The sequence below is a fragment of the Cuculus canorus genome, chromosome 5 (assembly GCF_017976375.1).
Source record: "Cuculus canorus isolate bCucCan1 chromosome 5, bCucCan1.pri, whole genome shotgun sequence".
Taxonomy (NCBI): Eukaryota; Metazoa; Chordata; class Aves; order Cuculiformes; family Cuculidae; genus Cuculus; species Cuculus canorus.
The window spans coordinates 63,002,713-63,291,070 of NC_071405.1; the positions used below are offsets into that span (position 1 = coordinate 63,002,713).

The window sequence follows — 288,358 nt, forward strand, 5'->3', positions numbered from 1 at the left end:
TGTTTAAAGCCAGAATCCAGTAGTACTTGTAGTATAAATAAAATACTATTTTAATATTTAAGAATGTATTTGCATGTAATACATGTGCCATTTTCTATAATTCTTTTTGAAATCTATAAACATTTTAGGCAGAGACAGATTTTTTGCAAAGCATTAATTTCGGATGTGTCTTAAATTATTGCAAAAATTCCTTCAGTGTGTATAGAATCTTCTAAAGTATGTACCAAATAATTTTCTACTTTCATTCTCAGTGTCTGGTAGAGCTTTTCCACAAAGCAGTTTCCAAGGTGATGTTAGGTACAATGCTTAGAAAAGGTAGCCGTGTCATGAAAACAAATACTGTAGAAAAAGCTTTGTCAATTTGTATTAAACTGCAGATATTTTATGCTAATTTACCAAATCTTTTGATTTTCCAGGGTTCTGAATGCTTATTTTTTTTAATGAAGATGACTGAATTTTGATAGGTGCAATTTATGTCTGAGAATCTCCTCCCAAGAAACAAATTACTTTGTCACATTTTTTCCCCATGGTAAATATAAAAGACAGAAAAATATGTAGGCCTGACAGATCTTTATATAATTGCAAAACTTAAAACACAAACCAATTTTCAGATACGTGAATGAATTACATGTGTGGATCACTGATTAAAACTGTAAATGTACTTTGAAACAAAATCTCTTTTCATACTGAATAATCCCTATAGGTAAATACAATGAAATTTAACCGACAACATTCTTCAGGGTTTTTTGAAAATTTATATAAAACATTAGAAGGAAGTTGTGAGTAGTTTTGAAGTGCATAATTCATCTGTGTAGAAAAGGGGTTTTTATTGTTGTTGTGGGCTGTTTTTTTAGAAGAGACATGTACTAAGGTGACCTCTACTGTTTAAAAAAAAGGCTTGCAAAAGCAGCCTTCTAAATCATCCAACAATCCTAAATTGCCAAGGCAGACGTGGATACTGCTGTGCTTAAAACTATTTGCTTAATTCACTGTAGTTTGGATTACTACAAATGATTTTAAAGAATCTTTCTCATGCATTGGAAAGTTCCCCTGCCATTTACTTCCTAGCCATTTGCGTGCAAATTCTGCCTGTACTGGGATCTCTGCCATTAAATTTTCTTCACACTGAAGGGTTTTCTCTGCTTCTGGCGGGGCAAAGTCATGACCCAGAAAAAAATTGATTCATGAATTCTCAGGGTGCAACTAAAGAAGAGAGGAAATATGCCTTGGCTGAGCTCCTACTAGTGACAATTTAAAACCTGTAATTAGTTTGGATTCAAGCTGCAAAAGGAATCTGAATTTAAAATGCATTAGTTCAAACTGATATATTAACTTTAACAAAGTAGATCCCTTATTATGTAGAATCATTATTACAGTCTGTTTTCCTAACTGTTGGATTTCAGACTTTATTAACTTAAATTTTATTAGAAAATGCAAGTAATTGCTGGTGAACGCTCTATCCGTGTGGCGGTTTTCTTGGCGAAACAGAACTTTTTATTAGGGTTAGGTAGCTTTAACACCTCAGTTATGGATTCTATTTTTGTAAATTCCCATCATCCACATGCTGCACAATGGCTGAGGCCACTTACTCCCTGCTGATATCAGGACCCCACATCCCCTTTAGCTAACTCCCTGACATTTCTATGAACTACGCAGCTGAAATGTTATACAGTAATTAATGTTGATCCTAGCACACACACAGCCTCCAGTACAAATTAGGATAGAAAAGGTTATCAAAATATTTTGCTAGTCTGTTTGGTAGACTTGAATTGCTCCCTGTGGGGGACAAACAAAAAAGGTATTTTTTAAGATTTGCCTGATGAAGGAGCATCCAGATATTTTTATTCGGATAAAGTAAAAAGTGTTTTGAATATTTAATCTAGCAATAATTAGCCTTGCTATTTGCATGTTTTGATGCCTGCGAGGTCATGGGTCCGTTAGGTGTAGTTTGTTTGTTGTATGTGTTTTTTCAGATCAAGGGATGTATGGTGACTGAAACTCTTAACTAAAGCTCTGTTATCTTGCGGAGTTCAAATCCAGGTACAACCAGCAGCTGGATCCTCTCGGACTGTCAGTGGTGTCTGAAAAACACCAGAGACTAAATAATTTGGATTACACCATTCTGACCTGTATAATTGTTTAAATGAGTAATGCAGCCACTAACTGAAAGAGGTCAACCATCTGTAGAGGAAACATAGAATTTGGTTTCATTTCCAAACAAACTTTTGAAGTGCAATACTGTGGGAGGTAGGAAAAAGTCTGCTGACAGATCAACGGCTTGTCTGCTACACCAAGGTTAAAACTTCTATCACTTGCAGAAAGCAACGTTAATAGAAAATGCTCCTGAGAGTGTAGGTTTAGCACATATAGTGTCTGATCCACTCAATATGCCATTAATTGTCTTTTTTATTTTCTGTGGTTTACCATGAATATGCCTTAAACAGTTATGATTAGTATTGATGGATTCTCATCACTCATTAAGAAAGACTACCATACTATTTAAGTATTTTTGAAGGAATTAGATTCATCGTGGAACTGCTGAAAATTGTATGGCTAGTCAGTTTTATTTTTAGAAAATTAAAAACCCTACAAAAATTGCTGCTCACTTAGGAATTGCAATCCCACATACCTCCTGAAACTGGAAAGAGAACAGGTTCCTCATCCCAAAGCAGGCGTTTGTGCATATGTGGCCTGAATTTTTATTATTTAGCACATGTAAATACATATTTGACTTCCCCCTCACACGTTAATATGCCTGTTTTCATAAGTAACGAAGGATTTAGCTCAAGTGAAGGTTTTTTTTTCAATTTAAATCCCAAGGTACCACTCCTCTCACTAGTTTGTGCACAATAAACCCAATGCGAAACAACATTCCCAATGATTAATGCCCTCTCAGTAATTTTGATAGCGTGTATAGCCACATCAAAGTTTTCCCGTCTTTTCCTGTCTTGCCTTTTTTTTAATTAGAGAATATATTTTATATGCAGACTGAACCATGCTTAACACTGTGCTTAACACTGCACAAGATTGCAACTTGACAAACATATATTATTGAATGATGCCATTCATCACATTCAGAACAGAAGTGAAGGCCAATTCCATTTAACAGACAGTGTGAGGACTGCTGCTGAATGCACAAATGGTGCTCTGTAAATGTTGCCACACTCATTTATTAAGGCCCTCTTAAAAGAGAACTGTTCTTTGGAGATGGCTAACGAGAATCTAAGATTTCATAGTAAGATTTGAAAGGAGCATGCCTGAACTCATATGAGCTCATAGAAATCAATACAAAATGATGAGTAGGGAAAAACCACTGTGCTTTCTCACCCAATGGTGAAATTCAACTTTGTGCTTATAGAGATACATTCTTTTTGTACTGGTAACAGAATAAATTTGGGGATTATCCCAAAGCGATGCTTACCAATTACCCCTCCCCAAATTCTTACACAGTAGGATGCTAGGACAATGTTCATACAAACCAATATAATAATGGCAGAATAGAACCGCGTCTGTGCCTAAGAGAATATACAGTGTTTTGAAATGAGGACTGAGTTCCCCAGATCCAGACTATTCCAGTAGAAAATCTTCATCAGAGGTCTCTGAATTAATGCGTCCCTTTGTTGACTTTCTCTCTGAACTCTTTGCTTTTCCATGTCCTAATTTGAAGACGTAAGAAATAAATCATGTCTGAACCGAGACTGCTTTGTCATCAGATCCAGGTTTAAATATAGGCTTCAGGGAGCCCCGAACTTGTATTCTCTAGCTTCTGGTTAAATATGCGAGCTGTTATAATACAGTGTATCAGTAAGCTTTTGGCCTCCAGAGATACAGCAAGACAAAACAGAAAGGGTTGGTTTGAGAGTCAGTCGAGAATAAGTGTGTGAGCTGTAAATCTCCGTCTTTCATTGGGCCCTATGTCACGCCTTTAGAGAGGTCATGTGAGGGATTGATCAGGAATAGGTATGTTCCAGAGACTGGAAGCACAGTCCTTGTTTTCATAAAGAATGTTGTCTTGAAGATCTTGACAATTCCAGCTCAGAAATTTTCTATCAAAATTCAGTTGTTCAAGAATAGCAGTATAACATAGTGTCACTGGTCCAATTATCCCATTAATAACCCATATCTGACATTTCAGAGAAAGGTGGAATTTGTCACATGCCATCCATTCATTTTTATGTCTTTCAGTACTAGCCAGGGCAGAAACTAACATAGTATTATCTTAGAAACCCTTGATTTTTCTTTTTTAATAGAGCAGTTTTCTGAAAAAGTTTTATTAGGATAGAAATGGGTCGTGAGATTTCAGAAATAATTTCTATAGTACATTTTAAAATAAATATTATTTTTTCCTAAAAATGAGATCAGATTTTTTTTTATAATTTTATTTTTTAATAGAAAATATTGATTTGTTAGCAGAAATATGATATTATATTTACCACAATAAATATTGTGTATTACAATACAGATAATAAACTATGTAAATAATCAGACTCTGCTACTTACATTGTCTTAAATTAGAGCTAGTTGAGATATCTGGATTTTAACCAGTCTGACTGAAAGAAGAATCTTTTCTGAAATGGAAAGCTTTTATAGGTAAGCAGAAATAGTTATCTGTTTAAAAGCCTAAGTCAGGGCCGAGTGCTTCAGGGAATTTGAAAAATTACTACCTCACAGTGTGAGCACCCGACAGCGTGAACCACCCAAGCAAATGAGGTCTAGGGAATGGATATCCAACAAGTATAGAAAGGCAGCATGATCTTCAAAATGGGCCACATCAGGGAAGCAAGGACTGACGAATTATGACATTTAAGCAACAGATCCTCACTGCTTGTTGCTCAGCCTGCGTTAAATTTTAATGTTTCAATAAAGTAGAAAGTTAAATTCGTAGGAGTACAAATTAGGATTGAAATTTATAGTCCTTATAATGACTTCTGTGAACGTGAAGTTCTTAAAAAGGAAGAATCTTGAAAATGGCATTTGGATTCGGTGATCTGGTCTTTGCCAATAGGAGAGAGATGAATGGGAAATAAATGGTAAATTTTGTGGTAGTGGGAAGTTGTCTGTCTGACGTTGTTTATTTGTTTGTGTTTTCTTCTTAATAATAATAAATATAGTAATGATATTAGTATCTCATTTAATAACTAGTAGCCACAGATCTGATGCACCAGAATTCGCTCTTAGGACATTAATATGTTTTCTAGAGTAGGCACGGGTAATTTTTATTTACAATCCAAACAGAAAGCAGACTATCTAAAAAATACACGCATCTTTCAGTTCTAGAGAAGTATATGAATAGATAAACAAAGTTTGTTCTTTCTCATAGCATATTAATCTCTGCTAGTTTACACAGTCTCTGCCAGTTCTTATATATCTGCACTCCTAAACTGAGGTTTATGAACATCAAGAGGAACACATGCAGCGCAGTTGATGTTTGTCATCATCTGACTTATACATCATCAAAATTATGATGTAGGAGTGTCATGTTATGGTACTGTACTGTCACATTTAAAAGATGGATATTTTAAGAGATGTGTATTTTAGGATATTTTCAAAGATTTTATTAGAGTTTCTCTCTCTTTATTGATGAGCCAATTTTCCATATCCTGTTTAGTAGGAAAATTTCAGGGTTTTGATATAACATGATAAACTCAGGTTTGCTTCCCACCTTGCAGAACTCCTTCTTATTCTTATATTCTTACTTGTCAGATAGTATTACATGAAGAAACAGGAGATGAAAACTAATAATTCAGGGTATCCACCAGTGTATTATCTGCTCCATGGTGAGTTAGGGCGTTTGCCACCTATTTTTTGTTTTGAAAAGATAACTTTCTTTTAAAAAGAGTTGCAGAAATGCAAATTAAAATATACTCACATAGTTGTGATGACACTCTTTCGATTTTGTACAGTCTTTGCAATATTTTGTGTTTTTCTTCAAGCATAATTTTGGAGACATTTGAATATGAGAGACGTTAAACTGTCATTTAAAAAAGCTGTTTTGGGGAAGTGCTGGAAGGCCTAAAAGATTCAAGTGAGAGAAGGCAAATGAAGGGAACTAAAACTTTCCAGTTTTATATAAAATATTTTTTTATAATTTTAATTGAATGTGATAGTACCGGATTATTGACAGTGCGTACTAAGGGTACGAGATTCTGGCAAATGAAGATTGTGTAACCCGCTGCGTAGGTCGCATTGGTGAGACACAGTTCATTTCTACATTATTTTATGCCGCAAAGATAAAAATGAACGATGATCCAGAGACTCTGTAAGAGAACGCATTTTATTTAAAATCAATGCAACATACAAAAATAGAAATTATATTCTGTCTCTAATGGGAAGAAATGCTGTTTTATAATTGCAGTATACAGCTGTATTTATTGCAGACGACATGCCTTCCCCTTTAAAGTATTTTCAGAACTGTGTAAGCCACTTTTAAGTTACCAAACCTGGGACCTCTTGTAAAAAACTGTGCCATCACATCAGCATGTAAGTGCACTCTGCATAAAAAAGGATGGGGATTGATTTAGGCCGCACTACGGAGCCAACCCCAGGCTGAGAGTAGCTTTATTCTCTGCTTGTTTTCTCACCTTTTTATTCATTTGCAATGAGGGAGTGTGGTGCTTTTTTGAAAATGACTCTCTTGATGAGGCCTCTGATTGTAAAGTACTTTCAAACTGGGAACTTCACCACCTTTGTTGCTGAGTGGATAACTTTTCCATTAAAAAAATGTGAACCTGCTTTCCACCAGCCCCTTTCCTCCTCTTTGTTATTGTTCATGTACATCGAATATGACTTTCCACACCAGACCGCTCACGGGAAGCTAGAAAAAGGTATCCCTATTCCAGTGCAACTGCATGATAGCAAACAATATTTTCATTGGCAGACGGTACTAATTGCAGTACTCTAAACGTGGCTTGAGTATTTATCTAATCCTCTTTATCTCTGTTAGATCTCCTACAGGATCCCCATCCCAAATTTCCTCTTACAATACCTGTACACTGAGCATGCAGATACAAAACTATACAATGAATTCTAGTCAGAAAAGTGATTGACTTAATTCCTAACTTTTATTGAGAATTTGTCCCTGGGAATGCTTTGTTTTCTCATTTTTTTTTCCTTTTCCAGAATATGGAATACACTTCATCAGTACAGACCACTCCTCACTACCCATGGTACTTCTGCTCTTTAAATGCTTCTGCCCAAACTTAGCTCACATTGACTTACTTTCTTGTTCTCTCTCAGAAGTAGAGCAGTTTCCCCCTTCATGAAAAGTGAATGGTTTTTCCTCATCATGATTTGGAATTTACCTCTCCTACATGATAGCTCTTCTTCTTACTATACTATGGCTGTAGCTGTCAGATCTTCAAATCAATGGTAATTTACTAGTGAAAAAAAAAAAGATAGATACTTAACATTTTAGCAAAATTTTGGGCAATATTTAGCACTTGAGTGTTAAAGGAAGTGAGAATTCAAATTGTCAGCACTTAGCACTTTCATTCATATTCACTAATCTCAGGAAATTATGTCCTGAGAAACCAGTACATACTTAAAATTGGAACAGGCCGTTTAAAAAAGAGCCTGCATGGCATCATATTTTTCAGTATTCAAAGTAGAGAATTATCATTTCTCTTTTTCTTATTAGATTGGTGGTTGTATCTCTTAATAATTTATTGCCAGTTTGTTTGCGACATCCCAGGACAGAATGTTTCACAACCTATTATTGGAAGACATTACCGAACTCTGTCAAATTTGGATGTGAGATTATGTTATACATTACAAATTACAGCAGCAGATGTTCCTTTTAAAAGTTGTGGTTTCTTTAAATGATCTAACTGATGCAACTCTTTGAGTCACTATGGTGAGAGACAAAATTGATGACAGGCTGATTTAGTGATGCACTTCTTAACCAACAGTTTGAAGATGTCAGAAAGATATCAAGAGAGGTAAGGGAACTAATTTCAAAAATTGTTTTAAATTAAAAAATAATGGATCTTTTTCTTTGAATACTCTTTTTTTTCTCAGCTGGAAGCTACTGAATGGAAAATCAGCCAGAAAGAAAACTTTTCATTTAGTTGTATTTAACGTTTTTTTTCTTAGGCAGATTATTTCTGCATGCCCAGTATTTTGTCTCAGAAAATGTAATGTGAGCATTTCTTGATGAACATATTAATCAATTAAGTTTCTTAAATATTTTTTCAACCCTGAAAGGTTGACATATTAACAGCAGTAAAAGATGCATATCAAGTCAATAAACAGGAATGTGTTTGACTTGACAGATAAACATTTTAAATAAAATGTGTGTAATTTAAAAAATAGCAACAAGGATTAAAAAACTACAATTAAAATATTTTTTTAAAATGTATGGCAAGGTAAGTTAATGTGCAGGAAATGTTAATTAAAATATGTTTATAAGTAAAAAAGATTCTTATCAGAAGATGTTGGCCTGGAAGATGGGATATATATAGATTGATAACGTGTTGCAAGACAGTGAAGTTGCCAAAGTTATAAACAAACTATGCCTTGATAATAATGCTGGAATACTTAACCTGCAGATCTGGTATTATTTTCTGAGAGGAGAAGCTCTACTCGAACATAAAAAAAGAGGGCCTGGAACTGTCTGAGGATTTTCTCCTAGATGATTCCACATAGTGGCCTAAATTGCATGATTCATTTTTCCAGGTAGTACCCCCGGAAATAAAGTTGTTCAATTCTTTCCATTTCAAGATCTATTTTTTCAGCGTGTTCTAGTTTTCCCAAAATCTAACAACCATACCTGAATTACACCCAAATTTCAACCTGAAACTTGACATTTCAAAGCCTGTTTACAAAGGCTTGTGGTGACGAGACTGGGAGCAATGGGTATAAGCTGGAGAGGGGCAGATTTAGACTGGACATAAGGAAAAATTTCTTCACCATGAGAGTGGTGAGGCACTGGCACAGGTTGCCCAGGGAAGCTGTGGCTGCCCCATCCCTGGGGATGTTCCAGGCCAGGTTGGATGGGGCCTTGGGCAGCCTGATCCGGTGGGAGATAGCACTGCCCATGGCAGGGGAGTTGGAACTAGATGATCTTTAAGGTCCTTTCCAACCCAAACTATTCTATGATTCTATGATTCTATGATTGATTTCACTGTTTTGTTTCAAACTGATTTAATTATTTGTATGTGCATACGTATATGGGAAAAAAAAAGTCATGCCAAATAGAACTGCTGTCTCTAAAATCAGTGGAAGGAAGAAAACGTACTCTGTTCTGAACATGCTAAAAAAATTCTGTAGTTCATTTGTTCAGATGCTGTAATACAGAAAAGCTCATAGTCCTGTCAAAACTAACAGGTAATGAAAACTGGGTGCACATATTGAAATTTGCCTAAGATTAACAAAGGTAAAAGACCATGAAAAACATCTGAGTTCATGTGTGATCAGAGGTCTTCTGTGCAGTGAATCTCCAATATGAAAAGCTAACTTTGCAAACAATCTTCTTTGCTGCTACAGCTGAGGAAAGTGAGGACAGAATCTGGCCTTTAAGATCTCTGAGTATTGTCCTGTCTTGGGTCCCACGCAATGTAGACAAAGGGGAGTGTGGCTGGACTCAAGAATGCATTTACACAGAATATACTGTAATGTAGCCAAGAAGAGAAGGACGGTTGCAAAAGCTCGAGCAACACATTTACAGAAGAGAAAAGTCTCAGTATGAAGATACTGGATAATTGCAAAGGGAGGGCTGGAGGGAGAAGCAGGATTTGAGAGATGACCAGGAAAAAGCAGGGAGAAATGAGATACAAAGACAGAGTAGTCTGATCATTTTGTTCTAGATTTAGGACTGAAAACAGGAGTCCAGTGAGTCTCACTCTTCTGCAGTTAAAAAGTAGGTGTGAAGTTATTAATTTCAGACAAGGACAAGGATTAGTCCCCCAAAAGAGTAGTTGGTGACTTGAGTTTGGGTACCAGAAACTCCATAGTTCTAGAAGTCTTCTTCTAGACATGAAAGTCTAAATTTTTTATTAGAAACTGTTCTAAAAAAGAGATGTTTGTTTTCTCAGTTAATGAGTCAAAATTGCTAAAGATATTGTATTTCCTAAAATACTGCACTTAATACTTTGTCATAGGTGCATTATGATATTGGCCTTCACTAGATGATCCTATTCTATTTCTTCCAGAGAAGCTGCATTTTTTTTCAGTCAAACCAATATTTTTTCTGTGCCCCAGGTTCTCACCTGTAGAACATGGATAATAACACCATCTGTCTCACAGAACTTTGTGAAGATAAACTCATTAACTCTTTATAGCATTTGGATGAAGAACAAATCTTTAATAGCATGGTGAATACTGAAAAAGGAGATGTCTCACTTTAACTATTTAACTAGTCAAATATTGAATAACTAGTCAAATAATGAATATATAACAAACATATTCATTAAAAGAGGCAGAGACCATACAAAAATAGATAAGCTCAATTAAAGGAACAGCATCATGATACTTGCATAAAAGGGCTGAATTAACATTGCTGAAACTATATTAGTTTTAGCATTAGAAGAGTTTGATTTCATGTGTTTAGTCGCTCTTTATAACCTCAAGGCATTATTCTGTAGCTGCCTCTGTATGAAGAATACATATGACCCACTATAGCAAAGTAAATGTTTTGAAATCTTTCTTTTACTTCTGCCCACAACATATTCCCTTGAGTGCAGAAAGAACAGTTTCTCAGATTTTACTTGTTTAAAGTTGCATATGAACATTATATAAAGCACCAAAATTAGCGTGACCTCCCATTTCCAACTTTTATTTTATCCATCAGATCCCATTTCATTCTCTGTTTGTCCCTATTTTAAAAGAGTGAAATGAAGTAATGTGCAAAAGAAAATAAGGAGTTGAAAGGTAAAGTACTAATACTAAGTAAGGAACAGCCATATGGGAATTGGGAAGTATTCCCTGCACATTACGTGGGAAGTGATGTAATGCGTTGTGTTTTAGTTCATGTTCATGCATGCATGTAATGTATATAACTGCAAGGAAAAAGAGAGAATGTGCAGTAGACTTATGTATGTGTACATCTGTGCCTTGTGCTTAAACACAAACGATGGTGAAGTGTACCATTAACTATGTTTGAAGTGATGCAGCTGAAAGCAGAGTAGCGCTCTTTCTAATAAGATATATGTATTCCTCCAGTTTTCTTATTCAGCCTACCCCTACTACCATGCAACAGCTACAGTGGCTCTTTGAAGTTTTCATTAAAGTAGGATTTAGCAAACTTATTTGTTTTAAATTCTACTGGTCTTTATTTTATGCTTATATAATCCAACCTCTTTTGCATGTTGCCACAATTCACCACAAAGGGAATGTAAATGATTGCAGTGTGTAAGGAAGCATCATCTTTTAGTCCACTAAGCAATAAATGTAACAGTTTAGATCTCAACATTCCTTAATCTCATTCAAATTACAATAGAGTGGAGCAATAAATAGGACTTTCAAATATTTTGGCAAGACACACACTCTCCTATTCATTATACCTCCCAGAGTTCTGCTGTATGACTATACCCTACGTCTTGCTGTTCACCACACCAAAACAGAGGTTATGGTACCTCCAGAAGCATACTAAGAAACATAATTTGGCTCAAGGACCCCCAATCTGTGCTGTGCCACCTCATCCCCCCAATGATACTACTCTCATTGCAACTCACTGTTCTTGATACTTCTATATCACCTGACTCTCCGTACTGCACAGTGTGTTTAGTACTCATCATCCAAGCGCTGTGAAATCCACCATCCGAGTCTTTAGAAAATATATATAAGACACATAGTCCCACACTACCCACAAAAGAGTAGCAGAGCTTTAGGCAACCAAAACTGAGACAACTGTGACAAGAGTGACTGAGTGGAAGGCTTGGATGCAGGATAAGAGTCCCGAATAGTCTTCTCAAAAGCAGAGCTCATATGTAGCCATGGGTAAATCCTTGGCCAGAAGCAATCTGTGGTCAGTGTATTATTATTCCTGGACTTGCCAGAAATCTGTCCAGCATCACTTAACAAGACTGGAACCTTAATGACACTCCTTGCACTAAGATTTAGAAATAACTCCCCTGTTAACTTTGCCACTGAACAAATAATTTTAAAATTTCAAGTACTGCAGGTGGGCCTAAAACCTCAGGGTTGTTACAAAATTCATATACTACAAATCCTGTCAACAGTGACTGTGAAGACTGTTTGAGTTACAATGAAGTCACACTGATCTGTTGAATATTTTGTGTGGAAATTTAATGTGTCCACTACTTGAGGTTGTTTAGTTTAAGCCCTATGGATATGAAATATAATATGATAAATTTATCCAGAATTGATGGTGTACAACCACCTTTTGGAGCGTAGGGACACAAGGAGATTAGGTATGTACATGTATATAAGACCTAATGTTTCAGACCTACAACAAAGGCTTACATATTAAAAAGCAGGACTTGTAAATCACAGAATTCACATTTAAATTAAAAAAAATGCTTATTCTGACCATAAGATCTACGGCAAATGGCATTTTCTAGGGATATCACTTTGTTTCACAGGTGACATGCATGTATTTGATTAGGAACTTAGAAGACATAGCCCAGAAAAAACAATAAAACATGATAAAAATTTTAACTTTTGTCTTCTTAATGTTACAATATAATCTAAAGGATAACATGAGCTGATTTTTAAAATGAGATATGACAGAAACAAATGAAGTTTGTTGTGGAATGTAGTGTTCCTTAAAGCTTTCCACAGTTTATGTATAGACACTTTTCCCATTCTTTTAAAAAATTAGTTGGGAGTAGTGGTGTTGTGGGGTTTTAACCTGTTTGTTATGCTCAGAATAGGAGCAAAATAGAGAACAAAGAAATTTGTTGTATGTTTGCCTGAGCACGTTCCATGAAATTTTTTTCTCAGAATTTTCTGTACTCTCAGATTTAGCCAAATATTTATGTAATTAACAAAATCTGACATGGTTTAAATCCTGAGTGGTCAGTAAGAATCACGGGTTCCATTCTGAAATCTTGATGGCTACTTTTGTATAATTCAAGTGACCCTTGGTGTCCCTGCTACACCTTCTCTGCTGGGAATGTTATCCTATAATCAATCTACAAAGCAACAAGAGTAAGTGGAAGCAATTGGGGATCTGTTTCTCTAATCATAGAACCACTTGTGAAAAAATGTTTGTGGGAAAAACAAAGATATTGAGTGCAAGAAGACAAGAAACGAGGCTCTGGTAAGATTCCACATCGGCAGCAAGGATTGTACCTTGAGCAGCTTCCTAGCCTGGTTTTAACACTCAGTTTCAGGTAATCAGCAGCAGCAGTTGGGTGAGTGTACAGTAAAATAGGATGGTAGAGCATATTTTCCATTCAGCAACAGTAAATCTGCTTCAATTGGGTTTTAAATGTCTTCCTAGTCCTGACATAATCCTAGCTGCAGGCTTTGTTGAACCAACTGATGTTTATTTTGAAACTGACATCTTAATTCCAGTAATCTGACTGCTCGTTTTAGGTCATTATCTCACCAGCATTGTACTGACCACTATACAAAGAGGTGGAAAGGGTAAAGAACCTTTAACTGATATGCTAAAAGCCATGCAGTTTTGTTTGAATTACTGTGAGAGCTGTATTCATGTTTCTGTTTTCCACCCCACTCATCAGTTGTTTGTAACTATGGTGGAAAAGATTCTCTGCTGGCTGGAGCCCAGCAGATTGGTGCTCAGCTTGAGAGGAACAGTATTATTTAACTTTGAAAATATTTATTGATTCATGTTTTAATTAGCAGTAAAAAACATTTTGTTTATTTTCAGAACATTTTCCCCCTCACATTTAAGGGCAAATTCTTCTCGTTTTGTGTTTCACTTGCATAAAGGTGACATTTTCATAGATGCTTGCTTGGCACAAGGCAGAATCATGTACTTGGTATCCTGCCCTTGATTTTTGGAAGATTCAGAATTGGCAGCTATGGTTATGCGTAGGGGGGTTTTGCTCTCTCTGTAATTTGCTACCCAGATCAAATATGGAAATTTTTAACCCATATTTTGTGGGTTTATTGCATTTTTGCATTTGTAGGTGTTTTTCCTGTAATATACTTTGTTCTGACATTTAAACACAGAACAGATATGTTTTCAATGCTTGTGCTTAAAATACCATTGATCATGTTTCTAAGTTTGTACAGCACATTCCAATGAATAGTTAACATTTTGGGTCCCAAAATAATCTCTACAAAGCACCATTTGATGGAGAAGCCAGGAAAAATGGTGGCAAATAAAACCAGGTTTAAATGATACTGCATTCTGATCCAAAATTGTGCATCTTGTCTATCTCAGCAGCATTCAGATCAGGAACTTTTAACAATGTCACTAATGTTACTGGTACTTGCAATGAATATCAAATACAGATAGAAAGTATTAATTATTATTATTGCAGCCTTGAAAGTCGAAGCAATGTTATTTTACAACACAAATGCTTCAGGCATCCAATACTGCTTCTAAAACAGTAGAACTGGGCAAAATATTAATGAGGAAGGCATTATTTATTTGTTTTCAGCAACAAGAACAAAATCTATTTTCTAATCTGCAGTTGATTTAGAAGAAGATAATGACATTTACAAAGTAGTGAAATTTCATTATTCATGAGGTAGTTATTTACAGAAACTTGAGAAATATGTCCTTTCATACCCATATTTTCACTTGTGGATTTAAAAAAAAAAACCAAACGAACTCTATGAACAGTGAGAACCAGGCAGTTTTTTGCACAGTAAAATCATTTTTATCAGATAAATATTTTTAACCATTCATTTTGTACAGGGAAACAAATGCTCAGACAAGTGAAGGCATGTGCTCTCTATATCACAAGTCTGAGCGCTTCCAAACAAGCTTTGATGTTTTGTGGTGTGTTGTTACAGTCCACAGCTGACTATCTTCTTTCTCTGCTGATTGTTTCCAATGTAGAAGAGGTAAAGGAAAGTTAGTATGTACGCCCACTTCTCAATGTGTGCTCTCCAAACCACAGCGTGCTGCATTAATTCATTGACAGTTGCTCTAGTACACGTATTAGGATGTGAAATGCAACGCTCCATTACATGGACCAACCACTGGATGGGGTGTCAATCTCTAGTAGACAAACAAAACAGAGAAGTAGGATTAATAGAGTTTTATGTTGTCTCACCATAAATTAACAGAGATTTTCTGGAAGTGCCCTGGGATCCCTCTCAGCTAACTTTATCACACGAAAATTAAACATCTGGTTTAAGGAAATTGCGTAGGCTCCTCCATCACCTCCTGAACAGCAGATGCCTTCACAGAAGGCTCTATGCCTTTCACCACTGGGACAGGATTAAACAGCCCTTAGTGGTTTCTTCCTTCTTCCATTGCTATAAGAAGGAATACAGACCACATCACAAGGCTTGCCTGGACAACACTTTACAGAGCAGATGTTCAGCGAGCTGAATGACACACTCGGTGTCTGTAGAGGACTTCCAGCAACCCTGGAAGTCATCTAAGAAATTACTGTCCTCAAGTGCCAATTTACAGGAGACAATTACTTCAGTAGCAACAATGCCAGAATGGCTTGTTTGTCCTCTCCACAATCTCTGCAACAGGGTGTTTGATGCCAGACTTCAGAGCTCCTACACTCATAAGCAGTGATCTAATTGTCCGGTAATACTTAACTCACATGATCAGTGACTATTTTGTAGTGTTTTGGTGAAAAAGTATGTGAACTTGAGTTAATTCATGAATATATTAGTCTCATTTTGACCTGTTGGGTGAGAAACTCTGTAGAACAAATCAACCCACTCAAAATTCTTTAAATTTCAATTTATATTTCTTTTTCATAGACAGATTTTATACTTCAGAGAAAAAAGGTAAAAAGAAAGTTCTTACACTAGCAGGACAATAACTTCTCTCAAGGCTTTCAGTTGCTCATCTCCCTACTTCAACCTCAAGTATTTCTAACATTCTGTCACTACCTTTGTCTAACAGAGAGGTTCCAAAACTGCCGTTCAAAATGTTTCTCTCCCCACAGATGGGAGCAGATCTATTACCCATAGCATCACCAGTTTTGTCAGCCAATCTGTCAGCTATGAAGTCATAAATTACAGCCTCCAAAATTTTTTTCTGTCATGTTTTTTTCATTATCATTTAAAAAAATATTTTAAAAATATTTATTTCAACCAATATACATAACAATCTGAATTTAATGATTCTTAAGGTGAAATTCCTCTTATTTCACTGTAAATCTCTATTTATTATTTTGCGTCTTTGAAAGTGTCCTTAAATGATTTCTGTCCTTCCTGGAAAGAATCTTCAAGATACATTGAGTCCTATATGCCACCACTAGACAAACAAGCATTGTATATGTGTACATTTATCAAGCCCTTAAAACCAGGTATGCAGCTTGCCATGTTCTTGATGTTCAAACGTGCTCCTGAAGATATATGTCCTTCCTGGGACATATATCTGAACTTCATTGTCATCTGTCTACACTGATCAAGGCAATATCCATTAATCCCTTCCTGTAAGATTCAATACGAGTATATCTTCAGTAACTATGGATGATCACAACTACATACAGTACTAAAACAATCCTATCAGTTTCTTGTGCAACAACATTAACAGGTATGTGGCTTTTCTGGAAGTACATTGATTAATCCAAAGTTAGTAAAGCAGATGATTGCTTTTTTTTTTCTTCTCTATCCCTTAGTAAATAAAATGCAACAATTAAACCTAACACATCGTCCTCTTTCTCTCATTTTTCTGGATAATGATTTCTCATATACCTTTCATCACATTTTTCTAATGCGGAAAATTTTGATTATGACTCTGTTTTGTGTCATTGGCCAAATTTATTTGGTTTTGTCATTGTTATTAATGAAAATGCAAAGTAGCATCAGATCCCATTTCAGTCCTATGGAAAACTGGTAGTCTGTTAGTTTAAACTTTTATTTTCCTCCCTGCTCATTGTTTTCTCTCTTTTAGTGATCCTTTATCTCTTTTACTCATTTTCTTGTTATATCTCTCCAGATAAGTTAATCACTATTTAAGATGACCTCAGATGGTTTGTCTAATCTGCTACATTTCTACATGAAAATCAGGGTGATGACTGGTGTGCAGAAAAGCAGTGGCCTGAAGAAAGTCCGTGCTGTTCTTGTGTCAATTGTTTTCTAGGAGCCCTTGGTCTTTTATTTTCTTCCCCTGCATTTTCTTTTCTCTGTTGTCTTCCATACCGTTCTCATTTGACCTCTTTAGTTGTTTGAGAGTGCTGGAGTCTGCTTTCTCAGTCCCTTCTTCCTGATCCTCATCACATTTCTCTTTCAAGCCAAATTCCAGACTTTGCCTTTTCTTTCCGAACCTCATAGCCTGCCCCTCTCACAATTCCATTGGTTTTTCTGTTCTTTCCACACCTTCTCATCACTGACAGACTGACAATTGTGAGGAGGAAGGAAGGAAGGTGGCACAGCAGAAATAATGAATATAAAGAGACATGTAGGAAAAATATTGACGTGAACTCCCCCTCCCTTTTTTATGTCATGTGTCATACTGACACAGAGAAACAAATTTTCACCAAGTTTCTCTTCTGACATTGGTGACACCTGAATTTTGTTTATGAGGTGATATACCTGAAGGTTTTCAAGGTCCTTTAAGAGTCTGATTAGCTCCTTGTGGCACAAGTATTGTAGGATTATGATAACTCTATCAATTTTAGGTCATTTATAAAGAATCATAAAGTGCTATAAAAATTCTGGAAGGAAAAGCCTGGCTATTTCTTAAGCCTGAATCTTTGGCCTCTTGGTTTTAAACAGTGAAGAAGAAAAATGCCCATTGACAACTGCCTGCGTATATAGGGAGAGAAACAATTTTGCATCTATAGGCATATATATACGCACATACATATACATACATAGGTATATGTGTATAAATATATTACATTCCTAAACTGGTTACTCTGAACCATTTAGCATATATAATGCATATTTCCACAAGATGTCAGACAGCATTCAGAGAACCAGATAAAAGACTGCTATATAATTCACAGTTCTGAAAGATTATATGGCCAAAGAAAATATCAACTCCATCACGTCTTTTTAAATTTAATTGGTTTATATATTGGTTATAGTTGTAGTATTAAAGCCCTGGCCTCTGTAACTATGCTTTGAATAAGAGTACAGTAAATATAGATGAAGTAAAATCTATGTCAATGAAATCTATGACTATCAAGAAGGCATCTCATAAATTGTGTCTACCGGTAATGCCTTTGTAACAGTCAGTGAATTAGGTTGTTTTATGTGAAAAAGGTGGCATCGTTTTATTGTGTAATTCAGGACTCTAGTTTAAATACAACACTGTAGATAGTCTGGTCTGTAGTTATCTTGGAGGAAATCTTCAAGGAAACCACTTCCCTCTCCTTTTGTTACTGAAGCTACAGCTGAAAACACCAAAACCTTTAGGGTTAAACAGAAAAGCAAGGCATTGTTAGTGGTAATATCTTATTCTGAAACACGTGTTCATGCAGTGATCTAACAGGAAGAGTCTCCTGAACTTCAAGCCACTAAATGTGTTAACTGGAAAACTCCAAACTTCTCAGAGCCATACAAACGAAGGCTGCAGCTTTAATTAGGAGAAGATTTCACATGTATGATTTTGGCAATTTTGTATTACCAAATAGTTTTTCTATTATACAGTCAATATATTTATTGAGATTTCTTTTTAATTGGAAACATCTGATTAACACTATAAGTTAAAGTAATTTCAACCAGTGCGTAGCATTTGGAGAAATATCTGTATTCACTCACAAGCAATGAAAGAGGGTACAGAAAACTCCACATAATAGCACTGGACTACCATAGTTTGGTCGTAGCACAGAAGTGTGAAACTGTTACATGATATGGAAACATTCTGAACTTCCACTGAACTACAATCTGAAAGTCTTTTCTTGCAAATATATATGAAAATTCTGCTTTTCAGTAAACAAAATACAGCCTTTTCCCAGAGAAACAAGAATGAAGAAAAGAAAGAGCATGCAATATACCCATGTTGCCAAAAAAAAAGCATAATTTGTTACTTACTAAATAGAGGGTAATACTTTCAACAAGATTTCAGCCTTAGATTTATTATTACCAATGTCTGTGATCTCTGTGGAATAAAAATCAGATTTATATAAAATTTAAAACTCACATGTTCTAAAACATTCACTGAGTCCTACAAACTTTGGACACAGTGAAATGTAGGTATCCACCCAAGGACAACATTTGTACTTTAACTGATCTTTAGGTCTTTTGTCATAATTTTGCTAATATTTTTCATCCTCCATTTTCTTTCTATTTAACTCCACTACTAAAACCTAAAACTTATAATTGTCTAGTTTATAATTAAGCTATTAAATACGGGATTTACTTTATAAGGTTTCCTGTCTAATGTATCTCTTTTCAGGATTTCTGTTGTATTTTAAGCAGTTCATGCAGACCAGACCTCTGTTTTGGGGAGAACTGGGCTGGAAAGAGATTCTTCTCAATAAAGAAGGCACTTCTAAAGATGTTGTTTCATTCTGAAATACAGCGATATGTGAAATACAGAATTTTGGATATTCCCAGAAGTTGAGAATCAATTTTTTTAAATTTTGATTTATAATTATTTAAGTAAATTTATATTCTGGACCTACCCCCTACAACTGGAATATTACATCAGCTTTTACTAACTATTTCTTCAAAGTCTTCATTATTTTATTAGAATATTTATTATTACATTCATTGAAAGGCAGCTTTTTAATAATATCAATTAGCATGTCTCCCAGCACAAAAGATGAAACCATCTTTATAAAAAATATCTCCCTACTTTTGTTCGGTTGCAGTAGTCTTAAAAACAACTACCTTCTTCCTCCAACTATATATTAGATATATATATACTTGTTAAAAGGTGAAAGAAAGTAAACAATATTTATTCCCTTCTTATTTTTTTTTCCCTCTACATTTTTTTCTGCGGTGGTGTGAACGTTAATGCTATCTGACGTATCTAATAGAGCCAGTTATAAACAATGATAAAAAATATATTAGTCATCTCCCTTTCTTCTCTCTTTGTAAATAAAGTCTCATTTTAAATCAAAACTTTCTTTTTTGAAAAAGTAGCGATTTAGTTTTCATATCAGTGTAGTGTAATTAAGAATAATTCTCAGCATTCCCACAGTCAATGCAGAAATATGTCTTGACTTAGTCCCTAAATGCCCTCTGGTGACTATCTTCAAAAATGCAAGTATTTTTTTTTCTTATGATAATACTTTTTTTAATACCCAGTACAGTAGTTCAGCTAATGTTGAAATCATAAGGTAAAATAAGCAATCAGCAATTTCAGAGATAAAAATCCTAGCTTAGTAGGCTTTAAGTTCTCTTTTGTTTCTCAAGCCTGAGATTTTAAGGGACTCGATGGTGATACTCGTCTGATCCAACCCTCAGTTTCTATGATCTTAAAATTCTCTTGTAATATATTCACAATAGATTAATTTATTTAAAGCACAATTTCAAAAAATAGAGATAAGGCCAACATATCAAAGGGAAAGCAATGTTAAGAATTCACCTATCAGAAAAAACATTTTGGAATTATAAAAAGGTCTGTATAAAGGTCGGACTGGTAAATTGAACTGAAATTGATTTCCTTTAAATTTTAGGTCAACTACAAAGTTATTTGCACAGATTAGAGCCTATTAGTTCTTTCTCTAACTAATAAATTTCAGTAAATATTATAAAACATTGTTCTTTATGTTGTGACAAAATTACTGAATTGCTGCCATTTCATCATCTATGCACAGTAAACAATTAAGTTACAATTTGTTCACAAGGCAGTGTTCACAACCTTAATTGATTTTATCAATCTAACAGAAAAAATAATTGAAAATTTAGTTTGAAATAAAAAAGTAGAATTGATAGAAAACCCTCTAGCTTATAAATTTGCACTGCATGCCATTTAATTTACTCACACAATTGCAAATTTTCCTCAGAATGCTTTCTCTATCTGACACGTTATTCAAGTCTTGCAGCAAAATTTCTGAGAGGTCAAGATAAGCTTTTCCAGTTTAAAAGTCTGACGATGCATTAAGTAAAGGCAAAGGCCTAGAACTGTCATTAGTTAAGAGAATTAGAATTTTAGGACTTGTAAAGGGTAGAAAAATATGTCATTATGCACTGAAATGAACCTGATGGCCTAGTAACAAAAGAGGTAATTTACTGTATCGTTTCCCACACATCAATAGGACGTTCAGCAGAATGTATTAGGACAATAAATATATATGTTTAATGCTCACATTAGAAAGCTTCTAACAAAACACTGCATGACCTAGTACAAAATTAGAAAAAAAATCAACAGATTACTCTATCTTCATTGAGAATTTTTCCCTGGGAAATACAAAAGCCTTTAAATTTACTGAGAATAAGATAAGATGGCCTGAGTGCATCCATAAACATCCTAGCAAAGAGTTCAAGGAATGCTTTTGTAGAATTTGTTTTATTAAAAATTTCTGTATCAAAAGATAATCTCAATTTTATGATAGTCTTAAACTCACCACAATAACAGAAGCTACTGTGATAGAATAAATACATAAACAAACAGAAAAAAACTTCACACCTTGCATTTCAGTTCTGTTTGGGGAACCTGGCCAAAAGCAAAGTATTGTTCTGTGGGTTAACAAAGAAATACTCACATTTTATCATGCTCTGATACAATACCTAGAGAATAACAGCATGCAACATTCAAATTAAGCACTAATTTGATTTGCTACATTATCTCAAATGCATCAGTAAACAGTGAAAATCATGTCTTAATAAAGACAGCCTCGCTGTGTCAACAACTTCATCTTAAGAAAAAGGTTTGATTTGTGCTGTGTGTGTGACAATATGCCAAATCATGAGGTTTCCTAAATTACAAGTGGTTTTACTATACTCGAAGTGTTCATGAAATCAACTATGTCCAGACAACTAATTTAGTTCGGCAAACGTAAGCACTGTCATGAGAGCACAAAAGGGAGCTGCTAGTTTAAAAAAGAAAACACTCCAGAAAAAAAACCCAACCCCTGTGCCTATACTGCTGTAACTAGAAGTGGTAGTATAGATGGTTTGTGTTTACTTTCACTAGTTTAGAAGTTGGTTAAATTACTGGGAGGGCTTAATAAGCCTTAATACTGACTGGAAAAATCCAAACTGGTGGTTTAAGTCTTCCATGACTCTTCCTTGGATTAAGAAATAAGATTTATTTGCTTTATGGGTTTCTGTGTTATCTAGTATCAGGGGCTCGGGATGACGAAATAGGTTCAGCGTTTGGGTGTAATAGGCAAGTAGGTTTGTGTGTAATAGGCAAGTAGGTAGGTAGGTTGAGAGAACTCCAAATCTTCCTGATGCACTCCGGATCTTCCAAAATGCGTCTGTAGCCATCAGTTTTCCTACTGTCGTCTTCTTCATGTTCCCCTAGCTTCTCACTCTTTAGCTAAACTCACAAGTTTCATCAATATCTTTATAACGCTTGCAGTTTCTATAATTTTTTATGCTTTTATCACATATCTACCTTAGCGTGATGCCGATGCTGACGAATAATATTGCTTATTACTTATAGCAGGTGGAGTGAAAATATTCTATGTAGACTGTAGCCCTTGGAAATGGTCAATAGCTTTATTTTTACATTCACTGTATTTTTGGTGTTGCTGGTGGCATTGTTATAGACAAAGGAACCCTGCCCAGCACGAAGACCATACTTTTATCAAGATGAATCTGGAATGCTTCCTAGGTTATACATCTGCTTGCTCCATCTAATTTACATATCAGAAGATATGCTGACCAGGGGATATGGAGAGTAATTATATGTATTACAAGTTGTTAGGCTACTATTTCTACAACTGCCAAAGACTCATCACCACCACCCTCTAAATCTAAATAAGCTTCTGGTTAGCTGGCTGTCAGAAGCAAGTTAAATTGCTTGTGTGCCAGATACGACTAGCTGTACTGTGTTTACATGCTATCATGGACATATGGCAAGACTTGTCACAGGCTAAACACTTTGCCACCGACTAAAGAACAATAGCTTTTAGGAATTCTAACATTATATGTCGCACTTGAGAATCTTTAACCATTTTTAACAATTTCTCATTTCTTTATGAATTCTTTTTCATGAGCTGTGTTCATCTCTTAAATAAGCTCCGGACAAAAGCGGTGGCAGAGGCAGATTGAAAATAAATGAGTTACTTTTAAGGGACAAAGTCTCTTCTTACAGTAGCCTCTCTAGTTGGTGCTCCTGTCTTGCTCAAATGTGCAGGGACAGTGTCAAGGGAGCAAAATGCCACTGTGCTTGTTCTTAACTGTGCTTCAGAAGTGAAGCGGCATGTTATACTAGGATAACATTGGAGCAAGCCACCTAAGCTTTGCTCCTGTAGATGTAGCTTAATACTCATGCAACAATGAAGGGAATAATTATTGGGTGGTATGATAGCTTGTACTTGAATTTTAAATAATTTATCTGAATTTCAACTACCGATTGGTATTTGCCAATACTCAGGCCAATTACTAGAGAAGAACAAGGGTTCAAATGTTTCCCCGGAGAATCAGATATAAAGCTTGGTTCTTCGTTGTTCATCCTCTCCCATCAGGAATGATGAAACATTAGCCCAGGGCTTTTATACACACATAAGGTAGGTGTATAATACGGTGTCAGATCCAGAATGTTTGAAAAAAGATAAGCGAGGAACATGTAGTCTGAAGTAAGTGGACTTATTTCTCAGCAGTGAATGCATTTAAGAGGCGGCCTGTCATTGTGAAGTGGAGAGAACATCACTTTGGTGCACCCAGTTAAAGGAGCACTTGTATATAGACCTTATGGCATCAATCTGAATTTGCATTGTGTTCTCTACTTGGTCAAAATTCAATATGGTACTAATTAAATGGGAAATGTAACATTGAAATTCTCCAACAGAGATTTTCAGAAGTGTCTGGACGGCGTTAGTCCTTTATATTTTAACAGAGATGCATTGGATATTTTAGAATCAACAGCTCTGCAGAAGGCATTGCTCCATCTACTCAACCATGTGTTCATGCCATATTCGGAGCAGCAGGACATTAAAATCGTCCTTGACTGCTGCTTAAGAAATTTGAAATGTCCAGCAGAAATGCAAGAGACCTTTAATGTCAAAGCTCTCGAAAAGGTCAGGGCAAATTTTAACCCAGGTTTAAGTTCAGATGAGAGTGTACCATTTGATTTTTTGTAGCCATACTGAAATTTCTTTGCTTGTTAAAAGTGCATGCTCAAAAAACCACATTTCTGGAAAAGAGGTTTCCTCAATGACATGTTAATAGAGGTACCTAAACTCATGTTCTCAACTTTAGCAGCCACTTTTGGAAAATATTCTTTATCTTCAGAAACATCTATGTGAAACTTTCAAGTTAATAGCTTTGGCTTGTACAAAGTGAATCATGGTAACAACAGTGATTAGAAGTCCTACAACTATTACTATTGCATCAAACAGTAGTCAATATTGAAAACTTTATTAGCAATGATATAGTCGGGCTAGACAAATTTCATTCATGTGATTTAGGCTATCGTTTACCTCTACATGAATGTAATAACTTTTGCACAAAAGACTTATGTTGATTGTTTATTAACATATAATTTATTTTGAAACATATATAATCATCTGGCTTCTCCATAACAGTGGTGAAATATGCACAAACACAGGATAAGGCACAGCATTCTGTTTGTTAATGAAAAATGTTTTGAATACTAAAAAAAGGAAAACAGGAAAAAATCAACAAAGAATTAATTTTATCCATTTTTATTAACCTCGGTAGCCCTCAGAAATCAATACAGAACTGCAGGACCCAAAGTTTTCCAGAAGTTCAGAGTCCTGATGACATCAGAAAGTAATTGAGATTGCATTGTACAGTAGGTAAAGAACTTTTTGTTTATTCTGCACCATTCCTTTTTTTTTTGGTATTTCAGTCTTCCTGTGTATATATGAAGAGATTATGGATCTGATCCTCTTGTCAGTTATACTGATGATGTGAGATGACTGATTATGATATGGAAGAAAATGTGTCTCTAGATCACATGTAGGAATATAGATCCCATAAAAGTTTTTAACCCTCTGGTTCACAAGCTTTTCTTCTTGCTTTTCCTTGATAAGAATGGTTCTTAAAGTAGCAAGCGCTCAGTGTTGCCTTGTGGCCTCGCATCAGTATGACATCCAGCTTTTAGCACGGAATTTGATTTTAGAAGCTTAGATAATATAAACGTTAAACTTTTCCTGAGCCAAAATGTCTTTGAATTTGAGTGAACTGAATGCCAGATATTAGCAGAAATCAATACATTTAGAAAACTACCAATAATGCAGAATTGTGCTTGTAGGATTGCATCTAATGAGATTTTATGTATTCTATTAGTTATTTCTATTGATAGCTGTTATACTGCCTATAACAAGAGATTATTAAATATATTGCCTGCATTATTTAAGAGTAATTATATTCATTAATCTTTCAATTGTACAATACTAAGCCAAAAATATTAACACCTCAGTCTAGAAATGCAATTTGATTTTACAAGTGAGATATATATTTTAAATGACTAAAGTGCCTAAATTTAAAAGGTGGTTTTTTCCCAGACTTTACAGGTTTATTTTTATTCTTCAATAAAATAAAGTGAAATATAAAATAAAATAACAAAATAAAATAAAAACAAAACATAAATATCTACAAAAATTTTATAAAATGTTTCATTTTCAGTGTCATTTTCTATGACCCTGATTTTGTTCCGTGATTGATTCTCAGAGGCAACTTCTTATGCAACGTTTTCCCACACTTTTTCTTTCAATTTTTCTTTACAGAAATTGTTCACAAGACTTAATAAGATTTAATGGAAATGATTCCTGAGTTACATTAGAAAGTTCCTTAACTGTATTTAATGAAATCCTCTTTAAAAACACCCACACGAGTACAGATCTGTTTAGTATGGTCTCAGCACTGTTTTAGAAGGATTTCTCCTTTATGTTTGAGAGAGTAAATTGGTCCCGTATTCATACTGTGGTAAGAAATAGAATTACTAAGCATTTACAGAATATGTACATTATTCCAAACAACAAAAAAAGCTGTAAACACTGCTGACAACTTATTGTTTGTTTCGGATGTGTGCAACAGAGAGTAATTGTACTAGAAAAAAATCTTTTTTTCATTACAGTGTTATCTAAATAGAATGTTGCTTATTTTAGTATAAAGTGATCGGTGTGCCATACAGATCTAAAATGTTTGCTGTTAAAAACATGCATTTACAGGTGTACAATGTCCTAAGAACAAGAAGGGCTGAGACCATTCTGCAGGTGCAGACTATAATAAGAGGAATTACTTTTCCTCCTTCTCCACTTCTTTTCCTTGTCAAACCTCTGAAGTATCTCAATCCATATTAGGTATCGTTTTTACCTAAAGCATATAAATGCACATATATGTATGTATACGTACCTACTTCTTTAATGAATAAAACATAAGATATACTCACTTAAGGGAAAAGAATACTTTAATTCCAGTATTTTAGTGGTGTTAAAATCCTAAGAAACATCTGGAAGAACAGATATAAAAAGATAAATGTTTAGCTTTGTTATGAGTAACACACTAACATACGATTAGGTTGTAATGGTTGTAACTTTACAAAACTGTTGTATGAAATATTTTGTTTAGCATTCATTAAAAACTGCTAATGTACTTGTGGTTTTTCATGGACTATATTTTTATGCATATTATTAGTGGAATACAAATATGCAAAAAAGCAAACAGTTTGGTGTTATAATGTGAAAAGAAATTTTACACCAATCTTATTTTTAATTTGTATGGGAACATTTTACCACAAATTCCATATTTTAATAATACTATCCCAACTCTATTTTTTAAACTCATTTTGTCACTGTTTTGTAACAGAAACGCTGTAAATATTATAGATGTGGTAAACTATTATACTTGTTTTCTTATAAATGAAATGATCTGTGCCAACACTGACAAAATGAATTAATGTGTTACTAAGGCAACAGTCACATTATATGCTTTCTCTTTCACAGTATGCAGTAGAGCATATGGTTTACTCTTAATGGAACACTAGATTCTCATTAACATACCAGTAGCAATGTCAGAACTTACAAACCAGCATAACAGGGAAATGGGAAAACTTATAAATTAGACCCTTTCAGTATTACTGTGTAGGAAATGACTGATGTTGTAAGGTACAATATTTAGCTAATACAGTGCCCTTTTCTGCATCTTTCCTCTCCAAAAAGAAAAAAACTTTTTCTTGCTATAAATACAAATATTGAGGTGTGGGTTTTTTTCCTACTTTAAAATGATTGACATTCTTATAATTTTTGAGACCTTGTTTCAGTATGTTTCTTTCCGATGCTCTGTTTTACATCAGTTTCCTTTTCTCTAGAACAAATTAATACCAAAACATTATGGGGAAAATAAAAAGCTCTCATTTTTATAAACTAAGTTTCCTTTGGTAGGTATAGTGAAACGAATAAGAATTGCAAAGTGAACCACGTAGTTCCCTTAACCATTCAGGATCATTCAAAAGAAATGGATACACCAGACCTTTGGGTTATCCCGTGGGGACAAAGTAATGTATCAGACCTTTATTGGAGTTGTTTGGTGTTGTCTGCCATATCACAGCCAGTTTCCCTAACTTGAAAAGTTACAGCTGGTTTATGCCACTGAAGCATTTCTTCTTTTTTTACCTTATGCCTCCTAGTTTAGCAATGTCTGTGGCAGGACAGCGATATGTCATAAATGTGTGTTGTAAGAACTGATTGACTGAAAGTTTCTTATTTTCTAGTTTTACAAAGAAACTGAGTGTGAATTCTGAGTGTGAGTGAATATGGCAACAGAAGAATGAAAGCTGTATGTGTGAGATTACTACTTCCAGTTTAAAAATTCCTAACAAATATTATTTCCCCCTGAAAGTAAGAAACCAAACGAAACCAAAACTGTAACAGTGAAAAAAAAGATGCAATTATGCTGCATTACCTTCCCTTCAGTACTCTTATCTTTACATCTCAACACATCAGTGATACAGCTGGATGATCTGGTTGTACACGGTTGTCTGCATCCAAGTCACTGCAGGAGTCTAAGACTGGGTCAGTTCAAAGTTTCATGGGAACTGAAATTGGGAACTGAAATTCCAAACATTTGGTGCCACAAATGGTTGACTCTCCAGTCACTTAGTAAGCTGCAAGACATATGAAGGAAAAGGAAGTGCCACAACTTAATAGATTCATCATGACTGCAGTACTTTTACTGACACTGAGATTCACATTTTGAATGTGTGTAGCAGTATGTGATCCAGTGAAATTATATTAAACCACAGTAGGAACATCACCATGATCTTGTCCTTTATGTTATTTTACTTAAAAAAAACTTATGTATGGGTGGGGTTTAGAAGATTAAGGTTGTCATACTTTGCTCAATATAGTCCATTAAAAAGTCTACGTGTAATTAAACATAAAAATACAATTTCAGACTTGAACATTTAAGGTAATGTGAGATAAAGTTTGTTCAGTTTAGTCTGATAAGGATTTTCTTCTTATTCACTCTCAATCAGTTTTTTATCCACCCCTCCCTTCTTATTCCTTCATTTAATATTTTTAAAGTTCTGCAACACGTCCTTCTGTTTTCATCATAGTAATTGAGGTTTCTACAACTACCAGTTAATGACTGTGTATTAAAACCTAAGGCAAATCCACCTCTGCTCGTTAAGGTTTTGAACAAACAGTAATGATATTGAACGCAGGCTGGGAACAGTGATATAGCAGTGCTTACAGCAAAGACTCCAAAGTAAAAAAGCAAGGACTGTTTACACCCAGGTGTCTCTGTGTACAGGTCTCTGTGTATGTGTAGATAAACACAGTAAGGCATTCTTCATTTGTGGAATCCTATTCTTTCACTGAGAGGAAGTCATCAACAAAAATGTAATTATCAGACTAGCTGAGCTTCTCTTTTTTTCCAACTGTATTGTGTACCTACACCTGAGTGAACCCTTATCTCACCTCATCGAGGATATCTAAGCCGAGTATCAGTTTAACTTCAATAGCACAAACTGTTATTGCAATTAGTTCTATACTAATTCAGCAGTGATGTTTGTCTTGTACATATTTTTACTAACTAGAGGTAATACACCTATATCATTTGCAGAACACAAACAGACTAGGGAGGAGGAAGCTTTGCAAACACTTTATGAAACAAAAAGATAATTGCCCTAAGCACAAATTGCTTGTTAACTCCCATTCTTTCATAACGAACCTCTATAAAAGAAGTACTTTTTTACCATTCACCTTTGCGCTCCGGCATTATAGAAGCATATTGCTATAGAACAGCAACACTGCTAAATCCTGCCTCTTCAATAAAAATAAAATGCAAAGGGTTGTTTATTATTTCAATGTAGTCTGCGTGATTACTTGATCTGGACACTCCCTTGTTGGACTATACTATAGGGAAAAATCAGTGTTTGTGAAGAAGTTGCACAGTCATTTATGATTACTTTGCAATACAATAGATGGTAATAAAAGTCTCTGAATGAAGTTTCTGGTTCAAAGAGATAATTAAAATATATGTCTGTCTGTCTGACACCATTTCCTGCCAGCTTTATGTAACTGCTGTACTGCCAGTATCTTTGTTTTGTTTAGACAAAGAAACTCTATGTTATATTAACAATAGCATTTAAAACAATTGATGAAATAAATATTTAGTCCAAACTGGAGAGTTACAACACTCTTCAGATTCTGGTGAGGCTTGTGTACTATAACAACAGTTCTTTTCCAGAAAGAGCATTACTTCATTGAATTTCCATTGGTGCTAAGACTTTAAGACTTAGGGTAGGCATCATGCAATTCTAGATACCCTCCTCAAGAGAGAAAATTAATTAGAAAGCAAAGGAAGCCTGTGTGCTTATCATTTGATCAGGTCATTGACATAAGTGCTTCACACTTCTTTAAAGCCAAAAGCTGTCTTGTACACCTGCTCAGAGTTTCAGAGTTCTCATCAAGTTTAGATGAGCAAAGTCAGTTCTTTTAAACTCATCCAGGGAAAAAGGTGACAATTGTGATGGGAAGGAGAAAGAGAGAAAGATGTGTTGCAAGCTCTTTATCTTGATCTGGCTGTTTGTTTTTGCACTGATGTATGTAATGAAACAAAGAGGATTTAATTGTGGCAAACAGAAGCCTATTGGCACCAAGAGGGATCTCATTTTATCTCTTACAAGCCTTCTTCGTTTCAGGTTGCAATATCTTCTTTTCAGCCAATCCGCAGGGCTGAGTTTCTTACCTGGGGCTTAAACTTGTGAGGCGTGAAGCTCTTTTGTTTTGACAGGTGCTCTTTGCTGCACATCAGCCTAGCACTGGTGGTGCTAATACACAGGACAAACTTCAGATACGCTAATGACTGTAGTTATCAAAATTCTGTCTGTAATGAGTTTTACTGGCTTACCTCACTTTTAATTCTTAGGATAAATTGGTAAAAACAAATTGTGCCAATAGAAGAATGAGAAAGTTTGTTGCTTTTATGCATTGCATGAATTTCTCCCGTTTCTGTAAAACCTCTGGAGTAATGTGATTATCAGAAACCAGGATGTAAAAATTAGATTATAAATTCTTGCATAGTACATCTGCATGCAAGTTGTTCCAAACAGAAAGAAAATACACACAGGAAACTTAAACTAGTCATTTTAATCAGTGGTTTCCCAGCTCTTCCAGAAAGAGACATTCTCTTTTTGTTGACAGTATGCCCTACTTCTAAATATTATGTAAGTGTTTTGTTCCTTAACTGGTAGCTTAGAAGGTCATTGTAATATCTATAATAAATAATAATGCATTTTAGGACGAAAAGTTGGGAATTCATATCTTGAGGTTACAAAGCAAGTTGTGAAGGCAATTGATGATTAATTGACAATTTCTAAGTGACCAATTGACAATTTCTAAATCCTTTTCTTGTCAATTAAAGAACATGTAGGTAATGTACATGTTCTCTTGTAGTTTAGATGAACTTTAAGGGCTCCAACTGCATCAAGAAAGTCTGAAGGACTAAGGAATACTGAGTATAGACAAAAGGCAGGGAAAAAGAAAGAGAACTCACTAGTATTCCGTATTTAGTGGATTGAAATTAAATGCACAATACAATGTAGCAAAATCATAAGTTAACAATAATTGAATTAAAATTCATTTCACTGTTCTATTGGCTAAACTCAAGTTTTAGATGAACATTTTTTCCCACTGACTTGACTTTTTTTACTATGTTTGTTTATGTACTTCGTAAAAAAGAAATCACAGCTGTGGAACCTTGTAAAAACAAGAATGCATCACTTCTCTGTAAGCTATTCAGATCTCAGTGTATCTGAACTCTCTATGAGAAGTCAACAATTCTTGGACTTTATTACATCAAAAGCTATTGGTTTTCTCACCTCTAATTTTACCCTACAAGGAGAGTTTGCAGAAATGAGATATTTCATTGTCCCACTGCCTAGAAAGGTATACCCTGTCGTCTCCATTTCCAATGGCCATGAAAGAGTATGTCTTAATCTTGTCACTTTGAATACATTGGCTGGCCTACTATGATTAAAGCAATCATACAAAATCTATGCCAACCTAAAACCAGAGTACAGTACCCCTTGTCAGAAACTGTAGGTTTCTTAAGCCCCAACTTTTTTTCTCGTAAAAGCAAACTGATTTTTCTACCTTTCTGGGAAAGTTAATTGTATTAAACTCTGGGATTTTTTTTCTCTGTATGGGGGACTTGATACTTGAAAACATAATTCTGTGTACTCAAGACTTTGGATGGAAAAGAAATTATCAGCTTTATTTACAGCTTCCAAGAGCTCCATTCAAATAAAGACTAATACAGGGAGAAAGAGCCTCTATTAAGACTGTGAAACTGGGAAGTGAAAATTTGTCCAGGACCACAAGCACGGTACTTACCTATGGCTGAAGTCTTCAGAGATATTTTTACTTGCTGCTGGCAGGGTTCATCTTTCAAGGTTTCATCCTGATGTTCCATATTTTTGCTTCCTTTGGGTACAATGGAAGGTTTGAGTGTTGAGCGAATCCTGCTGAGATGTGACCTGTTATTTCACGATCTAGGCAGGGACAGAGAGGTGACTTGAGACAACCAGTATGGCTTCATAAAAGGCAAGTCCTCCTGACCAAAGTAGCAGTTGTCTATAATGGGATGACTGCATCAGTGGACATGGGGAGGGCAAAGGATGTAACCTATTTTGACTTCTGTGAGGCTTTTGACACAGTCCCCCAAAACATCCTTCTCTCTAAATTGGAGAGATATGGATTTCATGGGTGGACTGTTTGTCGAATAAGGATTTTGCTGGATGGTCACATGCAGATTAGCCGTCAATGGCTTGATGTCTAGACGGAGATCTGTGACAAGTGGTGACCCCAGAGGTCTGTTCTAGGACCAATGCTGTTTAATACTTTCACCAATGATGCAGACAACCAAGCTGAGTGGTGCAGTTGTCACACCAGAAAGATGGAATGCAATCCAGGGGGACTTGGACAAGCTGGAGAAGTGGGTCTGTGTCAACCGCGTGAGGTTCAACAAGGCCAAGTGCAAGGTCCTCCACCTGGGTTGGGGCAATCTGTGATTTCAATACAGGGTGGGGACAAGGTGATTGAGAGCAGCCCTGCAGAGAAGACCTTGGGGGGGCTGGTTGATAAGAAGCTTGACACAAGCTGGCAAAGTACACTCATAGCCCAGAAGGCCAACCCTATCCTGGGCTACATCAAAAGAAGCACAGTCAGCAGTTCAAGGGAGGTGAATCTCCCCCTCCACTCCAGCTTTGTGAGACTCAACCTGGAGTACTGTGTCCAGTTCTGGAATCCCAAACATCCAAAGGATGTGGAACTATTGGAAGGAGGAGCACCAATATGTGTGACCACTGATTAAAAGTCAATAGAAACAGACAGAGCTTACTGAACTTGTTAGTAAATGTCTGGAGTACAGTGAGAGGTGCCACAAACTGTCTCCATCAAGCTGGGATCACTGAAATACCTCAGTGGTTTTCAGGACCAAGTTGCACTGCTGTTGGTTAACCTTTTCCGGCTCTTAGATTGGTCACTAAACCAGATTTTGACTGGACTACAAAGGCTAAGAATTAATTGAAAAATAGTCCAATGTGAACCAATAAACATTTTGTTTGTTTGTGTGTTGTTTTTTGTTTTGTATTTATTACAGTACTTAAGCTCTTGGATAAAAAAGAAGGAAAATCTTCTGTGACTGGTGATTTGACCCTGTACTCTAAACAGCCTCCAAGAGTATGACTTTTCTGACAGCAGCCATTCTTTAGCAAGATTTCCTCTCTCAAAACTGAAGGTAGGCATCTTCACAATAAGGGTGGTGAGGCACTGGCACAGGTTGCGCAGGGAAGCTGTGGATGCTGCATCCCTGGAGGTGTTCAAGACCAGGCTGGATGGGTCCTTGAGCAGCCTGATCCAGTGGGAGGTGTCCCTGCCCATGGCATGGGGGTTGGAATTAGATGATCTTTAGGGTGCCTTCCAACCCAAACCATTCTATGATTCTATCTTTTACCAGAAGTAAGGTGCACATTTCAAGTACCGGGAGCTCCCAATCACCAAGGAAAATTTGCTAAGTGACAAGGTAGACCCTTTATTGTGTAAAGTATTTAATTAAAGATTTGAGTTCTTTCTGCAATATTTAGTCAAAAGGTCTAGGTCTGGGTAGGGAAGATAACTAGAATGAGATTCTACAGTCTATCCTGTGGAAGAAATTAGGGTGGCTATGCATATTATTTCTCCTGGATTCAAAACCTAATTGTCTCTATGAACCTCATCCTTTGCCTGTGGTCCTGTTATTTTCTGGATTTGTGGCAAATGTATCAAAGAGAACCTACCAGCCTATCTTTGCACTTCCTGCATGTCACTTCCTCTCTGTTACATCTTAACTCAGGTTAACACAGTGCTTCCTTTGAAGTCTTTTCACAGCAGATTTGTCCTAGTTGTTTCACAAAGCTTCCGGCTTTTTCAGTGTGTGTCATGAAATATTTAATTTGATTTGTCTAGTTACAATTATTTGCTACTTTGGGGGACTGTTGGATTGAACATGTATTCTCCTTGGAAAAACACAATCAACATGTGACTATATCACATATATTCTGGAAAGTGAAAATTACAGTTTTTCACACCAGACTGCAAAATCCACCTTGATTTCAAGTCTAACCTGTTTTCCTTCTTTCACCCTTCAGGTCTGATTTCTAGGGACCGCTGGCACAAGATCTGTAACTGTAAGATAGAATTGCTCTAAGCGGTGGAGAGCATCTTGGTAGCAAAGTTTGCCTGTAAATTTTAGGAGCAGAAAGGAGAAGCTTGCAGCTCATGAGGCATCCTGCTGAAGGAAGGAACCTTTTCCTCCATCTTCTTGAAGATGATGGACAAACTTTTAAAAACTTCAAAAATAGGGAAATATACAGAGCAGGTGTCACATTTAGGATATTTATTCTTTTTCAAGATATTTGTAATTTCCTTAGTTTTATTAAGAAAAAAAAAAAAACCCAGCTAAGAAAAAGAGAGGGCAAAGCTTTTGTTATCAGGAAGCTTGATAACATTGCTGATTTGGCTCTTAAAGGGTTAAACTGTAAACCAGAGAGCTCAATTTTCAGGGAGATTCTAGGAGTTTAAGTGACAATGGGAGTTCGGACTTACTGCTGGGATAGGAAGTTGGACAGCAAGGTTCAGCTCTTATGAGGGAATCTAAGAGTAAGCCAAGAGGCCAGAAGGTTAAAGGGCAGTGCTCAGGCTTCCCATCAGCTCCAGAGACTCCAAACATTCAAGCATTCAGTGGCTGGATTCCCTCATGACAATCAGATGAATGGCCACTGAGGATGTGGAACTAAAACTGATCCTGCTTTCACCTCAGTGTAACTTGTCACCCACCCTCATTCATTTAAATGGAGGAAATAATTGAATAATTCTGCCAGAAGTCATAGGTAAGAAGAGTTAAAGAGAAAAACAGTTTATCAAACATCTTTAAAGAAATTCCCTTTATTCTGACCTGCAACAGAAATGTAGATAAAACCCAGTGCATTAGGGAGCTCCAATTCTGTTGCATCTTTTGCCATGTCCGTGTGCAGTACATTATATTTTGCACTAAATATAGATTTTTAGAAGACACAGCTTATTAGAGCTTCTTCAAGGATGTAGCTTGGAGGATGTTGAAGTTAAGAGCACAAGTTTTAGTAATTCACAGCAGCAGGACTGGAAGTTAGGAAAGATGAGGAGAGATGTAGCAAAAATCATTCTGACGTAGAAAGACCGATTACTACTATAACATTTGTTAATGACACCAAGCAACTAGGAAATATGCATGGTTCCGTGTGCTGCTTTTGTTAGGATAAGAAATGTATTCTGAGTTTGTTACAAACATCATGCACGTTTTTTTATTTCCCTTTCCATTGTAGATTACATGAAGGTGAGATCATCTTTGTTCACAATTCCATGTATTTTCCCAATTGTTTGGTTTTTTTCCCACTTCTTTCCTTTTTGACATCTTTACACTACTTTTACTTTATTTAAACTGTTTCTATGATGAATAAAATAGCAACATATTTCAATCTTGCCTCCTGGATTCCTGATCTCTACACTAGTTTGCTTTCAGGTCTTTGTGTTTGTTTTCAATCACTGTGCCCACATATTTTACCCTCTGACTGGTTTTGCATGTTTTGAGCAACGTCTTCTACAATTTCTGTTTCTGTTTTAGTAAAGAACTGAAGGCTTCGTATCTAGATCCTACATGGGCACTAGCATGCTTCAAGAAAATTGTATGCAATCTTCCTTACGACAGCACCACGGTTTTTAGCACAGTCCAACTGACTGTCCTCGTCTAATTTAATACCCCCTGCATGTTTTCACATCCCGGCTTGTTTACTCTACACATATATACAACGCCTCTCCTAACTCCACTAGGAAGTCAAAATTTGAGTTTGGCTTTTGTTTTTGTTTGACCTGCTAAAAGTTCACCATGAAATCACCGAAAAAATGAAAAATCTTAAATTAGATGTTTTAACCATGCCTACACTGCTTTTATGCCAGAGTTTCACTGTCTTGCAAACAGCTCACCACAATATTTGTAAAAACTGAATTTTGACTGTTTCTTGTTGCATTTGCAGTAGACAAAAGATTTATTCATAATCTCATATGCTGTGGCATATGAGAAATGGAAGTTTAACAACAGATATTGGCTACAGGGGACTTTTTTTGTTCAATTATTTTTTTGGCAGGAAGTGATGGGGGAGACAAAAAAAAAATAAGGGAAAAGCTGTAAACACCAACTCTATATAATGAATCTTTTAACCAAAATACATGAAATGTAGCTCCCTGGGTGCTGAAGCAATATATATGAGAGCAGTTACTATGATTCACAAAGAGTCATCTTGCCGTTTAAGTTCACTCTCAGCTACAGCAGCTGTTTTGATTCATAATCTGTGCTATAGCAAGGTTTATTTTAAAATACCAGGCAGGGGACAGGGCATTCAAACATCAATTACTTAACTGAGAGGATTCAAAACCTGAAGTGCTTGAAACTGAAATGAAACACATGGCAAATATTTTGCTTCCTGTCACACAAGGGATCCGATCCTGCAAGCTGCATGAGTGCAAAGATCCATTTCTTCTGCAGTCAACAGGTGAAATACTGATATTATTGTAATCAACCAAAATAATTCCTTCACCTTCCACAGGACTGATTTGACCACAGGGATGCTGTCTGAGCAGGGTGAGGTAAGGTCTCAGAGCCTTTAAATTCTTGATATTTTAAGTCAGATTCCTTACAGGCATATAAATAGAAAATAATTTAATGCTATAGTTTGGAGATGCTGGAAGAATGATGAAGAATGATAAAGGATGTCATACCTTCAATCTCCTGGAAAGAGTGTTTCAATACTCACATTCATCTCTGCCACTGTAATTGGAGCCAATCCACAACAGTCCTCTGAGAATTTGCATTCAGTTCTTCAAGCAACTTAGTAGCAGCCTATACATGACAGAGTAAGGTAAAAAAAAAAAATTAATTAAGAATATGTAGGGACATATAGCTTCAATCCCTTATTCAAAACAAAATATACACCTCAGAGAGGAAAATACTGGCCAGTAACTATTACCCTCATCCTATATTCGGTGAATCAGCACAAGTCCTGACTTACCAGCTCAAGCAAATAAGTCACCAGTCACGCAGCGTGGATACTTTCGCTGTGTCTTGGATCACACCCATGTGAGGATTGCCTAGATAACTGATTTGCAGAATTGGGCTCACACAACATCTGGAATTGTCAAAGTTTTGAGACATACAGATGGTTAAGAGCAACTTATGTGTGGCACTGAAATTATCTTGTTAATGGTGCCATCTCCTGGTAGCAATTTGCTGAGCTAATCTTTGCCCCCACAAACTTATTAGATACTTATACTTTCTATTTTAATACCATGACACTGAAAAGAGGTTAACAAAATAATTTACATTGTTTTGTCTAATTTTTTTTTAATGGGGTATTTTCAGATAGACAACAAGCTCTAACTAAACATCGGTGCATTTTAGGTAATAACTTAGAAGATACAGACCCAGGGCTTTTTGAGAAGATTATATTTTTAGCTAATCCAGGTGTTTTCACTTCTTGCTTTTATAGGACCAAATAATATAAAACTGACTAAGGCAGATGATACAGAAGATCATGGATCTGCATACTAGTGTAGATCACATTTAGGGGAAAGCAATAGTGCAGTTCAGAGTAGGTTCAAGAACGTTTGACAAATGAACAAAGGATCTGTACACTGGAAGTGACTGAGGTTATGTCTATAGCAGTAAGAAATATGTCTTCAGATTTTGAATGGGACTAGTAATATCTAAAAACCATGGTCAGAGGCTTGGAAAGGACGACTTTTCAGGAGACCTATGAAGTAAAGTGGTGTTGAATTTGGAAATACTAAGACACCATAGCGGATTGAGTAAAACATGCAAGTAATGGATATAATTACCTGATATTATACTCAATAAAAATGTTTATCCAACAATATGTTTCACTGATACAAAAGGATAAGTGCCTTTCTATTGTGGGAAAAATATTGTAAACTCATTTTATGGAGCTGTAGCTTTGTTTCTGTTTCGTTCTGCCAGAGACTTCATTGTTCCTAGAAAAAAAATTCTTAACTGTGATACATCTCAATGCTTTTTAATCAACAGAAATAACTTGTAACCAGAGTGATGGTAGATTGTCCTTCACAAGTCTTCTGCAAAGATCAATAAAATAAAGTTTGCAAAGCGCTAGTATACTAGAAAATCCAGAACGTAACGGTAGCTAATCTAACTTGTAATACAATGCCTGTAAAAAGAATCATAAGATCATAGAATGGTTTGGGTTGGAAGGGACCTTAAAGATCATCCAGTTCCACCCCTCCTGCTGTGGGCAGAGACACCTCCCAATGGATCAGGCCTCTCAAGGCCCATCCAACTTGGCCTTGAACACTTCCAGGGAGGGAACATCCACAACTTCCCTGGGCAACCTGGTGCTGGTGTCTCACCACCCTCACCATGAAGAATTTCTTCTTAATGTCTAGTTTAAATCTTCACGCTTCCAATTCAAAGTCATTCCCTCTCATCCTATTACTACATGCCCTTGTAAAAAGTCCCTCCTCATCTTTCCTGTAGCCCCTTCAGGTACTGGAAGGTCACTATAAGATCTCCTCAGAGTCTTATTTTCTCCAGGCTGAACAACCCCAATTCTCAGCCTCTCCTCATAGCAGAGGTGCTCTATTCCTCTGATCATCGTGGCCCTCCTCTGGACCCGTTCCAACAGTTCCACATCCTTTGGATGTTTGGGATTCCAGAAGCGGACACAGTACTCCAGGTTGAGTCTCACAAGACTAGAGTGGAGGAGGAGACTGACCTCCCTTGAGCTCTTGGCCACACTTCTTTGGATGCAGCCCAGGATACTGTGGCCTTCTGGACTGTGAGTGCAGATTGCTGGTTTGTGTTGAGCTTCTCATCAATCAGCACCCCCAAGTCCTTCTCTGCAGGGCTGCTCTCAATCACATTGTCCCCCATTTGTTTTTCTTCTTGCAAACCAGCATCAAACTTATTCTACTCTCTACTTGAACAATGTTGTCATGCCGAAAATTTGATCTGTCAAGTCCTTTGTTTGTTTCCTAATATGCCTCCTTGACTGGAGGAAAGAAGTCTCATATTTTCATTTGCCACCTGTTTGGCCATGTTTTTCCATGATCATACTGTTGCCATGTAGCATCTTTCCAACCATCCCAGATAAAAAGAAGGTATGCAAAGTTAGTCCGGTACCAAACTGGCCACTTCAGAACTGCAGCCAGTTTGCTCTGTCAAAACTAAAGAGGCAGTAGCAGAAAGAATCGTAGAACCATAGAATAGTTAGAGTTGGAAGGGACCTTAAAGATCATCCAGTTCCAATGCCCCTGAATGGGCAGGGACATCTCACTAGATCAGGCTGCCCAAGGCCTCATCCATCCTGGGCTTGAACATCTCCAGGGAAGCCACAACTTCCCTTGGTGACCCGAGCCTGTGCCCCACCACTCTCATGGTGAAGATGGAAAGGACTTGATGGAAATAGGTCATATGCAATAAATACATAAAGGACCCCAACCATGGCAAGCTTGGGGAGAGATCACACAAAAGGCACACGAGAGGATATTCCAGAAGAAGAGAGCATTCGTATTCACATGTGGTGCCTGAAGTGCAGACAAGCAGAAATGGTAGCAAGGTAAGTAGGGAAAATGTTACCACAGGTAGTGTGTGGACTACAACACAATAATTGCAAGGTAATGGAATTGCACATCTACTGGGAGAGGTCAGTCTGTGTAAGTGGCAGACTATTTACTTGAGGAGCTATAATGGTGGAGAGATGCGAGATGCACACTGTTGCTCAGTAGAGTTGGGTATCAGGTTTGTGCAAAATACTGACTTTAAGACAGTCTTTAAAAACACAGAATTAAAGAAGATTAAAATCAAAATGGTGAATAACAAAGCAAACTATCAAAGTTTTCAGTATATACTAGAGGCCAGATATGGAGTAGTTTGAAAGCAGAAGAATGATGGGACCAAACAGGAGGAATATCAATAAGTATAAATTGAGGAGGAAATAAAGTTCACATAATAAGCTCACAGAAATTTTTACGTGAGTTTATACCTTACCTTTCTTTTTGTATCCCTAAGTATATCTCATTACAGTTTAGCTGTGATCTTTAACTTGTTTTTTTTCCACTGTGCGGCTTTATTTCAGAGAAAAAACTCTTAAACCCACAGATAAGAACATTGCATTCTGTGGATATAAGTAAATTCTTATGAGTGCATATTTTTCTTTGGCTAACTCTTCTAAAGAACTTTCAGGATCTAACATATTCAAATAGTTGGTTTTTTTTAAATGCAATCTGACCTTTTTACTTTATAGAAATTCTTTGCACGATATGTTAATTAACAGTTAAAGGGCTAATAATTTCAATGAATGTATTTTAGTTACATATCTTCTTGACTAATGCTTTTGAATTGAAAATGGGGCATTCAGCACTATTTCTATGTAGCATTATTTTAAAATTTATCTGAAACTGGGTGGCTGTAAGCAGCTTGGCAGAACCGCACTGTGAACTCTGCTGCCAGAAGTACTACTTTGATTCCCATTTGTTGAGGCAACAACAGCTATATTTATATTTAAAAAGAAGTTATGTCTTTATCATGGAACTTGAAAGCAGAGGGGAACTTTATTGTTCTAAAACACAGAGTAACTAACAGCAGCAGTGGAAGATGAAACATTCGAAGAGTAGGCAGGAGGAGACCTACCTACCTATCTTATCACATGAATTATTGTATTTTCACATTAAAAATGCCACGAATAACATATTGCATACGTCATATACACCCAAGGCTTTGTAAAAACTGAGCAATCACTGATGAATTTTCAGGAAAAACTCAGGCCTTGTAATGCCCCTCTACCTCATTTCTGCAGCTATTGAACATGGCCAGTAGGTGGCAAGGTACACAAATACACAAAGCTGCTTCAATAACTGGAGGCTACAAATTGTAAAACTCCTTAGCAGTGAGCCTGAAAGGATAGGAACAGCTAAAGGCATCCCTCGACTGACAAATGTCCTATTGAAATTCAGTATTTTCAGTTTTCTTGACAGAAGTTTCCTTATTGAAAATTACAGTTGTATCATAAAGATGGCACTGAGTCGGAAGTAAGACGTTGTTAGTAAGCACTAAGTAAGTAGGAAAAAAATATTGGGAACGTAGAAAAATCACAGTCTTTTATTTCACAGTTATCACACAAATCAGACAATACAAGGTCTGGTTACTGGGTGACTGATGAAATAGGCAATACCTTAGCACTTTTGTCTTTGAACACCAGTTTGAGATCAACCTAGGGTGGCAAGTTACCCACTTAGTGCAAAAAATAGAGCTTTGGTGGTTTCAGGCTAACGATTGTCCACATCACAGAATGATGACAGTTACTTGGCAAAGTGGTTTGAAAAGGGAGGCTAAGGCTACGTCTGAACAGTGAAATTGTCCTACTTATGTGGACTTAATTAAAGCAGTACTGTCTGGATCTAGTCATACATGCATAGTTATTTCTGTGTCAATAGGGATTTAACCCTTATAGCTGTAAGAAATTTTTGTGCCTATATAAATATGTCTACTCAAGAGGCTGTGCCAGTATAATTTTACTGGTAGAAGCCCCAGCTCACCCGACAAAAGCGTACAAATATTGAGAAAGGATTAGAGCAATAAATTAGTAATTTTGTCACCCTTAAGGGTACGAATACATGAATAAATCTACGCAAAACCAAATAGACGTGGATTATGTGTATGGTGATTTTGAATAGGTGTTGTAGTAGAGTTATTGAGCATGAAAAATACTGCAGTACTTATGATAGGATTCTTCCATCCTCTGTACTACTTAAACTTCCCGTTCTGTTGTCGCATTACCCAGAGCTAAGGAGGTATTTTCTTCATAGGCTCTTTGCTCTAAGAGCTGGTAGGAAGTCTTCTGCCTTCTGCTGAAACGCTGCCTGAGTGTCCTTTCAAGCAAGAGCATCTAGCTGATTTGGAGGAAATTTGGAAAGACTGTGAGTCTGTGAAATGCAAAAGGAACTGTGTGAGTGCAAAAGGTTGTGCAAGGGCAAAGAGCCCGGAAACTTTTAAAGGGAAGGCAGAGAGTGACACTTGCCACAGGGACTCCATATGTTGCACAGAGGAAGGAGATGCACAAGTGCAATTTAATCTAATTTACTATGAAATCACATCTTACTTTGTCATAGTACTTTGTTAGCAGCATGCTAACAGATTTGTGCTGAACAAGGTAGGAAACTCATGGCTAATTAGTGCCTTTTATGAGGAGTTCAAGGGTTTTGCCTTTACTCCACAACTAAGGCACAGACACTGTGACCTCTAAGGCAACTGTGGTTGTAGTTGCAGGAAGTGTATACACTTACAAGATTTTAAATGTCTGACAAAAAGACAATGGATCGTAATTCCCACTTCACACACACAGTATAGCCTTTGCCTCCCACAGAACATCTCATCTAAGGTTGCGTATTCTTTGCATGTACTCAAGTTGACCTGGAAAGGGGAGAAAACCTCACCCAGTATGCCTGCCTTTTCTTGGCTTTGTGTTCCAGATTACTGCTCTCTACTCCTGGGTCATTCATTTACTTTCTTTGTCAGTCTGCTATCTACAAATTAAATTAAATATAAAAATATAATGAGAGGCTGACTGAGAATATTGGACATTCCTGCACATTTTTGAATGTTGTACTTTCCAAATGTCATTAATTACAAAAGAAAACTAAGATATCTCAGGATAATATCTGCCTGTGAAGGTACTCTTGTTTTGACACTGCTTCCGAGGTTGATTTTTTTTTTGATGTAAGCTTCTTTCAAGAAAGACAGTTCATGTATTTAAAGTTACGTTACCCCAGCTGTGAAGCATGAACAGTGGCATTTTCCTGCTTTCTCACAGATAAGGGGCTAGTAGTCATAAATTTTTAGAAAAGGTAAAATTATTGTGTGGCAATCAATAGTTACAAGAAAGGGAACAGAATTCCGGATATCTACCAGTTTTGCTTTGTGCTCTTTCGAATTTTCAAGTATGGATTCATCATGGTAATCCTAGAACTTTCTCTGAGTTTCCTGAAATGCTGTGACCTTGAAAATGAACAGTGTGAAATTTTTCCCTCATGAGTTCTGAGAATGATAAGAGGTAATTCAATTTTAAATTCATAATACTTTCTTATGATGCTTCACTTGTTTAATAGGAACTCTCCCAACTTCCAATTAATGTATATGCATATATGCAGATATGCATTTCTCAGGCAAGGGAGGCTGTTTTCAGGCCACAATGAATATAAAATGGCCATTATCATATTCAAAGTAGTTAATCTTGAACAGGACATTTTCTTGATGGAACTTTGATGAATTAAACTTCCCATTAGGATTAAAGTAAAGTCAAGTTTGGCCTATGAATACATAAGAAGAGCTCCTAGTAGGAGCTATTAAGAGCTTATTTCCCTGTGAAAGACTGCAGTCGTTATGTTTTTACTAGCAGGTCTTAGTTTGCCTACTAGAGGTTTTCTGGTCTGTGGCTGTGAGCCAAATGCCTACTCTAACCTTTCACCACTTTGTGCCATGAAGACTCTTAGCTGTACATTCCTTGGAATGTATTTCCTTTTGACAGATTAAAAACAAGACCTGTGAATATATACATTTTAGATGAATATAGGGTTTTAGCATCACCTTATTTATTGGTTTTGTTAAAAGTCCTATTAATAACACCTATAGTGACCATCTGTGGTGAGCACATGTAGAGATATGATGCCATGACTGAAAGTGGTAGGGTTAGAAACCTCAGCAGTTCTTAATTACTCACTAAGGATCTTTAATCCTGTTTCAGAAGAAATCAGGATGCCTGAAACATCTAGAAATTCTCAGGAATCCAGGCTTGCAAGCTCTTTACTCACTTGAGAAATGCAATTAATGGCTCTTACACATGACTTCTTGCAAATCTGCCTCCAATAGTGCAACACCTACTCTCCCTCCTGCCCTTTTTTCCAGATGTCTCCTTATGGCAGAGGTGGCAGAATGGAGCGTTGCGGGTCTAATTCACAATCTGGCAAATTAACATAAACGTGAAGATAAAGAAACATTGTGCTTAGATGCTTTTGAGCGTCAACTAGAAATGCTGAAATGTTTTATTTTCACTCTGTTACAAGGCCAGAAACAATGAGCTGGGGTCTCAGACAATAACATCTTGAACTGCTGCAGCTCTTTATTTGGTAAATGTGAGCCAGGTCCCTCAAGTCAATATTTATTTTTTCTTAAGAATATGTCAGTACACTTTCCACTTATTAAATGTAGTGACCTAACTGCTCAAAATTAACTCATGTTTTTGTGTGCTTAACAGTGGAAACAGAATGAACTTCTTGCTTTGCAAAGAGTAGTTATTACGGCTTTCTGAAAAATCAGTCCCTGTTAAAAATGTTAGAGGTCACTAATAAGCTACTATTCATTTTGGAAGCTATATAGGAAACTATTGAAGTTATAATTGGCAAATCCATCATAAATTCATACTGGAAAATAGTTTGGCTAGAAAACTTCAACCAAACCTGCCAATTTTTTGTCAAACTTTGGCAGCACACACGTGCTTACAGATTTTGGTATTTGCCTTAAAGGCACGTTTTCATCATGTCTGTTTTCCTCATAGCTCCCTTGGTTGGCATCCTGCCTGGCAGACTTCTGCAGTGTGAGGCCTCAGACTCTCCAGGCTCACGGCAGAGCTAGACACCCTAGGGTGTCATACCTTAAGTGCTTGGATGCCCAAACAAAACATTTCATTTCATGGGATCTTTCAAAATAGCAACTTTTCTGTCTGAAACACAAGTAGGCTTTTACTACATTGTTATTTGTGAACAGATGATATTCAAGTTTGTAGATGCGTTTAGTAAGGCAGAAAAATAGTTTACACTTCCTATAATGTGTGCTCCCCGTTCCTCACATAAGCAAAGCAAAGATCCGGTAAGAAGCACAGACAAATATCAGCTCGCCAGGTAGACCTCAATTTCACTGTTCGCTTGCTTCAGTTGCTAGAAATGAGCTAAGCAAAAAGCAAGGTGAAACTCTGCATCACATTTAGGTGCCAAATTCGTGACCACTGAATATCTGATCTACCAATACAGTTCCTCTAGCTGGCATCTCATTTGCTTGAGCTCTTTCCCCTCTGGGGCATACAGTAAACCCAAGGAATATGACAATTTTTGTCATAGGTCTAGTAATGAGGTAGAAGGTAGTGGGTGCAGTATGTGGCTGACTAGAATAAAATATATCCTAACTTTCTGGGGAAACGAAAAAAAAACATATCTCTGAGAAAGTGGTAAGTTGAACAAAATCTGGGGTACTGAAGACCTACAGGGACAGGGCTCCAGTTTCTCTACATGAGCAGAGCTTTTCCAGGATGTCGATGTTTTGGTAGACCTATCTGAATAATACTGCTCAATAATCCATAACTATTCAGCTCTGATCTTCCTCCCTATCTCTTACAGGTTGAGGTAGTGTACAAGGACTAAGCCATCTAGTGATTCTTCTTAAAATGTCCCTAAGAGTTTTCTTTTTTATCTTTTCTCCTTAATTTCATGGGGTGCCAAGTACTTGTTCCTGTTAGTTCAGTAAGGGTTTAGGTTTTTTTTTCAGCTTATTAGCATTTTCCATGTCATCTGTGCATCTTCACTGTCCAGGATAAACTCAGGTGTGCAGAAGAGGTGCTGATTTATCCAATAACAGAAAACAAATATCCTGGTTTGTTTAATCTCTCAAACAAATCAAAACAAAAAAAAAAAGACTGTTGTTAGCACAAAACTCAGATGGTTATTGGCTTGCCATATGGTCAGGATTCAGAATATTCTAAGCTCTGGAGAAGAAAGAAATTCGCAAGGCTTTTCAGTACTGAGGTGTAGAGAGGGAGGAAGAGAGAGGAGGAGGAGAAGGAGAAGAGAGAACATCCAGCTAGTTTTGAAGACAGTGTGCTAATCTGAGACCAAGGAGGTCTGCCGTAGTATCTGGGACAATGGGAGGCAAAGCCCACTGACAGGAACTCGCTGGAAGGTGTAGATGGATGGTCGTGTGGCTGAAAAGATTCATGACAGTTGAGCCGTGCAAGTTGCACAAGTGCATGCTTTTCCTTCACTGTATTTGCTGAGTTATTTAAACTGTCTGGACAAGACACTGGATAAAGAAAGTGTATCTGAATGGATAAAGAAAATGGGAGAAGCGAAAATGACAATATAACATAAATCAGAAGTTCTAGCTTCAAAGTATGTTTTAGTTACTTCTCTGATCTCTATATATTGTGCTTTGGCACAATAAACATGTCTATAGATGTACAATTATGTGCATACATGTGCTTGATGTGCATACGATGTGCAGTCACACAGCAGAAAAGGAAATACCATCAAGGGATCATCAGGTGAATATTTATGTTCAGCATAACCATCGTTGCATTTTGCTTCCATGATGCGTGCACAGCAACTGTCGGCGTAACGGAAAATCTAAAGGCTATGGAATCATTGCTGCGGAGCAGTTTATCATACCTCTTCCTGAGTAAAACAAGCAAAGGAAAATCATGTAGGATGATATAACCCTAGATTTGCTTCAATACACTTTGATGCTGATGTATTTGGAAGAGCAAGTTTCCATTTAGGCTTTGAGTTAGGAATCAGTGAACTCATCTTTCGGTCTGAACTGTAAACAGTTCAGATTTCATGGTGTAACATTTTTGAACAGCAACAGGGAAAATTTTAATTTATTACGTTGGCTAATGGCAGATTCTTTTCTGAAAAACAATGAATATTTGCACAACAAGTTCCTTAAAGTGATGAAGCAAGCTTCAGTGCTTAAAAAAAAACCAGGCACGGGAAGGAAAAAAACTATAATATGGCCCTAGCAATAAAACAAGAGTTCCTTTGAAATCATGTTTAGTAGCTAGTCATTACGTTTCTCTGAGTAGTAATTTATTTATCCTTTTGTCTCTGCTTTGTTGGAAAAAAAAATTATCAAAAGTGCTCCATGACATTAAATATGTTTATCAACATCGGTCTGTGCTTGGCAAACCCTTATGTATGCTAAACATTGTTATGGCAGAAACAAGCAGATGGTGGGGTTACTGTAAGTACTTGATGTCCTTCCTTCACTAAAAGTTGTGTCAGTTTTAGTTTTGTCACGTAGCTTCTCTTTTAATCTCCTGTAGAGTCCACGCTTGAGGACAGAGTGCCAGTACACTATTTGATATTTTTGAGAATTTAACTGTGTTGTTCAAAATTACCGTTGATCAAGGGTTGGAAGATTAACTGTAAATAAAAAGAAGCCACTAATAAAAATCTAACTCACCTGAACTGATCATTATGAGAACGGAGTTCTAAATCTGCTACTGGTTAACACAGAGTAATGAAACAACAAAATTAAGGCGTTTCTGTGAGGTCAGGGCTCCTTATGAATAGTCATGATAGTATCTAAACAAAGTCTATGATTTCAGTAATTTTCCTCAATTTCCTTATGGGAAAGTTACTATTTGGTTTGGTTTTTGAAGTTGTTAAAGAACAGAATATAATCTTCATATATCCACGATTCAGCCACCGCACCTTTAAGTGGACATATACACTTCTAGTGGCAGAAATTTGATAATCAGCCTGAGCCGATTTCAGATTGAGAATGAGGCTGAATGAAAAAGAAACAACAGCCAACAAACGAGCCTTGTGGGAAAGTCCTAACTGAAAATATAGACATTAAATCATCACATCCAAACTCTGCTAAAGCAGAGCTGTTTCAGAACATGTTACGTGGCTACTGCTATCGGAGAGCATCCTTCAGGGTCCGGATGATGTGGAAAGAGACTTTTTAGCTTGAATTGATCTCTTTCTTTTCTGGCAGTGGGAGTAGAGTCAAAGAGGTGGGGAGGAGAAAGAAGAGATTAAAAAGTCCTTTTTCACGATACCTTTTATTTTTCTTTAAAATCTATTTTTTCCACTTTGAATAAAGGTGCCTTTTCTTAATTTCTTCTACAGTACACATTGTCAAGAAGAGGTGCAAAATAAGTAAAATCCTACTGGCTTTGGTCATGTTATGTATCTGGAGCAAATCTCCTCTGGACAAAACTCTTCGAGGAAATAATGGATTTATCTGACGGAAAGCTCATGACTGTAACACAAAGCCAAGATTTGGTCAGTAAAGTGTTACCAAATAGCTCTAATCATTGCATATTTCTGCCTCTCATCCCAACGTATCTCTTCTTTTTTAACCTCACTCTTGAATATCTGTATTAGCTGTTTTTTTCAGTGATGGTCTGTGGCATAGAATGATTTTGAGCTCATCGTTGAGTTACCCTGTGTTTTACAGTGCAGCCTGAACCTCTCTCACAGTTAAAGCTACATAGGTTAGTGTTGGAACACTAAGTAATTGTTAGAAATGAAAATTAGTATCTGTAAAGTTCTCAGGGGAAGGAGGGTGGGAGGGATCTATATTACCTTGTCAGTTCAAGAGAACTCAGTGGAAAAGTAGAAGCAGCACATTTCTCTGAAAAATAAATTCCTGTTAATTTCACTAGGGCAAACTCATTGTACTCGACCTCCCCACTCCCCCGGTGTTTCAAAACTGATTGAATGTATGATATTAAATTGTCCAATCAGGTCCTTACAAAGTGTGGTTTATAGGTCCACAGCATAGCTGGCAGCCTTTTCCTACCTACTTCCATATGGGCTTACTCATGATTAACTAATCTACTCCACTTACATCTGATAACATTCTATGGATATTTTTAAAGAGAAAGATTAATCAAATCAAGCCATTTTAACAAGTCTTTTATTGAAAACATACACAAAGTCAACGAGTTATTTAGCTTCTGAATGTACATATTAGAGAATATTCATATTAAGATAATAATATTTTAAGAAAAGGGGAAATACAACCAACATATGCTACAGTTTACATGACTAAGGCATTTAGACTTAATAGCAAGTTATAGTGTGAGTATGTATCTATATACAGAAACACATACATACAGGTTATCTGATCGGAAACTATACAGTGCTATGTAATTTGTTATTTTTTTGCTTTTTCTGTATTTTCAACACTAAATAAAGCATTTACCCAAATGGTAGAAGTTGTTCACAGAACAGCAGTTATAATCTACTCTTCAAGAGTTTGCTTACAATTACAATACTAATGTTGCACAGTCCCCCCCCAACCCCGGGCAAGATCTTCATGGGAAAGTTCTCTCTTACCAAAACAAGGCTCAAGTAAGAAAAACGCTAGTTTGCAAAGGCACCGTGGAGACAGGTTTTAATACATTAAATACAACATGAATCATTCACAATAACAAGTTCCATGTTTCTGGGAACTTTTGTAAATACAACACAGTTGGTCACACAAAAATGTTTCTGTTGATTTGTCTTGGCAACTCAGATACATCAACAGTGTAACAGCATAACAGCTTTGTTCCCATCTGACAGAAAATAATGGCAGTTCTGCAAGGCAAACGTTAAACCTGACCGTATGTATTTATTAATTCCACAGTGTTTTGACAGATTATAGGGGATGCAACTTAAAGGATGCTGACACGCTCACTGAGGGCTTTCATTTCTGTTTCTTCTAGCTTGGTGTTTTCATTATGGGCAGCACTTGGACTGATAAGGTGTGCTGGATATTGCAACCCATGTTCGCCTGAATACTGTTCCCATCGGGAGTCATCACTTTCATGGGTAATGTAACGTTCCCCGATTTTACATTCCAGTTCTCTTAAATCTAGCCAGGTCTGATAGTCCTGAAACAAAATAGCAGTACCAGTTTTAAAATTCCTAAAATAAATTACATTCCCTTCTACTACCAATAATATGAAAGTACTATTAATTCAGCAATCGAAATGACATGCATCCCTATTGCTCTGGAATGGAAAAATCTTACGATTAATAAAAATGAAATCTGCCTATAGAGACAGGTTTCATCTCTAGAGGATTGTTTGATAAATTCATTCTATTGAACTCTGTCGTAAGTATAGTATGGAGATGTTAACAGGTTGTTTTGCAGAACTAATGGACAGTCTCCACATACCCATAATAGCAAAATGAGGCACGGCAGCAAGAAAATTACTCACACCAGTCACAAGATGAATAAGGAAGAAGAAACATATTTAAATCATATATGTACATCCTAGTGATCTGTATCAGATAGTCAAGACAGCTGCTTCGTTTCAGTATGATGGTGCAGGATACGAATACAGCTTGGGCTAGAAACTGCTTTTCCAAATTTAAGTGATTACTATTGTGCTCAGAGAGACATACATACCTAAACATTAAGCTACTTGATGTCAGCAATCAGTACTGCAGTCAGCAGTAAGGCTGGAAATTATTTTGGTTCTCATGCTGTTCAGACCACTGTGCTCTGCAGCCTCTGATCTACTTAACATATATCTCGACTTTAATAATTTCTTTTCTCATTCCCACCCAAAGAATCCATGAAGCTGCAGTAATAAGCTGCCAATCTTAGCCTCATGCAGATTAACCTCTAATCACAGCCCTGTATTGTTTTCTTTTTTCTTCTCCATTTTGTCATTGTCTAGGATATGTAAATCGATGAAAGACTATGAGGCTCTCAGGATCTGAAAACATCTTCTGCTTTGTAGATTTGCTTAGATCCTACAGTGCTTTAAGATGAAAACTTTTTATATACTTAGAGGCTAAATAAGTAGGAAAAGACATGGGATTTGTAGCAATACCTGTAACCATGGGTGGCTTAGCGTTTTGTCCACACTGTAGCGCTTTCTCATTTTCACTTGCAACAAATTATTTATAAGATCAATAGCTGGAAAGAAATAATATTGAAAAATATTAGTTTAAGCATCCTTTTTTTTCAACTAGGACATTCAAACAGAGAGATACACAGATTTGGTAGTTAACAAAAAGGAGACAGTTACCCCTCCCCGCTTTAGTCTTCTACAAACTGCAGGCAATGTTGGTGTCTCTGAAGGTACCCCGGAAGCCTGCCCTGGTAGGGGTACAACTGTTTTACTAAACAGTTTCCTGCTACCTAGTACATAGTTTTATCTCTCTGCGTTCATTTGCAGGCATTCAACAAAGTCTGAAGATAATTCAGACTCAGCTCCTGCTCAAGTGAAAGTGAGGAGTACAGTAGTATTCAGGTACCACAGCACTATAGAGTAAACATATATATATATATAAAACATTTTTCTTGGAGACTCTATCACTTCTAGATGACTAACAGCAGCACTTTCACAGACACTGAGTGGAGAAATCGGGTTTTGTAAGTCACAAAATCTTGCAATACTACTCTTTTGGACTGAAGATTGCCTCTACCTGCTAGTCAGCAGTCTGGTGATTCATAAAAGTGAGAGGGCTTCTTTACAAATGACTTTTTAAGCGTTTTTGAAGGATGCAGTGACTCACTGAGGTTAAAGGTATGTATGCTGTGATGCCTCAAGGGAAGAGGCCCAGAAATCAATGATCAGTGCATGGAACTGCACTAAGTGATCCATTCAGACAAATTTCTGGGACAACATAGCTGAGCTTTAAATGAATCTACTGAGGTAACTTAATATTTTTTTTTTTTAAAAAAAGGGTACAATGAAAGGTTAAATTCTATTCTAGGTGGTGCTAAATGTTTGGCATGTGTTCTGGGGAAAGCTTATTGTTACAGAACAATTGATCGGTCACGAGGAATTACAGTATCACTGTAACTTTTCCATTTCACCACAATGTCCCTTGGCTTGTCCAATTATGCTGGTTTACATCTTTATTTCTTCGTTTACATGATGGTGACAGGGAAAGATGGCCTTGAAAGTAACATAGAAACATTGCATCACTGAGGGGTGTTAGGTCTGAAACACGTTTGAAGAAGTGGAATAATCACCTTGTCTGTTTTAAGCATTCACAATACAACCAGCTGATTAAGACCAGCCAAGGTTCGCGACAGGCAGGTCCTGCCAAACTAACCTGATCTCCTTCTATGACAAGGTGACACACTTCATGGACAAAGGAAAAACTGTGGATATAGTGTACTTGGACTTCAGTAAAGCCTTTGACACTGTTTTTTACAGTATTATGCTTGAGAAACTGGCTGCCGCTGGCCTGGACAGGCATAACCTCAGGGCTCAGTGCTGGGTCCAGTTCTATTCCATATCTTTTTCAATGATCTGGATGAAGGGATTGAATGTACCCTTAGTAAATTTGCAGATGATTCTAAGCTAGCAGGAAGTATCGATCTGCTTGAGGGTAAAGAGGCTCTACAAAGGGATCTGAACAGGCTGGATCAATGGCCTGAGGCCAGCGGGATGAGATTTAAGAAGGCCAAGTGTAGAGTCCTACTCTTGGGACACAACAACCCTGTGCAGAACTACAGGCTTGGGGAAGAGTGCCTGGAAAGCTGCCTGGCAGAGAAGGAGGGGTGTTGGTTGGCAGCCAACTGAGTGAACCAGCAGTGTGCCCAGGAAGGCAAGAAGGTCAAAACCATCTTGGCTTGTACCAGAAACAGGGTGGCCAGCAGGAACAGGGAAGAGATTCTGCCCCTGTACTCGGCATTGGGGAGGCTACACCTTGAATACTATATTCAGTTTTGGGGTCCTCACTCCAAGAAAGACATTGAGGTCCTGGAGCGTGTCCAGAGAAGAGCAACAAAGCTGGTGAAGGGGCTGGAGAACAAGTCTTATGAGGATTTTTTTAAAAAAAATAATTTAATGAATAACTTGATGATTACTTTTTTTTTTTTAGTTGTACAGCTTAAAAACTCTGGAGATAAAAATTTGGAAGGCATTAACCCTTAGTTAGACATAAAACTGAAGTGTGATTTAGGGCCCCAAATTGAGCACTTAATGTTAGAAACCTAAATTTTCTGCTAGGAAGATAAAGCAGTTTTGAAGAAAGGTGAACAACTATATTGTGTTTTAAAGTAAATTTTGTTCATTTTCATTAAAGACTTTTTTTTTTTTAAGAACAGGTATTAAAAGTAATCCTTGTCAGATATTTTAGAAGCTTTAGAATGTTTAACAAGATTCCTTTGTAAAATCATTGTTCAGCATAACATATATTAATAAATGCAGAGTTAAGAAAGACCACTTATGGTCTACACATGATTTACAGGGATCTAGCAGGTACTGCCAAGGAAGGAACCTGCATGAAAGATCTAAGAGGACTACTGTACTGCTTTTCCTAACACTTTTATGTCCTCTTGTTTATTTCCCATGATTGAAGGACAGCGTAAGTAGCCACCTGAGGGCTTATCAAGCTCCAGGAGATGGAAACTTTGCCAAAGGAGATAAACAAGCCAACTGGTCCAGTAGCATGACTACTGGTCATTTAGACAGGTGGTCATTCAGCAGATTCCTAAATGGGAAGATTCGAATGCAACTTTAAAAAGCTCTGTGTCTCCTTGACTTTAGGAAGGACTGCTTTTTAGCTGCATATTACTGAAAAGAACCTCCAGAGTCTGGTGGTTCATGTTTCTAAACTGCTTATGGCTGTTTGTTAGTATGGCTAATAATTAATTGTAGTAAAACACAGTAACAATTTTCACACTAAATATCAAATTAACCCACAATAATTACAATTTTCATAGGACTCACTGCTTTAAATCAATGAGAATGTAATTTGCACATAAACACAAAAGTTAGTGAGACATCTGAAAACGCTGTATGAACCTACCATTCATTTAGTCCAACCATATAGACTTTAGCTTTTCAAATAAGTTATAAAAAAGAAATCACATTAAGAACAAAATGAAAAGCAGTGCTAAATTAACAATAAATTTATACTTGGTCAAGAATTTTTTGAATACATCCATAATATTACCTACTCTTACAGACATCACTTTAATTTTTTTTTTTTTTTTAAATTAAGCTGCTTCCATTAATATAAAACTAAGGACTTGTAGGCCCTGGATTTTTCTAAGTATAGCTATTTGATTAGTGGTATACCTCTCTCCTATGGCTGGTTAATACAGCTTGGTTGACAAATGCTCTAGTGTACATGCAGTTATTTTGGCAAAAAATAATCTTCAGATGGCAGAGTTTATTATTTTCAGGGACATGGATTCAACTGTATTATCAAAAGAAATCCTCTGCAATTATAGACTGCATCTCTACCAGAGAGGTTTTCTAATACTAATCTATCCTAGCAAACATGTAAGTAGAGCCAAGACGTTAGTTTAAACAGCTAGTTAAACATTTACTGAGGTAGAGAGCATCTTTGAGCTCTAAAATGCATTTGACCTCCTCAACACTTATTGCTCATTCATGTGATTTTCTCAATAGTGTGTGTGAAAGGAGAGTTTCTATTCACATTATGCTGAAACAAGTCTATATAAATATTGGCTTGAAGGCAGCTGTGGTACTTATTTCTGACTCAAAAGTAGTATAACAGGCACTCAAAAGTAGTGTAACAATCACACCATGATCAAATCTAATGCATGGAAGAAATTGCATTGTTACTTCTCAAATTATTTAATAATACTAAGTAATGTGAAGCAGCTAATCAGCAGTGTGAGCATCACATGGCTCATCAGGCTAGTAGTAACAGATGTGTTGGTGACTGAAGACAAATAATTACGAATACAATTATTTATTAAAATTTCACAACAGAATGAAACACACTATGAATAATCCAAGGCTTGACATAGCACACTTTAGGACCACACAGTTCAAAAGAACAGTCTCTACAGTGAAGACAGACTAGGTAAAATACACTAATGGGCAGAGAGACAAAATCCATAAGGGAGGTCTTTATATTCAGCAGTATTCATTTTTTTGTAATCTGTAGCTAAGTCAAAATAAATCTTTTGAGATGATGCAAATTTGGTGGTCCGGAAGGGCAAAGTAAGGGAAGGTAAATGAACAGTAACACTGTTGAAAATAAGCTCCACGTTTGACAGATGCAAAACTTAAAGGTATAAGATGGGAAAGAATTCTGCGAGTAGATTCCTCTGTGTAAATACCTAGCTGAATTCCACAACAAAGTCTGTATTAAGGTCAAATAGTCATACAGAAATTCAGTGAATTTGGAAATGTAAGCTGGCTAGACAATCATTGCAGACAGAACAGAAATAGCAAATTGGGTAATGGAATGTTGAATGGCTGTGACAAAACACGGTTTTCTACAAGATACCCAAAGTTTACCACAGAAACTACCTCTCTACAGCAATGCCTTACAATTCTATTTAGACATACAAACACAAACTCAATTCTTGAGGAGTATTCTTTCAAAGGAGAGAAGCTATTGGAAAAAGGTGGGAAAATGCAGCTCTTAAGTGGGGGTGGAAATCAGAATTCCGTATGGAGGAATCTGTGAGGTTGCATGTGTGTGTGAGCACACAATCTCCAACAAACCTTAAAATGCAAACCAATTTGGATTGTTGAAGTTAGAGGAGGGATTTTGTGCATGAGGGCTAAACTTGGGAAATGATGCTTGCAGAAATGCTCTGAATAGATAATCAGCTGGGAAAAAACACACTTCTGAAAGCTACGGAAAATGAAAGGGTTTAAATTATATGTTAAGATAAAATGGAGAAGAGGACAGACAAAGCAAGAGTTTATGAGATCAATCCAGATGTTATGAACCAGGCAGACACATTATGGAGATAGAAGAGTTACAGTCAATGACTGGATCATATTCCTAAGCAGCAGAGAAGACAGAACTGTTGGTAGTTACTGAGAGACATTAAACACTCAAAAATATTATTCTCAAATGGATTCTGCCTTCTTTCTTGGCTTATGACTGTAGATTTTTACTTTAAAAATTGCTATAAAATGCTACAGGAAAAGTAATTCTCAAAAAAATAGATTAACAAAGACCACACTATTACATTCATGATACACTTTGCCTAAAAAGTATAATTTCTTCCCATATGTTTTTGCTCTGAACCTGCAGAATGGGAACAGTTAGGCTATTTTACCACTGTTGTTGGTTTTCCGGACAAAATGTTTAGGTATAACCTATCTAATTATTTTTTTTTCTTTTTAAAGTTTTGCTACCTTCTGCATTCCAGCTCCCCTATTAATATGCTGTTGCTTGGCAACATCACAAAAAATATCTACTAAGCACTAAAATGAAAGTAGTGATAAACACACCATCATTCAATCTAATTCGTGCACTGTCCATTAAATACAAAGAAAGACGTGATTTTGCTAAGAGGCAGAACAGCTGAACTTTTAATTCCTCTCTTGCTACAATAAAATTAGAAATAAAAGCAGCAATAACTCAACTTGATATGTAATTCCTTCTGCTACTTTTCACTGTTTTATCTAGGATTATCATAATATGAACATTCAAAGCAACCAATTCAGACATATTTCAGCAATAAAAAAAAGAAGAAACAGTCATGCATGTTGCATTTTACATGGTCAGAGAACCTTAGCATTTTTACTGGCATTTTACTTAGCTCTTCTAAGTTCTCTGAATTCTCAGTTTCAGTGTGCTATTACTGAGGAATGCAATACAGTTTCTCGATTAAGTAGCTGACTCAAAAGTCGTACTTTTAAAATCTAACTTTAATGTACAACTCATGGAGTCCACTGTTAAAGAGTACCTGGACCCAGGACCCTTTTGGACATATGAGAAGAATGAGGCAAGAAACGGAGGAAAAAAAAAGCATATTTACATTGCTTTTATTTGAGGTATCCTTTTGACAAATAGCTCCTATTTTTCATAACACTTTAAAAAAATCATTCTTACCTCCACTAAAGATAATATTCATTTTGCATTTCTTTTACTTGCGACAATAATACTTTTCTAATCAACTTTGGTTTCAATTTTTTAATGCTACGTGTAAAGTTCTCTTAAATATTTGCACAAATTTTTAAATGTCAACAAATAAATTGAACTAACCACTGGATCATCAAAACTTTTCCTTTCTCACAAGAAAATATCTGTGTAGATTCTTCACAACAAACAGCTATTTCAAATCTTACCAGCTTGAAAGAGATAGGTTGATCAATGTTTATTTATAAAGATCATGCTGTATTCTGCTACAGCATTACATTCCACACTGTGATATAACTCCTTTACAAGCTTGAATGGAAGAACTAGTTGATGATAATTAACGTCCTCTTGGGTGAATTATTGCTATGATACAAAATACCAGGGACTAGTTAAACAAGAAATCTACTGTGCCTTTAAAAAAATCTACTTTGGATCTTTTTATATGAAAATGAAAACATTTTAAAAAGTAATCAGCCTCGTATGTTAAAACTTCTATTGAAAAAATTTCAATGATTAATAATAATTGGCAGAAAGAATAATGGAAAGGCAAATACCCCATTCATTAGCTTAACCTGTTTGAGAAGCTGAAAGAGCCTATGACAAGCTAAAGTAAGATTTTCATGTGCACAAATGTAGCCTATTAGGATGGAAACTAATTGCCTGTCTGAATTTTGTAGATTTATAGCACTTAGTGCAGAGAAATTTATGAGGCACAGTGAAGGCATTTTAGCTTGCAATAAATTTCACGTTACCATAGTTTACATTTAATTACACATTACACAAAAATAATTTTTATTTGCAATATTGAGTAAGCAACTTCATAAAATTTTTAAATAATCATCTGTTTCCCCAAAAAAATTCTTCAACAATTTCTAGCATCAATTATCAAGGCACTGTTCAGTGTCTGATCAAATTGGATGTGACCAGCAGGTGTAAAGGGCCTGTGCAACTGACCTCTTGTGACCTGCACAGGAATGTGGACCAGGGTAGTTGACATGAGAAAACTATTCCTTTATTTCCCTTAGCTAATCCGGAGTTTGAGTTCAGTTTTGAAGTCTAAAAGTCAGCATTATCGAGTCATACTCGGACAGAGATCTATATTCCAACTCCATGTGTTACAGACAAAGTATCTGTCCAAACTTTTTTCAGGTTTTCGTTTAGCACAATAGAGTGGCTCACCAGCTAAGAATTAAAAGTGTATAATAAAATCACAATGTATAAGCAGATTTTAAGTCAGTCATTTGTTACATGTGTTTCCCACCCTTCTGCATGCTTGCAGCTTGATATTCATTAACTCTTAATGAAGGCTGTGATTCTATGAGAGGAGAGATAACACTCCAGTAGGTGAGTTTTCTGTAGGTGCTCTACTGAATCTTCACCTCTGAATGTAGAAATTGATCTTCTGTCTACCACAGTAGAAACTTGTGGGAGACAATTTCTTGCAGCCTCTTCTGTGTTGATTGCTGTTTGCTTATCTCTAGTGCCAGATAAAGCATTGCTGCCAACAGATTCTGTCAGCTTACATATCAGAAGTGTGTGGAGGTTCAGGAGGACTTCAGTGTGCTATTGTGCAGATTTATAGCTGCCTTTTTTTTTTTTCTCAACAGATCTCACCAAACTTCATCTGCCACCAAGATAAACCAACAGGCAATGCTCTCAAAGCATTTTTCAGCTGAGAATCTCACAGGGCTATAATATATATTACAGTAAGCATTAACATAAAAGTTAAACATGTCACTGAAATCCAGAAAAACGGCACTGAAAATAATGGAAATCCTAAATGTTGATGTTTTAATTCAATTTGGTACTTATGACAATTCAGAAAAAAAGATAATAATCTCATCTTTGTAATGTTTTACCTGCTTTAAGACTTATGAAGAAATCTTGCAAAATGTTAAGGATGTAAAGCTAATGATTAAAAAAAATATCCCAAAGAAAATCAAGCTGCCTGAAAATCTTTGCTATGTATAAGAAATGTTGGTGAAGCCAAAACTGATATTATTGTTAAATGCACTACTTACGCAGTTATGTTCAGAGACATCTTCAATAGAATTCATTTACCTTCTTTAAAGATGTTGATAGCCATTGTTCTTTTACTATCAAAAATCTTCTTTGTCATTGACCAGAATGCTAGTTTCAAAAGTCTCACTGGTTATACCCAAGCTCTTCTGCCCTGTAGAACGACTCTTCTACGACACTTTTTCACACTGTTCTTAAAACCTTATTTGCTTAGAATCATTCAGTATGTTTTTTTATCTTCTCCACAGAAAGACTGTCAGGATACAACATCCTACCGAATAACAAACTAAAGTACTGGCACAACCAGAATGAGAAAAAGACTGTATAGGCACTAGAGCTGAAAGAAGAGGTACAGAAGTAAATATAAGCAACACCAGTTCCAGCAGCGGAGATGAGATTCTATAGCAACTCAACCTGTAGGTATATGCGCCTCCTTCAGTACCTCCTGGAGAGATCCCACACTAGACGATTATGCTATATGCATTCTATACATGCTTTGCAGAAAATGTCTAAACAGCTGATAGCACAAACCAGACATTACATTACGGTAGGTTATGGTACCTTTAAATTTCAAATATTTCTTTTTCACCAGGTACACAGGAAGAAAAAAAATAAAAGCAAAATACAACTACTCTTTTTTAGCATTTACATAAAACTAGCCACAAACAGGTATTACCTTCATAAGAAATTTCTTTCCATGGATTAGGTGGATACATGAAAGCGGCATTCTGGATTTGGTCATGTATGTCTTCATCTTCATTGAATGGAAAGGTACCACTGAGGCTTACATAAATGATGACACCCACAGACCACATATCCAGAGACCTATTGTAGCCCTTGTTTCTCAGAACTTCTGGAGCAAGGTAGGCTGGTGTTCCTACAACTGAGCGCCTAAATGATTTCTCTCCAATGATTCGGGCAAAGCCAAAATCACAAAGTTTTACCTGTTCAAAGAAATGTACTACAGTAAGACATTATTTTTATTATCAAATACTCAGTCGAGGAACTTTCATCATAGTTGCAAGATTACTCTCCACTGTTTCTTCAAGGATACTTTTTTTTTAAACTCCTCTTTGAGAGGAATTCCACTGAGAGGTGAGACCAGATTATGAGTCCATTGTCTCTCCTCTATTCCTTCCCTCCATGAATAAACTACAGTAAAAATAGTAATACAAGACAGCTCAGAATGAAAGAACAGCAATATTGGATGGGCTGAACAGCTCAGGCTCCTGGTGAAAGTAGTAATATAAAGTAATACTTATTCATTCATAGCATAAAAACTTGGCAAACAGGAAAATTTTTACCTATGACTTTATCCTAAATAAAGCAAGTTGACAAAATTTATTTCTTGAACTACCACTTTGGAGGTGTACTTCCAAATTGTGGACCTATTTACACCCTGTCTCTGCAAACCTCCTTGCCTGGTTTCTTCAGAGGGACACATTTAGCTGCTTAAAACCTTCCACTTAACACCTCAGTACAGATTCTTCCTTTCCAATGATTGTTATTGGTATTATTTACAAATTATTAATAGATCTCCTTTGAACACAGGCAGCTGGATGAGATTATAGATGAATTCTCCAGATCAAAGGTAACAGGAGTTGATACAAATACCTTTTAATGAGAAATACAACGAGTCATAAATTATATTTAAATATTCTGCAATCTATTCAACATTTAAATTCATAAAATTAAAGAAGTTCTTCATGAACTGTACACTAACTTTCAAAGAAAACCTGTCTTCCTGGTGACTGTTTGCAAATTGTCACTTAAATAGACCATATCAACCAGAGAAGTAATTTGTTATGTAATGGTGAGCAAATTAGAAACAATTTCACTGTTAGTCATGTCACGTTTGAAAATCTAATTCAATATTTTAGGCACATGACAACAAACAAGGATTTTCAAACATGTCTTCCTTGGAAATCTTTTTGAATAAGTGATCAGTTTTTTTTTTTCCATACCTAAAAATTCTCTGAAGTTCCTGGAGGAGATACAGAGAGGTCACTTGCCACTTTTTTGTTTGTTCGTAAAATACTCATTGCTAACACTTCGCAATTTGAACAATTTATCTTAGGAAAGGGTATTTTCTACTTGCCTGTGGGAAAGGATCAGCCGATGCCAATAACACATTTTCTGGTTTGAGGTCACAATGAACAATATTTTTGAAATGAAGATGTCTCAAAGCAACAAGGATCTGAGAAGAAATACATCAGAAAGAAATTCAGTTTAAAATGTTGCACTTTCTTTTATTTTATCCTGTCTGGACAGTATCAGTGATGATAGAATCAAGGACCAGCCTAGAGAAACAATCCAAGAATGTACCTTTTACAGCAACATCTACAAGCAGGGGATGGTGGGAAGCACAAATGTCAACTACTATTTGCTGAGACTCAAGTTTTCTTTCCACTGCATGGAATACGATTTTTCCCTCCTCAAAGACTTCATATTCTAAACTTTTAAAAACACCTGAGTTCTAAGTGCTTGTTTATACACTAGTTTTCATGAAATCTGGTGACAGGAACACTGGCAAAATTACATTCCAGCTCTAAATTAACTCAAAAAATATCACAGAAATATTATGTGATCCATTTTAATCATTTTCTTGAGGACAGAAAGCATAAGGAACCTTGCATGCATTTTTGTTCTATTCCACACATGAGAACAGTGTGTAACAGAAATTTTTATCCTACTCCCATGGCTTTAACGCTTTTCCTTGTGTCTGGTCAGAGGCTGAGAGAATTTCCCACTATATTAGAGCAGGGAACAGTGGGGAGGCTGAATGAACCTGGGAAGACAAGAAACCAAATTTTGAGGCTGGTGGCAATTTCATCCATGAAAGCCTGGAAACTAGGGAACCTACTACATTCTTCTTTGAATAACAAACTTCCACTGTAGCACTGTTGCTCCTGCTCCTTTCTTCTTCCTGACTGCTGCAACAAGGCTACTCTGACTCTCAAGTGGGTCACTACCCAAAAGTGTCTCTAAATTTAAACCAGTATTATAGGCAGCCAAAGAAGCAATATGATATATGACAATAAGAAGAAAAAAAAAACAACCAACCTCTAGATCATATTGTTAACAGAAGACATCCAGGAAACCAGACTCGTTTAATCAGAGGCAGCGCTGAGATCCAATCTCAGCCCAGAAAATATGCATGAAACCGCACAGTATGAACCGCAATGGTTAGTTGCAGGGCAGTTTAAGAAGCTCAGATTTCCTTGTGTATATCTTCAACAGTTCGCTCTTAGTGCTTTGCACCCTTTTCTTGTGCTTTATTTTTCAAGCATATGAAAAACTTGATGTACCTTGATGGCCCTCCCATCCAGCAGCCAGACAGCTGTATACGTCCCTAATTCTAGGTGCTCTTAATGGTTTACTAACTCTATTAGATAATATACACAAAGCTGTCTTACAATTCAGGCTCTCATAAATCAGACAGGTAAATTATGCCAAAAGCGAAACATAAGAAACAGTGATAGTAATATACTTAAATTCTCCTTCAAGGTCTATAATTAATTTCTTACCTGAGTAATTAAAAATTTTGTTATTCTCTCTGGCAATCTGCCCTTTTCACTTGATAAGATCATCTCCAGCATGTCTCCATGGAGTTTTTCCATAACAACAAACACTCTTTCTGGCGTCTCAAACATACACTCCAGATTTACAACTCCAGGATGATGAAGATTCTATTAAAGACAAATACAGCACTCAATTTCCCAACACGATCAGTAGGTTTTATCATTACATATATTACATTCTTCAGACCCCCTAAACCAGACAATGTTTCACTATTTCATAATTTAAACTGTGCGCCTAACCTGTAGGCAAAAGGCAAGAGATTTCTAGAGACAGTACAGGAGAATGGATTAATTTCAAATTAATTTAACAAACATAAATTTTCCTTATTGAGCCTGGTGCTTCAAACTGCAGAAATTTCAATTCACACAACACTGCCGATACATTTGGTCTTGGCTATTTACGTAGATTAAGCAGCAAAAATACTAGTGAATATTAACTAAAAGAATTATAATATTATCTGGAATTTATAGAAATCCATGAATGGAATTAATACAGTAAGAAAGAATATAAAAGTACCTGCAAAATTGCAACTTCATTACGAAGCTGACTTTCCTGTTTAGTTGGAAACCTTAGTTTGTCAATTATTTTAATGGCAACATCTCTTCCTGTCTTGCGATGTTTTCCTGCATTAATAAAACAAAAGGCCTCTATCAATTAACAATTTATACTGAAAAATGCTTCGCTTTCATTGGATTGTACAAATGACCACAATCAAGTAATTCTCAGAGCAGGTCTGCTGCAAAATAAGCCATGGAAGTCACTCAAGTTTTCTGTCATTTCCCTTCTCTCTACCTTTTGACAAGTGAACTTTTCTCACTATCAGCTAACAAGGCTGTTTAAACACAAAAGAAACATACATATATGAGAAAGTAAGCTCTGCATTTCAACAATATAGATGCAAAGCCTACTTTCTCATATATATATTTTTTTATATATATATATATATTTATTATGCTTGTTCATACATTTATACTGCCTCCTCTGTAACTGGCAGGTCATGGGCTGCAATAGTAGTTTCAGACCAGCAAACAATGAAATAAGTGATTAGCTTTAGCATGTTCAACCTTTATCAAAGTCATTAGTGAAACATTAGTTTTCACTTCACACTGTCTCAAACAATGGCTGTATCTAAACACACTTCCAAAACTGCAGAAAAAAAGGAGACAAAAAGGAGAAGAAAAATGGATAAGAAAGTGAAAAAAGAAATAATTCAAATGAATTACTGAAAAACACAGGGAAAAAGATCACAAAAGCATGGCAAGGAAAAGAGAATATATTTTTTTTTCTAATCTAAAGAATAGATTATATTTTTTTTCTTCTTCCATTATACTTCTCAAAAAATTGGTTTTCTGCATTTCAGGATGTTCTTTACTAGAGTTTATAGAGAACGCAAAGCTTTTAATATACAGTGATCCACTACTGGGTAGAAAATTTCAAATTATAATAAGATTTGGTCAACAAAACTAGTTGTTTTTTTAACGAATATAGGTTATATAAAACAATGGGCACCTAATTGCTGTAACAAAATGTTTCAGAGTCCAAATAACTTTACCGTTCAAGAAATTTTCTCTTAAGCATAACTGTACGCGACAGCAGAGCCTTACCTCCATAAACAATTCCAAATTGTCCTGATCCTAACACCTCATCTGGGAAGATTTGGTATACAGTGCTAATATCCTGTTTATATAAACATAAAAAATATTAAGCCCTCAGATACGGAAACAAAATTTGCACTTTATTTGCTTCTTCTAATGGGAAGCAGCACACATTTACTATAGTACATTTTAAAATACATAATCTGCCAGAAATATTTATGTGAGTTTTCTTAAAAGTCGTGTCAAATGCAATCGCTGTGAAAGCCACCACGTCTTCAGTAAGTTTCAGCCACTGCTGTCTTTCAGGCAAGTAGCACCCAGCACACAACCTTTCCCTTAAACTTCGTGAAATTTGAAGACAAAATTACACATAGAAATAGAGTCATGTTAGCAATGTTCTACTCAGAAGTCCCAGGATCCCAGATCTAGGAAATATTGCCCTTTTCTTGTGCAAAGGGAGAAGTTATGAATTTAAAATTTCCTTGAAAAAGTTCCTATGTCAGCTCATGTCAGCCACGGAAGTGTAAGTGGTTTCTTCATTTATAGAAAGCTTTGTGAGTATCAGCAGTTCTGGGCTTTGGCTGGTTGTGTTCACCCTCTGAGACAGGTAAAATATCCCATCCATGCCAGAGAGGAGCTCTCGAGTCTTGCTATTTCTTAGGGCCTAAACACGGGCTAAAGCATGAGCTGCTGGCGGATTCACTTGGGAAACTCCAACAAACCTCAGATCTTGGAGCTCAGTTTCATTTTCCTGATACGTAACCAGCAGCACATACAAAGAAGAACAAATGAACACCAAGGAGTCAATAATAAAGACTCTCTTGGTTTTTCTTAGGAAACATATGGACACATCCTTCCCTAGCAAGCATTATTTTTCTGGCAAATAGCAGAGCTGCCCCAAAGCTGTAGTTGGCTGCAGACAGCCCTGTTTATTTCCTCTGCCCATGAAACACTAAACCAGCAGTGTGACTGTTTACCTTGACCACATGTCCTGTGTCTAACAGTCCTGGCATAAAGAAACCCAGAATTCTTTACGTAGTTATAACAACATATGTAACTCTTCCTTCGGCTAGAGTTTCATCTCCATAAAACAAAGAATATCTGATCTCTCAGTGATGACAGGAAACAGTCTATTTATCAAGCCTTGTGATTACCTTTATGAAGTTCAGCTGACAAAATCCACAAACTAATAACTTCTACAGCTCGCTTGTCCTTTTGGTAACTAACATCCTGCAAGGATCCATAGTTAAATTCTGTGTTACTTGAAATTACTCATATATAATATAATTGCGTCTCAAGAAAAGGTGCCATGAAGATGATTTTTCTCAGAAGTTAGTAGAGGTAACTGCTAATTTCTATAATTTAAGTAAGAAATGGCTGATGGGAACTCCTCTAACATTCCTCTTTAAAAACAGATAAACAATTTTGCAAGCTTAACTAGAGCACACCTAACACCAGCATTCAGAGAACACTCACCACATTTTCTTGAACTTGGCAGTTTGACACAGAAATACTGATAGATATATCCCCTGGAGAAGAAAGTAAAATATACTTTAGGTTGCTGCGCTTTTAGTTCAAACATGTACTAATAGGAAATGACATTTACATTACATCAATATCTACCGACAGCTCTACAAACTGGACCAAATAGATCAGCTTGTTCATCGACCAGCCAATATAAAATTACATCAGCTCACAAATATATGACTTGAACAACAGTTTTGCAGTGTATGATGGAAAAGAACAGAATTATACATTTAATTATTAACTTTTTAATAGTGTAGTCCCATAATTACTATTTATAAGCTTTTCATTGCTTTTTACCACCCTATTTTGGGGCTTTATACCTCATGCAAGTAACTAAACTGCAACTAGGGTAAATTGGTTTTCTTTAGTGGATTTAATAATAATTTTTATTTATAGGTTCACCTACAATGTACTTAATACTATTCAGATGAAGTCATATTAGCCTTCACATTAGCAATTAAACTGGTATGCATACTGTTAAAAGTAATACACACTTCAACAGGCTTGAGACACATTTAGAACCCATACAGAAACAAAATCTTGCACTTGTGCTCTAATACAACAAACAACAGATCCAACCTCTACAAATTCAGAGCTTAGGATGCTGACATAAGCATTTGGAAATTTAAACCTACTGAAAGGTTCAGTAAAATTTGAGAATATGCTTATTGCTAACTGTATTACACGAAGGCATCATACTGGGGAGGAAAGAAAGGTTCTTCGGAGCATCGCTGCTTCTGTCTCCTACCTCTGCCTAGAATTCTGTTTATGCTGACTTTTCATTTTCTTAATATAGATTTCTGCTTTACAGAAGCCTATGTCCTCTACTATAAAGCCTGTATTACACATTGAAGACACTTGATACTACCCATCAGAACCTCTCTTAGCTGCAGTAAGTGGCATGAGTAATTTCTGCCTCATATGGATTATTCCCTGGTCCTTTTCTTAGGAATATATGTGTTTTGGAATGGAATGTTTCAGTTAAACAAAGTCTTTTTTATCACTGCCAATTTGTTTTCAAATGTATGTACTGCTTTGTGTTTATATGAAAAAAGGCATGGACAAAGCCATGGAAAAGTCTAACACTTTGAGCAGAAGACAGAAGGTTGTTATCATTCTCGCTCCCCATAACAATTTGTTCTAGACATCTCCAGCGACTTTAGGTTTTCAACAAAAAATCCAAACGTAAATACTACCTTGTAAAGAAAATTTTCAAACTTGCCAAGAGGGAGAGAAGACAACTGTCATTCCTGGTCCAGCATTTTAAGTGATTTGATTAGCTCTGCTGGGCTCAAACCAGGGGCATTAGGCAATTAGCCTGACTGAAATGGTACCCAAAATTTGACAGTATTTTATGCTCAAACTCAGTAGAAATAGCAAAGGACAGAGCTGATCTAATCTGATATGTGAGCTGGTGTACCTGAGATGTAATGCCACAGCCTGTTGTATTCCTTGGTTTCCGAAGGGCTTCCTGTCTCCTTGCCATTTAGCACCGCATTAATAGCACTCAGATGTCAACTGCTAAAGTGTATCTACACTGCAACATAAGACCTTTGTCTTATCCAAACTGTGTAGACATACCTAAATTTGCCTTACGCTAACTAGGCTGCGCACAAGTAGCACAGTAACCACAGCAGCACATGCCCTGCCATGGGAAATTTTTTCCTCTATGATACTTTCTTCTTAGTAACTGAGCTGGATTTAAATGACTTTCATGTTTGGTTTACATAAACTGTCATTGTTGGTAGAGAATTACCCAAAGGTATGCAAACGGGAGGCAAAGATATGTCAGACCTTTTGGTCGCGGGTAACATCAATGCCTTGTGCTTAGAACAGCTGTCCTTCACACTTGAGCTCATTTCATCTCAGCGTGGGACAATGTTTGTGGCAGTTGTACAGCCAAATGTGATGAAAGAGAACATTTAATCTATGCTGCAGTGACCTAACGAGTGAAGAGCTGCTTCTGCAGATATCTAGAAACATAAATTACAGTCATGATGGGAAAAATCTATCAATTCCCCACTAGAACTCAGAAAACTTTGCATCTCTGAACAAGGCTGTTACTCATGTCAGCAACACAAACGTGGATGAGATGTCTTACAAGAAGAACAGCTATTTGCTTGCTAAATCTGCATGTTGTGTGTTAATATGCATATCCTATTATAAACTGGAAACACATGGATGGAAAATGCAGTGTTTGAAATAACATGCAGACAGGTGATAAGTGATGACAGAATAGCTTTTACTAGTTGTGCAATCTTTCCTTTCACTGTGTGCAGAAGATTGAGCAATGTCATTTGTGATATGACCGTTTATCTGAAAAGGAGGAAATGAATAAACTTACTGTGCAGGTTGGGTCCTGACCCAGTGGATGTCCCTTTAGGGATGACTGGCATCAGGGCGTGCTGTATGGCCATCTCCCACATTCGTGCCACATCAATGCCGATACCACTGGTGATAACAGTGTTATTCAGTGGAACACTTGAGAGGTTTTCTATGTTTTCTCCAACATAATAGACTATATTTGCTGTGCTTATTTCAAAACAATGAGGATTAGCTCCTTGAGGCAGTAAAGTGAAAGTTTTTGCAGGTTCCAGAGACAAAATTTCAGACAGTGGGATTTCCTAAAATGAAAAGTAAAATATTTTCTGTGTAAATATTATCAATATATAAAACTAAATTATGAAACCTATTTAACTAATTTATGACATTTGCTGTTGCTTTTAACCATAAGCTTTTTGTACAAACAAGTTCAAGAGAAGGACAAAAGTTCTTGTAACCTGAAACTCCATGACACAGAGGACTGTTGATGGTAAAATACTAAATGTTTCTTTCCAAGACCAAGTAGAACTTTAATTATTTAATTAAACTTACCAAAGAGAAAAGTGATGTACCATCAGAAAAGAGCAGGACGATCTATATATCAATAGAACTCCACTAGAAAATTTGCTGACTCTTTATTTAATAAAATTCATTTGCAATAAATTATTTGCAGAATAAATCTATTCAACATTAAGATTCCCAATCCAGCTTTCACATAGATGTAAACTTGATTGTTTCATCTAGAGTAATTCTTGCAGCTCGTTTCACTGACGTATCTCCATGAGAGGAAGCCACGTGAAAAAGATACTTTCCATTATTAAAACTTATTGCAGTAATGCCTAGAGAGTTTAACTGCCTCAGGTAAAAGGATATGAACATTAAAATAATCTTGTACTTATCAACAACAAAACATAATGTCCAAAGGACAGAATAAATATATGCTATACCAAATTGTTTGGAAGAAATTTGTATTATGAGTGACACAATGCCAGATGAGTTTCTTGGCAGATTTTATCACTGGTACCAAATCGCTCCTGTGTAAAAACTTTCCATTTCCACAACAGGTATTTTACAGTTTCTAGTTAGCTGATAAATTTCTTATCTGCACCTTGTTTGTGAAAGGCAAAACACACATATGCAGCTTAAATAATGAAAACGAACATAGATCAACATAGATCAAAGTCATAGTACTAGTGTACTTTTAGTTAGTATCAGCAATTCAGTCATTACATTCTGCTGGTACAAAAAGAAACGGAAAAGTATTCCTTACTTTGTAGTATTTGCTTCCAGTATCATTCTGAAAGAGTGTAATGCATTTGCTGTCCAGTCTCCAGTAGTGTCGTTTCCTCTGCAGTGAAAAAGAAGGGAAAAGTCTTCCTAGCATTTTCCAAGTAAGTTAATGAAACGTTCATTTCTCAAAAGCATTGCTTCAAAAATGTTTCACTTATGTTTGAAAAGATGAATTATGAATGATTAAGATCCATTTGCTATTACAAGATTTTTATGAGGACTTTACAGCTGACTTGAGGATTTTTAAGGCCACCCTCTGTTGTTTCAGTAATAACCTAGCTCTGTTCAAATTGTCTAAGCTTAAAAAATATATAATGTCAGTTCAATATCTGCATTACATTCAGCACAATTTGATATAGGTGTGCTGCTAAAATAATTAAACTTTCTTTTTGTATCAGTTGTAACACTCAGTTCACTTTAGAAGGCCAAATACTGAAGCCTTTATTCCTGTTTTAGCAGGCTGGAATGAAAATAACCTTTTTTCTGTGCTAGATCTCTTTCACAAAAGTCTTGATTCACCATGCAATAAGACATGTAGGAGCCTGTGGCTGTAAGAGCATAGCTGTTTTCCAGGACCCCAAGGGACTAACATTAGTTTTTACTTCAGAATGTCTTCACATTTATGATAATGTAACTGACATATCCAGATATTTTGTGCGCTTCAACTGTCTTCTCTTTTTTCACAAGCAGTGGCAATCCTCAGTTATGACAAGAGTAAGGCCTTTAGTCATCACAAATACTGCAATAATTGCCTTACATGAGTAACTGCAAATTATCAAAGCATTTGATATCAAAGGATTTGATTCTGTACTCTCATAGAGTATGTACAATAAGACAGGTCTTCCTTAACATTTCTTACCAGCGTGTCCTTGCTTGTATAGTGAACCATCCAACCCTCCTTCATTACTGTGCTACTTCTCCTTTTTGTGTGCTTCACAGATTGTACCACTCTCATTAATGGAATATTGTTGCTGGTTGAAGGGCTTAAAGAATAAATCAATAAAAACTTTTAAAAAGAAGATAACATTGGACTAACAGAAAAAAAGAAATGTTTTATATCAGAATATATCTCTGTCTCTCAAATATCCCCATTCATTTTTATCATCACTGTCAGACCCGGACTGGACACCCTTTTGTTTTGTCACTCCAAGTATCTCAGAATTATGAAGAAACAAGACTGTAATACTACACCTGGAGAATGTCAGAGAACTTCTGAAGGCTTACGCACAAACACTCTCTCTCTCAAAAATATTCCTAAAGATGAGCTAACAAGATGGGCGAGTGACTAGGGCTTCAACTAAAGTGTGCGAATCATAGCTCAAGCCTGTGCTATGCATAATCCAGACCAGTACTCGACCTTGAATCTTTCATAATCTAAATAAATATTGTCCATCAGCTAACTGTCCTATGATCTTTCTTGAGTTCAAACACACAAGAGAGTTATGACAGTTTACACAGCAGAAAGTGTGTCAGCTGCCTAACTGCGCATAACCTGGCAGGGTGTAGCTTAGAATCTGCTGGAACCTCTCAGAGAAAGAGTTTTAAACAAATACACTTTTATTCTCAAAGACCTAAAGCAATGTCCCATTGCCTTGCACTCCAAGGTATGCAGGCTGAAAATTTTCCACAACTCAGCTGACAAACAGTAAGGAAGGCATAGGAGCTTGACAGCATGTCTCACAGCAGCATCAGATAAAATCTGGAATATCTAGTTGGAAGGGTGTAGGAAGTAACCAAGCCCACCTTCCCAATTTCCTTGCTGTCAGAGTTAACCGTTCCTAAAGCATATTCTGCATAAAGGAATACGGACTCATAAACAACTTCAATCCTAAACCTAAACACTTAACTTTTTTCTGGTAGAACATCTGAAGATGGTGTATTGTACGTTAAAATTTGTACGTTGCCCTGCTGGCAAAACTGTTGGGGCAAGGACTCCAACAAAAAAGGGCAAAGAATGCCAAGGGAGAGAATAATATTTTAAGTTTCCACAGTCGTTCTGTGAGTGCCTGCAACTCACCTGATCATCCTGTTAGACTCGTCATGGTCTGGATCAGCAGGATCAGCATCCTGCATTTCCCCATTGTCACTATGGCATCCTGTCATTGACATCTCAGAATCATGAGATATAGATTCTTCCATGTCATCTATAAAACCACTGTTTCTTTCACTGTCATTGTCATCACTCCCTTCTTCCATGACCACATCAGACTCAGCCCCAGGACTAAGGAGATCTGGAATAAAATTCCTGAAGTTATTATACGAAAATAGACAATCACAACATTTTGAGCTTCAGGAAAACTCAAGTTCTCTTCATCTCTCTATTCAATGTGTACTGGAGAGGTGTGGTTTGTAACCAGCCATTGAGAAAATCACTACAGAAAACTGGAAATGCATCAAAGCAGAATATTTTCAGAAATGCAACCTTCTCTTAAAAAATGCCAAAGTCAAGGCAGAACTTCTTAACTTAACCACGAACTTCTATCAAAAATCTACAATCATGAGCTCTGAGATCTGCTAGCAGATTTCCTGTACAGCATGAATGCTGTGTACTGGCTCATCGGCTATAGGCAGGCCAGAAGCTAGAAGAGCACCACCATTCTCTGTGAAGGCTCTGCAATATGGTATAGTGATCCATACTGTTGAATAATGCTCCCAATTGTAAAGGAAACATTAAATAAATATCAAAAAGCCCAATGTAAGATAGCATAGAAAAAAAATGAAGACTTAGGATTTAACTATTTGACTATGGCACAGTATTAATAGTATCTCCCAAATAATATTTAAACTATGTTAAACTTTCCAATTTGAAGATTAAATATGACAAAGCAAAATCAAAGCAAGGAATACATTTTTATGGTATTGCTGCTTGTGAATGGATTTATCTGGAACACAGAAAGGAAGAGAAAACTTTAAAATTATTTACCTATGGACTACAAAACTAAACAAATTAAATAAAAACAAAATTAAAAAAAAAAAAGGCATTTTTTTTGAAACTGAACCTGCTGCTATACAGGCTGTGATCTAACAGGTCATCAGTCCTATAGAATCATAGAATAGTTTTGGTTGGAAAAGACCTTTAAGATCATCATGTCCAACCATCAACCCAGCCCTGTCAAGTCTACCATTAGACCACATCTCCAAGTATACGACATCTACTTGTCTTTTAAACACCTCCAGGGATGGTGACTCAATCACCTCACTGGGCAGTTTATTCCAATGCTTGACAACTCTTTCAGTAAAGTAATTCCTTCTAATATTCAACCTAAATTTCCCCAGGCAGATCTTGAGGCGATTTCCCCTTGTCCTGTCACTAGCTACCAGCGAGGAGAGACCAACCCCCACCTCGCTATAACCTCCTCTTCAATAATTGTAGATACCGGTCAGGTCTCCCTTCAGTCTCCTTTTCTCCACACTAAACAACTCCAGCTCTAGCAGGAACAGTAATCAAGTCATGAATGACATTTCACAGTGCAAGTTTCTCTCTTTGCTATTCCTACATCACTTTTATCTTTATTTTTAATAAACCCACAATCAGTTAAAAATAACTTCCCACATTTAATTGTTTAGTGTGTTTATTAATGAGACCATGTACGGAATTTTATTGCTTAAGCTCTTTCTTCACTTACCATTTTGGGGAAGATGCATCACAGCAGACAGACAGAGTGACAATACTGTTCTTTATTTACTAAGTTTGAAAACAATGTGAACCAAATTACTGTAAAAATAGAAACAAGATACCAAGAAGAAATTGCCTTTGAAAATCCTAAGGACCTTGTTATCAGTCACTTAGGATGCTTAATTACAAGTTCTACTGTGACACTACAGATATCATACTGTAGGTATTATTTAGTGGGGAAAAGCCAAATTCCGTAAATTTTGAGATGGAGGGCTTCAAGAAGCACACGTGGAGTAAGCATGGACTACATGTTCTTACTCAGCTCTTCCTCAAACAAAACATTACTTCCCCAGACAAACCATTACCTTCCACCAGCCCAGCATCAGATTCATGTGTAGGAGGCAAGTCGATACAAGTAGAGTGTTACTTGTGAGGGAAACCAAGGGGAGGGCACAGAGGGTACACTGGAGAGATGAAATGCATCTGCCTCAGATAGAAAGAGGGAACTTTAAGGAGTAGTTCAGAAACAAATGTAACTTTTGTTCATTTAGTCCAGCTGTCCAGAAACAAGGCTTGCCCTCCTGTCTTCTGTTTTCATCAGTCCTGTTTTGCATTCCTCTAAAATTGCACCTACGCTGTTAAAATTTTATCATTTATAAGCAGATTTAGTCACTTTCTGACTGCAAATCTCAGGGAAAAGTCTATACTGTTATCAATGGATATCATGGTGTATGTTTAGTGCTTGGATTTGAAAATCAAAAATCAAGCTATAAACTTCCATAAGCATCATTACTTGCGTCATGAAGAAACAATTATGTTATGGGATGGTTAATGGTCAAGTGAGGTGAAAACGTTGTAAAGACCAAAAAAAAAAATAATAAAAATAATTAATCCAAAAGTCCTGTTTGACGTGCATCAGAGGGGACATGCAGTATGGATGCAACATCAACCTACCAGAAAATCATGCACCTTATCAAGTTTCAAGTTGGATTTTTAGCATATGAAATATTTTTGCCTACACTAATTGCCATTAAACAGAAATATTTTTGCAGTAATACAGTCACATGACTATGAGAAATTCTATGAAAAATATTAAGTAACATTCCCAATTTTGGAAATTCTTGATATCTCTTCAATAAAGTTGATCACTGATTTAAAGTTTGAAAAAGAATATCTAATAAGGCAATACTTTATGAACCTCAGAAGTAATTTAGGTTGACGACTTAACATGGTAATATGCATTAGAAACTGAACACTTCACCGCACTTCTCATTCCCTTATCACACAGAAAACTGACATTTTCAAGGCAATCAACAACTAAACTACAGCCACCCGTTTTTTCGCCAGTACCGTCTGTCAAGCCTACTCATACATTCCTATACTTGACACAAAACTGTCAGCACATGTATGGGAAAATGGGCAGATACTCAAGCCTTTATTTCTGGCAACAGATATGATTACTTTTACACCAATAGTAAGAAGTGAAATTTCTTCATGGAGGGTCTTCCAAGTTCTTCCAGGTATACTTTTCCTTCTCAGGAACATTATCTGAAAACAAACACTTTCCCCCCCCCCAACCAAAAAGCAATTTTGTGTTTGTATCTGATAGGTGAACGCCAACTTCTCATGTGTGTGGCTTTTTGCTTTACTTCGACTTTCTGTGTTCAACCCGCCAGGATCATCCGGCCCTTCTGCTGCCGACACCACCTCTGTGGCACATTGAACCTGTCTATCACTGACACCTGTTTGGAAGACACATACTCTGAGTTGGAGGCATATGAGCCACTTGTAGGGTTTCTTCCACACTTCAACTTCACACAGAAATATCACAGAGGAAGGTCACTCCCAAGCAATAGAAAAATGTGTCTTTGAACACATCACTATTTTACATTTCTCTTTTATTTAACTGATGGCTTAAACAATGACAGAAACAATTGTTAAGGCAACTTACCTCCATTAATTGCAACCTCCCCCAGGCAGTTATTTGGCACTTTAGGAGCACAGCGTTTGTGACAGTTGAACCTACAGTCTGTTAAGAAAAAAAACGCAATACAATAAAATTATTTTTCTGTGACACAATCATGTTTTTTTCTATAACCTATAAATGTCAAGCCCTACCATTTTGCTAATACAAAGTTAACATATCCAGACAGCGTTCCGTAGCCTGGCTGCATGCTACTTGCCAGGACAGGATGAAGATGCTAGAACAGTGTTTCTCTGAGGAGAAAGGAAAGTATTAGTGAAGGTAGTTGGGTGAGGGCACTAGTGGCAGACAAAGCACGTGCTTAACTCATCTAGGGGAGCAACAGGGAGACCTGCATGCTTGGCTGCAAAGCCAGAGCTGCTTTTCCAGAGAACAGAAGCAGCTCAGGCTGCAGCTTGGGACTGACTACACATCAAATACTGATGGCTGAAAATTTAAACAAAAGAACTCTAGCCAACAGTTTTAAGTGAGAATATATTTGTTCTTTACATCTCAAAGCAATTTCTAGCTAGCTTTCAGTGGAGGGTTCCTTCAACACCTCAGTGTTTTCCAGATATTTTTATTTCATTCTACCTTTACTTTATTCATATGTGCAAGTAGCACTTTATTAGATACCATCTTAACTGTTTTCTTTTGCCTCATAAACACATTTTACCTAAACTAAGTAAACTTATTAACACACTGAGAAGGCCAAACAGTCAGGAAAGAAGGAAGAAATATACTAAGGTTGTCTATATATTTAAAATTATTTAACTTCAGAATGATCCAAAAACCAATTAAGAAACTGCAGTGCCAAACTGTAGGTAAATATTTTTTTTAAAAAAATCAGGTTAATATTTGCTTGCCTCACTGGGATTCAAAATGAGCCCTAACAGGTGGCTTCAGAGAGATCTTGCTTTAGTTAAATCACATTAGAATCACATCTATACTTAAATGAATGCAACTTTCAATTTTTGCTGAATGATAGTTCAAAGAAGCAACACAAAGTACACTGATTAATTCTACGGTAGATATTGCTTGTTTTAAAAGAAGGAAGATGATTTTAAGGATCTATTAGCCAACATTATCTAGCACCACAGCATGCATAATGCTTTGTTTTCATGGGCACTCTGGCTGGCAAATTGAGCCAGTAATCTAGGCTACAATGCAAGGGGCTCGATTCATCTACTTGAATACACCACCACGAGACTTGAGAGCACATTAGTCACATTGAAAGTATGTGAGTTTGAATTCTCATATAAGCTCATCTTATTTTATTTCCATTCCAACTTCTGCAAACCCTGAACTACTGGGACTCAGGCACATGCATCAATTTGAGCATAAGACTGTAGATTGAAAACAATGAAGGTATGAATACAGTACTTGTGTTAACTATTCTGCTGTAACTGCCTGTGAGCATATGCTCGCCTAGTGCCACATACAAGAAAATTTACACCTGAATGAAAGAGATTTGAGTTACTGCAGACATACCACAGTGTAAGAATGAAGAGTCATGTACTCAGCTCCTGCGGAACAGCAATTACTGTAATTTTGACTCCAACCTAATCCAATCTACTGAGGTAATAATGAGTAAGGCTACTTAGTAACTACTCAAATGCTAATTAACTAATTTTATTATGCTTAGCTTTTACATCCCCAAAGGGTATTTACTTACCTTTGCATTGCAAACCCTGTCTAAAAAGCCCTTTGAGAAGCTTCTTGCAGTACTGGCAAACTGTTGGCCGTGTGTAAGAGTGGATGACGAAAGTGTGAGGCACTTTAACCTTGGACAGTAAGATCTTGTCTAGCTGAATAGGCCGTCCAATGTAGGACTGTGAATTTGATCTCTTCTCTCGCCCAGTGAATGATTCTGACGGCGTCTTTTGCTGTGAAGGACATAAAAAGAACATTTGAAATAATCATGATGCATTCATTTTTAAAAGAATATCATATTCACGTATACTCACTCCAAGAACAGTAAATCATATGTCATGAAAAGTAATGTAAGTGCTTTTAAACATTAATAGAACATGCAACATATCCTCTCTTAGACTGCTTTTGAAAAATTGGAATGGTATCAAACAATATTTTTGCCAACAATATCGCCACATATTTCACATGTTGGTTCAGTGAAGAATATATATTTTTAATCAAAATGAAAATATTCAATACATATTTCTCAGAAGAGCATTTTGTGTTCCAGTAAAAACACAAGCCATTTTTTTCTCTCTTATTTGCTGTTTCATATCAAAGGTATCTTTGAAAGGTTGTAGTTTTTATATAAACATTAAGAAAATTATTACTTTGTTCTATGTGCATGCAGGTTTTTGAAAGAAAACAGGTCAGTATTTTCCATCCCCTTTATTTATAATTTTTGCTGTTGTTAACCTTACCACACCTAGATTTTGCACAACAGATCACAATAAGTATTTAAATGCGTCTATATAAATATGTATGAAGTGAGACACAGTCTAAGGGAAGGAATCAAAAGAAATGAATTACCTTATTTTTTCTACTAAATTAATTTAGATGTAAATATAGTAATTACCCCAGAAAACAAGTGACCCAGAAAACTTCCTTGTCCTAAGAATTGCCTTTGAGAAACTACCAAACTACTCCCACAGTTAAGACAGGAAGGAGAAAAAAAGCGACAACCAGCTTAACCATTTAAAACTCAGCATCTTCTTGCCATCAGCTGCAAATAATCTGATAACTGAAGGCTAGAAAATGAGTCATTCCTTTGTGAGCTTGAAATCTTCAAAAAGTCATAGTAGCTAAAACTTCAGATTGGCCTAACCTGAAAAATTTTGTTTCAAACTAATAATGTTATAGGAAATTCTGAATCTGAGAAGGCTGATTGATTACTATTTCCTGGTCACCAAAATAAAAAATACACTTCTGTAAGCTTACATCTGAGAATACTGGAGTAAAGAGAAATTTAAAAGTTATCTTGATGACAGAAGAACCTGTCATCAAGGAGGCTGAGCCTTTGTCTTCATGGTTTATTTGCCACAGGGAAAAAAATTCTTTCCAATGATCAGATAGGTTTCTTACTGTGGCAATGAGAATTTTAATTTGGCTGCATTGCAGAACTACCCGACTTTCCAAAGACACATACACAATAGATTTGCTGAACATTAGAGCCACCCCACTAATTGATAACAATGTCAGCATCACATGTTTATCCACTATACAAATGCAGTCCTGTCAAATAAAGGAGAAACACACAAAATACATTGTAGGAGCCAGGTACGTGAAGTCACCATAAACAAAATAGATTGAAACAAGTATAAGAAAGCATCTATCTTCTCTTCATCAAAAATAATAGTGGAAAAGTATGAGTACATACTTTGGTATTTTGTGTTTACTTCCTCCATGCTCCGTAGAGCACTTGTGCATATGAACCACCCACCCTCTGCCCCCAAACTAGTCTCAGTTTAGGACTAAATTAATTTAATATATGTTAGTTAGCAACATTGTCTAGTTATTTCCAAGGCACATTGCATTAAGTCTTATGAAGTCAACATGAACGGGCTTTGGAAGGCAGGGCAGAAGCCCAGCAGGAAGGAAGGATGAGCCCACATGTACAGCACAGACTGCATCGCTCAGCTTGCACAAGCTACCTGAAAAGGCCAGCCCTCCCTACGTGTGGACAGGATAAAGGTCACAAGAGGAGCCAGAAATACTTATGCAGTCCTCTCATTCTTGCATGTAGGGACAGTTTTGGCCCCGACTGATGATACTTGAGTCTTAGGACAGTGCATTCCAAGTTAGACATCCTGAACCTTATGCTATGGTCAGATACCTAGCTCTGAATTTGCTCTTCAGTGTTCAGAACTGAACAAGAACAGTTATACCTGTGACACACTATATTTTAGTATAAGTATTTTTTTTTAATAAAGCCATTCTTTTATAGTTTCCCTTAATTCTAATCACTACCTGTAAGGCATTAATCACTACACTTTGCTTTTTTGGTCTTGAATAGGGACACTGGGGGGACTTATAGTGACACTATTCTCTTAAAATGTACTTAAATTGAAATGGAGTGAGAATTTCTAACAGGAAAGACTTCTATTCTTTGTTTGCATTATACCACTGCAACAAATTAATATTTCAGTTTATTGTTCTTACCACCAGAGCTATTTTTTTACAATCTTACTCTTGTCTGAGGTACAAGCAATCCAAATACCTCTTAACATTATGATCTCTCTTAGAACCCTGTCTAATATCACCTAAACTAAATCTACTTTGCCTTCATTTTCCAACTTATTGTCAAATCAAAAATTATTTGGGCAACTGAACACTGCTAAAAGCTTCTTAGAAGTCCAAGTTTGTCTCATGCTCAAAGGATTTCAGAAAGCTGGTTTGGCCCCATTTTTCTCACTAAATGCCTTGCAGGTTTTATTATAGAAATTTCAGCAGTATTGATGATATGTTCTGAGACTAATCTTAGGCACATATACGATGATCAGAGAGAGACAGGCTTCACTACAGCTTTGGCTCTGACCACTGAGACGCAATGTCTAGATGATGTCTGATCAAATCTCAGATGTGGTACACTATGGATTTGGGACAAACTATTTGCTATATTTTTTGCTTTTTCAGTTTTAATGTACTGGTGTATGGTTCTGAATGATTCTGGCAAAATGCTAGGTTGGACAAAAAGTGAATTGTGCATGTTCTACATTGACTCAATCCTTTCTGAATGATAATTTGGTAACAGTCACTCGTCACACCATCAGCTTTGATCAAATACCAAGTTACCATTGATAAAGTTTTTTTACAGTTTATCTTCTCAAAATTTCCATCAGCCAACGTACAGTTCTAATTTTTGATGGATTTACTTCAAGTCTCACTTCACATGGCTGCTGAGTAATGTTAGACAATAGGTGATTATATCTTGGCAAATAATTTAGAAGTGTTCTGTACCGTTCAAGTAGAAATGGATACTAAACAAAGATAAAACATTGGAAGACCTGCTGCATGATGTCAGTACTCAAGACTGGTCCCTAACTTGATTTTTTAATGTGATTTTAATATTCAAAATGCTGCTTGTATTTGTGTTAAAAGTATTGAGAATGCACAGCAAGCTCGATAAAAAATGAACATAATTTCACCATCGTCATCTCAAAGCAAGTGAAATTAAATAAGTAGGCGTAAACTCACTCTTTGTAGGCAATATCTGCCAGCTTTTTCTATCCACAGTCATATTTACAGAACAAGTATGTGAGCTTTTCTTTGCTCTTCTGAAAGTACTGGAGTGCTAGACAATACCAGCATTGTACATCATACAACACACCAGCAATTCTCAATTTACAGTGTCTGCAGGTCAAGTAAGAGGTAAAACTGAGTTTCAACTTCTTCCATACTAGAAAAGACATCAGCAGTCATGGATCTGGTCTCTCTCCTGCATGTCCAGGTCTGATATGATGGACTTGTGCTCCTTTCCTCTTCCAGCTGGAGGCAATGTGACCCACTGCTTTTGCTCAGAAGTAGCAAGGAAAGCGAAGCTGATGCCAGAAGACTCCTGGCAGCAGTGGCCTGAGTGGTCACTCCACCCCTCTCCGATGATTGATCAACTGGGAGGAAGAATACCTCCTCCATTTTGTCAATGATGAGCTTCTCCTCCCAATATCTTCCAAAGCTCCTGTCAATATCCCTCAACTTTAACTTCCAGCCTCCCAGCATCAGAGATGCTACATTTTAAAGCCCTAAAAAGAAAAAGAAACCAGGGACTATCCTATTTTCATTGCAAAGGCAAGAATCTCTTCCATAAAGCAACTTCTTCAGCCAATTAGAAAGACAAAGTAGTTTTTCCTGGTAGTCAGCCAGACTACTGACTCAGCAAATCTGGAAACTTCCCAGGAAATGATTGCTTAACTGGATTACACCATGGAAACTAACAGCCTGTGCTCCTCCAAACACTAAACAGTTCTTCAGAACACTCATCTCAGCAAGGTAATCTATACTTTAACAGCTCAGAATATCATTTTCCAAGTGACAAAAAATGAAGAAACGTGCAGATATTTAACTGTATGGATGTCCAACCAAACCAGTGACACCAATTACATCCAGAAACTTCAGTTCAATTATGCCTTAAGCTATGAGAATATCTAATACAATCCAGTGTTAGCTTACTCTTTTATTTTGAAAAAAGTAGTGTTTTATTTTTTTTTAATTCCAAGATGAGAAAGGTGCCAAGCTTGTCCCCAGCACGGGACATTCTGCATGACTCTTATTAGCTGATGCCTTGCTCCTCCTTCTGATTCAATGCCTTCGAATTTTTGGAACATACTGAATCTATTCACAGTTTAGCTGGTGAACTTTGTTAAAAGCTACTCAAAGACACAACAAGTATGTCTGTAGTAAACAGAAGCAGAAAATCATTGGGCAGAACCCTGTCACTGCAGGTAGGAGGCAGTCCTTGATATAACTGTTACCCCAAAGGTCATAATCCCTCAGCAGATCCCCCGTCTGTGTTTTTTACTTTGTCCAAATCCATTGGAAAAAAAAAAAAACAACCAATTAAGAAACTGAAATAAATACTGATTCCCTGGCAATGGATTCAGCCATTCTTATACACCTGGGTGAGTTTTACTGTCTTGCAGCCCCACCTTCTCTCCTTCTCAGGCACAGAAATCGAAGAAACTTTAGAGAGATGCTGAAGAGACTAATGGGAAGCAATAAAAGCTGACTGCCTGGATGCAGAGTTGGCCTCTTGGCAACAAAGATAAAGAACAGCCCTGCAATCCAGCTGCACAGGCTAGCCTAAAACATAAAACAGACTGCTGTTTGCTTGACTGCTTCTAAAGCGTTTCAACAGTTCCACTACAAACGTTCCAAGCATTCTGACAATACTTTACTGAGAAGCTTTATGTTCTAGAAGATTCAGAATTTCAGTACTTCAATTTTGACATTTGATCACGCTGTTTGAAATTATGCTTGTGGAAACACATTCAAGACAGCAAACTTCACTCAGAAAAGAACAGACCACATATCCTCTTCTCTCCTAAACATGTAATTTATCAAAACTGTTCACAAAAAAGTGCTAGATTTCTGCAGGCTCAATATCTAAAAAGTACTGTGACATTATTCCTGAGATATTAAATAAAAAACACTAGTATTCCTACATTTTAAAAATGCTTGCCTTAACAAAAGAAGAAAACTATCATAAGCTAGGGGTTTATTTTATTTTATTTATTTGGGCAACTGAGAAAAATTATGTACATTCAAAAAACCCCCCAAACAACAATAACTGTCTACATGAAGTTTCATTTTCAGTGTTGAAGCATACATATCGAAACATGCATTTCCTTCCTGTACTGAAGACAGAGGATAAAGCGTTAATATGTTCACATATGATTTCTTTACAGGAAGCTACTGTCAAATGAGGTGGTGGATATTTATGTATACACAGGAACTACTATGTATTTAATGCAATGGAAATGTTGACTTCGTTTTACAAATTAAACTATGTGACTGTAATTAAGTGAATTCAAGGAAACAAATCTTCAGTTAAATATGCTGAAACACCACACTTAGAATGCAATCGACTGTGTCGCCTTTCGAGGCTTCTCACGCTCTTCTCTTTAAGTCAAATGTATGATTTAATCCTGCCAGCACCATCGTTAGATAGCTATGGTCTGAAAAACACTTCCGCATTACACATGTAAACACACTGAAGAACTAACTTCAATACATGCTGTTAATATTAAACTATCCATAGATGGAAATTATTGTGTACTCTGTTCCTGCACTCAGACATCAATACCAGGAAACTGTGGCTTGTCTGTAACTTGCCTTATTTTGTAAAGTAACAGGAGCAGTTGTGTGATTATGCTAACTCCTCAGATGAGGGATTTCCCTATACAAAAGCCCATTGCTGACACAGGAGTTGCTAAGGACAGCAGGTATAGAAGGGCTCATACAGCACAAAGCTTTTTTCTGCATCTTACAAACATAATTTTCTTCAATAATGTTAGGTTTACTCTGACCTTCTATTATGTGCTTCATAATATTAAGTAATAGATTATTTTCACGTGTCTTGCACTACTAGAATGCCCACATTACAAAGCAGACTCAGCAGCTCAGTTGTGCCTACTGCATAGAACTAATAACAAAGAAAAAAAGGCATATACTATGAAAAACAGTTGGCATAGCCAAGTTACAATTCAAGACAAAACCCTTCAGAGAATCTTTGTACAACTCTGGTTCACACTATCAAGTAACAATATTGGCTTCCCCCCACCCTCCCAAAAATGCCTGTGCAAATATGTTGCATCTGATCCTATCTCCAAATATTTTTGCCCTTAGCAAATCAGGAATAACCAGCAGGCTTTTGAGCTTAAACACTGGTTCGGAAAAAAGCTTTGGCTTTGGACAGAAGTCTAGACAAACCAGCTTGGTGAAGCCTGTCCAAAGAAGAGACATTCAGGGGCAACAAGATGTTACCAATGCAGAAAAACAATCTTAAATATTAGAAGGGAAAGCAACGTTGAATGTAGAATCATAGAATGGTTCGGGTTGGAAGGGAGTTTAAAGATCACCTAGTTCCAATCCCCCTGACCATGGGCAGAAACACCTTCTACTACATCAGGTTCCTCAAAGCTTCATCCAACCTGGTCCCGAACACTTCCACAGTTGAGGTGTCTGGGTAACCTGTTCCAGTGCCTCACCACCGTCACAGTAAAGAATTTCTTACTAATATCTAATCTAAACCTATCCTCTTTCAGCTTAAAACCATTATCCCTTATCCATCACTGTACTCCCTGATAAAAAGCCCCTCCCCAACTGGAGCACCTCTGCTATGAGGACAGGCTGAAAGAGTTGTGTTTTAGGCTGGAGAAGAGAAGGGTGCAGGAAGACCTTATAGCAACCTTCCAGTACCTGAAGGGGGCCTACAAGGAAGTTGGGGAGGGACATTTCAGAAGGGCATGCAGTGACAGGATGAGATGGAATGTCTTCAAATTGACAGGGGGAGATTTAGATAGCTTTTAATATGGTTTAATATTTTAACTAATGGTACAAAAGCAAGAAAACCTAAAAAAAAAATGATACCTGAAAGAATACAGAATTAACTTAAATTCATATTTAAATAGGTAAGTATTTAATGTAAATACCAGTGTCAGATTCCCTAAGTTCTTGATTCTCAGTTCTGTTCAGTGTATGACCCTAGATTCACCTAGCGAATCTGGCACTAAATCAGTGTAAACATTACTTAGGATTTGTTTAGTTCACAGTCTATATTTTACACTTCTATTATTTTTAAATAACATCTAAATTCGAGACCTCAAAAAATTTCCAAGAACACTCCCCAAAACAGCACAGTTTTTTTTTTATTAAACAAAATAGCACAGGGAAAATAAGTTCCTATAAGACAGAGAGAAATGTGCAGTGTACTTCACCGGAGTGAGGAAGCATAACTTGGGGTGACAAGAACAGAACATTACTATGAGTGGTATTAATTCTGTTTTAACTTGAGTGTCTTTCTTCAAGAGGAAATACTAACATTGCCTCTGAGGTTCTTCGGTCTAATGAACTCTAGTCTAGTCATTAGAAAAGGACTCTTACTAATTACAACTGGCTTCAGGCATGAAGCTGCTCTCAGATGCAACACCCTAGCCCTTCTTTAACCCTTCCCTTAACGGCTCTTTTTTTTTCCAGTCCAGTGAGTTGGGGAGGCATATGAGGCTCTACAGGGACTGGAACTGGGAAAAGGAGATGCATCATCTGTCTGAGCGTGGAAAAGCAATTCTTCATACTGTGAGAATCTTTGAGTCAGTGGAAACAAGGATTCCTTAATTCAATGGAGTAAGAGAAAAGAACAGCTGTAGTAAGAGCTGGGTACACGGGAAGAAAGAGAAAAAGGCAACCTACAACTGAAACAATTCCCTCCCAGAGACTCTACTGTCCTAGTTCTGCAAAATCACTTTTCTATATATAGCTGAAAAGCCTCAAGCCAGCTTCGCTTATAATAAATCTACAAAGGCAGGCAACACCTGGTGCTTTGTATTATGTCAGTGATATTTTAATCGTCTTTTAAACTAAAACTGTTTAAATTTTAAATTATTTAGTAAAAAATAATTCTTGAAACAGCAAAGATAATATATAAGTAACTGTAGGATTCCATTGACCCATGCCCTGTAAGACACAACATTCGTATTTTAAATGTAAAGCTCATCTAGGCTTTTTCTGAGAAATCACTTTCAATTTGGCTATAAATTACTGTGACACATCAACATTCGTTGCTTGTAGAAACAGAATAAAACGTACCAAAATAATGGAAAGCTATAAAAAAGTAAACAGAAATAAAATTCTATTATGTCACATAAATGTATTTTAAAGTAAAAACATAGATTGTTAATATATTTACTTTTTCCTAAAGAAACAATTTTGGTTTTCCTCTAAATACCTCTATATTTTCATTTCTACTTTTAATTACTGTTAATTTAGGGTAATCTGTCACCATCCAGACTGATGGATTCATCATTTTTCATATAGCACATACTTACAATAAAATTATCTTAGCTATTACAAAAATCCTGTTGTAAATACACTTGTTTGCATTGTTTTATGCATATTCTGTGGAGTTGTAATTCTGGGGCATACTATGATACTGAGGCATGCTACATAAGAATGTATGTGTTTTAGGAAGAAATAAAGGTGTTTCTTTTGAATAGATAAATATTTAGTCATGGTAATCTTCATTTTAGGATAAGAAATTATTCCTCAGATTAACTGTGTAGTATATCTAGAAAGGAAAACATTTGCAAAGCCTTCTCTGGCTGCATCTCAAGTATATGCTAAAAGGGAAAGATGCCAACATTTCATAGTTTCAAAAACTTTTGAAACTTTTAAACTTGAAACAAACTTCTTGGGAAGATCTATATTGAAAGCCAAAGAGAACAACCTTTGTCATGAAGTACCCATTAAATAAAATTGTTTTCTCATTTAAATTTGATACTCTTTTCACATATAGCTGTAAGTTACTTGTACACTGTTCACTCTTATTTCCACAGAAATACAGAATTCTTGACTGTTTTTCTTTTAATGCAACCATATTCTGAAACAAAAAGCTACTACACTGCATGGGAAGTTTATTGCCACTGAGCACTTAAAGGTCAAGTCTGTTCAGCTTAAAATAAAATGTTTATTTTCTACATTACTCCAGTAAATTCCCAATGTTCTGAAAGTGAAGCTAAAATTTTCTTCCTATGTGTTACGACCAGTAAAAATGTCTTCAGTCCAACCAATGACTTCTGTCATGCCTAGGAAATGAAAAAGCCACTTTTGTATTAAAATATTTTAATAGTCGTCATTTTTACTGTTAGTGTAAGAATTATGACCTTCTCTTTGGAATATGGACTTTGGAATTTCACACTGTGTCACTCTTTCTAAATGAAAACCAAATGGGCTTGAGTTCTGAAGATTATAATATACTAATCTGATTAAATTCTTGCACTTCTTCACATTGACACTGATAAACATAAGAATGTTCCTGATAATATGATAGGGAGTAAATTCAATACATACCTCATAGCCAGGGCTAACAGGAGACTGAGACAGAAAGTTGGAAAGAAATAAAAACAGAACAAAGAAATCAGGGAGAGAAAAATACAGAAAATAATGTTACTTTAGAAGAAAACGTGAAAGTGCAATTATTTTAGTGTCATTCTGTTATAGAATAGAATGCAAAAGAATTGCATTTGAGCTGTGACGGCATCCTCTTAGTGCTACATGATCAGAGCATTTCTGTTGATGAGTTTTACATTAGTAAGTTAAGAATCAAAGAGAGGATATTACCCAGATTTTATTATTTGGAAGCAGATTTTTAAGCTATACTCAAATGAAATGCTTTATTGGCTAATGAAAACATTTATACCTGAATTGGAACTTTGTTTCTGGTGGTTCTCTATGAAAGGATAATTAAAGTACCCTCTGCAGGATTCCACATTATCCTGTCTCAAAGAGCTCTTAATTTCATAAATTAGGGAATACCTCTTCACTTCATAAGTGGTATTTTTCCAGAAGCCAGACTTACAAGCTAAATTTAATACTGTGAGCTAAAGTTGGTTTCTTTCTGGTTCACACAACATTGACAAAAAGTTTCAGAAACCATAACTTACTCAATAATTCCATCTATGAAAGATCTCTACGACCTCCTCCTCTCTCAATTGCTCTGACTCTAAGTAGTAAATAGGGGTAAAAATAATATTTTAGTCCTATTTAAAGATTTGTCAGATATTTGATTGAAATCAGTGGTCCCAAAGTGGTTTTATTTTGTTTGCAATGATTCAAATGTCACATCAATACTAATAACACAATTTTGTGAATGAGGATGATGTTTCTTAGTATATTCACACAGACTGTAGAAAAATCCAACCCATTCCAAAGTGCAAGCTTTGATTGGTGCCACAGTATATACTGCCATAAAATTTATCTCACAAGTACTGCAGAAGAATGGAGTCCAAAGGACAGATTTGATACAAGAGAACTGACAAAGCTTATGCACATTTCAAAAAAGGAAAAAAAATATTGAGACATATTAAATGCAAAAAACCCAAAACAAAACAAGAGACATATAAAAACCTTATGAGAGAACTTCTGAAAATCTGGTAAGTAGCACCACGATTTCTTGAAATAAAAGTGAAATCAGAAAGCGATTTCATTTTTCTAGGCTAATGCCCATCCCTGTACCTACTGTAAACACATTTACTTTGTGCGTGTATATATATTTGTGCACGTGCATGTGTCGTATTCTGAATCATCAACACAGGTACACTGATGATTGCAAGTTATTGGAGAAGTATCGCCTGCAGTACATATGAAACCTACTGTATTTATTAAACTAGCAATTTTAATATTTTCAACAGTTTTAAGATACATAGTTTTGCAAAACGAGTATTTCATGTAAGAATGTATCATCAAGCAACAGAGTCAAATAATTAAAAATGTTTTCAAGTTTAAAATTTTTGCTATCTTGTAACTGTACAGCATAGCAAATATTTATAGAGACTACACCAGGACACTCTCACATAATTTTTTTAACTAAAATTCTAGAAATAATTCATAACTAGGGCCAGTCTTCCTCAAAATTTATCTGTCTTGGTCAGAATAAGTCAACATTTATAAAACAACCTGCTGAGAAGTATGAATAACCTATAAAGATTTGTTGCCACAGTTTTTTCAGAATTTAACCACCTTACTCATTTATGCAGCTTTTCAATTAAAAACACAGATTCATAATGTTAACCGTAATTTCCAAGGAGCTTTAGGCTAATGATAATCAGCAGCATAAGTGCATAATTACGGATCGTAGATGGTACTGCATATAACACCAAGTCTACATCACTTGAAATGGTGTCCTTTTAGTATGTCAAGTTTAATAATTTTAATATTCTAATTGAGAGGAAAACATGATAATTGTTGTGTGTACTTATAAATTCTTTCCTCTCTTTTAAACCTTAAGGTTTTCAAAACTTTCACTTAGGAGTGGATCCATTTACACACAGTGCAAATTCTTAACTATTCAAGTATATTATGACCATGAGTGTTAAAAGGCACAAATATGCCAAAGCTAAAAAATACATAGTCTAATTTACTCCAGTCACTACATTTTGGTCTCAGAAGAGACATTTTCATGATGGAAAACTACTATATTAATGCATATACAAGTATACTACATATTTACGAGTGCCTGTATGTACACTCTACACCTAAATACAGGCGCATACATATATATACACACTTAGCACAAGGATCTGTTTAGGGAAACAAAGGAGATTTTTCCTACTTTTTTCTGAATACTTAGAAATATGCTAAGTACACAGGCTTCAACTAATTATCTGTAGCTTTGACTATGACAGATACTGTTTGATACTGTGGTGTTTGGGACACAGTGTTCTCCTGAGGCAAATCTTTCCTATATCATAAACCAATGGATGTAGTGGTTTGACACTGGAGAAATTCAACTTCTAGTTCCAAAGCAGATGCTGTTCAAGATGCAACCACTCTCATTACCATGGATGGCAGTTTTAGACCTTCAAAATAGCCTAATTTCTTGACAACGAGAAGAGACTTCTGGGAGTACCAGAAGTCCCACATACCTTAAACCCACATACCTTAGGATGGTGACCTCCTTTTACGTCAAGACACCTTTTCTCACAGCAAAGCTGTGTAATTTTCATACCACCCTCCTCTGTAGTCTATAGCAGACAAAATCAGATCCTATAGCACTAAATATCATTGTTTCTTAGCAGCAATAACCATGCTGTATAGCTAGGGAATTCCATACCAGAAGGGCTTCATCTGGCACGCTGGGCGAGGGTTCTGCAGAAACTGTCCGAATGGTGCTGACTCCTGTTAGTGAAACATTTGATAGACGCCTTTTCCGTACGCCACTGCAGTTGTTGGGGATTTTAAATGCACATCTCTTATGGTAATTTAGACCACAACCTGAAAAGAGAAATTTAAAATCATCTTATTACCATTTATTACTGGAAAAAGCAAAGAACTTGATTTTTTCTTTTTCATCCCCAAATCATCAAGAATTCAAAACCACCACTGTTATTTTTGATTAAACTTTTCTCCTCCACTCTACTGGTTTGGCTCCTATATTCTCCAACTTTTTTGAGAAATAATGTTATAAGCTTTGAGCAGCTCTATCTATATCAGTGTTTTTTCTTTGATTTTTCAAAAATCTCTGGTCTCAAAGTGCAGGAATTTTCTGTAATGGGCATTTGGGAGGTAAAGGAGTCTTTCACTGTAAATGGCATATTCCATTGGATACGGTCTGCCAGGAGTCAAATAGTTGTGGTAAAATGTGAAAAGATAGCTATTAAGACCTTGTATGGACTGACAGTATTTCAGTTAAATTATCTGAATTAACATGATGTAGAATGAGAGAGAATTCAGGCTCAGAAGTGAAGTGTAAGACATGGAGAACCTTTTCTTAAAAATACATATAGACCATTTCTTTTTGCACTTCAGGTTACAGAGCGAGATCTAGGAAGCCTCAATGCAGGCAAAATTATTAGTTCTGTAATCGGTTGATTATTTTGATAGTTCTTACTGTCTCTACCTACTGTAATTTTTTTCTGATGCCTGCCTGATTTAAAAGCAGCATTAAAGACAGCGTGCATAGGTGGAATGGACAGTTCTCTTCTGAGAACAAAAAAATCTCCTCTCACTGCAGCTTACCTTCACATTTGAGTCCCTGCCGCACCAGCCCCCACAGCATTTCTCCACAATGGTCACAGAAGGCTGGCGCTCGATACGAATGAACAAACAGAGCATGGGGCCGGATCTGAAAGTCTTCAAATGTAGCAGAAGCTGTAACAAGATCATTCAAAAAATTAATAAAATCAGTAACATAACATACGTTTCATTTATGTGGCACTTTATCACAGAAGAAAGCAAAACTCCTTTTGGTCACTATGATGACGAACTTCGAGTTTTCTATTGGTCATTGCATTGTATTTCAAAGAGAAAAAGATTATTCTATACCATCATACTATAATGATCACTGGAAAAGGATAAAGCTGCTTTTACAAACTCACAGCAATAACTTCTCTGAGAATATTTTTTAAATAAAACACAGGAGGATAATAGCATATCAAACATTTATCAGAAACTGGCAGTGTTCCATCAAATGTAGTGAATTTTTCAATACTCTTTTATAGGCTTGACTCACTACACCTGAACTTATACATACATAAGATTAACACATTCAGTAAAGAGACATTTTTTTAGACGAGTAAAGGAAAATGTATCAGAGATGAGCCATTTCATCTTTCAGCCGCTTCATCTGGTAGCCTACGTTGGTATTGGTGAACTGACCAAGTGAGTTAAAAAGTATACACAAGAGTTTAAAAAGGAAATGTAATTATATAGCCACAATCATGAATAAAGAAAAATAATTCACAGAGCAGTCTGGAAGACTGCTGCACATTCACATAAGTACCAATCCTTTCAAAGTGATGTGGAGCCTACTAGTGTAACAGTTGCCAAAGTTATAAGGGCTCTAGTGTAAACTAGTTAAAGGCAATAGTGTAAACTACAAAAATTATGACAGTGTTATAATAGAGGCAAACAGTACCACAATACTTTAAAAAAATATGCTTTAATGAAATATTTTTTCTTATTAAATATGCTACAAGTTTATCAGATAGTCTAATGAAAAATAATATCTATCAAATATTGTTAAACATTATGCAAGTATGCAAACATTTCATCTCATTCAGGCTGCTATTTAAAAGTTGATTTAAGCTTGTGCTTATTCTCCACAGATATCAGTATCAGAACCAAGTATGTAGTTACTTTGTCTCTCAACAGAAATACACTATTGATTTGCATTTGAGAAAAAAAACCACATTTCTTTAAAATGGTTCAGCTCAAATTAATTCCTAGAAGAACCAAATATCCTTAGTCCCTAGCCTGTTCCCTGTGTATTAATGAAAAGAGGACTAAAAATATGCATACCAATCAAGGAATGGTTTTTAACTAATGAGAGCAAACTACAAATAAAGACCTATGACCTGGACTAGTTCCTCTGTGCACCAAACTGCTACTCTTAAGAAAAACTTTTCCAAAAATATCCACAGAAACACATTCCTAGTCTAAAGCAACTTCTAGTCGAGGGATCTTTTAAGAGAGGTATTTGGAATATCATCACAAAAGTAGGATCCATTGAATCCAATGATATCAAACCTTCTTTTTCCTTTTTATTAAAACCATCTAAATTATCTACCATTTTGTTTAATTCAAGATTTCATTTTCTTTTCCCAGAATTATTCTCTTCCTAGTTTTCATAATAAGGCATGTTAAAAAGCTTACTTAATTCATAAAATTAAGACTTTATAAAACAGTCCAGCATGTTAGAGCATCCTGAATGTGAAACAAAACTTTGTATAGGACATAAAGACAACAATTTTTTCTGTGCATATAGCCAAATGTCTTTCTGCAATTCCAACTGAATCAAAGGATAAGTTGGAAAGATAAGTACTCAAATTTTAAAATACATTTTGATGTTATTTAAAATATAAAAATACATATTTACTCTTTACTTGCACAAACAGAACAGAATGCAAGCATTTTAGCTTCTCAATTTAATTTCATATTGACGATATATCAGAGGAGCTAGGACTACACCTCCCCGGCAGATCACTGGTTTCTGGAGTTTAAGAAGGATTCATTTTCTTCTGGGCCTCTATATCACCAGCACAGAGCCACCAGGAGGAACAGGCACAGTCAGGCACAAGACACCTCTGTGGTCCTACCACATATGGATACCAATTGAGCTACGATAGCCCAGGAGCTGGATGAGATTAAAATTATAGATGAAAATCATACTGAATGTAAAGAAAAGTTGGACAGGAGAAGGAGGAACACGGAAAACACTTTCAGAAGTTCACAGCCATGCAGTTAGCTCCGTACAGAAAATACATGCCAGCATCTGTGCTGGGCAGCCTATAAATTAGGAGGTTGGATTTTCCAATGTTGCTTCACATGGAAGCAAATGACAGGGATATTTTCTGTTACCTGTTCTCCTAGAGATTACCATGGAGTCGTTTTGGGCCTCTGTAATTTACACCTTCCTCTCTTCTTGATACATACATGAAGACATGGCCTTCAGCATTTCCAGAACTCGATCCATATGGCATGCTACAACATATCTTCTTAGCAATGCAGATATCACTAAGCCTTCCAATGTCTCTACTCATTACCTTTAGAGTTTCAGTCTAAGTTCAGAGCCTCAGCCCTTTTGTTCAGGACTTTTGATTCTGGATTTTCCACAGCATATTCACCTACAGCTTTATGAAGAATACTGCGATTAACATCTCCTGTTCTTCACATAACAAAACTATCACAGAAAAGCTAGGGGATCTGGGAACTTTCTCAAGGATAAGCACCACAACTGGGACACCACGCACAGCTTCCAACAGAAATGCAATGTACACTTCTTTGCTATTGTTTCTATTGTAAATGTGCACATAAAAAATATAAGATAAAAAAGCTTACTAAAACAAGATTCTCAGTGAGCATGCATTTCTCCCCAAGGAAGAAGGCTAGGAAATACACTACTATAAGATCCTTAGACGTGATAGTCATGAATCCTGATAACGTATCCGTGAATTTTAGAGACGCAAACTTTTTGTTTATAAAAGCAGACTTACCTGAGGGAAATTATCTTGTAATTCATAACTTCTTTAAGTTACAAATCTAGAATAGCCACTAACAAAGTTTCAACTTCCAGAATGCTTCTCTGTTACTCAATTGAAAAAATAAAAGTCCTGCTGATGAAGAGAAAGATATGCCTAGCTTTTTGGGGTTTTTTTTTGCAAATTAAATAGATACTTTTCTTATTAACTAAAAAGCTTCTGTCATCTCAGGCTATCCTTTTGCTTTGACAGAGCACTGATGCTCTGGCTGCATGTAGAATTGGCAGTCGAAAAAGAAGCAGTTCCAAATATACCTATAACCATATTCTGAAAAACTTAATACTCTGCAGAAAACTTTGCAATATTATGGTTTTAATATGTTACTGTTACACTGCTAACTCTCAGACTAACTTGTCATCATCTATTTAAGTATCGGTAGTATCACCAAAACACAGACATTGAAACTACAACAGTTTTGATAAGAGCACTTCATCAAGTCTGTTAATGACTTTCCTGTTAATGGCTAACGCTCCTTATTCTGGGCTCAGGAGCAGATCTATCATTCGGCACAGCTGGGAACAAGAACAAGAAGCCACTGCAACTCACAGAGGTAACATCCTGCTTTCCAAAACAGGCAAATGATTTACTGACCGCTTTGAGTTCCAAGTCTAAGCTTTGAACTATTAGCAGAGGTGAGATCCTGCTATTATGAACAACAGAGCTTCATGTAATAGGAGCCGTCATCCAGCACCCACATCTCTCATAGCATAAGAAACCATCAACCACATGAATAGCAGTGTCCTACAGCTATGAAAAGCAGACATTCTCCTGCTACTCTCTCCCATTTGGAATGCCTTTAGGAGTAATGTATCCTACTGACTTCCTACAGGCACACATAACGAAGTCCTTTCCTAGAAGAACTGCAGGCATTCACCATTTGAAAAATAAATATCATGCCTTTACACATTATTCCACTTCAAGCACTGATTAAACCATAATAACTAATGACTGTATACACAATTTCACCGGACTAAGAGAAAAGAACAGAAATTACAGTAACAGAAATTACAAACTCCTAAAATCTAAACATATGCAGATTTATAATCACTGTTTCTTTATTTGTTCTGCTCTGAAATATGGAAAATTGAATACAGAAAAGTTGATTCTAATAAGATTTCTGGATATGTGTGAGTACTTCAGCACTGTAAAATCTCATTCAATAAGTTTTGTTTTGTTTTCCTCACCTATTATTGCTTTATTCCAAAGGTTTAGGTGAAAAATAGCTTAAATTATGAATGCTAACAGTTGGCAAGTAATTGGCTGTGGGAGGCAGTGACGGAGGGGGAAATACATCTTCAGAATTGACTTTTGAACTCTCAAGCAGAAGCCTGCTGCTTGCTAACTGTAACGGGTACAGACGAGTTGTAATTTTTTATGACACCTAGACTAAGCAAAAGTGGCATGCACTCAGTCCTCCTTAAATAGAGATGGGAAACTGAACCACCACCAAGGCTGACCACATACTGTCTTTCTGCATCTGGGCTATTTAGATTGGAAACACTGAGAACTTGGAGGTCTACAAAGGAGAGGAGGTGGAAAAGAAAGTTTCCCCAGAAGAAAGAGTCATATCAGAAGGAAGAAGCAGGGCTGGACAGCTGAAGATGAAGATCGTGCTTAGAGGTAACATGCTGAAAGTGGGGGAAGATCCCAGAGATCAGGGAGATGTAGACCAGAGCACATCCATGCATTTTGGTTGATGGCACTCAAGATTGGTAGCTGCAAGCAGTGTGGCACAGCAGGAACGAATGTGACTGCGTATCCAGCCTCCTCTGGCCAGCAGCTGCCTCCTTACTGGGAGGAGCAGTGGGAAGGTAGTGAATGTAAGTCTGGGAAGGGAGAAAATGAGCCAGTATGACAGGCATTCAAGCAAGGCAAAAGCTCTGATCTCCTTGGTCCTTAAATAAATCCCTATATCCAGATTCACTATGGTTTGTTATTTACATTGTCTCCCCCGTGACGTGAGATTTAAGCAATAAACTGTAGGAGACAATAAACCACTTGCAATCATTTGTCCAGTGCTAGCTCAGACCTTCATGGAGGGTTTTAACAAAAGATTGACATTTACGAGTCAACATGTTCGATTCATCTGTGCATTCTGAATTTTTAAAGTTCAATTTTAATGTACTTCTATTCATTTGAGACTGATTCCACAGTTTCAAACCCACAAACTACATAGCACAGAATCCTTTCTGTATGAATTTACCCATTTTTCACCCGAGTGGAAAAAACAGCAATACCTTAGTTCACAGATTCAGGACCTATTAATCATAAAATTACACTACAGAGGTATTAATTTACCATAGGAAAACAAAATTAAATACTCTGCAAAATAAGGCCTTTTGCACCTTTTCTGTGCTCATACTGATCTAAATTAATACCACAAAGTTAACACTGTAAGTCCTTTACATCTTTATTTTCTCTGACTTTGTTTTGTAAGTTTTTCATGGTACTTTTCCAAGGCTCCTGAAAAAAATGTGATGAATTACATGCTCACTGTCAGAATTATAGGTGTCCAAACGAGGTGCTCAAAAAGATTAGTAGCTCTTGTAAAACTTATTTAATTCCCTCATGTTTCTTTCATAAAAAGTTAAGAACATGGTTTTTTTTTAATATGGTTAAATATTGATGGTTAAAAGTATAATGGAATTAAAAATACAAATATCATGCTGAATTCACTATGGAACCTCTGAGTACATCAAACTAATTTTAACATTCTTTGATGTGAACAATCTGCAAAAGTTTAGGCATCACTGAAGATTATCTTAAGAATTCATATATAATTTTATACAGAATACAGATAAGTTGGGGGTTTTAGATGTCCACTGGCCCTGATAGGATGCACCTGCAAGTGTTGAGGGATCTGGCTGATGTCACTGTGAGGCCACTCTCAACAGATTCTGACTAACAATGGGAGAAGTGCCCAAAGACTGGATGAAATATCACTTCGGCCTTCAAGAAGGGCAAGAAGGAGGACTCGGGGAACTACAGTCCAGCCAGCCTCACCTCACATCCTGGAAAAGTGATGCAACAACTAACCCTGGAAATACACAACTACTTTTGGAATATGCTTTAATGTCTGCACTGTGTTTTCTCAGCCCTATTTTAATCTTACTAGAATAACATTATAAGAGGGAGAAGGGAACCTAAAAATGCTAAGGAAATGCATAATTTGCACATGACATGCCCAAGACAGTATAATAAACTGGAAGAAATAAATTAATTTTCGCTCTGAACTGTGGTTGATTTTTTAAAATGGATTACAACAATTCAAGAATGACTCATTATGGAAACATCTCCAGTGTCTGGTCAAGTAGATCTGATGGTCAAAAAGATAAGCAAAATGTTTAGAGTATCACTGCTTCACTGAAAATAACAAAAGTGTTCTACTGACTTAATAAATAAAAGAGGTGGAAATTAACATTGGGAAATGGTGATACTAATATTCCTCACCTGACATTCTTTGTTCAGTTTCTGTGAGACTGACCCGAAATGAATTATACTGAGAGAAGTGATAGATGAGAAAACCACTGGTGGCATTGAAGAGACTTCCATATAAGGAGAGATTAAAAGACTGGAATTGTTTTGTTTGAAGAGGAAATGAGTAAGAGTTTACTGGATTCAAGAAGAGGAGGAAGCTAAAAAAACAAACTGGAAACAAATATAACCCCTGTAGTATAACCTCCTGCATTATCGAACTACAGGGATAGGAGCCTTCATGTCTTAAGAAGTAGGGAAGCTCTTCAAACTTAATTTTGGCAACAAGTTACACCTTAACTAGGTAAACAGAAACATTCTTGGGGCCTCTTTAAGAGATGGAGTGAGCCAGATTTCAGTCAGAACAATGTCTCCAGGCTTAAGCCACACTACCATCCAGATACAAAAACCGGAAGACTGCAACCTGTGACAGTTCCTGAGTCTCTTCCTCTTCATTTTCCATTTCAAATTTTTATATTTCCCAAGGGAAGGAGGTTTACTTGTTTGTGCTCAGACCTGCTTTAGCTACAAACCTCAAAAAAGATGTGTATTTTACCACCTCTTTCAAAACACCAAAGCCAGCAGTCAGGCAATGAAAGTAAACTTCATGAGTTTAACACAGACATTGAAAGACATATTTTTTACATATGCCATATTTGATTTGAAACCTACTGGAGCAATGAGTTGTTGAGACCACAAACTCAAAGAGGGTGAAAAAGCAGAGAGATTCTCCAAACAGTAGATTTTTTTTCCCGGCATATATCCAAGCAGTGTATAATAATACACGGTTGACAGGTTATCCAACACAACTCAACTGATGGCAAGTTACTTCAGGTGCGTTACCTTTAATTTTTCAATTATTCTCCTCTCTGAAACATTTACAGCTACTCTCCATTCAATACTTGCTACTATCAATTAACAAATACAATGACACAAGTATTTGGTGAAGCATGCATGGGTCAAAGAAACTGTCAAAGAAATGTATCAAACAAAACCCTAAATGACAAACCAAAGAGAAATGTATCAAACAAAACCCTAAATGACAAACCAAAGAGTTTTCTGCTTAGCCTAAGCAAGGTTGTTGCTCATTTCATGCTAACAGCCAGTGAAAATTAAGTGGGAGAGGTGGTTATTTGATGGAAAGGGATGGACTCTGGTAAGCAAAAGAAAATTCTTGAAGTTTTGTCAGTTTTATGATTAGAATTTGTGTTAGCAGCAGAAACAGCTGAAAGAATATCAAGAACTGAGAAAAGGTGAATGGAAATTTAATTGAAGTTTCCTTACTCACATAACAAAAAAACACAATGTAAATTTTTCTAAAAAGATTAGCAATTTTTTTTCTAATGTACAACTTTAAGTGAACCTATAGCAGTGGTCTCCAAAGTGGGATGCACACATTCCTGCGTGTGCACAAGACTATCCATGAGGGTGCAGGAAGAAAATATTAGAACTTCAGCAATGCATGTAAGCAATGATAAATAAACAAACATATATTAAGGGATGTATCCTCAAAAATTCTTAGCAATGAGGTGCACGCACAATAGAAGAATTTGGAGACCACTGAACTATAGGACTCTGCCACGTTACCTTTAAGAAAAGCTCAAACGCTGTTTAAGACACACCCTGTAAAATAATTTATCGCCATGTCCAAGTTTCATAACACCACAGAATGAGGAAAGACTAAATACATTAAATAAATTTGAGAAAAAGTAAACAGAGTTGATTCATCATTTGATGGAACTATTTTCTGTATTAACATGCACTTTTTTCTCCATCAATGTCTTTATAATTATAAGCATTGTCTACTGATTCAGAATGCTAATCACATGATACAATCACATTAAAAATCCAAATGAGCACAGAAATATGCATTAAAATACAGGGCAATGTACCACAGACTCTGAGTTTCATTCATCGCCTCAAGTCTTTTGAGGAAGGGCCAGCTGAGGTGGGGGCTGCTGAAGTATAACACTTGAATAATCTGTTGTGCTACTGTTATTAAGTGGGTTGTGTTACTCAGTCAAAATGGTAACATCTAAAACCTTGTAAAGAAGGGTAAACGTGCCCCCTACCTCCAGTACAGTTTTGGGCGCTGCAGTAGAGAAAGGATATTAAGCTACTGAAGAGTATCCAGAGTAGGTCCACAAAGTTGTTGAAGGGTTTTAGAGGGGGAGTCGTATGAGGAGTGGCTAAAGTCACTTGGTCTGCTCAGCCTGGAGAAAAGGAGACTGAGCAGATAACACATTGCAGTTTATTGCTTCCTCACAAGGGAGGAAGGAGGAGCAGGAGCTGATCTCTCCTCTCTGATGACCAATCCTAGGACCTAAGAGAATGGCAGGACGATGTACCAGGAGAGGTTTAGGTTGAATATTTGGGAAAGGTTCTTCACTCAGTAGAGGAGAACTGGACCAGGCTCCCCAGGGAAGCAGTCATAGTGCCAACTCTGACAATATCCAAGAAGCATTTAGATAACGCCCTCAGACACATGATATGAATTTTGGAGTTGTCCTATGCAGGGATAGGAGTTGGACTCGATGATCCTTGTGGGTCCCTTCCAACTCAGGTCATTCTTATATATATGTGATGTGCATCATATTAAGAAAAATGAGTAAAAATAAATATGAAAGGAAAGAAAATTGCCTTACCCATGTGAAAATAAGACATTTTAAAGAAATTAAGTCTTTTTAAGTTCAGAGGATTTAACATACATGCCATAAAATGAACATCAAGAACTAAGCAGACCTACTTTAGAAGCTGATAGGCATTTTTTATATGTTAACTGCAATGAATGTAACTGTAATGAACTTTAACCCCACTCTTCTTGAAAAGCTAGCTATAGAATTTGTTGATGCATAATTATTACAAACCATTTAGTTGTTTATTCTACCTTAATCGTGACCACACAAAAAATTTGCAGGCATTGAGGTCACCCCTGTTAAACTGATGCAACTTGAAAAATATTTTTTTTTCTAAGAAACCTTGCGAGAAGAATACAAAAAGCACAGTAATGACTGGATCAGACCAAAATGTACTAGGCCTGGAACCCTGTCTTTTGAAGAAGAGTTCCCAAAGTAGCATCAGCATCTGGCGGTATTTCCCCAGAGCGCCACCTCACATGCCCATGCTCTGCAGATAAAGCATTCTCTGAAGCAGAAAGGAGAAGACAAACACAGATGACAATGCTGAACTGCAAGCATGTTATGTTTTGTCTGTATTTCCTTTCCTAAGAATAATACTTGCTTTTCTTGACTGGTAGTGAGCATGAAGATGACGTTTGTGTATTATAACTTGAACTCCTCATTTTGTCATAGTATCAGCTAACTCTGAGCCGCTTGTTACATAGACGTAAAAAAGGAAACTTCCCTGACACTTTACAGTGATCTACACCGTATTTCATCTGAGGTAACACTGACACATGACTAGTCACGCTTTCCAGATAATTTATCAATGTCTTTAACAGCACAGACCTTACGAACCTCTGCTAGTGACCTGCTTCCACTGTGAAAACAGCATAGAACTTCTATCTTTTGTTTCCTAAGCCAAAAATAGTTATTTAGCATTTTGAGCACCTATCCTCCTCCTTCATGAAAGCATAGTTTCCTTATGAGCCTTTGGAAAAGACAGTGTTTGTAGGAAATCTGGAAAACCAAGTACGCTATCTCAACTGAACAGAAAACTTAATATTTTCTTTAAACAGCACAGTAACAAATTGAGAAATTACTATCTGTGAAAACTGGGCAATTAAAGATGTACAATGCATGATCTATTATCTAGGGATGGAACAGTGAACTCTCCTAAACAAGTCCTTTGCTGAGAGAAGGATGTGTGTGTGTACTTGTAGCTTCTTTCAAGAAAAACTCATCTTCCTTACCAACAGTATTTTTCCAAAATGTAATTTAATTGTGTTATAAATACAAAAATGACATTGTTTATAATTCCCAACTAGATCAGATTTAAAATTACACCTAAGATCTCAACACGATCGAGAAATTATTTGAGTTCAAAAAGTTTACTTAAAAATATATTGGTAACTTTGCTCCTATGAAGAAATACCTTGCTTGTTTTCTTGCAATCCACATTCACAAAATTTTGCAATTATTTCAGATTTTCTGCTGCTGAAATAATCATTAAATACTACAAACATACAGAGGGACCCAATGAAAAATAACTAGCATGGCCTGTATTTCTGTAAGAGCATTAGAATCAAAGACGGAACATTAACCGCTTCCCTACTAACACTTGCCTATTGCATATCATTTTACTCAGTATGTACTGTTGATGATGCAGCCAGACTATAAGGAAGTGATGTTGATAGGATGCCTACTTTTTCATCCTATTTTTACCTTCTCCCTCCCTGCAGCAGAAAGAAAAGAATGGTAAGGCAAGACAGGCAGGGAGTTCAGAAAGATTCTGCTGATGCAGAACAAATACAAATCTTGAAGTCTGTATCCAGAAGGTAACAATTATAGCATTTATAAGCTGAAGAAAAGGCACTGAGGCAAAACATGAAAAGAAGGAAAGAATCTTTTAATCTTAAGAACTTCAAACACAAAGGCATTTATCTAAAATTCATGATCCAAGAACAACGTATGCTAATGAACAACGAGAGACAAAATCAATCGACATTAACCTAATCAGTATTGAACCTTATCTCTACAGAAGAAAAAACATGACAGCTAGAGACAATTAAAAGGACATAGAGGAAGAATATTTTCAAAAGATAAAGTGTAAGACAAGATAGAGAAGAGATAGCTGTATTTCTCAAATACACCAGAAAAAGAGGGTGTTAACGTAGCAATGAAGAGAAGACAACGTTTTTCAATCACAATGAAGCAAACTCAAACTATGGCCAACTATGTCAGTACTATAAAATTATGTTTAAAGATATATCATCATAGTGTTTATCTCAAGGAGCTCGCAGTGAAGCTAACGTTACAATCCAGTTATACGTTTATATATGGTGTTTACTGTAATTGCATAGTTATCCACAGCTTTTATTCAGTGCAATATATTTTATTATATATGAGACAGAATAAACTGCACAGAATCCAAATAAAATGTCAGCATCTAATGATCAGATGGTGTACTGTCTACATGATATTAAAACAGAAACAGCTTCTTAACAAAAGCAGTTGATCAATTCCCACCCTCATCCGCTCAGCAAGGGAACACAAAATAGCTGCTATTTGACTTTCTTACTTCAGGAATCCTGCCAAGCTGAGCACAACTACTCACAGCAAGCAGATGAAGGACATTCCAATAATCTGCACAAGATGCTAACGCTTCATCATCTGCCTTCCACTGGCTCACAAAAAAAATCTTAAATCCTAATGTAGTTTTGTACCAGTAAATATAGATAGACTCATACATATATCATATGAGTCTATAATAAGCAAACTCATATTAAAACTGTAAATATAAGTTTGCCCTATATAATATGAAAACAATTGGCAAATTTATACAGCAGTTTTTAATAAATTTTCACGAATAAGATATAGAACAGGACATGAACTATGCTGGCAAGAACTGGAGTTTGAAGGCATCTAAAGTTATTTTCTCCTCGAAAATCTTCAAAAACAGAACTCAAAAGGAGTCAGAGTACAGACCCTCAGCAAACCTCATTTGTCAGCTTGTTCTATAGATACAGTATATGAAGAACTGTACCTCTCAATCACTAATATCTCTTTATTGGTGTTAACAAATGGCAGTTGAAATAAATAATTTTTAAAGGCTAGTGAAAACAATACCAAACAGCTTCAAAAACTAGGAGGTAATCTTAAAGAAGCCACTTTTATCAGAGCAAGCATAGTCCATTCTGTACAAATCTACTGTGAAATCTATATTACGTTATTTTGGCGATTCACAGTTGTATCCTGTAGTTCATGAGTGGAACATGAATGTTACCTTTCATAGACTCAGCTGAAACTTGTAGCAGATACAACTGAATTACAGCAAGACTGACAAATGCTTTTCAACTTAAGCTCACCTTGCATAAAATTTACTTCCTTTTCTTGAGTGTTTATATAGAGGTGACTGTTCATTCAGCGCCAGTTTTGACTATAATTTTGACTGCAACTTCTGTAACCTTGACTACTGCTTTGGTCCACCTACTAGCTTTTGAGAGTACTCTATAATCAAAAGGAACTTTTCCTACAAATATCACTTGATAAAATCCTTTCTCCAAAGATACAGATCCCTTTTCAGTCTGAAATGCAACTTAACTAAGTAAATGTTGGATTCAATGAACACATTAGTGAAAATCCCCGCAGCACTAGTAAAGGACTTCCCACCTTTGTGCATCACGAGACCAAATGCACTTTTCTAACATTTTGAAGAAAAATAAAATAAAAAATGCACAGAAAAGAGCAACATGGCCAGTGATACGTTACTGACAGATTGGTGTTACTGATATTGTTCAAGGAATGCCCAGGAGCGTAGCCTAATAAATCAGCTGGGTTCAACAGGAAAATTTGCAGGTTTAAGTAATACGTTTCTGACATATCCCCACATCTCCTACACAAACATTATCAGAATGCCACGCAGTCAACTGAAATAAAGTAATAAAAAGGCAATATCAGACACACTACATTTGTTCAGCAAGTTACACGATATTTATACTCTGTTAAAATCCTACTGTATAATGCACCAATGCAAAATGCAAATAATAATGGTCATCATGAATATAAAAGCACAGCAGGTGCTGCATTCTGAGCTGATTAAATTTCTTGTGTTTCATCAGAAACCTCTAGGTCTACCACAAAGTGTTTCAGTCATACAGGATAACACCAGAAGATACAACTTTCTTCCCTAAAACAGACTGAAGTGCTTCAGCTACAATGAACAATTCCTCTCCACTATACATTTTTCTAGATGAACTTTTCCTGCCTTTCAAGAACCTGTAATATAAGCTCTAAACCAGAAGATATTTATTATGAACATAGAGTACAATAGAGTAGTACATAGAGTAGTACATAGGGTACAATAAGAAAAACAAATCAGTTGTCCAGCCTTCATAAAAGATCTTATAATTAAGTAAATTACAATAAAATTTAGAAAATGCACATTATTAGGATATGGACTGATTGTATAACCCCATAATACTAGGACTGACAGTTCACCCTTCTCTACCCTAACCAATATTGATGTGTAATAAAAAATGAATGCCGTGGATCAGTATAGCTTTTGACATCAGATATCAGTGCCTCAGGGGATGTTCACCCACAGCACACAGCATTTTCAGCCGCAAAGCTGCAGCAGTAACACTGTGTTCTACCGTCCCTGCTCACATGCCATTCTAAAATAATTGCAGTAATATACAGAACTTTAGACTGTATAGTCTGTTTGGATATGAGCAAGGTAGCTAGAAATAAAACACTTCAACCAGTTCAACATAAGCACCTTAACATATTGCATTTCTTTTGCCCTTCCCACTGCTCAAGTGCTCAATATCATACCCTGTAGTGCTCTGCTGCTTTTAGAGGTTTTTTTATTCCCTTCAAAGTAAATTTTCAAGGCATATCCAAATTATTAAGTATCATGAAAAAAATTCTTATGGCCCTCTATTTAGGTAGGCCTTTTTAATTAATACAGATAATCCATCTTCAGCTAATTTGTGATGCACTATTGCCAAAATCTATAATAGTTCAGAACAATGTCTGAATATATTTCAATAAAACCCTGCCTGCATTAGTCTGATTACTTCGCCAAACATTACAGACTGTTTATATAGTTCTTACTCTTCTCCAGTATTGCAGAACGTTGCAGAGGACACTGATGTTCTTCAGTGTTGGCATAGGAAATGTATTTAATTTATTGTATAACTTAAGATATCTGACTAACAGCTTTCATTTGTAGTAGTGTAATAATGAGTCAAGTCACGATTACAAGTTTTATTTGCTGCCTTTTTGAGAGAATGAATCTTCCAAGCACAGTGTGTATAGTGAAAAATACCGAACTGTTAGTAAATGAATCTAACATTGCAGAAATTGCTGAATTTAAAGTTCACATGCAACTGGAGGAGGAAACCATTCCCAATTCTACAGTAGTAGAGCAGGTACTGTCGGGCTGGTCTTTTACTTACTCCTGCTGTAGCGTTTAGGAGCTGGTATTATAGCATGTCACTATAGAAAACATCTTAGCAATTACTCTTCGCAGGAAACTCCTGCAAAAGGACAGGAGGGAGAACGAAAGCAGATGCAAGTTGATGAAAGCTGGAATTCCAGCTTTAGGAAAACACACCAAGGAATCTGGTACGGCCGCTCAACTGAAAAGGTACAAACAACTGAGCTATCCTTTCTCTTAGGTTTCACCTGTTAAACTCCTTGAGATATCACCAACTGATGACTGATCGGTCTCCACTCCTGCTCTTCTGACAAACCTCACATTGTTATCAAGCTTTCATTAAAAGACCTCTTTACACAGCTAAGTGGGTAACAACTTTTTTTTGTTTGGTTGGTTTTGGCTGTTTTTTTAAAGCCCATTTCAGTGTTTTATTAAAAAATAAAACCACCATAATGGGTGGTCTAAGCAGCAGCATGCATCAATTAACTACATCACTTTTAAACCTCATAGGTGCAACTGTACAAGCAGAAAGACATTTCTTTGTGTGTAATCACATGGGCATGCCCACCAAAGCAGAATAGTTCAACAGCAGAGCACCGAATCACACAAGCACTGCACTAGTGGTTTGTCAGAGACAGTAATACCTCTCCCTTACATCTTCCCTAAGTAGTTTTAGATATATTGGGATGCTTTAGATATACTAGGACATCCTGCGATGGGACAGGACACAACAGAAACCAACCAACCAATCTAAACTGAAAACAGAATTTATTTTTCTCTCTCTCTAACTACTGCTAACAGGATGATAAAACTGAAAGAACAACTATTTTCAGGTATTAGAAGTACTACTTGCTTTCAGTGAAAACAAGTGAACAAAATCAAGAATTAAAGACTCAGAAACCCTGTGGCCATGCAGGTATGATCATACTCTATTTCCTAAAAAAACTATGAAACATTATGGAAAAGATAATATAATATAATATAATATAATATAATATAATATAATATAATATAATTAATATAATATAATAACATCCTAATCTTACATATCTATTTTGCGTTGCAAATTTACTGAAGATACAACAATTTTCCACTAAATTTTCTATTTTCTTTTTTTAACCCATCATGACACCTTACTGAGTTGCACAACTTTTGATACAATTGATATAGTCAGTGAATTGCAAGGGAAATAGTCCATCACAGAAATTACATAAATCAATAACAAGAAGATAATAAACAAAGATAAATTGCTTTCATGAGTTCATAATAACTAAAATCAGATAAAATTATACCGCTGATCAATACTGTCAAATACTGTATAACAGAATTATTAGGAAGTGTATAAAAGCATATAAACAGTACAGCCAATAGAGCACTAAATTCCTTGCTGATTTTTTTCCACCACATCTAACTTACTGATCTGAAGTGATTATTTTCTGTGGAAAATATGAAATAGCAATAGCTGGTATATTTGCAAAACGGAAAAAATTGTTTCCTGATATGGAAAAGATGAATAATGACTTACAGGAATGACTTGCATTATTCTTCATTGTTCTTCTTCCTATTCTAATCAAAGAGCATGGAACAGGGTCCCAAACAAGAAAATTACATTTAAAAGCTCAGATGGTTTAGATTATGTGACCTAACTCTTACCTCCACTTTTTTCAAACAATCAGGACTTTGGCTTTCTCTCCACTAATATTACACTCCCCTATAGATGCAATTCCTTTCTACAACTTAAGTGTCTTCTTACTTTTAAGCAGCTTTCCAGATGCTCTAACTGCATGATTCCACTGCAGAAAATAAAGCCCTTCAGCCACTTTCTAAGTTTTATTTATTAAACACCACCTTTATATCTTTACAAATCCAGCATCTGCTCTACAGCATACCCTTTGCACCACTCCTAGACACATACCTTATCCTTTCTTACATCTAAGCTTTTGATAAGTCCTATTGACATCTAATGGCATCGCCAGACTTCCTCTACATTCCAGTCACATAACTTCAGCTTATTTCCTACTTCAGTTACGCACTCTTCATGATCACTCTGCTAGCCAAACACGCTCCTTAAATCCATTTTATCATTTCTTTGCCTCAAAAATTTGGCCTTTCATCTCATGGTTCACTCATACTACACCCCTTATGACATCCCGTCACCTGCTAGTCACCTTCAGACTATGACTTTCATTCTCTGGCCTCGCACTGACTTATATTCTCAATTTATCTGCTCTGACTTTTGTACTTCCTAGGCCATAGTTATTTTGTTTCATTCCATTTCTACACCACCATTTATACTTGTCAGACTATCAACAGTCCTGTACAAGAAGAATTCAGCATTTCTTAAGCATAGCCATCCATAAATAATATCTAGTTCTAAAATGAACTTCCCATCTAAAATTTAAGTTTTCCAGTTTTCCTTTTCCTTTCCTAAATAATTTTTAAAATAAATCACATAAGGAGCCAGACCAATGCCTGGCAGGCATTGTTATGTAGGGCTTTGAAAAAGCAGTTATGCTATTTACAATGAACATATTTAGGGCACCTCATAAAAGCTAAAAATCCTTCCTTTAAAAGGAGCCAGGTTACTGTTAGCAAGAACAGCCTTGACAATTCCTCCATAGATAATCATGAACTGACTGCATTGACTAACTGAAAAATGTATACTCTATCCAAATAAATATTAAACTGTTGATACTTAACGAAAGATGTGAAGAACAATCCTAAATTTCAAGCTACTCTGTTAAGTAAATGTCAAAATATCTGTTATATTTTGTTGGGTTTTGTTACATTTTATTCCTACTGTGTGTCTTTCTAAAGGGTTGTTCTGACAGAAAAGATGATTTTGTTCCTCTAAAAATGTAGAATATACATTCAAGCATATATTTCAAATTTCTTATTAAAATTAACTTGTTACTTAACTAGTAATATGGACAAAATAAAGGCCTTTTAAAATTACACAATGCAACAGGAACAAAAAAATAATTAATAGGCATAATATGTCTATATACATCTGAGAAAGACTTTGACCCAGTGTAGGTCAAAATCCATACAAACAAATACTTCTTTGTCTTGAATCCTAACTGAGACAAAAATACTGAAGATCTTTTTGGTTGCAAAAGCATGACAGTAATTTTCATTGTTTTTTAGTTACCTGATAAGACAACTTCAACTAGGTCTCCTTCTTGAATATCTGCAGCTGATTTCACCAACTGGAGAATGTTTTCAGAGGAAGGGTCATGACGGAAGAGCAGAATTTTGTCGTACATTCCATAGAAACCGCATTCAGGAAACTGCAAATAGAAACCCATGAGAATTTACTACACTTTAAAACACGTAACTTTAAAATACAATAAATATAATTAATTTGGAAGGCAGAGTAGTCCATTCCTCAGACTGGTACCAAACAGTATACATAGTTTTTCATATATGACAATATTTTTCACTATATTCTGAAAACAACTTCCCCCCCCCCCAAGGAAGTAATATCATTTGCCTTCCTTTTTTTCTGTGAGCCATGTGGTACCCACCAGGAAACAAGAAGAAATAAGTGCATCCTTCAGCCACTGCTGACTACTTTCCAAGGACAAGTTTCTGAGTAAGACAATCCAATTAGACCCTCCTGGAGCAGGTGTGTTTGGTCTAGATGACCTACCAAGGGCCCTTCCAGTCTATATCATTCCATGATTGTATGACATCTCCCAGATTAGGGCCAAAAAGATGCCTTGAGGCTGGGACAAATATTTTTCGGCTCTGCCTAAGACATAATGCCTAAACGGTAGCTCATGAGGAAATACCAATTTCTGGAGAACTGAAGCTACTAGATATATACTATCTTAAGTTACTAAAGACATAAAATTATTCCAAACAATTTTAATAATGTATTTTGATGCAAATGTGTTGCAACCTTGAAACCAGATTAAGATGCAGTAAATATTAAACTGTAAGAATAAACCAAATAAGGTTGAAGGACCTTAATTCTCAAGGTAATATGGTTTCCAAATAAAATAAAATAAAAATTATTCAACCTAATAATGCCAAAAGTATTCTTGCAGTTCAAGAACAAATTAAATTAACGGCTTAGGTGTGAAACAGTTACTCTAGATTTTAAAGAAATTCGCTTTACATTAAGCATAAATGGGAATCACAGAATCACAGAATCACAAGGTTGGAAAGGACCCATTGGATCATCGAGTCCAACCATTCCTAACACTCCCTAAACCATGCCCCTCAGCACTTCATCCATCCATTCCTTAAACATCTCCAGGGAAGGCGACTCGATCACCTCCCTGGGCAGCTGTTCCAGTACCCAATGACTCTTACTGTGAAGAATTTTTTTCTGATATCCAACCTGAACAGAATGAATCTAAGCTTTTTAGAGAAGTAACCTAAACTGCAAGTACTCTCTTCATTCTTAGCTCCTTATGACTTAAATTGTTTGTTCTCATTATATTCCCATTCTATGTGTTCTTTTCAAATTAGCTCTACTTTTCCTACCTTTAAAAGTATTTGCTCTATTATATGTGCGTGTAAATACATGTATTTTGAGATATCATTATATTCTGCAGAGAAAAATAAATTCAATCACAATATTTTTTTGTAAATTATATACAAGAATTGTCTTCTGGGTTCGAGTTAGTTTTTCTCTGATAAACTACTTTCATGCCAAGAAAGCCATTTTGATGGTGCAATTCTCCAAATGAAACACTGCATAAGGACCAACTGTTGTAACAGTGAGAAAATATATTCCCTCAGCTAAGCTTATTCCTGCCAAAAATAACATTGATATGCACAAACAAAAATAAACAAAAGGCAGCCATATTGCTTAGTACTACAATACTATAAATAGCATTTAATTTTGCCAAATGCAGGGCAAAAATGGCATTGTACTTAAATTCCCAATACTAATAAAGTAGAACTAGAAGGAGTAAAACAGTCACTGTAGTTTCTGTAATGAGGAAATACAATATTTCTGTAAGAATCAGAAGAGTAGAAAATTGTTCATGTAGCGTCCAGAAAAAGGATCTAGTTTTAGATGCTTAAAAAGGCATCAGTATGCACTAAGACATCATAGTAGTCCATATAGACATTGGTTGACTACTCTAAGCGTGAAATGAAATACATCTTCTTAAACTTCTTTCAGGGTGGTTTAATCTAAAGGCGCATTAGTTTAAAACTGAAACAGGATAAATGACTTTTACAGCAGAATAACTTCTTAAACTGCCACAGTTCAGTCATGCATTTAAAGTGCTGTCTGTCCCTCTTTTTTAATTGAGCAAATGATCAGCTTTCTAACACGACTTATATCACTTACAAGCAATTCTGGGTTCCAGATTTCCAATTTCTCAAAATTTCTGTATTTATAGAAGTCTATCCACACTCTAATATTGTTATTTATTAGATATTTTCCACTTTAAAGAGAAGAAATATTGGACAGCATACTTCTAAGACACTTAAAACTACAAAATGTATTCAGTCTAAGAATGAAAGTTTCAGCACACCTGAAGAAAAGTTAAAAATTTAGTTTGCCATAAACTCATATTCTGGAAAAGCTGAGAGTATTTCCTAGTTTAAAAAATTAAAAGAAAATACAAGTAAGAAATAATGCAATTACACGTGCAATGTGAATCCTTTTATGAGCCTTATTTCTATCTGACAAATTCATACTATAAACTTTTATATTTCAGATCAGTTTATGAAAGATGTGTAAGATTCTTAGAAAGACACATCCTATTAGGCATATCCTCCATAAAAAGCAAGATTCTTTAGCCTAGGCACATGCACTATTAGTCTGGGATCCGAGCATAAATCATTACATTCTTTAAATACAGAAAAGACCGGTGCCAATAGGAAAGGAATAATCTGTTTCTCCTCTGCATGGAACCTTAGGAATTAGCAAATTAAAACACAGGAAGGGATGGAATACAGGTAATTAGACTAGAGACAAGGAAAACTTTGCAAGGATAAGATTTTTTTTAAAATCTCTATTACTGGAGGGTTTTTTAACACAATAAATCAAACAATGTCAGGAATCTCACTGTTGATCTTGCTACGTTAGGACAGAAGGATGAAATGTATAAATTCATATGACCTAATGATCATAATGCCGAAAAATTTACCATCTAGAATAAATGGGGACAAAATAAATGGCTAAATGTGTACTACTGATTTATATATTTTTCATGTAATAATTTATTAAGCACAACTTTCCTCATCCACAAGCAATGTTGAATCTTGCTTAAATCTTGCTAACCATAGAATCCCAGAATAGTCAAGGTTGGAAGGGACCTGTGGAGGTCATCTAGTCCAGTCCCTGCTGCTAGAGCACAGGTGGATTTTAAATATCTTCAAGAAAGGAGATCCCCACAACCACTCTGAACAACCTGTTCCAGTGTCCTGTCACCCTCAAAGTAAAGAAATTTTTCCTTATGTTGAGGTGGAACTTCCTGCATTTCAGTTTGTACCAGTTACCCGTTGTCCTGATACCGGGCACCACTGAGAAGAGTTTAGCTCCATTCTCTTGACATTTGCCCTGTAGACATTTATAAGCATTAATAAGACCCCCTCACAGTCTTCTCCTCTCCAGGCTAAACAAACCTAGCTCTCAGCCTCTCCTCATGAGAAATGCTACAAACATCTCCATGGCTCTCCGCTGGACTCTCTCCAGTAATTCCACGTCTTTCTTGAGCTGGGGAGCCCAGAATTGGACACTTTAGACACGGCCTTACTAGGGCAGAGTAGAAGGGTAGTATAACCTCCCTTCATCTGCTAGCCACGCTCCTCTTAATATACCCCAGGATACCTATGCCTATCCACAGTGATATTATATCCAAAAAATGCTAATCTTAGCACGGCTGTTCTCAATAAAATTGTCATTGTCATACAGAGGAAACTCTGTATTATGTATCCATGGGTTTTGCTCATTAACTTACTAAACCAAGGCAATTTGAAGTAATTTTACTAAGCCAAAGGCAATTTAATACAATTTCTTTTTAAAGAAATTAAACTATCCTAAGAAGATGTACAAGTATTAGCTTTCTACAAGAGCAGTTACAAGACTCTCTACAAGAGCATTGTCCAGCCTTGCTATGTAGATGCCATTCATTGTTATGTTTATATCCGTGCAACAGACTTACAGTGGAAGTACTGTATTGTTCCCTTATTCTATATTACAATTCTGAATACAACGTGTTTATTTTTGGATAATAGTGATTTAAATTTGTTCATTTATTAGCTTCTAAATTATTAATATTTACTGACTGTATATGCAGAGATCATTCAGACTGTGAATACTACTTTAATAAAATACATTTCCACAAGAAATAGAATGTATATACATACGCCTCAAGAGTTGTGATAACCCTAATTTTCACTTCTAAAAATTTCAACAACAAAAACCTGAATGTCAGTTTTCAGCATTCCCATTCCTGACTTTTCAATGATTCTTGTGTCATATTATGCCGATAGTTTCTCCTTACATGTACTATCAGCACAATAAAAGTATATTATTTGGGAAAAGTATAGCAGACTTTTATTCCAAACACTTAAATAGCCTTAAAAAACTGCTGTCTAAACATTCATATAAAACACGTTTTATATGATATTGTAGCAGCTTTTATAGTAAAACCAAGAAACACTACTAGATTTTGATGTCACTCATAAGCCAACTGAAGTTATATGTTTCTTTCATTTCCTGAACATGTCACATAATCATTATCTATCCGTAAGACTTTAAAAAAAAACTTAAAAAAACCCCATAGCAATAAAAGAAAATAATCACTCTTTCAGATAAAGAAAACCTGCTGGTCAGGATCTCAAGTAACAATTTGGTATTGCCCAGCTTGGGGGTACTATGGTAGCAGATTACCTATAGAACACGGGGCAAAAGGATGGTCAGCACGTAGCAACTGTAAATATCTCAGGAAATCCTCCAAAATATTTCACCAATATCTGTACAGAAGCCAAATGATTATGCAAATTTGGAGTTTTCATTTAAAGACTTCAAGTGATACTACAAAGAAATTGCAGACTCATATTACATTTTAATAATTTGAATCTCCAATTATAAGTACCAATTAATTAATTAAATCCATTATCTGCTGTATCAGTCAATAATTTCAATAGCATTTGCCCATCCACACGAAGACACAAGATGAACTATGTATGTCCACAACCATGCTCTTATTAATGGTCGTTCTCAATACAAGGATCAAAGACAAACTACCAAAAAAACCCTGATGATATTCAAAACTCTGTGCTAGTACTGTGGCAATCAAATGGTTTTATTACCAAAGAAACAGGAGGTTAAAAGACCTGATATATATATAAATGTTAATGTATTTCCAATATGAATTGGGAAGCTTTCAAAAATTAACCATAATTATTCACATACATAGTTATTTGAATGAAGAATGTATTCTTCATTTAAATGAAGAATAAAATATTATGTATTTTTAATAGAAATTAACTAAAAGGGAAGGTGATACACTCTAAGGTGAGACAACTTTCTCCAGTTTACGTATTTGGAAAATTAGCACAGTAGATATCTCAAATGAAAAACTGACTAGAAATAGACTTTTTTCCACATAATGAACTTTATCTGGAAGAGGTAGAAAACACAAACTAAACATTGATGCTGGTTGAAGTATAAATCCTAATGCATAATAATCCAAAAGGTGAAGAAGTGTGTTTCGGTGATCATTTTGCAAAAATACTTCTTTCAAAATACTAAAATTGTCACGGTTTTTAACAGTGCTAAAGGTGCAACAGGAAAAAAAAAAGTCTCTCATCTTCTTTTCTGTCTTTTTGTACGCTGCTACAATTTTGCACATTTCCTGTAAGGTATGGTTTCTGTCACTTTATTCAAGGAAGTAACAAGAGTTGCCTTCTTTTATTTTTTCAGTCCTCATTGAATTTTTTCTTAAAATCAAGCAATGTCTTTTTTAGTGATAACTATTTTTCCTTCTAAAAGGTAGTTATTTTTGCCTTCTAAATTAGTTAGAATTCTGCAAGCCTTCCTCTTATACAAGTCCTTAGTGATGACCATTACAGCAACAAGAACCTTGATAAAACCTGGAAGTCTTTCACAGCACAAAGATAACAGGCAGCACACATAAGGCCTGTGGGCTAAACAATGTCTTCACAGCATGTGGAGAAGTTTAGTCACGCTGAATGTTTGTTGACGTAACCTAACTTGTTAAAACCGGTGTTAGATTGAACTAACCCGAAGTTGATTAAAAATAAATAAATAAATAAATAGCCTTACATTGATACAACTGTTTTAAAACAAAGACAAAAACATACAAAATTATTGAAACAATCATATTAACCAAATTGAAATATTCTTCTTTTATATTCTTAAAATAACAATGCATGTTATTTTTAGAAGCCAGGATTTCCTTACGCTACAGAGGTTATAACACAGCAAATGAACGATATTGAAAAGCAGAGAATTTTTGGCCAAGAGCACTGCCTAAATTCTCACCTAATTGTGACAATCACTATTAACTCCCTTGCAAAATTCAAGAGATTTTTAAAAGGCTCTATTCACCAAGTGCAAAGCTGTCATGAAAACATTAGTCTTTCCCCTGTGCATAAAGAAAAAAAGCACAAGACTTCATGGTTTTGTTGTAAAAAACAAAAAAAATCAGTATTCAGACTTTCTTTGTACACACCACTACAGTTATTACAAACTAACACAAACTCCTGAGTTTAACTAGAAGTTCACACTATAACTATACAGAATATAAGCAATAACATCTGAGTAAGAACAGGAGTCTGTTCCAGCTGCAGTGGCATCTTCACTTCATTCCAGGATGTTTCATGCTGTGCTTAAGATATCTCAGAAATGGTGACACTTTGTAGACTTTTCCAGTGATTGGATTTGCACTTGCCAGGCAGCCAAACAGTACGGATAGAAAATACTTAATTCCTTTCCTTTCTTTCCTTCTTTCTTTCTCATTTTCCCCAATGCCTCACTGCCATGCAGCTGACTTCTTTCTCCAGTAACAGGGAGATGACATTCCCACTACTTATTTCAAATCCCTGACACACGCTAGAACCCAAACCATCTGAGCATCATCTCAGAGTGTGATTTGGCATGGTTCAAACTGTATCAAGAAACACGCAATTAAACATCCAAAAAGTTGACATGATTTTGAATCAGTGCTTGAGCCTGTATTCTCATTTGAGTTTATAGACGTATCTTCAGATGTAACTTCAGAGAAACATCACCATTTGGTACATTCCTAACACCAGTTAAGCTTCTTAACGCTTTAATATGGATCCTGTCTTTCCCTATTTACAGTATTTATTCTTCTTTTCACTTTTTTCTACAGTCCTTGCTTAATTACATGTTATATAAAGTACAATGTGATACTTGCAGCATAGAGGTTAATAAGCCTTTTCCAAGAGAGTTGTCAGAGAACAGCAAACTTCTTATTGTTCATGATGTAAATAATATTTTAGATAACAAATATGCACATACAAATATTTTGCTAATTCTGTTTGCAGCAGTGAACTGTTGCAGAAATTGGATTCCTTCATCTCTCTCAGATCAGGATCAGAGTGCTTTGCCCAAATGCGCTGACTTGGACTGCCACCAGACTACAACTTTTTCTGCAGCTGTCATCTATGGAACAGTGACGGCCATGAGGGAAAAAAACCGCTGAGCTCCCTCACAGAAATATCTGTAAAACAGATGAAACATGGCCATGGTGAAACATAGGAACATAGCTATTTTGGAGAGAGCCTGACCTCTGAGGAACCTTTTTGTGAGCTTCTTTTGGAACAGGTTGTTCCCTGTGGCCGTTCAGGGCAGGAGTTGCTTCCTTTGCAGAATATCTTTAAATAAACATGTTCTACCTATGTCTCCTGCCACTGCGTGTTGGCTTGCCTTCTGTAACTCAGATTTCTCCCTGCCAAAAATATTGAGTATACACCACATTGCTCAAGCTCCTTGTACATAGACTTCAAAACCTCCCAGTTCAGGGCAAGCAGCATGAAATAAGCAGAGAAACAAAATAAAGGCATCTTAAAAACATGGCTTTTTTTTTTTTTTCAAATCTAGACTCTTTTACTGAAAAGCAAACAGAAAGTGTAGTTGACACATCAGAAACACAGCTCAGAAAGGTTGTTAAAATTTACTCGTGTGGTTGCAATTGAAAAATACAGTAAAATCGTTGGTGACTTTGTGGATCCTGATTTCTGCTAATGTTGCTGTAGTGATTTTAAGAAATCTGAAGACTAGAGGGTGGGGATGAGGGGCAGGAAGGGGAGAAATGTTTTCTCTTACTGCTCCCAAACTGAGTCTGGCAAGTGGTTGCTGGCTGGGACCAACCCACCACAACTCAATGTAATTGAACATGAAAAACCTTAAATAATAACACTTTAGTTTAAAACGGAGTGATCTTCAGCATAATCAGCGCAATCCTATTTGTAGTACCACAAGTCACTAATATAACCTTCCTCATTTCCATTTAAAAGATTTATTTTTCATTGAGACCTCTGCGGAAGTATTTCATTCTGAATCACTGCATGTAATAGGTTACCAAAAATATATGCTCGTTATGTCTTGGAAATTGATTTTCACTAGTATGATGTAAAGACTACCTTAACTTAAAATAACCTCTGACTCTTAAATATAATTTATCTTCTTCCAGAGTTAGCTGTTTTACTATTAACTTTCTTAGAATTCTGTGAATATTCTACTGCAGCTTCCAAGGCAATGAAGACAGTGCAGTCAATCAGATGTAAGGAAAGAGCAAGTCAAATAACTCAGATAGTAAGAAAACCCTCAAATATTTTTATCACATACAAATTCTAAAAGTTCATGTGATATGCAAATCAAAACACACTTGTGTAGCTGACTTTTCTATCACATAGATTAAGGAGTTAATTCAACACGAATACTTAGAAAAGTGATAATAATAAACACACTGCAATGAATCTCAAAAGAGAAACTGCTCTTCATGTCCTGTTGCAGCAAAAAATATTATGACATATCTGCATAATTTCCCTGAAAATTTTCACTGGCAGAAGCACTGAGAGAGAGCACTAACAGTTTGTGTCTTCTCCATTTTTTCATACTGAGAGTTTGAGTGCATTGTTCTGCTAGCTCTGATCCACTAATGCCACATTTCTCCTTCTAAGGCAACCCAGGAACCTCAGCAGAAAGGCTCTCACAGTTCCAGTATATGTTATCTGTGCAGCCCAACACCGTCCACCTCACTACAGAGTTATGGAGCTTCCCATGATACGTTTAGGACAAGAACATAACACCAACTGTGTTTGTTTGTTGACAGGCACCCATTTATGTAGATAATTACCAAACAGATTGCAGTTCTGACAGAGGAGGTTGAGAACTGGAGCAGAAACTTTCATACCCTTCAGGGAATGAATAGGCAAGAAAAGGATGATGAATCTCTAAAAGAAAATGTATTTTTTTTAGTTCCTTCAATCAAAAAGAGATTTAAGACAGTGACTAGAGAGTCCCTTGCTCACAAGCATTCACTGTTTCTGAAGGTGCAATCCTACTAATTTTATGCCATATACTATATCTGGGAAAACAAACTCATAATTTAAGGAAGGTGAAGAAGCCACTTCAAGAGCCAACGCTACACATTATTTAAAAAAAAAATAAAAAATCTAACCACCAAAGCCCCATTTCTGTGAGAGTCTACCACCAGATGTGTTTTAGCTGTCTCTGAGCAAGCACTGCATCAATTCAGGAGACACAGTCAGGTACATAACCCAGGACAACATCGACAAAGAATGCCTTTTTTCAGATTGCACAACATGTCAACTACTTACATGTGCTCAAAGTTTCTGTGTATGAGGTATGAGATCTAGACAGATCTAATAAAGGTAAGAGATTTAGAGATCATTCCCACTTGTTTAAACCTCTACTCTGCTTCGAAAATATACCTCATTTCCTTCAAGATAGATGTCAGTTTAGATAACTGCATAAAGATAATTTTAATTTTTTTTTTTTTTTTGGCAAAGAAATGGAAACCAAAACAGCTCAGATCAAGACTTCTGTTTTAATTAAAGCATTCCTAAATACATGGTTTCCTTCTGAAAAAGCAGAACTCCCTTACATTTTGAGTAAAGTGTTAAGAGAGATTTTGAAAATTACTTATTCTTCCATCTGCTCACAACATTAATTCTATATTCCAGGAAGTACAGAAAAACCCATTTGAAAAATACTTGTAAAGAGCTCTCTTCTAGTGAATTCAATAGAGATGTGAACATTTTTTTAAGCATAAGAAAAATGTTGATTCAACTTTTAATACTAAGTTTTGCTCCTTGGTCGGTTGTCTATTTTACTTCCATTTATTAATAACAAGGATTTTTATTAATAAAAGATAAAAAGACAACACCAAATAACAGAATTACTGGGCTCCCTAATCCTATAATGAATATAACCAGGAGGAAGCTATAGCAGGATAAAAGGCTGAGGGTGCTTACATCAGACACCAGTTCTGCATGAGCAGACATACCTGGAACCAGGTATGCACAGGGAGTCAGATGACCAACTTATGAATATGAACTCCTAATATGTTATTCATGTTAATTCCCCCTTCAATATGTGGCTTAGAAAAGCCAAACTACTAAAGATCAGTAAAGAAACAGAAAACACTGGAAGATGCATGGGATGACACTGAGATCACAATAAAGTTTCTGTCTCTGCAGTGGGTACTCAACAGAAACTGGACAGTTAAAGAGATTAAAACCAAATATTCCTCTGGAGAGCAAAAGTCAAATTAGGATTCCCCTCCCCAAACAGGGTTTCAGCACTATTGTTTATTAACAGAAATGCTTGTAGCTGTTGTGTTTCCATTTGTATCCAGTACATCCTTTAATAACACCTACACACTGAAGGAAAATCTCTCAGTACACTAAGGCGTAAAGATTAAACACGTCTAAGTCTTCTGTGAAGCTAGAAACACTTACACAGAACTAGGAAGATAATTTAAAGAGAAGCTCATGAATAAACCTTAAAGTTAATTATTTTTACAGATTTGATTAAAAAAAAAAAAATGCACTAAACACAGAAATTGCCAAGATGCAAAAGGAGCTCTAAAGTGTATGTCTTGTACATACACAAATACAATGTTCAGAACAGAAAGTTGATAGCAACAGATATAAATAGAAACTTAAGAGTTGTAGAAAACCACTAAGGAAAGCCAGAAGATATGTAGAAATATTACTGCCAGGATACTTAAGGCACACTAAAAGTTTTGCTAATACTTTAGGAACAAAGAGAACTATAACAATTTATCATCCATAAATATTTGTCATTTCCCTCTCTGCTGGGAAAAGGCAGTATTGGGTGTTAATGATGAAACACTTTCTATTCTAACATTAGTTGATATGGATGTTGAAGAGGACTCACCGAAGCTGCACATTTATATTGGCAACTCAAAAAAAACTTTAAAGCAAACTTGAAAGACCTGTAACATGGATAGGTTGGGTTCTGGAGCAATCTCAAGGAGGAAAACTAAGGTGCTGGTTTTTAAAAAGGGAAAGTGATCTACCGGCATAATTGTAGACTTCCCAAAACAGTGAAACAAAGATACACAGTACAACAAATGAAAACATGAAGGGCAATACTAGCATTTAACCACCACCTTAGCTTCTGTTAAAAAGTAGGTAACTTGGTCATATAGTGAGGAGACTGCACAAGCATAACGTAACAGTGACAAAGTCAGGCTTTGCAAAACACTGTGTCAGTCCCCTGGAAACATGGAATGTGAGCTGCTCTGATGTACGAGGGATTGTATTCTAAAAATCACTGACGAAATTTAGCTAATGTAGCGGGTAATTAGATGAACACGCACTCTAAATGAATTGCTTTTGTCATAAATTGGAGAATATCAAAGAAGCAGATGGATTTATTACCTCTACTTTTAGCACTGATGCAACTGCAACTGGAAGCCTGTACTCCTGTCTAGCATTTAACATCCAAGCAACTAGGACACTAGACAATATTATTCTGTCATTCTTCCTTGAATCCTAAGGAAGTGAAAGACATGTTCTCCTGTACGTGGCAGCAGGGGGTTAAACTGTGTAACTTCTAAAGGAAGGTCAGGATGTCATTTGATCATTTTTGATAAACATCAGCACAAGAAAGTGAAATCTGATTATCCATGGATTTATCTGCCTAGACAGCTGAGGCTATGTAGAATTAGACTACACAACACTTATTTTGCTTGTTCACTTTCTTTCTTTTTTTTTTTTTTTCTTATTATAAGTAGCTAAAACAAGTGCTCACTGGTAAACAAATATGGAGCGCTATTTCCACATTATTGGATTTTTGTTTCTAAAAGAGATGCTCTGTTTGAAAAGGAATGAATTCAGACAACTCGTATGGCCTTTCTTATAAAAAAAAAAATTAGAACAAATTACCATGTCATACTCTTTTAATCAGCAACAATACTCATAGTCAGGATAACCAGAAGAAGCTAAAAGGTTTCTTGGGACACTTTTCAGTGCCCCTTTTTCTGGTTTGTTTTTTGTTTTTTAGTCTCAGGATGCTGCCATTCCATTTTGGCATTGACAAGGCTGCTAATGTAACACCCTGTTTAGTTCTGAGTGCCCAGAGATAGTCCAAGCACAGCACCAAAAAGCATTTTGTAAGGTGTGATTTAAAAGGATGATTTAAAAAAATATGTAATGATTAGGGAAAAAAAGATATATTTGAAGTCTCTGACAGTCTTTGACAGTTTAGTTCTGTTAGTTAGACAGTAAGGAGTTTATACAAAGGGGGTTTAAGTTAAATATTAATTAAGGATAGTTTAAAAACTGGCAATGACTTGGGGAGGTTGTAGCATTTCTGTCATAGGAGGTTCTAAGAACAGGTTAGACAGAGATGAAGGATACGGATAGAACTGATCCGGACTTGGAGAGAAGAAAAGGCCTTTTGGGTCTTTCCATCCTTGCAGTATGGAGTATGATAAACTATATAACGCACATTCCTACAGTTTAATGTTCCTTTCTGTAAGTCACATTCCTGTGACTTTCCTTTCTGATTATCTAAAATTCCCATTGTAAGTTCAAGTGGAGAAATACTTCCCCATTCTTTTTTATCCTCAACGGTTGTGCAGAGCTCCTCTGCAACATTACACAGCTGCCACATTTCACAAGGGAAGTTTTTACATCTCAGTGTGGGTGAATACATGTCCACCCCCCTCCAACTAGTACTGACAGATGAATGTATTTGACAGTTTAATTTCAGTCAGACCTATTTGCCTCACAAATATTTTTAAACATCAAGACAAAAGTTGCCTTAGAGTTTAATATGTCTGGGATGTGCATCTTAGAAATCAGATCTCTAACAGATGAAATGAACACACTGTCAAACCTAAATTACTGCATTCAACTATTCAGTCTCATCTCCAGTACATAAATGTTTAATTTTTCCAGTACAGAATTTCACAATCGCTAAATCTCAACTCTTCTCATACAACTGGACCAATATTCAATAGTACTGTTGTGATGGTCAACAAGTGACTGAAACTTTTCTCATGGCTCTGTCCCTCCAATGCTGGATTTCATATAGGTCTCTTATTGGTTTCGATGGGATTGAGGCTTTCCTGCTGCTAACAAAATTGCAAAACTTTTTGTGAATACTGATGGACTTTCACACGTCTCTGAGTACTTAGTTCCCAGTGCTGGCTCCTGCCTTCTTGAAAAACAGAATCACTCAATGTATTTTTAAAAAATCTTTTAAAATGTACTTTTTCTTCAATAGGTACTGCTACAATTTTCAGTTGCAGAACTGTGTTCCACAACCGATGCTGGAATTTTAAGAGAACATTTTTTTTTTTGAGTCATCTTCTTAACAGTGGCTTAAACAAGGCCATAAAATAATGACAGAAGTTCAGAGGTTTTTTTTTTTCTTATTTAAAGTCAGAACTGTTCAATTATAAAAGTGGCAGAAAAGAAATTTACACTAAAAATAAAAAGGCAAATCAGCTTCTTGAAGCTACTGGTTCACAGTGTAATTTCATATAGAATACCAAATTAAAAATATATTGCTTGCAGCAAAAACACTATAGCTTCCTGCCTTTATAAAGAAACTGAAGCCTTTGGCATAAACCACAATATTTTGAAGAGCACTACAAGTGAAGTCAAAATTCTGTTCCTGCCAGGGGAAGGCAGCTGTCACATTAAACTAAGAAAACTTTCCAGACCTTCATCTAACATGTAAAGAAACTCTTCTAAGTTCTACTAACAAACGAGTCATTGTAAAATAATCTCATTTGCCTCAAGACTCAGCCATTTGGCATCCAGCCAGCCGGGGGTGAGGAGCCAGACACTTAATACACTAAGTTCCTAGTAACTAGAAGTCTGCAGGGAGCAGGGGATTGTATTACCAGCAGCTGAGTGAACAAGATCTCAGGTATTACAGTGGAATAGACAATTCCGTTTCTGTGGGCCTTCTTAGTCTTTTGCAACAGATCAGAAGCAGTAAGCTTCATAACCAAAGAGGGCAGAAACAGAGCTCTATGTCACATAAACTGCATGACCCCACAAATGTGGAGTATAAATGTCAGGAGACTAACTTCTGCTGAAAGGAAAATAGAGGGAACAACATGGACAGCCTCATTCATCACCATTTTAAAAGCCAATAACTCAGCTAAGCTGTTTGAATTTTCTGCTTGTAGTTAAGACACTCGTCTTTTCTATGAAGAGGAAAAAATAAATTGAGTTTTGGTAATTGAACTTTCAACCCCCCTCCCTGCCCCTGCATCTTTTATTACACAGCAATAGAAAGTGGCAAGTAAAGTGACATGTAACTAGAACAGTAATTCCATTTTTTTTCCATTCAAAACCAGTGGTGGTTAACCTATTTAGCTTCGACCACATTCATTTTTCTTGAATGCTGAAGTGAGCCATGAATTCTCAGGGCGCACCACAAAGAACAGACTCCCGGCCAGCGCAGGATGCAGAGAATAGGCCAGAGTCCAAATGAAGCCAGATCACCTGCAGCTGGATGCTCGGCTCCACATCCTTTAAGTGTGATACTTACCCAGCACTTCCCATGCCCAATATTGATCATTCAAGGTGCTCTGTAAACAAACATAAATACTGCTCCATTCTCACTACCCATGGCAACCCTACACCTTTTGCTCCATCCAGCTCCCAACATTTCTACCCAGTCCTCAAGCACTGAAGGAGCCTCTGTGATCATACACATGTTTAATGTATGTTTAGAATCATAAATCTAAGTCTTTTCCCATGATACACTCAACTATTTTGACTCCCTACAAGTGGCAGCGTTCTTCCTGTGCATCACTAAGTATGAAATAATGGATGGACGGATGTGTTATTAAGATCATGACAAACACATCCCTTTCATGGCATCAGATCACCTATAACCGAAATGAGAAAATTTGGAGTTTTTTTCCTTGCAACGTTTATGAAAGTATTTTAGAGATAATATTTGCACTTCTTGAATGACTTCTCTTTTTTCCTCACAGCGATGAATACTTTTACTCAACTAATTATGTATTATCAGCAGGTAACTTCAACCCAATTATTTCTTGCCTCTAAACCGGTCAGTGCACAACTGTATGAGAAGAAAGTTATAAATATTTCAAATAAGCACTAAAGCAAGCGTAGTGATCCAGCATGCTATCTTGAACTGCCAACGTGTACGGCTCTGAAAACAACAAATGACTTTTCAGCAGCCTAAAGCAATCACCAAAGAATGTTTCATGGGTTATTCCACCCTTGATTTACTTTACGCAATGTACCATTAGAAGCATACATTGATCATTAATTGCTATGCTCCAACAAGGTAAACAGGCACTTGAAACTGGATATAATGCAGACCGATCTGACTTTTTGGAATTTTCAACAGGGTAAAATGACCAAGGCCATGATTTTTTAAAGTATCTTGTAATCACTCTTTGCACGGCATGTTAAAAGTGACAGGAACTAGATTCTCTTGGTTCACATTCATTTCTTATTGTCATGCTTTCATTTGCAACCTGTACCACAGCAAGAGCTACAGTGTAATAAGAAAGCTAAAATAAAAGTCAAATGGAAAGAATGAAATATTTAACTGTCTGTTAAGAGGATTCATGCAAGCAGAAGTTCTGATCTATACAATCAATTGTATTTTCCTCACCAAACAATTCACCAGCAAGATTGTTTCCACCATAGGGTCATCTATGCACAGAAGAGAAAGTTTTTTCTGTTATTCACAAACGAACTCGAAATCCAGTAAAATGAGAACAAGAAAATCAACAAGTAGCAGAAGGAAAGCTTAGTGAAGTAGAAACAAAAATGTCTGTATTATTACAGTCAAATCTGAACACAGACCAAATTACTGGGACCAGAAACATTTTTGCATGCACAGATGCAGATTTTCACATCCACAGACAGGTGAACATTAAAATCATGTGCAACTTTACATTGCGCGTATTGGTTTCTGACCGTTCCACCCCTTCCTGTCCAACGGTCCTTCTTCAGACCTATCTGACTAGAGGTTGTAGATCATCTTAGCACACAACCACAAACCTGGTTGTAGCAAGAACCTCTGTTTTCAGCCTACAGAAGTCTATGCAGATAATCTCCTTCAGAGAACTGAAAAAAAAAATCACTACTCTGAAAAACTTACATTTCAGAAAATCATAGAATCGTAGAATCACTAGACCGGAAAAGACCTTTGAGATCATTGAATCCAACCATACCTGCCCAATACTTCAACATATCCCTAAACATTTCATCTACCCGCCTTTTAAATACTTCCAGGGACGGTGACTCAACCACCTCCCTGGGCAGCCTGTTCTAGTGCTTGATAACCCTCTCTGTGAAGAAATTTTTCCTATGTCTAATCTGAACCTCCCCTGGTGCAGCTTGAGGCCATTCCCTCTTGTCCTATCACCTATCCCTTGGGCAAAGAGACCAACACCCACCACTCCACAAACTCCTTTCAGGTAGTTGTAGACAGTGATAAGGTCTCCCCTCAGCCTCCTCTTCTCCAGGCTAAACAACCCCAGTTCCCTCAGCTGCTCCTCATAAGACTTGTTCTCCAGCTCCTTCACCAGCTTTGTTGCTCTTCTCTGGACATGCTCCAGGAAGTCAATGTCTTCCTTGTATTCGAGATGCGGCCTCACCAGAGGTGAGTACACGGGCACAATCATTTCCCTGGACCCGCTGGTCATGCCGTTTCTGATACAAGCCAAGATGCCATTGGCTTTCTTGGCCACCTGGGCACACTGCTGGCTCATGTTCAGCCAGTTGTCAACCAGCATCCCCAGGTCCTTCTCCTCCAGGCAGCTTTCCAGCCACTCTTCCCCTAACCTGTAGCGCTGCACAGGGTTGTTGTGTCCCAAGTGCAGGACTCTGCACTTGTCCTTGTTAAAACTCATATTGTTGGCCTCAGCCCTGCACTCCAGCCTGTTCAGATTCCTTTGAAGAGCCTCCCTACCCTCAGGCAGATTGACACTTCCTCCCAGCTTAGTGTCATCCCTGAACTTACTAAGGGTGCATTCAATCCCTTCATCATACAACTGATTATTTCTCATCATACAGCATAAAATACAGAAATGCAAGACGGGCTTCTAATTTCAACCATTTAAGATAATTAAATGAGGAGTAGTCTAAAAATCTTTGCAATGATTTTTTTTTTCTTGTAAAGGGAAGAAGACAAAATATTTAATGTACTTTAGTGCAATGATAATACATCTATTGTTCCTAACATCACTCAATATCATTCGAAGTGGTAAATTTGCCTATATTTTGTTAAATCTCTTGTCTTAAATAGCGACCAGTTCTTTTTTTGCTCTGAAGTTTCTACAGCCACAACAGTAGAGGAAAACAACCACTTTGCAATTGATGTCTACGAAAAAAGGTCCGGGCGATGACAAATCACCAGTATCTTGGTCGACCTACTAGGTAGTCCATGCCAACTCCCCCACACAATAAATCATTCTGCCAACGATTACTTCTGCCAAACTGGAAGAAAAATCCTTCTGGTTAAAATGAAATATGCATAAATATACAGGAGTGACAAAAGACTTCTTTTTGCTTTCAGAGCACTATAATTTTACTTAAATGGTAGGTGTTCTTTCTAAACAGAATGGCATTTCAAAAAGACATCCAATCCTGTATTTCAAATGCAGCAGTCATCTCTGAAACAGGGTCTTTAAGAAAATTTCAAAATAGCAAGAAGCAGATTAGTGAAAAAAACCTTATCAACTCCAGTTTGAATAAAATCACTAGGAAACAAATGCAACTCTCCCCACCCCCCTTCTCCTTCCTCCAAGTCTGCACCAGCAAAAGATATAAGAAGCCACTAAACCACAGAGTCCCAAGCCTGCCAACCACAATGGCTAAATAACTCACCATGTATCAGCATCATTTAACATGAACGCCTTCAGTTGAGATTTGGAAATAAATAAAAACATATATAGCAAAGTGATCACTGAAATTAAATGAGAACACTTTGAAAGCTGTATGTCTTAGCCATTATCTTTCTTTAGTGAAAAAGGTGGGCTATTGTCTTTATGCTAGCATACAACACATCTCTTTATAGTGCCTCGTGTAGATCAGGTCAGAGGGGTTTTTCCCTAATGACAAAAAACCAGCAAACTTGCTACATGGATTATTTTTCCTTATAGAATCTAATTGTTTAATGTTCACAACTATGATTAGAAGGAGAAGAATAAGGAGGGAATGTGGAGGATGAATTTAAATAACAAGAACAGTAAGTCTGGCCAATACCAGTGAATGAGTGTGGTGAGAGGACAACATGGGGCAAAATCCCTTGAACAATGATTCCAGAATTACAATGGAGGATATGGGTTACATACACAACAACTACTTCAACCTTTCCTACCCACAAAGAAGAACAGAAAGGAGCATCTTAGCCTATTTTCTTCCAACCAGGGTTCTTTATGAGGCCTAAGAGTGAAAAAGGACATGTACTTCGCCTTTATATCCAGAATTATAGTATAATCAAAGGACACTGATAGCAGTTCAAATTCAAACACTTCTTAGGCTGTTAGTTTTATTTACCTTATTCCCATATGTCATGCTTTTTAAAAATATCTGTGTCTTTCTTTATGCATTGCTACCTACTATAACAGATAATAGATCCCTCAGCACTAAAAATAACCATTTTTTTTCTTTTAACATATACACCTAAAGTCCTAGCACAGCAGACCTGGCTAGACAATGGTATCTTCTAAATTGCTTTTAGCAACACGGTGCTGCAAATATCCTGGGAATGGAGGAAACAGAAAAGTGGAAGACAATCTAGTGGCGTTAAAAACTGCTCAAAGGAAAAGAAAATGATAGACTAGAAAACAGGACAGACACCTTACACTACCTGCATCCTGCTATCCGATACAAGCCATCTACAACCTTACTTTCTACCACTAAGATTTTTTTAAATTTTATCATTTTTTGTTTTATGAAATGCATTGGAAAACTAGGTTTCACTAGATTCTCACCGTTCTCTCATATACTTCATATGTGTTCACAGTACAATCCAGAGACACTCCTGCCCCCTCTATCACGTCAAACACAAATCATAAAATTCTGATGGCAAGTATGTCTAGATAGGCAACTCAGAAAAGAGAAGCATATCATGTCGAACAACCTCTTTCACCCTCTTTTGAACTCACCATAAACTCGTTCAGAAGCAACTCCTGTGTCTGCAGTTACTTACTAAATTAAACATCAACACCCTGCCTCATTCTATCTGGTGGAAACACGCTGTTACACCATTAAACAATGGCCAGCTGACCTCACATTCAGCAGAAACTGGATCATAAAGAAACATTTTGATATAGATTTTCAATCTCAATTACCAAAGATTATTTGCACTGAAATCAAAAGATTTGTGCTAATTTACAGCTAAGAGTCCGTCAAGATGTCTGTTTCAAGACATGTTACATGAAGATACAAGGTCCAATGTTAACTTTGATGTTGTAACTTTCCAGACTTCAATCACGAAGTACAATGTAGCCAATCTTAATCACTAAGTATAAAACCTAAGTAAAAAATAGAGGTATGCCACTAAAAAAAAATAAAAAAAACAAACCTGTACCCTGAGTTTTAGGCATATTCAATGGAGAGGGATCTCTTCATGCTAGAGCCCAAAGCACTGGTGGGATTTCAATGTGAGATAAGTATAAACCCTACACTCTACTGTAAATCAATCAATCAATAAATAAATAATCAAACCGATTAGGTGGAAAGAAGATAAAACTAATATGATGAAGGAAATGGGTAGCGTATCTTATGAGATGAGACCAAGTTTTATTTGGTTCATCTGTCTCAATGAATCTGAAAGAAAATAGCAACTTACACATATATCAAGATCTAGAAGAGAAAGAAAAGAACAAGCAAAACCAAGATACAGTCTAACAGAAGTGAGTATCAGGTGGCTAGGAAGGGAGTCAGGCCGCATATTTAAAAAGGATTCCTCAGCTTCAAAGAAATTTATCTTTTGGATAGCTTTTCCAACTAAAGACCCTGGGGCAGAACGCCAAAACTTCTTCAAAGTCAAGTTTGACAATTTCATGACACAAGTTAAATGATACGATTGTCTGCAACAACAGATGATAATACAGGAGATCCTTTACAGTCCTAGAATCCTATTTGAATGTAAAAGAAAAAATACAGCCATGCTGCTACTAATCTTACCAAAATACTAAGTTATTACTAATCTGTTAATCAGTTTTATCCTCTTAGAAGTAGGCATAATGAATAAGCTGCTGAGGCAATATAAAATCTTTTGAACCAAGTTGATATTAAAGCTGAAATCTGCTGAAATCTCCCAGAGATAAATTTTAAGTGCTTTATACTACCTAGTGGTAAAGAAATTGTGTAGAAGGCATTAACTTCTATGAATGTGCAAATATTTTAATACTTATGATAAATAAGATAATTCAGATAATGCAAGTCTTCCTCCAGAAAGTTCTTAAAGATCAACAGAAATATGAATCCAAACTCATTAATTTTTGATCAGCCCAGATTTTTTTTCGTATTGACTTGAGAATTCTTTTGCAAACTTCTCCTATATAATACACCTATTTGTATTACTATAATGGCTCTTTTGTTCTAGTATCTATATACATGATTAAAATTTAGTTTAAGTATTTTTTCTAACAAGCTATTTCTCTTAAATTAAATAGTCTCTACACTGGATTATTTCTGAGGTGCTGTCTCATCAGTACACTGGAATTACAATCTAGACTGAGCTACTAGCTGGCAGGTAAAAAAAAATAAAGGAGTTGCTGGCAAAAAAAGAAAAAAAAAAAGAAGTAGTGCTGCTGCTGTGATGATGTAGGAATACAAACAATCCTGTGTTGCACAAGTAATAACTACCCGTATTTCTTTTTCTTACAAAGGCCAACAAAAACTTATCACCACTCCCTTTGTTAATATTTCTCCCTGTCACACAGGTTCCAACCTCCTTTTCACTGAAACTATAACATGGATTAACGTAACTAAGAAAAGCTCAGAACTGTTCTCAACTCTTCTTAGTGTAGAGTCACCACTTCTACTTCAGCCCTAAAGAAGGACAATTTTTTCCAAACATATATGAGTTCACACACACACATAAAAAATTACACAGAAGTGAAAGACTACAGTTTTAAATGCTTTCTGTCTTGTTGAATTTTATAATAAAATAGTATAAATTTTCTCTTGTGCTTTGGAATTCTTTTAGTTTAACATTGCACATTCTGCCTTCAGCTACCCCTACAACAGAGGCTATCTTCGCCAGGGCTAAGTATGTCTTTCCAACAAAGCTTCATTACTATCACTGCCATCCATATCTTCTGTGATGTTGCAAATATCATTCCAGTCATCATTATCTCCTGCTTTAAGTTTTAAACTCTTCTATTTTGACAGTATTTTAGTCCTATGGCATTTTCAAAGGGCTGGATATTGCAACTTCCCATACCTACAGGAGATATAGTGCTACCAGACTCCTTAATGCTCTCTTCATCCTTCTGCATTCTTCATCTGTGAGTTACTTCACCTCTTACATAATTTTACTAATTAGTAATAATATTTTAATAGTTATTTTACTTAAAATGTCAATATTTTATAATTCTTGTAATTTACATATACTTGTACTGTTAAAAAATCATTTCTTTCTAGGTAATTATTTTCATAACATCCTGCATTTTCAGCAAGTCCTCTGACAATTACTCTTATAATCTTATCAACTTGAAATAGAAACAAAGTAAACCAATACAAAGCAATTTAATTGGGACTAAGGGTTGACTGGGATGCATCACCACATTAGGTCATGCATATTTGCAGAAAGGTTTTAATTTCATGCTTGAAAAAATGCACACATTACTGAAGAATGATCTAGTGTTTATACTTTTAAAGGCAGCTCTCTGTATTAACATTATCTTAGTAGCTGTCATCAAAAATCGTCAAACCAAACCTACAGAAAGAGGTACTAACACATCCTGTGTTTTCACCACAGTGAATCAAATGTGTTTAGCTATATCGATGCTTAGAAGGCAAGTAGCATTTTCTCACAACTTGAGCAGCAACAATAAGGTGTATCAATCTTTTTCCTGTTTTTAAGTTTCTTTCTGGAAGCTAATTTTTAAGCACCTCAAGCTAAAGTGGTTGCAGTAACATCACAATTTTTGATTGCCTTCTGATTGAATGGTGTATTTGCTTGCTAAATCTCCTGAACACAATACCTAATCACTTGTTGCTAGAAACTCCTCCCCCCGAGAACTTCACTCTTTAAGAAAGCAAAAGGCAAAGCAGTGTTGCAGTTAAGTTTGAGAAATTGAAAACCAAAACCCAGAGCTTGAATTTCTACCAAGTTAAATTTCCCATTTATCTTTTAAATTAATATGATCACCAGAGCAGCGATCATTTTGCGTTGGTATTAGTAGACCAGTGGCACCACCAACAAAAAGCAATCAAACTGGAAATTGCTGTTACGCCAAGTCTCCCTGTTCTTGTCTCCTGTTCCTCAGAACTGGGTTACCACAGCAACAAGTGAATGTCTACACAGCAGCTAACTCGATCAATGCCTGCCACTGCAGGATGGAGTCTGGACACTATCTAGTAATTTAAATGAACAAAAATAAGAATGGAAAGTGTAACTATGTACCATATAGTCACAGCTTCATCCATTTACTTCCCAAAGGCTCATATTAACTATACTTTCTATCAAATATACATATTTCTATTATTCCTCTGCGTAATTACATCAGCGAACACTTCTAAACTTTAATCACATGAAAGACATATTTAGTTTATGAAGATTTTATATAAAAGTACAAGAAGATAAGAATGAGCAGAAACAGTTCAGTTAGGCCATACTCTGGCAAACAATCATTACTAAGGTTCATTTCAAACTTTAATACTGAAATAGAATTAATATTCTTAGTTTTTAATTCATGGACATTTTTCTTTCTGTAGATTTCAAAAAATGAAGAAAAACAAGTATTGTCGTCTTCTCATCAGGCAGCTAACCCATTCATCATGTTAGCCCGATCACAAATATGCATGAAGAACATGCTACAATTAACATCAATATCCTGAGCTTAGACACAGCATTACCTCTGCTACATTGCGTAAAAAGCCTTCTGAAAGTCCACACAACAGCAAGCAGTTTCCATTATGGAGTCCTGGGATTCAGGGGCCGGTGTTCAAGTAGGCAGCAGAGTCACCTAAACAGAACTATCCTGGAAAAAACACGTGCATCACGTGTCATTTAGTGTCATGAAACTAGAACACAGTGTACCATGTCAAGTGGGCTGGCCCAGTCCAACCTCTTTTTGCAATCTGGTACAATAATGCTTAGGTTTGTTACTTCACATGACATAAAAATTCACATTAAATTGAATAGGAATATAAATGTCAAGAAGTTTGAGCCATGTTCAAACAAGTTGCCATAAGAGCAAAAGAGGGAGCAGCATCAGGGTCCTGCCTAGAAGAACCGGGCAGCTCCACTGCAACCTGTAGCTTTGACCCTGGCGAAGGGTCATTCAGCCATAGGATACTGGAGGAAAGGACCAACTGCTGTATGTCAGTCTCTGCTGTGCAAAAGCACCACTAATCACATTGCCTGTTGTCTCTAGCTTGCCACATCTTTAACCACAACATCCTCTCCATTGTACGCTCTGCAGCTCTCACACCATAACAGTGATCAGGGGGAAGGAGAAAGGTAGTTTGTGAGAAAGCGCATGGTTGACAAGCGAAATATTGTTCCCAGATAATACCAGCTGCCCGAGACTCCACAATATCAGTCAATATACACCTTGCAAGTCCAGTCCTCTCTCAACTGTCCCATCACCATGAAGTCACTCACTGAAGCTATGCTTCCACACACCCTACTAAATACTTCAAGAGCAAGATCAACATTATGTCATTACACCCAAGAAACTTTCAAATCTAAAGCCATACAAGAACACATGGTTGAAGCCTACAGTATGCACAGCCTCACATCATATCCTTCCACAATATACATGTTCCACAGGGTTGTATGGTGCTTGGCACTTAGCAGACATTTAACAGCATGACTGAGATATGACAAGAGAACACCAAGATGTGAGGCTTGCTGGGACACCTTTGGAAGGCTGGACTATTCAGTGTGCATCTGATATCAGCAGAATGATGAACTCTATTCTCCATTGGCTTTCCTAAGGGAACTAGTTGCAACATACAGTGTTAAAAATCAGTGAGAGAGGATGATAGCATGAAGCATGGAACACACCAACACAGAATCATTCAGGTTGGAAGAGACCTTTGAAGCTCATCTAGTCCAACCTCCTGCTCCAGGAACGATGTTACTGACATACCCTCAGAATTATCTGTTGGACCATCTGGTCCAAAACCTATGCAGTAAAATTACATATTACCCTACATTCAGAGAATTTTAAAATGAAAATCTAGCACCTCTTTAACATGCATTTTGCTGAGACTCAACTATGACATATTCCCATAATACAAGATTATTATAAAGCCATTTTTCCATCACAACATTTCTGTTTGCATTGGTAGCTGGGGAATGTGTTTGTAACATCTTTTTTTGTGTCACTGATACAGATTTTACACCTCGGCAGCAAAAAATCTTATAAATCTCACAACAGTAGGAAATGGCTTGGAAGAATGAGTCAGTTCTATTAGCTGATAGCAGAAAACACACTTTCAAAACACAAGCTTTTAAAGTTGAATATGTGAGCAACACAATGTAAATACTGTGTACTCTGGATAGGAAAAAAAACAAAAAAAAAACCAACCAAATCCCAAATCCACAACATTTTTCTGGTTTCCTTCACCTACCGAAGTCCCCTCTCAATGGTCTGACAAAAGAGGAAGCATTTTCCTTTTGTTTTTAAGTGCAGTCCAACACAAATTATGCATTACATTGACAGACTCCCCTGTAATCTTTCTCACTGTATTCTTTCCTTACAGATTTTAACCTAGTAGATTAACAAAGTCAAGTCCTTGAAAAACAAAGAAATATCTTTTCTCCATCTCTGAAAATATCTGCACTGTCTCGATAAATATATTACACTGACAAATACAGAACCTGCCTAAATTTTCAGGAGGTTTATTAAATTTGAGGTGGCCATATACTAAACAGGAATGTTTTAGTATCAGCCACCCCACTTCTTACATATATGTTACGGAAAAATCGGCAGCAATTTCTGAGTGTTTGCATGCAAAGACAAAGCACACCTGAAGTATGTACATTCATAATCCCCATGAGCAAAGCAGATGTCAAAAAATGTCTCCTGTAATGAAAAGGATTGCAAACTGTGAGGTTAAATACTGCTAACATGAAAGTGTGAATAAATGATAGATTATCTAGCCAAATACAAAAAAACACATATGTTTTCAAGGTCCATGGTCTGACATCAGAGGCTTGCAAGAGAAAAAAAAATATATCTACAATCTATGAATCTTGAAAAAACGCTCCAAGCAAAAAAACTCTGTTTTCTCAGAGGCTCACGGTTTAAAGATTTTGCTCAAACAATCTCAGTATCAAAACAAAAATCTTGTCGTGAATTCATGGTCAAAAAGGGGCAAGAGAAAATCAAATTGCTAAATGACGTTAATAAAGAAGCACTGTGTAAAATGTTAAGCAATTCAAGAATTTTTAATAAATATTCATGTTGGACCATCCCCTGCCACAACAAAAAGAAAAAACATAAATATGCTTTCAGCATAAAACAATCATTAATTTCAAGTGGTACTTAATTAGTGAGCCTGGAACAAATTTACATAAATTGTCATTACAATATAAAGCACATTTATTTCAACCTTCTAAGTAAAGTTAACTGTAGGTAAATTAAGGATTTGACCATCCTGTGTCAGCATGGTGGCTAATGCTTTATCTCCTGTTTTCCAAAGTTTCAGTTTACTGACACTGTACCTTCTGTAAAAACTCACAATCCCATCTAGAATAACCAGCTACATATTTTAAGAAAATTGCCAGTGAATTTAACATCTTTTAACAGAAACAGCAATTTTAGCAACTAATTAGGATTTTGCTAGTTGCAATTTTTACAAAGTTAGCATTTAAAGAGCTGCCATGATGCTATATAATTCTCACATTACTCCCTCATCATGGATAATTTACAGCAATGGACTTGGATTTATGGCCCTTAGTGCAACATTCAGTTTACACTTGGTAAAGTTACTACTACTTTGTAGTCTCCAGAGATTCAAATTTCAGTTATTTTCATGATACCAACCCATACCATGAGTATTAATGGACTATTTCAGGAGGATATAAATTAATACCGAAGGGTAGCATCTTTCCAAATGGAAGCATAGAGAAGAAGCAGTAAAACCCAGAGCACAGCCCTTCCATCTTTGCTGATCCATAGGCAGCCGAAGTCCACAGGAAGCAAATAAAAAACAGATGGAAATATAGTAAACTACCTGAGATTTATTAGGTATGTCATGGAAGTTGCCCTTACTTTAACTTCTACATTGCAAAATGGAGCACAACACTGGACTTGCTTTAGATGCCCTTAACGTTTTAGTCTTTGAGTAATTATTTTACAAAATCTTTTTAAATACGAATAGCGTATCGCATTAATCTTTATTTTTATGTACATGTGTTATGAATTATTTAACTCATTTATTACTGCATGTTACCGAAGTCCAAGTTTCATCTTTAGTGAAGGCATAGAAAAAAGGAAAGAAAAAAAAAATCCCACAAACTAAACATACCCAAAAGCTAAAAAAGAAACCTAAGCCACTAATCTGATCTTTGTATTTCATAAAATTCTTTGAGTGTCTCAACAATTAGACGAAGACAGCAAAGCTTTAATAAGTCAAAGCTTGGAAGAAAAGCAGGATCCACTATGAAAAAATATAGCAGGCTTCCAAAAGAGAATGACAATTTAGCAACAAGTTCTAGGCAGTAATTAACAACAACTTACTGTAAGCTTTCAACGTGTGAGTAGCTAAATTACTGCCTATACTTCGTCCTGTAATAAACTGACGTAAAATTTTGTCATTCATTTCCTGATAAAATTTTGCAATTCTCATCTGGCACCAAGGATAGCCCAAAATTTGATAAACTGTTTTGCCAGATTTTGTACACAAAATCCCATCTTCACTGACATAGGTTTATATCAACTTATCACCTCCTGTACAGCTATGCAGATTCTGCTATAAATGTAAACGTAGCTTGTGATAGTTTTACACTTTGGCAGATTGCAAATGCTGTCAGATTAGAGTTGGAGTCTTTAATAAAGTAAATAAGTTACAGGGAATCACTACGGGAAAGGGCAGTGTGGACTAATGCTCACATTAGTATTTGATGCTGAAGCTCTCAGCAGCTGAACATTCACCTAATGGCCAGGTGTTGCTCTTCGTCATATTAAAACTCTGGTTTACATAAATCAGTGATGTATTTGACTTTTGCTTCTATCATTTTTTCAGTCTTTGTACAAAGGCTCCAGTAATTCCCTGTCAGGTATGTAAAACAGAGAAGAAAAAAACCCCAGCCCGCAGTATAAAAACATCTATGCACACAAGGGCCAGGAAGCGCTACCGGGATCAGACGCAAACTACTCTGAGGGTCCTTCTTTTAACACCAAACTCACTGTTGGCCCATAGCAGAAGCTCAGAGAACACTCTTGCACTAGCAAATTTCATATCATTTCAGACAGTCAGTAAGAGGCTATGACAGAAATATTTATAGAAACGAAGAGGAGACTACACAACCTCTCAGACAATCCCAAGTTTTAATTCTTCAACGGATTAAAGGCAATAAAAATACAAAGAGAATTATATATGTGTGTGTACATATAACAAAACACCGAACAACTTTGGTAACAGTTTTCAATTTAATTTTAGACAAGGTTGTATGTCACAACTTCAAGTTGGTGCTTAAATGTGGCTGCTATGAACATGTTCTGCGCACTTGCCACCAATACACTCTAACATGTACCTTCAGTAAATGCAGAGGAAATTCCCTAAAGCCCACTGGGAGTAAGCAAATCTCCAGACTTACACTATGGACAGATGGATGAATGTATTCAGTGTGTTCCCTACACTTTCTAATTAAAAAAAACGGTTGTACTGGCTAGCAGCAGCGCCTGAGAAGTGATCTACATATAAATAACTTTGGACCACAAGAAGGCCACATTAGGGGGAAAAAAGAGAGTTTTGGCTGTGTATGGTGAGGAAGGGGGACAAGTCAGTATTTCTAAATAATTTGCGTTCATATCTCTTATCCCCCTCTACTTCTGCTGCTTTTTTCTATCCACTACTTAATATGGCTTGTTTCCCAGACAAAAATAAAACCTTTCTTTTCAAAGCTCTTCATTTGCCCATATTTCATGCATCTGTACAGTAGGTTAACATTTCTTACCATTTTTCTCATCTTACACAACTCTCTTCCTTTCTGCTTCTATTTCTCTTCTCAGATTTCTTCCATACAGTTGCCCTCTCTGACCTGTCTCCTATCATTTTACCTCACTTAGTGTCTCTTGAGATCAATTTTCTTCTGTTCTTCACAAAAATACTAGGGCAGATGGAACCACCGAGCTCCAGATGCAGGTGGGTCCTCATACTATCACTAAACTCATAATTCTCTTCACCATTTCATCAGAGAACCACCAAAGTTTCCACAGCGAACAGTTTCCTGCATTTCCACTTTGCTGAACTAATCATTAGAAGGAGGACTTGCTGACAGTTAGATTGAAGATGCTTCAAGCAAGCCAGATAAATTCTTCTCATAGGAGAATCCTGCTGTAATTAACACAAGAAAAGCATCTACAGAAATATTGTTTTGCAGAAACATTGTTCTACTGCTTATGTTGTCCTCTTACCCAGAAACAGCTAAAGCATAAGTCAGAAGGGAGATCATCTATCCAAGGAGCACAACCCAAACCTTTTTCTAACACAAAATAATTGCAAACAGTTCTGTTTTAATAGGCTTCCCCAAATAACAACATACTCCACTCAAACACAACAGTTTTCCCATAGGGGTAGCCTACCTTAACATATACCTTCCTACTAACTGCAGTTCTTTTCCATATTGCAAACATCTGGCTACTACTGTTCTCGAGCAAGGAACTCTAACCTGTTGATTTTCAGTAAGGAAAATCTAATAGAGTTTTAAATATACACTTTAATGTTCTGAGAAACATCAGTTGGAAATTATAACAAATTAGACAGACATCTATGTTTGGTCCAGTCACTAGTCTTGATGTTGTACACCTAAGGTAAACAAGATGTGACCTGTATGAAAACAAGAACTTTCTAAGAATATATTCATTTTAATGCCAGTGTTCAGGCACAGCTACAATTACCACGTATGTTCATTCACTCTGAGCAAATGACTGGACAGGAGGGAAGAACACAGTGGAGTCACTTTAACAGACTTTGTCACTGCTTTAGCCAAATGAGTTCTCCAATGAAGCTAGAAAGAAATTGCTTTTCACTCTATCCAACTTTATGAATTCTCAAATATTCTCTTTCTCTGCGGCTGAATAAACCTCATATCTTACAGAGATTTACAGAAAGAAAAATACATTTCACACCAAAACAGCCAACAACTACTCGTCAGCACACTTTCAGGGAGGTTGAGAGCACATGTTTTGGCCCTTGCGCTCCTCGACTCAAATAAAAAAAATCAATTTGTTACTATATTCCCAGTTTTTCTACAGTGTTATGCTGAGCATCACTAATTCCTGGCTTTCTGTTTTTTGCTTTAAAAAAAAAAAAAAAACACCAAAAAACCCACAACCAAAAAAACCCACAACACAACTCTGTCTAAAGCTGTGTAAAAATAACCTTAAAAACAGATATAAGAGCGAAAAACCATCTGTCAATTATGGCACAATAACAGTTTGTATTGATAACTGCAAATAACAGTTCTGCTTTTGGGTCATTTTTCACACATTTTGATGGCTTCTATCACACACACTGGCAGGCTCGAAAGTTGAAAGGTATGATAGCAAAGCTTTAGCGAAATCAGAGCCATCTTTCATTCTGCAGCTTTAGGCCTACTAGAAACAATAGTAAGTATTTATCCCCACCAGTTAAGTTCATCTGCTAATCAGGAAACAGCAAGCAATTTTACAGAAGTCTGGCTAATCTCAAACTAACTTTTAGGTACAAGATTTTTAAACCATTGTGAATATGATAGGAGAGGTTTGAGTAATGTTGTTATTAGTAATTTCACTTGCAATCTAATTTCCTTGAGAGGTAATAAAGCTGAAATATACTGCCAGCCACTGGCTAGCAAGAGGGCTGGCAAACGGTTCCTGAATTGAATATAAACACTCATTTTAATATTTTAACTTCAGTGTTAAATACCTGTATAACTTAAAATGGTCATGGAATAGTTAACTAGATTTTAGATTCTAAGTTTACTATTCATTCAGTAGTAACATTGAGAACCTTATTTAAATGAAAAATCAAACTCAGCGTTGGCGAAAAATCTTTCATGTTTCAAAACAGTGATTCTAGCCAATAGATAAGATTTTCTTAAATAAAAACAAAAACAAAACAAAAAAAAGCCTATTCACCTCACATAGAATTTCTCTCTTTGCAGTGTAAAATCTGAAATATGTATATACTTTGAAAAAATAATAAGCCTGAAAATTCTGAACTGGAATGAAACCACATCTATAAACATAAAGAAACATACCATAGAGTAAAGACCTACTCTTGGTTTTCTCTACTTGCAACTCACACCAATTTAGTGTCAAAATCCATATTTACACAAAACATCCACACTTCTAATCAGTAACTGTGACCCAGTGATGAAAACCAACTCAGTGAACCCAATTCTTTGTACATTTAAAGACCAATGACTCCTTGACTCTACATCTACCAGAATCTAGTTCATGAATTATACTCACAGTCACTTTTCTCCCGTCACCACGGAAAGTGATATAGTTTTCTGGGTGAAAGATTTGAATAAATAATGCAGAGTTGTTTAATGCAAAGTATGCATTACACTCAAGATGAAGAGCTCAGTCAGCAGCAGATCCAAATTTAGTAACTTCAACAACTAACACACTGGCTTTATTAACACCATCTTTTTACTCTCATAAGTTTAAGAATGTGATCTGGTATTATTTATTGACAGTCATCCAAGCAACTTAAATAGCAGCCATGTAGTTTGCACCTTAATAGTAAAATATGATAATCAAAACCAAGATTCCTTCCATAATTCTTAATTTATTGTAATAATTAATTTTAAAAATAACAATGCTCCTCCTTTAGAAACTGCTGTCATGTTGATACTTCCATAAACAAGAGTGCAGATGAGATCATTCTAACAAAATAAAAAGATACAAAAATATTACAACATCAAGCAAAAAAATTACCGTTAGTAGGCAAAATTAAGGAAAAATTTAGCCATGACAAGAGGATTTGTTAAACTGTCTAGTCTGTGTTTGTTATGCAGCTAGTGTTTATACAGAAAGTGTGCGCGAATTGAACATCTGCACTATTAACTACGCAGTAATGCCAGGTTTTTTCCTTTTTCTTCAAAAACCCATTCGCACCTGAGAACATTAAGCACATCTTTCTCAATTAGCATTTTTGTTACACAATTAATACTAAGCGGTGCAACACAAAATGTCTGCCTGTTCTCCACTAGCAAACTTCCCAGCGTACACCGCAAGCCGCAATCAGAACACGCACAGTTGGAAGTCAGTGCTCAAGGCACTTCAGTAGTTTAATCAATCCATGTGCATTTTAAATGAATGGTGGTACATTCCCAGCAGTGGTTACAGTGTTATTCTAAGCAAACAATGGAGAGCTAAAAAATGTTTTCATATTAGGGAAATATGAAGTATGGAAAAAATAACACAATCAATCCTTTTTATTTTTCCTAAATGTTCTTTAGGTTGGTATCAGTGGTCCACTGACACTTCATTGCCTTCAATTCCTAGGTGTATTAAACTCACAGTCTGTGCCGGATAGAAAGTTTTTACTATCAGCCTGTAAATACTACAAGTTTTTAAGACGCTTGGTTTATGAGTTGATAATACAAATCTGATATACCTGTATCATTTATTCCAATAACTGCAGCTATGAAAATGCTGGAGGGCTCAACAGAGAAGCTTTGTCTTCACAATGCTAATACTACATAATTTAAGTACAAAGCAGCGTGAAAAAATTCTTTTCCTTTTTCAGAGATTTCATTTTTTTAAAAAAATATTTTGCAGTATCCCTAGGTGACAATTCTCCTAAGAAACCAATACCGGCAAAAGTGTTAACAGCACTAACAATTTCATACTCATATATAATTACTATCTAGTACTTACAGGGTGTTCCAGTACTTAAAGTGTGGCTACAAAGAGCACGGGGGCTCCCTGTTCACGTGGAAAAGAAAAAGACCAAGAGGTACAGATGGCACCAGGAAATGTTTCACCTCAACATAAGAAAGAAATTTTCTACATTGAGCGCAATCAGCCACTGGAACCAACTGCGTAAGAATGAAGTAGAGACACCATCACTGGAGGATTTTTGAGATGGGATCGGACAGGCTGCTCTCTTTCCCCTGAAAGGCTGAACCAGATCATCTTTCAAGGTCCCTTCCAACCTGGGCTGTTCTGTTATTCTATGGTATAAAAGTCTGGCTAACAGAAAAAAGAAAATAAAAGAATATACACAAAATATTGCCAGTAATGCTAACAAACACCAGTAATGATTTTGAAATCATGTGACCAGTTAAATCAAATTAACAAAACAATTTTTCATATTTTCTTTTTGGTAGAACAAGCTAAAATTTTAATATAACAAAGTTACTTTACTTTTTTGGGGGTTAGGTCATCAGCCTGTCATTCTTCACTTTAAAAAATGTAACATACTCAACTGCAGTAATGAAAGTAAAGTCTGTATCGCTTCGCCCTTTTAGTAACACAGACATAAGCCATAAAAAACTGGTTTGGGTTAGCATTAACCTGTGTATAGAACTTCTTAGAATTCTTTCTTGATTTCCCATTAACCTGTTTCTCATCATCTGTGCATCTTAGGTGGTTGGAGGCAATTGCCTTTCATCAGAAAAGCCATTTAATGAACTTAAGTATTTCTTGAACCTAAATAACTGGAGAAGAAAAGCGTGCAGCTTCGAACTTGGTTTTAAGTTAGCTAAATCACAAGGCATAGATTCAATAAGTACTGTTTATTAATAAGAAAAGCATTTTAAGGCAATTATTTGAAATTAAAATAAGCATATTTTATTTTTAAAGACTAACAAATACATGTTACAAATTATACAATAAAAATATATTCTTGTAAGAGTTACAATTACTAAATTAAAGTAAATAAAAAATGCTGTTCCAACTGGCAGTGAAGCAACGTATCTGCCAAAACTGTAAGATTTTGAATATCTAAACAAACAGAAAGAAATTCTACTTAAAATTTAACTACGTTCATTATTGTCCAAAATTTGCTAATCAGTTCTTGGTGATAACAACTTGTACTGCCCTCCTAGTGAAATAAACAAACAAAAAAAGGCCTCTGATTTAGATAACTCTTTGCTGTTGACAGAATTCACATAAAGCTTTTATTTATAGACACACACATATGTATATAAAATATTAATGAACTAACAGTGCTACATGCAGACATTGCCTACTTTGTCTCCTTCACTTGTAAATACTTTTTAAATGAGCTAATTGAGACAACACATTTGCAACTGCAGTTGTTTTTTCTCCAGCCTTTATTCACAATTCAAAGCTTAAAATAGCTAATCTACAGCATTCTGGGGATAATCTATGGATACTGTACTTCAAGTGCATTGTTTGAGCATCTGGAAAACTAAAAATCTACTAAATAGCCAATCCCCTAAACATATGATTAGAGAATAAAAATCTATCTAATATTTTTTCATAGAAATGACTTGAAACCAGTATATATCACAAAGTGTACTCATTTCTGCTGAGTATGTTTTTTAAGAAGTATTGATTTTACTTAGTCTTAAAGGGTATCTCCCTCATCAAACTAACTTACAGAAATTTTAAATTATTCCTTTTAATAAATTAATAATAAAAACGTGATTTTAAAATATGAATTTAGCCCCAAAAGATCATACAACATCAGTCTGTCTTGTTAATGTCTTCATGCAATATTTGAATTACACGCCATTTGAGGGCCACCTCAAAGTACTAATTTCTAGATGTTAGCCTATAGTCAAGGTTCAACTAGGTTTAAGCAATGTTATTATTATAATAAAAATAACTAATTATAGGATTATAGTCTCTTTTAAAGAAAAATGCATAATTTAATGTTTTATTCATTGTAAACATTACTGAAATTACTATGAAGTAACACTGAAATACAGCCGAACAGAAAAATCTCTTCAGAGTTCATAATCACAAGATGACATGCGTTTTATTTAAATTTTGCTCACTGGTACAGCCTCATGAGATGCATATCACTTAAATCAGGACAGTTGGAAAACAACTGCAAAATCTGACTATGGAAGGTAATGACTAAGCTCTAAACTGCCTGAACATACAAACATAATCATTCAGCATGTACCACACAATGTAAGAAAAATGAAGTGAAAAGATTTATTAATCAAGTTTAAATACAATGTTATTGTGTTACAATTTACATCAAGTTCTATAGTGTTCTGAGAAAAGTACAAACTAAAGTGCTCCATGATTTAATACGTATTGAAAAATTTCTTAACATATTTAAGAGTTTCTTGTCATTTGATATGATTCAGCTCCCCACACACACACTACCTTAGATGCTCTAAACTGCATTGTTCTTAAGCATATTCCTCCCATTACTATACAGAAAAGTCAAGGTTAGTTGAAGTATATCTCTCGCATACCCTCGCAGCTGACTCGCTTGCAGTGATATGTTTCTATGCCACTGGGTTAGAAAATCAGTTAATATTTAATATAGGTACAATCACATTTTTAAGGAACATATACAGAAAGATTGGAAGACCTGCTGACTGACTTGCTGACTGCACATATGCCTGACTGTTTGCATAAACTAGGGGGTTTTTTTTGGCAGAGGAATCAGCCAACACAAAACACAAATCTCTTAATTTATGGGTTTCCTTCAACTTCAGTGGCAGCTGGTTATATTACTTATGGAGATGGGGCCCCTGAAACATGATTTTCAGGTTGACCTGTAGTATAATTTTATGAACCAATGCTGCAGTTCACCTCAATCCTTTTTAAACATACAAATATCCTCATGATTAAGGTATCTGCTAAGAAGCTGTGAAATTAGCATATTTAGTTTCCATTGAAAACATTAATATGCAAATTGATGAATATCAAACTAGAAAAATAATGGAGTTCACCTTTGTGCAATCAAACATTCCAGGAAAGACATTCTTTTTCTCCTCAAAAATGGACAAAAAAATGAAAGGCAACATAGGAATAAGGCTACCATCAGGCTACCAATGTAAGAAAATAAAATACATTTACTACTGACCACTTGAGCTATATTTGCAAATGATAATACCAAATGTATGAAGGTTAAGTTCTGCAAAATATCTTTAATTTTCATGGTAAAATCTGAGAAAGCAGTTCAGATTTTGAATAACATTTAAAATGCAGTATGTTTACAAGGCAGCCTATCAGCAAATGTTATATCCAGTTGCTTCTAGTTCAAATTTAGCAGGTTGAGCAATGATGGCTCATATCCTAAATTTCAGAAATTATTCCTTTCAGGAAAGACAAGACAAGGTATCCACAACAAATCACCACAAAAAAAACCCTAGAAAAACAACATCGTCACAAGTAAGCTTAGGAAGTATGGGTTAAATGACTGGACAGTGAGGTGGATTGAGAACTGACTGAATGGTAGAGCTCAGAGGGTTGTGATTAGTGTTGCACAGGCTAGTTGGAAGCCTATGGCCAGCAGCGTTCCACAAGAATCAGTACAGGGTCCAGTCTTGTTCAACGTGTTTATCAATGGCTTGGATGACGGGACAGAGCATACCCTCAGCAAGTTTGATGATGACACAAAACCGGGAGGATTGGCTGATACACCAAAAGGCTGTGCCACCATTCAGCAAGACCTGGACAAGCTGGATAGTTGGGTGTAGAGGAACCTAACGAACTTCAACAAAGGCAAGTGTAGGGTTCTGCACCTTCAAAGGAATAACGCCACTCACCAGCACTGGCTAGGGCTTGACATGCTGGAAAGCAGCTCTGCAGAGAATGACCTGGAAGACCTGGTGGACAAAAAGTTAATCATCAGCCAGCAATGTGCCCTCATGCCCAAGACCAATAGTATCCTAGGGTACATTAAGAGAAGTGTGGCTAGCAGGTCAAGAGAAGTTATTATCCCTCTCTACTCTGCCCTAGTGAGGCCCACCTGGAGCACTGTGTCCAATTCTGGGCTCCTCAACTTATGAAAGAGGAGGAACTACTGTAGAGAGAGTCCAGTGGAAGGCCACGAAAGTTATCGGGGACTGAAGCATTCCTCTTATGAGGAAAGGCTGAGAGACCTGGGAAGAGAAGACTGAGAGGGGATCTCATCAATGCTTATAAACATCTAAAGGGTAAGCGTCAAGAGGATGGGGCCAGACTCTTCTCAGGACAAGGGCAACAGGCAGAACTGGAAAACAGGAAGTTCCACCTCAATATCAGTAAAAACTTCTTTACTTTGGGGGTGACAGCGCACTGGAACAGGTTGTCCAGAGTGCTTGTGGGATCTCCTTCTCTGAAGATATTCAAACCTGCATGGACATGTTCCTGAGCAACCTGCTCTAGGTGAATGTGCTTTAGCAGGGAAGGTTGAACTAGATGATCTCCACAGGTCCCTTTCAACTTTGACCATTTTGCAAAAAACATAAGCAGGGCTTCGGAAATCCCCACATCATAAAAAACAGAGTCAAGCATCTTGGAAAATCTTTTCCTAGGATACAGTGCTTGCACTGTACAATTAATATTGAAGAAAGTCTATTGTCTGAAAAATAAAAGCCAAAATTGATAAATGTCTTTGAATATAGATACATACTTCCTTCCTGAGTTTTGGCCTTAGTGATGGTGCAGGCAACAAAGTGTGCCTTTTACCTTCATCTTTCCACACAAACTTTGTTGACTGTTGAGGTTCTCTTCATGGTTTGGTGTGCCCATCAATATACCTCCCAAAACCAGACCTGCTATTTCTATAATTTCATTGAACTAAGAAGATTCATGTGGTCCAGACATAAAAATGACCTTGCTTTGTTATTTCATATACTCAGGCTTAAGGAAATCAACAGACAAGTTTTTCTATTGACACAACAATTCATTTGCTTAAATTCATTAAGAGACTGAAACTCCAGGACTTTAAAGAACTTGGTCCCTTATTCTTTTCCTCTTTATCCCCAGCATCTCTAGCAGAATTTGGCTTGCTGCGTATGACTGTAAATAAGTCACATACCCAATGAACTCCACTTATAGGAAACCCTGACTCTGTCTTTCTCTCTCTAAATATGCACAAACACAAAAAAAACCCTCTGAGACTAGCCCTATAGTTCAAGAACCAAGAGTGGAAGGGGAGAGATAAAAGATGGCTAGAGAACACGTTCTAACCTGTCACAGTAAGACAAAGCTCAATTAAATCACTTTGCTTAGTATGAGTGGACACGCGTTCAAACATATACACTTTCTTACCCTCAGTTGGACATGTTGATGTGCGCCAGCCCACAACACATTGTAAAGCAGTTTTTATCTAATAACATCATCGTGCTTGAGCACCCAGCCTATCCACCAGACCTGTGATTTCTCCCACAGATCGAGCCTGTGCTCATTTTTTGCCGGTAGAAGCAAAAATGACAGAAATCCTCAACAGCCTTTCTGAAAATGATCTGTGGAACTGCTTTGAACATTGGCAGCATCTTATGCAGCTGTGTTTCAACTCACGAGGGAAATATTTTGAAGATGATCATGGCTGATTTTCTTAATTTGTTAAATAAAGTTACAACCACAGTCTCTCTTTTTTTTTCCTTTTTTTTGTTGGACCTCATATACATTTGTGTAATGCCCTATCATTGTTCTTTTACACTTCAGGAATCCAGATACTATGATGACAGCCCTTCAGCAATAGCTGAAATGGATACTCAGATCTATAATTTACCCATAACTTGAATAGGCACAATATAACACACGTGTATTTGAGAAAAACAGTATTCCAAAACAATGAATCTTTCTTTCTAAAAGAATAAAACAGCATTTGCAAGGAAAAAAAAAATGCTGGAATGTCATCAATATTCAAGTAATGAAACTGTAGAACATCCAAAATCCTCACCACCTACTACATCATCCATTGTTCATAGGGTATGAGCCAAAAATACTGTTTTGCCCGATAAGCTAATACTCACCTTTCAAACTTGTGTCACTTTTTAGGGAAGAGGGGGGCTGGAGGGGGACAAGAAAGAGAAAAAATGAAAGCAAACACTGTCATTTGTACACTTGTTGCTTAGCAATATACCATATGAAACTAGCAGAAACGGTGACATTGGCCCCTGGTTGAATTCACACAAACACTAAATGTGCGTCACTGAAAGAGATGTGAATGCAAAGTGTCAGGTACATAACCTATAATGGAAGAGACACAGTGGCACGCAGATACTTGTTAACATTCACATCACTTCTTCTTTACAGTATAGAAATGTTTAAAGCAGCAGTCTTTTCCTTTTATGATTTTTGAACTGATATGAACTAAAATTGAAAATAATTTTCCTTTCTTGACAAGCATAATAAAAAAATTCATTTTATTCCTATAACAATGATTAAATATACATCTTTAAAACAAGCACTCCCCACAACTAAGACTTGCTCTCAATGCGGTAACTTTCCTATACAATTTATTAACTACCAATTCTTAACCTAAATAGAAATAAAGTTTTAAATCACTTAAGATACAAATAAAATACTACTAATACTACCAGTAACGCTTATGTCATCTTTGCCCACTGATCTCAAAGCACACAACTGCAGAGACAAATATACTTGTCATCATTTTTAAAGGTGAAAAAATCAAGGTAGAGTGATGCAATGACTCAATCACCTGTATGTAAGTGTCAAAGAATAAAGCTTTCACAACAGAAACAAAATATTGAAAGTAATAGTAAATTAATGTCAGCACTTTCATACCACATTTCAAACTACAGTTCATTTTTAACGTCAGTCCTAGCTAGAGCGATGTCAGAACACAGATATCAAAGACTTAGAGGAGAAAGGATAATGTTTTAAAACCTTAAAAAATGTTTCAGACACACTTTTAAACACATTATCCACACAGACATAGAACACGTGTGTGTATATTCCCTTCTTCACTGATATGAAATCTTTAGAAAACAGCTGAAGGAATTTCTTAAGCAGCTCCCTAAAAATAGTATATAAAATAAATAATTTTTTTCTAGAAAAAAAATCAGGAAAAAAGTAATTTTTTAACTATTCAGATTAAAACAGTCTTTTTATCTTTTTATCCCAATAATATGAAAGAGCAAAAAGAGATAATGACACAGTAGCTTCATATTACAATGTTTTGTTGCTACATAGCCAGACTTCTTCTTAAGAACAAGTACTTCTCAAGCACCGATTCAAAAGTTGAAAGGTCATCATATGACACTAATTCTACATTAAATATACTAAGAATGTAATCTGCGCAAAGAAAAGAACAAATACCACTCTCTATCTGTAGATAAAGCTTTTTATTTTTTTAAAAGCAGGGTTTAAGTAGGGGGGGTTGTATTTCACAATAATGAAAATACATATGGTCTATTTCTGTTTCCATTTACTGGTTTTCACATACATAGCAATTACTTAAAACAGCTGAAAACCAAAAAAACCTGTCAGATTGTCTTTTTCAGCTGTGGATCCATACTTGTAAAGCATATGTCACTGAGTATTCAGCCTGATAAGACAGATGCAATGATTATCAGTGGTCTTTTGGGGGAGTGGGGACAACAAAATGCATAAAAATCCTCTTCCTAAGAGTCTGCCTAGTACAATTTGGAGTGAAGCACTCCACAAGGACAGTTATCCTGCCTCTTGTGAGCTGACAATACGCTCACTGGCCTTCAGAAGGCAAATCCCGACATTACTACAAAGCAGACATTTCCTTTATTTCCTCATCTGAAACAGCTGCAGTTCTCCAAGTCATTCCTTTTTCTTCTTTTTTTGATAGCTGATCAATTGACTTGGAAAAATGATGTAAACTTGAAACACCGTAGGATATTAAAAATGCAAATTGTTGTTGCATCCTGAAACTTTTCTTTCTAAACAACCTAGTCTCTATTCTTTACATATAATAATAAATATAATTTTACAAGAAGAATGTTTGCTACTATTTATGTTCAGGTGTAGCCATTTCTTCCTCTTCTTTGGAATTCGGATGGCTCAAGAAAAGCATAATAAAACTCCAAAATTCAGAGAAACATTTCATTTTCTATTAATTAGCCAGAGGAAATATAAAGTGAAAGTAAGAATGTATTACTGAGTTCCAATATACAAAAATAACCTCAGAAAAAAAGTCATTACACGTAGTGAATTGGAAACTTGTTTTCCTGATACTCTCAGTTAGCCAAAAACGTAAGGAGGCTTTTCATATTCTCTTCAGAAGCAACAACTGCAGTAAATATACCAGAGACTTTTATATATGTTATCACAGTGAGGTATTCCAAGCACCGAGTTTGTCAAGCTTCCTGAAAAAAAACTCTGAAATATCTACTATTCTTGCAATATTCAACTCAGGACCAAGGAACCAAAGTAATGATGAATTTTGTCTGATTGTTGTCTACGTTATGGCTTAAACAACATGTTTTACTTTGCAGTTGGAATAGACTGAAAGAGTAATACACCGAAGAATCAGTTATAGCAGCAAATGTGATTGAGATAATCTAACCACACTTCATTATCTGTTCATGCTCCAGCCAGCTCATACTAAATCAACCTAAGCAGACTTAAAGCAAGTGTTATCTAATACCCAGATATACATGACCATCATCTTATCCTACCAGTAGTGTCCATCATGGAGTAGAGAATGACTGCATTTTTTTCCTACATGAAAACTGTACATGCGACTGTTGAATAGCTGCAGAGAGCTCAGGAAATAAGGTTCAATGTACCAGAAAAAAGGTTTCGTCTGCACTCGCTATTCACTTTATTCAGGTCCATAGCTTCAAAACCTTTTGATGAATTCTCAGAATACAGTATAAAACACTCAAGACAACACAATATATGAGAAAACTATCCCTGATAACACAGATTTATACACACAGATCTTACCAAGATGCAGCTGACAAGCATAGACAACCCTTTCCCTTGTAACTGGAAGTAGGATGTAGTGCTCTAGCCAAAGAAATGCCCAAAGTTCCTTAGGCACAGAGCAAACAGACTTAGAGAAAATCTGTAAGCTCTTTTTTTATATAGCATATAGGGATTTTCTGCAATCAGAAGCATCAACAGGATCAAAAAGGCATTAGACAAGTAAACGGACCACAAGTTCAAAACAGACCCTAAAATAAGAATGGAGGTGTCCTCTAAAATACCTAATCAATGATTTAGAGTTGAAGGAGGGCATGGGAAATAAACTCATAAGAAGGGCCAAGCTTAACTTGCCTCCTTTAAGAGCTTCTCCTAACTACCACTGTTGGAGACTGGAGTACTTGACCAGACAAGCAGCTGGTTTGGCTCATGAGACTACTGATGTGCTGAAGTCCTTATGTCGAAGGCAGAGCTTGGTGCACTATGGAAACCAGAAGAAAAAACAAGCATCATTTTATAAAACTGAAAAAAACCCCAAAAATTTTGCCTACAGGAAAGATGGGTAGGAGCTCTTTATCAGGGATTGTATTGATAAAACTAGGGGAGACAGTTTTAAACTGCAAGAGGGTAGATTTCAATTAAATATTAGGAAGACATCCTTTACTGTGAGACTGGTGAAGTACTGGAATAGGTTGTCCAAAGAAGTCATGGAAGCCCCATCGCTGGAGGTGTTCAAGGCAAAGCAGCCTGGTCTAGTAGGAGGTGTCCCTGCCCAAAGAAGGGGGGTTGGAACTCCATGATCCTTAAGCTCCCTTCCAACCCAAACCATTCTATAGTTATATAAAATCTTTTAATTGTTCACCACCAGGTTACAAATGCTATGGCCATTTAAATCCATTTCCTACATTCCTTCCTTAAGCAAAACCAACTGACGTCAACTGAGGAGAAAGGAAACAGAATTTCTGCTGCAGGTGTTTTAGGTAGAAGAATGTCAGTAATGGCACACACATTTTATGTCTGTCATGAGGCAGGTGATTTTTCAAACTTTCTGCCCTGTACAGAAAGTACTTGCCTCAGGGGATCCAAATAAAAGAAACTTCCAAGTCCTGCATATATTTGCTGAAGGTACAATACATTTAGTTGCCTAGAAGTAAAGTTAATTGCACCATGAAGTTCCAGATCATTGGACTGACAGAATGACGAATGACTTGATGCGAGATCATGTGGCTGAATTCAATTTACTAGGTTGTTCACTAGCATTACTTACCATATATAATTTGTTCCCGTATATAAAATGCAGTCATTTAAGATACTAATGCTCTTACAGCCAATGCATACAATATATTTTTAAATTAGAGGATCCAAGTGCAGATTAGAAATATTTATGAATACGAAGCTGATTAATGTAAAAGGAGTATAATTAATACGAACTATATGACTTAATAGCAAAGTCTTTCCCCTGGTAGTGATTTTCTTCTATTATACTGTTTAACAAATGACTCAGGAAAAGAGAAACAGACATTTTGATCACCTGAACTAGTTACCCAAAACTTATTTGGCAAAAATATTTAATTATAGCACTGTCTGAGAATTTCTGTAAGCGTGAAGTGTTTACAGATATTTTTTAAACATATAATATTTCATCATGACATGACGAGCTGCAGGATGAAAACAGGAACATTAAACACTTGTCTAGTTTATTAGGTCAAATGGCAAAACTGTAAGAAGGCCTAAGGTTTCCCAGCCTAATGATAAAGCACACAGGCATCAGTACAAATAATTTCCATCCCCTTTGTATGTTTCTGAACTAGTATGTTATACATCTGAACACACACAAAAGTATTTTTTAAATCAGCTTTGCAGGATTGTTATACTGGTACTCGTCAATACATGTAGTCATACTACTTATTTTAAGATGTTGATAGTATTTTTATAGTGTTTAAATACATCTTCTCAATTACTTATGTATGATACACATTGCTATTCTTTCCAAAACTATTACTGTGACAACAGTTATGACAAATAAGAAATATGATTAGGTCTGTTTGAATTATCAGGAAATTGGTCAAAGAAAAAGTATATAGAAAGTAGCTGTCTGTGTCCAGTTTGATTTTACATGTATCTGAGTGGGTTTTTTTCCGAAGTACTTCCCATTACATGTGGCCAATATGTATAGTGCAAGCCCAAAAATGAAGGTGGCACATCTTTTGTGTCACAAAATATAAAGGGCTGTGGTTGGAGCCATGGCAGGAACAGTGGGGAAAAAAGGCCTTTTAGAGCATTGCAGGTTGTAAGTGATGAAGGGTAATCAAGAAGATAAAGCCACAATAGTTTCCCCTCTTTTCCTCCTTCCCTATACCCAAAATAAATCTCTGTTTCTTAATATGGAATTCAATTCATTAAGCCCTTTGTGTAGTTGCAGCTGCAAACTCATAAACCTCCACAAGCCAGGTCTCATGGTTCAAGACTGGATACACAGATAGCGATGGTGCAGTATTAGTGAAAAGTTCCTTGCTCCACAAAGAAATTTAACAGCATTTATGGGGATGAATACAGTTCCTCAACACGGCATCCAATTTTACAGACTAGGCCACTATCCCTTCTCTTTTTCCACTTTTATTCCTGTCTCATTCACCACCTACACTTCAAAACCTGCAACAAAAGATGATGTCACGTTGGCAACAACCTCCTTCACTATTTGGTCTCAGTTCAACTCCAGAACTACAGCCCAAAGTCCAAACACATATATATTCCTTTGGGTGCATTCTAAGTTTTGCTTTAGTTTAATATGGAGGTACGTGACACTCTTCTTCTGGAGACACTTCTACTCATCTTCTGTTCATTAGAAAAAAAGAAATGGGAAATGTTTTCTTTACCAGTGGAACACCTGGCACAGATCTATCGCTTTAAATCTTCTAGATCTTCACTGCTTCAAGGTATTTGTGCAGTGAGCTGCACAAACATGATTTCCTGCTCTAGTATTACAAATAAATTAGGACATAACATGTAAGTGGTTCCAGATACAGTCTGCATAGAGAACCAGATGTCAACAGCTTTACAGCTCCACCCTAACTGTGTTTTCTACTTTTGTAAAGGTCAATCTCAGTTTGTACGTTTTATAGAACATCACATACTCAGGATAAAAAGAAAAAAGGATACTCTGGAAGAACTGTTGGGCTTCCTTGAAAAGAATCCTAAAGATAAAAAGAACAAAACAAACAGGTTCCCCGGGAAACAGATTCCTTTTGTGGATACACAATCTGAAGTGCCTTCAAGTGGGGGCTGACATTCAAGGAGCTATGCAAGAAGCATGCATGTGCAAACACAGCATACAGGTGATGGAAAACTAAACGCAGACTAGCCTAACATTGGAGGAGTATGGCAAATTAAAAACTTCACACACAACTATTTCTCCAGGCCTGGAGATCTGATCTAAATGACCACTTCCATCCGGTTTCAAGTATTTATTTTATTGTTGCTTAACTTATTTTAAGGAACACAGGAGACTATCCTCATCCTGACAGAAATGTAGAAAATCTCTGCCAGTTACAAGGCGCACTAAGGAAGTCAGTTAGCTTGTTTATAATCAGTAGAAGAATTGTTCTAAAAATAATTATATTCTTAAAATGTACAATCAAACCACAGAAAAGTTTTATAGCTTCAAACTTTAACCAAGGTAGAAACATAGCATTTTCTAAGTCACCTTAAACCAAGTTTGTTCTTTCTGGAAAAATGCAATCAAGATTAAAAACACACCACACATTCTGAACTAAAATTGTGTGCAACATTTTCTTGCATGTTTCTCAGCACACTATTTCTGATTTTAATTATGTTCTGCAATCCACAAAACTTGATGCTTATACTTGTCTCTGGGAGTACGTTACATCTCTTAACAAAGAGTTGTAAATAAAAATGTAATCTATTCTTTTGTTATGCTCCTCAGCTTGAGTTTTAAATGTTTATTGACCTACAGTGATTTAATAAGTTGAATCTTTAATTTTGTTGCAGAATTTTTTCTTCTACAGTCCCTTTTTCATTATGACTACAATATAGACAAACTGATATGCTGCAAAACTCTACATATAAACTAGACTTCTGTTTCTGTTATTTAAAAAAACTGGTCTTGTGTTCAATTGTAAAAATAAATAACCCCAAAGCATAACTACATCCCCAGCTACATTTTCCCCATCTAGCTCCCTATCTTTTCCTCTAAGTCGTGTATTCCAATCGTATCGGTCCCTGCTTACTCATCTGACTCATTTCTCCTTTCGTGAAAACACAGCTTCTGCTTCACTATTACCCCAAGAAGGTCAGGCAATTTGTTAGTTTTTAATTGGAGAGAGAAAATAAATGGGTGCAATTAGAAATTATTAGAATCTTAGTTCAGATTCTCTCCACATTTCACGAGACAAAGAAAGACCAAATTAGGTTTAGTGTCTGATGAGCAAAAGCACACTCCTTCAGCTGCAGCTCTTTTTCACAGGCATTCATGCATACTAATATCATAAAAACCAAATGCTAGAGTTGAAGATAACTTCAGAGGACCTGGTTGTTTTTCAAAAGATTTACTATTATGAGCGTGAATAACATGACAAATAGTCTTAAATTTACATTCTACTGCTGTACCTTAAGATGTCCAATATACAGAAACATGAAACAATTTGTCCTACTAAAGCATGGCAATTTTCTGCACATTCGTAGACATGCCTATCAATTAAAATCAGAAGATTGTGGAAAACCGTTGCAGCTTGTTGCTTTCAAACAGAAGGATTTTCCAACCTTTGAACAAGTAATCTCACAAACACTAAAAATGCAATTCTTAATTTTCAACCAAAATACATTCACTCTCCCAATGTGCAATACCTCTGAGCCCACTTCTTTACTGCCAAACCTAACCCAAAAAGCCTCATTCATCTTGGAGACTTCATAGATAGTTAAGCAAAAATTATGGCTGGACTTTTCTGGTTCTTATCTGATAGGAAAAAGCAGACCACTCAGAATCACCAAGAGACACATTTGACAATTTTAGGATGCAGATGTCAAGCTGCCTGAGTAGGTATTGTTTCACAACCATCCTGTTTACTTAATAGTTCTTGCAGGGAATATTATTGATGGATTAGAAGTTGTCACTCAAATGTCTTCATGTAGTCCTGAAATTGACAGGTTCATAAAACTGATTGACACTTCTGGATTTTGGAGAGGAAGGATTGCCTTTTAATTTTTATACATATGCGTGAATTTCTGTTGATAAGTTCTAATTACATTCATCTCATAAAGTTTGTACAAATAACTACTGCAAAAAGATGCAAAACCAGCATATTCCCATGTTTGGTTAATACACAAAAGACTCTGCCACAGCTTAGTGAAAAAAAACTCTGTAAGGTACAAACATCCTTCAGGGAAACCATAGTTGACTTGCACATAATCCAGACAGAACCTACTGTTTCAGATGATCCATAACTTCACTTAAACAAATAATGTAAAACCAAGTAGTGGAAACTCAAGTGGATAAATATAAAATTCATCAACTTAATCTTACTTATTTTTTTTAGACTCTCTTCTTGGTCAGCTTGAAATAGAACTTTTTTATTTTTCTTGTTAAGAAAAGGAGTCAGGAAGGCCATTGTGACAGGTTAACAAATTGTAATACATATTCAGTAGCAAAAATAATGCAAGATAAACTATTGATTTATTTCCTAACGGTAGTAAGCTGGGGCTTCCTGATAAGAAAGGAAAATATATGTAATTTTCAAATTTTAAATGAGACCAGGAAAAGTGAAAAATGAGAAAATTTCATTTTGGAAGTCACAATGCTACAAACTTTACAAACACTTTGAAATTCATTATTTGAATTTAAAAACATTTTTTGATATTTAACATAACTATACCCAAGATGCCTTCAGATTTATGATTCACTTGTAACAATCCTTTTTAAAAAGAGCCTGGAGAATGGCATAGCTGTAAGAACTTTTAACAGAATATAGCAGTGTACACGTTTCTAAGCCTTACGCTTTTTTACATACTATGAATTTACATGTATGAATATTCTTCTCCTCTCTGGATAAAGTGATTACATGCAGATCACTCTTTCATTCCCCCAGAAACAGTCTGATTAATTTTTAAAGCACCATTTTGTCATTAGTTACAGATTTGACAGAAGCAAAGACAGCTGAGGCACATTAATATAGTTTCAGAAAGCAGTGGGTGGAAGATAAGCACAGTGTGACACTCTGGGCATAAGTGAGTCTGCACACAAGGAAACAGAAACGTGAAAATAAATACAGGTAAGGTGGTGAAAAAAGATATTTACTTTACTACTTTTTTTCCCTAGCAGAAGAGGACAAATACCCATGAAGACAAATAACACCATCCAAATAATGTTCTTGTTTCTACAGCTTCTAGCTGAAATTAGTCTTTATAGCAACAAAGGCTCATTTACCTGGCTTTAATAAGAACTGGCACATAAATGAAGACACAGAGCAAATATATATATTTTCAATGAAGAACAAATGTGCCACATTTTTTTAAACAAAAATTCAATCAAGAAATCAAAAAACCCTCTTCTCCCAAAGATTTACTTCCATAAATGTATTCATGGCTTTTTGTTTCCGTCTTGCAGTTAACAAACATTATTAGTTGATCATTACCTAAAAACACAGACAACAGTTCCCAACATTTTGTTCACTTTTAGAAACACAGCTAGTCAGGGAACTCTCCATGAAACTGCTGCCCAGAGCCTTCCTAGGCTGACTGCACCACATCTCATTTGCACTTGGAAGCCCTGGATCTGGCTATTCCTTGAATACCACACAGGAATTCTTGACGTCACACATACCTGAAATAATCAAAACTCAGTTAACATCAGATTATAGATATCAAATATGTATATAAGACTATATCTACCAAATGCAGCAGTAGAGGCAGGAAGTCTAAAAGTAAGCCTGTGACAACTGAGAATGCTGCCTAAAACATTTACACAAAGACAAGAGACCAGAGAAGGAATGTCAAGTGAGGAATAGAACTTAAATTCCTTTTTCATTCTTCAGGAAATCGAAATCTATGTTTCTGTGATCTTAACTTGGACTAAATTATAAGAAATGACACAACTTTAACTGTAGAACAGAACATTTTCCTCATTGTTGCTATAACTCAGCAGTACAAGTAGATTGTTTATATTTAAGAAACATTTAATGGGTTTTGTGCCTCTCTTGTTACTCTTTCTTGCACATTAGATCTTTAGTAAATCACTGAATTAGATACTTCACAAATGATTTCCCCAGGTATGTATCTGGAAACACTGTTAATAAAACGCAAAATTGTTTCTGCAAGTGTAAATTAGTAAGGAAAATCTACTTTCTTTCAAAAAATGTAACTTTCCTGATATAACCATTAAAACCACAAATGTTTACTGAAGTGCAATCACAGGTAGAAGACATTGCCTTCAGCTACATTTCTTTTGGTGAACAGATAAAAGTTACTGACAGTCAAATCTATGTGCTAAATATTTACTGTATTACTTCATTTTTATATGGCTTATTAATTTGATAAACTAGTTTGATAAACTAATTTCTATACCTCCAATTGATATAAATTAATTTCAGATTACACTTTCAAATACTGCATGTATAACGAGAAAGCTTAAAACTCTACTGAAAGTTGCAAGAAGCTATTTTCTACCTATGTACCAGTGTACTACGTGTGCAGCCAGTTCTCAAAGCTGACTAAATGTGTAACGTTGGGTAAAATAGCAGCATGATGCCTTAGTAGTGTGGCCTAGAAATCTTTTATGGACAATTCCATTAGATAGGATTTAGAAAAAGGTTGTAAGGTTTGCATAGATCACAATACAAGCAGAGAAGTAAATGCCAGTCAAAACGTTTTTGATTCCATGATAATAAATCAAATTAGTGAATTAAATTTGTGGAAACCTGCCAAAATACCCACTCACTGAAATACTCTAAAAATTTTCAGAACAGTTGTCCAGGCAAAACACTTAAATTTCCAGGAGCCTGACTGTACTTCAACAGTTGACACAGCCCACTAGGATGACAGAAGCCACAGTTTTCTACTCCTGTTTGTTACCCTATTTCACAGGACCATGGAAAGGTTGAGGTTGGAAGGAACCTCTAGAGGTCATCAGATCCAGTCCTCCTGCTTAAGCCGGGCCACCTTGACCCAGCTGCCCAGGATCATGTCCAGATGGCTTTTGAGTATCTCCAAGCAGGGAGCCTCCACGGTCTCTCTGGCAATCAGTGCAAAACTGTTTCCTGATGTTCAGAGAGCATCTCCTATGTTTTAGTTTGTGCCCATTGCATCTGGTCCCAGCACTGGGCACCATTGAAAAGACTTCTTTATGCTCTCCCTTTAGGTTTTTATATACATTGATAAGAACACCCTCAGTCTTCTCAGCCCCAGGTTGAACAGTCCCAGCTCTCTCCTCATAGGAGAGAAGCTCCAGTCCCTTAATCATAGCTGTAGCTCTTTGCTGAACTGTCTCCAGCAATGTCTACAACTGTCTTGAACTGAGGAGCCCAAAACTACAGTACTCCAGGCGTAGCCTCACCAGTGCTGAGTAAAGAATCACCTTCCTTGACCTTCTGGCAATGCTTCGCCTAATGCAGCCCAGGTTACTGTTTACCACCTTTGTGGCAGGGGCACATTGCTGCCTCACTTCCTTTTGAAAACATGAGGAAGTAGAGACAAAACTCCAGAGTAAAGATTAAACACAGAAACATGTAGTTTGGAAGTCAGGCACAAGAGTTCGACTCCTGTCTGCAAGGTAGATGAAAGGTATCTACTGTACCAGAAAGAAAGTATGTCTTCTCAAAGCTCCCCAAGCAGTATGTTCCCTGTCCCTACACACAAATCTGTAGAGAAGTCTGGTTTGCATCACCCATAGATGTGTGGTACACACCTAGGTGCAAATTTCCCACAGGTGATAAACACACCATGTGAACATATGCTCCTAGATGTGTAACAGACGGCATAAACAAAATCCTCCTTCCTTTCTCTTTTCATTTTACCAGTTGATAAGGCACCAGATTGTCCCTTGAGTTCTTGAAATAAACATCATTAGAAGAAAGCAGTAAAAGGCTCTTCAAATTCTCCATACAACCAGTACAAAGGAAATGACTGAAAAGCACTTTGACAAAGAGCAATTACAGCAAGACAGAGTTCACATTCCTCAGAGAAGACAAGAATGAGAAGAATAAAACTAAAACAATGGCCTTGAAGTTCTCAATATCTCCGAGTTGAGAAAAGCCTAAGGAGGAACCCAAACCTGCAATTCCATTAAAAAATTAAACAGGTTGAATAAAAAACAGTAAGTGTACTAAAAGACTGAATTCCGCAAATCATGTGGTTCTGGTTGACCTCAGACATAAAACAAGACATAAAAAGTGGAAACTTAGTGTAATTAAAAAGCTTGAGTAGAAAAGTATTTATGGCCAGATTAAGAAAAAAGGTATAAGATGTTGCTATAATAGAAAGTATCAGCAATAACAAGTAATAATTACATTAGACATATAATTAAAGTTTGCCTGCTACTCTGTGTAGAGATCGGTGATATCAAAAGCCCTAAATTTTCGGGTGTTTTTCCTCATCCAGCTACACTAAAATCATCACCAGAATAAAGACGATCAACCTAGGCCAGAGGAAAAAGAAATCAGAGCACTCATATATAGTAGATGTTTTCAAAAAGAGAATGACAGAATAACTTCATCTAGCATTTAATAAAACAATTCAAAGCAATTTTAGTACCCTTGCCAATTGCATTTGAAAACTGATGGGTGAATACAGTAAGGCAGGACTCAATCAAAACACATTAGGTATAAAAAATAAGAGGAAAAGGGAGGAATCTGGGAATTACAGACTGCTCAGCTAAACCTTCATCCTAAAAGGACTCATTCTTAATTATCAGGTTACTTATATGAACCTGGAAGACAGAGTCAGATATATCCGACTAAATATGCTAAGAACAAATTACTGTAACACAAATCTAACTTCTCTGATAGGATAATGTAAGCTGTAGAGTTAGAGGGGAAGCAGCAGACAGCTGGCTGAACAGGAGCCAGCAGTGTACCCAGGTGGCCAAGGTGGCCAACAGCATCCTGGCTTGTGTCAGGGCCAGCAGGAGTAGTAAAGTGATTGCGCCCCTGTACTTGGAACTGGTGAGGATGTACATCGAATGCTGTGTTCCCTTTAGAGCTCCTCACTACAAGGAGCACATTACGATGCTGGACCATGTCCAGAGAAAGGCAATGAAGTTGGTGAAGGGTTTAGGTCTTATGAGAAGCAGCTAAGTGAACTGGGATTGTTTAGTCTGGAGAAGTGGAAGCTGAGATCTCTGCAAGTACCTGAAAGGAGACTGTAATGAGGTGGTTGTTGGTCACTTCTGCCAAGTAACTAGCGATAGGATGAGAGGAAATGGCCTCAGATTGTGTCAGGAGAGGTTTTCATTGCATATTACAAAAAAATTCTTTACTGAAAGAGTGGTGAACCTTTGGAACAGGCTGCCTAGGGAAGCAGTGGAGTCACCTTCCCAGGAGGTGTTCAAAAAACACGTAGACTTCGTGCTTCGGCACATGGTTTAGTAGGCATGATGGTTTTGGACTGATGGTTGGACTTGATCTTAAGAGACCTTTTCCAACTGTAATGATTCTATGATTATATGTATTTTAGTTTTGACACATCTTCAAATATTGTTTGACATTACATTCTTAGAAGCCAATTTGACATTACTCATCCAAAATTGTTTTAAAACAGAAAAAAAACTGATTGGATAACCATTTACTCCAGAGGCAAATGGAGTACTCGGCACTGTCAGAAAGCAAGGACATGCTGAAGAGGGCTTAGAAGGGCAGGTTCTGAAGTGGAACCTGGTCTAGGTCCAGTTCTTTACAATTATTGCATTGATTAGCTGGATAATGGATCAGAGAAAATTCTTACCAAATTTTCATACTATATAAAACTGAGACAGACAGCAAATGTATAAGACAAAGGATTAGAATTCAATAACATATGAAATAAAATGGAGTAGTAATTTGAAAAGAGGATGAAGTTGTACAGGAATGTGTTACTGGAGAAACAGTTTGAGAAAGTTAAGCACGGAGAACAACTGATTAGCACTTCTTCAGAAAAGGACTGAGGGATTACAAGTGGAATATGAATGAACACATCAAGAATAGTGGTAGGAAAACTGATACTAGTTCTCTAAAAATCATTTCTTGACATCTCACTCCACCTCTAGAAGAATTAAAGAAATAGATGCAGGCTCATGGCTGGAATTTTACATGGGAACAGGCACCTTTAGAATCTATTAAATTCCTCTTAGAAGCTGAGAACAATAAAAAAGTTGGTGGATTCCATCTCAGTTTTGGGCTGTGTTTCATTTATCTGCCAAGTATGCAGAATTATTTGGCAAGTTCATGAACTTGGACTTGGAGGACCATGGAGGGCATCATCAACTCTGTAAAAATAATTGAGTAACTCAATATAGCCCAATTATACCTAGTTAGATTTTATATGATCAAAACTATTCCATCATATAAAAAGAAGTTCAATTTCATATGGCACTGTAAAACTCTCCCTGTCTCTCATCCTAGAAGAATCATTCCATCTGACAGTTGGAACAGTGTAAATCAGTACATAATATGTAGTCATTTTCTAAAATACTATTTTTGTGAGCTCAAGTGAGCACATCAATAACCAAACATTCTTCTCAGCACAGAGATATTTCCTTGTGAATGTGCAAGTATTAAAACAAATTATTCCTAGAGCTCAAGTGTTAGGTTATTTGTAGGGTTTTTTTGTTTCAAAAAGGTCTTATGAAAATTATGCATTCGTGTATTCTATCAATTATTTAACTCCATATCTTACAAAATATTTTTCTTGGTTTCTAGCTTATCATCTGTTACTTCACGAAAGAGCAGATATAATCCAGTTTGCAAGTGTCTATCACAAGTAACTGCAAAAATCTTATAAAAAAAGATGATATTTCACCTAAAACAACAATCTTGTCCGACCTCAATGATTCTGTGTGATTCTATGGCATCTGCTTAAAATAAAGTATACAAAAAAAAATCTTAAAACTTTATATATATACATATTTGGCATCAAGACAAAAGAAACTGTACTACTAAAAACACATAAGCTAAGCAACTAGGTGGAACTGCTACCTGCAAACAGGCTTAGTTGCAGCTATCTCATTAGGCTAAAACTAGCTTTTATTTGTGGCATAAACAAGCTTATAAAAATGTAAAATCAAAATGTACGTCCTTACTTGAAATTCAATTTTCACAAATGCCCAAGAGCAACAAAAAAAACCACCACAGAGTCAGAAATATGATCACGTTTACTTTTCTTTGTCAAATAAGTTTCTAAAAGGGATTTTAAATTAATTGTTTGACCATAAAAAATTTGATTCTGTTGGATCTTCTATATTATTATTATGGATGTTACAGTGAAAATTTCAAAAACTCAAACATGCACAGCAAAAGACAGCAAAGCAACTTCATTTTTCATCTTCTCCAAGTACGATATCCCAAATTTACTCTCAGAGCCATCACTCACTTTTTCATTGTGCTGCATCAGTCTATGTAATAGTTATCATCCCCAATAGATACTGTTGGGTATGTGTGCTCCAAGGTGTTGAAGGGACCTCTTAGAGCACAGCCAGTATCCCCAGGCCTTCAAGAACATGGCCATAGTACTCATCCAACTGGGAAGCTCAGAATGATTCCCAGTCTAGCACAGAAGAAATCTATGTTAATGTAGCTTTTACAATATGCAAATAACATCAGTGGTAAGTTATGCACTTTCAAAATATTTCAAAATGTTTTCCTGCATTTTAACTACATTCTGTCCCTTGTTCTCTTTCTAACAACCTTTCAGCCAGTCTGTATAAAATAATACTACGCAATGAAAATCTAGAATAGTGGAAGTAATTGTCAATTTCTTCTAGCAATCATGTATCAACATAATGTATTATCTCGTGTTTATTTATGCAGTATTTTTTACCTCATTCAAGATGTTTTAGAGAGTATTGTTACTAGTCATTTTGATTGATTTCTCTGAAAAGTCACACTCATTTTAAAAAAAAAAATGTAAAAGACATCCTGAAGAATCCAAATTTACAGGTTTCATTAATAATACAAGCAGTTTATACTACTTCATATTGATGATGGTTCAGATAAAAGAATATGCCCAGCATATGCTTCAGGCCATGTTTTTTCTTATTATAAAGTTTCTACACAAAAATATATCTTACTCATTTAAGAAAGATGCTAGTTCGTCTAGTCAGGATCTCCCTGTAAGAGGCGTAGCCCAGATCCTGAGATGCTAGGAGAGACAGTGTGATGAAAGACATTTAGAATAAATAACTAATTCAAGGAAGCTCATTAATATTCTATCAATATTTAAGAATACACATGTAACTAGGGAACCTAGAAAGAGCTCCTTTAGTTTTGTCTGCTGAGACAAATTAGAAGGCAAAAGAGAATCTAAGGATGCACAATGATTTGCATCCGTTTAACAATAAAGCTTGATTTCCAATAGATCTGTCTCACGATTATTTGTAAATTCTGATGTAAAATTTTCTGTGCTTAAGACAGTGAAATGTCCATCTCTCATGTGAATTCTTTGCAATCTAATAAGCCTGAGCTGCAGGGCAGCCTACCTTCAGTCAATTTACTTTGTTCTTCATTCTATCCAGATGTTGGTCTCTAGAACAACAGAAGAACTGAATTCTCTTTGGTATTTTTAGTCTTCCATCAATTGTAATTGAACCCACCCAATCGTAAAAAAAAAAAAAAAAAAAAACAAACCCAACAACAGCAAAAGAGAAGTGGAGTGGTGGAGGGCAGAGATGACAGCACAACAAACATGTAGTCTTACACTTAGAAAACTAAGATAGTTTCTTTTTCTTTCCATAATGTCCACTCCACCCATCGTTTGTCCCCATTCCCCTGCTGACTTTTCAAAGCAGCTGTGCAGTAAGCTGAATTAGATAACAGATAGAGGAAAAGTTAAATATATCCTTTAAGTGCCACATACCTAATATTCAGTTCTAAAGAAAAACTAAGTATTCTGAAAACCCAAACATTTACGAACTGAGCAATTATACTAATCACTATGATATGAAATAATGAGAAACTAAATTATATGTGATTCAGATGAAAAAGCTGTCCAGACTAAATATCTCCATATATGTAGTATGTATAGTTAAACAGAATCTGACTTACTGAACTGAAAAGCCTTTGCTGTTGAATTATTAGATACCAACAAAAATTGTAAGCAGTAGAGAAAACTAGAGTAATCTCAGGGAATGGAAATATCTTCACAAATAACAGAAGATTCGTTTTCCATCAAAGGAAGGAAACCCAAGCATGAAGATAGAAATAACTTACTTAATAGCAATTTTATTTCTAGCCTTAAATAAATAAATAAATAAATAAACGTACAAACAAACATACACACACACACACATATATATATATATACACACACACACACATATTATGGAAAAAAAATAGTATTTTCATTCCAAAAGAAAAAGAAAGAATAAATGGCATAATTAAGCACAGTAGTGAAACTGCAACCATTTGCAACTTGATGGCAAGTCACTATAAAATAGACAAAACAGACTCCAGTAGGAAACTGCAAGTTGTAGTCAATAATATTACTACCTAAGACACTGCAAAGGATTAAGAATAAAGTAAATTGAGAATATTTATGGCATGAAACTACAGACTGCTAAGCTCAAAATGTCATTTTTACTTAATAATGGAAAAAACATTTTTTCAATTTTTGTCCCTTGGAACTGCAAAATCCTTGAGGTTGGAAGAAATTGTGGGAAGGCTATCTAGTCCAACCTGCTGCTTACAGCAGGGTCAAAACTGAATTCAGATGAGTTGAGGTGAAGCTCTAAATTAGAAAATTAATGGTACATAGGTCCAAAATACTGAGTCAACCGCACCAGTAAGAGTTTACAGCAGTATCTTTCTGCTGGTTATGACAACCGTATGCCCCTCTTCTGGTAATAATGGGCTGCTAAAAATAATTTTCCAGTGAGGTTTTAACTGCTATATGGATTTCCTCACTTACACATCAGCTGAAGTCAGAAGAAACGTGAAACTGCAGCAACAAAGTTTTGGTCACTTTTTCTTGCTTCACTGGCAATGTGATACCATCACAAATTAACACTTCTACTCTTCTTTTCCCATCCTGCTTATTTACCGGAAGACACAACAAATTCCTTGTTTCAATGACCAAACCAGCCACGGTGATACCAAGTCTTTGATAAAATATTCTCTGTCTATGCTTCAAAACAGGTTATTTCATGGAACAAAGATCAAAAAGAAGAGAGATCGCATACCCTTATTATGCCAATGCTTCTGTATTTTTCGATTAGAAAAAACTTCAGTGACACTTTACTCTGATAAGATGAGAGATATTTCTGTCTCTTTTAAAAATCAGAAAACTCTAGCAATTTCTAGGGCACCAACAGCTGAAGAACACTCTGAAAGAAACCCCTCTCCTTAAAATTAGGAATTAATTTGAAAGATTTTTTTACAAATAAAAAAGAAGAAAAAACAATGATGTAAAAGAATTTTTCTACATAAAAAGTGAAATCTGATTATGTATTAAAATATGTTTAAGAAGAATCCAAACAGAAAAAGTTATGTGAAAACACCTTGATTTTTCTTGCAAACTAATATATTTTCACATTTTCATGCTAGAGATACCTGAAACAAAAATTTGTATATCCCTATTCTGATACAGCCACAAGAAGAGAGAAAAAATGTTTCAAAACCATACAGTAAGTGTCATTTCAAAGGCTCCATATATAAACTTACAAGAAATGATTGATCTTTTCTTGAAAGGAGTAAGATATACTTTGTTGACAATTATTTTCCATTGACCTTTTAGTTACATTTTTCTATCTTACAAAAAAATGCATTAAAAAGCAGTCCCTTCCAAATTATATCTGTCTGTGAGAACTACTGAAGAAGAAAACTAAGAAACTACAAATCAGAAAAATTGAACAATATACTGGAATGATGGGCAACTTGTTTGTACCAGAAGAAACTATAATAAACGCAGACCCAACTGTAGAATTAGCATGCAAAATATCAGTATGCAAACCAAGAGTTCATTCACAGAATTCTAACAAGACTTTCATGGTCAGAAAGATGCCTAGAAGTGTATTTACACCATAATAATTTCTTATACAATTTAAAACCAATCATCAATATACATTGCAGTTAATACTACTATAATTCATTGTCATTCTTTTAAATTGTTATTTTCGACTAGCAAGTACCTATATACTAACAGTCATCATATCCATACTAACAGTCATCATATCCTAAGATTTTAGAAACATTCTAAGGCTACATTACACACATTGCTGGTTGTACTCACACATCTTTGTACTGTAAATCCTAAGATTTACTAATAATTACCTCTTTGTGAACTTCTACATATGAAAGTCTTAGCTATTTTTCACAGCGTAAACAATTCTTTTAAGATTACTCATAGGCAAAATCCTGTTTTATTCACACTTAGTCCTCCTTAGTACCAATATGCCACTCAGAAAGGAAAATTAATATGTTAGGGAAGCAAGTTACTTGTTCAGTGGCATTGATGGCCAGCAGGAGTCAGAGAAATTATAGAATACAGAAAACACAGAATCTGGGAATTAAAAAAGAATTTTTTAAAAAAAACCCTCTTTGTGCTATTATTTATCTGTACTCATATAAGTATGATATCAACATGGCAAGTGACCTTCAACATTCATTTCTGATTGGAACAGAGTGGGGAAAAGAAGGGCGTAACAATCAAACCACACTAGTGAAAGATTTCTACACATTCCTATGCAAAAGATGGAAACTAAGCTTTGACCTATGCTTTGTGAAGCCTTTCTCTTGTGAGATAATGATTTTTGTTGTTTTCAGAACTTTCCTCTTGTATGGCTAAACAGAGAGAAAAAATTGTGACATTATTATTCAAATACTTATTTCTTAACAGAAAAAAAAAACTTTGTAAATTAAAGGGAAACAATGCAGCTTCACTCATCAGCAATGGATGAGATACACCCAGTACTTTAGGGAGGCCCTTAAGAGTTTATTTTTTACCTTCAGATCTTTTCCTAAAGCATCTCCAAATACCTTCTAGAAAGTTTTCACATCAGGAAAATAAGGAAGCAGACATCTGACAGCTTTTTAAACTGATCATATGAAGTTTTTTTGTTCTTAGGCCATCTTTGAACAAACAAACCTAATTTTCAGTAGCTTTAAAAGTTTAGAAGTTCTTATTTTGCACTTTAGTCTTCAAAAGAGACTTCATCTTTATTCATTTATCTGCGATACACCCAAAAAAAAGTGAAACTTGCCAGACTGTCAGTAAAACTGCTACAAATTTGGTTTTTTCTTTTGTAAAAGCATAAGGCACTTACTTCTGGGTAAACCAAGATATTTAACAAAATTATGCGACCATAGTACAAAACAGTACTTTGAATGTTACCAAAATGCTGTTAACTTTCTTAAATTTTAACATAGAACTGCACATACAATTATGTGCCATTTGTGAATGGATAGCATGTTGAACACCCAGCAGGCAAATTTTAGTTTGGACTGTATGCCCTTAGTTTACTCAATGGCTATCGCTCCAGGATATTAACTTTAAATGCATAAATTACATAGCGTGACCATTCGATAAGAGTCTGCTAAGAAGCATAGGGAAAAATGAACAAAGGTGGAGGAGGATGAAAACCAAGAAATAATACAACAAACACGAAACTTGTCATCAGCTTGGCCTTCTTTCTAAGCCCTAACAACAAGGTGGGGCCTAAATAATGCATCTTTTTTTTCCTGTAGAACGTCTCTAACATCCACACGTCCTCCCTGCGAAGACAGATGAATCAAGCATGTCCTCATTAGTCCACTGCTCAAGCAATATATTGTCTTTCTTCCTTGAAAAAATACACACTGTTCTACTTAAAGCAATCTTTGCAGAAGCTGCGCTTATTGCTTCATTTTATCATTCCTTCCTTTCATCTCTGCACAGACCAACCTTTCACCATCCCACAAGGATAGGAAACTCAGCAAGCCTTCCCGCTATGTAACACTATTTTTTATTTCTAAAGCATAAGATTTGAGGTCTTTACTTCATTTTGAAAGAGCTGGTGGGTTTTACTAACCATTTTTTGCTAACCACAGGCTTTCATGAGGAACTTCTGTGCTTCTGCCCACAACCCAATACGGATTTCTCATAAGGTTTTCTTCAAAGATACTGCCGATAAACTGTTAGGTTTAATGCTGACGATATCATCCCATATGGTTTAAGATGTAGTGTAATAACCAGCTGTCCAGTACACCTTGAACGCAAAGAACTAATGGGAGGGACTTTTTCCCTGTAGGCAATACAGCAAACCTGTAACAGAACCTTTAAAGCTGATGCAGAGGGTGGCTGAACACCACAGCAAAATGTGGAAGTTATTACAGCTCAACTGAAAACAGTGTGGATAACTCATACTGTCCCCCATATCAGTAGGGTCTCCTCTACCCCATCCTACACATCAAAACCACAATTTTAAAGTTTAAAATCACACAAACAACTCTTTGTGGACCAAGGATCTATGGGGCTTTCAGGACTGCTCCAGTCAGACTGCAGTCCCTAGCCTAGCATCCAGGTTTTATGGTTCTGCAAAGAGGGAGATCATGGTATACTTTACCATTATAGACCACACACATCAGTAATTTCTATTTTCACATAAAAGTTGGTAGGAAAAAAGGCAAGGCAATATGAAAGTTGCTGGTTTTATGGATAAGCATCTTTAAGGCAAATTGCCTCATAGGCAGAATGTTGCTTCCAGCCCCAGCTGTGTGTTGTCTGCACTTTTGCAACTGACAAGATGCTAACAAAAACTATTTCCAACACTTGAAAAAAAATATTTCTCTATTTCTAACACTTGGAAAAAAAATATTTCTCAAAGTTGACTTTTTTGTTTATAAATTGAAGAGAGACGAAATAGAATATGCTTTCACACAGCACAGGACATGTTCAAATATAGTTCCTTCAAAGTGTATAAGACACAAGTTTAGAGCTGTCAACTGCAGTCATCACTTCCAGCTTCTCTTCATATACCTTGTGCTTAAAATTACATTGGAAGCCTTTTACTAATAAAGGTCCACTAACAAAAGCCTCTAAATGCCTCTTTTCCTCTCTTAGAAAACAGCCAAGAGCCAGATAAGTACGTTCATGTTTTTTACTTAAAAAAAATAAAATTTGATATTTGATAAGTTTTGATCAAAATAACCAGCTATGTTCTAGCTTTAATGTCATAACACTATTTCTGAGCTAGTTCTGACTGCAGAAGAGGCACACACAGCAGACTATAGCTGTCTAAGAGAGATAATCACAATTCCTTTATAAATTCTGCATGGTGGGAGGAGTGAAAGCTTACCTCTTGACTAACTTTTCCTCGGCTGAAGAAGAAAACAGAATTACAAGGAACAAGCAAAACCGAACCTACAAACACATGAAGGAAGAGAAAGTAAAAGACAGCAATATACACTGGAATTTCTAACTTTATGCCTATGCGTATATTACTGCAATACGTCCACACTATTACCTCCACATTATAGCATCACACTCTACAGTATCTTTCTAACCTTCACGCATTGTCCCAGCAGATAAAACTGGAAGAGGATTTAGAAAGCAAAAATCTGCTTTATGAAGCAGCTAACTTGAAGTGCATACTTGAAGGATTTATCTTTTAATAGTCAGACAGGTATGTATGAATTATTTTAATTTTACACACGGTTTTTGAGTGACACCAAGTCTGTCATCACCTTAGACTGTTACATGGATGGAAACATTTAAAAGGAAAAAAGAGTACCAAAAAGCAAGAGATCATTTAGCAGTATTAACATTCCTGTAAGAGGAAGGAAACAGTTGAAAGCCTGTGAAAGAATTCTGGTTTGGTCTACAAAACCATGGACATTCACAGGACTACAGAAGAATTTAAACAAAGGTGATGTTAGAGCAGAGCACTGAGAAGTTCAGGCTGGACATTCAAGCCCAGCAAGAGCCCCACTAGCCAAGCACGGAAAGGCATTCCATCAAAAGTCTCCTCTCACCAAGCAGCGAAGCACAACGTAACACATATGGAATGGAAATACTTGACAAAGATAGGCTAAAAGACACCTCAGCAAATAGGGATTATTTTTTTTTAATTAAATTCTCCTGTAAATGCCATTCTTTTCAAGCTAATGAGACATAATAACAAAATTCAGGTAGCCTTTCTGGCAGAACCTCTACAGTCAACCCCATGTTGACTGTGGGCACTGATCAAAGTCTGACATTGAAAATGAAACAAGCACTTCACTGGAACACACCCTAAAGCAAATTTCAAATCTACCCCAAAACTGAAATTTTGACTTTATGTAAGCAGCATATAGTAACTCCAGAAGACAATCAGAAACAAAAGTCCTCCTTCAAGCAGCAAGAGCCAAATAGAATTCAATTGCTATCACTGACTTGACACATATACAGAGACACTGTTGTATGGGAAGGATTGATCAAATATATCTAGAGAACAGATCAACCAGTGGCACGAGCTTCTGTATACAGAGGCAGAAACAAAAGATTTCCCAACAGCTGCAGGACAGTTAGAAATCTGCACTGGGCAGCTAAAATGAATCCATCTAGATATTTTATTTATATACTTAATCACAACTGTGTAACTGAATCCATATTAGATAATGTCAACATAAACCTTTCTAACGTCAACCAGAAGGCAAAACTCAAGAAGTTACTGAAGGCCTGTAGCGCTGTACAAAAAGTAATTTTAAAAAGCCCTATAAACATTGCATGTGCTTATCACAGGTTGCTTTAGACAGACCACTCTTGGACTCACTGTACTTAATTTATCAGTTGCAATTATGGAAATTTCATAGCCATATCTTAACATTTCCGTAATTGCTAGCATAGAGTCACTAAAAAAAAAACCAAAAAAGCAAACTTACATTTAGCAAAAGTTTCTAATCTACATGGTCTCATATACAAAACACAGTACGAAAAAGAAACAAAAACTATTATAACAACATGCAGACTTCAAAAAGTCTGTTTGTTTCCTTGCCGGTAACCACAGTATAACACAGTAACACACATGGTAACCATATAGCCAGATTTCTCCAAGCAGCAGGGGGGAGAAACCTAGATAAGAAGAGCGAACAATAGTGAATGATTGTGAGGGATTTCCAGAAATCATGGGAAAATGCCTGTGGACAAAGCCTGCACAAATCCATACAGGGATCTGATGCACACCAGGTATATCACACACAATCTAAAGCACAGATCACCTGCATACAAGCAGTAAACACACTGCACCTTCAGGATGCACTGGGCTTACTGGGCATTCTCAGGTCATCTCTGTGGCTTACGCCTAGTAAGTATGCCAGAAGCAACAGAGCTTCATTTCCTCAGCAACTGGAGAATCATTTCAGATCCTTATTCACCTTCTACCTTTTTAATACATTATAGAAATCATGTATTTCCTGGGGGAACTATCAGTAGGACTAACCTGAGACCAACACAACACTCCTCTTATAATTTCTTTAAAAAATAAAATGTCAACAGCTTTGGTTACAATCCTGTCCTCTATACTAAGTTCCATCTTATTTCTTATTCTATGACAATTCATTTGATAGCCTTTAGTCTTTGGCAAGGAATTTCTCAACTGTTCTAGACAAGTTTACTGCATTAGACCAATTTTCCTCATCTGGATCACTGACAGGAGAGATAAAGCTAGCATTTCTTAAAAATCCCACAGTTTCTTTAAACAAATTCAGACTGACTCCCTTTCAACAAAGTTACATTTTTCCTAGTGTTTTCTCCCACATGCTCCAAAAGTAATTTTAACTAACGTACAAACACTGACTTACAGTTTCTGAGAAGGAGAAAAATGAATGCAAAGTCAATAAAAGATTAAACAGTAAACATTAGAAGCTTCATTTGAGCTTATAAGAGTAGGATTATAAGAAGAGTGCTTTTATTTTGGAGTATGTTTATATGCATAATGACAAACACCTCCCATTCCTGAAATGAAATTGAACAACTTGGTGTTTTCACAACACAGGCAGAAAGGAAACATGCAGTGCAGACAAAGGCTCCCCTCAGGGAAAGAAGTTTAATATTTTGTTACCAGGGTACACCAGTTAAAGATTCCATGAGAATTTAACTTCAACAGATAAAACACATCTGTACTAACTTTGCCAGGACATAGGAAGGCAAAAAAGTAGTAAATATATGAAATGCCTACATGCCTGTGATTCATTGGAGGTGTATGAGTTTTGGTCAGAGTAGAAAAAAACTGAAAGTTTCTCTGTTTATCCTGAGGCTAAAAATCTTCCTTTCATGTCAGTCTTCAGAAAAACTGCAGCCTTGGCTCAGACCACAGGTTTAGAGATTCCAGTCTGATAAAACAAAACTAAGTTTATTTTTATTTTCTTATTTATTTAAGAATAATCATAGAATGGTTTGAATTGGAAGGGACCATGAAGGTCTTCTAGCTCAACTCCCCTGCAGTGAGCAGGGACATCTTCAACTCTATCAGGTTGCTCAGAGCCCCATCCAATATGACCTTCAATGTTTCCAGGGATGGAGTACCTACCACCTCTCTGGGCAACCCGTTCCAGTGTTTTACCATTCCCTCCATCTTTCTTATAAGTCCCCTTTAAGAACTGAAAGGACGTAGTAAGGTCTACTCAGAGTCTTCTCTCCCCCAACTTGAACAACCCCAACTCTCTCAGCCTCTCTTCATGGGGGAGGCGTTCCAGGCCTTTGATCATTTTAGTGGCCCTCCTCTGGACCCACTCCAATGGGTCCATGTCTTTCCTGCACTAAGGGCTCCGCAGCTGGACACTGGACATTCCCCTTTACAAGAGCAACCAGAAGCACAAGGGGATGTATACTTGTCCCCGGGCATGTTTGATTGTCAGGGACATATTAAATACAGGAATACTTTATAAAGGCTCTTTGTTTAATTTGTGACCCTTCTCCTAATTTAACACTGAATACCTTACATAAAGATGAATCCGGGCACAGTATTGCAGCTGCAGTATGCTGCTTGAACCACCTTTTCATTATTTTTCTTTTTGTCCTTTCCCCCTCCAAACATGTCCTACTTTCTACCTTTTTGTTGTTCCCTACTGTGAAATTTCAGAATTATCCAAACCAGTGAACCATCCACAACACTACTGTCATAAATCAGTCTGAACTATACAAAGCCTATGCAGACCAAATTTTGTTTCCTTTGTTTTGGGTCAGATTTTGCTTCTTGTATTTGTTGTCTGCATTTCCTATTCCTCACAACTTCTCTGTCTTCAAATGCTAAAGGCTTAGCCAGCATTTGATCTTAACGGCTGACCTAAGGGCTAGTTTATAAACTGAACATTCTCGAGTCAAATAAGATTGCACCACATATTTACTTGAGAACTCACTTGGCAATGCCACTACAGCAGCCCAACACATCATATGTGTGGTATAACAGCAACAAAGAATTTACAAGCAGAAAATATCAAAAATAACTATTTTCACTTTGAAATTGAAATTTTATAAACATGTATAAAACTTGCTATGAAAATTCCTTCCTTTGTCTTTTGCTAGTAAAAAGTCTTTGGTAACATGACCATTCCAGACAATTACACCATGTCTCTTCTCGGTGTGCTCTGCACTACACATTTGCCCTGGAGAAGTGGTTCTATTGTGTACAGCTAACCCGAAAAGGGCAATAATTCAAACTACTTATCTTCAGAAAACAAAGACTGCATTTTACAATATCCTCCCACTGTTCTTGGGGGAGAGTTAGCCTAGAAGTCAAACACTGACACACATTTTGCAGTTGATCCTCATTTCTTGTTAACCACATCATCATTTAAATGCTAAAATTCCTTTTCAACTCAAGAAAAAATAACCCCACATGAACAAATGTCAAGGTGTTCATGTCACTGGTTCTAAGAAAGATAAACAAAATATACAAACTCAAAGGAATCAAATTTCTTGTCTTCAGAGCAGTTCTTAACAAATTTAAATGTGTTTGAGTTCATGCCTGAAACTGGGACGGACAGTTTTGGCTTCAGATTTTTTTAAGAAAATTTCCATACCGCTATCTCAGGATGAAATTCCTGAAAGAATGCCTCTCACGGACAATGAAGAAAAAGACATGCTTTGCTCATTCCATTTTTCACATCATATACATTAGATTATTAACGTAGTTATACTCTCTATCATAATTAGAAAACCTAACCTTTGCATTTCAGATGCTGTTTGAAGTCCAACAGTCTAAATATATGCAAAATATGTATCTAAATATAAACTTCTAAAATATACATAGCAGTAACAGTTTTATATATGTGCATGCATGTGTATACTATATATTATATACATATAAAACTGTTACATAAAAACGTGAAAATATGGTGGGTTTATACATATATTACACAGCTGCATACATAAAGACATCTATACACACACATACATACCCCTCCCTATATTTACATCCTACTCAGGCCTAACTATGTTCCACTCTGCACACTTTGAGAAGTTCAGTTCAATTTAACGTAAATTTTGAGCAGCACTAAATTAAGCTAATATATAAATCTGTCTAGAGTATGGATCACAAATATCTTGACTCAGGTATACCCAGTTTACCATGGAAGAGCCTCTCTATGAACAGATGTTCTGATACTGAAGAGAATTCAGCACAGCCCTAAAAATAAAGTTGTGTACAAGAGGACTGATTAAATATTTAACAGCACATCACAGAAAGAGTTGATGTTAGCAGTCTAACATGACAGCCAAAGAGAAAAACAAAATCCCATTTTCTCATCCTTACATATCGCTTAAACAATTCAGACCAAGTAGAGACTTTGGGACAAAATTTCTACCTGCTAAGCCACTACTTTACAGACTCAAGGAAACTCAAAACCAGCATGAGATTTCACTCAAATATTACTTACAATACAGCTTCCTGTTTGATTGTGAAAAGCAATATATCTTTCTCACAAAATCAAGAGTAAGCAGTGCTTCAAATCATTTCAGGCAAAGTCAAAATCCTGAATCTACAACACGCAAAAAGTTACCTAATAGTGGTTCTGGATACTGCATTTTGGTTTTTGTTTTGCAAAGAGGTTCTCTGCCAGTATGCTGAGCAACTTTGTATATGCAAACCATCCCAGCATGCTTAGTGAAAGGACACGTGTTAGTAAAGTCATGTATATAGGCATACTCGCAGGTTCAAGCTTAAAAAAAAGATTCTGAAGACTAAATAACACACAAATTAATCTGTAGAGTGGAGGAGATAGAGGCCACCACATGAAAAGAAAAAAAAAAAAATAAGAGCCTAAATTTCTTCCAGCTTTTCCCTTCTTTGAGGCACTTCTTTCTCAACAGCTTTGGAAAAACAGACATTTGGGCTCTGTGAAACTGACTAGAATAAAGTCCTCCACTCAAGTGTGCTCTACAGAGAAGCAGCTAAATGATTCTCTCTTTCATGTAGTCAGGATCCCGCAACAAATCAAGTGTTCAAAATTTGTACGTCACTACTTACTCAAATAAGTCTGACTCTTTCAGCACAAGCCAACACAATTAGTTTTCTTTAAACAACAGTACGTTGTTAGGAAATTAGGATTAGACTCACGTTTACAGTAAACACATAATATTAAACTACTCAGGCACAAAAATATAAGCAATGCATGCAACAATCTTAGTTTCCATTATTGCTAGCGCGATAACCTAAGAGCGGTGAAATATTAGAAGTATCTAAGTTGTTTATGGTATGTATGTTGCCAAGTAACAAGTTTTGGCCTAGCTTTAAAGCAAATACAGTAAGGGTACATCTTTCTTCAGAATTTAATTTAATAAAGCAGGTAACCATTTCTTAAACTTAAGAAAAAAAAACTCTCAAATTTAGAAATGAAAACATATATTTCATGCTTTTAACACTTTATCAGTTGCTCTTCAAAAAAAAAAAAAGAGCAACTTTTACATGGGTCTTTTACACCACAACCACTGATGAAGTTTAGTGTACTGCATGATTGTTAAAACAGAGATATCACAGAATAGTTTGGGTTGGAAGGGACCTTAAAGATCATCCAGTTCCAACTCTATAAGGTCTCCTCGGAGCCTTCTCTTCTCCAGGCTGAACAACCGCAACTCTCTCAGCCTGTCCTCGCATGGGAGTGTCCTCGACAACGGGGAGAGGACAGAGGAGGTCCTCGAGCACGGCGAGAGGACAGAGGAGGTTCAGACGCAAGCGAGGTGGATTTCAGTTTGCTGCGCGACTTTCACCAGCCTCCCGGCGAGATGCTGCCGTCTCGGAGGAGCCGCGGCGAGTGCCACCGCGCAGGCGGAGCCACCGCAGCCAGCGGGGACTGTCCCCCGCGCCCCACGGCCACCTGCCGGCTCCCGGGGTGGCCCCCAGCGCCCTCTCCCCCTGCGCAGCGCCCACCTCCGCGGGCAGGACCGGGGCCGAGGCGCTGCCCTCCTCGGGGCTGCCGGGCACGGGGGGTGGGGGGGGGGGGAAAGGCGTGCGAAGCCCTGCGCGCCGCTTTGAATCCTGGGCTCTCGGGGTTGGTTTTTCCTTGTTGCTGTTTGCTTACTTTTTTTTTTTTTTTCTTTTGTTAGTGGAAAGTTTCCTCTGGCAGCAGAGGCCGGGACAGCGCTCACACCGCCCCGGGGCGCCGCGCTGCCATCGCAGCTGACAGGTTTCTGCCTTCCGCTCTCCCCCCCCCCCCCCCGCCCCAACCTTCTTCCGCAGCATTAAAAAGCAAGCAAGACAGATCCGGCCGCGGGGTTGTTTTTTAATTACAGCTAATTGCAACGCTCGCCAGCAAAATAAAAGCCGAGTTGGCGTGCGAGCATCCCGCACGGAGCCTCCGAGGGGGCAGGAGAGAGGGGAGCAGGAAAGCGACTGTCGGTGTCCGAGCCGCGGGGAGGGGAAACTTCACACCGGCAACAGCGGGTCGGGAGGGGGTTTGGTGGAGGGCGAGGTGGGGTTTGTCGTCTTACCTTCTGGTCGACGATGGAGCAAGCCATTTCCCGGACGTGGGCGAGGCTGAAGTCCCCCGAGGAGTCCTGCAGCAGCAGCACCGGCTCCCGGCTCAGCCCGATCTGGAGGTGGAAGGCGACGCCGCCGCTGACAGCAGCTCCCGGCGGCGGCGGGCTGGGCGGCCGGAGCAGCGGAGGGGCGCTCATCGGAAACTTTAGGAGCCGAACGATCGAGAGGGGGACGGAAAGGGAGAGGCGGGCGCCGCCGCCGCCGCCGCGAAAAGTTTGCGGCCGCCCGGAGCAGGCGCCGCGCGAGCTCCCACGCGAAGTTTCAGGGAAGTCCCGCCGAGCTCCTCCCGGGTGAAAATGGCGGGGGGGGAGGTGGTGGTGGGGAGGGGGGAGAGGTTTGGACCGGGGAGGATGCAGACAGGAAAAGGCGGCGAGAGAGACGCGGCGGGGGGAGCCCGGCCCAGCGCCGCCGAGGTGGTGCCGCCGCTCGGGCTGCCGGCGCGGTGCGGGGGCGGGACGGGCCGCGCCCTGCGCCGGGACGGGCTGCGCCGATACCGCCCCGGCGGGGCTGGTGCTTCGCCTCTGCCCGCGCTCAGCCCCGCAGCCGGGGCAGCGCTCGGCGCGGAGAAACTCCGCTGCCTTCGTCCCTCTGGAGGAGGGGACTCCCGGGAGGTTGTCCCTTGCACGGTGGGGTTTTTTCCGTCCTCGGGAGCAGCTGCCACCGCCCTGCCCGGGGAAAAGAGTGGCAGGGGAGGAGGACGAGCCCCGTCTCTTCTAGACGATCCAGCAGCCTCCGCAGGTTTTCGGGAAGAAACACGGGGGAGTTCGCACCCGTCTCTTCTCTAAAGCGGTTTCCAGTTTCAGGTGAGGCGCTCCCTGCCAGTTAAAACCAGTATGAGTTGCTCTTCCCGGCATCGCTGCGAGCCCCATCCCTGTGAGGGCAGGCGACGCTTAGTCTGAAAAGCCCATACCTGGTCTCCAATTGAAAACCCGTGAAAGTAAGGGAAACGCCAGTATTTTAGGTACCAACGGAGAAACTTTCAAGATATATGCATGGCACCTGCGAGGATGGCGGTACTAAGTGCAGTGGTTGATGAAATTTACAACCTGTTTCTGTACAGACAGCTTTTCTGGCCCAATGTGCAGCTGCAGTGTTGTTTCACTTCGATCAGCTGTCCTTATTAGGACCCATTTTGCTCTTTTCAGCTTGTTTCCCACCTGGATTGGCACATGCACAGCACCTTACCGTCTATGTAATTAATCTGTAATTCATTCTGTTTATTCTTTGGTGAATTTCCTTTTGAAATTGTTGCATTTTAATCCGCACCTTCTACGCGCTGCCAGATCTGAGAATGTCAGCACTCTAAAATAATATGATTACTGGTCCCACTAAGCAGGTTTTATCACATGAGGAGTAATAATCATATTCAAACATGTTCTTTGGCTTTGTTGTTGAAAATCATACTTAATTTTGCTGTTGTCTGTAGCATTTTCTTAGGAGTTGATCAGTTTCAGTACATTAGTGTACCATGGCTATGCTGGTTAGCGTTGTGATGGACTGCTCCCTAACAGCTCCACATATACTAAATGTTTTGGTGCTTGGATGTTTTGGAGCACGTATGTTTATACTCGCAGGTCAAAGCCAGCCAAGGCATTACAACTACCCATGATCCTGTGGCCCAGCCAAGGCTCAGCATCGGAGAACTGTAAGGTCAACGTGTGAATCTGTAGCAGGAAGGGTGGGTGAGGTCCGAGTGCCATCCCTGAATGGCTGTCATAAGTTCAAATACAAAGCCAGAGACGCATCAAGTGGCCAGCAGTAGCTTTCTTCTGAGTGCCGTAGCTCCTGCTTCTTCCCTGAAAGAAGCGTACTAGAAGATCCTGCAGTCTTGCTTCATTGTTCAGGTGATCCTTGAGTGCAGTGGTGTCATAAGTGTCATCGACTACTTTGAGTGCTTCTTCATTCCACCTCACTGTGGCAAAAGCAGATCTGGCTCTGATGATAATGGGATGGTGAGCTGTCCCCCTCTCTCTTGTCGTTGCCATATTTAATTATAGGGTCACATAATCAAGCAATTCACAACATGAGTCACACGATGACATTTGCTTTCAAGGGGGAGTAAATGACAGCTGAATATGACCTTAGCTACTGTACACTGTGTTACAGCTCTTTTGCAACTCTTAAAATAACCAAGCAGGTGAGGTAGTAGCAATGTTGAGAATTATATATCCTTGGTTTTCTCCTCTATGTGAAGTCTAGTGATAGAGCTCATGGATTGTGACTAACCCACATCCATATCCTCTGTGCAGACATAGACACAAGTTTTTCTTAAAAAAGAAAGATTGCAGTATTTTAAAAAAATCGTAGGTTACCAAGTCATCTGATCAGTATATCAGCCACGTTGAGTACACCTTTGTAATTGGAATAGATGAGGGCAGGACTTCCTTAATGCTGTGTCAGCCAGTCATATCCAAATGTTATTTATAAAGGGATTCAACTTGGCTGGTTGTACCAACTGAAATGTCATCTATTTTGTGATCCTTCCAGAGGGGACAGTTAGTACACTGATGCCAGGGAGGGGAAAAGGCCACCCACAGCTGTCTGTTCTCTTCCCTGTGACCTGATACAATGTGTATGCCTGGATGCACAATTGGAAAAAGTTCTGGAAGTTTAGGTTTCACTGCATCTACACAGATCGATTAAGCTGTACAGGAATCACCACATGAACTTGCAAGGAAAAAATGAGCTTGCCACACATGGCTACACAGTTTATTAATCTAGCTAAGTAAGGGAAGAGAGCAGTCAGCGGAGGATATCACTGTAACATCACATTATGGAAACCTCTCCCAGCTGCCTCCAAGGTACAGTTGCTGTAACGTTGTTTTGAATTACTCTGTATCTGTGAAGGGGTGAATAGTGGTCTTTGTGTTGTCGTGGATTGTAGACTTGACCCTCCACTTAGATGCCTTTCTGAAACCTCTTTCAGCTTACTACATTGTATAGACTGAATTTTCTCTTCTCTTCTCTTCTCTTCTCTTCTCTTCTCTTCTCTTCTCTTCTCTTCTCTTCTCTTCTCTTCTCTTCGAAGTTTTTATTGCTTTCTGCTTTTCTCTATCTGTGATATAACTGGTGCTTTTTCAACATCCAGTTGAAACATCCATTCAACATCTAGAATTGTAGAATGGGTTGGGTTGGAAAGGACCTTAAAGATCATCTAGCTCCAACCTCCCTGCCTTCAGGAGGAACAACTTCCACAGAATCCGGTTTCTCAAAGCCTCATCCAACCTGACCTTGAACACGTCTAGGGATGAGGCATCTGCACCTTTTCTGGGCGACCTGTGCCAGTGTCTCACCACCCTCACAAGAAGAAAGATTTCTTCCTAATATGTAATATAAATCTACCCTCTTTCAGCTTAAAACCGTTAATCCTCAGCTTAAAACCATTATTGCTCATCCTGTCACTGCACTCCCTGATAAAGAGCCCCTCCCCAGCTTTCCTATAGGCCCACTTTCAGTACTATAAGGTCTTCCTGGAGCCTTTTCTTCTCCAGGCTGAACAATCCGCGCTGTCTCAGCCTGTCCTCATATGGGAGGTGCTCCATGCCTCTGATTATCTTTGTGGCCCTCCTCTGGACTTGCTTCGACAGATCCATGTTCTTCCTGTGCTGAGGAATCTGGAACGGAACAGAATATCTCTCTGCTTTCTAACACAAGCAATTATATGATGCATATGCTTTAACTGAAAAAAATGTCAAACACTTAGCGAAGAATAATGCAGGATATGCCTAAACAATGGAGGATGTTCTGTAGGGCAGTTTCTTTGTCATAGATGATGTTAGTTTTTAGGTTGAAAGTTGTTGACCTAAAATTTAGTTCTGATGCTTTTACATAGAGAATAGAACACTGGTGATTATGATGAGATGATTACTACTGGTTTTGTGAGGTGGATGTTTGAATATCATACCTAGTTCTTAGATCAGTGTTTTGAAAAATAGGTTACTTGGCAGTATTCTTGATAATACAGTGTATTTAGGCAAGGAGAGAAGAATAGGATTAAAGCAGAGAAAGCAATAAGAAGCAGCAGTCTCTGGAAACTGAATAGAAGTTGAGACTGGAAATATAGGTCAAACTTTAACTCTGAAAATGAAATGTTTACAAATTTAGACTGAGAGTTTACTCACACCCTAGCTTGTTGGGCTTAGTGCAGCAGTAACTTCTCTATTTCCCAAGGTCAGAGTGCAAGATAATTAATCGCCTTTGTCTCTTTGTAATGTTCTTAATGGAATCCGAAAAAGACAGGCAGATTTTATCTGTTACAGAGCACACAAATTCAGAGATGTAAAGATAGTTCGTTTTGTTTCTTCCTTGAAAGACGTATCTTTTCTACCTCAGAAGGCAGGAATCATCTGTCCGGGAAGAAAGTTGAGTTGGCATAAGCCCTGTTTTCCTTAGGTCACCTGCACTTGTTCACCTCTGCTGGACTTTGTAGGCTGTTGTTCTTCACAGAGCAGGAACCTATAGAAGACGGGTTTTTTTCCAAGCCACTTCTGAAGACAACAACAGGTTTTCATCTTTGAAAATTTACTTCCTCAACCGGCAACAAAAGATCAAATGTTAAAGTAGGCTAAGAAACATTTTGGTGCTGAATCAGGCCAATGCTCTCCTTTGCATTCTACCACTGATTTTCTTTTTGTTTGCCTCATTTCACACTTTCCTTAACTACACACACACCTCTAGGCTTACTGCTTTGATTAGGCATCCCAATGCTATTTTTTCAAGCAGCCCAGTTTCTTGGCATGTTGACTTGCATCCAGAGCACAGTCCATGGTAAGCTCCAGACTGCTTTTGTGTTCACTTCATAATATTTCCTTCCCAGCCTGATTTGCTCTGTTTGCTCAGAAGAATGGTTTATGAGACAATGTCAAAAATATCATCAGTCAGAATACCTTACACCTGTTGCTTATGCTCTTTAATAGGAGAAAATTTTATTAGTTTGGCGTGATTTGTCTTTTACAAAAAATTGGTGCTGGATTGATACTGATTTTACTGTTTTCTTCTACTGTTTGTTAATTTTTATTGTTTTAGACTACTTTCATATATCAGTAATACCCCAGATACTTTTTTCTACTCTGAATCTTCCATAATCTCGCCCATGCACTAATCTAAGGCAAGTAGTTATCATTTTGTGATTGCTTCAGCGAGATATTAAAATAACCAGATATTCTAGGTTTATCAAACACTAGTTGAGAAATTATCTAAATAGTCTGTAATTTCTTTTGCCCCTTACTAGGTTTGTTTTTTCATTGTTACTAACAACCTTACTGCACTCACCACCTGCATGCAAAAAAAGGTATTATGGAGGACAGTTTTATCCAATATATCTTTTCTATTGGCAGTGGATCAATGTTTCCAGAAGTTATTTTTCATTATATTATGATCTGTGAGATGCAGATAATGTATTGTCTATTCCAACCAACAAACTTGAGCAGAAACCTTAAATTTTACAAGGAGTACCTCTTGCTTCTAGATGTGGTTTACATATTCTTTATGTAGATTTATATTTTAACATTGAACTTTAAGCCAAATCTGTTCATGCTAGGAATATGTGAACTTCTCCTGTTTCTACAATTGAATGCAGACTGTGGTATTTGCGTTTTCACTAAGCAGCAAAACATGCTTTAATAAAGACAGGTCTACAAGAGTGAAACTATTTTTTCTTTCTGCTATTTTCAGATGCTGAAATGATGTTTAAAGTGAAATGCGTGTTCCCATAACTTCTCTTCTAAAGCAGACACTTGGAGTGGAAGTTCTTCATTTCAAAAGCGTAGCATTAGAAAAGAAAAAATAACCAAGGAAGAAGAAGAAAGACAGACTAGTAAATAGAATGGAATGAAATTTGGGAAGAAATCTGGGAGACTGATGAAAAGTAAACTAGAGTTGGAAATACGAATGGATGTCACTGGATCTGGAATTGGTATTGTGTCAGGGGCTGAACTGGTAAGTTAAGTGGAGCTGATAACCTGAAATACTGGCAAAGTAGCTTTACAGATTAGCTCCTGTGTATTTGTTTGGAAAGAAAAAGCAGATGTTAGCTGTAGAACTGGTTAAGGATTTTCCGATGAGCTACTTAATTCCATGACAAAATTGTAACATTTTAAGATATATATAATATGTATATATTGTAACATTGGTTAATGTGAATACTGTCTGTAAATCTCCCAAAAGTTTCCAATTATTGAAATTGCTTCAACATTTGTAAAAGAAAAGTTTTGGAATGCTACCTTCCATGACTTTATGTTAAATGTTTTATATAATTAAGACAATGCATTTAGAAACAGTAAGCTTAAAAATTCAAAACTCAGGTTTAAAAACCAGAGACAACTCAATGTAGTATTTTTTATAAATGCATCACAAAAAACAAAATCAGATTTTTTTTTTTTTTTTTTAGTTTTTTGATATCTTAGGAATGGAAGTTAAAATCTGACCTGGGCTGACAAAACTGTTTTCTGCCTCTGCAAGTCTATCTCTGGGCAAACTGTCCATGGACATACAATGTAGACTAACTTTAAAATAGAATCTGATAATACTGCAGGATAAATGTTTCTTATGTCAAACATCTACATACTTGTTTCTTTTCTTTGAGCAAAAAGTGTTCTGGTTTGGGAGGGAGGAGGCTTTTTGGTGTTTTGGGTTTTTCTTTCCTCTGTGTGCTAAACGGACCTCACTATACTTTAAAAATTTAGGGATAGGACAGGCTCCATTTATCCCAAAGTATCCTTTGAGCATGTTTGTTATGGCTTGACAACAGAACAACTGATGCATTCAGATAAGTATGTGTATCTTGGCATTGTTTATGTATCTTTGTGCAAGCTCTCTGGTTCATAGGAGCACTGGTACTCTGTGAGAGATGTGCTTCCCATTATCAGGATACTGGAAATGAGGTAATCATTGTATCTTGAAGGAAGACACAGCACACGTTTTATTCAGAAATGTCTTAATGCTACTTCTTAGGTGACTTCTGAATAGTGTATTCTGTGTGAAGGACACTTTTTTATCTCTTACGTAGCACCATTCCACTAGACAGTCTCCTGAATGTCACTGTCATACAGATATTCAGAATTCTGGGCTGCAGCAACCTGAAATTTCCAGATCTGAGAGTCAGTCTTTGTGATAGTCTATAACAGCTCTTTCCTCTTCATAAATGATTGCATGATTTTCAGTATTTAGCTGGAGATAATTTTCAACAAGCAGCTAATGTTTTTTCTATATTCTGATAGTTTTCTTGAAAATAAAATGATAATTCAGTTGGTAAAATACATACACTACTGAAAATCGGTTCTACTGTATTTTAGTTAAACTTAATTTTTTATTATGGCAAAGTTCTTGATGTACTGTTCACTTATTAGGACATACAAGCATAACTGATTTACAAACTTGTGTTCTTTTTCACATCAGGAACCAGTTATATTGTTACTTAACACTAATATTTTTGTGGCTGCTGTCCAGGCCTCCCTTTTTGAAATTCTTTCAAATTCTCCCTTTCCTTTGAAAGTCTTTGACAGTTCAAAAAATAATCCAGGTTCTGGGAATGAGACTACTTACTGCTCATGCAGAATCAGATCTGCATGTTGTCATTGATGCATGATTTTGATCTATAGGAATAGGTGGCATACTATTTCTGAGGGATACAGACTAAAGAAAGAGAGGTATAAACTGTTAACTATCCATCAACTGTTGTCTCCAAAGCTTATGGAGTCGTAGTAAAGAACATGCAAAGTGGCCAAGGGTAAGTAAGTAAGGCTGGCAGAGTTTTATTTGTGATCTAAGCAATGTCTGATAGTATGGAAAGGATAAAGGTTTACAGGCACTTTTAAAATTGAGCTAGAAATTTATCTAGGAGCTAGATATTTCTGAAATCACCACTGACTTTCTGCTCTGCTATTTAAAAAGATGCTAACTGAGCTTGTCAGGCTAGTTAGTCCCATTGTGACTAATTTTACCACACTTTTATGTGGTTTGATGTTTTTAACCACAAAATTTGGTGTACAATATAATTTGAATAAATTAAATTATGGTTAACCTAAATTATTTAATGACTGTTGCATGAACAGTAAGACCGCATGTAGGCCCAGGTAATACTTAGGTGGGATAATTGAGACAATAGATATGAGACAATCGATAAACACCACTCCTCCATTCTTTTTTGTGAGTTTCCTTACTTGTAATGATTTAATGAGTTAAGAGAGACTGCACATAGGAACAGGGAATCAATAGATTTCTTACCTAAATTGTCATTGATCTTTTAATGTTTGTTGGAGTTGCTTACTGCTGCTGCTTTGGTTTCACTGCATGAAACTGGAAAGCCAGAGAATAACATTGAGGGGGACCTAGTATTTTACACAGGAGGGAAGACGATGGAGCAGTCGAATGCTGCAGGGCATACCAAGTAACCTGCAGGTGAGAGGAAGGTAAAAATGGAAAGACAGAAGATATACAGGAAAGGAATTTCTTCTAAGGAGTACTACAATTGTGTATCACAGTTTCTTACTTGAAAATGTTTAGTTTTTAAAAAGATTAACCTGAACAATTCAGCTGGCTGGGTTTTAAGGTAATTAGAACTATATTTTCCTTTTTATTTACAGTCTCACAATCTTAATTTCATTTTGTCATGACTTTTCGTTTTGGAATTCACATTAAGAAACATTACATTTCATTTTCCTATTCAATAAGTGAAAGACTGATAAACCATGAGACTACATACTCTATGAACATTAAAAGTTGTTCCATACAAGCCTTGCAAATAATGAAAGTTCATTTTTACACCAATTGCATCATATGTTTATTTAGGATAACCTTATAAATACACATAGAAAACTAACCCTCTCTTCCTATGCCTTACTCCAAGATAGGAAAATTAACTACATGTTAAAAAGACTTATTGCTGAATACTTCCTTAAGTAATAAAAGCCACGATTTCAACAACAATTTAGGATTAATCACATAGCAAAGAAGTTGCATCTTTTCCTTGACAAACATCTTAACATGAAGCCCCACACAATGCTGCAGCATTGTCGTCCTGGGTTATACAAACAAGGAAATCACGAGGTAGAATATGAAAACATTTCAAACAGATTAACTGTATTTGATTATACTTAAATTTAGTGGACCTTGAGAAAATGAAGCATGCAAAGAGAGTCTTAAAAATAACTTGATTAGAATAATGTCTTTCACGTATATAGGAGAATATAACAATGTGAAATTATATCGAAATATAGATTTCTTAAATGTTACTTGTTTCAATGGGCAAACTACAGCTGACTTTGCAGCACACAGTACAAGGAAGGATTTTACTTTTTCCTGTATTATTGATCATGACTAACAAGAGTCTTCAATAACCTTTGTGATGTTAGGGTTAGTTTTCATGCATTATCAAAGCAACACAATACAGCTTCAGGAAGCTCTCCAAAACTTCTAAAGAAAAACCACTTCCTGTTTTGGTTTAATTCAGCAACTGTTGAATTATTTGAATTGTACATCTGGAAAAGGATTTTTGCTTTCAGAAGGACCGTAAGTGGGACAATCTGAAGATAGGGGTTCAAGCTTTTCTATGATGTGGGCGGATAACATATATTTGTGATTTCATTCAGCCTGTTGGCTATACATTTTTGTAAATATTGTTTGTCCCTTTGCCACCACATTATTTTCGTGTTGTAGTTATGGGTCAGAATACAGGCTTATTTTTAATATTTCTAAAAGTAAAAAGACCTATCCTTCCTGTTCACATCTTTCAGACCTGCTTTGAAAACAAATCTTTGCTAAGGACACAAATCAGTGGTCTTCCACTGATTACTTTGCAGGTATTCAAGGAGAAATGTATTTTAGAATTTTTTGAGTGCTCATCCCATGCTCTCTAAATACCTCACTGGTTACGAAGTATATTTTTACAGCAGAGCAGAACTATTATTCCTGTATTGAGAGTCATGGTATGAATCACATTTGTAGTTCATACTTTTGAAAACAGGTATGTAATCTTGCTTTAAACTGGTGTGTGTATATATATAAGCTTTATGCTTTGCAGCTAGCCAGCTACAGGGCCATAACTAAATTTATTTAAAACTTAGTTCATATCAGTGCACTGAATTGAATTCAGGTGTCACCAATATCAAATTAATTCAATTATGACTTCCCTCCCCCCAGCCTGCCTTCTGTCAATAAAGAAGGAGTATGCTCACCTCTGAAGAGGAGGCTGTGCATGCGTGTGTGTTGGTGGAAACCTTCTTTCAATTGAGACTTAAGCACATGACAGTGCAGAGGGTTCTTTATAAACGTCTAGATTAACATGTTACACATTTTTTTCATAAATCTGACCGATTTGAAAAAGTTTAATGAAATAATACTTTTACGTAGCTCTGTGTCTTCTTTCTTTAAGAAACTGAGATGTGAAAGTCCTCACGGAGAAGAAAAAACAGGCATTTGTCTAAAGCTTGACTCATTAAAACCCTAGGTGGTCCTGTTTAGCTGGTCCATATTAATTGCTCCAATGACAGTTGGGGTCAAGGGATCGTGGAACAGCTGGTCTGTATAACTTTGGCCGAATCTCAGGTTATGTGGTGTAGGAAATGGTTAATTATATTTATCAGCTCTACAGTGACTCACATCTTTAATTGTAGGGTGATGGATCTTCATGCTTCGTAGACCCTCGCAGCTGTTCCTCATCATAAGCTTCCTTCTCTGTATTCACCCGAGTAGTCAAATACATTCAGTTAAGTTTCATAAATTATGTGAGTCTTCAACCAGCAATGCACTATCTCAAAGTAAGCAAATACAAATCACACCAGTACAAAGTTGGACTGGAAACTCTTCAGGGTCTATGGAGGGAAAACAGAGGAGATCAGAAAAATTTTTTTCTCATTTCAATCGGTCCCACCTCCCCTAGGGATTTCAGTTGAAGTTTTGACTACGTTACCATTTTAGACATTTTTCAATAGACAAAACATACAAACCACAAAGTGAAAATGTCAGCTATTAATACGTTTAAAGATTTGAAATACATTTAAAATACAGCACTTCATTAAACTGAGTCAGCAGTTAGTAGATGACATATGTGCTTTCCATTGAAAGTCATCCGTTTTTCCAAAGGCCAAAAAAAATTCAGTATGGAATGCCAAATATTATATTCATTACAAATATTTATTTTAATTCAAGAAGATGTGAGCAGTGTGCAGAAGTCAGGAAACTGAATGTTATGTTTTCCACAGCAACTGTCACTTAACTGCATTGTAGCTGCAGCCACATATACTCATAGCATTGTTCTAATAAAATTTTACATCTCTGCAAAGCAGCTCAATGCCAGCAGCTGTGAGAACCTGAATTTTGAATTTCCTGAGTCTGGCATATTTAAACTTTCATCTATAACACTAGATTAAATTGAATCTTTATGTTAAATATATGGTAAGAAGCTGGATTAATCTCTGAATTCCCTAGTTATCACCCACAAAGTGCTTCTTGAAATAAGATCACTTGGATCATTTATCCTATATACTGTTCATGAAGATAAATGTTCAACATTTCCGCCAGAACTCTTCGTCAAAAGTTTATTCTGCCTGGGATAAAGTTCAGCTGTTATAACTGAAGTGTTTCATGGCAAAGGTCTGAGCTTGCTTCCATTACTCCTTTCAGGAATACAATAGCATGGAGGGACAGGAATTCCATGATGTTCATGAACGTTATCCCACAGATTGCTGTTTTCAGAAAAGAGACAGGGTTTTGTGACCATTTTGAAAAGGTGCTTTCAAAGTATTAGCTGAGTCTATAGAATTAATTTTAGTTTTTGCATTCATTGGCACTATTTTTACGTTTCGCTTCATTTTATTAGAACTTTGAAAGCTCTACGTAAATATTTGATAGGGATTTCAATATATTTTAAACTCTAAATAAACAAATTTTCATTCATATGCATGCATATTCTGTTCTTTTTCCACAGTACTACGTTTTCAGTGACAAAAAATGTTCACAGAAAATCAACAAACTTCCACAATCACAGTCATATGTGTATGTAATATGAATTACAATAAATTCATCCACTTAGGGTTTGCCTTGGATATCACACATAAATAGGAAGTTTGGATAACATATTTTAATGTCTGTTCATGATAAAGAGAAGTTTAAGAAGTAGCTGGAAGAGAATCATTAGGTGATCTTGGCTCAAGAATGTATTGTACTTAACTGTAATCTGCTTAAAGATGTTTCCTCAGACAGAAAGCTTTCTGCAAAAGAAAAAGAATAATTTTGTAATTATTTGAGATCCTGTAAATGTGCATATTTGAAAACAGCAGCTTTTATACCAGCATGATTAGTCTGTAATTAATTTCTGGTATTTGTGAATATTATACAAGTTTACTTTTGATATTAAAAACTTCCAAACATTCTTTCTGGATGCACTTGAACTTTTTTAAATTCCAATATGTGTATTGCAAAGAACAGCCTACTCAGGGCAGCATTTGTCTAGCAATTTGTCCTCCTTTAATTCACTGCTTAATTTGCAGTGAATTAAACATCAGAGAGATAGAATAAAAGGAAGATCCACCATGTTTCCTGATCCAAGTTTGATATATGGGTTACTTTGCATCAGAAGTCTTCATAATACTGCTATAGTTCTGCCTTGGGGAAAAATGGTGATTAGGGATAAGAAGACATGATAATGGAGACAAATCAGTCTTCAATACTCAGCTCTTTATATGTAATTAATTCCTAATTAACAGACATGGGATCTTTTTATTGTTTCTGACTACAACCCAATCAAAACAGACAATACAAATTGTGATCATAAAAAATTCAGCATTGTAACATAGGGACTGACAAATCGCTGTATTTGAAATATCCAACTATGTCACATCCCAGTCTTTGACATTTGAGACTGTAATAGACACAGGGGAATTGTTAGTATACTTCGTTCCAAGAATTACCTTACTGTAAGACAAGGCATGGCAGTTGGATATAATTATCCTGGAAAAATTGGGAATTAAATTAGCCATAATGAGGTGAAGACAAATTTAATAGGTTAGTTTATGTGCAAAACCTGTAGGTTCCAGCTTCGTGTCAGACTACTATGACCTACAGACAATTTACTGGACTCTGATGTCAGAAAAGAAATTGTTTCCTTTAGAATAAATGTGTGGCCAGGATCATCTTTGAAGATTTTAACCTTATCACTTCAAATGCACATTCCTTTCTTCATTCTGTTGTCTTTCTTTCATATGGAAAAAAACATTTAAATCTTTCACGAGGACTGAGAATATTTCTTCTCATTTGATGCTCACATTTAAAACTCCAGTCTTACTGTGACTTCAGGAGCATTTGGAATAATAAGATCCCAGATGCCTAAGTCTGTGCACACTAAGCTAGTTTGTCTTTAATTTTTTTGCTTCAGTATTCCTTCTGTGTTCCAGTGCTATTGAAAAGTCATGCAAAATCCTATATCTGGCCCACGCTAATGCCAAGCAACTTTATATCTGACCCCCTGAGCTTTTTGAAGTCTTGAAACTCTAGATGCTGTTGTCCATTATTTCAAATCAGTCCTATGTTCCTTAAAGCACTTAGCAGAGTCTCCTATAAATGAATTATTTTGAGTTCCTTAGATAGACAAAGGTGAGATGTGCACCTTTACGTGTTTCATGAACTGCTTCACCCTCTGGAGCTGCTTGTCTCTTTCCATTGTCTATACAGGGATGCTGAAATCAATACATGTTCTCCCATCTTACATTTTGCTATCATGACTTGGGGATTTTGTGCGAGCATTCATGCTTTTCAAAGGCTTTGATACTGTTTTCGAAATGGTCTTGTTAGTCTGGTCACACTCAATTTCAGAGCGAGTTAGCTGCTGTATATCAAATAATGATTTTTTGTAAATTCCAGTAAACGTCTACTTCAAAGTTTTTTTTCCTCCTAGTTCAATGACTTAATTTCCTAAGACTAATGGCTCCCACTTCCATGCATGTGTTTGTGATTAGATTTTTGGCCTAACCCTCCAGAGAACAGGAAACTTGCTTCTGACATCTACAAGTAAACAAGAAGCCCTCGGCTGCTTTAGAACTCCGACTGGGCAGAGCCTCCAGAGATGGTGATACTCTGCTGTGTTTGTCACTGAGGAAGGAGGAAAACTGATTAGGCTGAGCTTCGTTTCCACTACACGTGTATAGCGGCTTGGAACATTTCAGTAAAAGCACATCTTGTTTGGAGAGAAAAAAAATGTTATTATTATACTCTGCTGACAGAAGAGATGACAAAAGAATGCAACAAACGTGCCAGAGGAAAGAAGGTAGTACAACTGTTTGTGCAGTTTGTCAGTAAAATTACTCAAAATACTGACAACTGTGATTTGTGAGGAATTTTGGTTTTAGCTTTTGAATCTGCTTTTTCAGGTTTTATTGTTGTTTGGTGTTTTTTTTTTTTCCTAGACTGCTAGCAATACAGGAAAGTTTCTGAGTGCGGTTATTGAAACTACACAAATAACGTCATTTTTAGGGGTTTTTTTGTGGTTTCAGTTTTCAAGAAAAAACTAGGACAATATTTAAATAATTTCATCTGATATTATTTACTGATAATTCCTCACAGCAGAATATTTATATTGAATTTAAAGTACACAGGATAGTTCACAAAATAATTTGAATTCAGATATCCCTCTTGGTATCTTTTGTGTTAATCTTTGTCATGTAACTTCTAGGAGGCTTGCTGCTTTATAAACTAGTGGTATATTGAAGACTTGCATTATGGGAAAATCCTCCTGCAATTTTCTATGTTGTGGCCCTGCAGAGTGGTAATGGAAAAAAGAATAAAAACACACAATAGAAATTAATTCCTCAGGACTACTCCGCAGTTACTTGTAGCAGGCAAAGAGCATTCAGGATACTTTTACTAATATCGTGATGCAAATACATGTGAAAAAAAGTTATTGTTGTATTGTGTTATCCCTAAATACACATTTGGAGGCTTAGTTCTAGATCTGTTTGACATATTTGGAGCATGTGACAAGAGCTTCAGAAATTTTCCACTTTCTCAACTAGCCTTCAACACTTGTGAAATAAACTGACTGTGGAGTGCCATGTTAAAACTCCATTCTCTCTTTCTTGTCTTTTTTTAACAGTAATATGTTCACAGGGAATAGTTTCAAAACTCTGGACTGAATCAGGCTGACAGAGTCTTGCCATAATTATTAAGTAGCAAACATTGCGTTAGCCTGCTTCGTGAAGTCTTTTATTGCTTGAACATTGTTTGGGGCTACTTATTGAAGTCTTTTATTGCTTAGCTTTTTTCTGTATTCTCAGGGGAAGGTTATTTTCCCTGTGTGAAACAAAACGACCAAATATGTGGAGATGACTGAAGTTAATATTCATAAGTAGAGGAAACCTGTCAGTGTTTTTTAAAAATATATTAGAAGATGGAGAGGGATGAAGGAAGATATAGTATTGCATGTTAAGTGTGTATGTGTGAGAGGGGAGCAGAACAAAGTACCACAAAGAATGAAGCATTACAGAATTCCAAAGAAATGCCAGGAGCCCGATCATCAAAAAACACCAAAATGCCTTGGGAGCAGCTTTTTGTTCTGATTCTTAGCTGAGACATGGCAACATGCACAAAGATTATATCTCTGATTTTGTTCCTTCTGTGTATAAAAAATGTGTTTTTGTACTTTTTTTTGATAAATAAATAAAATTATATTAAATACATAGTTGGCCTAACTAGAAATTTCTGTTCTACTCAAACCAAACCAAACCAACTCTTGTGATCCAAACGATGATGTCACTGCAATTAGCAAAGCTGAAATTGACAGAGTGCAGACAAAACACTGGGAAAGTTATGAGAAGTGATTTTTTTCTGTAAGGCTATTCCTACCACATGTGCTTTCATGAATACATATTAAGTGCAGAGCTGGTGTGATCACCAGCTTGTTAAATTTGTTAAATTTGCCTGCTTTTTATTAATGTTACTTTTCTATTATCTGTTGCATAAGACATAATTTATCCATTTCATTGAACTCTTTTGTGTTTGGCACCTGTATGAGAATTTATTTTGTACAATTTTTTATTCAGCCAAAACTAATTGCATGTTTTCCAGGAATGAAGGTGAGAGGAATAAGTTCGCGTGTAAGAAACTTCCTCGAAATAACTCGGCAATTTGCTTATTTAAAAGCAGAAAATGAGATTTGGCAGCTTTTTTATTTGTATGGAAGTCTTCCCATTTCCTTGAAACACAAAAATTTATTCAGGTAAGAGGCTTGTAGGAACCTTCAGTTTGTACATGCTCATTAGATGCTTCGTAATGTTCAGTGTTGACTCTGTAAAAGTGAAGAATGCTAATATTGGTTAGAGGACAATAGGATTAAGTAAGAACAAAGATAAACCATCTGGAATTTAAGGAGAGGTGGTTGGGGGATATGAGCTACAAGGCAGAAAATAAGTGGAATAATCAATATTCATACAGTGAGTTTGAGTGGGGAAACCGAGAACAGTAAACATGCTTATGGGATGATTCCACCACCTTTCAATATTGTGACCAAGCAGCATATGTCTATGGAAACCGACTAGAAAGTAGGTGCTATTCTGTTTTGTGCAGAAGCTGAAATAAGGTGGAGAACAGAGAGAACACAAGATGTGGTTTCATGATGAAGTTGGGGAAACCCCTGAAAAATTGTATTTAGGTGGTGATTTTAATGGCAGTGTGTGTAATGTAAATCTTTTCCTTTAAGCCATCAATCTCAGAAATTGTCACTAGGTATGCAATTGTCCTTTTTTGCATTCAGCTTGCACTCATGATTGAAATGAAAATGAATAAAAATTCTTTTTAACACATTTGTAATTCTATAATGCTTAACATGCACCACCGTTACCTCAAAAAATGTCGGACAGTTCAATGAACATTTGCAAATGCTTTTGACCTTAATCTCAAAACAGCTCAATTTCCCCCTTTTCAAAACAGAGATGATATCAAAAAGTCAACTAACCAAACCTTGGTCAAGATAATGTGGTGTTTGTGATACTGCGAAACTGATGAGCACGCAAATAAAACACTTACAGAAGGTGATAAGGTAGGCTTCAGAGTAGTTTGAAGTTGTAGTAATATGCGGTGAAGAAGGTATGGGATAGCATACTGAACAATGGAATGAAAATAAAAGGTTTTGTGCGTAGAATCAAAGAATCATAAATTATTTTGTGTTGGAAGGGATCTATAAAGGTCATCTTGTCCAACCTTCCTGCAATGAGCAGCAAGACATCTTCAATTAGATCTGATTGCTAAGAATGCCATCTAGCCCAGCCTTCAGGGTTTCCAGGGATGGGGTCTCTACCACCCCGTTCTAGTGTTTAACCACCTTCATTGTAATAATAATGCTATCCTCCAGTAGTTTAAAACCATTACCTTTGCCCTACTGCCACAGGCTCTACTGTCCCCATCATTCTTACAGGCTGCCTTTAAGTACTGAAAGGCTGCAATAAGGCCTCCCGAGAGCCTTCTCTTCTCCAGAGTGGACAATCCCTAGTCACACAGCTTTTCCTCACAGAAGACGTGTTCCATCCCTCTAATGGTTTTTGTGGCCCTTCTCTGGACCTGCTTCACCAGGTCTGTGTCTTTCCTGTGCTGGATGCTCCAAAGCTTGATGTAGTACTCCGGGTGAGGTCCACCCAGAGCAGAGCAGAAGGGGAAAATCACCTCCCTTGACCTGCCGGCCGCACTTATTTTGGTGCAGCCCAGGATAGAGTTGTCTTTCCAGGCTGTGAATGCACTTTGTTGGCTCATATCCAGCTTTTCATTCACCAGTACCCCCAGGTCCTTCTTGGCAGGGCTGCTCTCAATCCTTCATGCCCCTGTCGGTATTGATGCATTGATGTCTGTAATCTGTAGCTAAATATTAGCTATCCTGTGCTGTGTGAGTAGGGAGGACTCTTCTGCTGTAAGTAGGATTTTATTGCTCAATCTTGCAGTAAAAAAAAGTCATCGTTTCTTGTGTGTGTTGATCTTGGATTGGCTGACAATGTTACTGCTGCAATATTTGCATTTGTACATGTTTGACTGTCATTTCATGGTTCTTCATTTTTCAGTGACACATAATGTAAAATTGAAAGTTCCTCGATGGAAAAAATACATCCATTGTCTTAAACAGAGGCAGATTTATGAAAAAAAAAGGAAATGAATACAAAGTTTCTTATTTTAAATTCCTTTTAAGATTGCCAGTTGTGGACTTTGTTTTACTGTGAATATTATTCCAGGTATTCCAGTTCTTTATGAGGGTTGTTCAGTGTACTTGCTATTTTAATTACTTTATAATTTGCTTTTAGTGTTTAATGTTTGTACTAAATATTCCTTTTCTTCTTGATATTTCCTCCCTAAGGATATTAAATGTAAAAATACATTAATATTGAAAGACTATTGTATTATAAGTAGGATTTCCGAGATAATAGCATCTTATTGTTTAAAAAATTAAGAACGGAGTTTTGAGTTTTTAAAAATTTGAAGTACTATACCTGCCATCTACTGGAAGTACAAGGACGATGCATTTAAGTACTGTTCTGTTAACTGTTCAGCCAATAACATTTATTATTCTACTACTTTACTTTATTATTTGACTTTTTTCAATTAAAAAAATTGGATTGATCTTTAACCTGCATTATTTCATTTATTACTTTATTTAAAAAATGGCAGTCTTAAAATTTAACTCCAGTTTTCAGCTCCTCATGTGTCACTGATTTTTAATGAATCCACAATAAAATCTAAACAAGTGTTAGGAATCAAGTGTAAGAAATAGATTTGACATCTTCTTCTGTCTTGTTCTGTATGATCATTCATTTTTATGCATCTGTACAACTCGCAATTGGAGAGAACTGTATATGCACAAACAAATTTTCAGATATTTATGTATTTCTTTGGAAGAGAAGAGTTACAATAACTTAGAATAACACCTCACATTATCAGAAGGGGTTGTTATTAAAAGTTTTATTCTTTTTAATGTGAGGCACATTTTTAAGGGACCTGTAAATTACTCTAGGTTCATTTTCATCTCTTCTTGACTCTTAGTTCCAGTCCCATAAACCACACTAATTTCATTCCAGTATGGCCACTTCAGTGGACTGAAAATCAAGAAAAAGTAATATAAAGGTGAAGAAGTCCATTAATCTTGGATTTGGCACTGTAAATATAATTTGTTTTGATTTAGTAATCCAGTATTTGGCAAGAAAAAGAAAAAAGTCATTATTAATTAATTATTAAATAATTGTTAGTTATTGCTGACATGAGATTTGAATTCCCCAGGTTGCACACAATCCAATCGCATCCTTTTTGATATGAGAGACATTGTTTTGTCTGTATATTAATGGCTAAAGCTAGTGTAGATTCTTTGGTAAGCTAGATTTCCAACAGATCAAACTGTGAAAAGGAAGAGAAATAGTTAAGCGTATATTTACATTTTTAAAATCTATTATTAACCAAACCAAGACAGGCCTAAAAGGAAATCAAAGAAAGTCATCCGTTGTCTTCAAGGAAGTATTGCTGAATTCCTAAGAGATTATTGTGGAAATAACCCTGTTCTGTGCAGGGAAAGATCTTTCACGGGACTATAATACTGGATTTAATTTTAGTTTTTAATTTTAATTTTAATTCTAATTCTAATTTTAATACTCTGATGCTCCTGTTCCTCTGATGTTCCTGTTTAATTTTAGCAGTTTAAATTAAACACCTCACATGCATAATAAAAAACACATCTCTTGCTGAAGCAGAATGATTCTTTTTATTCAGTAAGTGCTTTGATAGTATTCCAAAATCATCTTTTTGCGTTTAAATAGGTTAAGTGGTGCCTGAAGGATGATTCACAAATTACTACAAAGAGTGGAGCAGATAGTCCAGAGCAAAAGAGGAAATATTAAAAGATGTTTTTCTTCTTTCAAGGAAAATTTCATCCAAAGTTTAGTATTCATGTGGAGCAGACATATGCTCATTCTGTAATTCCTCATCAGAATTGCTCTTTTACTTTATTTCAGGCAAATTTTGGTGCTATTGACTTCCCTATAGATGTTGATCTGCTGCCACCTGATAGAAAAATTCTCACCACTACCCAGTTGATTCCAACTAACTGTTACTTTAAGGTTCTGTAATCTGCTCTATAAATCTGAAGTTACTTTTCTTATCATGAATATCTACTGCATGAGCTGTTTCCAAGCATACATCAGTCTTACCAGTTAGATTTATTAAAATCAGAGGAGAAGCAAAACAAAAGGTTTCCATTAACTTCATGCATGCAATTTTTTAATTCTTCTAAACTAAACTAAGATAAACTATATGAGCCTCTTTTCACTGAGTGAATTGTTTCTTTCCTCTCAATATCCCAGGTTCTCTTTTTCAGTAACTTTGGATTTGGATTCGAGAGAAAAATCAGTAAGAAAATGCAGTTTTGTTTCTGTGCTGTCTCCTTGTAACACTGTAATTCTATCAATGGGGCTGGCTAAGGTACTTTAGCTGACCTTTTAAAAAAAATACGATATCTTGAGGTTTCTTTTATGATAGATGAGCTATTTTTTAAGATTTCTTTTAATTTTCCATAGTTGTCTAACAGCGGTTACTAAATTCATGTTATGATTACTTAATATAACTGTGAACACAGCACAGAGGTTTTTAATGCTAAACTTGTTTTGTTGGAGAAAGGATTTGTGGCAATGGAACAGGAATTTCCTTTAACAATTTCATGTAATGAAGGTCCATTTCTGTTTCTTTGCACAGATCTGCTTTAAATCTTTGCAGGATAGAAAGAGAAGAAATTATTTCATTAGTGTGTTTTTTAATAGACGAAGTTAAAAATTGAAATTTTATTTATTCCTCAAGGTTTTCTACCAGAAAGAACTATGTATTTGCTGGAATGTACAATCACACTATTTTTATAAACCAGAATGTTTGGAGGAGCCTTAAGAACACACTGCTGAGATCTCTGTTATCTGTACTGCCGTGGCTCCTTTCCTCATCCTTGACTGAATATATGAAGATGTCTCTAAAAATTAAGAAAATACAAAAAGGTAGTTAAAACTAAGATTGGTCAAATAAATTTTTTTTAAAAAAAGAAATACTATTTTTAAAGTATCTCCTAAAGAACTGGGTAAGCATTCAACAATTCATAAACTGGTGAAAAACATGTATGTAGCAGAGGTTAGGAAAAGACTAAAAGAATCTGTAACATCTTAAATCAGACTTTGGCCTTTTAGTTATATCTGTAGAATAAGCATTCTGCAGTGACTCTACAGAAAAGATCTTTTCCTGAAGATGCCCAGTAGAACATGATCAGCCTTTTCTTTGATAAAATAGTAATATTTCCCCTACTGAGGCCGTTCAGAATCAGATACTGGAAGATTGGCACTTCTTTCTGGTATGTGCCATCTCTAAGATGATAAAAAAGGGTAAAGTCATATTAATTCCATGCACACATCACACCAACCTGAGTGGGTGATAAAGGATCGAAGAAAATTAATGACACGCTAAATGATTTTTTGAACACTTGGAACAGCTGCATTTACCTGGTTAATAAAAGAGCATAAGAAGAGAAGTGGGAAGAAGGCAGATGGTTATGTTTTAATTACAGCATGAAGCCTATATGCCTAAACTGAATTTCCAGATCTTCCCCACTTGTGTGACTTTGAGCGTGGCAGTTAATCTTTCACATGCTTCATCTTTGTACCATCAGCGACAATCATATTTTTCCTATCTCCCCAGAGTTGCTGGGAGAACTTCGTGGTATGAAGTTCTACCTAGCAAGGACAAACTAAAATTAAATATTTCTTTGTGGCTTTAGTCAAATAAGAACTAGTTCTCTTTTATAATACCCATTTAATTTTGTTTTAAAACATTTTAAAAATATTAGGCATAAAACCACCAACTGGATAATCTCATTTTGAGTAAATAATTTATTTGTCTATACTGCTATTAATCACCACCTTAACTGCTAGTCAAATATTCTGTATCATTTAAGTTGATTATTCATTTAAGGTATCTAGTGGTGTGCATCACTTACTACAAAAAAATTGTAAAAAAAGGAAACCTAACATTTTTCTCCCGGTGTATCTGGTCTCCTAGAAAAACGTGTCCTTCTTTAGAGCAGCTTTCATACAGAAATAAGATCTCTTTCAGCAGTAGTGTGTCTAGGATAAATGACAGTCCACCTCTGTATTTTGTTGGGTGCCTAGGAATAATGTAGACAGCCAGCATCTGTGCTGCACATGAGTTCTTACAGAGAATCTCCTAAACAGAGTGAAAAGATCATTAACAACCCGGATTTCAATCTTCTTTATGCAGCTCAGGTATCAAATGAGCAATTTTCTGTCCGTAGCTTTGAGAAGCTCAAATGTAAAAGCTACAAGAGACAGGATAATGGTACCTTAGTGATTACACTGTTTTTCTAACTACTTCCAAGGCTTTTTTCTTTCAGTTCTGCCTTAACAAAAAGATAAGCCTGAAAATGAGCCAGGTCCTTATTAAGAGCATAGCATATGTCTAAGAAAGAAAGGTCTTGCTGCTCAGCCTTATGTCTTTTGGCAGATTTATAAGGTGTTTATGTATGGTAGATTTGATCCCATGGACGAGTGCTGAAGGCTTTGCCTAATTTCATAAGTGTTGAGAAATTCTGATGAAAAGAAGTTCTTGGTAATAAGATTTAATTCATAGTAACAACACTTTTCAGGACCAAATAAGGTGATGCTTTTATTACAATAAACACGTTTCATGATCACAGTTGGAAGGGACAACCAGTGCCGAAAGGATGTTACATGCTGCATCTGTCCAAACTTGGACATACTATTGCTCTAATTAACATATAATTTATCATTATTTTTTATTCAGGCATATGCTCAGTAGGCAGTGGGATAAGATCATGAATTCCAGACATGTAACTCTTACAACTATGTTGTTATAGGCAGGGACTTATAACGAGTCTGCCAAATTGTTTTTAGATCATAGTAATTAAACAGGAATCAACTCTAAACATTTCTCCCGGATACTTTTAGCTACAAAGAGCAATACTTCAGGGATTTATAATCTAAGTATACATTATCCAGATATCAGAAAGTGTGAGTGAAGTGATTGAGAAAGGGAAAGCACGTGAAATGTATTAATCCTGTGTTGTACTGGATTTCTTTGTTTGCCATAGGGAACTGGTTTACTAGTACCTCTGGAAAAGGCTGCAGAAACATCGGCTTAATCACATGCTTAGATTTTTCCTTGTAACAAAGGGTACTTAAAACATGTTAAAAAGGATATAATGTATCTTGCACTAAAGATTTGCTATAGCTCTAAATGGAAGATTTAATGTTTTTCAGGAAATCAGAAACGTATCAGTTTTATACATCACTTTTTATTATGTAAAGACCAATGAAAACACATTTTTAGAGATACTGTTCTCATGTTGCTACCCAAGTCACTACTTTCTGTTCATTCAGTAAACCTGTAGATGGATTGTAGCATTGAAAATAATGTGGATGTTTAAAATTAAATGTAGACTTCTCCCTATAATACCTAATTATTTTTAAAAGATCATATATGAATCTGAGTTTTTAGCTATGGATTTTCTCCTGCAGTCTTTGTTGCAGTCTTTCTTTCCTCTTATTGTTTTCTGTATGTCTACAAATAATGGTGTAAACCTTGAACATCTTCAATATACAATTTTTCACCCTTAATATTTCTAGCACTACTTAGAAAAAAGAATATGCTGGAAAAACCCCACAATGTTATTCCATTATTCTGGTGAACACCTAGTGTTCTTTATCATTATCTTTTTAGGGAGGTGGTCGAGTCACCTTCCCGGGAGGTGTTTAAGGAACAGGTTGATGAAGTGCTTAGGGCCATGGTTTAAGGAAGTGTTAGGAATGGTTGGACTCGATGATCCAGTGGGTCCTTTCCAACCTGGTGATTCTATGATTCTATGATTCTATGATCATTGAATTAGATATAACAAATAAAGACCCTCTTCCTATATATATTTAAACGTTTGCAGTGCATTGTAATATTTAAAGCATTTATTGTTCAGTTTTCTTTTATCAATAAAGAACCAATAGCTACATAAGGAGTGGATGACAACGTGGCTTCTAGCTAAAAATATTTTTTTAAAACTGCAACAATGCTAGGTTCATAAACCTTCCTTTTAGAGTTTTTATTGAACAAATCTTATGATATTAGTTATATCTGAAAGAGTGTAAACTGCTCCGTATTTCTCCCTCCCTCTGCTAACTCTAAACAACTTCTCTGTGTTTAATCCACATGGTTGGTAAAATGGCACTCCCGCTCCTCTCTCCTCAGACACCGTTCCTTGCCATTCCTCATCAACTGGTGCACTCTGTTGGGAATGTTTTCAGCTTACAAGCCTGTGCTCCACCGTAATAGGATTCTGCAGAAAGCCCAGCATCTTACTAACAAAATAACATGTAATATCTCAGCTTAATCTAGTGCTTCGCATATGATTTCCCTGGTGTGATGCTGCAAACATCTCTACCAGTTTCTCAGCAAAGCAGGTTGTTCGTTTAGAAGCAACTGAAAATGTGCTCTGTTAAGAGGAGTACATCTCTCTCTCTTATTCTAAGCCATGCTATCGGGGCTTTTTAATTTTTTTTTCCTCTGTTTATGGTTCTCTAAATGTTGTCTCTAGACAACACAGTTGTGTGGAGGAGTAGGAAGAGAACACGTTCTTATCTTAGAATCGGGGATTTGGAGTTTTCGCAGAAATGCAGATTGTTATGTTCAGCGGAAAAAAGGTGCTTTTATGGAGGGAAGAACATTGATGGTTGCTTAGTGACAAACTACAGGCCTGAGAAGGCAAAGGTACAGTCAAGATAAATAAAGCCGTATAGTTAATTAAAAGTGTACTCAGCAATCATAAATCACAGTCCTACTTTCACAGGTGCTACTACTTGTATGAGAAATCAGGTATGAGGAAAAGGATGAACCAGAGAGAGACACATCAAAAAAGCTGCTAACTGCTATTCCTGTATTTAATGTGAGGAGACAAAAACACATACAAAAGAGCGTTCCAGTTCTTTCTCCTAACGGGAAGTATGCTACACCCAAAAAAGCTAGATGAATGTTTCTGATAGATATCTGTAGTAAATACTTACTTTTGCACTATATTTTTCAAAATTATGTAGAAGATTGATAGCTTCAAAAAACAAAATAGAAAATATTTTAAATTGCTAGGGATCTAATTTAATATGAAATAAACTTATAGCAATAAAACTAGTATGACTCACTACAGAGTCTTCAGAAGAATCTTAAATCTCTTGAAAATCTTCTGAATTAACTGATTAATTTTTTTTTTTGTGTTTTCTAATTGATACTATTTAAAGAGAGATTTTTATACCTCTACGGTACATCTATAAAACTTAAGAAATGGCAAGACTAACAGTAAATACAGGCTTCAAAACTAGCTTTGCACATCTAGATATATTCACCACAAACTCAGTCTGACTGGGAATTTTGTCTGTGTTCAGAAACTGAATGATTGTCAACAGTTTTCTTATAAACTGTACTGGGTAACAGATGAGAAAAACTTCAGGCGCTAAACTGAGTTAACTTCAGCTGTGATTGTTGTGCTGTTGATGGTACTGGTAACAATATTTATTAAAACAACTGATGATGTATCATAAAAATACTCAGTAAAATTCACCAGCTAATATATCACCAGTGCTTAATATTGGAAAACTTAATAATAATTCTACAGTCTTAATCTTTAAATATCTGTAAATATTTTGTCATAAACACTTCATGTTTCATCTAAGGCAGTGTGCTATTTCTTCTTTAAGCAGTAGAAGTCACAAAATTTACTGTGCATGTTCAGTGTTGAGTGCAAACAATTAGATTTACAATGAGAAATACATGCTGGAGTTTGCAAATGAATTTCCAGAGATTTGAAGTCTTTGATATGCAGTGAACTAGGTCACAACCTCTGGGTCAAATGTCGCTGTGAATTATAATAATTGCAATTTATGGTAAAGACTAGAGTAAGGTTTGAAACATGTCAGTACATCTCATGAAGTAGAAATAAATTACAGCTTGTCATAAATGACAGATTTCTGTTAGGTGCTTTCTTTCACTTCGACTGCATCAGACCTTTATCCACCCAGCAATTAACTTTATTCACATTAATATTCAGCAGTGTTGACAAGACTGACACAGTAAAACTCAGTTTGTATAAAAGTAAAGACAGTTTGATGTAGAGTTATTATATTGTCTTATAATTCACTGTTGAGAGGTAGATCTTGATAAATGAAGAACAAAGCAATTGACTCTGGTGTTGACTTACTGTGCCAAAAAAGACTCTGATTTGCTGTTTTTCAAGGTACACAACTTTTTGTTTGGAAATAAACAGTAATTTTATCTAAAGCATTACTAAAAGTAATATTAATACACTGGTATCGTGCTCTTTATCATTTCCTTATATTCACTGGTTACACGGATATTTTTTGAATATTTAGAATAATTATGATTATGTATAATATTTAATAAGGCTATTCATATAGATAAAGCATGGGATTAACTTCTCTAGGAAATAAAAATGTGTGTACTATTGCTAGTTGTGCTCAGACTATGGCCACACAAAAGGAAAGAAATAACTTTTCAAGTAAAGTGGAAAGGAAATAACTACTGAAAACAAAAAAGTTCCCAACACTTGGTGTATCTGTAAAAAATATTACCCAACAAGAAGTGAAGTTAATCATGAGAGAGAGCAGGTTTCCCAATGTTTAAAAGAAGTGTTACAGATGTTGTTGAGAGATTTAACAGCTGTTCTTTTTAGCTTTATAATGTTTACTCAAACTACATTTACAAAATTGCTGATGCACATTGAAGCCATTACAGAGACACAAACTTTAAATTAAAGTACAGACTGAGTTTTCTTCTGGTACCATTTTACTTTCATAGCGTCTTTTATGGAAGAATCAGAAAACCTTTAATTAATAAAGCCTTACCTCAGACACATCGTTCAAGTTGGATAAATAAGATATTACATGGCAGTAGATGACAAAAAGACTTCTGTACAGCTTCTTGCTGAATGTGTCAATTTTGCAGCACCTTTCTCAGCATCTCTGAATGGGATAGAAACAATAATAATTCATACCACCATTGCCTATAAGTTTAGACTCTCTTCTTCCCTATTCTTTCCCATTGAATCTTTAGATTTAGGTAGAGGAAATTTACATAAAAGTCTGAGTCTCTGTTGCATGATAGCCTTCTGTTACTACTTCAATATAACGAGTACAGCAATACAAGTACAATGAGAACATATCGGAGAGAACTGCTGAATCCTCCACAATGTATTTTACTGTATACTAAACAAAAAAAAAAGGAGATAAATGTCATTGTAGAATGACTAAAACCTACCTTATTGTTATTTCTTAGTTTCAAAGATCTTCCTGCAGCAAGCCCAGCTAAGAGCAAATGGGAGCTGCTCCTGTGCTCTTGTAATGTACATCAATAGATTTGTGTCCTAATAATAAAGGAAGAATGAAGCTTGCTTAGAAATAACGTTTTTCCTTCTTTCTGTTTCTCATTGTAGGCTTGTTAAACAAGGAACTGAATTTGCTTTCTGTACCTTTTAACGGATCTAAGAAAGGTTTCTCATCCTCTCAGAGTTAACTTGGCCACTGAATCTAGGAGTTGCCAATGTGCTACTCCTGTCCAAAGATGTGGTCTTCTTATTCAAGTATGGTGGTGCTTTTCAGCCTGGACCACCCACCCCTAAAGAAGAGTTTGATATTGAGAGGAGAATGCCGATGGTGTTATTCTTACCTCTAAGACCCAAGGATGGATATGAATTTATTGCCTAAAGGAAATTCATCCCTTTGCTCCCCACATACTGGTCTGTTAAGCTAAAGAAATATGTCATCACTCCTCATCAGTCTTGTAAACCTAAGGTCAAATTTTATTTTGGCTAAACTGTTTGATAAATTTATAAATAGCTTCATGATTAATTACATGAATGAATTAATGAATTTATGATTAATTATATTTTCCAGATAAGCCCTTTACTACAAATGCTCACCAACCTATATTATAAATTCTGCTTGAGGCTGCTATGATTTCATTTCATGAACGGGAATAATTTTCTTGCTGTTTTTTAATCTCTCATGTCTTTGGCGTTATATCACATTTATGTATTCTCATTTCTCCTGCTGAGTTTAATCATAATTTTTACCAGCGCTGAAGACTTTCAGAATCCACTAGAACTCGTTTGGAGATGTAGGCTGAGGAAATGAGACCTCGAGTTACAGTAGTGAAGGACAGACATAGGCAATTGCAGCCCTTAACTCTCAATCAAGTTCAGCATACAAGCAATCTGTGTACTAAATAGTTGAACCTTATCCGTAAGAGCCAGGAAACCAACTGGAGCTTTATCTTTACTACTTTGGGGACATTATGAATCTAGGCATTTATCTCTGTATGAGTTCCGATCTGTTAGGAGGTAATTAGATTTGATCAATGCTTTTTAAAATGAGGAAAGATGAACTGCAATGTTATAATCTTACCAATGATGCCTTCAAGGGTAGGCAACTTATTTTTAAATCTCCATTATGCCTGATTTGGAGGAATACTTTGAATACAGGTATCCAAAACATGGACCAACCATCAGGCACCTGGGCACTCTTAGATGAAGCTTTCTGTCGCTCCCCTTTTGTCTTTTTTTTTTGCTTTAATATGAATATATGTTCATACCTGGTTTTCCGTGGCACTGTGAACAGTTCTGATCACTAAATAATAGACTTAACTTCCTGATTTTCTCTTCTTGTTCCAACAATCACAGAACTATAGATAATGAAAGATTGACCCAGAATGCCTTATAGTTTCTGTGCATGTTCTCCATGTGCACAGAATAACAGAAATACGAGTGGGCTGCTTAGCTACAGGACCGATCTTATAGGTCTTCTGTCTGCTAAAAGTCTTAACGATACACTGGACAAAGCAGGACAAACTCATTCATTTCACAAATCTTGTCTTTGGGTTTGAAGGTTCCATTTTCTGTCTGCATTTTACCAACATCCTTGACTGTCACTTTAACTGTTGAGTTCCGCTTTGAATCCAATATTTGGATGTCTTTCTCAGATTGACAGGAACAGAAAGAGGGAAATATTAAGCTCTAGACGAATGCACAGCTGCTAACTAAACAGGGGATGCATTAACTAGACTAAACTGCTTTTGAATTCTTCATAATATATTGGCTATTAGAGTAATCCTTTTAGACTTCACAGAGCTTACCCTGTAAATCTTTTTAAAATTTTCAAGAGTAATGTGTGGGAAAATAGCTGCGAAGGAAGAACACTGCTATTTGGATTCTTCTCTGCTAGCAAAGCAATCATGCTGATGTTTCTGTGAGTATAATCCCCATACTTTCTAATTGTTATCCAGCTGTTATCCCAACAGTGTTGCCCATATTATAATCTGAAAAGTGTTGTCAGCATTCTGTAATTGTCTAAACATTAGAGCTTACAGTATGGTTCTTGAAGAGTATCATCAGAAGTCATTCAGTTTTCCCTAACCTCATTAACATTAAACTTTCATTTACATATTTGTGTCTCCATTGATTCTAAAACAATCAGACTCTCACTTTTTTTTGGGTTACCAGCACCAGTATAATACCTCCTTGTCTTTTATGATTTGAATGCTTTGCTATAACTTTCAAAATTTATTAATTCCTTTAACTGCAGGGCAATAGACCACACTTGTATGAGCATTGTCTGCCTTGCTGCTTTCTTTTCCACATTGAGGTAACTGTGAATCAACAGCAAGTCAGACCTCTTTGTTAATTTTCGTGCCTGCTATTTGATGTTACGCAACTTTCTGTTCACCTAGAGAATGCTAGAGTGATTCCACACTGTGAATGGCTGGGTATGGCTCTTGTAAATAAACCATCACCAAGATCATCTTATCCATTCCTCTTGCTTCTGCTTCCTCATCAGGATATTGTTGGCTAGAATTTGGTTTTTAGTGGCATAGTGATTAAGCTGTAACTTAGTTAAATTTCATAAACCACAAACTGGCTGTGAGCCTGGAAGCACTGAAACTTTTGCCTAATTGGAATCAATTGCTTCTCTATTTATGCTGGATTACAATGTTATTGGCTCAATTTAGTTTGTGGGAAATAAATTATTGACGGTTTGGCTGAGCAGCTGTAACAATGAAAAACTGGAAAAAAAAAAAAAAGATGTGAAGATAACAGGCACAGCCTGTTTAGCATTGCTAAAGCCATTGACATTATCATGGAGAAATGGCTTCAAGCCAAGAGAAGCTCATTTGGACAAGATAGAAGAGAAGAATTGTGGAATGTTACTGAACGTTACAGACTCAAAAGATGTGTTTATACTGTCACATTGGCCCACTCCCTGTTTAATGCCAGGGTCTTAATTCTCTATTGTTCATGCTGCATAGACATTAATGTGCACACAAGCTCCATACTGGGATGATCTAAATATTTCTCTTGAGGGAAAATCCTACCCATGGGATCTCTTTAGCCATCAGGATAGAGTATGCTGGTTTCTTAACCCCCCCAATATGCACTAAAAACATAAGACATGCTAAGTACCCTTGAAGGACTTCTTCTTATGACTTCGGAGCAATTTTATGATATTTTTAAGGGTATTAAACCCATATGCCATTCCCTGTATAACACTATAAGAATAAAACTCCAGCAGCCCTAGCAGGGAAGAACTTCTAGTGGCTTACTAAAAGAACCAATCTGGCTGCTTCTTTCCCTCTTCATCTCATTAGTACTCACTGGTGCTCTCTCTCGTCCTACAGTCCAGCAGAGCTCTGCAGAAAAATGAGCACTGATCTCGGGGCTTTGCCTTCTAACTTAAATCTGTGCACGTTCACCAGTATCTGCTAAGTTGTCTTTGATCTCTTTAGTTATCCTTCTCAAAGGCTGCAAAGCAATACATGTATCTGGGCCTAGGCAACCACTTAGATATTCACAAAGTTTATTTAGGGTTGGATATGGGGCATCTGTCGCGTGTCACTCACGTTGCTTTTCTGAACAGCAGTGCAGTACATCGTATGTTAACAGGCGTGTCATCACGTGTCAGCAAACACTACCAAGAACTGGTGTATTTGTTTAACTCCACTTGCTGACAGTAGAGAGACTTGAACTCTGACTTTTTTATGACTAACTTTTACAGTGAAGAGCAGGATTTTGCATTAGTAGGTTATCCACTGTAAGAACTGGTGACAGAACAAGGGAAGAGCAAACGAAATCTTTCTTGCCCCGGCTAGGAAGAACAAGGATAATAGAGACAGATATGGAGAAATATCTGCAGAGAATGCAGAAAAAAAGAAGTTAGGTATCTGAAGGTGGTCTGGAAGGCAGCATGACAATGTGTCTACATGTGATATGAAAGCTTTCTTGAGACAAGTTGTGGAGAACACAGCAAGCCAAGCAATGTGGATGGCTTTGAGTACAACCGTGCAAAAGCCATCCCTGAGGACCTGCCTTCTTTCTGCCGGGCAGCTGGGCTCACACCTGACTCCTCTCCCCAGAAGTTCCAGATTAAATATCTTAATGGGTTGCAGGCCTCTCCCCTAGTGGAAAATGTCAGTGTTTCAGAAAAAGAGGAGTGGTGTATATCTGACGTGAATGTGGTAACCCAAGGATGGTGGAATAATACTGACTGTGGTGGGGTGGGAAAGAAACAAACCAACAACCTAGATCTCTGACTTGAGCTTTCAGCTGAGAAAAATCAGAAACCCACTCTACAGGACATACGTGCTTCTTTGCTTTGCTTCAATATTGATGCAATGGTATATTCAGATTTCATAGGTTTTAACCTTAACCTTAAAAAGAAACCCAAGCTGTTGTGGTTCTTTCAAAACAAAACATGAAGTAATGCAAACTGTGTTTACAGACAGACTGAAACCATGAGCTGCAATGTATAAGCATTTCCCATCTGTCATTAATCTCATTGTGATATTTAGCTCAAAAGCATAATGATGTTCTGTTAGCAACTACGTTCACTGCCTTAGAAGTGACTATTTTAGTGTATATACCACAGAAGAAAAGGAGGCAAAACTGTCAGGAGATATTAAGACTTTTTCATTGAATAAAATATAGAGGGAAGGTCTCAATTAGGACAGAAAGAAACATGAAAAGATGGAGAAAACGTAATAGCAGGAAAAGAAAAAAAATAGAGAAACCTTCAACTCTTAAAAAGAAACCTTTTCTCACATGGGTGTCTTGAATGTGACATAAAGGCAAAACCTCAGTGTCTCATATCTTCCTAATCACTAGGCTTCTCACTAATATCAGAAAGTGTTTCACTAAGAAATGTGAACAAAACTGAATTCTTCCCCAGCTAACAAGAAACTCAACTACCCCGTTAGAAGTTCTTGTCCTAGTCTATCTCAAACAATAGCACTGCAATGTCTTACATTTACCCCCATAAAATTAATGTGGTGTTCTGTGAACACCGATTATGATTACTTAGATAGTAACACTATTATTTGCTTCTATGCTGATAGATGCAGTAGATGTATTTATTAAATGCTCTTAATCTGCATATATGGACAAACCTGTCACACCTTGGACTTGCACTCACCTGAGGACACGTAGAGAAATGCACAGCCACTTTATTTAAACAACACTGAAGAAACCTTAAAAAGTAAGGGGGGAAGTGCCTCTTTTTTTGTCCCCTACAGCTTTCTGAAGAGGGGAAGTGGAGAGAAAGGTGTTGATCTCCTCTCCCTGGTATCTAGTGACAGGATGTATGGGAATGGCTCCAAGCTGTGCCAAGGGACATTTGGACTAGACATTAGGAATCACTTCTCTACCAAGAGGGTGGTGAAACACTGGAAGGCACTTCCTAGAGAGGTCATCGATGCCCCAGACCTGTAAGTGTTTAAGACGCATTTGGACAATGCCCTTAGAAACATGCTTTAACTTTTGGTCAGCCCTGAACTGGTCAGGCAGTTGGGCTAGGTGATCATTTTAGGTCACTTTCAACCAAAATATTCTGTTCTACTCTACTCTACTCAACTCTACTCTACTCTACTCTACTCTACTCTACTCTACTCTACTCTACTCTACTCTACTCTACTCCACTCAAATTCTGATTCTGTTCTAACTTTTAGTTTTTCTGTTCTTTCTTTTTTCCTGAGGTATTCCCTATTTTCTCTGTAAATGACTGTCAGAATTCCTAAATCCAGATTTAGGCATAGCACTGAAATAAATACAACTGTATCAGCTTACTCAGCTAAAAACACAAATAAGGATATCCATCCATTTGCAAGCTGATTAGCTTCAAATGTGGCCATGGATACACAGTGGTTCAATAACACAGCGGCTATGTAATCAGTTTTCATTGCACTTTTTTAATTGGGCAGAGTTTTACAAAATATGGGGAAGGATTTTAATTTTATCAAAATAAATAAGCTTCTCTTACAAGTCATACAAGAAAATAAAATTTGGAGAAGTGGAATGATAAATGATTAAGTGTGACCAATAAATATGAGCCTTTGCTTCAGATATCAATTTGAACACTTTTTGTTTCCAAACTCTAATGAATACATTGCCATCTTGAAGATGCGAGCTCCCAAAGTACTGCAGGGACAAGAATACAAATTCAGATAAATTGCATATATTTTTCTAACATTTTCTCACTAAACAGGTTTAATTTACTATAATTTAAATCACTTTTTTAAATAACTTCTACTGACATGTACTTTATGTGTTGATTCTAGTGGCTGTGCATTTCAACAGCTAAGTGATAAGTCTCTAATGAGACATTGTCACACTGATGATTACTGCAGAAAGGAAAAAATTGGACAATGTCATGAACCCTTTCCTCACTTGTCTCCCCTTCTTCCTTCCTTTCTTCCCCCTCAGCCCATAAACATGTCCTGGAACCTGTTAAACAATTATAATTTTACACACACATGAAAATATATATAAATACACATGTACACTCAAGTTTCAATGCACAAAAACCCCTAAGACTCTGCCTGTAACTTTTTATTTAACAAATTAAGAAAATCAGCTAAAATCACCTTCAAAATAGTTGCCTTCTGAGTTGACACACAGCTTCATACGAACCTGTCAATGTCCAAGGCAGGTCTGCAGATCATTTTCTGAAAGGTTGTCAAGGATCTCCATCATTATTGCTTTCAAATCTTCTACCGACAAAAGAGAGTTTCCTTTGCGCACCGACTTGATCTTTGGGAAGAGGTAGAAATCGCAGGGAGCCAAGTCTGGCGAATAGGGTGGATGCTCAAGCACGGTGATGTTGTTATTAGTGAACAGCTGTTTCACAGATAAAATGTTATAGGCTGGTGCATTGTCTTGGTGCAAAATCCACCCGTTTCTCCACAGTTCTGGTCGTTCCCTTGTCATGTGTTCATACATTTTTGTCAACACTTCAATGTAATGCTATCAATTTATCATCTAGCCACCAGGAACCCACTCTGCCATCACAATACTCCAGATATTGGAGAAAATGATCAACATGACCTTGAGCTCCAAATGACTCAGGCATGTTTTTTTGGTCTTGGAGATGTTGCTAACTTCCGCTGCGTTGATTGTCAATTCATTTCCGGATCATACGTAAATATCTAAGTTTCATCACAAGCAATTACCGAACTCAACAAATCTAGTTCATCCTCAATGCATTGCAAAAGGTCCAAACAGTTCCTTACAATGTTCTTTTTGTTCATCAGACAGCATTTTTTGAGCCATTTTTGCACAAACTTTTTTCATATGCAGTTTTCCGTTACAGTGTGTCAAACACCCTCCCTGTCCAGATGAACTTTCTCAGCTACTTCTGGAACAGTCAACCTTCTGTCTTCTGAATCACATCTTTCACTCTTACGATGTTGTTATCAGTAGTTGCTGTGCATGGGCGGCTTGGGCCATCATCTCTCATGCTTTCTCTGCCTTCCAAAAACTGTTTGTCATTCAAAAATTGTGTGTGAGACATACACTCTTCATCATAAACCTCCCTCGATACTTGAGACGTTTCTGTCACTAATTTCTTCAGTTTAACAAGAAAATTGATATTAACTTGCTGTTCACTCTTGCACAGCAATGTTTTCCATCCAAAGGTCAGAAAATGTCTGTATTTGAACATGTGGCCACCTGTAATGAGTGAAGTGATCAGGTTAAGCCTTTTCTCACTGTGACAGGTTAGAATATGTTCTATAACCATCTCTTTGTCTCTCCCCTCCCACTCCAGTTTCCTGAGCTGTGGCATTAGTCTTGGGGGTTTTTTGTGTCAGACCTTGTGTGTGTTTGTGTGTGAATGTATCTCGGCTGCTTGAGAATTTAAATGATGAAACTGCAGATATATACTAAACACTCTGTGAGCAGTGTCTTGCTATTTATTTATGAAATTATTAGTTAGGACAAAAGTGAAAACTTATCTTCTTATTATGTACCTTCACAATTTCAACTATGCAGCTTGTGACAGGACCCTAAACAGACTCGGGTCTTCAGATTCTGTCTCATGTTTAAAACCTTTTAAAAAAGGGGTTAAACCCTTTAAGCCCACCGAGGATGCTCACTTTTGCATCCAGTAAAATTACATATGCTTAGATTGTTAGAACTAGCTTTTGAGACAGAGAGGACTCATACCTTGTAGGTGGGAACTGAAAGAAGCTTTAAAACAAACCAAAAGATGACAGAAATCCCTCCCTGTGAGGCGGGTGTCTTGTGTTCACACTGTCCCAGCCAAGTGGATCATCTCTGTTGCTGAGCTCATAAGTAACAACAGGTACTTGTTCAGCAAATTAATCATTCCTGTTCTGCAGTGTTTAAAGGGAAGTTCACCATCAAGATTAGGTGTCCATCACACGCACTGTTCTTCAGAAAAAGATAGATTTCTGTTCTTTGGCTGTCATGAGTGATGCTGCAGTGGTCCTTACAGTTTAAATTCTAGTTTGTAGTCAAGAAACTGGTGTCAAATGGGCCAAATTGTCTGTTGCTGCTAAATCAGTCTGAAATGTAAAAACCAAAGCTACCCTGCCATTAAGAACTGCTAACCACCACAATGTGTTAGCTGGTGAGATGTGGGGCTGTCTTTTATAGAATGTGAGGAATAGAAGTTACCACATTAATTTGTAACACTCAGCAGCTCTCACATCTGCGTATATTTACTAATCCAGAACTTATGAAAATCAGGAATAGCTTTTCCTTGTTCGTGTCAAGTTTTGGATTACCCATTTCAGTGACTGGGTTTTATCATGAAAGGTGTTTTTAAATGTAGATAATTTAGGCCTTTCTTCAGATTTCAGTGAATAATGGTGAAATAGCATTTTTCTTCTCCCGTGAATGTAACTGCTTTTTTTTTCCTGAACTTGCTCTCATTAAAAGCCCCACTATGTTTCATATTAATACTTTACATGTATTTATGTAATAGTCCTGTTCATTCTTGCGTGTGTAGCAGCTGTATCCCACAACTTATTGTGAAGAAACATGAGTTTTTTCCACCAAACGTAGACTAGGTCTGTGTGGTTCATTGATTCTTGTCTTTAGGAAGGAGGACCTCCTGGAGAGCAGAGTAATTGCAAGTTTAGCAAAGAACTCTTAAATACAATACTTAATGGTCACAGAAGAGAAAAATATAATCGGCAGACAGCAAAGAACAAAATCATTTCTCAGACCGGCATTCACAGAGACACCTGCTAGTTTACAGGATGGGAACTACAAGTAATGTTACCAATAATATTTTATTTTCCCTGCAGAATGAAGACTAATAAAAGTTAAAGTTCCTGTCCAGTTTGAGTTCTTTTCTTATTCCAGTTTCCTCTTGCGGTCCTACTTTAATTTCTCCACAAAACCTTAATCTACCTGATGAGCCAAGAACTACAAGTTTTTGAGGTTGGCTGGATATTCCTTTCCAGCCAAAGCGTGACTCTCCCTCAAGCCAGTTGGGAGAGAGTGCTCCATTGAAACAGTCATAGAATCACAGAAGGGTTGGAAGGGACCATTAGAAGTCATCAGGTCCAACTCCCCTGCAGTGAGCAAGAACACCTTCGGCTCCATCAGGTTGCTTAGAGCCCCATCCAACCCGACCTTGAATGCATCTACCACCTCTCTGGGCAACTTTTTTCCAGTGTTTCACCACTCATTGTAAAAAAATGTCTTCATTATAGCTACATTTATGTTGAAAATCTCTGATATGGTTGTGAATAAGAAAGCTCATGGTCAAGTAAATAGTATCCACTCTGCAACCAACCTCTGTAGTACTTTATTTGTGCTTCCATTATCTAAAAGGTTTTTTAAGTAAAAATCTCCACAAAGCAGTAAAAACCATGATTCTGATACATCGTATTCTTAAACTTAAGAAAACCAAGAAAATCTTAGGACATTAGAATCTTTGTAGCAAAAAGTTATTATGCTGTAGTTAGGAATTTTTTTTTTTTTTTTGCTTGCTCTTCTGTAACCATGCACCAAACACAATAAAATTACCAATATTCATTTGTATAGTCACTCTTGTCAAAATAGCGTAGGTATTCAATCAGTGTATGAGGCTTCAGCTTTGATGGGTTTCAAGGATATTTTCAACTTGTCAGTGGAAAAGTGTGAATCTCGCTTTGGCCTTGAAGTAGGATTAGGAAGTTTTTGTTCAAACTTTTGTGCTTAATAAAGTTTTTGCATTCAAAATGTGACATCTTGACATTTGCTCATTTTCCTTTTGTGTCACCTACTTTTATGTCTTCTGCAAGGCCCACGCAATGGGAAGAATACTTGGGACATCAGAAAAGTCGGGCTAGGATTTCAAAATCATGAGAGCAAAGTGCATCTGTCAAAACAAAAGCTTTGAGGCCAAACTAATCACGTGGCAAACTCGATAATGAGTATATGCTGTTACAAATAACCACTGTGAAGTCTATGAAATGTATAGACTAGATGTTTCACGTTTGCTACTGTTGTGAACCGTGGAAAACAACGGGACCTCTGACCACTGCGTTAAGCTGACACATTTGTTAAGCTGTTGTCTCAGTAACTGTCCTCCATACCACAGCCAATATGAACCCAGCATGATCGTGCACAGTTGTGTGCAATAATATGCCATATTTGCATTTGAATCCTGCACAGACTTTTTTGAATCTTCACTAGAATAAACATTGTCTTTGGGTTTTCGGAGTATAAGAGTTGTTTATTTGACTGACCATATATAGCTGAACATCTTTAGAGATTTTTCGGCTGGATTCAATCTATTTAAACAACTGTTTACTGTTCTGAATCACAGTCTTCTTATTAATAGCTCTGTAAAGCAAACAGATAAAAATGGGAGCAACTGGGATCGAAATGGTAATGCATCAAAGCATAAATAACCTGCTTTTCTATGTAAACTGACCAATGGGAATTTTTCTGCATCAATGTCTGTAGGAAATTATTTAATTATGCAAAACCAACAAAATTACACAAAATGTTACAAAATTGGTAATAGTATAAATCACTATAAAGAAACAGCATTGGAAAGAACAAAAGGAATGCAAGCCCTTAACTGAGTTCTGAAGCAACTGTAAGCACTCGGGAAAAGCTTGGGTATCATAACAGGCATTGCAGCAAGATTTTTTCTGCATAAGAAAAAATTTCTAGTTTCATGTATAAATAGTCAAAATTTAAAATATTAGAAGCAACATTTAAAAGGTAAGTTATGACTTAGTCTGATAAACAGACATCTAATTTTCCATTTCTCAAACTGCATCTCAAGTTCTCCCTTTAAGATGCTACTGCATAAGATTTTACTTATCACTAGAAAGACTACGAAAAGCATGGTGCGTGTAATGCTAAACAACCTTTTTTTTATGCTTTGTTTCCCGCTGATGACACATCTGCGTACGTGTGGGTGGATTTCGTGGCAGAACTGACTCTACGTGACTATAAATACTATCTCAGTTTAGCTGCCGTTTCATGGATCAGTAATCTGATTATTTTTAGGAGGAACTTTTAGCTTTTCCGCATACCTTTAGAACGACCTTTTAAGTGATGCTGAATGAGGACACCAATGTGGTAAGAACTGGAATTTATAGTGTGCATATAGATAAAGGATGATGAGGTTCTCAGCTGCAGAAGACAGAGGGAACACAATGAACCTCCAGATAGAACCCCTTGTTACGTGGAAGTCACAGATCTGAAGTCACTGTACCTACAGTGCATAACTTTAGGCAGTGTTTGTTATCCTGTAACTGCAGAGTGCTTTGTTAACATCTTGTGTTGTGTTTTGACACAAATGCTAAGAGAGCTCTAAATATTTGAAATGCTTGTGTTAGCACTATTAACACAGGATATTTTAAAGCTGTGATGCTTTCTATCAGAATGATATCTTGCAGAACTGAAAATGGGACACTACAGAATCTCAGCATTTTGTCTTTCAGGCTTCCTGATGTTTTTCTAAATCTACAGAAGTATGAAAAATTAGATAACTGCAAACAAGTAAAACATTTTTTTGAGCACTTACTTGGGTTCAGAGGGAAGATTCTCCTGTTACTGTGGACGGGCAGATTTTTTTTCTTGATTTCCTGTTCTAAATTAATCATACACAAAAGGTCAACATTGATTAATGTGAAGCAACTTCGTGTGAATATCGCTATTATTGTATTTTGTGCATTCTGAAAAATTGTAATAAGATTATGAAGACAACCTCATTTTTTTACTTGGCAATGTAGACTACATTTAAGGTATATTTTACCTAATAGCTGAAATATAAAAGCAAATAAGCATAGGAAGTATTGGCAAGGAACCTTAGAGAAGGGCATATATGCTAGAGAGACTTGAAATAACTAGTAATTAGTCCTCTGCATGCAATATGTTACATTTCTGTTTAATTGTAGAATGGCTTCAGACCATCATAAGACTCTCCAAACTATTTCATACCTGATCCCAACCTTTAAATCAAGGTGTTTAATAGGGCATGAAAGATACCCTCTTCCAAAGCCTTTAAAATTGCACATTTTTTATCAGTTTAATTATTCTTCTTTCATATTATATAAACTCATTGTATCCTACCCTAGAACTTACGAAAATTGCATCCTAAGAATACAAATCTTTGATTGTTGCTGGGTTTTTTTTAAGTAGGACTAAATAAAAGTTTGCTAGACCAGCCCAGAGTAGTCTAAAATCCGCCTTAAGAAACATCAATGTTTGAATAACTCAAGGAAAGTAAAGCCAGATATATAAAATTAGAGAGTGTTTTTAATAGCTGAAGCATTATTTTGCATATGAAAATCATCGGCAACTCAGTCTCATCAGAAGATAAGGCTAGGTTTTAGGAAATGAACTACGTTTGTAATCATTTTACCAATTTCTAAACAAGTATAATAGGAATATAAAACCAGCAATGGACAAAATATCAGTTTGCTAGAGATTCACTGACCCAAAAAGGCAGGTAAAGATCCTTTGCCCAATATAGGTCTACCTCCCTAGCACTATCAGTGAACAGCAGGCGACATGCTAATCAAAAGGAAGAGGTATTTAAGTTTCAGACTTTTAAAACCTGACCATGGTCACCACAAGCTTTGAAGGCAGAGATCATCAATTATCGTACTAATTGTTTGTTCTGTTTGTGTCTCAGGCTAAAAGGAAAGTCTCACTAAAGCAAAAAAAAAGTGACACACAGAATTGCTACCTCAGTTCAGTTTCAGCATCTCATTATTCATTATTTGTTTTGTTGTGCATATGTGACTTTAAGTTGAATGTAGTCATGTATACTCCAAGATGCATACTGTGCAACACTTGGGAAATCATTATCCACATTATTCTGCAACTGCAGGCATGAAAGCTGCCAGCTTCCGTCTTAGCTTTTGTTTCCAACTCAAGTAAGAAATAAGCAAGCCATCTATTTTAGGGTTTGGATATCTCTATTTAGATTTGAAATCCAGGTGTTAGCAAGGGGAAAATGTGTCCATCTGAATAAGCATTCCTTTTGATACATCTCAGAAACAGATATTCTTTTAACCCTAACTCATTTGTCCTTATATCTCTCTTCTGAAAAGGAACCAACTGCAAAAAGTTAAGAGTAGTATTGCCCAAACTATAAAAATGATAAAATGATCTAAGAATATATAGCCCATTTTCTTTAAAATGATACTTGACTTTGAATCCTACAACATATTTTTTCTCTCCAAAAAATGGGTCAAATATATTGGGCCTGCAGAAGAAAGTATGCATGCCTAAATCTAAGATATGTTTTCAATAAGACACGATAGAAAAATCAAGGATTTTATGGCAACTCATACGTGAGAGACTCTATACCCTCTCAAAAAGTACATATTTTTAAAAATCAAGGACTCTTCTTGCATAATTTTATTAGATAAATGAATGTCTGATTTTGAAAACTGGGTGGTAATACATCTGTATATAGAACCTTTTTAATTGTCCCGTTCCACCACTAAGAATCTCTGCCTGGAGAACATCTGAAAAATAGAATTCCTATCATATTCAAATTGTATTCAGGCTCCAGAGTCTGAAGAAAATATTTTCTTACTTCTAATTTCCTATTGTTTCCTTGAAGAAATTTATTTAAAATGAATTTGTAATTTAAACAAAAGATATAGTGTTGCAAACATGCTAAAATGTTAAGTTCATTTGGTTTTCATTTCATTTCATTTCATTTCATTTCATTTCATTTCATTTCATTTCATATTCAACAGTTATATCAAACATTTAAATGTTTAATTCTTTAAAATTCTGGTCATCTACGTCTATGTAGTGAAATAGAGATAAATATTACATTAAATAAAGACTTACGTTTTATTGTATATAATGGTTTGATATTATCAAAGATATTACACGTATCACTTAAATGTTCAGAAAGAATTCACACTTTGAAGAGGTATCAATATTAGCAGATATTTTTTATGACAGTAAGTTAAACTTTTCTGGCAATGTACTTACATTTCACTAGCGAATTGGAAAACAACCCTACAATTATTTGGAAGACTATTACTCTTTAATATTCTGAAGTGTACCTTTAAAAATGACCTCCCAATGTGATGGAAAACTCTATGTGAAACATGATTCTTCTTACTAATCAGATTTCCTTCTACTTCCTCTCGTTTAAGATGTACACACAGTTGTACCAGGTGATTATTTTTTATCTTCTGTGTGGTTTTTGAGATAAAAGTTAGATTTTTCTTTTAAATGCACGGAACCAACTGACACTTTCCAAAACAATATTAAAAGACTGGTCGTGCTGATTCAGATTAATGTTTCAACTGGTCTTCTTTACCTGCTTCTGCGTGGACCTGCACATCAACTATGGTTTCAGGCAGAGCAACCTGCTGTTGAGTCCAGGACCAACGATGAGACCTCAATCACTGATCCAAAGCTCTGATCAGTTAATAGTGACTGCTAGAAAAAGGACTGAACTGGTGGGCTGCTCTGCAGGAGCAGAGTAGGAGTCTTTGACCTGAAGTCGACTGTTGTATTCTAGTAGACACACAGTGATGTGAAGGGGAAAAAGGATTGGCTATAGATGGATATCTGGAGGAAAACAACAGGGCAAGAATGTATCCTCATAGTTCCCTTCCTACACTTTCCCAAGAAGAAAATCCTCTCAGCTCAGGGGATTTCCTGAACATTGTGCAGTTTGTCACTGTGCTGTGGTTTATGATTTACAGAAGTGTGAACTTACCGATAACAGCAAGTTCGTAGAGATGCCTGTGACAGTGTAACTGGATCAAAGAATGCAGCAAAACAGAAAGCAGTGCAAGAAGAGGAAACTTATCTCTATGTTTATAAAATTGGAAGTTCCAGGGAAAAACATTTCATTTATAATGGATCACACTTTATTTTGAAGTCGCTCTAATCCTGTAGGTTTGAACTAAATTAAAAATGATATTATATGATGTAACTTAGATTCTTCTCTGAGTAAACTAAGTTTATAGGTTCTTCTACTCTATGTGTATCAGAGTACTAGTAATTCAAGGCATAATTATCAGCATCAACTTAAAACCTTTTTCCTTTTAGCAATTGTGTATTCCTTAAAAAGGAATTTACAATAGTAGCACAGGACATGCAGGCGATAGTGTTTACCTTTCCAATGAAATGCCACAGTTTCATTTGTTTCTAAATTTGCCAGACAATGACTTTAGGTAAGGTTTGAAAAAAAAACATTTAGTGAAGATGTTTTTGTTCATTTCTTAAACATAATTTTTTGAGAAACTCTACCTCCTCACAGTTTTGCTATATGTACTCGTAATTTTGTGGTGAGAGTCAGTGTGGTAAAAGACATATGACTTCCACTATCCCTCTATAAATGCACTCAAGTCCAGCCAGTGGTTAAATCTGGAAAAATCTTGGTTCGTAGAATTTATGCAGAGAATAGTTCTTAAAGTTTGTCTGTACAAGGAGAAATTTTGTATTTACTTTCTAAATGGACAGTTTCACAACACTCCTGAAGACAAATTTAAAGTCATGACAGGAAAAGAAAAACAAAACAAACCCAGAAAAGATCTAGAGGTTTTAGTGGTAAGCAGGAAGCTGCTTTCGTGCAGCTTTCGTACGAAATTACTGTTCTCTCTTGTTTACCTTTAAGCACATAATCAATGCATCTGAGCACACTAAATCAGACAGGAGAGAAGAGTCACACTCTGCAGCCCAAATCCTCAGTAGTATTTGGGATTGAAATGGTTGTTTCCAGATGCTAAATGTGAGATTTCTTAGTTTTGACTACGACAGCTTTTTTCATTATTGAAACAGTCACAAAGGGCCTCAAGTTTCCAAATAGAAATTGGAAAGAGTTGTGCAGAGAAAGTCAAATATGCTGTTCCTCATTTTAAAAGACACACAAATGAGAAAGAAACCATGGTGATGAGGGACTAGAGGCAAGATAATGAAACCAGTGCAAGATCAAAAAATAATTAAAAGCAGGAAGAATTTCTGTGATCCTATGGATGGCTGTTTCACTGGTCAAATTATTCAACTTCTCTGCTTTAAATAGTTTCTAGATTTCCTGAAAAATGGGCAAGTACTATAACTTGGAAAACAATTGTAATAGCATACTTGGTCAGACACAGTGCCTTCCTACTCTGAGTGAACTTTATGGATATTATTACTTCCTACTTATAATTTTGCTGAAGAGTTGCTCCTGGAGCATTTTAGTGACATTTTATCATGCTTCAGAATTACCCTCCAGTATGCAATAAAAGGAAAACACAAAACAAGTAGTGAAACAGAGTGGGTAGGAAGTGTATAGAACAAAACCTTAATGTACTGAATTTTGTTTACTGATCAGGATTCTACAAGACTTAATTTTGCGTATTCCATTTTGTGTATTGTTTTATATAGCTAGTTGACTTTTAATTGTCCAGCCAGCAAGTAGATAAATAAAACATTATGTCTCAAATCCTTATAAATAAATACTTGTTCTTCATTTGCAACAAAATTCAAATAAACACAACATATAACCTGAGAATCACAGAATGGTTGAGGTTGGAAGGGACCACTGGAGATCATCTTGTCCAGCCTCCCCTATTCAAGCAGAAGTCCAGAAGTATATTCTGCTCTCCCATCATAAAGATGTTCAAACCCATTTAACTGACTTACTAGAACAGTACTGTGAGTAGCTAGATTTTACTTAGGGGTTACTATCAGTGTGTCTTATGGACTAAGTGATCTTTTCATCACTCTTAAAATTTTTTTGAGCTATTGATTATAACAGACGAAGACAGTGAATGTAGTACATTCCTAGTATGTTAAAGTTCTTGATTTAAATTCTCTTCCTCTGACTCATTAAACGATTAAGTAGTATTGAAGTGTTCCTGATGCCTAACATCTCCTACTGAGAAGGAGCCACAGGAGGACAGCAGCCACTGCTAGGCAGTCCCTTCCTTCCAGGTGGGAAAAGGTGTCGCTGATCATACACTAAAAGGGCACCTCAGAGAAACACACTACAGTCTAGGAGCTGGTTTTGAAAATAATTAACTGTAACTAGTTACTAATGGCAGTCTCTGTTATATTGTGTTAAAGCTCCTACCTTCCTAAGCCGTGGCCCAGCAGGACTAAGCCTAGAACTAAGAAGCAAGAGACATTTGTGTGCACCAATTGAGCTTAATTAATGGTGTTTGTGTTGCCTGAAGTTGCATAGAGCAATTCTCAAGTATTAAAGTACAGATACTTTCACAACTCCTTAAGTTCTTATAGAAACATCTTGGAAATGGTGACTACTGTTTTTTATCCTGCTACTATCGTGTTATTTAAATCATCAAGTCTAAAATTTTCATAGAATATGCTGTAGTTTAGGAATTGCTTCTCTAGTGCCTGCCTTTTTGACTTTCTGCAAGACAAATCATATCTTTAAGATCAATATTTATTACCTCTTTGAATGATTTCTCTTTCAGCAACATCAGAAAGTGCCCTATGTGAAAAATGAGTCTGATTATGTATTGTGGAAAACTCTCCTCAATCACACAGGCAGTAAAAACAACAAAGTCTGAACTTCATTGATAATAAACGGGAAGAGTAAATGTGTGGCCCTTTGACTAACATTAGCAGAGTCAGTACAAATACTACACCAAGGAATTCAGAATTTTTTTAAATGAGAGCAAGTCAGAAAACAAAACCCAACCCAACAGGAAACAAGTGTTTACAGCTTAGTATATATGTGAGACTGGAGATAGGAAAACAGAAGGTCATATACCCTACCTATCCCTTTGAATGTAAAGCAGACTTCCCTGCCTGAAAACTCATCTGTAGGACATTTGTTTGGGACATATAGGCTGTATTTGGCACAGAGGTTATTGCCTTAAAAATCTTGCTGTAGAAGATGTGAGTGGGAATACAACAGTAAGTTCATATTTTCTCTTTTATTAATACTAGTAACAACTGCTATATGACCAATTCATCACACTGCCTGTGAATGCTACCAAACCTGTAGAGCTTCCCCTTCATAATTACATGTTTCAATCTAGTACCTAACTGAAGTTTGCTATTAGAAGAAGAAGACAGTATAAATAGCAAGGTATTGATTTTCTTTCTTAGTTCATTAACTACAATATTTATGTATTCACGTAGTTGCCTGGTTTAAGAGGTTGTCACAAACGGGCTGAAGATACTTATGACAGCCAGTCATTCATAGAAGTTTTAGAACCTTCTCTATCTTCCAAGAACAATCTCCCAATTAACTGCTTCAACATGAAATTGTGAAATTCCTAACATGCTAATATCAAGAAGCACAACATTTGGTGAAGATATTTTGATATGAACAGAGCTGGTAGCAGTAATACAACAATAATTGCTGGCTCATTTACGAACTATTTAGCTCGTGCAGTGAACCAGATGAGAACAGCTAATGAGCACAGCTTCTTACTGTAATTAGTAGAACAGTAGTGCCTCACAGATGATTTACACTTTGCAAAAGCCAGTGTATTTACTGAAAAGCTTGTGTGCTCTGTGAAGTTGTGCCCATATGATGACCTGAGGATACAATGTTTACTTTCTAATAAGCGTTAAGATTAATCTACAATAATCTCAGGATTCCTGTAAGTCCAACAAATACAACACTAAAGATTTGAGTTTGCTGTCTCCTACTGTGCATCCTGGACTATCAGAACTTATTTGGCCAGTTGAAATATTTTGATTTATTTCTTTTGTTGAAGAAATAAGTTGAAAGCCAAATGATGTAATTCTTGCCCTACTGGCAGAGTAAAGAGCATTTTCTGTTGTGGCAAATCACAGAAATATGTGGTCTGTACAGCTAGAATTCAAATTGACGTATGGGCTAAAGAAGGGACATCAAAATACAGAAGTAAAATGTTTGCCAAAGAGCACCTGACTAGAACTCACATCAGTACAAGAGTGATATTTATAAAAGTCAAAATGAATGAATGAATATCTTTAAGAAAGGTCTAGTTCTCTTCCTTTTTTTAGCTATAATTCTGAATGGGCTGCTTATAGCCAAGAATGTAAACAGAAATCTCAGACAACTATACCAAAGTGATATTTACTAAATCTATGCAGAAATATTAAATGTTGTTATGAAATGTTCAGTGTAGTGCTGCATATCCACAGAACTAGACCATAACTGAGACCAATCTCAGATTATCCATTGTTATTTTTATCACTGTGAGTGATGCTATTGTTGTTGAAGTATAAAAACTGAAACTGCGGAACTACTTAGGCCTAGTAAATCTAGGGCAGAGGTTTTCCTTTTGCTTAGCTCTGTAAGCGGGAAATCCTACCTAAAAAGATCTCCCCAGAGCCTTCGCTTTTGTTGGCTAGGCAAGCCCAACTCTCTCAGCCTGTCCTTGTATGGGAGGTTCTCCAGCCCTCTCACCCTCTTTATGGCCCTCTTCTGGACTCTCTCTTACAAATCCATGTTCTCCCCACGCCGAGGACTCCAGAACTGAACAGTATTCCAGACAAGGTCTCATGATGGGCAGAATCACCTCCCTTTACCTGCTGGTTACGCTTCTTTTGATGCAGCCCAGGTTACAGTTGGCTTTCTGGGCTGCAAGTACACATTGCGAGCTCATGTTGAGCTTGTCATCAACAAACACCCCCCCAAATCCTTCTTTTCAGAGCTACTCTGAATCCATTCTCTACCCAGACTGTATATGTGCTAGGTATTGCTCCAACTCAGGTGCAGGACTTTGTACTTGGCCTTCTTGAACTACATGAGGGTCACACAGGCCCACCTCTCAAGCCTGTCCAGGTTGCTCTGGTTGACGTCCCTTCCCTCCAGCATGCGTCAACTTTGCCACAAAGCGTGGTGTCATTGGCAAACTCACTGAGGATGTACTTAATCTCACTGTCCATGTATGCAATAAAATGTTAAACAACACTGGTCCCAATATGTCACTTATCATCAGTCTCCACTTGGACATTGAGCCATTGACCACAAGAGTGACCATCCCTTATCCATTGAGTGCTCCATCTGACAAATCCATGTCCCTTATGGCTGTGACAACTGCACTAATCTTGGGCATAATTTTAACTGAAGATTAACAGTGAAAACCCCCCAACATTCTACGTAATCTGTATTTTCCTAATAAAATTATCCTGTACTTGCAATAGAATTATATGGTATAGATACTCTTAAGCCACAGAGTCCCATTACAAATAGAATAGGTGGAAACTATTCTCTTGGATAGCATTCAAGTGTATTCTGTTTCTAATGTTGGTTACAGTACCCTAATTACAAAATCCTCTGCTCTTTTTGCAATAAAATATAGCGAGACTTACAGATGTGGGATCAACAGTTGCCATAATTTATTTCTGTGGTGATCATAAGAGATTTGTTCACGTTATTTTCTTAGCAGTTTCTCTAACACTGTTTTAAATCAGAACCTATCAGAAAATCAAACTTTTATCTTTTGAGGCTTGTAACACTGTTTTCAGCCTGGATTAGAATGAAAGCAAACCCTTCCAGAAATAGCGTGAAAAAAGTAATGTGAGAGGAAGAGGTGTAATGCAAAGGAAAGTCTCTGGGTATGGGAGTCCTTATGGAAAAATCTCATACTTGACTCTCAGGTTGAAATTATGCATTTATGAAATCATGCACATTATGCTGAAGATTATATTTTTAAATGTAAAGCTCTGTTTTCAGTGAAACACAGTATTCTCTTGATAAAGGTGTTGTCAAAATATACTGAAACAGCTCTGGTTAGGAATTCTTCATATCAAGTGACTGTCCCGGACTTGGTAGTGGTTATTAAACCTAAAGTGGTGAGTTGACCCTGGCTGGATGCCAGGTGCCCACCAAAGCCACTCTCCCTCTCCTCCTCCTCAGCTGAATGGGAGAGACAAAATATAACAAAAGGCTCTTCGGCTGAGCCAAAGACAAGGAGAGATCATTCACTAATTACAGTCACAGATGAAACAGACTTGACTTGGGGGAAAATTAAACTTATTACCAATCAAGATCAGAGTAGGTTAATGAGAAAGAAAAGTGACTCTTAAAACACCTTTCCCCCATCCTTCCTTTCTTGCCGGGCTCCACTTTACTTCATTTTCTCTGCTTTCTTCCCACCAGAAGTGCAGGGAGACAGGGAATGGAGATTGCAGTCGGTGCATAACATGAAACACTGTGCTGCTCCTTCCTCCTCAGGTGGAGGACTCTTCTCCCTCTTCCCCTGCTCTGGTGTGGGGCCCCTCCCATGGGAGACAGTTCTCCACAAACTTCTCCAACGTGAGTCATTCCCATGGGCTGCAGTTTTTCCTTAACTGCTCCAGTGTTGGTCCCTTCCATGGTCTGCAGTCCCTCAAGAGGAGACTCCCGCATGGGTCCTCCACGGGGTGACAAGTCCTGTCAGCAAACCTGCTCAGGTGTAGGCTCCTCTCTCCACAGGTCCTGCCAGGAGCCTGCTCCAGCATGGGCTTCCCACAGGGTCACAGCATCTGTTAGATGCATCCACCTTCTTCGGCGTGGAGTCCTCCATGGGATGCAGGGACATAGCCTGCCTCACCCTGATCTTTACCGTGGATTGCAGGTGAAACTGCTCCAGCACATGAAGCACATCCTTCCCCTCCTTCTTCACTGACCTTGGTGTCTGAGGGGTTGCTCTCACGTATTCTCACTCTCTTCTGACTGTGGCTGATGTTGCATAGAGGTTTTTTTCTCCTTCTTAAATATATTATCCCAGAGGTGCTGCCATCATCACTGATGGGCTCAGCCTTGGCCAGCAGTGGGTCCACCTGGCATTGGCTCTCTCGAACACAGGGAAAGCTTCTAGTGGCTTCTCACAGAAGCCGTGCCCATAGCTCCCTACTGCTACCAAAACCTTGGCATGTAAACTCAACATGAAAGTAAACTATCACAAGCGACCAGCATCTCAAACTGACTAAGCAGCCTGATTTTTCTTTTAAGAGGGAGTTGTTGGCAGGAAGGCATGTAAAGATAGCTTTGAAATAATTTATCTTTCTCAGATTAAAAAAAAAAAGCCAGATGCACTGCAGTACTCACAGTGACATATTTCTTTTGAAGTTAATCAGAAAAACAACCATGGTGAAAATGTTATGTAAATGTTGTTATTTGAGAACTTAGGAACCACATTTTATACAGTGAGGAGTTTTGACCTGTTTTTTTAAAAGTAAATTACACCTTTAACTAACTGCTGCTCAGTGGAAAAACTAAAGCAGAACTGTTGTATGTCAATGGAAAAGGTATCTTCAGTCATATATTTTGATAAAAAAGCCCTTTGGATATAGCAATATTTACACACATTTTTCATTTTAATGAACATTATACATTTTAATGGACATTATACACTTTAATGGAAAACAATTTAGTGTGGATGGTCCTTCCTTTTGTTGTCATTGTTATAGGCAGCAACAAACAAATCAAGGGAAAAGGGATACAAAAACAGTGCTGCGGTTAAGCAAAAGGTCATACTGATGTTTCATGTTGATTCTGGAGAATTATTAGCTGCACAGTGACTGGCACACTTAACAGTACCTTCATGATTCATTTGCCAGTCACTCTGCAATTATTCCAGGTGCTGCTGGGGAAATGACTCTCAAGTTTTATAGGAGTAATCAGCACATAGATGTTGGCAGGATAAAACCTCCAACACAGGCTTCAGGTGCAACACTCGATGCAGATGGAAACACTTCAGTCGGTTCTTAAAATGGGTGGATATATCTTGGCTGGAAAAAAAGGTTATTCTGGTGGAACCTTGTTTTTTACCTTAGTCTTATCAGAAAAATGCAACAGAAAGTAGAACTTAAGAAACTTTTCAGCATTCAAAAATAAAGAACAGATTTTTTTCTAGAAGTCCTTTGTTTAAGGAGCAAATAAGAAATCAGAAGAAATAACACTGGAGTTCAGGGCTGTAGATGTTATTTTTATTTAAAGGAGTATCCCATCTGATCTTCCTAATTCTTTTCCTTTAGCAGGATAAATTATGATGCTAATGTTGTTCAGGTCAAACGAATACAGACAGCATCCTGTTGTTTCAGTCTTGGCATTTCTGAAAGGTTCTAATTCTCTTCCAAAAGGATCTGAGTTGCTTTTAAAAGATAACATAATAAATACAATACAGTCAGCCAGCCTACTTTACAAGTGTCATTGACATAAAAACATAACAACTTCAAAGCAACGTGTTTTCTGGGACTTAATGATCAAAAGGTGGGATGGAGGGGTTAATTAGTAAGGTTGTCAGAAATGTTTGGTTAAAAATTTTCCTCTCAAAGTGTTAGAAAGAAAGCACAGTTAGATCTGATTTGAATTTTACACCTGAAAAGTACTTCTTTCACAAGATTTTTTATGAAAAACATAAACGAAACATTGGAAATGTGGAAAAATTGTATTTTGTTTCTGCATGTTTATTCTGTATTCAGTGAAAGCTCCAATATATTGTTTCCTGCTTCCACTTTTCTTTATGATATAAATTGATCAGAAGAATCTTAGCTGGATCCACTGAAGCAGACATTCCAAAGTACGGCAACTTAGAAAAAGAATGAAATTAAAATGAAATTCTTTTCAGTTTTTCTCCAAAAATCAACATTACCATGGTGAAGCCATGGTGGCTGCTTCTAATCACCTCCCCATCCTCCATGTGCTTTAGCATAGCTTCTAGAAGGTTCCGTTCCATGATCTTCCCAGGCACAGAGGCTGACAGGTCAGTAGTTCCCAGGGTCCTCTTTTCTATCCTCTTTTAATATGGAGACAATGTTGCCCTTCTTCCAGTCAGCAAAGGCTTTCCCTGACTGCCATGACTTTTCAAATATCCTGGAGAGTGGCTTGGCAACCACATCAGCCAATTCCCTCAGGACTCTGAGGTGCATCTCATCAGGTCCCATAGACTTATATATGTTCAGGTTCCTCACGAACCTGATCCTCCCCTACAGTGGGAGGGGCTTTACACTTCTGGTCCCCATCTGGCTGTCCATTAACCCAGGAGGGGTGAGGAGAGTGGTTGTCAGTGAAGACTGAGGCAAAAAAGTTGTGGAGTACCTCAGCCGCCTTCTCATCTGTTGATACAAGGTCACCATCTCCATTTTCATCCATCAGTGGGGTACACTTTCTTTAACCTTCCTTTTCTGACTGACATACCTGTCAAATCCTTTCCTGTTAGTCTTCACTCCCCTTGCCAAGTTCAGCTCCAGCTGTGCCTTGACCTTCCTGACCCCATCCCTACACAACTGGGTAGCATCCCTATATTATTATCAGGTTCCCTGTACCAGCTTGTACTGCCCGTGCAGTTCCCTCTTGCTCTTCAGTTGGACCAGCAGGTCTCACCTCAGCCACGCTGGTCTCTTCCCTTTCCTGCCTGATTTTCTACAAATGGGGACTGAGCGCTCTTGCGCTTTATGGAAATCATCCTTAAATATTTACCAACTCTGTTCTGCTCCTTGTTCCTGAGGACTATGTCCCAGGGGAACATACTGACTAACGCCTTGAAGAGACGGAATTTTGCTTTCGTAAAATTTAGTGTCCTGAATATACTCCTTGCTTGTCAGATATCCCTCAGGACCTTGAACTCCACCAGTGGGTGATCACCGCAGCCCAGGCTGCCCCTGATCTTGATGTCACTGATGAGCTCACTTGTATCGGTGATCATCAGGTCCAGTACTGCATCCCCTCAGGTGAAGGTGTCTATTATCTGGGTAAAAGAGAGTAAAAGAGAGAAGACTTCTAAAATCTCAGTGCCAAAGGTGACCTAGTCAAGTAGGCTTGAGGTCTACTCTACTTACACAAAGACTGAAAAAAAGTTTAGTGTTTTACCTCTTTCTGAAGCTTTCTATTACTCCTTTGTTATCTACATGATGCTACCTAGTTCACTGATCATGAAATAATATAACCTGAAGTTCTGCAGTGTAGACATTCTGTGAGGGATGACATTTAAGCTCCTAGACAGTCTTGGAGTTTACATGGTTCCCTGCACCAGTGTTGGTTTTGTAGCTGTGGCAGCATTTGATAGAAAAGACACAAACTTGTTGTCTTGAGTGCTGCTCACGCTCACTGAACTTAGAAGCACAAGGGATCCACAGACTGGATCAGCTTGGTGACTGTGCAACAGCATTCAGGAAGACTGTAACCATAGACATTGATATTTTTCAAACATGTGACATCAGACGACTGCATTTTGCATTTCTCTGGAAGTCTTTAAAGGAGATGGCTATTCCAACTCTAAAAGTAGATTGTGTTGCTTATTTATTACCAAAACCTTCTCACTGTCAAGGAACAATGGTCAACTCTGTGACCAGCAGTAATATGGAGAGCAGCTGTCATAAGATTAAACATTTTAAGAAGACTTCTTGAGCATAACCTGGACAAACCTTGCTTCAGCAGACCTTCATTTCCTGTACTATTCTGTGTTCTTTATTGGTCACTTGAAAAAACCTTCATTTTTCTATTAAAAAATATGGATATTTTTACCCTTTCAGTTCTGAAGATGAGCACTCTGAAAGCTTTTCATGTGACTGCATACACAACTGTGAAATTATGAAAGGCAAGATAGCCTGTATGCAAGGATGCAATCATCTAAACACATCAACATGCCACAGCAATAACAACTCTGTCAGAAGGCAGTTATATCCTCACAGTTGTGCTTCTGTGCAAAATCAAAGGATAGACAGGAACTTCACACTTACGATGCAAAACGTATGAGGGAAAAAATGTGAACCACAATGTAAGTAAACTTAGTACTTGCGGCCTTTGAGACAATGAACTTTTGTAAATTCTCAGCTCCTACAATCAATACTGCTTCTGAAACTCAATGGATATACGCTGCTGCTGGGAGCCTCTGCAATTACAAGTTCTAAGAATTTGCCAACAATGAAAAAAAAATGCTAATTACTTGTTCTTATTTTCATTAGAGGTCCCAGAGGGAGACAAAAGTTCAGCTGGAGAAGTGTTAAGAACTCAGGGTGTCGTTTCAAAATGCTGGAAAAGGTTGTGGAGGTAGAACATGAAGATAGCATTGATGAGGAGACACTACGAGCCTGCTTGTTAGTGTATGATGAAAATTGCCTTATATGTTCAAAGTTCACATTATTAATTAATAGACAGTTTAAGCGCCACAACAGATGAAGCCAAGCAGTTTCGGGTTTTCTACATTCTGAAGGCAAATCAGATTACTGTAGGTTGAATTAAACATGTCAAAACAATTACTTTTTTTAATGAAATGACATTACTTTGTCATCTTGATTTGCTCATGCAGTAGCTAAACTTAGCCATTTGGATCAAATTTATGTGGTATTTTTCCTCTGAAGCATTTCAGTCACAGACTACAACTAGTGTCTTTGAATCCCCTTGACACTTCACGGAGATCTTCAGGGATATTAAGGATGTGGGGCTAACACAAACTATTTGTAAGGTTTCTGAAGTACTTATCTATTAATAATATGATACCTCATAAGTGTTCTAGAAAAAAATCCAGCCCATTGGTTTTGCCTGGGCATGTATATCATTTAGTGACATCCTCTCGTCTAATTCTAGCAGCTACGCTACAGAGTTTCTTCCATCAGCTCCCCAAGACCCAAGGACAAGAAAGAAAATATTTTCATTAAGATGGTGCTTTATAAAATTTAATGACATTTTTTAATTCTTTTTATAAATAATTAGAATTTTATAAGTAAAATTATTTCATTTTATTAAATTTTATAAAATACCGTCTTAGAAAGATTCTGCATTTACAGAATTTGGAAAGATATCACTGAAGTATTCTAGCATACCAGATAGTTTACCAATTATTATAAAGATTTACTACAAATACGGCTTTTAAAATACATACATAAATGATCTTATTATATTTAAAGTACATTTTTTTTCTGGTTATGTAGTAATGAATCTTTCAGACTAATACATGAAGACTGCACTAGGTATAAATTATTTTCAAGTAAATTTTTTAAAAGAAACCTGTGATATTTCTAAACATTTTTCAATTAAAAAAATATTTTCTGCAATTCACTCTGCAACTATAAATATTTTCCTAAAATTAAGGAGAAACTTTAGACAGAGCTCTAAAATGTTTTTCTGTGTACAGGAGTGACCACCGGTGGTTGCAGTCACTAATATCCATGGCCATGACCAGCTTTTACTCTGTATTGGGGAAAATGGCTTGTGTGTTATGTATCATATTTCAGCAACAGCTGCTACAGAGATTTTATAGAAGCAGGGAATTCACTACCTGTATTTTTACTTCCAATGAAATATTTTATTTCTGACAGGACTGAATAGTCTACACAGCACTAATTAGTTTTTCATCTTGATAGGATACATGTCTTTTAAAGAAATAACTAATGGAATAAGGAATTATATAAAATGGGTTTACCTTCCACATCAAAACACTACCTGTAGTTTCATTTTGAAATTTATGGAGGAAAACATCTCCATAAAAAGCCTGGGAGTAAGATACACACTTATTTTTAAAACAGTAGAGAAAACAGTAGAGATCATGACCTCTTGATGACATTCAGCTGTGAAACAACTCCTCTAGAAGCCAATGGGGCTATAAGGCATTTTCAGAGTAACAACCTTGAAGTGCTGCAAGGTATTTTAATTTTTAAAAGTTTAATCGTCATCTTTAAAATCTTAAGTTTCAATACAATTTTTATTTTTCATGTAAAAATGGCAAATATGGTTATTATAGAAAGGAAGTCTCTTCTAAACTAAAATGGTATGCATTGAGGTCTAAGAGGATGGAAAATAGGCATTTGCATTTAAACTAACTTCCAACAGAAAATTTGTGCACTAGAATGATAGCGCAGTAGAATATATATAATATATATACATATACACAAAATTTGTACTCTTGACCTTCTGAAAGAAAGAAAAGTATAGAATAATAGAGACACTTCCTAGTGATAGTAGTATTGCTGCAGAATGGGAAAAATATCTGTCAGTTGAGAAAATCGGGTATTTATTTATACTCACATGAAATATGTCGGTTTATAACAATGATTCAAATTGGATTAACATTGTCTTCTGTTTTGGAGGGCTGGAAGAATCTAGTATGCCACAAGCAAGGAAAGATCTGATTGTGTTTGTGTTTTCAACCTCTGACTGACCAAACTGAAAATGAAATCTAGAGCTTCACATGCTCTGTGACTTGCAAAAAGTAGCAAGAATATGGAGATGGGTTGCTGCTCAAAGCTTCTTCTGTGACACAAGACCAGCAATTCAAATATGCCAGTATTAAAAAAAAAAATCAAAACGGTATAGGATATGTTTCAAAGACATCTCTTTAGTATTCATTTGTGGCAAGGATGTTTTTTCCATGAGAACTCTCCATGTGGTGTTGGGCCAGCATAAGTTGTTATGTAAGTGTTTAATTGCAAAATGGCAAGGTGGACTGCAGATTCTCAAAGAATTTTAAAAAATGATGCATAATTAGTTTATCTGCTCAAGAGTACTCACAACTGAACATCACAAAGCTGAAGATGTTGACCAACAGTCAGCAGCCCACATGGGACTGACAACAGTCTTTGTTAACTGGACTTAAATGAGAGCCTAAAAAAGTGTTTAGCGAGGTGATGGCAGTCAAATAGGAGACTGATGTGACATTAATTTTAAACCAGGAATACTGAAAATCTTTCTAAACGGCATAGTGAACAAAAAAACAGAGGTACTTTAATATACACAGCCCAAAGGATAATGGATTTTGCCACTCTAAGTGGGAATAGTAGCATTCTGTCATATACAGAGATTGGCATATTCTGCTTTTTTTTCAGAGTGCTTATAAACCAGCATCTAATTCTGAAACATAATTAAAGTCAGAGAGCAAAGATATTGAACTGTTTTTTCAGAAATACTTGACATTTACTAGTGTATAGCATCTCTTATTAGGATTGCTTTCCTCAAAATGTTTGCAAGCTCTACGAGAGCAGAAACACTGAAATGCACCAATATCTAAGTAGCAGGAGCCAACTAACTTAGGGAGCAACAACGTGAGCATTAAGAAACTTTAAGACATAAGCACAAAGTACAAGCAACTTTTTATATATCCATCAAAATATATAAAAATGTGTGCAAAGCAGAATGCGAAAAAAGAAGAGCAATTTCATTTAATTCAGATTTTCAAAGGGATGTATTACTTCTGCAAAAATTCAGATCTGTCTGTCTCTGACGCTTATCCCAAGGAACAGCATTGTCCTTTACTTAATCTCAGAGCCTAAGAAGGAAAGCAGCAGAGATGGAACCTAACTGAGAAGACAATTTCTCTATTCAAACTCATGACTTTTCAAATGGATGGGCAGGTCTGTCATATGATCCTATTTGGACCAAAAGTCTTATTATGTAGTCTTATGCTCTGGATGTGTCTCCTGGGTGCTGTATTTGCTGTTTCATTTAACAATAGTTGCTTTACTGTAGCATCATTTACATAAAATCATTACTGTTTCTGTGGCAGTAGCAGGAAACATGAAGTAGCAGGAAAGAACAACTTCAGATTTAGAATGAGTATTTTAGTAATAATTTGTTTACTTAACTTAATTATTAATATTTTATTAAATTAACTTATTTTGGACTAAAGTTTCTGAAGTAATCTGACGTGGAAGGGAAAAATGTGTAGTCATCTGTGTAAAAGTGTAGGAATTTGGGGTTTTATAGCTCTTCAGAGAAGCCCTTGAAAAAGAAATTAAAAAAGAACAAGTAATTTATTAAAGATGTATTAGATGATGTTGGTCTTCAATTTCAAAGCATAATTTGTGTTGATATTCTTATGTTGCTTGCATATACAAATACATACTGGCTAAAAGGATATCGGTCTTTTTTAATCCTATTTACACTAGAGAAATATTTGTGCCGCTGTTCTGATAACAATGGAAAAAGTGGTTTGTTTGGACTTCAGTCTTTCCTTTATTCCATTGTTGTTTATGTCATAGCACAAGAATTCAGTATGCCATATCAGCAATATTATGTTTTAAATTTTAGGGAAATTAATATTCTATAATCTGCTCACCGATCTATGAACAACAGTTCTTCCTCACTGTTGTGTTATGTTCTTCTCATGTATGTCAGATAAGTGCTGATGGCCCAATATTTTGTGCATGCTGTGCAAATTTATGGGTAACAATTCCATCAAGGACTATAAGCATGAAATGTGATTAAAATTTTTATTCCCTGAGAGCAGAAAAAAAGCTCTGAATGTGACAAATAGGAGAAGAAGCAAGAGTTAATTGTCAGGACAACAAATCCACCTATGATAATCCTTTTTCTTCAGCAAAATTTTGCAATCGTAGTATAAAAAAGATCAGATGAAGCTTTAATTAAGGCTGTACAGTGCTGTTGCTGTAGAAGCAACAAGAACTGGTTTTGTCCATTGATGTGTGTGCAGTGCTATAAATATTTTCTTAACATCTTTACACAATACTGTTTTAAGCATCTTAGATATCAGTAGTGTAGACAGCCAAGCAAATTCAGATTATTTTTTTCCTGATCACACTCACACCTGAAATCACTAAGCTAGCATAGACGTAAATCGGTAATGAAATACATTATTCATCCGACGTGCTGGAAAGGTAAGAGAGATGCAGTATTAAGTCTTCTTTGAACTAGGGTGAAAATGATATGCTACCATCTGGGGTGACATGGGAAAATTCTATATACGTGGTGCATGAATTTATGGCACACGTTATTCACCTTTCAGTTATGTGAGGCAAGGTACCACAAATAGTAATCCGATGTGAACATCGTATTATTAGTACATTTTTTATGTTACTAGTACGCTTTTCATATGTGAAATTTTCAATAAACATGCAACTCATTTGACATGATTCATACAATTATGTAATCCAACAAGGTTATATTATGTGTGGTTGGACTAGATGGCCATTGCAGACCTCTCCTCTCCTCTCCTCTCCTCTCCTCTCCTCTCCTCTCCTCTCCTCTCCTCTCCTCTCCTCTCCTCTCCTCTCCTCTCCTCTCCTCTCCTCTCCTCTCCTCTCCTCAGGAGCCTGAAGGTGTGCAAGTCCACGGGACATGATGAGATGCGTGCAGGGGTCCTGAGGGAGCGGGCAAAAGAAATGTCACTAGCAGGTCAAGGGAGGGGGTTGTCCCTCTGCTCCATTCTTGTAAGACCCCACCTAATGTACTCTGTTCAGCTCTAGGAACATGAAGAAGGATGTGAACCTGTTGGAGTAAGTCCAGAGGAGGGCCACAAAGTTGATCACTACTAAGACAAGCTGAGAGACTTGGGGTTGTTCAGCCTGGAGAAGGCTCTGGATGGACCTTATAGCATCCTTCCAGTACCTGAAGGGAGCCTGCAGAAAGATGCAGAAGGACTTCTTACAAGGATGTGTTGAGACAAGATGAGGAGTAATGGCTTTAAACCAAAAGAGGATAGATTTAGATTAAACATTGGGAAGAAATTCTACACTACAAAGGTGGTGAGGTACTGGAACAGAGAAGATGTGGATGCCTCATCCCTGGAACTGTTCAAGGCCAGGTTGGATGGGAGTTTGAGAAACCTTGTCTAGTGGAAATGCCCCTGCCCATGGCAAGGTGGCTGGAACTAGGCTATGTTTAAGTTCCCTTCCAACCCAAAACATTTTATGATCTGTGACAAAATGTGGACATTCTGGAATTTGATTTTCTCTACCTGCTGATGGTTATGCATTACCAGTACTTAGAAGCTTTCCATCAGAGGAGGTTTTCTCACATGATTTTGCACAAACACTCAGGAACAGGAAAGATCTTCATTTTTCCCGGTGGAATTTCTTCCCATTGAACAGTACATGGGAGAATGAAATTTGAGAGTGTAGCTACACTGGAAAGGTGTACTATTTTAGAACAGGTCCTGTCATAATGTACACTTTGTAATTTTTTGTGAAATACCATTTCCAATGTTTTGATTTATTCTCATAACTGGGTCCATTTTCTCATAGCACTTTTCAAGCACTGTTGCAGGTGAAAAAAAATTCAATGAGAGAACCTTTGTATTTAGGAGAACATATCCCTTTTCTATGATGTTCTTGTCCTTCATGTGCTGAGAGGCTTTTGAGAAAGTCTTGGTAAACTCTTAATATTTAGGTACCTGCAAAGTCCACAGTCCATGCGAAATAGCCTGAAATCCTCAAGAAAATTTGTGTAGGACCAAGTAAGGAATAAATAGGCCACCTAGCAAAGGCTGGCTGGGAAACTGATTACACTTAATCTCTTCAGCATTTAAATTTAAGAGCAGTTTTTCTGCAACTGGCTGCAAGTCTTACTGCCAATGGACCATCCATTAGGAGTATAAGTAAACCCTTCCTGTTGTTCAGCATGCACTTCAGGGTCTGGAATAGCACTGATTTGAGTGCCTCTTGTACCTGTGCTTCTGGCCTCCTGTCATTTCATCCTCCATTCCCACTCAGCTTCTGATCAAGATTACTTTTGACAGGTACATTCTTGACTTATTCCTTTCTTCATTGCAGGTTGATCCTAACTGCAATTTTTACTCCCTCTTTTCAGTAATTTCCGGGAGTCTAACTCCATGTCACTACCTAACACAGTTCAGGAAATAATGTTTTACTATACTGTGCAGCTTGGAAGAAAAAGACAACAATAATAAAAGACAAAACCCATGAATGTTTCTGTCTCAAAGATTTCTTTCTGATATCACGTTTATAGTCCTCCAGGGTTTGCAGGTCTTTCACTTAAACGACAAAGGTCCCGTCAGTGGAGAGTGTAGACTATGCTATTTGACCATTCTGTAACTACTATTTGAGCATCAGCAAAAGGTAACTGGTGTTAGACAGGAAATAATCACTATGCAAAATGGATGATAACACACTCTCACAGATTTCTCCTGGCATTTTATTGAAGTTCCTCCAAGTATTCTTACACTAACCAAGGACTTATAAGGAAGCGAATTCATATTTACTTAAACAATTACATGGTTGAGTCAATAGAACAATATATTTTTCAAATTATCTTAAGTATATCTCATATTTAACTATAATATAAAGTACCTTTCCATGGTTTTTGTGAGCAAACACACCTCGCCTGGATGTTAACATACTTCAAGTCATCAACACTCAATAAATGGTGTATAATACTGCAGCACGGACACAGTGTCCTGTCAGTAATGAAATAAACTTATTCTGAGCTTATGATACTGACAAAGAGAATAAAAATTATAGCTCTTTCATATAATGTAGTACAATGTCATGCATAAACTTATAGGCTCTTCATTATATAAGTTTGATTGAAGCTTAGATGTTGCATACATCAATGAAATCATGGAAGAAGTGATGAGAAAATTAGTCAATTAGTTTATTATATAATATTCTTTCTCGTAACAGGAAAAATAAATCTGCTTTATTTACTTACTGGTAAGTTTAATAGTGTTTTCCTTGGTTTGTTATTATTATTGTTTAGCTCACACTCCCCTTCTGCAAGGTTTTTGTTAGAACAACATCCCCAGTGTAAATAACATCTTGCTGTAGTAAAAACAGATGATGTATTACTGCTTCAATCAAAATAGCGTAACATTGAATCATAGAATCATGGAGTGGTTGGAAGGGACCTTTATAGGACATCTAGTCCAACCCCTCGGCAGTGAGCAGGGACATCTTCAACTACATCATAGAATCATAGAATCAGAATAGTTTGGGTTGGAAGGGACCTTAAAGATCATCTAGTTCCAACCCCCTGCCATGGGCAGGGACGTGTCCCACTAAATTTGCATACCCATACAGAATAATAATGTAGTCACTTTCTCACTGATTTAAGCCCTTGGTTATAGTAATTACATATTGGATAAGTCTCTCAAGGAATGTTGCTCACACTGTTTTTAACCGGACCTCACCTTGGGAACGCTTTTGCTTGTCAAGCTGAGTGGAATTCAACAGACTCAGAGATGTCTCTAATTCTCATTTCTCCACATAATATTAGAAAATGGATGCTATATTCGATATTATTTCTTGTAATATTGCAAGGTGTCATTTTAAAGGTAAATGACACGTGAAATGAAAAATGTAAGCTTTGCATATATGCTCAGATGTTAGGAAATAAGAAATAATTAAAAATATAAGCAAAACAACTCTGTACAGTTTCTTTTTCCAGCTTCAAAAGTCTTCTTTATTTCAAGGTCTCTCAACTCTAATTCCACTGATTCATTCCAATGCTTTTTGCTTCTATAAGGAAGTAACACATAGTAGCTTAGGATACTGAGTCCCAGTACTTGTGACTGCATAAAAAACAGAGCAGGCAAAGAAATGCCCACAGCTTATATATATATATATTTCATATTTTTATAGTATTTTATAGTATATTTCATATTTTTCTCTGGTTTTGTTGGGAATGTCAGTATCCCAGTACACAATGTTGATAGAGGAGAGAAATCTGTTCAGCAGTACTGCTTGAAGCAACCATATTATTCTACCAGCCTTCCTCATTCACAGATTTCAGAAGGTTCTGCTTCTATCTACAGCATGCAATATTTCATTCAGCTGGAAATTTGTAGCCATAAAAGCTAGTAATAAAAATGAGAGGAATTACATAAATTGCTATATGTATTCTCTAGGCATATGTGGTTGTAATCTTCATTTTCTTTCATATAAGTGAGGAATATTTCATTGAATGTAGCCTATAGGATGTCTTTATCTGACTGTTTCCTTTGATTCTGAAGCATTAAGAAAGGGCTAAAATATTGAATGAACACTATCAGTCTAGTGCTTCCCGTATTGACTATGTATGGCCAAGCATTTAGAAGCAGAAATAATTATACTGAAACTGTTTAGTCTAGAGAATGCCATACTGGAACTCAGCCTTCTTTGCCTTGTTTTGTGAGATGAAGTGATTTGTTTTTTATAGTTGGTAGTGATTTTTTTAATGCATTTCTCTTTCCTCTAATCTCTTTTCACATTATATTGGAACTCAGGGATTTCAGTTTGCTTTGGCCCATGTTTTGGTTATAAATATTTCATTCTAATTGGAAACTATCAGCTGGTACAGCTGCAGGAGTCTGAACAATAGCAGCTCATCTCTGAGAGTCAGTGTCATTTATCATCATTCCAAAGCTTATTTTCTTTACTAAATAAAAATGGGCAGTTCGCATTCACAGCTATTGCTTCACCTCTCTGCTAACTCAGAAAAGCATACTTTATTAGTTTCTTTCACAACTATTTTGTCTAAAGACTTGTCAAAAATGAAACCTAGTAAGCAAATAGCCAGTTGGCTTGTCCATGTACCCACAATACCATTTTGTCTTCCAAATGGTTGTCATACTCCTTTAGATGGAGAACATCTAGCATTGTGGGAGGTCCCATTCCACAGAAACTTTGCATCACGTGGAATATTTTATTGCTGCCAAATGTAAGGATGCGCTTTTTAGAGGTACTGGAAACATGTCTGTGCCTCCCCTAGGGCTCACTTTTACAAATTTTTTTCAATATACTGTCCCAGCTGCTAGAAAACCTTAGTAAAGACAGCTGAAATTACTCCTTTAGTTTTGGGCTGGTAATTAAAAGTAATTTAAATCCAAAATGTAGTCCAATTCTTCTATAGCTGATGACATAACCCGCTAAACCCACGGTGTATACGTATGTTGTTCTCTATATTTAGAGGACTCCTGTAAGAAACTCAGTTAAATGCTCTAAATACTAGTTATTTTGTTTCTCTTCAGTATGCACGTACAGCTCCTATTAATTGTAGTGGGTACTATACACTATCGTGGGTACAATATTAGCCAAATAATATTGGTTTATATCACCCTTAACATCCCCTCATTAGCATTTGCTTACATTTATACACACTCTGACAGACAATCATTTCAAAGTTATTTAGGCTGACATTGTCTCTAAGGTGATTTACGGTAAAAATAATATAACAGGGGAGGGGACAAAGTGACAGCAATTACCAGTGAATGATATGGGATATGCTGCTACTTGTCTCTAAAAGCAATCCAACTGGATAGTACTTAAATTTAGTTAAATCTTACACATTTCCATTAAGACAAATAACTAGAAAAAGCCATATCAAAGAAATTGCACTAGGTTGATTGAAAGTTTCATATTACTACGATGCAACCCCAAGCATGTGACCACACTCGCACAGTAATAATTGGAATCAACATTTTTTTTAAACTATTTTGCATAACAACAGGAAATTCACTTACCACATTTTCCGAAAAGTTCTGACACAGAAATACACCCATCATACTAGATGTTAAATGCTGGTTTTAGTCAAAGAACTCAAACTGTATATAATATTTCAGCCATGAAAAGCTGCGGTACACAGAGATATGTGATTTGTCCTGCCTGAAAAAACAGAACAGTGCCAGGAACAATCAGAAACTTTTTGAGTCTTTGCCTGGTTCCCTTACAGAAGACTAATTTCTATCAAATTATCACCTGAATTTCTACATAATTTAAACTCTGAAAGGAGCCTTCATTACCTCAAAGATCCCTCTCAGTTTTCCACATACTTAAAAAAAATATTTAGGAGGAATCTGATTTTTTTATCCCCTACAATTAAATTCAACCAGTCCCTTATGTTTGCAGCTTCAGTAAACTTGCAGAAAGCGCCAAGATGGGCAGAGGTCTTGATCTGTTTGAAGGTAGAAAGGCTCTACAGAGGGATCTGGACAGGTGGGATTGATGTGCCAAGACCAATTGTATGAGGTTCAACAAGGCTAAGTGATGGGTCTGCACCTGGATCAAAACAACCTCATGCAGTGCTACAGTCTTGGAGAATAGTGACTGGAAAACTGCCCGGTGGAAAAGGACCTGTGGGCGTTGGTCAATAGCCAGCTGCATTATGGGTCAGCAGCATGCCAAGAAGACCAAGAAGACCAAGAAGGCCGATAGCATCCTGGTTTGTATCAGAAATGGTGTGGCCAGCAGGAGTAAGGAAGTCATTGTGTCCCTGTACTCAGCACTGGTGAGGATGCACATCGAATACTCAGTTTTGGGCCCTTCACAAGAAAGACATCGAGATCCTGGAGCATGTGCAGAGAAGGGCAAGGACGCTGGTGAAGGGCTTAGAGCACAAGGACTGGCTAGAGCATGAGGACTGGCTAAGGGAACGAGGGTTCTTTAATCTGGAGTAAAGAAGTCTGAAGGGAGAGCTTATTGCTCTCTACAACTGTCTGAAAGGAGGTTGTACCGTGATGGGTGTCAGTCTCTTCTCTCAAGTAACAACAAATAAGACAAGAGAAAATGGCCTTAAGTTGCATCAGGGGAGGTTTAGATTGTATTGGAAGGAAAAAATGCTTCACTGAGAGGGTTGTCAAGCATTGGAACAGGCTGCACAGGAAAGTGGTTGGGTCACAGTCTCTGGAGGTATCTAAAAAGGGTGTAAATATGGCAATCAGAGACATGGTTTAGTGATGGACTTAGCAGTCTAATGCTAATGGTTAGACTCAATGTTCTTAAGGGTCTTTACCAATATAAATGATTTAATGATTCTGTAATCCTTCCAAGATACACTTGTCTCAGTTACTCTTTTTCAGATACACTTACAACAATACTAAATAGCTTGCTCTTTCCCTTACTCCATCGTACCCTTCCTTCATACACATTTGCTGTCACACCGCTAGTATACTTTACATATCCCCTTCTGCCCTAATGGGTACACATGCCTTGTAGAATTACTGGTTACTTTTTCTCTAGATGTGTCCTTTAGCACATTAATATGTTAGTAGTGTTTAAATGTTCCCAAGATGCTCAGAGGAAAAACAACCTTCAATTTTTCTCTTTATCCCATGCAGCATTGCTGGCTTCTATTTGATTCCTTTCTGTAAACACATGGAGTGTTTGTGGTTGTTTACCCCTTGAACAGCCCTTTCTTGTGCATACACACATTTCACAAATGTGTCATTGATAGGTGAAAGAAGACAACAGAAATAGTTGTGTGAGCATGAAAAAAATCTGAATTTGACTGTGTTTGTGGAAACACAATTCAATAAATGTTGTGTTTGTAATAAAAGTGCAGATTGCTACGCAAACAATTATTTAAATAACTTCTGAAAGAACATTACAGCTGGTTAAATAATGAATGTATGTATTAATGAACAACATATGAATACAGAAATATTTTGATCATATTTGAAGACTACGGAGACAAATTGTGCCATTTGAAGGTCCAGTTTGGAAGCCTGAATACCATGCAAAATAAGGTACTTCTGAATATTCATAGTCCTCTGTTTATTAATTCCTGACTAAATTAATCTTAAAAAATGAGACTGCTTCACAGAGCAAAAATCTCATCTTCTACCATCGGTTACCTACACACCTGCCATATATCAACTAACAATTTATGTGAACTTTCACCATGTTTAGTGTTCAAAAGTTCTTAATGAACTAGTTATAAATAAAAAGGTATGTAGATGCCTATGCTGTAATAAATATTGTGGTGCTCTGAAAGGTAAACAAGATACTTCTAGGTAGTACTCATTCTTCTCACCTGGTATTCAGAAAACAGCCTAAGATTGTATTTGTTAAGAACTCTGTTCTTAAAGTTTAACTTATTGTTACTTTCTTTTAAATGTGTGAACAGCTACAGGAGTTTTGTACACAAAACCACAGGTATCATTTCTAGCTGTCAAAATTCCAGGGGCCTGTGGTGGTACTGGATTGAACTAATGTCCTGCAGTGACATCTAGTGGGAGATGGAAATCACAGTGCTCAGTGGTTTTAAGCAATTAGCCTTGGCTTCCAAAATTATGAAGCTGTGAACACTAAAAATAGACACTTAGAATATATTTCTTAAGGAAAAAAAAAAAAGTGTTTGCATGCATTCGACAAAATTTATAGCTGAAGCAGATATGTGATGGAATAAAGTTTATATTTCTTATCCTTGAGGTCTTAGGTGTCACGATAGAAAAATAACAAAATTGTTATTTAGGTCAGGTTTAACAGATAGACAGTCATGCATATCTTCTATAAGATGTTTCTTTTCTGTGTCACCCCCCATGTTTTCTCTACTTACAACCATCTATTATACCATCTATAAAAATAATCCTTGGAAATAAAGCATCATTACTGTTATATTGTAAAAATAAATAATTACTTTTATAATTTAAATATAGAAATCACTTTTACTTTATATGTCAGTGTTTAAGTCTAATTCTACCACTAAGTTTAAAATCAAATCACAATCTAAATTAAATCTGCTTTAAGACATTTTTTTTTTTAGCCAGCAGCCCAAACTATTTTGGGTGGTTTTGATATGCTGTTCATAAAGTATGACTCTGGATTTGGGTCCCGTACTTTGCTGCCCACCCCCTCCGCTCCCAGAAGAAGTGAAATGAAAAAGCTTTTAAAATCCAACAAGGTAAACACAATTCCATCTCACATTAAGCAGATTATTCATAGGGGGAAAAGCCTTTATTTTGCTCCATTTTCCTTCCACCAGCTCTCCCCTCTTAACACAGTAAGCCAATTCCTTGGAGAAAATCTCTTTAAAACACACAAGCTGCTGTAATGCAGAACAGGCTCATAGGAACATGAACACATAAGTTCTTCCTTTGCTTAACAAAAGAAAACCCGTTAGTGTCAGGCATCATCATATCTGTAAAAACCATTGTAGCCAGTTTCCTATATAGCAATTTTCTAAAAATACCTATCTCAGCCTCTTCTCATATGTATTTCTGAGTTTTGTACTTGGCTCTCTGGAGATTTGTTTGTTATTCAGTACACTTGTAAAACAGTGTCTGTTAAATATGAAGAAACTGCCATTTTCCTTCTGTAATATTACACTGCAAAAAGAAAAGGTTCTAATTTTTATGAACACTTCTGTAACAGATATTTTTCTGTGACAGACGTTCTGTCGAGACTGCAGCAGAACTGTTGGAGCAGAGATGAATTTCAACACACACTAAAAAATGCTCTAGGATTATATTAATCCTTTTCAATGTCCATCATTTGGAAACTATGGGAATGTTCTTAAACCCCAAATTACTTTCACCTGTAAAACTCTTGAAATGTGATTCCAACTCACAGAGTAGCTATGAATCATGGAGACTTATGCAGAGCCTCAGAAAACTTCCTATAAGTTGACAAAGTAATGCCATGAAGATTTTAATGTCATCAGAGCACAGAAAATTTTAAAATCACTAGTGAACAAGAAAATATATGGAAAACAACAGAGAGAGGAAGAGGAGCAAGCCAATCACTTGAGAATAATTCTGCTTCTCCTTCTCTGTGATGAGATCTTTAACACAATCTGAAAACACAGAAAATTCGCTCTCTCAGCCAATGGGTCCCATGTGTTATAATATCTTTGATTGACCTGTTGTTTGGCTCTGAATATCATCTGAGAAAAGTAACTTTACACCAAGTTATTCATTATAATAGAGTTCAGAGTATTCATACCCTGTAATAGTGATAGACATGAAATGAAGTTTTTTTGCAATTTGGAAAAAGTAAATTAAAGCAAGAAAGCCAGGAATACTGAACTCTAATTTGGAAGAGAAAGAAAACCACTATAATTTAAGGGTCAAGTATGTATACTAAATCTATATTATTAAGATAAAACCTCTAGAAAATACTTGTCAGTAATTTGAATGGTTTCTTTCTCAGCATCAGGGATGTTGTAGAAAGTTTATCAAAGAATGATGAAAATAATTTTGCTCAGGTTTGCATAGTCAGCTTCTATATATTTAAAACATTTCTTTTCCTAAATACATAGCATAAATCAATGCAGAACTAGAGAAATCTAAAAAATAGAAATGTACTCAGCACATTTCTTTGGCGTAATATATGTACAGGACTTTTCCTGAAGCACATTTCTGTTTGTCACATTCAGCTTAAAAATTCTCTTTGATGGCATTTCCATCATTTCCCCCAGCAAATCACTGCACTGGATAGTGTATCATTTTGTCAGGGAATTTTTCTTATGATCAACCTCAATATTTTCTCTGTTCTTTTGGCTGATTGGCTTTAGCCAGCTTTCCATGGATTTTATCACTCAGCTAGCAATATTGTAGCCTACGTGCTACGGTTGTTCAAGTTCATATATTTCACTTGACCAAACACCATGCAAGTGCTCATGAGAATGATCAGAGTCAGGAAAACCATTTGTATCTTCCATTTCCAACAGATAGAATTTTTGAGAGGTACACATTAATTTTTGGTTTTTTCAGTATAAGTTGCCATACTCTCGTTTTGGAGAAGGAGCACTTGTCCAGTCTTCAGACAGAAAAATCTCTGAAGGATCTAGAATGGAATTGGGGAGAACACTGCTTCCACGTACTCAGCCTCACTGCTGTATGCTGTGACAACTTCTCTCCAAGTTTCCAAGTTGTGAATGTGAAGTTTGAGAAAAGCTACATCAGACATATAAGGCCTCAAGTTACAATGATGCTGTGGTGCTGCTTGTGTTTGTGTCATGGCATCGCTGATGGAGGCCAAAGGCTGAAAGCGTGACTCTTAATGTGCCCAGTGCTAGAGTTGACAGATATCAAAGTTAATAAAGGATGGAGGAAACCTCCATTCTTCCATGCAGAAATTCAGTGATGCCCCAGAGAACACATAGAAGGGACAGGACATACCTGGGTTACTACTGGGCAACAATGCTGTGTTCCTGCTCACAGCTGCAGTACCAGACTCTTCAAACTATAAGTCTCTTCTCAAGCATTAGTGCATCCAAGATTATTAGCTTACATATGCATATATGCACAGCATGTTTGAGGCATCCTGGGAAAAATCTGGCACAAATATTTGTGAACATACTGTGTGCGTGCTGTAGATCTGATCTATTCAGAATATATTTGAGTCACTGTGGAAACAGTATGTCCTTTATGTATATATGCACTGGCCATTCATTATACACCTAGAAATTCAGTATATCACCAATTAAGTGGGAAAAGTGAGAGGTTAAAAGCAGAAGTCTACCACCAAAATTGGTATGACTGGCAGGTTTTTCTTTCTTTTGTATTTACTCTTCACACACCTGATTGGTTTTGCACGCTTCTTCTCTTGTCAAAGATTCATGTCTGCACATTAGTTCTGCAAAGCTTTGTCACCTGGACGGACAATTGCATCTCCAGCTTTCAGCTGTATCTTACTGAATCGTGAACAATAATTTTATCAGTAGTTGTTTATCCTGCTATGTCTCCCATAGCAAAGCAATACCTTCTGTATGTAAATTGATACAAATGATCCAGGTGTCTTAAATATATATTAGAAGAAATTTATAGGATTTATTGCTTAGCATATCATTCTTTTTATAACTATTTGGAAAGATGCAATGGAACATTTGATGAAGCCATCTTTATATAAAGAAGACCTTTCTTACATAGCAAGGATAAAGATAAATTATACGAATTGATGATTAGCATTTATGACTTCCACAGATTAAACAAAAATATATATGCCTTTTAAGATTTAAGTGATCATTTAGAAGTCTTAATAAAATGTGTCATCAGGCTCAAATTAGATTACACATAATCATAATCATAAGTTTGGGCACTTTTCTTATATACCCAAAGAAGACATGAACAGAAGTGAAACAGCTGGAGAGCAAAATGAAATGTATATTTTCTCTTAAGTGAAGGAATACATAAGAGGGTTCCGTGTATCTATCTGTTTATCTATCATATAGCAATATTAGTGTCTCTAGAGATAAGGATGAAGCTTCTTTCCTGGGAGAAAAAAATATATTTTCAACCTCATAGAATTTTCTTAGAGAGATGTGAAAATATTAATCATAATTAAATTTTCATAAAGCATGTAAAAAACTTGGAATATAATATCCCATTTTTGGTAGACCTAACAGCCATAGGAAACGAAAGAATATTTGGAGGCTGGGATATTTTGAGACTAAAGGCAGAATTAATCCAAGCAGAGAAAGGGATTTTACTAAGGTGTTTTTGTTTCATATGTATAGTACAATTATTATATAGTTCAATCTATTAATTTTGCAAATTCAGCAAAACACAAAAAATGTCTGAACAATCCCATTATTCATATGTTTAAAATTAAACATGTACCAATGAGTCACGGATCTTGACCTGCAATCAAGTGTATCGCAAAACATCTTAAAAATGCAACATCCATAGAAGGGCATCCATTCTAATGCCATTTATCAATTCATTTTCAATAGCATCTATGGCTACGGGCAATTCGGTATTTTTTTTATTTAGGAGACAGGAAAATACACCATAACTATATGAGTATTAAGAAGCAATACTGTTGATCTTAATGTGTACTTTAAAACTATGATAAATTTGTAGCAATAACAATTTTACTGTTAAGAGCATCATGAGAGTCATTTCTTGGGGTGGGTGGTTGTCCTTTTCTGCACAGTCGCGGGGAGGCAGTCTTTCTTCTCAGTATCTAAAGAAAGAGAAATGGCATCCACAGATTTCATAAGTCTTACACGATATCTTTCATTAAATTATCTGCATGTCTTTCCTTTCAAAATAAAGAGGGAGAAACATCCTACTTAGTTGAACTTATTTTAAATAGCAAGAAAGCAAAATAAATTACATAAAAGACATAAAATAAGTCAATCACAAAGTAGCATACAGTTAACAAAGATAGGCTGTAGAGATAAATGTTACCATATTTGTGCACACGACTATTCTTGTCTGTCTCTGGCGTTGCACACAGTGATTGAAAGAACACGTACAACATTAGGCACATTAAGGTGTCCTACTCTCTAAGGAATCAACAATAAATAAAATTTAAATGCAGATCTTAGTTGTCTTCACCATCTTTTTAATGAGAGCAAACTCCAAAAAGTGTCTTCAAAATATATATAAACACCCAAAGCTGTGTTCCCCGTAGGTGCGCTATGCCAGTAATTTACCAAGAATCAAAAGCAAAGAATTTAAGGCATGAAGACTTCTTCATGTTAAGAAAATATGAAATGTTTATCATGCATGTTTTGGACTTTAAAATCATCCTTGCGTTTTCAGTTGATGAATTCTGCTGTTTTTTATAGATCACATTACTTGTAAGGCCATGGAGGTGACAGAGTTGGATTTTAAAGACCAGCTCTTGATGCTGCAAACTATAATCCAAACTGCACTTATACCTGCATGAAATTGAGTATATAGGTAGTAGCATTGATACCAATATGGCTACTTTTTGTTTAAAATAATTTAGTGCACCAAATAAGCAAGAAACTAAAGCATTCTCTCAATAGAACCATAGTATCCTTTCTTCTTTCAGGATCATGAAATGTGATGAATGCCACAAAAAAAAGGTTTGTCTTTTAGGTGTTTGTAAGGCATTTATGATAAATGCTGGCAAAGTTGAATTAAACAGTAAGGGTCTTTAAAAAGTCTACCAGTACCTTTCCTTACTCAGTTTTACTACTTCAACTACAAATTTTTTCTTCATTGTCCTGGTACCCGTCCCAAATTCATGTTCATCCTAGCCAAAGCTTAGTGGGGTTAACAGCTCAACAAGATGAATGCAGCCAACCCTGGCAACCTTGGGCATCTCGGGACATGCTACTTTACTTGAAAATGTTAATAGAATTGAAAAATGCCCTTTCTGATGTATTTGAGGGCACTTGTTGTTTTTTCCTGTTTGCTTAAATTTAAATGCCAAAATAAAACCCCATTAGATTAACACAGGAAAGAGAGCTACTGTTCAGACTCATCCTCATCCTCATCATCTTCATCATTCTGACATAGTAAAGATGTTTTCCATAACCAATGGACACCAATAATCTGTCAGAAAATGCCCTAGGAGGTGCTGTTGCCAGGTACAAGTTACAGAAGAACCTTTAAACACCCAGTATAATGTTTTTCTATCTAACTTTGCTCACAAGGTCAAGGCTTTAAGATTACATCTTATTCTATCAGAGACAGGATTTACCTAAGCTAGTCTCTGGTTTCAAATACATAAACTTGGGTACCAAGTTTTAATTTTTTTCCTTCTTCTGGAAGAAGATGAAAACCCTTCCTATTCCTAACACACCTGATAGCCAGAAGTACAGCTGAAAACAATCATACTAGCTAGTCTCAAGCTTGCCTGCATAGAAATCTCTGTCAAGATTATGAATTACCTGTGACTCCCAGCTTGCCAGACTCAGCCTCTTTTCAGCATTTCAGCATTTCATGCCACTGAAACATTGAAATGAAAATGGAAAAGAATAACCTGATCAGAAAATTATTGACCCATAAACCTCTACCTTAACACATAGAAATTGAATAAATGAGCTGGCAGAAAGAAGACTAAATGCAATGCTTTGTAAGACACATCCCATAAATTCATCATGACTGAATCAAATGAATAATGTACCACAGCTGTGCACCACTTGTATCATTTACCAAACAGAAAATTACTAGGGGAACAAAAATGATAAGTCAACCTACATTCAGCTGGACCTTTCTAACCATCATACCAAGAGAGAAGACTCGTGCATCTTGGGTTGGTAACTTCTGGACATGCTAAGAACCTCTCGGTGGTCCTTATCTTCTAGAATGGGTTGGAGCATGCTAGAGGTCCTAACAACTTATGGCTTTATAATATGGATTGGAGATCCTGTCTGGTAGGACACTGCTTCCTATACAACCTGTTGGGCACACAAATTGCCATCTATTAGCAAGTACACAGTAGATTGTAATAAGGTTAAGCACGTGTTCATGTGTATAGTTTGCATTCTGAATCCAAATTCCATGCATGTCAGACCTGGTGTTTTTCTCTCAATACATCTTGATAAAGATTACATCATTATGTTTGTTTTCTACCTAAATACATCCTATGAATTTTTAAAAAAAGACCAATAACCACTAAACGAATTATAAAGAAGACAGACAATTATTTTGGCGTGGGGGGAAGCTGGTCCCAACATGCCCTGGGTTCTGTCTGATTATTATTCCTTTCCTCTCTTCTCTTTCGCAATTGATACCTTTTCACGATGTAACAGAGATACCAAGCCAGAGCTAATTTTATGTATTTAAGATTTGCGTAGAACACCAGGTTGGCTCAAGTGACAGGTTTTACACTCCTTCATTGCAGAAGTAGCAGAACAGCCTATTAATCTCTGACTCTTACCTGCACCTTCAGAAAATGTCAATATGGATGATCCTCAGCCCCTGAAGCTGAAGTAATCATCAAAACCAAGCATCTCTCCTTGTCTTTTAAAAGTAGAAAGAGAAATCACTCTTCTATAAGTCCCTCTATGTCTCTCATCCTACCTCATAGTCTCAGATGTATAATAGTTTCATCTTTGCTATTAGGGAACTAAAATCAGTTAATGTTGCTGAGAAATCTTGAGCTGGCTCTGAGTCACTTCTGCCATCCTCTGAATTCTGCTCAGCAAGTTCCCACTGACAGTAAGCTTATTTTTTGGAAGCATTACAGACCCCTGTGTAGGAAGATGAAACTGCAGTGATGATGTGATGCATTTAAATAAACTTCCTTGGCTCCTGCAGCCTTTTTTGTTTTGCCTAACTTAGGTTCAAAATGCTTCTTCTCAGTTTTTTCCTTTGGTTCAAGAAGCAAGAGCAAATGCTTGGAACTTTTGAATTGCTCATCAACACTGCTACCACTACGTGGGCTGCAGAGAGGTTGCTGTTGGATTACAGGTGCTTCTAACCACAGTAAACAAATAATTAAATGTAAAGAACTCCAACCCAAACCACCACTGGCAGTTCTTCTTGCCACTCCCTCAGGTCCTATGACCCTCAGGTCATGTTAACATGATCAGTCCTACCAGATCTAAATCTGGGTTGAATTTTGGCTCATAAACTTTACTGTTGATTTCTTTGAGACAAAAAAAGTAGCCACTCAAAGGTTCTCAAGGAGGTAGAGCTGAGGTAATAACATATCTGGAACATTTTAAACTTTATGTCTTTGCCTGAGTCCAGTCAAATCCTGTAACTAACTATGAAAAGAGGTGAGAAGTTTCCACCGATCATAAAGCTTTCAGGAAAAGGAGAAGAGGTAATCCTATATTTTTTTCCATAAAATACAGCTGAAAAAAAAAAACCCTATGAGAATAAAAAGAGAAAAAATTCCTCAGGTTTTCTTTATATCAAATACAGAAATGTCAAAACAAATGAAAGTGTGTGTTCTTTTTTCCTTCAACTGGTCACCTGTAAACCAGAACTTTATTTTTAATCCTCTTCTGTTTAAACAGCAGACCTATTTTTATCTAGTACTTCTGTTGGCAATTTTCCTCCAAGTGCTTTGAATGTGTTCATAATAAGAGCGTTAGTTTAGTGATTGCTGCACTAATGTGATGTAAGGAATGAAAAGAATGATTCATTTCTTATTCTAAAGCTTTAAATACAAATTAACACAAAAAAAAACCCCCACTAATCTTCTTTGGGGGGGATTTAGATGTTACAGTATTACAGAGACTGCTTAAAAGCAATAAAAGAAATAACCTTAGAAAATTAAGCAAAATGAATTTTCAATTAGTCTCAAAAAACACGACAAATGCATTTTGAAAGGAAAGAGTAAAATGCAACTTTGTTCAGTATAAATTGAGATTGCCTTTTATGCTTAATATAGTTCACTTATAATTAGCTGAAGATTTTGTTCTGGTTTGAAACAAAGTTCCGTCTTGAGATTACTATGTACTGTGTACACAGAACTTTTATCAAGAAAGACTGGTGCTGCAGGGATTGCTTTGACAGCCTTTATCATAGCTTTATAGAAATAAAAAGTGAAAGAACACAGCTGGTTTTAACAATGGGGCATGTTCAACATTAGACCAAAACACATTAGATATTGCAAAATATTGCACATTATATTTATAGCTCCTTGCAAGTTTTTGAAATTCATGCTGATGCTGCTCTAATCCAGCTTCTTAGAACAATCTGTCTCCTAATGATGGAATTAGAGCTCACTTTGAGCTTTTTAGGCCAGTGGTAGGAGGGTTGGATTCAGAGCACTGATAACAAAGTAATGAATTTAAGCATACCCTAAAACCAATTTGTGGTGCAATAGGAAGGTCTTTCTCACTCTCTGAAACTATGTTTGCTGTAGTCTGTCATTATGTGTTACTGATTTTCAAAATGCCATTCTGAGAACTTCCTGCAATCCAGCCACGAGGCTTTTTGGATTCTGCTTATAATAAAAACATTTAGGATTAAATTCACCAAATATATTTAAACAAGAGGTCCAACGTTTAACCACCACTGAAAGCTTCAGGAACACCACTCATTGCTTCATCATCCTTGAGTAATCTAGATTTCATAAATTCTGCTGACCATACATAAAAGTCACTCAAATCTTGAGGTCTCCAATCAGTGTAAGGCATAAACCTATGCAAATAGATTAATCAAGCAGGCAGTTTTTGTTTTGTTTTAGGACACAGGGCTTTTTTTTTAGCACACTGCACCAAAGACAGCACAAAACAGTGTTATTTTTTCTAGCAGGCTACTGGTTACAGTGTTCACCAAATAAAAATTTGAAAAAAGTCTTCATTGAAAAGAAATTGAGAATCTAATTTCAGCTCTCCCTGCTTAGGAGACAATTTCAACACAGTTTGACCTTGTATGGAACCATCCTTAATATAATAAAAAAGAGAGAATGTCTCATAGAAGAAAGCAGCTGTATGACACTAAATGAAAAGTAGATCAATCCATGAAGTGGTTTAAGCAATAGCCTATGAATCACTAAAGTCAGTGAAAGACTCAAATTTAAAAGATTCTGAACTTTATTTTATAAACCACTCTGGTTTATGTATTTGTAGCCTGAAGTAAAAATGAAGGACTGTGCCTTTGCTAATCAGAAGGGTCATTTAAGTATTAATTTGTCCTCCAAGAACTTTTGGACAATGGAAATTATGGAAAAAGTAGATGCAGAAGATATTACATCCTCAGAGAATAATACCACTTTCTTTCTGTCCTCTGTCTTTCCCTTCTCTTTTCCAAAACTTTCAGAAAGCTATAAACTCCAGTGTTTGGGGACTGTATTAAACCGTGGCATGGAAGAAAGGAAATGCCACTTTGATGGCAGTCTCAATGGTTGGCATACCCCAATAGAAAAACTGTTCTCAGGCCCCTGGAGGGAATTAGAAATTATAGGGAAGGGATTCTGGGTTGGTCAGTCTGTTTACATGTAAAATAATGACAGAGAAAATTGCTCTATTTCACTACCTTATCTATAGATGTCTAGCATTGAGTACTAGAAAACCATAGATCAAGCTAAAGGGAAGAAGCAGCATAGCAGCACTTTATTTTGTATAGTCTAAATAAGGTAACTGTATGAAACATTGAAAAGGTTCCGTTAGAAACATCCCTCTTCTTGAATGTGTGGTTCAGTTGGACCATATCTCCTGGTAATGATTTTCCATCATTTTTAACAGCAAGATGCAAATGTAGCTAATTCCCACAGAGCTGGTGAAGCCCTCCTTCTTCCACTGCACAAGGAGGGCTGATCCCTTCTGCTGCCCCTGTAGAGTCTCTTGGGAACTGTTCTTACACTGTACATCCTATCCATAAACTATGCTTGCTCTTGGCAAGGAGAAAGCCAGCTGATCCAGGTCAAAAGTACACCAAAGAGTTAAATGATGTGATGATCACATGAGAAGTCAAGCCCTGAGTGAATTAATCAGTATGGATTTAGCCATTGCTTATGTAAGAGATCATAGATGGGACTGTTCCTGGTTTACTATAGAAGAGAAAGTATATTGATACTTAGTATGGAGCAGGTTCCTCTTTATGGTGCTTGGAAGACATTGCAATTTGCTGCTGTGAAATCAAATTCATTCCACATTGAAGCTTTTTATCTCATTGTATGTGATAAAAAGTTCAGTGAAAATAATATTCAATAAAAAACTGAGATAATACTCTTGTATTTCAGTATTTGTGCTTATATTTGTAGTCAAGCTTTGAAACCATTATTGTGAGCTTGACAATAAACAACAGCTGAGACTGAAATAACAAGATAATTTATAAATGCTATAAAATATCTTTGTCTACCCAGCCGTATACTGTATGTAATTTCAATATCAGAAGGCAGTCTTATGTCATTGGGAGTAAAATAATTAGTATTTTCCATATATAAGGAATACATTGAACTGCTGAGCTGTAGAATGACATCTTAATGTGCTCTAGTTTGATTCTACTGATGTTAGCAACTCAGATGAGCTGGCAGGCAGCTAGGTGATCTACTGTGAAAGTTCAGTCTCTTTACAAGTATGAATATCAGAATTCTGCTCGTACAATTGGCTTGACAAAGGATTTTTAATAATGAAGTATTATATAAATATTTTAACTTATTTAGCATTTGCAGCAGTGCTTGTACTCAAGAAGTACAAATGTTGGCTGTAAAGTTATTTGATAGACTATGAAGGCATAAATAATGGATATTTAAAATATTTAGGTTTCAAATCAGAAATTGTCACTACTAAGATACTCGGGATATACATTTGGTTAGATTAAATCATTAAGCATGGCCTTTTTTAATTTCAATACCATCATGCTGGTGTTACTGCACTAATGGTAGTATAGGAAAGCCTGAAAAAATTATAAATCTTACATTCTCCACTAAACATAATTACTAAATAACTTTGTAAACAAAAGCATAAGACTATGATTTCAGTGTTTGCATAACTCAGCTGTAAGTTGGGTGTCAATAATAAAACATACTGAATATGAGAAGGCATGAAATCTGGATATTCAGGGTAGCCAAATTCCCTAGTTCTGCAATTTGTGGCTGCTGCGTACATTTCAAGAACTGCTTGGTAAAAATGGTAATTTGCTTATTCCATACACTGTCTTGAGTTTGTCTCTTTGTAATGTATATTATTTCTACACAGAATAATGTCTAGCTATGTGAATTATATGATATGCATCTTTAACTGCATTAGTTCATAATATAGAATCATAGTATCATAGCATAGTTAGGGTTGGAAGGCATCTTAAAGATCATCTAGTTCCAACTCCCTTGCCATGGACAGGGACATCCCTCTATACCAGGCTGCCCAAGGCCCATCCAACCTGGCCTTGAAGACTTCCAGGGATGGGACAGCCACAACCTCCCTGGGCAACCTGTGCCAGTGCCTCACCACTCTCATGTTGAAGAAATTCTTCCTAATGTCCAGCCTAAATCTGCCCCTCTCCAGTTTAGACCCATTCCCCCTGGTCCTATCCCCACAAGCCTTTACGACTAGACCCTGTCCAGCTTTTCTGTAGCCCCTTCAGGTACTGGAAGGTCGCTATAAGATCTCCTTGGAGCCTTCTCTTCTCCAGGCTGAACAACCTCAACTCTCTCAACCTGTCCTCGTAGGGAAGGTGCTCCAGCCCTCCGATCATCTTTGTAGTCCTCCTCTGGACCTGTGCCAGCAGCTCCATATCCTTCTTACATTGAGGATTCTGTAACTGGACACAGTATTCCAGATGAGGTCTCACAAGAGAGGAATAGAGTGACAGAATCCCCTCCCTCGCCCTGCTGGCCACACTTCTTTGATGCAGCCCAGGACACAGTTGGCCTTCTGGGCTGCGAGCGCACGCTGCCAGCTCACTTTGAGCTTCTTATAGACCAGCACCCCCAAGTCCTTCTCTGCAGGGCTGCTCTCAATCACATCATCCCCCATTGTGTACTGAAAAGGGGGATTGCCCCAACCCAGTTGCAAGACCTTACGCTTGGCCTTGTTGAACCTCATGAGGTTCTCACAGGCCCACTTCTCCAGTCTGCCTATGTCCCTCTGGATGACATCCCATCCTTCCGATAAGGCAGCTGCGCCCCTCAGCTTGGTGTCATCTGCAAACTTGCTGATGGTGCACTCAATCTCGCTGTCAATATCATTGATAAGGATATTGAACAGCACAGGTCGCAGTACAGACCCTTGAGGGCCACCATTCGCCACGAATCTCCACCTGGACTTTGAGCCATTTACCACTACTCTCTGAATACGACCATCCAACCAGTTTCTTATCCACCTTACCGTCCACCCATCAAATCCATATCTCTCCAATTTAGAGAGAAGGATGTTGTGTGGGACTGTGTCAAAGCCTTTACACAAGTCTAGATAGATCACATCCACTGGTTTACCCGTGTCCACTGCTGCGGTTACCCCATCATAAAAAGCCACCAAGTTGGTCAGACAGGACTTGCCCCTGGTGAATCCATGCTGGCTGCCATTAATCACCTCCCTGCCTTCCATATGCTTTAGCATAGCTTCTAGGAGGATCTGTTCCATGTTCTTCCCAGGCACAGAGGTGAGGCTGACAGGTTGGTAGTTCTCAGGGTCATCTTTTCTACCTTTTTTAAAAATGGACACAACATTATCCTTCTTCCAGTCACCAGGGACTTCTGCTGACTGCCATGACTTTTCAAATATCATGGAGAGTGGCTTGGCAACCACATCTACCAATTTCTTCAGGACTCTGGAATGCATCTCATCAGGCCCCATGGACTTATACATGTTCAGGTTCCTCAGATGATCAGAACCTGATCATCTTCTACTGTGGGAGGGGGTTTACCCTCCTGGTCACCATCTTGCTGTCCCATGACCCAGAAGGGGAGAGGAGAGCAGTTATCAGTGAAGACTGAGGCAAAAAAATTGTTGAGTACCTCAGCCTTTTCCTCATCTGTTGATAAGTGATCCGCATTTCCAGTCATCAGTGGGGGTACATTCTCTTTTGACTGATGTACCTGTAAAAGCCCTTCTTGTTAGTCTTTACTTCCCTTGCCAAGTTCAGCTCCAGCTGTGCCTTGGCCTTGCCAAGTTCATCCCTACACAACCGGGCAGCATCTCTGTACACATCCCAGGTTCCCTGTCCCTGCTTGCACTGCCTGTGCAGTTCCCTCTTCTTTGTTTTAGTTTAATGAGTGAGTCTCGACTCAGCCATGCTGCTCTCTTCCCTTTCCTGCCTGATTTTCTACATATGGGGACTGAGTGCTCTTGCGCTTTATGGAAACCTTCCTTAAATATTTTCCAGCACTGCTCCACTCCCTTATCTCAGAGCACCATGTCCCAGGGAGTCCTACTGAGTAATTCCTCAAAGAGCTGAAAGTCCACTTTCCTGAAATTTAGTGTCCTGACCATACTCCTCACGTGTCCCATACCCCTCTGGACTTTGAACTCCACCAGTGCATGATCACTGCAGCCCAGGCTTCCTCCGATCCTAGCGTCACTGATGAGTTGGCTTGGATTGCTGACCATAAGGTCTAGTATTGTTTCTCCTTGGGTGGGGGTGTCTATCAGCTGGACTAAGAAAATATCTTCAATGCACTCCAGGTTTCTCCTGGATTGCCTACAGCTTGCTGTGCTACTTCTCCAGCATATGTCCAGGTGGTTGAAGTCCCCGAGCAGGATGAGAGCTTAGGAGTGCAAAGCCTCCTGTAGCTGGAGGAAGAAGGCTTCATCAGTTGTCTCTCTTTGATCAGTTGGCCTGTAGTATACACCAACCACAAGGTTCCCGTTGGTTCTTCCATCTTTAATTTTTACCCACGAGCTTTCAACCTGTTTGTGGCTACTCTTCAACGACGGCTCTTCACATTTTATCCTTTTCCTGAGATAGGGGGCAATGCCTCCACCCCTCCTTCTCAGTCTGTCTCTCCTGAACAGCCTATAGCCATCGATAGCCAGGTTCCAGTCATGAGACCCATCCCACCACTTTTCCGTGATGGTGACCAGATCATAGCTTTCAAGTAGCACAGTAGCTTCCAGCTCCTCCTGCTTATTACCCAAGCTTCATGCATTAGTGTAAAGGCACTTCAGCAGGGCTGCCGGTTACATCACCTTCCTAGTGGAAGTTCATCATGTGTAATTAAAGTTCAGAAGGAGAAAATGTGTTTTCAATTCTGTTTGGTTTCATTTTCTAAAGACCAGTTTTGTCTTGGCAGAGACATTATGCTGAACTGTGTCTAATGATAATACTTCATTTATATGTAGTACTTCACATTTATGGATACAAAATCAGAGCCCTACACATTGTGAGGATAGACTTGGCAGTAACAGTGTTGTTGTTCTGCGTTACTCACTTACTGATTGTGGAAACAAAATTATTTATTTTCAACGGTTTTCGTTAATTTTTTTTTGTCTTAATTTGCTGAAAAAAACACATTGCTTTGTTAGGGTTTTTTGTCTTAAGTTGCTGAAAAAAAATATATTTCATACTAAATTAGTCTGATGACAAAATTTTAAATTAATGTATGTTGCAAATATATTATTACATGGCCATTCTATTTGTTAGTCGTATGCACCCTTTTAGAGTTTGGTTATGGATAAAATATTGCATTGGCTAATCACATCCCATAACTATTTTTTTTGGCTTAAGAATTTATGACGACCAAAGAGAAGCCTGAGGTGGAAATACAGCTAATGACTCTACTATCAGTAGTTTACTTAGCAGAATATAAGAAATATAGATGCAACACAGTGTTTGGTGTGCTCCTATGTCAACTTGATGGAGGCAACTGTGGAATTTTACCCAAAGTCCTCTCTCCTTGCTTTTGAGATACCAGTACATCTGAAATGTGTGCTGTCAGGATAATGACATTTTATACTAATAAAGCAAAGAATTTTATTTGAAGTGTGACTGTGGTAGAATAGAGCAGAACAGTAACAGCAATTAAAAAGATTGACATGCAGAGAAATTGCAGCAACCTTTATCGTACATCAGAAAGTATTCCTACCAGTTTCCCACCACAGAAAATGAGGGGTATACGTGTTCTTCTGGTTTCCTAACAAGTGTATCTATAAGTGTGGCTCACGACTGTGAATGTGAAGACATGCCCACCAACAAAGGTTGCAAAACATTGATTCAAGTCAGTGTAGTTGTCAGATATACGATAACGTTGTCATTTAATGATACAAGAGCATATGAGTTTTCAAGTCCAAAATATCAGATAGTTACAACTATGCACAAGAGAACGGAAATGCTACTGTATACATAACCTAACTCTAAAGAAGATATTAATTTTTATGTAAAGATTAGATATATTAACAACTATTTAGCTAAAAAAACTATTGTTGCATTTTGCTGGATTTTTGAAACATTAAATATTTATAAGGATAAAAATCCATATATTGTTTGACACCTACAGGCATGCAGAATTTAGCACTATGAGATTATGCTACTGATCAGTGTGCAGAAATTGTCATTTAGATTACTGAATATTCAAGTGTATAAACAAAGTAAATAATGCACTACAAATAACTGAATCCAATGAGCCTATGATGTTCTTGCTAATGTTCACTCTGTCTTAGTCAAACTTGAATAAATAAATGGACTTTGAAGTGGGCCTATAAGCCAAAATAGGAGGCTTCCAATTTGTTAGTGTACACACCCAAGACGTGCCTTGCAGGGGTCAGACTAATAAGTCTGGCCATCTGGAGCAGTATTCTGTCTCCAACTACAGTAACAGGAGACAATATTTTCTAAAAGGGAGTAAGCTTGGCCACTTTTTGCCATCCACCCCCTTCCTGCTCTCCAGCATGCACAATTGTTTCAGGGGATGCTAGAGGTACAACAAAGGAACTTGTAGAACCATACAGACACTGAGGATTGTATCCAACCTCATGCAACAATTCTTGAGTGTTGATGCAGAGACATAAAAAAAGCAAACCATGACTGTTATCTCCTTGACTGAATTTACTGAATGTGGACTCTGTTTGATGAAAAATATTAGTATAGATTCAATGTAGGTCAAAAATTAGCTGTTGCTGCGGCAGTTTCCTGCAGCAGTTAGCTGTGGGAAAGTGCTGATGAACACAGTGGTTGTTTAAATATGTTTTTATTTTCCCTGGGATACCTATCAGATATGACTTTGAGCTAGATCATGTGAGTGTGAATGAGACTAAGATCCTTTTCTGCTGTTGGAGCAGACCTGCTCTTCCACAATTTTGTGTCAACTGTTTTCAGGAAAGGAAAACCATTGGATTAGTTTAAAATAGCAGAATTAATGTAGATTCTGACATCAGCAGTTGATGTAGAACTAGCTGATTTCCAGTTTTGGTTATGTTGGTATACCCGTAATGCTAAGGGTTTTGAAGATGGAAAGTTGTCATCTTTTTGCAATATCGCAAACGTTGATGCTTTTGTTAATAACATACATTGATATTATCTATATATTTATTATATATAATTTATATATATTTATTATATATATTTATTATATATAATTATATATGATGTTCTATTACAGTGTGTATTAAAAGTTTGTATATTGATAATAATAAAGACTGAGTAATAAAGATAAGGATTATGATCTCTACTTTTATAATCGTTCTGTAAAACATATGAAGTAGAAAAACTTGTTCAATGAATCAATCAGACATCCACAGGAGCAATTTTGTATAAGCAATTTGGTGGAACCAAGATATTTGTTATCTCACCATCAGAATACCAAATACAGTTAAGAATATCAGAACAGTACATTATAACAAAAGTTGTGATCCTAGTTTTTAATTTTTTCCCATTTCTTTGACTTCTATAAGACATTACTATTACAACAGTGGTGTGTAGCAGGAGGGCAATGAACTATGGGCAACTAAGTAGAATTGACATACATTTTAAAGGTATTTGTGGATATAATGTAGGACAAGGCTGGATTCAGAAATGAAATCTCATCATGACTTTAAACAAAAACACTTTGGTACTTGCATAGATTATTTCACCCCATTATTTGAAAAGGATTGCTTCATCATCTTTTAAAATATTGTTAGACATTCACTTTCAGAGAAAACATTAAGAAAATAAATATTTTTTACTTTGTGCTTATGTTTATTATACTCCTTCTAGAAATCGTAGTCTTACAGTCCTGTATTTTCTGTTCCAGTCAATTCCTTTAACTTTTGCAGTATTATCTCTACGTGGACAAAACCTCCCTGAAGTCTATATTACGTTACGAAATACCAAATTACTAAATAGTAAATTAACGAGCTCATTGATAAAACACACACAGTTAAAACACTCCATAATGAATAGCACAACGTATTTCTTCATTTCTTTCTCTTCTGCCTTTTTTCACTTGCATGCTAGTTTGGGGATAAAGATAACAGATTCCAAGTTCACAAATTGTAGTAGCTTGTTTGCCAAACATAAGAACAACATTCTTACCAGCTCTAATGTGTTTTAGACTGTTTGTGAACGCAAGAGACTGAAGGCCTCAAAATCTGATCTTTTCCACCACCAAATGGAAGACGCAAAACTTGAAATTCTCCACATTCTCTTACAAGTGTTAAATAACAATGCACTGGCAAACAATGTTTTAAAGTACAAGAGCACAGCCTTTGATTCTTGTTAATCTGTTGTTTATAAGACCATTGAATTTTGTTTAAAGCCATGAACAAGGAAATAGAGAAACTGAGCAACGTATCACATAACACTTGATCAGGCAGTACTGCCTATATGTGCCTGAAAGTTCAGGACTTGTGGAAAAGATAATGGAAGAAAACTTTACAGGTTATTTCAGTTTTCAGCTTTTCCATCAAAAATGTCTTTGATCTGTATCTCTAAAATTTCATATTCATTACGGGCAAGTTAGAGCACATATAGAATGAGAAATGTTTTTTTCTGTTGTCAGCAAGACTTTCCTGCAAGGAACATGACGTCTGTTGTCCTTCGTACCATTGACATATGTGGTATTAGAGAATTAGTCAGCATTTATGCCCTTAGTTTGCCTTTCTGTAGTAGATTTTGAGATGAACATAGGTTTCCTGTAACACGGAATCGTACTGCAAAAAGAAGTAAGACGCCCCTTCCTACGTATCCCCCAGCCCTACAGAACGGGATCAGTCATTGCATAGAAAGCCTGTATGTACCACTCTTCTATAGGCCAGAAGTTGTGTAGGCCGTTTTCATTAGGTACTGTTAATAATTAGCCATTTGCCTAATGGAGAGATATTTAAACCTCAGAAGTTTTCAAACCTTTTAAAGTCAGTTGAGAAAATTTCTTGTTCGGGTATTTTGTTGTCTGTGGTCAATTTTGTACCTAATGTCACTAAGATGACAATAAGATTCAATATCACTAATCCTGTCAGTAGAGTGGATGGTGTTTATTAAGATATTTAAAAAAAAAAAACAAATTGGAAGAGATAGAGAATGCCGTGTCTGTGAATATTTTGGATTAAGGAGAGTTAGGTAAATTATCTTAATTCTCACCCCAGTTTTTGTTGGTTTTTTTTTATAATGCCTAGATTCTTCTCCCAGTGTACGTATACTAAAGATAGGGTCTGATGGGGGAGACTTTGGGGGAGGGAGTAATCGTCTCTATAATCCTTGTTATTATATTTAAAGTGATAGTTGAGGTCTAGGAGTTGAAACAATATTTTATAAAAGTATCATGTTGAAGTTTTTGCAGGTTTCAAAATATTTAAATATGTAAATTTCAGTGAAGAGACTTCAGATTTTTTGATAGCCTAATGATTTTAAGCATCTCATTTCTAGTCAAACACTGACAAAAGATGTTCAGATTGCAGTGTGAGATGGTTTCTATGGTTACAGTTGTTTCCTAGCATTTCAGTGACATCTTTTGTGAGCATTGGCTGCTTCACTTATTTGTCACTAATGTATGTGTAGAACTATAGTTAATAGCCTTGGGCGGACAATTTTTTTTTCTCTGAATGATGGTATTGTTTTTTAGCAGCATTTTTCAATAAGGTGACAATGCACTAGAATACTAATGGTATGTATGGTATTTTAAGATGTCAGGTTTTCAATAAAATGGTAATGAAAATTTTGCATTTCATTTAATAGCTAAATATTCATGAATTTTTCACAGCATGATCAAGTGAGCAAAAAATAAACTGTATAATGCGTAATACCAAACATCATAAATTTAACTTCTTTTCATAGAATCTATTCAAGACTTTTTAATAAGTGGCTTTTTATTGATTTAAACCAGCTTTAATAAAGGTATGTAAAACTGAAGCTTTAAATTAATTTAAAATATTTTTATATATCTTGTTTATATTGTAGTGTGAAATGAAATACACATTACGAATAATATCCTACATGTGCAGAAAACCTGTTATAACTAAGGACTGGTCACTTATGTGCGATAAATGAGGGTAAACAATTATATATTCAAATGCAAAGACCACTCTAAGTCAGAGACTATTTTGTTGAAAATATTTGGATTTATCTGAATTTATTTAATAACAATGTTAAAGTGTGAATTACAATCAGCTAAGAAGAAATGGGTGCAGCATTATAATTTGTAGAGTATAATGCTATCAGTTCCTCAGCATATTAAGAGTTCAGTTCTATGTTAGACAGTAGGAGTTCGCAGTTGTCTTTAACAGAACCAGGAGTGAGTGATCAGAGCTAATCCCTTATATATTGCCAGTACCAGTAACCATATATACCATGGTTTATGATGTGAATTCCCTCTTTAGTCTATACTTACAAATCTCTGTTGTGCTGAAAGGTAGACGCACTATGCTGGGCATCTTTAGTCAGCCAAGTCAGTATTTTAGATGTGGATTTTTAAAATGCAAGTATAAAATACATTATTCAGCAGCAACACAATAAAGGAACACTGGGCCAAGGGTTGTTCCTTCTCTGTATATGAGGGAGCTTCCTATGGATTCAATTCCAAATCATAAGAACTAGTACCATACTGTACTATCAACTCCATCACTGTTGTGTGATTGCAAGGTCTATTTTTCCTTACTTCTACTTTCTTCTTTGTTTGTTTTTACAGGTTGGTGTGTTATTTTAAGTTATTCGTTCTACATCTTTCCATACAAAAACAGAACAAGAAAATGTTCCTACCACATCATATCTCCCCAAAGACATGCTTAGAATACAGACATGCTCTAGAGCAATGGAATGCATGGTTAGTTTGTTCCATTACCAACCTCTCATCAAGACCTACAGCAAAATCCATGAAGTAAAAGGCTGGAAAAACAGGCAAAATAAAAGCAGGGGGCAGAAAGATCAGCTATGTATACAGGCGATAGAATAATGTGCACTCTTTGCATGGGGAAGAACTAATGGCACGAAGAAGTCGAACATTCCTGCATAGGTCATCCATTCTCACTTCCATGACATAGTCAAGGCAGCTAAATTGCTACAAAAAGCCAAAGGTCTCTGGTTACATGGTGATCTCTTCTGACCAAACTACTTGCTCTACCATGTGTTCCAGACTTTCATTACATGCAGCTGAACTGAATTTTTTTTACACAGATATGGAAGGTGACCACAATGAAAAAATCATTATATTAACATGATCTTATTTTGGTTTTAATATGCCTGAATAAAGACAAAAGAGCAGAAAAATCAGACCTTTAATCTAATTTAGATTCTGTCTTCCTTCCTGACCTTTGGGAAATTGTTAGATTTTTCATCTTACAGGTTTTATTGCATATTTGTTTAGTCTCTTTTTTCCTGTCTCTTTTCAGGGAACTGTTATTTATTAAGATGGCTAATTGAGTGAGACTTTGATTTGAGTGGTAGAATTATCCAAAGGTCTCCTGCTAATTTGCTCCTAATAGCAACTGTTTCAGGTTTAGCAGTGAAACAATTAGATCACTTTCCTATCAAATATGTCTACTTGAGTGACTCAGAAATCCTAAACAGAGGAATCCAATTCAGTACTTAGAGATAGGATCGGCTATATAGAAGTCTTCTTCCTTATAATTTATGCACCAGTATGGCAGCTGACGCCACAGTGGTGGCTTATGGCAATATAAAAGGAAGGCTAAGGTATCAAGGTTTTTATACCTAATCTTTATCTGATAACTATACCTTCTAGTTTCTAACAAAAATGGAGTAAGAAGGCCTTTTAATGATCATACCCACAAAAGAAGAAAGCTCACTTCCTACATACTGTAAAAAGCCAGATCTTCCTGAGTTACTCTGTAATACTGTATGTACATATGTCGTTTTGATTTCCTGTTTTGCATACCAAAGGAACTGACTAAACACCATAGAATAAATACCCCAAAACAAACTGTACTTCACAGGATTATTGGCTGAGTGACATTTTTTGTTTCACATACATTCCTAACTAAACTCTTCATTCAAAGATCCTCTTGTTTTATAATAAACTCTTTTCACAAGTTTTATCTTGGACTAGAAGCATAATGCTCTGTTATTGTTAAAACTGTTCCGTTCACTGTCAACTATTCAATAATTTGGATAATGAGAGGCATGGAAGGAAACTTAAAATCTAGAAGTAAATATAATGTAACTGGGACGCAAGTGTATTGTACTTGCATATAAGATATGAACGCTTTCATTGGTAGAAGCCTAACTATAATCTGTCAATCATGTCGCTAAAGTTACTTTAAAAGAAAAAGGGTTTGATTTTAAGAGTGCTTTAAGAAGTGTACAAACCTAAAATTAAAAATCCACCTTCCAGCAGAGACAGCACTGATTTATTTTTTTTTACACATAAAATAGCAAGTGCTGTTAATGGGATGTAAGTTTCTATCTGCCGATCAAAGCGTCTTAGAAAACAAGAGATAATGGTCCATTATTGTATTGAGCATACTGCATTGTATCACTGAGCACAAAAGTAATACCAAGTTAAATGAGTAATCCTTCAGCAGGAGGCATGTTGTCAAAATGTCTCTGCAAGTTTTTCCTCTGTAGAAGGATATGCATATTAATGAGGTGTATGCTGACAATATGTTATTTTTGGACCTGAGAATAAATTTAAACAAGGATGTAACCTCTTCTCTTCTACAGTGTTGGAATTTATCTTAGTTCTGATTGTACTGAGAATGCCATACGTAGAATATCTGTTACTGCAGTAGGTCGTACGATGTCCAGGTTACCACTCTGAATTTACAAGGCATTGAGTATAGGCAAAGGTGCAATGTTAAGTCTTGAAGTGAATTCTGTATTTAATTTAACAGAACTGAACTCACAGCAAAGCCTGATGCACGTCATATGTTTTCCATAGATATAGTCTACCACATGCCACAACATGACTCCTTTTAATTTGTCTTTCTTCCAGGTGTTCTTCCTGGGAATTCAGTGGAAGTTTAAATGTTATTAAACTGAAGACAAGCTTCTGTTAAACTGAAGAACATTGCCTCCACCTCCACCTCCTCCTCCTCCTCCTCCAAGCTGCTCTTTGGAAAGAGAGAAATCTTTCTTGAGAATTTGTATTAAACCTTTACATCAGACAGATGAAGCTTTTGTTGCTGGGATGATCAACCAACTGCTCTATCTCATTATCCTGATTGGAGAAGCAGGTTGTATGTGATCATTCCGAAAGATCAAAGAATCTCCAAACTGCAGATGTTGCAATTTTTATGCACTTTGACTGAAAAGCAGGGCTACTTTATTGTCAATATTCTGTGTCTTCAGAGGTGTCTCTAAGGTGCTGCCACAACAGAGGCCGTTCAGGAGCCTCTGTTGGAGGGACAAGAGCCCAGCACAGTCATTAGGTGCTCAGGGCTGGAGTTTCACTGATTAGGGCACAACCCCACAGCAGCAGAGAGGGACAAGCAGGGCAGAACCAAAGAGGGCAGCTAGGGTCAAGGCAGGACAAGGTCAAGCCAGGAAGTCAATGCACAGGCGAGGACCAGGAGTGGTGAGAGCTGGGTCAGATACAGCCCAGTGGTACCTGGGGAAGCCCAAGTCTCCATCAACCCTACAACACTGTTTGAGGCAAGGAGTGAAGGCATAGCTCTGAGTTTAAATGGATTCTTTGGGCAGAAGGTGTGGGTGGAAGTGCCAGGTGAGTTCACTCAGGGCTATTGAGGTCTGTTACAGCGTGCTCAGGGCCCTGATAGAGTCTTCTCCTCTTCTTGTCTGCACTAGGTGACTGTTCAGAAAGGTATTGTGCCGCTTGCTGGTCCCTGTGTACAGTAAGAATTCAGAGTGCTGTCTTTAGGACAGATTAAAAACAACTCTCAAATTACACATGATCTGAGTTTAATAAAAAGCAAATCTAATACAGATGATATTGACAGCACTATTGAGTGCACCATCAGCGAGTTTGCAAATGACACCAAGTTGAGTAGTGCAATTGCCACACTGGAAGGAGGGGATGTCGTTCAGAGGAACCTGGACAGACTGGAGTAGTGGGGCTGTGAGAACCTCATGAGGTTCAACAAGGCCAAGTGCAAGGTCCTACACCTGGGTCAGGGCAATCCCTGATTTCAATACAGGATGGGGGATGATGTGATTGAGAGCAGCCCTGCAGAGAAGGACTTAGGAGTGCTGACGGATGAGAAGCTTGACACGAGCCGGCAATGTGCGCTCGCAGCCCAGAAGGCCAACTGTATCCTGGACGGCATCAAAAGAAGCGTGGCCAGCAGGGCGAGGGAGGGGATTCTGCCCCTCTATTCCTCTCTTGTGAGACCTCATCTGGAATACTGTGTCCAGTTATGGAAACCTCAAAATAAGGAGGATATGGAACTGTTAGAACAGGTCCAGAGGAGGGCTACAAAAATGATTAGGGGGCTGGAGCACCTCCATGAGGACAGGCTGAGAGAGTTGGGCCTGTTCAGCCTGGAGGAGAGAAGGCTTTGGGGAGACCTTATAGCAACCTTCCAGTACCTGAAGGGGTTACAAGAAACCTGGAGAGGGACTGTTTGCAAAGGCTTGTAGTGATAGGACTAGGGGGAATGTGTATAAATTGGAGAGGAGCAGGTTTAGACTAGATATAAGAAGGGATTTCTTCTCTATGAGGGTGATGAGGCCCTGGCCCAGGTTGTCCAGGGAAGCTGGAGATGTTCAAAGCCAGGTTGGATGGGGCCTTGGGCAGCCTGATCTGGTGGGAGGTGTCCCTGCCTGTGGCAGGGAGTTTGGAACTAGACTATCTTTAAAGTTCCTTCTAACCCAAACTATTCTATGATTCTATGATACTCTCAGTGTAAGATGGAACATTTACATGGTCTACCTACATGACACCCCATATCTTCTATGTCACAAAATGTCTTGCAACCCCAGTGATTGTATTACAGCAATACCAGTCACAGCAGCATTAGGGATGAACTCTGTGCCTTACAAAATATAAAGTAAAAAGTACATTTAGGATGTCTTCCAAAATATTTTATTTTTGTACTCTTATTCACAGTAACTGCACTTTGATCACAGAATAAATTATACAAATGTGGATTTCTTTATATATATACTGGCTTCTGGAAAAACAACAGTAGCTCTTTTTATCTGAAGCAGTACCCCTTCCTATTCAGCATCAATATATTGCATTTTAGAGATGTTTAATGACAATAACTATTGTACTACCAAAGCTGCTGGTAGACAGCCTATGGAATTTTGTGAAATGCAAGTGATACCTGACAGTATGGTCAGTACTTGAAAAAGACTGGAGATTAGTCAAAATATCTTGGAATAAACTATGGAAAATCATGAAATCTTTCTAGAAAGTTGCCTTTCTGCAACAGTACTACAAGTTCTGTTTCTGCCAATGATTATTTTTACACGGCAGCTCTCTACTAACGGAGAGGCCCTCCATGATGCTGCTTCTGACTGCTAAGGGTTTTTTTCCTATTCACTATTCATAGTAGATTTTGAGTTGTTTTTGTGCCCATGAAACTGAAGACTAACAGTCTCTGGAGCCAAGCATAGTCTCTTTGTTGGTTAGAAATAAAGCCTACAGGAGAGGATGGATGTGCTCAGCGTCCCAGCAAGTGGCTTGAGATGAAGTGATATTGGCAGGATTGAGACTGAAATTATTACAAAACATGAATGCCACATGTGCAACTGCTGCCTGGCTGTTTCTGTGCTTCTCTCCTTTTGTTAAAAAGTGCTATCTTAAAAAAATAGTAATAACCTTGATCTTGTGCCATTGCTATCTGAAAATTGCAGGGTCTTACAGATCCCAGAATGAAGGATCAAGGGGGAAAATGATTATTCTGCCAAACGTGAAGCTTTTGTAATGGCAGTATTGTATATTGCTTCCACAGAACGAGCCTTCCATTTAGCTTAGCTTGTAAACTAATCTTACCTAGAAGTTTGGTCATATGCTGTTTCCTTCCCCAAACAATCTGAGAAACTATTAACAATGGTTATTATTGAAGACTGGCAGTTAGTAATATTAGATTAGCATATTTTCTGTTTTATTAATTTAGGTTGTGCTAATAAAGTGATATGGGATTTCCTTTGGGTTAGATAATCACATAGATTTTGTGGTATTAAAATGAAGAAAAGCACTGTTTCAAGCCAGTTGCAGGCAGGCTCCCTCAGTCCTGCCAATGCTTCTCAATCCTAGTTGTGTTACCCCTTTTAGTCAGTCCTGGGTTTGTCAACAAGAAATCATGCCAGCTGAGTAGTGGTTTTGTAATAAGAACAGTTGGAAATTAGTATGAGATAATTTTCACCTCAGAAAGTGTTTGAATCTAGTTTCAAAAGTGAAAAGCTGGTACTTACATCATCATCTCTTGTTCCTCTTTTGTGAAATAATGTCAACGTTTTCCACCATAACCTTCATTATTCCCAGTATCATGTGACACACTGTTTTTGTTAGTACAAGAATAAGATCATTATAAGCTTGTTAATCCGAGAGTCATGAAAGCTAAATTAAATTCTTGACTTTGCCAGAAATATTTTAGCAGCAGTGCAGATGAGAGAAGATGAAAATATCTTAGTAGATATACTATGGTCTGAAATCAGAAGCAAGGACATTACTGAAGCCCAGTTGCATTCCTTGATCCAATTAATTAGATTCATTATTGAACTGGCATCATTACTGAAACCCAATTGCATTCCTTAATCTGATACTCTTCAGGATGAAAACCAGCTATTATTATTTCTTTGGTGATGTTACTAATTTTGGAATTACTGCCCATGCATCCCTGCAAAATCTCAATTATGATCACACACTCAGGCATGACCTTGTAACAAACTCACTGTTCTAGGACAAATGTGGTAATTGTTCTAGAAAATGAATTTTAAATGCAGGATTACTAACATTACCACTAAAAATCTGAGATAGCACTTTTCACCTTTATTCTTGTGAAGCAGTGAGAACATATTTTTGTATATCTTAAATCCTGTCCCTAAAGCAATCAATATGATCATGCTGACATGTAAATAAGGCATTTACTAAATTAATTAATTTACCTTTTATACAGTATAAAGAATTAAGAATCACATTTTGTCTTTTTCTCTAAAACTTACTGGTGCTTTAAAAGCACATATCAAAAATAAAATGAAGAACAGTGTTGGGATTTCTGCTGCTGTTTGATGATCATCCTGATTTTTTTTCCTCTTTAAGTACTGTGACCAATCTAGAGCAAGTTTACAGAGATGTGTTAGAAATATATACTTCTTTTCATACTTTAGACTTGTTTTGGGTTAATCTTTGTTGCATAATTCCAAAAACTATATTTAGAAGAAAATTTTGTTCATGGTTTTCTGTTGGAAATTTTTGTTAGTAAGAAAGAGCCTTCTTTTTTCCTTCTTTTCCTCTACATTAATTTCAAATTTCTATTGGATAGATTTCTAAAATAATAACTTGTAAGAAAAATGATTTGAAGTCTATATGGAGCTGACCATCATCAGAGCAGTCTTTCTTCTTTTTTTTCCTTTTAGCTCACTTAGCTGAGGAGTTGAACATACTTAAGATCACTAAGTACTGTTTTTCATGCAAATAGCTGCTAGCTGCCACAGTAGAATTATGGGAATTTGGCTGCAAGGTTGGCAAAGAAGTTGTGCCTGTGCTTGCATATGTTAAAAAATTCGATTGCATGTGTGACTTAGAAGTTGGATCTGGCTTCAAAGTTGACCCTGCTTTGAGCAGAGGATTGGAATAGATGATTTCCAGAGATCCCCTCCAGTCTGGATTACTTTATGATTCTGAGTATGCACAATTACTATGGAAGGAGATATCTTCCGACAAAATAATCTCAAAGCAGTCTCAAATTTGTTGTTGAAATTTTCTAACTCTAAAAATTCTAGCTCTGCACTCCGAATTTGGGTGATACTTAATAACTGCGCAATACATAATACTCAGTAGTAATGTAATCCTCTTAGTTCATGATTTATGTATCAGATCAGCATTACTCTGCACTTAATTTTCAGAAACTTTTTTTCCTATCTTCTGACCAGGTTAAAGATTTTATAATCTTGTAACGCTATAAAGGGAAGGTCAAAGTTCTTGCTGATTTCTGTCTTGTGTAAATGATTGTACAGTGATGTTCCTTTCAGATATAAGCTTTTTGAAGAAGGTTTTATCCATTGAAACTTGAATACCTACATAGTCACAGAAAATATGCCACATAGGAAAGAAAATACAGATAAATCAAATTTATGTTTAAGTGTGTGTAAATATTCTCAGAGACATAACCTCTGCTTATTCCATTTGTGTAAATGAAGAATTGCATTCGTATTCCCAGCTAGGTGTCAATTCTAGCTCTTCGTAGTGGATGTAATGTAGATGACAGGTTGTCATAAGGATAGCATATCATCAGAAGTAGAAGTAAAATCAGCTCTATTATACTGGACCATTTATTTCTTTTTAGCTAACATGTTCTTTAAGACATTTACATTGCTGAATTCTATATTGAGCTGAGTGACAGTATGAATTTTAAAGAAAATTTTATAAACAGTACAAGGGATTTTTTTTTGTTTTCTTTAAAAAGTGCTTATAGTTTTGTCCTAACATTATTCTTTTCCAAGAGAAGCTGTTACTGTCATGCTTTAACACTGCAAGCATGGATTCTATTTTTTTGAGGAATATGATTCAATTCCCAACAGCCTCAGATTATAAGTTCGAATACTTTAACAAATGAGGTTGTTGGTATATTGTACACAGTGCTCATGTATTGTTCTTCAAAACAGTTAGAAATCGAGAATTACTTCATGGTGGAGTTCAGAGGAGCTCCCTCATAATTTAGGTCAGAGTTTGAACCAATATCTGTAAAACTTTTCTTATGGGGGTGGAAGGTCTGTGGAAGATGATGCGTAGATTACTGCATATTTTTCTTGGTTGAGAGAGATCTGTTGTCTTCTACTCTGTAACAGACTCATTGTAATTTGCAATATTTTGATTTTAACCTTCTTCTAGCTTCCTCACATGGTTTTTTTTTTCAACAAAAATGCATGCTTTGAAAATATAGCTCATTTAATTGAGCAGTCTGCTGCCTATGCGATTGAGAGTTTTTGGACTCGGATGGTGTGTCAGTGTTTTCTACCAATCAGCTTTCAGAAAGGACAAAATCTGGTTTTGTTTTCTTTTTAAACTCAAGTGCCAAATTATAGAGCATGACAGGTCTCAGAACCTGATAGTCTCAGGAATATGAACTGTGACAAGAACTGTTAGATTGTGTATAGTAGTAATTCATCTTCAAATTTGATTTAGATTTTGCCTGTGCATTTCAGTGCAACATCCTTCAAGTGCGGTTATGGTAGGAAGGTCTTTAGGAAGCAGCTAGACTGCTTTTTAAAATCTTATTTGCTGAAATAGCTTTAATCATAACGCTTTTGTTCACTTACTGGAGTTCTGTAAAATATCTGACACTTTCTGTAATATATTATTATTTTTCATCATGTAGATTCAGTACATTTGTTGTTGCAAAATTATTCATCTTCACAGAAGACTTCATTGATGTGAATAACCTATATTACCCATGAGAACATGGCATTGTTCTCAGAGAAATGAAAATTACATAAGGATCTAAGTATTACAATGCTTAGGCAGTTATGTTACTGTTTCCTAACTTGTACTGCAGTAACTCCCGCAGATCCAGTGGTAATCTGGTCACAAAACATGATGCTAATACTGTAGGAGGAAGATCCTAACGTAATTTTTCCAGCTCAATATCTCTGGTTTGGGGTTTGTTGGGTTTTTTTTGTATTAAGTTAAAAATTTGTTGAGATGAAACTGTGTATTGTGTCTTTTGTTTCATTTTTTTTCCCACCAAAAAATCAAGAAGGACATTTATTTAAGACCCTGTATAATAAATATCTTTAAAAGTAAACAAATATTATAGCCCTCAATGGACAGTTTTGCCGAGTCTGAAATAGATGTGAATAAGAAACTTGACGAATTTGAACATGAAATAGATTCAGAAAATGCTTCAGACAGCAGAAATTAGTCTAACTCTAGAAAAGATCTTTGGAAGTAAAGATCTTTGGAAGTAAGGATCTTCAGGTAACAGTGATTATTTATATAAGACTATACTGGTGACTAGAACCAAATAAGAAACTGTGTCTTTTCGGCACTCAGCCCAGCAGGCTTTCTAGAAAGTGATATTACTAATGTGGACTGGCAGAAATGTATTAAATACATCTCAAAGTTCAGGTAGCATGGATATTGCTCTTCTGAGTCTGTTTTCCCATAAAGAGATGTCTGGAAGAAAGGGTAATATTTCCAGGATAATCTGACTTGCAGTGTGAAAATAGTAATGAAAGTACTTCCCTAATTGTGCCATCGTAACAGATAACTGATGAGCCTTATTGCAGCCTGAAAACTCACGCATTCAGATCAAAATGTTCTTTGTATTTATATTTTGACAAAATTGTTCAGAATTTGTGTATTGATGGTCATAAACTGTACATTTTAGTTGATACATTTGAAAGATTTTTAGATTTTAAACCAGATTCTCAGATATTTAAGTTTGAATTCCTTTTGCATTATATTTTACCTATTTAGCTGAAAGCAGAAAAACTGAAGGATGGTATTTACTATTTCATTCTTATTTAAAAAAAATTGAAACGTCACGATGTTCCATACTAGGAAATCCACAGAAATGTAAGTAGGAAAATAGATATTGGTAGGAAAAATAGGACAATAAATAATGGCTCCCAGTAGGGGGTAAAGCAGAACTAACATAAATGGATAAAAGAATTCATGGATTGTGAAAGAAACGTGCCAATCACAGTGCACTGTGACTGAGCAGGGGATGGATTACAGCTCTGTAATTTCTTGCATCCATCCATCTCATTAAATCTGCACCTAATAAAGGTACACTGTAATAAAAGAAGCCGATTTCCCCAGGAAATTGAAATTTTCTGAAATTGTAAGAAGTATCAACCTCCATTTGAGAAAAAAAGGCATTAAAAATTTATATCTTGACATTTTTGAGCCTGAAAACAAAAAATTAAGCCAAAATATTTATTAATTTTAAGAGGGAAATCTGTGATCTCAACATTTAATAGCCATTGTTTCTTGGATGGTAATTTTCATGTCTCAAGTCATATTGGCTGTGTAAATTAGTGGAAGGAGGAAGACTAAACTAATGTCTCAGGAGTTGCCATCCTAAGGGTCATTTGAAATTTGTGTGGCCATATACGGGCTGTGGCATCAGTCATTGAAGAGGGCTGCTGTTCCTTTTCAGAGGCCTGTGAAAGCAATGCAGCCAAGTGAAAAAGTACACATAAATCAATACTTTGAAATTTCTAATTTAAGACCTAGGAATACATAGAAAGGCACTACAGCAAACCTTAAGACTTTCTAGTGGCATACAAAGAAAGGTGAGAAAATCCTTATGCGACTTGATTCAGTTTGGAATGGTAGATAGTACAATGCCATAATGATAGTTATGTTTGCTCTCCAGGTCGCTAAACAGTATTTGGAAGTACATCTTTGTAATAAATTTACACACCAGCGAGTGTTTTAAAATCCTAAATTTAACTTAGATTAAAGATAACAATACATTGTGGCATGTAAGTGGAGTGACCAAAGTAAAAAGAGAGAGAGAGTGATTTGAGGACAACAGAGAGAGAAAATTATGTCAACTGCTTTGTGGATTTCTTAAGCACCAATTTTATATGGGCATTCTTAGCGTTCCTTGTTTATTTTCTGAAATCTTTTTTTTTTCTAATGCCTGTTTAAGTAATAACTGTATATCTGCATATCAAAACTACAAAAATATTTGCAACAGCCTGATTTAGATTAAGAATTTTGAGAATAACCTATCCAACATCATTATAAAAATTTGATGTATGATTCTCTCCTTTATATAAGGCCTTTTGCCTGAGCAAACAGGAATTTTTCTTGATTGCCATGCAGTCATGTTTTCTTTGATGCTGATACTCTGAAACACCAAGATATTTGCATGTTTACATTCCAGTTATCATGAATGCCAGGACAGAGCAAATGGGGGGACGACATAATATCTTAAAAAAAACTTCATTATTTTGGCCATTACTTGAATAAACTTGGAAGTGTTTTGACCTTGCATCAACAAAATATACTATTAAAATTACTTAATTATTTGTAAGACTATATGCATTTGACACTGATAATATAGGTGTCACATCTACATTAAAGTCATAGTCTACTAATCATACGACATGTGACATATCTAAACTATAAGTATCTCTCCATCCCTCTAATGAACTGAACAGCCTTTGTGATTTTTAATGTTATCATAGCAATATCAAGTCCTAGACTGAGGTTCTACAGTTTTTCTCTGCAGCTGAAGTCCCTTGACTGTAAGGATTTACAGTATTCAAAAGCAAGCAAATTCATGCATAAGTGTAATAGGGTTTAATAAAAAGCCTCAATTCTGCAAACTGTAGAACATACTTTTCTTTCTACGATAGGCAGAATAGTCAACGGGAATAAAGGTTGATGTACTGGACCCTGTTACAAACACACAGTTCAGCTTTGATATTTTTTAAGCGCTATGGGCTACACTACATGCTAAATGCATCAGTTAAATCTAAAATAGTCTAGGTCTGTGTTAGTATCTATGTTTTATATTTAATGGCACAGTAGATCTAGTTAATTTTAATCAAAAAGCACCCATATAAATGAAGTTCAGTGCGATTGGATTTTTTTATATTCGTTTCTACAAATGGATTTATTTCTTAGACTTCCTCTTTACTCAAGAAGTGAGAAAACTTAGGGGAAAATCTAAGGCAGCTGAAACCTTTTCAAAATATATCACTAGAGTTTTTTCTAATAACTAATTGGAAATCATAGGAAATACTATTTTCTATCACTTTCCTCTGCAGCATGTGAATCATTCACATAAAGGCTCTCAAATCCCCAAAGCCTAGGAACTATCTGGGGTTTTGCTGGGGATTTACATGCACAAATATCTTACAGCGAGCCTTGAAATTTTCAGTGTCTTATCATGTAAATTCATATTTAGATAAGTGATATTAGCTGGGGCTCTGTCCCCAGGCTCTTCTTACTAACTAGTTTCATATATGGCTTTTCTGGAATAGCTATACAGAATCCAACAGCAATTGCCTCATTTTGATTCAAAGTCATAAGCAGTCAGAATGCTTCAAACCATTTCCATTAGAGGTGAGAAATTATTTGATAGAGCTTGTTCATTTACAAAGAATTTACAAAATCTTCTTTCTATGAACACAGCAGGAATCAAGTAACTGGAGACAATTTGTCTTCTCACACTACTCAGCATGTTCCCAAGATTCTTCTCTTCAGCGAAATTTCCACTCTTTCTTTTGCTTCAAGGGCATTTTACTTTCATGTCTGTGTGGCATTTTGACTGTTTCTCTAATTTTATTTGTCTTTTCCTAGGTGATTTTTACACAGATATGCCCACATCCACTTATCAACACCAACGAAACTCTCATCTTCAGTGTCTAAGCAGCCTTATACTTTGGTGAGGTATCAATTTTTTTCTTGTTTCTTTTTCAGAAATGAAGTAGTAACAGCTTGCTACATCTATCCTGAATAAAAAGTGACTGTCAGCTTTATCATACTAAGTCTCTCTCCCAAATAAAGCCTTATGTGTTGTCTGGGGATGAACTGTTTACATAGATATTTTAAAAACTGTTGAGATGATAAAATACATTTCACATACAATTCCTAGCCAAAACGATGTGTACCCAAAAGTCTTAAAGAAGTACAGCACTTAAGTTACTTTGTTCCTCTGCTGATGAGCCGTGTGAAGAATTTTAACCTGTAATCAAGGCCTATGTCAGCTTTTGAAGGAGTTTTATTCATGTTCCTCCTAATAATTTTTTGTTTCCTGGGCTGTCAGGAAGGGTCTAACAGAAAAGGATCACCAACAACACAGTGATTTGCCAACCGATGCCAGCAGTCTGTTTAAAATGTCACAGGAAGAAAGACAATGAAGAATGGAGGTGACAAAGTGCCTTCTGTTTACAGAGACCGTAACTTGTAATACACAGTTTCAGCATTGAAAGAGACTGCAGTAAGCCTGGAAGATTTTGTAATACTTTAACAAAAAATTTGTATGATTCCAAGGGCTTGAGATCTCTACCTTTGAACAATTAAACATTGATTAGCAAGAAAGTTATTATTTTTCCTTGAAATAGTCACATAAATTGCTGTTTTCTGTCAGCATCTCTTGTCTAAAGCAGTGAAGTTCACTACTGTTAAGAGGATCTCTTAACTGAGCAGAAAATAAAGGGCAGAGTTCGTTTATTTTCATTCACTCTTTGTGTCTTAACTAAATTTCAGACATAATCCCGTGAACACAAGTAACATACAAGAAATTTTCTTTCTGAGTATATGAATCAGAAAGAAAGACAACAAGGTTAATTAGCAGAAGTAAAAATTAAGGAAAATACCTGTATAATTTGTGAGTCACTATGCTGTACCAGCCATTGTGAAAATCATATCACATACCACATAATTAATAATCTTCTCTGTCTAGTCACCAAGACAGGCAGGCATGTAACAGGCTGACCAATTTATTATAACAGGTCTTTTTAGAATAGACTGATTGCAGATAAGACTGATTGCAGAAAAAAATATGGAGTATGTTGCAGATGACATTAAAATATAGATGCTACATATGCTAGCATGTTTCCAAGTCTTTATTTATGCTGAATATTACATATGTCTCAGTATAGGCTGTCCCATAGGCAGCCACAGAAGAGGATTGAGCAGACTGTCTGAATTTTTTGGATAACACATGGATAGATCATAGCAGTTAATTTTGCCCAATTTTCAGGGCATTTGTGGCTGCCAAAGGCATGTGTAAACCGGCTTGCAGTGCCATTATTCATCCTCTTGCTGATCAAGAAAGAAACCACATTTTATTATTACACTATTTGTGAACTCATTCTTTAATAGACTAGTTTTCATGTTTTCACAGCAGATCATTCCCGTTAGCTCACTGGAAAATCTGTAACTCTTCCTGTTTCTTGATATGTCTGATAATATTACACTCATGAACCGAACCTCAGTTCTTGCGCAGCTGAGAAATAAACATACAGAGAAGTGTCTGTTGGAGCAGGACATAGACCTATTGATTCATAGTCCAGAGCGGTATGTCAGAACTTTCTTCCTTCTGTACACATCGAAGCCTTTTGCCCCGATTTTGTGATCCATAAAATCTCTGTAAACTTGAATTTAGAGGTGTTACAGCTCTGTAAAGGAATTTCAAGCCCTTCAATATATGGAATTGATTATATGATACATGGTACTTCTTCCTTTGGTTCCTTATAGGTGTAACATCTTGCCTTGGTATCTCACTGTCAATTACTGAAATACTAGACAAGCCAACTTGTGAATGATACTTCAAAAGCTCTTGCAGTCATTATGTGCCCCATGGTTTTTTTACAGGCGCATCACTTTTGGAGGAAGGTCAGCTGGAATTTTAACTGCGTCACATTTCATTTGTATTTGAAATTATTCTTCAAATGTTTAGTCTTAAATTATCATGTAGTTTACTCAACACCTCTTGAAACTCCTATATTTTGCCCTAGGATCTGTAACATAGCAGGTGAACTGATCCTTGTTATATAGATACTACCATTTATGAAATTATGAATTCTTTAGTTGATAAAATAATAGCTATTGCTTTCTTCTGCTACAATATTATTATTATTTCATTTTAAGTCTATTTTAAATTATGCTCTAGATAAATTAATCTGCATTCTGATCTTGTTTATATGAGTTCATATGCTCATGCCCTTTAGAAAGAGGACATTGTGCACACTTTCAAATGTGTGACGTGTGTGAGAAGGCACAGAAGCCAAGCAACAATGAGGTAAAATGAAGAGAATAGACTTCTTAGCATTGCAAGTACCATCTGTTCTGTAGAAACGCATCCTCTGTGTTGGCATTGCCACAGTGGTATGACATGTGTTATTACTTTTAATCATACTTTGTGCTGAAGAAAAGTCTGGTTACATGACAGATTCGGAGGTTGCAGACTCCCTCAAGAGTTATTGCCTAGAAATCCAAGAGTTGGGAATCCAAGCTTAGAGTACTGAATATTTTGTTTCTGAAATATAATGACCTGTTTAAAATTATGCCACTGGGGAACATCTAGTACAACCTACATTATTACATTTGTTTATGAGATGAAGAAAGCAGACAGTATTTGCATGAAAAAGATGGCATTTTCATGATATTCTAGAAAATCCTGTGATGAAATATTTGCCATGGATTTCAGGGCTGAAATTGTAGGGTATTACAGGAGAACACTAGACAGAAAAAAATGAAGGTTTTCTGTCCTGACTCAGATTTTTTTCAGATTTTCTAATGATAACAAGGCTTCGTTTATCAAAACAAGGAAACAGTTCAAAGCCATTACGTAAACCAGTCCTAACTGAGACATCTGTTGTGAAGTCCTTGCATATGTGGAAAGGAGAAACTGACAGACCTAAACAATGTTTTTTATGCATCATAACAACTTTATTTGTATAATATGCAAAACCAGGTGTCTAATTCTTGTCTTATTGCTAGCCACTGTCAGCTAATGTCAATGTTGTCCTTATGTGTTGAGTAGAAGCAGAATCCATAACTATAACTAATAGGGATTGTCGTTTTTACACCTACTGCAGTATTAATAACCATCAGAACTGGAATCTGATGTTCTAGCTCTGTTTACAATGACAACCAAATTATGTCATACTTCTCTCTTGATTGGACCACGCTTTTATGTCATCAGTGACAGCGAACTTTCAAACACAGACAAGAAGGGATATGTAACTTCTGGCTGTGTGTTGTCGGGAGGCTGTTACTAATATCCAGAGCCCAAGGTTTTCTGAAACAAGACAAACAGTCTTTTGGTTCTGTGTTAGATTCAAACAGCATGGCATTTTACTCGTTATATAGTTATGATGCCCAAAACTACAGAAGCTTGGCAATTAACTTAGGAACTCAAATACTTGTTGGATGAAAACTGAATATCAGAGAACTATTTTATTTGATAAAACATTTAAATCAATGCTGGTTTGAATATATTCCCAAAATATCTATCCATGGCTGTTTTTCCACATAATATTTATTTGGTTAAAGTCTGTGCAATATGTCGGTTTAAAAGTTTAATTTTTTTAACGTTCTAATTTGACTTGTCAAAAATCTTCTCAATAGATGCCTATGGTGTATTCTTTAAAATTCTTCAGTGTCCTTTAGTATTCTAGGCTTATAATCATCAGATGCAATTTTAATTTTACAGTATTGATTGCAAATTATTAATTAAAGAAAATTAGATTGCCAGTTTTTGTAATCATTTTCATTTGTCGCTAGATAAAATGCTAAGCATATATGCTTTCATAGTCTTCAGGGGTCATCTGGGAAAGGACATTGTCAATTAATATTCGCATTTTGGACTTTGTCTTCCATTTTGTTAAATCTCAAAAAAAGGGGTTTATAATGTATTTATGTATTCTGTTCTAGCTCAGTCTTCAAAGGGGTGGATATTAGAAACACCACAGCTTGCATGAGTATTAGAGCAGATCTCAATGAGCTTGTACCACTGAAAAAGCTACATAAAATGTGCAAATCAAAATGTGTTCCTCTCAATCACTTCGTATCACTGCAGATAGAGTATACGCCAACATCCATTAAACAGGCATTTTTTTTTTCAGAAAAAAAGAAAACCCCAATATTCTACATTCTTTTAATTCTGTTTTTGTCATTCCCTTTGAAATCCCTGGAATTTTTATCCGGAAGAAAACAATAACATAAGTGATAGCACACTATTATCCATATGATTAGTTACATCTTTCTAGTCTTTGAGAAACATAAGAGGGAAGTGCTAAAATCTACTGCTTCTTAAACACCAAGTATATTGATTCCTTTTACTTAGGCTTCTCAAAAAGTAACAACTCATGCAGCAATATTAAATATCTATTAATAAATAAATACATTTTTAGATGTAATTTTCTATCACTGTATTTGCCAAACAGTTTTCAACAGGTGCACTGAGTTTTGACTTCTAGACAAATATCAGAAAATGGTAACAGAGGGGATGAGGTGTCACAATTTTGAGAAAAACATGGATCAAGTCGTCCATTGGAATACTAGATTTCATTCTAGACTGAACAGAAGACTTTAGGTTCAATTTATGATAAGCCTTTCTAAACACAGAGATATTCAATTGCTTCAAGACTCTCTCTTTTTTATTGTCTGGCTTTCAAATAAGTTCTTACGAGTCTTAGTAGCTGCAGATGAAAATTGCTGGAAAATGAGTTAAATATTGCAAGCTACAGACATATGTGAACAAATCTGAACATTTTTGATGGTAGTTAAAATCATTGGACTTTGAGAGTGGTGTATTTTGATTTTGAATAAGTTGTCCTTCACCTTACAGTTGTAGAGATTTGGAGGCTACAGAAACAGGTTCTAGACTTTCTTCTTACTTATGTACAATTTAAGTACCAGTTAACACCAAAGTGTGAAGTTTGTTCTTTGGGTGGCAAAAAAAAATATCTTTCTTAATGCTTACAGAGTTCCTTTATCAGTTTCATCTGTCATAGTAATCTACTGAAAAATACAGAGTCAGTTAAACTCTGATGAATATTTTCAGGAAAAAGATTACTCAAAATGAATGACTGCTTATCCTGGTACTGGAAATTCCAGATACTGGCATTGGGAAGTAGGATCTTTCATTCCTCATGGTGGCTTGACATTATGTCAGGAAGGAAACACTCACTTAAACAATCCATACCTTTACAGTCTCACTTCTTTAGCTGAACCATTTACACAGAGTGCAAATACGGGATGCCCAGCTTGACCTGCAACTTTCTATGAAATTAGACCACCACATTCTGTACTAGTTGTGGCCTTGATATGCTCCTCATAGGCTTTCCCAAAATGCAGGTATTATAATTATTCCTTCCAGAGGCTGCACATCTCCCTGTGCTGTCTGTTTCCTCCAGCAGTGCTTGAAAATGTGCTATTATTGAAAGAGTTAAAAAAAATCCCCTTGGAAAAGCTAATTATTGCATGCAGATACTTCTTTGTGTGATCAAGGAGGGGACAATTTAATAGGCTCTGTAATACAACCAAGAACAAAATTGCTTTAAAGGAAGTCTCTTGTTGAGTGACAACTCTGTTGCCTGAGCCAATTAGGTCCCAATAAAGAGTGTTGAATTGGCTCCTGCTTTCTCATTAATTATGTTCTGTCACAGACATGGGGCTTGATTTAGCAATTTTGTATTACATTAAGATACTGAAAGGAATGGAACAAATGGCTCACTCTGATAATAGGCATTCTATACACGGTGTGACATTTACTATCCAGCTGTCCATAAGGCAGCCTAGCACTTCAGTTCAGGGGTTTATTTGTCATTGCTTCAAAGGGACACTCAGCTTTTCACAAAAAAGAAACAGAGAGGCTAATAGATAGGACAAAATGTACTGCTGATATGCTTTATTAGAGATAGGATGCTAGGGTTTTGCTAACAAGCTCATCCGTTGGGACTAAGCCGAGTTTGCTGTCAATCATCCTACACACAAAAGCACACTAGTTAACAAGGAGAAATGAATTACAGACACTTATTCCTGCCTGTGGGATCACAAATACACCAATCTGTGAAAAAGGCACAAACTCAGAAGACAAACTACATATTTGTCAATAACCTCCTAGAAAGAACCCTAGTAATTCTTTGAAGACCTTTGATTTAGCTTCCTTCTAAAATACACGTATAGGAAATGTTTTAGTTACCATGACATTTTTCCTTTGTTACTCGTACAATTTTTCATCACATTAAAAACACAAAACTGAGGAGGTCTGCAAATGTTGTGCTAGGTATACACACTGCTTTTTATACCAAGCCACAGGGGGCAGCTGCTGTTGCAATATTCATTAATAGCAAGAGAAAATTAAATCTTACAAACTTCAGGTTCAGATTATCTTGCGTCAATGTGTAGGGCGTAATCTAAATCCCAATTTATGTCTTATATAATAATTAAAGTAGCAGGAATTTTTTTTAAGTTGTGCTTATTTTTTTTACCCTCCATTGAATATTTTCATAGGAAGTTTGAATCTATTGCTTACATTGCCCTTACGGGATCAGGTTCAATGTATATGAGTAAATTTGTTAATATGTGTAAGTAAATATTATTAATATATACTTATATGTGCATGTGTAAATTTACATGTAACTATTTGACCCTTATTTCACCTCCTTGTCAGAACACTACCATTTCTAATATAATATGACCAATGTAACTGACTTAATCTAGAAATAAGAATCCTTAGGAAATGGAATTTATTTTCCAAAATGTTTGTTTCATTTGAAAAAATTCCAAGAACAAGCCCTAGAAATGAAAGAGCAAAGAGGAAAATAAAACGAATGTGCGTTATGGTAAAAAGAAAAGGTTCATTTTCCAGACCAAAGTGTGTAGTCAAAAGAAGCTTTACTGCTGTGTGTGTAATCACAAAACCACACAGGAAGTCCAACCGCAAACCTAACACTGCCAAGTCCACCACTTGTCCCTCAGGGCCACATCTACGTGTCTTACTTGCCATCAAAGTCTTACCTAAACTTCAGCAATATTTTCCACAGTTTTCCATGTTCGGAGGATTTTCTAGAATAATATTTGTTGTTTCAGATATTTGGAATACTATTTCTGAAGCTTTATTATTAGCCAGTAACATTACCTATTTGGGAATACTTTATTTTGCCCTATTTTGATACAGATACCCTGCATGTAAGTCCTTCATTACTACGTCTGATGCACATGGATCACCCCTGAGAGATTTGAGGGGGGTGGGATAGGGTGGGGTCAGCATGTTCATTCCAGAACATTGGGTACAGTCCCAAGTGCTACAACCAGAAGGAAAGCTAACAACATCTCAAAACTGTCAGGGTTTGGTGCTCTTCCAAAATAAAAACATTTTGGTGCACCAAAATAAAAAAAAAAAACTTTTTTAAGCTTCTTTCTTCCCTTGCACTTGTTAACACTGCAGGCTAGGAGTGTGAAGGAGTTACTCTCTAAGAAGCTGCCAGAAGTGAAACTATGTTGTGTTGTTGGTTCTTGAGTAACCAAGGAAAGCGTATACAGGCTTCTCCCAGTGACCCATTCAGGCCTGAGTTAGTGGGGAGGGGCTGGAAATGATAGCAGAGAAACATCGGGAAGTTTTTCCACCCAAAAAATCTGGATGCCAGACTTATGACCCTTCATGTGACTTAATTTAAAAAAAAACCAAACAGTTCCCAATCCTTATCAGAAGTATTAATGTGCTACATATAGGAAGGAGGGTTTGTAGACAGTTAGGCAAGACAATATGCATTTCATGAGCTAAGCAGAAAGTTCTCAGGTGAGTTAAGCTACAAGCTAACTAAAACCCTTCTTCCGAAGTCCAGCTTTCTTCCTGACTGTTTAAGGCTGCGAATCTCTGCACAGCATCCCCCCAAGGAACTCCCAATATTTTTCTACTTTTGGTTTCTCCTTTACAACCTGACAAAATAATCTGAGAATTAATATAAAGATCACCTACTGCAATGGATAAATACAGGTTAAAGAAACAGACTTCTAACCCGTTCGTTTCCTAATGGTACTTTTGACCCATAAAGGGCAGTCTGAACCTGGTTATTGTTTTGTAGCATTGTTATCCTTCTCTCTTGCTTTCCCACTCATTAATTAAGTAATATGCTATTTCTGTGATGATTTTACAAGCTCAGAAAAGAAAGAAAACATGCCCCAAAACATACTTCAATAATGCTGTTAGCAACTACACCATCCTTGTCTCCTGTTGTGTAGGTGGTGAGAATCATCTATCCTCATTATATTGTCAGGTCTCATGCTGCCTTAATTTCAAAATGGCTGCATCTCTTCCAGGTTGTAGATATTTTTAGTCAAATATTCCATTAATTCCTTGTATTGCTATAATTGTCTCCAATTTCCTTTTCTAAATAAAAATGAAGCATTAGAAATGTGTAACTCAGAACGTATCCAGAATCATAGTCAATTGAGATTCAATAGCTTCAAAAGCAGCTGTATTTGAAAAGCTTTAGCCATGTACAGCTAGAGAGTTTCTGTGCAAAATAACTTAACCCAGACAGTCATTTGGGTCATATTGAATTATTTTTTAAACATTAACAAAGAATGAAGAGTTCTTATGTTGCTTTCCTAGATCTTGAAAAAGTTTTCCCTCTTCAAATACAGATTCACTTTAATATAAAAGTCCTAATTCTCCAGTCCAGTGAACACAGAGTCTGAAGGGTTAGAGGGATCACATTGAAATTAACCTTTTTTTGAAAGAGAAACGCAGCCCTAGATCTAGATAATAGTAGGCTGGCATGGGTCACAAATTAGGCTTGAGATTGCTTTTCCTTGCACCCGGAGGAAATGAGCCCCTGAAGAGCAGTTATAGTAGTAGTGTCTGATCTATGCCCTCTCAGTGAAATATAATTGTGAGACAAACACCCTCTTCTAAGAGGTGGTTGCAGATAAGAGTGAAATAAGCCGATTATTAGAAATCATCACTGCCCCAGATTTCTCCACAACATACTGCTAAGGGAATTACTTGTCTGGAAGAGGGCAAGTGGTTTATGCTATCTGATGACAAAATTACTACTTACATTCCCTGCTTTAGAAGTACAGTTTCCATAGGTTCTGTGCATAGTGGTTGTAGGACAGACTCTCAGAGGATAACTCAGGACTGTTAGAAATTCTCAAAGGGGTCAAGTTATTTCCGTTGACTATGCAAGGCAATTGATGAAGACTGGCTTCCTGATGTAGAGCACTTCAGGCAAAAAAAGTGGCTTTCTATTCATCTTCCAGGGTAGATTTAATGATTTTAATGATTTTCAGAAATATATGACAGCAGTTTGGGGTTTCTTCCATGTAAGTTCGTACACTGTATGCAAAAATCGTGCTGTCTCCCTCCCTTGGGGATGTAGTTTAGACTGCTGGGGTATCATGAGAATCTTCAAAACAATTGTGTTTTTACCCGAAAAACTAGTTCATTTGGTGTGTTTCATTGATAATTTTATGGCAGTAGGTGCATTGACCTCTGGTTTTCATACAAATTGTAATTTTTAAAATACTACAATAATAATTACCATGGCACTGAAGAAAATTATACTGGTGCAGGAATTTGGGATAAAATAAGTCATTCTTTGAGTTTTGATGGAAATTGCTGAGGGAATCTATGTTTCTAGTTGTCTGCACAACATAGGTTCACTGATAAAATTATTTAAAATCTGTTCCTTGAAAAGAGACTACGAAGAAGTTATATTGTGGGGCTAGGTCAGCAGACAAAACCTAGAAGGTGTTCATTTTTTGACGTAAAGATTCTGTGTGATGACAGATGCAAGACTGACAGTATGTCCAAGCTGAAACTCTGACATATCCCAGAAAATCCATGGTTACGTTTTAGTATAGGCTGCTTGTACATAGTTTGGAGGACGTTCATTGTAACTGGAGTGTTACTAGTGAGGTGATTTACATAGTGGTATTCTCAGATACAGTCTTTTTCTTCTTGGAGAAAGATGTCTGGATGACAGTAAGTTTGAAGATGATTTTGATAGTCCTAGTACTTTGTCAGTAGGAGTTCTGTGGGTGGATTCTATTGGATTTCGTGAGGGAGCACTCTTTGCGGAGTAAATACCATCCGAATAGTGGACAAAAGCAAGATAAGCTTCTGAGGTTTGTCTTGGAACTGATGAGCCACTTCCTCTAATATGAATATGCTTAATCAACTTCTGAGAGAATAGTTCAAAGCCGTGTTATTTGAATATGTAACTAGAAATTAATTGTGAGGTTTAGAATATATTCCTGATTGATTATTCACACTTCTGGTCAATTTTCTTTTTACATTTGTGACTCTGTTTTAACTCTCCTATACTGCAGCTTAAAGACAAAGTCACTTTACCAAAGAACATTTTACTTGGTCTTTCATACCAGGAAAGAAAAATCGAATCAACTCCAGAAGATAAGGCAAGATCATTCAGACTAAATTTGAAGACCAGGTTCTGCCAAGCTTAGAATATCTATTTCTGTTCACTGACAAATGAAATCTTCCTTCTTCACAATGAACCTCATTCATTTCAGTATTGCACAGGGAAGCTAATTTCTAATAATGAAGAGTATTTAACACTAATCTTTGAGTATAACTTAACATTGCCTGAATCCTTTCCTCTCAATTCCGTTTACAGTTATGAATCCTCCTCAGCAGCTGTTGGTATTTTCCTTTGCTTATTTGCCTTGTCAGTTCGAAGTAGTTTAATAAGATTTTTAGATTTTTGCAATTAGTTTTTATTTTAATTGGAGTAGATTCAGCATTTTTCTTCTTGTCTATAACATCCATTTCTACTAAATATCTAAGCTCGCAAAATGCCATCTTAAAACTTTATCTAAAACAATTAAGTAGAATGAGTCTCTAATTTTACATTTGTTGCAATCAACCTGATGCATGATGTTGTCTTTCATCTGGGAAATACTGGAAGACATTAATAAAAAGCAATTAGTATGCATCTTGGGAACTAATCTGAAGAATCAGAATGAGATCTCATGAGAAGTATGTCTGTGAGGTTACCAAGACCATCTGCAGCACTGTCACTGAACTCAAGGCACAAGACCAGGAAATCCAGATATTTGCATGATTAAATACTTAGTTACTCTTATAAGATACTAATTACTTTCTATCTTCATAAGTCATAGTCACAACAGATGACCTGTTGGGAACAGTTTAATATCCACAGATGCCCAGTGACAGGTAACATTCTGACATAAAATAGCTTTCCAATTATACTATACTTTTTGCAAATACGGTTTTTTGCTTTACAGAAGTTCAAACAAATGTGGTTTGATGTTCCTGGTACTTCTGTAGTCTAAAATCAGTTGAATTTTTGCCTCACCAGGAGGCATATTAAGTATCACTGAGACATTAGTCAGTGTCATCTTGAGACTTTTTAAATATAAATTTGCCCTTTTTTTGAAAATAAATTCAATATTCATCCTGATTACAGATGGTATCACTTTTTTACACTGTTATAGACTTTCTTTTCAAAATCCAAAAGAATTGGAAATTTATAATGCAATTATATTTTCTTTCTTTCTTTCTTATGCTGGTTTCTGGGCTGGTTCTTCTGTGACTATTTCAGAACTCTGCTTAGATCAGGAAATTTTAGATGATGGCTAAAAAGCCTTGCGTCCTTTTTGTCCAGACATCTGCAAAAATTAATATGACTATGACGTAGAGATAGTCTATGAATGTTATTAAATGGCCCCTGAAATATCTCAGGCCTTACTGATTTACTGCTAAGCTTAAGGATTCTAGAAGAAAGGAAATATCTTGCAATCTCCACTGACTTCAAGGAGGATGTGGCCAATCGTTGTAACGCATTGTAAAACTAATATATGAATGTAAATTTCTATAATCGATCAGGCCTGATTAATGGAGCATTGTCAGCTATTACGTCACACAAAGTAC

The 288,358-nt window shown here is 36.5% G+C and overlaps 1 protein-coding gene and 1 long non-coding RNA gene across 24 annotated transcripts; one reads left to right on the top strand and one right to left on the bottom strand.

The window, feature by feature from the left end:
• Window positions 1-48,893: 48,893 nt before the first annotated feature.
• Window positions 48,894-176,544, bottom strand: PRKD1 (protein kinase D1). 3 transcript variants are annotated; one of them, XM_054068377.1, is made up of 20 exons: window positions 176,213-176,325; window positions 144,055-144,114; window positions 107,623-107,761; window positions 89,917-90,048; window positions 89,012-89,172; window positions 86,251-86,274; window positions 76,394-76,604; window positions 74,707-74,784; window positions 71,157-71,370; window positions 69,999-70,122; window positions 69,120-69,197; window positions 67,872-68,151; window positions 65,477-65,529; window positions 64,010-64,082; window positions 62,922-63,028; window positions 62,351-62,512; window positions 60,922-61,020; window positions 59,500-59,767; window positions 50,816-50,901; window positions 48,894-49,864 (listed from the first exon to the last, which is right to left on the bottom strand). In XM_054068377.1, the coding sequence occupies exons 3-20, from the start codon at window positions 107,735-107,737 to the stop codon at window positions 49,646-49,648; spliced, it is 2,484 nt and encodes an 827-aa protein (XP_053924352.1). In that variant the 5' UTR covers window positions 107,738-107,761; window positions 144,055-144,114; window positions 176,213-176,325; the 3' UTR covers window positions 48,894-49,645. The 3 variants fall into 3 exon arrangements, with proteins under 3 accessions (XP_053924352.1, XP_053924350.1, XP_053924351.1); XM_054068375.1 differs by lacking the exon at window positions 144,055-144,114 and having other exon boundaries at window positions 176,213-176,544; XM_054068376.1 differs by lacking the exons at window positions 86,251-86,274; window positions 144,055-144,114 and having other exon boundaries at window positions 176,213-176,542.
• An 83-nt stretch (window positions 176,545-176,627) lies between these two features.
• Window positions 176,628-219,092, top strand: LOC128852335 (uncharacterized). 21 transcript variants are annotated; one of them, XR_008450113.1, is made up of 7 exons: window positions 176,628-177,064; window positions 181,935-182,198; window positions 182,650-182,755; window positions 190,211-190,518; window positions 192,315-193,284; window positions 205,488-205,573; window positions 218,811-219,092. It is a non-coding gene; the product is annotated as an uncharacterized LOC128852335 (long non-coding RNA). The 21 variants fall into 21 exon arrangements; XR_008450114.1 differs by lacking the exon at window positions 218,811-219,092 and adding an exon at window positions 215,055-217,789; XR_008450111.1 differs by lacking the exon at window positions 218,811-219,092 and adding an exon at window positions 213,909-214,302.
• Window positions 219,093-288,358: the final 69,266 nt, after the last annotated feature.

What these genes read in the sequence shown, in the direction of transcription:
- PRKD1 (XM_054068375.1), bottom strand. Translation starts at nt 176,398, where the DNA reads ATGAGCGCCCCTCCGCTGCTCCGGCCGCCCAGCCCGCCGCCGCCGGGA. An exon ending in ACAGGGTTTGCAATGCAAAG is followed by an intron (nt 74,785 to 76,393) that starts GTAAGTAAATAC and finishes TTTTCTTAACAG; the next exon opens with ACTGTAGGTTCAACTGTCAC. An exon ending in ATGAAGTTGCAATTTTGCAG is followed by an intron (nt 62,513 to 62,921) that starts GTACTTTTATAT and finishes TGTCTTTAATAG; the next exon opens with AATCTTCATCATCCTGGAGT.